The sequence below is a fragment of the Scyliorhinus torazame genome, chromosome 21 (genome assembly GCF_047496885.1).
Source record: "Scyliorhinus torazame isolate Kashiwa2021f chromosome 21, sScyTor2.1, whole genome shotgun sequence".
NCBI classification, from domain to species: domain Eukaryota; kingdom Metazoa; phylum Chordata; class Chondrichthyes; order Carcharhiniformes; family Scyliorhinidae; genus Scyliorhinus; species Scyliorhinus torazame.
Genome location: NC_092727.1, coordinates 94,388,957 through 94,677,314, shown reverse-complemented (window position 1 = coordinate 94,677,314; position 288,358 = coordinate 94,388,957). Strand labels below are relative to the sequence as shown.

General features: G+C 47.6%; 1 protein-coding gene across 1 annotated transcript; it reads right to left on the bottom strand.

Annotated features, from left to right (window-relative positions):
• Positions 1 to 47,585: 47,585 nt before the first annotated feature.
• On the bottom strand, positions 47,586 to 253,847 carry LOC140398422 (tumor necrosis factor receptor superfamily member 16-like). Its single transcript, XM_072487093.1, has 6 exons — positions 253,555 to 253,847; positions 232,108 to 232,249; positions 193,056 to 193,421; positions 84,394 to 84,592; positions 82,814 to 82,986; positions 47,586 to 49,889 (listed from the first exon to the last, which is right to left on the bottom strand). Exons 1-6 carry the CDS (start codon positions 253,588 to 253,590, stop codon positions 49,585 to 49,587), a joined length of 1,221 nt encoding a protein of 406 aa, XP_072343194.1. The 5' UTR covers positions 253,591 to 253,847; the 3' UTR covers positions 47,586 to 49,584.
• Between the last annotated feature and the right edge of the window lie 34,511 nt (positions 253,848 to 288,358).

Genomic DNA, 288,358 nt, shown 5'->3' with positions numbered 1-288,358 from the left:
GGCAGAGAGGACCCCAGGACAGTCCATGACCGAGTTTCTGACGAGGCAAAAATAACTAGCTGAGTATTGTGAATACGGAACTTCCCTTTCCAAAATGCGGCACGACCGTTTGGTCTGCCGCGTAAATAACATGGGCACTCAGAGGAAGTTGCTAGCCAAACTGTTGCTAGAAAGCACCGAGAGAGGAGTGCAAGAGATCAGGAGATGGGGTAAACACCCTAGGACGTGCCCACTGCCGGCAAGCGGCCCCTCCCCGCCCTGGAATGAGTTCCGCAGGGCCCAGGTCTGTTGGTCAAAGTCCGAAAAGTCCTGATGGGATATCTCCCCGGAATCTGTCGAGGAAGAGCCCAGGCTTTGTGGCGCATGTGGATGCAGGAGCCACAGGGAGCACAAGGCACAAGTCAGTCAGAAACCCCGGTGCCCTGTTCAAGGCAGGTGCCATCCAAGGGCTTTCACTTTCCACCTGGACCAACCAGAGGAAGAGTGTATGCAGCTGAATTCAATTGCGACGCCCCGATTGACCCCTGTCAAGATAACTGTGCAAGTTAATGGGCATCTATTAGTCATGGAACTAGCCATAGGAGTTGTGGTTTCAGTTATTAGAAAGCAGACCTTCGACAGGATAAGCAGTTAGATGTGCGGGACACCGAGGCAAGATTAGTGACCTACACGGACAAACTGTTCGCCATTGCAGGAAGCACAATTACCCCAGTAATTTATACACAACAGTCAGTGCATCTCCTTTGATCATAGCCAAGGGACATGACCCCAGCCTGCTAGACCGTGATTGGCTAAAACTGGACTGGCAGCAAATTTTTCAAACGGGATCAGGGGGCCTGTATGAAGTACGAGGAAAATACCCTCAAGTTTTCCAACCCGGACTAGGAAAAATAAAAAGGGGCCATGGCAAAAATTTAGGTCAACTCTGACGCAAAACCAAGGTATTTCAAGGCTCGCTCAGTCCCTTACGTTTTGTTAGCAAACGTTGAGGCCAAACTCAGCTGGCTCAAAGACCTTGGGATTATTAGACCGTACACTTAGCTGATTGGGGATGCCGGTGGTCCCAATAAGACGGTCAAACTGTGTGGGGACTTTAAGTTGACAGTTAACAGGATCTCCCGGCTGAATCATTACCCAATTCCTGCATCGAGGACCTACATGCAACTGACCAATGGACACTCGTTTACAAAACTCGATATGAGCAATGGATACTTACAATTAGAGTTGGACCCTGCCCCACGTAAATGCGTCACTATAAACACCCATAGAGACCTAAAAAGGTACACCAGACTACCCTTTGTTGTCCCGTCGGCCTGTGCCATATTTCAAAGGGGAATGGAAAACATACTGAGAGAATTGCCATGCGTGGGAGTGTATCTGGATGAAGCGTTAATCACAAGGGCAACTGAACAGGAACATTTAAGTAATTTGGATGAGGTTCTCCATCGTTTCTCAGAGACGGGATTTTGCCTGCGGAGAGTAAAATGCATGTTCCACACAAGGTGTATCTAGGCTACCAAGTGGACCATAAGGGATTAAACCCTGTCGCAGAAAAAATATGGGTGATCCAGCAAGCTCCTACACCTGAAAACACCACAAAGTTGTGGTCTTGTTTGGAATTGGTGAATATTACAGAATGCTCATCCCCGGCATCATGACCATGTCAGCCCCCTACACCTCTTCTTGAAAAAGAACCATGAATGGGTGTGTAGAAAGCAACAGGAAGAAGTATTCACATGAAAACAATTGACTTCCTCCGGCTTGTTGACACATTAATACCCAGCAAACAGCTAATAGTCACGAGTGATGTGTCACGGTACTGCATTGGCGCTGTTTTATCACACTGCATGGAAGATCGCTTTCCCCTCCTGGACACTGACCATGGCCGAGTGCAATTATACGCAAATTGAGAAAGGGGGTCTGGCAGTTGTCTTCGCCATGACGAAATTCCAGCAGTATGTACATGGTCGACGGTTCACCATCATCACAGACCACATGCTGCTGCTAGGGCTTTGTAAAGAAGATAAAGCAATTCCACCCATCGTCTCTGCCAGGATACAGCATTGGGCGCTTCTGCTGCCCGCCTATGAGTATTCATCTGAACATTGTCCCGGTACCCAGATCGTAAAAGTGGATGCATTAACCTGACTTCATCTGCCGACGCGCCCACCTTCTCCTCCCAGGACTGCTGAGGTAGTCGCCACGCTCACCTTTATGGATTTGTTGCCTGCTACAGTGTCCCAAACCTATGAGTGGACACAGACCGACCCGGTTCTTTTGAAAGTTCGATTTGGGGTCAGCATTGAAGACGGCCAACGAGTTACGGGCAGTCTCGACGAAAATGTCTGAGTTTAGTGCAGAAGACGGCATCCTGTTGTGGGGTTGCGTGTCATTGTCCCAGGTAAGGGCCAAGACCTGATCGTGAGGGACCTGCACAATGGGTACCCAGGAGTGTCCAAAATGAAAACGCTCGCCTGCCGCTATGTTTGGTGGCCTGATTTGGACATAGAGATAAGAGGGTAGCCCAGCAGTGCGGTGTGTGTCAGGAGAAACAGAAGCTTATGCCAGCCATGCCCGTTCACCTATGGGAATGGCTGGGGCAACCATGGGTGCGGTTACCCGTTATCTTTACTAACCCCTTTCAAGACGGCGTGTCGGAGAATCCCCGGGGGGCGGCTCGAATCCCGCCCGCTGCCCTGACGCCGGCTGCCGTATTCTCCGACGCTGTTTTTCGGGCAGGGACGGGATTCCCGCCACGCCAGTCAGGGGCCATTTGCAGCGTACCCCGCTCGGCGATTCTCCGGGCCCTGATGCGCCGAGCGGCCGTCCAGTTTTGGCCAGTCCCGCCGGCGTGAATCACTCAACTCACGTACCGGCGGGACCTAGCAGGTAAGTCGGCGGGGGCGGTCCTCGGGTGGGGTGGGGGCGCGCGGGCGGATCCGGACTCCCATGGTGGCCTAGCCCGCGATCAGGGCCCGCCGATCTGCGGGCGGGCTTATTCCGTGGGGGCACGCCTTTCTTCAGTGCCGACCCCTGTTGGGCTCCGCCATGGCCGGCACGGAGAAGAGAACCCTCCACGCATGCGCCAAAAAATGCCGGCAGGTTTACGCATGCACGAGATCACGCCGGCTGTTTGGCGCATACGCAAACTCACGCCGTCCCTTCGGCTCCGGCTGGAGGGCTGCCAACCCCTCCGGCGTTCACCTAGCCCCCAAAAGTGCGAATAAGTCCACACTTTCGGGGGCTCTTGACGCCGGAGTGGTTGGCGCCGGTTCTCCCGCCGGCGTGGGGACTTAGTCCCCAGAAGGGAGAATCCCGGGGATGTTCTTACTCCTGATAGATGCCCACTCTTCGTGGTTGGAAGTCCATAGAATGTCGTCAACCACCTCGAAGGAGACCTTTGAGAAATTGCGCCTGTCTTTCAGCACGGTCGGTATCCCAGAAGTGTTAGTTTCTGACAATGGAATGCCATTCACAAGTGAGGCATTCTCAGGATTCCTGAAGACAAATGGGGTAATCCATCCAGCCCCCTATTACCCAGCTTCCAATGGGCTGGTGGAAAGGGTGGTACAGGCATTCAAATGAGGGCTGAAAAAGCAGACTTCGGGGTCGATAGACACGAGACTGGCCAGACTCTTGTTCTGCTATCTGACCACTCTGTATGCCGCGACTGGGGTACCACCGGTTGAATGCCTAATGGACCGGAGGCTTCGAATGCAATTTAGTCTGTCTTTCCCTGACATTGGCGAGAAAATAAGCCACAGCCAGGCACAGCAAGGGTGTTGCCCTGTTAGACGAAAACCGTCCAGACTGTTTGCACCAGTTGAGGCAGCCTATGTTCGTAACTGCAGATGCTGCCCAATGATTCTCAGGGACAATCGTCCGGCAGGCAGGGCCGGTATCTTATCAAGTTCAGACACAAGATCATGTCATAAAAAAGCACCTGGGTCACACGAGGTCCAGAAGACTAGTCTTACGAACCCCCAAAACTGCAACTCACCTATAAGGGTGTCCTCGGAGCCTTCCCCACCCAAATTCACAAGCAGGGCATCCCTCGGCCTAATCCCTGGAGTGGAATAATGCCAGGCTGGCACCTAGGTGGCACTGCAAGGGTGCCAGGCTGGCAGTGCCAGATGGCAGTGCCAAGGTGCCCAGGTGGCACCAGCAGTGCCAGCCCAAAAGGGAACACGGTCGCATCGCACCCATAGCTTTTCCCTTAAACATGTAAAACTATTTCTCCTTTAGTCTAATTTATTTTTTGAATATGGCCAATTTGGTTTTGTTTTACCTTATGCCCTTTAACCCTGGGGACACACAAGTCTGTCTTCGACATCAGGAATTATTGTACAAACATTCCATGCTTCTTCAGGGTTAATTTTCTCATTCCTCCTGGTATGATGACCAATCAATTGTCTACCATTTTTCCAAAGTTAGCTATCTAATAAAGTTGGCCTTGTGTTAATCTAACAGTCCCTGCTGTCAGATCGATTTAAAGCAAATAGTCTTCTCCAAAACCTATATAGATACATGAAGTAAAGATAGCGGGCTGGATTCTCCGTTTTTGGGACTAAGTCCCCATGTCGTGGGAAAACTGTGGTCTTTTACGCTAGGAAAACTGGCTTCAAAAGGCCACAGATTCCCCGTTTTGCTGGGAGCTAGCAGGTAGCCGTCGCAGCTCTAGCCGCTAATATGGCCCCCGCACTTACGGGTCAGAGGCTGCGCATTCGCACGGCGGCGGCCTGCAGTGGCCATGGCGGACTCAGCCCACGGACCTGGACCGGAAAATAGTGCCCGCATCGCCCGCTCGCGCGCCCCGGACCGCCCGCACACATTGCCCCCTGTCCCGAATTAAGCCCCCCCCCTGCCCGCCAATCGGCCCCCCCCCCCCAACTGTGGAGTACGCCGATTTTCGGGGACAGGGAATTTTAAAACGGGTGACGCTCCCGATTTCGGTGCCAAAAAGTATTCTCCATCCCGTCGCCAAACGCTATTTCAACACCTGGTGCGGCGAATCCAGCCCAGCAAATGCTGGAATTTTTTGTTCATGTTTTACTTTTGGATTTCCAGCAACTGCAGTATATTGCTTTCTGACAAGGTACATGCAAGTGTTATCCAGAACAAAAAATTCCTCAGAAAATACTGGAAATACACACTCGTTCAATTAGCATTGAAATGAAAATCACTTATTGTCACGAGTAGGCTTCAATGAAGTTACTGTGAAAAGCCCCTAGTCGCCACATTCCCGGCACCTGTTCGGGGAGGCTAGTACAGGAATTGAACCGTGCTGCTGGCTGCCTTGGTCTCCTTTAAAAGCCAGCGATTTAGCCCAGTGTGCTAAACCAGCCCCTCATTGGAAAGGGTGTCCGCGATGGTGTAACAAAGAATTAGAACTGTAAAACGTTGAGAGGTTAAATTATCTTCTATACATGCTTAGGTATTTTCTTTTTCTGTTTCGCATTTCAAATGTTTTCAGCTGCAATTGAGATTTATGTGCATTATTTTCCCGTACACCTTCTGAAGGGAGATAAGAATGTTATAGCAGTAAACTCTTCCACGGTCTTTGAGGGAACAGCGGAATCAACCAAACAGGCCCTGCCTGATTTCAGAGAAATTTGATTCACTACACAATTTGTATTTTAAAATGATCACTGCGAATCATTTCATGCAAAACTACACTGACCAGTACAGCAGTTGTCACATCACTGAACAGGAATTATTCACATCAGGGCACTTAGAAAGAAATGATTGATTGTGCTCAAAACTTATCAGAGAGCGATTTGTAATGACGGCACACTTTAAAGCTGCTAGCTTTATAGAATATAGGTCATTCTAATATAGCAGGTAAGTGGACTTCAATTAAGAGGTGTAAGCTTTTTATTTATTAGGTTTGAAGAAAAACATGTGCTATATATTAGGTGCAATTAAAAGATACGGCACATACATTTTCATTTAAAAAAATGATTTCAGAGCAGTATGGCTTGGAGTTGCAATAACTTAGAGCTCATAATATTGCCTCAAAAGGGCCACATGTTACCAGAAACAGCTGACATCTGGTATGCAGATGCTCAGCTACAAAGGCTTTCTGGTTCAGGGGGATAAGGCAACAGTTGGCACAGCCCCAATCCTTGCTTCACCACAAAGTAAGCCACCCCACCTGGATCAGTCACTTCTAGCAGTTGGGCTGTAAAGGTCGGGCTCAGGGAGGTGTAAAACTCACAGACTCTCACATCTTTGTTTTCTCACCGACATTTTAAGATTGAACAAAGTGTCACTTCACCCTGGCACGTCCTTGTTAACACGCTCTGTGCTGGCGAAAGCGGACTCAATTCTGAAAAGTGCACATTCGTCAGAACTGCGTCACTTTGATATATTCAGATCAGGACCATTGTTGTAAATTTAATAAACAACTCTGATCAAAAATGACCTTTCGAAACTTAAAACAAGATGAAGTAATTACAAATAGTTGCAAACATTCTTTTTGTTTCTCTCCATTGTTAAGGGAGTTTTTTTTTGAAAGGTGAATTGGATGAGGGGAGTCTTTCAGCCCATGTTTAAATAGCCCAGCCATTGCTGTATGAATAACTCCTGGAGATTTTGCCTCCACTATCTAACCCTGAAACCCCTTCTCAGTGTGGATTATTCTTTGAAGAAGGGTTTCATTGTCTCAGTTCGCTTTCAGCAGTCTGAATTTACTTTTTTCTCTTCTACTTATTGTGTCCTTCTAATTTGCCTTTTTTAAGGGTTCATAACTTTTCTCCATTATTCCGTTTTCTTAGAGTTGCCATTGTCTGCAGGCTTCAGTAGCCAGTAAAGAATGTGGTATCACGGGGAGGCTGAACCAGGGTATATAGCTTTGAAATGAAATGAAAATTGCTTATTGTCACAAGGAGGCTTCAATGAAGTTACTGTGAAAAGCCCCTAGTCGCCACATTCCGGCGTCTGTTCGGGGAGGCTGGTACGGGAATTGAACCATGCTGCTGGCTTGCTTTAAAAGCCAGCGATTTAGCCCAGTGTGCTAAACCAGCCCCTTAATCTTTAATCTTTAGTGTCAAAGAGGTAATTAAGATGTATGACACTGTTTAAAGGGTCATTACTGGAATGAACAAGATCTAACCTTTTCTGTTGTGTTTAATCTATATTTAAGAGGTTCGCACAGGCACTTAATGCCATTTAATGTATTTGCTTGGTGAGTCAGATCCTGAGATACTGCTATTGCTTAGTTTCTGATGGAGCAGGGTCATGTAGAACAAGTGCACAAACTGGAATCTTTTCTGTGATTCTCAGGTCAGTACTCACTGCTACTTCTACCACAATATCTTGCCCTCTGTGATACTTAATTTGAAATGGAAAATGCATAGGTTTCAAGCTCAAACAAGAAGCTACAATATTGCGTTAAATTGCTCGGTGTTTGACTGTGTGGGTCAGGCCTGTGGGTATGGTCAGAGAAACTGATTGGGGTAGTTTTGAAATTAAGTGAGCAGGCCTCAGAGGTTCAAACAAACAAAGAGTTTTATTAAGGAGACGTTAACACTACAGCTGCTATGTTACACTGCTCGTCTGCCTGCGGTAACCACTGACGTCACGTGATTGGCCTCTTAAAGTGCCCCTGTTCCACTGCAAGGCGGCTAGTGAACAAACACTTGGAATACCATGAATACACATTTCTGCCCCCCCCTTCCTTTTAAATCAATGGAAACGCGTCCCACCTCCGAAAACCGTCCTTCATTTGGTCTAGTAGTCGGGCGAGATTTAATTTATGCACCGGTCCCATTCCCGCGCCACTTGAATGCCTAGGTACCTAAAGCTTCCCCCTTCTAATCTAAACGGCAGCTCCCCCAATCGTCTCTCCTGTCCCCTCGCCTGGACCGCAAACATCTCACTTTTCCCCATATTTAGCTTATACCCCGAAAACCGGCCCAATTCCCCTCGAATCCTCATGATTTCTTCCATCCCCTCTAATGGGTCCAATACATACAGAAGCAGGATGTCTGCATAGAGCGAGACTCTGTGCTCCACGCCCCCCCACCCCACCCCACCCCACCCCACCCCGGACCAGCCCCTTGAGGCTCTCAGAGCAATTGCCAACGGCTCTATAGCTAGCGCGAGCAAAAGTGGGGAGAGGGGGCATCCCTGTCTCGTCCCTCGGTGCAGTTTAAAATAGTCCTATGTTGTCCTATTTGTCCGTACGCTTGCCCTAGTCGCCACATTCCGGCACTCGTTCAGGGAGGCTGGTATGGGAATTGAACCATGCTGCTGGCTTGTCTTGGTCTGCATTCAAAGCCAGTGATTTAGCCCAGTATGCTAAACCAGCTTTTGGATCAGTCACAAAATTGGGAACTTTGCAGGAAGTGAATCCTCAGTTACATGATTGTTCCAGGTCTGGAATAAAAGACGGGAAACCGCTTTATTCGATAGGCCAGATAGCCAACAACATAAAAGCTAGACCACGAATCAACAAATCAGCTGTAGAGTTTGATTAAGTTTTTAAATCATTTGGTGCTTACTTCATCCTCAGAAGGGACAAAATCTTTGAAATGACTGCATTTAATAAACATATCCAACAGCCAGGTGAATCTGTTGACCTCTTCATTTATCAGCTGTACAGAATGGCTGAAGTTTGTGATTGTTTGTGACATACAGTCTGAGCTAGTCCGAGATAGAACAGTTGCAGGAGTGGGGGGCAATGCACTCTCAGACATGCTTTAAGTGATGAAAGATCTAGCCCATGAGAAAGCCAATCAGATTGTCAAGCAATCTTAAATCCATTGTCAGCACAGAGGAGAAAACAAACCCTGGAACACAGCAAGCCTCACTGTCCAGTTAATGAAACAGCACAGAAACAGGGGACGGAATTCTCCGGCTGTGATTCACTGTTTCCGCCGGCAGCGTGGCCCCCGCCCGTGGGTTTCCCACCGCCATGGGGGTGGCTTAAATTGACAAGAGCGGAAGTGGAGAATCCCGCCACCAGCGAACAGTGGGCTGCTGAGAAACACAGGGCTGAGGGGGTCAGAGAATCTAGCCCAGGGACACTCCATGTCAAGGGAAACAATACCCAAACTGACCAGTAGGGTAAACATGCTAGTGCTGTGAGCGAGGCATGATCAATGGCTGGCAATTTCAGAAAAAAGCTTTGAATTTAACTTAATAGGAAACTTCGGCAGGTTGCGTGACGTCAAACACCAAAATGCACAGGACGATCACAAACGGATTCATGAGCTCGAGACAGCACACCAAGAGGACACACAACCATGCGTCTTGGGTGAGGTCAAAGATTCTGGATTTTTGTTCTGGAATTCAGACTTCCTGGTTAATATCCATCTCACAAACGTTATATTGGACATGGGAGCCGGTGTTACAGTCCTATTGGCTGAAGAGCTGTGGCTGAGAGACCTCGGGCTAGAAACAACTGACACTCTGCCCTTTTGGGCCCGAAGGAATCTGACATCTGGTCACAGACATGACTCTGGAACCATTAAGGACTGGCAACAAACAAATACTCGAGTTAATGTATGTCATCCATAACCAGTCTTTCTCTCTCTTGCCTGTGTAGCCCTGAACCTCCTCAAATGGCAAAAGATGTCAAGACAATCACGGTTGTAAATAGCACAGAAGTTCAAGATCCTGAAAACTCCAATCAAGTGATAGTGTCCTCTTGCTCTTTCTTCACTGTCTTTGCAGTTCTTGGGTATCTAAAAGGAAAACGTCACAAGGTTTAGATGTGGTCAGGAAAGAGGGGAAACTAAGAACATTGTTACACCATCTGCAATATTTAAGGCAGCAGAGAGGTGATATGCAGTAGAGGATTGGGTATAAGGACAAGATAATCATCAATGGGTTAAGCCCTAACCAATGGCCATGGCCTCCACATGGCCATTCCTACAAGACCAATTCTATTTCCTGAATGGGGGTTAGAAAATGCAGGAACACTTTTTCCTTATCAGTTATTTCCTGCTGCCTGCAGGTTTGTGCATGAACTCCACTTAAAACAGAGAGGGAAGCGCATCTTGGAACCTGTTTGGGTGAAGTGACTGTCATAGTTGAATAACTGCCAGTATATGCAAACTGAGGGATGTAGACTTTAAGCTTGCAACAGTGCTAAGTGTATGAGGGTGGGGTGAAACAGAAATGAAAGGTTTGAATGTTGGATGCTAGAACATGAAATGAAAATCACTTATTGTCACAAGTAGGCTTCAAATGAAGTTACTGTGAAAAGCCCGTAGTCGCCACATTCCGGCACCTGTTACGGGAATTGAACCGTGCTGCTGGCCTGCCTTGGTCTGCTTTTAAAGCCAGCGATTTAGCCCTGTGCTAAACAGCCCCTGTAAACATGTTGGTAGGTGAATGATGAGGATGTAGTGAATTGAGAAATGGCTGAGCCTGGTGGGTAGATGATGTAAGAGCCCTTCCTGCTTATTTCCTTTGTTCTCATTTCCTTTATTTTATTACTTTTAGCCCGTGGACCCATAATCAGAATGTGCCTTTAAGCAGAAGAGTTCTTGTCAGGACAGTGAGTTCCTAGAATTCAGATTCATTGTCCCGGAGTGAATCTTAGGAATCGGTTTTGGTGGAAATCGGTTCAATTAACTAACTGGCAACCTGTGGGTTGTCCAGAGACAGGGTTCTGCCTGACAACAGTCAGCAATTGGTTCCTGCCAGGTGGGGTTTTTTTTGGAGAGAACTTGCCAGAGGCCTCCAATAATAATAACCTTTATTAGTGAGACAAATAGGCTTTCATTAACACTGCAATGAAGTTACTGTGAAAATCCCCTAGTCGCCACACTCCGGCGCCTGTTCGGGTACACAGAGCGAGAACTCAGAATGTCCAATTCACCTAACAAGCACGTCTTTCGGGACTTGTGGGAGGAAACCTGAGGGCCTAGAGGAAACCCATGCAGACACTGGGAGAACGTGCAGACTTTCCACAGGCAGTGACCCAAGCCGGGACTCGAACCTGGGACCCTGGCACTGTGAAGCAACAGTGCTAACCACTGTACTACCGTGCCAAAAGCAGTTGCCTTGCATTGGCCAGGAATCGAACCCGGGCCACCGGCGTGGTAGGCGAGAATTCTACAACTGAACCTCTAGACCCTCGAAGGAAGAGGAGCTGTGTTTCTCCCTCTTTTGGCTGCTGTCTCAGGGAGTCTACAGTGAAGATCATTCATTACAAGATGAATGAAAAGAAAGTACCCAACTGAAGGCCTAACCTTGAGAAAGAAACTAACTGGAAGACATCCATTGGAATCAAAGATCCTTATCCTTTTATTTTATTATATTTTCTTTACCTCTCAATCACCCTTGTCCCTCTGTTGCTTGTCTGTGTGTGTGTGTGTGTGTGTGTGTATTGAGAGAGTGCGGCGAGCAAGAAAGAAGGGGTTGGGAATCACATAGTGGATAGCCAGCTGTATTTTTTGCCTATTTAATTATAATTACTGTCAATAATTAAAGGTTACCTGTGTTTAAATTTTACAAACCTGGTGAGTGTGGTCAATTTAACCCAACAAAGCCACGGGTATTAAAATAAAATCTCATTTCACCTGCGTTGCGACTCCAGATCAAGTGGGGCTGGAATTGGCTGTGCACTGGCCCCGGGTGTCGTGACCTACGGAGCTCGATTCTCCGATTTGCAGACTAAGTGCTGACGCTACGCCAGAAACAATGGCGCAAAAGCTGCACCGATCCTCCGTCCGGTGGGGGGGGGGGGGGGGGGGGGGGCTAGCAGCCGCGCAGTGTAAAGCCCCCGGCTTTACCAGCCGTTATGGCCCGAGAATTGCCGCGTCCATGGCCGTGGACACGCACGGCAGCGGCCTGCGGCGGCCGCGCCTTGCAACATGGCGCCGGTTGCAGGCGGATCCGGCCTGCCTCATACTGCCCCCCAGTGCGCCCACTCGCCACATCCAGACCACCCCCCACCAGTGCCCCCAGCACCCGTCAAAGCCCCCCCTGCCCGCGGAACAGCTCCCACCCCCCCACCACCCGCCCCCCCCCCCCCCCCACCCCCAACTGTGCCGGCGCTGGACTTAGTTCAGGGTGAACCAATTTAGAGCCCCACATATACTGCTCCATGAAATTTGTGTACAATCAGAGCTCAAATGTTTAAACTGCAAGTGTCTACTCCAGAACCTGGAAGCAAGTTCAAATTATGGTAATCAACAATTAGGTCAAAGTTGTATCGGAATATAGGACTCAGGAGCAGGAGTAGGTCATTCAGGCCTTCACATCTGCTTTGTCATTCAATAAGATCATTGCTGATCTGCTTGTGAATGCTAAAATCAGATTAACACATGGGTTAAATAGGTGCTGTACTAATAAAGTATAGCATCCATTTAACCCATGTACCAAAATAGGCAACACCTCAAATAGGAGGAAGCTTGGATAGTTCATGCAAAAAGAAATTACACTTTAACAAGTGTCAGGAAGTAAAGAATATGAAAAGCCACTTTTTCCATTATGTCCGTGACTTTCACCAGTAAGTACAATCTGAATGTTGGACTTCACGTCATCTATTTAAGCCACTGAGCAAAGACTCTGCAAAATATTTCCTCTTGCTGTTTTTCAGATGAGAAATCTGACTGAGGGTCTGCTTCCTATTCAGCTGAACATAAAACATTACATCACGCTATTTGAAAGACTTAGATCGGGGTGTTTTCCCGGTGACCTGATTAGTGTTTATCCCTTAACCAACAACTGCAGCACAGATTCTCCCGCCACTTAGCTCATTGTCGTTTGTGGGACATTCTGGGCAAAAATTAGCTGCTGATTTTTTCCCACATTACTGTAGTGACTGTATTTCTAATGTACTTAATTCCAAAGCAAATCTATCATGAAAGGCACAATGTAAGTGCAAGGTTGCTTCTATATTCTTTCATTTTTCAATATTGCTCGATATTTTACAGAAAAAGCTGCATTTAACATGTTAAAGACATCCCTGGGATGGAGTAATCTGTCAAGAATAATCATTTACACAACAGGGTAACAATTATGCTTTTAAAGTACTACACCCATTTACTGATGATGCACTGTTGTGTGTGACTATCAATGACTAATATTGATGTCAGGATGAAGCCACTGTGCCCAATGTCTGCATCCAGCTGAGGTGCGGGCTAACTTGCTCACAGTTGTGAGATCCTCCTGAAAATATCCAACAAACTTCAACAGAAAAAATCCAAGATTTATTCCCCATGCCTGTGTTGCATCTAAATGCAGACCCTTTAAAAATAAACAATGTAGCAGAGTGTGCCACACAACTAACTTGCTTTCAAATCAGTTGAAATGGGCCACAGTCAACAACTGGACTTTTGAATTGGTGCAAATTATCGAAAATGCCAATTGAAGGGTAAGTGAGATCTTATCCAAGAGCTGGAAACTGCCTGTCAGATGTGAGCGATGAATAAAGAAGTAACTGAAAGGACAAAAGCCTCTTAACCTCATGTTTCTGTTTGTAATTATCTCTGATTCCCACACGCAGATTGGTTTCAATCCCATATCTATTCATCAATGCCAACAATAAACAAATTAAAACTCAGCTTCTTGCTAACCAGCCATGCTTTATAATAAAAACATAACAACCACACCTAATAACTATTAAAGATATGATTGTGGCTTCTTTGAGAATAATATTTTAGCTATATTGTCCAATTTGAGGGGAGAAAGTTAAACAACCTATTTAGTACTGGATTACCTTTAAACAAACGTCTGCCAATGGGCTGCATGGAAATTATTTTTTAATTATTTTGGTATGCCTAGTAGTAACAAAAGCAGCAATTACACTGCATCTTAAAATTTAAAAATGAACATTGTCAGATTATTCAGATAACCTATTAGCGTCTCCTACACAATACATTTGCAGGATTCACTATCGGTGTTTTACAGGCAATCCACCAACTGATTAGTTATTCATTGAAGAGATAATATTTGAGCATAGCTTCTGTTAACCTCTGTCCGTTAATACAACTGGCAACCTGCTAATACGTTTTGATATTTAGGGTGCACTCCAATGGCCACGCTGCGCTGGAAAAGCAACCCGCCGCGGCGAAGCGTGGCCAATAAAAGCCAGGAGACCCCACACCCGGGATCTACCTGTTTTGCAATGCCTAATGAGATCCAACGGGATCTCGTGAGACGTTGCAATGTAAATCCTGCCCATTGTGGGATCACTTTTTGTCAAATCTGCATATTAGGGCGAAACAGCTAGTCTCAATTCCCGAGGTACTTGAGGCTTTGGGATTCATCCTCTTTGTCTCAGAGAGCTTGGGTGAGTGACTTTCAGTACTGGTCCTCACAAACAGGGACCAGGTGGAATGGCACTCCTGAGGGTCTCCCAGGGGATTGGAGGCACCCAGCTGCATGCCCTTTGGGCAGGGTGGTGCACTGCTGGTGTCACCTGGGCATCCTGGCAATGCCAGCCTGGAACCTTGGTGGTGCCATCTGGGTGGCAGTGTGTGTTAGGGCTGGGTTGCTGTGGCTGTTAGGGAGGGGGGGGGGGGGGATGGTGACCTTCACATTGTGTGTTTGGACTGGGAGAGGGTTGGGGGTTGCTTTGGGGGCCTTGGAAATTGGGACACCATTTAATTGGGACACCATCCCGCTCTCTCGCGACACTGGGGCATTCTAGCGAGTAAAGCTCCCCACTGTACAAAACGGAATTATGTGCATTCCCTGTTCAGGCTCCTTATACATTGTGAGTTGCGTTGAATAGCCATGTGTTTCTTGGCACTGCGAGCACTGGGAAAAACACCGGTAAACATGCTCACGGTGGGACTTTGTTACCTTTTGGGAGAATAGTGCCCATTGGTTTTGCATCTTGAGTGCTCGAGTGTATTGGAAGGTGGGGTTATTGCAACAACAACTTGCATTTATGGAGCACCTTCATCATCGCAAAACATTCCAGGTTGCTCTGTAGGAACGTTATCAAATACAATTTTACACTGAATCACGAAAGGAGATATTAGGAGAGGTAAACAAAAGCTTGATCAATATTTTAGGAATTGTCTTACAGGATGTGAGAGGGGAGGTAGTGAGGTTGAAGGAAGGGATTACAGAGTTTAAGGCCTGTGTAACTGCAGGCATAACCCCCAGTGGTGGAGCGATGAAAATTGGGGTGTGCAGAAGATCTGAAGTGAAGGAGCCCAGAGATCTCAGAGGGCTTTGGGCTGCAGCAGGTCTTCAGGGCAAAGCCATGGAGGGCTTTAAAAGTAAGGTTGAGAATTTTAAAGTCAAGACGTTGTCAAACCGGAAGCCAATAAGACCATAAGACATAGGAGCGGACGTAAGGCCATTCGGCCCATCGAGTCCACTCCACCATTCAATCATGGCTGATTTCAACTCCATTTACCCGCTCTCTCTCCATAGCCCTTAATTCCTCGAGAAATCAAGAATTTATCAACTTCTGTCTTAAAGACACTCAACGTCCCGGCCTCCACCGCCCTCTGTGGCAATGAATTCCACAGACCCATCACTCTCTGGCTGAAGACATTTCTCCTCATCTCTGATCTAAAGTGACTCCCTTTTATTCTAAGGCTGTGCCCCCGGGTCCTAGTCTCCCCTGCTAATGGAAACAACTTCCCTATGTCCACCCTATCTAAGCCATTCATTATCTTGTAACTTTCTATTAGATCTCCCCTCAACCTCCTAAACTCCAATGAATATAATCCCAGGATCCTCAGACGTTCATCGTATGTTAGGCCTACCATTCCTGGGATCATCCGTGTGAATTTCCGCTGGACTCGCTCCAGTGCCAGTATGTCCTTCCTGAGGTGTGGGGCCCAAAATTGCTCACAGTATTCTAAATGGGGCCTAACTAATGCTTTATAAAGCTTCAGAAGTACATCCCTGCTTTTATATTCCAAGCCTCTTGAGATAAATGACAACATTGCATTTGCTTTCTTAATTACAGACTCAACCTGCAAGTTTACCTTTAGAGAATCCTGGACTAGGACTCCCAAGTCCCTTTGCACTTCAGCATTATGAATTTTGTCACCATTTAGAAAATAGTCCATGCCTCTATTCTTTTTTCCAAAGTGCAAGACCTCGCACTTGCCCACGTTGAATTTCATCAATCATTTCTTGGACCACTCTCCTAATCTGTCTCAATCTTTCTGCAGCCTCCCCACCTCCTCCATACTACCTGCCCCTCCACCTATCTTTGTATCATCGGCAAACTTAGCCAGAATGCCCCCAGTCTCGTCATCTAGATCGTTAATATATAAAGAGAACAGCTGTGGCCCCAACACTGCACCCTGCGGGACACCACTCGGCACCGGTTGCCATTCCGAAAAAGAACCTTTTATCCCAACTCTCTGCCTTCTGCCTGATAGCCAATCGTCAATCCATGTTAGTACCTTGCCTCGAATACCATGAGCCCTTATTTTACTCAGCAGTCTCCCGTGAGGCACCTTATCAAAGGCCTTTTGGAAGTCAAGATAGATAACATCCATTGGCTCTCCTTGGTCTAACCTATTTGTTATCTCTTCAAAGAACTCTAACAGGTTTGTCAGGCACGACCTCCCCTTACTAAATCCATGCTGACTTGTCCTAATCTGACCCTGCCCTTCCAAGAATTTAGAAATCTCATCCTTAACAATGGATTCTAGAATCTTGCCAACAACCAAGGTTAGGCTAATTGGCCTATAATTTTCTATCTTTTTCCGTGTTCCCTTCTTGAACAGGGGGGTTACAACAGCGATTTTCCAATCCTCTGGGACTTTCCCTGACTCCAGTGACTTTTGAAAGATCATAACTAACGCCTCCACTATTTCTTCAGCTATCTCCTTTAGAACTCTAGGATGTAGCCCATCTGGGCCCGGAGATTTATCAATTTTTAGACCTCTTAGTTTCTCTAGCACTTTCTCCTTTGTGATGGCTACCATATTCAACTCTGCCCCCTGACTCTCCTGAATTGTTGGGATATTACTCATGTCATCTACTGTGAAGACTGATGCAAAGTACTTATTTAGTTCCTCAGCTATTTCCTTGGCTCCCATCACTAGATTACCAGCGTCATTTTGGAGCGGCCCAATGTCTACATTTGCCTCCCGTTTGTTTTTAATGTATTTAAAGAAACTTTTACTATCATTCCTAATGTTACTGGCTAGCCTACCTTCATAATTGATCCTCTCTTTCCTTATTTCTCTCTTTGTTATCCTCTGTTTGTTTTTGCAGCCTTTCCAATCTTCTGACTTCCCACTACTCTTTGCTACATTATAGGCTTTCTCTTTTGCTTTGATGCATTCCCTGACTTCCTTTGTCAGCCATGGTTGCCTAATCCCCCCTCTGATAACCTTTCTTTTCTTTGGGATGAACCTCTGTACTGTGTCCTCAATTACTCCCAGAAACTCCTGCCATTGCTGTTCTACTGTCTTTCCCAGTAGGCTCTGCTCCCAGTCGATTTTCGTCAGTTCCTCCCTCATGCCCCTGTAGTTACCTTTATTTAACTGTAACACCTTTACATCTGATTCTACTTTCTTTCTTTCAAGTTGGAGATTGAATTCTACCATATTATGATCACTGCCTCCTAAGTGTTCCCTCACTTTAAGATCTTTAATCAAGTCTGGCTCATTACATAACACTAAGTCCAGAATGGCCTGTCCCCTCGTGGGCTCCATCACAAGCTGTTCCAAAAAGCCCTCCTGTAAACATTCAATGAATTCCCTTTCCTTGGGTCCACTGGCAGCATTATTTACCCAGTCCACCTGCATATTGAAGTCCCCCATGATCACGGTGACCTTGCCTTTCTGACATGCACTTTCTATTTTGTGGTGCATTTTGTGCCCCTGGTCCTGACCACTGTCAGGAGGCCTGTACATAACTCCCATTATGTTTTTTTTGCCTTTGTGGTTCCTCAACTCTACCCACACAGACTCCACATCATCTGACCCTATGTCGTTTAGTGCTATCGATCTAATTTCATTCCTAATTAACAAGGCAACCCCACCCCCTCTGCCCACCTCTCTGTCTTTTCGATAGGTTGTGAATCCCTGGATGTTTAAATGCCAGTCCTGAACCCCCTGCAACCACGTATCTGTGATGCCTACCACATCATACCTGCCAGTCACAATCTGGGCCACAAGCTCATCTACCTTGTTCCGTACACTGCGCGCATTTAAATATAGCACCTTTAATTCTCTATTGGCCGTCCCTTTTTGTTTTCATAGTGTGGTGGACCTTGGTTTACTGAGCCTTTCCATACACTGTGTCATATTTTGTGGGATGGGGACTATCGTAACCTCTCCTGAGTTCTGTCTTTTTGTGCTTTTTTGTATTCCTAAGCAGCTACGCTTCCCACTGATTACTTCACCTCTTTGTTCCCTGACTTTCCCTTCCCTCCCCCCAATCTCTAGTTTAAAGTCCTATTGACCTCCCTATTTACTCTTTTCGGCAGAACACTGGTCCCAGCTCGGTTCAGGTGGAGACCATCCCAACGGTATAGGTCCCCCCTGTCCCAAAACTGATGCCAGTGTCCCATGAAAAGGAACCCCTCTTTCCCACACCACTCTTTCAGCCACGTGTTAACTTCCCTTATTCTTGCCTCCCTATGCCAATTTGCACATGGCTCGGGCAGTAATCCGGAGATTATGATCCTTGAAGACCTGTTTTTTAATTTGAATCCTAGCTCTTAATAATCTCTAAACAGGTCCTCTTTTCTAGACTTGCCTATGTTGTTGGTACCGACATGGACCACAACAACTGGATCCTCCCCCTCCCTCTCCAGTATCCTTTCAAGCCGGTCAGAGATGTCCCGCACCCTAGCACCAGGCAGGCAACATACCATGCGGGACTCTTTATCCTGCTCACAAAGGATACTATCTATCCCCCTGATAATAGAATCCCCTACAACTACAACTTGCCTATTTACTCCCGCCCCTTGAATGGCCTGCTGAACCATGGTGCCTTGGTTAGCTGACTCATCCTTCCTACAGCCCTGTTCGACATCCACACAGGGAGCAAGTGCCTCATACCTGTTGGACAGGGTCAAGGGCTGAGACTCCTGAGTTCCTGACTGCTGACTCCCTTTACCTGCCTGACTTGCAGTCACACCCTGCTGTCTCTGGCCACTGGCAGGATTTAAACTACTTACTCTGACAGGTGTGACTGCCACCTGAAACACAGTGTCCAGATAAGTCTCCCCCTCCTGGATGTGCCTCAGTGTTTGAAGCTCAGACTCCAGCTCATCAACTCTGAGCCGGAGCTCTTTGAGCAGCCAACACTTACTGCAGATGTGGTCGCTGCAGCTTGCAATGGGATCTGCCAACTCCCACATCGAGCAGCTCAAGCACATCACCTGACCAGCCATCACTAAATAATTAATTAGTTTAATTTAAGTTTACGAGTTTAGCTATGTTTTTTTTAATTTGGGGCAGATTTGCTATCAACCAATCAGATCACAGCTTCCCTCTGACATCACTTTTTGAAAAAAAATGTGGAAAACAGGAAGTTACCGTTAGGTTTTTATACTCACAGAGACTGCTCCTCCTCCTCCGAACGGCTCCTGAAATTAGTCCCGAAGAAAGACAGAGAACAAAACAGTTGGGAAAAAGCACCTTCTCCTACTCTTCACCGAATTACCTCACTGCACCAAATTACCAAATTCTCACTCTGTCTGTGTCTCACTCACTCAGGCTGTGTCTCCTTGACCAGCGCAATGCTTACTAAGTGCGCTTTCTGTCTGTCTTTTATACAGACTTTAGGATGACTCACACTAAAACTTCAAAGAGAAGAATACAATGTGTACCTTTGTGCCCCTTAACAGGCCTCAGGTGACTGCCAGATAACTGCCTCTCAGCAATTAGGGTGGGGGCAGCTTCAGCCAATCAGACACTACTCTACACTGCACTTTTAACTGAAAAACAGCACAATTAGATTAACCACTTACCTTTCCTGGTCACCTCACTGCACCAAATTACCAAATTCTCACTCTGTCTGTGTCTCACTCACTCAGGCTGTGTCTCCTTGACCAGCGCAGTTCTTCAAGTAGTACTTGGTGTGAATTAGGGCAGGCAACACATTTTATGGGAGCATGGCCAGGAGGGCAGTCGAGTTTGGAGTAGGAGAGGTAACAAAGAGATAAATTAGGGTTTCAGCAGCATATTAGCCTGGGAGGTGGGGGGAGGCAACATTACAGAGGTGAAAAGGGGTGGCCTAAGGGACAGAGAGGATGTGGGGTCAGAGCTCAGCTTGAAGTCCAATAAGGTGCCAAGGTTGAGAAAGGTTGTTTCAGCTTCAGACAATGGCCAGGGAGAGGGATGGAATAGGTAGCTAGTGAATGTAGTCTGTGGCAAGGCCTGAAGACAATGTGCGGGATTTTCCATCCCGCCGCACCCGTTTTCTGGTGCGGCGTGCCCCCGCCAGCATCAGGATTCCCCATCCCAGCAGCCGGCCAATGGGGTTTCCATTGTGGGCACCCCTACGCCGTTGGGAAATTCGCGGGCGGCGAAACGGGGGACCCGACAGCGGGGAATCTAGTCCAATGACTTTGATCTTCTCAATAATTAATTGGAGGGATATTGTGCCCATCCAACGCTTGAATGTCAGACAGTCAGCATGACGAGTCATGGTCAGTCTAAGGATTGAAAGAATTATTGGTGAGCTAGGAATGGATTTGCATCGGCTTCAGTGATAACAGCAACAAAGAAGGATTATATGTTTCCCATTTACTGGCCATGTGGAACGGAGAACGATATGAAGTTTGAGAGTCGGGCTCCATCATTTGATAAGAGCACATAACAGAGTCCAGCAGCTTTTATTCTGAAGTTACTTTGAAAATTCCCCATACTGTTTTATAACACGGCCTTAATAGAGTTTCATTTTCCAGGAATGAGCACAGCTTGATCTTCACTCCATGACTATGCAGAAGGTGAGGATGCCTTTTCTCAGCAAGGTGATGGATGTTCTCTAAAGGGAGAAGATATTTTCATTCCAGGCACCTAAGGGCCAATGCTGGTTAGTTCTATGGCTGGAATTCACCCAACCAGTGCGAAGGATCAGGGAATTCAAACACAGTGAGTTACAGTCAAAATCACTTCCATCCATATTTTCTGTGATCTCCAACCTCCCCCCACCTCCCCACCCCACCCCACATGTCGTACCCCCACCACCATACTCGCTGGATGAAAATTACAAGTCTCTGCACTGGTTTGGGAAGGCTCTTCACATTGTGCTCATTGTTTGTGGCCGTACAGAGGAAGTACATTTTTAAAGTATCTACAAGTAATGGCGAGGTGGTGGGGTAGTGGTGACATCACTGAACTTGTAATCCAGGGGCCTAGACTTACTTTCTGCAGACATAGGTTCAAATCCCACCATAGCAGGCAGCACGGTGGCTCAATGATTAGCACTGCTGCCTCACAGAGCCGGGGACCCGGGTTCGATTCCCACCTTGGGTGACTGTCTGTGTGGAGTTTGCACTCTCTCCCCGTGTCTGCGTGGGTTTCCTCTGGATTCCTCCCACAGTCCAAAGGGTGCAGGTTAGGTGGATTGGCTATGCTAATATTGTCCAAAGGTTAGGTGGGGTTACGGGGATAGGGGTGGGGATTGGGACTAGGTAGTGTGCTCTATTGGAGCAGACCCGATGGGCTGAATGGCTTCCTTCTGCACTGTAGGGATTCTATGATAGCAACTGAATTTAAATTCAATTACTAAAATCTGGACTTGAAAGCTAGTCTCAGTAATGGCAACGCTCATGGATTTTGATTCATTGCTACCCTTTAAGGAAGGAAATCTGCCATCCTTACCTGGACTGTGACTCCAGGTCCACAACATCTGACTGATTCTTAACTGCCCTCTGACATGACCTTGCAAGCCAATCAGATCAAGGGGAGCTAGGAATGGGCAGAAACGCTGGCCTAGCCAGCAATGCCCACAGCCCATGAGAGAATAAGAAAAAAAAATTTAATTTGTAAATAAACTGGCCATTCTGGAGCAATGAAGCTTGAACTGTGACCTGACCAGAACTGTGGCCCCCCCTGTGACGTGTTTCTCGGCGGCGAGAGCTGACTGTCATTGGCCGGCAGCGGGATCTTCTAGTCCCGCTGTTGTCAATGGGATTCCCCATTGAATCCACCCCACGCCACCAGGGAACGCACAGCGGGGTCGCGCCGCTGGCAGGATCGGAAGGCCCCGCCGGCGTGACCAGCCAGAAGATCGTGCCCAGAAAATGTACCCCTAATATTAGTGTAAAACACCTCACTGTAAAGTCCAGGAGCACCAGCTGCAGGTCCCTTCCGGGAAAGGTTTGACATTATTCTGCGCACAACAGTATTCATTTGCACTCACTTGACACCTAAAAGCGATCAAGTGAAATTATTCATCAGAAATAAATCTCACGGTGCTCAAACCACATCATTTGTGAACATTTAATTGCCTTCAAAGTGGTCAGGATTGTCAGGTGATATCACTGGTGTCCAACTGGAATGATGCTGAAATAAGGTCGCTCGCATCAACAAAGGCATTGGAGTAACACCTTAAATCTTAGATTGTGGGAAATCATTAGTGATCACCGTTAACAGACATGGGCCAGAATTCTCCAGCTCTTCGTTGGCGGCAGGATTCTCTGGTCCCGCCAGCAGCGCACCCACGCTCGCAGGTTTCCCGGCACGTGTGGGGTGGCTTCAATAATTCCTATTGACAGCGGCGGCAGCAGAGACGCCTGCCACCAGCGAACGGCATGTCACCGCGTCCTACCGTAGAGAAACCATTGGGCGGAGGACTAAGGAATCCCGCCCCAGAGGAATCCTGGCAGATGCATTGGTGTACACCCCAGTTGTCCACCAAGCATAGACTGCATGGGAATTTCCTGGGAAATGGAAACTCTCGACGTGAAATTTCCCTACACCTGGGACCCTCCGAAACTCTGATTTAAGTCAGAGACTTTGGATGGTCCCGACTGTTTTACTAGGATAGATACCCTAGAAAAGCTAGAAGGATTAAAACCACTTCTAATTCCAGGTTACTGTGGTACGAATCCCCCCAACCCACCATGACTGGACCCCTGACTACCCCCAACCCCCTAATCCCTGCCAAACACCCCCAATCCCCTGATTTCCACAACCCAGATTGCAGTAGTTTCCACCCAGTTTCTTTTCCCTTCATTTCTTCTCCACCCCCACCCCCCCCCCGCAACCCGGAGAGCTCAGGTCACAGGGTGGGCTGGGAACCAAAAGTTACGGTGAGGCCTGCTCTGCTGCAACTTTGCAACTAGTCTGAGGCCAGCCAACAACGGCGCCAGAAGATCAGATTGGGAGAGGTGGGGGAGAGGGCCCAGCATTTATCAGGGCAGGGGCTTGACCACATGATTTGCGGGGGAGAGTTGGGAATGGTAGGCCCCAAGCCTTGATGGGGGAGGAGGGAGAATGGGGCAACACAGAAGCCCATGAAGCTACATTGCCAGCAGGCCTTAGGCAGGAGGGGAAGAGTCCAGGCCAGCCTGAGAGTTGGGCGGTGCTGACTTCTGTCAGGGCAAAGCGAATCAGGGAAGAAGGGTAGAATTGGAAGGGGGCTGGTGGTGAACCTTATGATTTTGGTTTAGAGCAATGCATTGGCGACAGATTTTTCTTTGAACATATAACCATCATAGAATCCCCACAGTGCAGAAGGAGGCCATTCAGCCCATCTAATCTGCACCGCCCCTCCGAAAGAGCACTCCACTGAGACCCACTCCCTACCCTATCCCCTGTATTGTATGTGTGTACTGTACGTATTGTTTTATGAATAATTGTAACAGGTTTGCCTGTTTCGGAGTAGTGTTATTTTGGTTTATTTTTTCGGTCGATTAGGCTGAAGCATTCCCTCACGGAAATTATTTTATTTAATCATTTGCTGATCCCTCTTTGTTTTTGTGTGTGATCCCGCACTGTGAAATAAATCCAGCTGTTATTTTGACCGTATCGTTGTTCCCTGATTCTCCTGCCGACCACAATAATCTGTAAAATCTGTTATTGTGATTACGCAGTAATATACTGCCGGTTATGTCTTCATTAATGAAGGAAAAACACAAGTCTACATGTTCTATTTTCCAATATTATTTATATCTTTGTGTATTTTACTATAATTCTCAGTGTGAACCACACACTACCAGTTTTAAGGAAAATATTTTTTCAATGGAATGATCTCAGCCCCGATCCATTTCGTAACAACGGGATTTATCTGTACTTCCGAGTCAGGATGGTGTGTGGCTCGGACGGAACAGCTGCCCTTGTCCTTCTAGGTGGTAGAGGTTATAGGTTGGGAATGTGCTGTTGACGAGCCTTTGTGAATTGCTAGCTTTCTTGTTTAATTATAGACTTTTAAATTTAATTTCACTGCACGCCTATTTCTCAATGGTACTCAATTTACTTTGTTACTTACGTTGTTAATTATTTCTTTGTACCCCCCTCCCCCCCTCCCCCCCTCCCCACCCCCCCACCCCCTCCCCCGTCCTCTGGTGAAGTGTCACTTATTTTTCCCCCCAGAGTTGGTGAACCTGGCAGAGCTAGCACAGCAGAGACACTGGAGAATGATCAGAAGGGCTGAAATGGAAGGGGTGAGAGAAGTTTTCAGGAAAAATGTTGAAAATAAGCGTTGAGATTTGTGTATTTTTCTATAATGACTGAGGCCAGGCCTTTGAGATTGGCCAATTAGAATACGAGTTCCCTGATTAGTGGCCCAATCAGGGAATCCCTTTCTGTGTATATAACAGGGAGTGTCAGATCCTCTGCACCCCCGGTGTAGACAGCAGACTGAATAGTCATGGTTGTTCAGCTGTTGGGTTTGTAAATAAAATGAATTCTGGTGACGGGACTTCTGCCTCCGTGGACTTATTACATTTTCCCATCATAACATGTAGGAAGCTGCTAATGCGGATGATGCATTGCGCTGGTCAAGGAGACACAGCCTGAGTGAGTGAGACACAGACAGAGTGAGAATTTGGTAATTTGGTGCAGTGAGGTAATTCAGTGAAGAGTGGGAGAAGGTGCTTTTTCCCAACTGTTTTGTTCTCTCTCTTTCTCCGGGCCTAATTTCGGGAGCCGTTCGGAGGAGGAGGAGCAGTCTCTGTGAGTATAAAAACCTAACGGTAACTTCGTTTTCCAGTTTTTTTCCCCAAAAGTGATGTCAGAGGGAAGCTGTGATCTGATTGGTTGATAGCAAATCTGCCGCAAATTAAAAAAAAACACAGTTAAACTCGTAAATTTAAATTAAACTAATTAATTAATTAGTGATGGCTGGTCAGGTGATGTGCTTGAGCTGCTTGATGTGGGAGTTGGCAGATCCCATTGCGAGCTGCAGCGACCACATATGCAGTAAGTGTTGGCTGCTTAAAGAGCTCCGGCTCAGAGTTGATGAGCTGGAGTCTGAGCTTCAAACACTGAGGCACATCCGGGAGGGGGAGACTTACCTGGACACTGTGTTTCAGGAGGCAGTCACACCTGTCAGAGTAAGTAGTTTAAATCCTGCCAGTGGCCAGGGACAGCAAGGTGTGACTGCAAGTCAGACAGGTAAAGGGAACCAGCAGTCAGGAACTCAGGCTCCTCAGCCCTTGACCCTGTCCAACAGGTATGAGGCACTTGCTCCCTGTGTGGATGGCGAACAGGGCTGCAGGAAGGATGAGTCAGCTGACCAAGGCACCATGGTTCAGCAGGCCATTCAAGGGGCGGGGGTAAATAGGCAAGTTGTAGTTGTAGGGGATTCTATTATCAGGGGGATATATAGTATCCTTTGTGAGCAGGATAAAGAGTCCCGCATGGTATGTTGCCTGCCTGGCGCTAGGGTGCGGGACATCTCTGACCGGCTTGAAAGGATACTGGAGAGGGAGGGGGAGGATCCAGTTGTTGTGGTCGATGTCGGTACCAACAACATAGGCAAGTCTAGAAAAGAGGACCTGTTTAGAGATTATAAAGAGCTAGGATTCAAATTAAAAAACAGGTCCTCAAGGGTCATAATCTCCGGATTACTGCCCGAGCCACGTGCAAATTGGCATAGGGAGGCAAGAATAAGGGAAGTTAACACGTGGCTGAAAGAGTGGTGTGGGAAAGAGGGGTTCATTTTCATGGGACACTGGCATCAGTTTTGGGACAGGGGGGACCTATACCGTTGGGATGGTCTCCACCTGAACCGAGCTGGGACCAGTGTTCTGGTGAAAAGAGTAAATAGGGTGGTCAATAGGACTTTAAACTAGAGATTGGGGGGGAAGGGAAAGTCAGGGAACCAAGAGGTGAAGTAATCAGTGGGAAGCGTAGCTGCTTAGGAATACGAAAAAGCACGAAAAGACAGACCTCAGGAGAGGTTACGATTCTAAACTAAAAATTGATAAATTTCCAGGCCCAGATGGACTACATCCTAGAGTTCTAAAGGAGATAGCTGAAGAAATAGTGGCGGCGTTAGTTATGATCTTTCAAACGTCACTGGAGTCAGGGAAAGTCCCAGAGGATTGGAAAATCGCTGTTGTAACCCCCCTGTTCAAGAAGGGAACAAGGAAAAAATGGAAAATTATAGGCCAATTAGCCTAACCTCAGTTGTTGGCAAGATTCTAGAATCCATTGTTAAGGATGAGATTTCTAAATTCTTGGAAGTGCAGGGTCGGATTAGGACAAGTCAGGATTTAGTAAGGGGAGGTCGTGCCTGACAAACCTGTTAGAGTTCTTTGAAGAGATAACAAATAGGTTAGACCAAGGAGAGCCAATGGATGTTATCTATCTTGACTTCCAAAAGGCCTTTGATAAGGTGCCTCACGGGAAATTGCTGAGTAAAATAAGGGCTCATGGTATTTAAGGCAAGGTACTAACATGGATTGACGATTGGCTGTCAGGCAGAAGGCAGAGAGTTGGGATAAAAGGTTCTTTTTCGGAATGGCAACCGGTGCCAAGTGGTGTCCCGCAGGGTTCAGTGTTGGGGCCACAGCTGTTCTCTTTATATATTAACGATCTAGATGACGGGACTGGGGGCATTCTGGCTAAGTTTGCCGATGATACAAAGATAGGTGGAGGGGCAAGTAGTATGGAGGAGGTGGGGAGGCTGCAGAAAGATTTAGACAGTTTAGGAGACTGGTCCAAGAAATGGCTGATGAAATTCAACGTGCGCAAGTGCGAGGTCTTGCACTTTGGAAAAAAGAATAGAGGCATGGACTATTTTCTAAACGGTGACAAAATTCATAATGCTGAAGTGCAAAGGGACTTGGGAGTCCTAGTCCAGGATTCTCGAAAGGTAAACTTGCAGGTTGAGTCCGTAATTAAGAAAGCAAATGCAATATTGTCATTTATCTCAAGAGGCTTGGAATATAAAAGCAGGGATGTACTTCTGAAGTTTTATAAAGCATTAGTTAGGCCCCATTTAGAATACTGTGAGCAATTTTGGGCCCCACACCTCAGGAAGGACATACTGGCACTGGAGCGGGTCCAGCGGAGATTCACACGGATGATCCCAGGAATGGTAGACCTAACATACGATGAACGTCTGAGGATCCTGGGATTATATTCATTGGAGTTTAGGAGGTTGAGGGGACATCTAATAGAAACTTACAAGATAATGAATGGCTTAGATAGGGTGGACGTAGGGAAGTTGTTTCCATTAGCAGGGGAGACTAGGACCCGGGGGCACAGCCTTAGAATAAAAGGGAGTCACTTTAGAACAGAGATGAGGAGAAATTGCTTCAGCCAGAGAGTGGTGGGTCTGTGGAATACATTGCCACAGAGGGCGGTGGAGGCCGGGACGTTGAGTGTCTTTAAGACAGAAGTTGATAAATTCTTGATTTCTCGAGGAATTAAGGGCTATGGAGAGAGAGCGGGTAAATGGAGTTGAAATCAGCCATGATTGAATGGTGGAGTGGACTCGATGGGCCGAATGGCCTTACTTCCGCTCCTATGTCTTATGGTCTTATGTCTTCCACAAATTTAACAAGCCATGATGCCTTTTGAACACTTTTAAGCGCACTGATGACTCCTGGTGCCGAAGGATCATGATTGTTAATTGAGAGCTTAATTGATGACATTGAGCACTGTTTTGCGACCAAGATTAATCTCGGGCAGCACGGTGGCGCAGTGAGTTGCACTGCAGCCTGACGGCGCCGAGTTCCCAGGTTCGATCCCGGTTCTGGGTCACTGTCCGTGTGGAGTTTGCACATTCTCCCCGTGTTTGCGTGGGTCTCGCCCCCACAACCCAAAAAGATGTGCAAGGTAGGTGGATTGGACATGCTAAATTGTCCCTTAATTGGAAAATATGAATTGGATACTCTAAATTTATAAAAAAATAAAATGTTTTTAAAAGATTAATCTCAAGTCATACCATTTGATATCAAATGATTCATTGACTTTAGAGAGCAATGGAACACAGAATCAAAGTTAACATTGACTTTAGAGAGCAATGGAACACAGAATCAATGTCAACATTTTCTGTTCTCTTCACATTTCATCTCATCCGCAGCTTCAGTTACATATTTTTTGCCAAATGCACCAATTTCCATCTCTAGAGGCTGGTTTAGCACAGCGGGCTAAACAGCTGGCTTGCAATACAGAACAAGGCCAGCAGGGCGGGTTCAATTCCCGTGCTGGCCTCCTCGAACAGGCACCAGGATGTGGCGACGAGGGGCTTTTCACAATAACTTCATTGAAGCCTACTTGTGACAATAAGCGATTATTATTATTAATACCAGCTATCTGTCAATTTAGTGCCATATAAATGGGTTATTATGTTGTGGGCCAACAGTTAACAGGTACTGGATTCACTCTGCCCAAACTCGCTTCACACATCACACCCGGAGTTCAAAGGGTCTTTCACATCCAATGCTGGGTTCAAACCGATGGAGGTCAGAGGAGTGCGTCCTATGTTCTAGCATTCAGCACCGAGCCCTCGGTAGAACATTATGAAATATAAGAAAAAGAAAAATCATTATTCTGATCGCCAGATAACAGGAACTAGAACAACAGATTTTATTTCTCAGTTTCCTTGATATCATGTAGGCCATGGAAAGAGGTTCACTCACTGTGAACAATTCGGACTGCTAAACACCTACTTGCAGCTGTTTGGCCAGGAATGAGCCAAACCAAAAGGCAACTGTTTTAATATTCAATCTGAGCAAATAAAGCAACAAATCAAAACTAGTCAAAGCCAATTGAATAGTTTGCATGAATCGTATTACTTTCAGATGCATTTGGTTAACCCACATCCTGTTTTGAATTGGTTCAAGATCCTATTTTTCAGGCTGATAGGTCACAGGCATGTTTGAACTATACAGTCCGACTGTTGTCGGATGTGCAAATGCCATTCCAGTGTTTATGCAAATGCTGAAAATCAATATTTTACAGCCATTGGGATGCACAGCTTGTTTTACTAAAAATCGGAGGTAAGCTGGGGAAATAAACTTTTCCCTTCTCTTTAATTTATCCTTTCCAGGTGGTCTTCAATTTTCATTGAAGGGGATAAAGCTAAATACTGTAGGAGTTGGACTGCCATTCATTTATAGTGAGGCCTGTTGTTGAATTGTTGAATTTCACAAACCTTTGCCTGTTTCTTAGGCCTGCTTGGCTGTTTGTGTTCGCAATATACTGCTTCAGTGATCAGATCAGATTTTTCCTATCGCTTCCTATCCGTTTTTCCTATATTTTAACCAGGACTTTTGCTGTTTTTCCACAGTATACATACAACCTCAAACTCCCCATTGAAACAAAACATCAAAACTGTTTGTGGCCTGTTACTGCAATTTCACCATGTGACAACAGTGGCGAGCACGTCACAAACTCAAACATCTTCAGACCACAATTTTAACTAAGGCCCCTATTAATTAGATGGATCAATGCTTAAGGTAAAATAATGAACAAGGTGTGGATTCTCCATTCTGAAGACTAAGTGCTCCCGCCAGCGGAGAAACGTGCTTGTACCCGGCTGGCACTGGGAGCGGAACCCAGGTCTGAGTCTCTCTCCTTAACCAAGTAAATATATGCATGGTGGACAGCTCACCAGGTTCCGTCAGAATCTCAGTATTGGCCACCAGTTTGAGCAGGTAGACGATCCTGAGGTCGATCCCTGCACTAACATGGAAGGGCATCCTTCACCTCACCATGAGAATACAGACCCCTTGTCAGAGACCCCCCCATATGTCACCACTGGAGACCCTTCATCAGTCACCCCATTAGAGACCACCATCAGAGACCCCAATGAGACCCCCATCAGAGACCCCCATCAGGCTCCCTCATCAAAGACCCCATCATTCACCACCCATCAGTTGCCCCATAAGTCACCATCATCAGAGACCCCCATCAGTCACCCCTGCCTAAAGGCTGAAGAGCAGCCCAGGCAGTACAGTGAAGGGTCACTGAATTTTAATTTACCCCTCCCTAACATCTGCTGCCTCAGACAAAATTGTTTAAAGCAGCAGCTGTTACAAGTGACAGAGGTTTCCTTGAAAACCAAGTGCACTTGAAAGGACTTTGAATCCCCTGACAGCCAATGAAATGCAAAACTCCAATTCAAGTTCCCACAACAATACATTGCACTAGCCAGATTGACAGTTTTATTGTTCCAGAGACAGGTGCTTGGTGGATTGTTCAACTATCTTTCCCTTCACACTTGAATGCATCTCCATTTCCCAGCTTTAATGCTAACCACAATGTTTATAAACAGTTTTGCTATGGTCAACACTTTTGCTATGATTGATAGCTCCTCACCACATCAAAAGCAGCTCATAGCTTTCTGCTGTGAATAAGAGGAAGTGAAACCACTTAGCTCCTTTTGATGTGGTGAGGAGCTATCAATCATAGCAAGAGTGTTGATCAACATTGTGTTTAGCATCAAAAGCAGTTTTTTTTTATACATGGTACTTTGTAAGAAACAAGCTTGGCTCTGAACGTAAGATTGTGAGGATGTTTGCGAAAATGTCAAAAACAAATTGCAGGAATTAGAGTTATTGGTCCATTATGACCCAAAACGGAAGCTGCAACTTCCTTGTGATGCATCGCCCTATGGGGTTGGAGCAGTTGTATCACATTTAATACCTTCAGGCAAAGAGCGACCAATAACTTACTTCCAGGATGTTGACTAGTGCAGAGTCCAGCTATGCCCCACTTGAGAAGAAACTCTCAGCATTATTTTTGTTATTCAAAGGTTCCACCCTTATTTATTTTGTCATCAATTTACTCTATTAACCGACCATCATCCCTTAATAACAATATTTGGGCCTCAGAAGGGATTCCCTTCACTCGCTGCTAGTTGATTACAATGTTGGCCATTAATCTTGTCTGAACAGCACGAATTCCCAGACGCTTTGTCCAGACTGCCACTGCAAGATTGACAAGACCAAAAAGATAAGCACAAATCTGACGAACACTTCAACATCTGTCTCATGTGAAAAATGTTCCAGTGACATCTTCTCAAGTGCAAAAATTTACCCAAATAGATCCAGCGATGGGGAAGGTGTTGGATATGATTCAAAAAGGCACTCCGACACAAGAGCACAGAAAGAATCCAGACTTTAAATCCTGCCCTAACCAGGCATCTTGAGTTGACAATACAAAATGGAGTATTGTTGTGGGGTATTAGAGTAATCAGTCTAGAATCCTGGGACAGCTGCACGAGGGCCATCCCGGTGTAGCTAGAATGAAGGCGTTGAGAAACTACTTCTGGTGGCCCAGGGTGGATGCCCAAATAGAGGATACATTATGCCAATCCTGCGCTTTGTTCAGAACGTACTTTCACTGCAACCTTTGCATCCATGAGAATGGCCTCCCAGGCCATGGCAAAAAGTTCACGTAGATTATGAAGACCAGTTGAGGGAGACATGTTTTTGGTCATGGTTCACGTGCATTCAAAGAGGCCACAGGTTGGCATCATGAAATTGACAACTACAGAACAGATCATAGAAAGACTTGACAAGGTGTTTGCAGATCGGGGGAACTGAACACCTTGTGCGCGATAACAGGACTCAGTTCACATCATCCAAATTCAACACTACCTGAATGGGTAGTATCATCCGCCATATCAAATCTGCCCCTACCATCCGGCTACCAACGGCTTAGCTGAATGTTTCCTACAATCGCTCAAGCATGCAATGAAGGTTTTGAGGGATAAAGCCACTCTACCTAAATGTGTCAATAACTTTCTAATGACAGACAGAAACATTGCGCATTCAAACACACAAAGCTCACTGGCTATAACAACATTATAAAGGAAACTACAGAGACAGTTCAACCTTTTGACTCCCCTTTCATTTCGGAGATAGTCAGGAAACCACATTCGATGCAAGTGGTTAGAAGGGAACAACATTCCAAAGCAGAGTATTTGACCGTGCTCTTTTGACAAACTACACCTCAAGTGAAAAATGAACTCCAGCAATTGTATTAGCCAAAACAGGTCCAATTTCACATACTGTACAACCTGATGAAGAGCATAGAACATAGAACATACAGTACAGAAGGAAGCCATTCGGCCCATCGAGTCTGCACCGACCCATTTAAGCCCTCACTTCCACCCTATCCCTGTAACCCAATAACCCCTCCAAACCATTTTTTTGGGACACTCAGGGCAATTTAGCACGGCCAATCCACCTAACCTGCATGTCTTTGGACTGTGGGAGGAAACCGGAACACCCGGAGGAAACCTACGGGGAGAACGTGCAGACTCCGCACAGACAGTGACCCAGCGGGGAATCGAACCTGGGACCCTGCCGCTGTGAAGTCACAGTGCTATCCACTTGTGCTACCGTGCTGCCCAATTAACTAATTTGGAATTGGCTCTCCCACCAATTATTGTCTGCATGTAGTGAGAGTACCGAATCTGTACAAATGTTTACACCACAGAGAGTATGATGGACAGTGACATGTCTGACTTGAGGACTACAACTACCAGGATTACGGAATCTATTATGACAGACTCATTCACACAACCAGAGACAGTTCCTGAGTTGGTTTAACCAGATGTAACACTGACCATTGTACAGGAAGACACTCCTAATACCCACTAAGAGTCATGTTCCTGAACGTCATGTTCTGCCAAAATGAGACAGATATCCACCCAAGAGGCTGTGTATGAATCCGTAACATAACAATGTTAGTTATGGTATAATGTGTTGGATCTGTGTTAAAGTGTTTGTTTGAGTAAAAATGCCAGGGACATTAAAGGGGTAAAGAGGGAGGGATGTTATGTATCAGAGTGACATCGTTGGCTGGTGTAATATCACACGTTACACAATGATGGATTTGGTGTGTTTTGCAGGCTTTTGTGGAGTTCACCATTATGGCCTGTTTCAGCAGCATCTTGTATATGAACCCCCTGCGCTATGGTACACAGGCTCAATGTGTGCCACCTCTGATTCTTTCTTTTTGAGGCTATAATAAAGAACATAACAGGAGGGAGACTGATTGGGCAAGGAACTACATCACATTCTAATTCTGTTGAATCTTGTTATCCTAACTTCTTTCCATTGCCCATTTGGATTCAAAACCCCAACTGATATAAGGATACTTTGGAATCTGGAAAAATCATGCCATCTAAAGTAATTGAAAGATTCATTTTGACTGTTCTCATTGGCAGGATGGTCTGAAATTTGAACATGTTGTTTTTTTTCTATTGTTAGTGTCTCTTACCCGAGAGAATAAACTCCTCAGTATCATTTCCAATTATCTTGCCCCGCCTAATGGTGCACTGAGGCAGACCTTTGTCTGTTTCCATAGCTAGTAATTCCCGGAACAGGGCGTTAGTCTGTCACCAGGGGCTTATACCTTGAGGGGGCACTACTTCACATCAAGCGTGGCTGACCACGAGTCTCTCCCGCTCTTACCAGCAGTCACAGGCATGTTGGTAGGATTTGCAGGTTGACACTCAATCCATTCAGCCATGCTTGGCTGTTAAGTCCTGGGGTGGTACTTGGCTTAGAGGCAGGGATACCCCTCCGTATCAATGGTATATTAGAAAAATAGTCATCCAATGCCCTCTGTCTATTGGCTATGAGGTTTAATATGAATTATAGTTGGGTATGATATAATCTCTACAGTGCAGACGAAGGCCATTTCGCTCATCGGGTTTGCACCATCCCTTTGACAGACCACCCTTCCTAGGCCAATCCCCCACCATCTTCCTGAAACCCCACCCTAAGGGGTAATTTAGCATGACCAATCCACTTAACCCGCACATCTTTGGACAGTGGGAGGAAACCGGAGCACCAGGAGGAAACTCACGCAGACACGGGGAGGAAGTGCAAAAACCTTACAGACAGCCATCTGTATCTATCTATCTATCTGAGGTCGTAATCGAACCCAGGTCCCTGGCATTGTGAGGCAGCAGTGCTAACCACCGTGCCACCCCCTCAACCAAGTCTCAACTTAGATGGCCGATAACAGAAATCATCGCTAAATTATTCAAGAGGTGTCTGTCCGATGTGGGAGATAGGAACGAAAAAATACCCTTGTGTGCTTTTGAAATCACTGTGACACATCACTGTAAAAGAGTTAAAGGGGATCTATTCCAACAATATCTAACTTGGTGTCCTGGCCTATAGTTTCTCCCTCTACAAATGTTATTAGAAGGTGGTAAATCATATTTTTGTTTTGCATATCTTGTTTTGCATAAAATGTTTACCTGAGTAACAGTGAATTTCTATGTAATTAATTGCATGTAAAATTCTTTGAGACATGTATCAAGTTGTAATAAAATGTGACTCAAAGATAAAATTTTCTTCATGTACATTTAGCTTTGCAATGTTGGATTATGACACATTGAAGGAGAGGTCATATTTTTTTGTTTATACCACCTGGGCAGAAAGTATTAACTGGGAAAAGCACTGAGGAAAAAAATCAGATGGGCAGGATTGCATTTCTGTAATGGAATCAGTCCGCTGAGAGGCACCATGTCAATGAAACGTCTTTCTTCTCCAAGTGTAACTTTCACTCTCTCCCGAAGAATGAAAAATCAACAAAGGAAGTTCAAAGAAAATCAAAGATCAAAGAAAATAAATAGTAAGAATGCAATAATGAATTTCCAACGTTGTGTTACTGATGGGGCGCCGTTAGCCCACCAGCTGAGCATTTTGGCAAATCGGCCCACCTTTGAAAGTCCCGCACATTAAAACTGTTAGTTTGCTGATTTTGGCTTGTGCCCTGAGTTAACAGCTCATCCACAGTCCCAAGAAGCACATATGTACATGTGGAGACCACCAGCTGACACCCACTCGAGTCTGAATGTTTCACAGATCTTGCTTGCTCTATTTAACACCCAATGTCATAATTTTAGATTCAGTGCTGTCCATTACCAGGCTATTAATAGCGAATTTGGTGTTCCTTCACTCTCTTCCATTCTGACTTCCCTGCAGATGATTGACCGTCTACAATATATTTGCTGTGTCCTTATGCACGTCACTTCTTGCCTATGGATTATTAAATTTTTTAATCACACAAATGCTCTATCATATGTACCTCACTCCTGGAACCAATACTCACCTCTATCAGCTAAAATGTGAAATGCATTTGAACAAAGGGATAATTTCAGTGATATGGCTTCACAGCATAAAAACCCCCTTTACTGGGGAAAGACTGTGCATTTTATTAGCTGTGACTCTGTAAAAGGTTTGAAAATCTGTGAAAACTTCTGGCTTAAGTGAACAGCGAATAACGTTTATGTTGTCCAGAAATGCCTGCAAATTCTACCAAGCACTGTTTTTCCTGAGCCCCATGTTATATAGTTTGAACTGGCCAGCTTTGACAACAGGTGACTAGCACCTAATATATTAGGGAATCTAAAGGCCTTCTCTAAGCATTGTTTTATTTGTTCATAAGTGCCAGGAAAGACCTTGACAGGATGTTCTTTCCCCTTGCTGGGGACTCGAGAACATGGTGCCCCAGTCCCAGGATAAGGGGTTGATCGTTTTAGGGCTGAAATGAGGAGAAAGTTCTTCATTCAGTGTGTTTGAGTCATTGGAATTCCCTATCCTAGATGGTTGTGGATACTCCATTGATGAGTATATTGAAGGTTGGGGTGGACAGTTTTTGATCTCTCTGGAAATCAAGAGATAATAGGAGCAAAGTAAAGTTGAGGTAGAAAATCAACCATGATTGTATTGAATAACAGAGCAAGCTCAAGGGGCTAGATGGTCTAATCTCACTGCTGTTTCTTACATTCTTATGCTAAATGGTTCATCCCGCATTGCCTTTAAGAAGATGCTGGTGAACTGACTTCTTGAACTGTTGCAGTCGTTTGGGGTATTTATACACGCCATGCTATTAGATCGTGGGCAGGATTCTCCGTTTCTGAGACTAAGCGTTGAGGCCGACGCAGGATTCGTGGACTTTCGCGACAGCAAAACTGGCGCCGAACCTGGATCGATTCAGCAACTGTGGAGGTTCTACCACTGGTGTGCCACGTTTAACACAATTGATTCCAATGAAAAATGGTGCGGGATTCGGCGGGTCCTTGATTGACACTCGGGAGGCTGACAAGCTGCAGCCGCATATACACATTACTATCCCCACACACTCTCATCCCAGCCAACAAGATGGCACAGGTTGTGCTGGAGCGCGTCCATACAGCTGATGGGTCGGCTGGGGACAGAGGCCATCTAGAGTCATACAGTGATAGAGTCATAGATTTTTACAGCACGGAAACAGGCCCTTTAGCCCAGCTTATTCATGCCACCCAGTTTCTATCACTAAGCTAGTCCCACTTGCCCGCATTTGGTCCATATCCCTCCATACCCACCTTGTCCATGTAACTGTCTAACTGTTTTTTAAAGGAAAAGATTGTACCCGCCTCTACCACTGCCTCTGGCAGCTCGTTTCAGATGCTCACCTTAAACCTATGTCCTCTAGTTCTAGACTCCTCTACCTTTGGGAAAAGATGTTGACTATCTACTTTATCTATGCTACTCATTATTTTATAGACCTTTATAAGATCACCCCGAAGCCTCCTATGCTCGAGGGAAATATGTCCCAACCTATCCAGCCTCCCCTTATAACTCAGATCATCAAGTCCTGGTAGCATCCTCATAAATCTCTTCTGCATCCCTCTCTGCACACCTAGGGTTGTGCCTGGAGGGGGACACCTAGACGACCCGTGGCCCTAACTTCACAGTGGGCTGTTAACAGCGTGCGCAACCTGCATGGCTGCTTTGCCGGCTGCAACAATGAAGTTCCGTGCCCTTCCACCCCGACCCCACAACCCACCTCCTGACCACCCACCGCTACTCCCCTCCAGCCCTGGCAGAAGCCGCCCAGCCAGCGGCACAACTGTCAGCAAACTATGGCGGTGTTGGACATTCTCTCTCCCTCTGCAACCATGACGCTGGTTTCATGATATTTAAAAGCAGAAGTGAACCACGCCGTCAGGAACTCGGTCCATCGGAGGCAGAGCACCGCGGAGGCGCCGGAGAACATTGGGTCAGGCCCACTAATGACATGCAAACGTGTATACTGTAGGTGCGTTCCGACTGCATTGACATTGCTGTCAAGGTGATGGAGAATAGTGATTTGGCATCAAATCGGCGGCCACCGCGATTTTAGCGTCGGAACCTAAACTCCGCCCAATCGCGTTTCGCGATTTCGGCGGCAGCCAATGGAGAATCCGCCCAGAAACATTCAGAATTTTCACCCAGTATCAATGAAGGAATGGTGATATATTTCCATATTGGGATGATTAGTAACTTAGGGCTGGATTCTCTGTTCCCCCAGCTACGTGTTTCTTGGCTACGCGCCATTCGCTGGTGGCAAGGTTCTCTACTCAGCAACTTGTCAACGCAATTTCCCATTGAAGCCACCCCATGCTGCTGGGATACCTCTGGGCAGGTATCTCAATGGCCAGAGAATTACGGCCATAGAAGAGTGGTCGTGCTACTATGGATGCGATTCTCCGGAACATTTCTAAGTTTATTTGTGGCGGGTTTCTCAGGGAGATTCCCACCGGCTCTGCCGACGAGTCCCCACCGCTATCCAATGACACTTAATCATTTTTTGGGGCCCTGGGGGGTTTCTCACTGGTTTCCCCCACACAAGCATTGGGGAGCTGAAATCAGAGATCGGGCCGCCAGTTTGAAAGGGTGCCCTGATCTCTAGGTGAGCTTGTGTGTTCCCCACACACCCCACCCATGGGTAATGTCACCCCCCCACACACATGGGCACAACCCTACATCCCCAAGTGAGGACAGCCCACTGTGGGGTCCCCCTCTTCAGGCACCCCCTCCCTTCCAGGACCCGCAGCCGCCACCCCCCCAACCTTCCGGAGGCCCCTACTTACCTGCCTTCCACACCCCCGACCTTCAAACCACCCTCTCCACCCTCCTTTCATGGGTATGGGCCCCCTCGGCCCATGACCCTTGCAGTGCCACCCTGGCACCTGGGCACCCTTGCATTGCCACCCTGGCGCACAAGCAGTGCCCCTTCCAGCTTGGCCATCCAGGCACATTGGCAGTCCCAGGGTGGCAGTGCCAGGGTGCCAGCTGGGCAGTTCCAAATTGCCTGCATTGCAGGGGGAGGGCCAGGGAGCTGCCATGCACTTACCCTGACCACCCAGGGTCTCTAAAGGCCCGGAGACCCTCAGGTGCTGTTCTGCCTGGTCCACGTTTGTGTGGACCAGTGCTGAACGGCACCCAGCTGAGGCATCACTGGGGAGGCCAGAGAATCGAGGAAGGCCGGTGCATTCCAGGTAAGTTCGCCAAAACCAGTTTAAAACCAGTTTTGGCATGCGTCGTTTGGTCCCGCCCCTTGTGGGTGGGATTCGGACTCCGGCACCTCATGGGATTTAGGTGAATACCGCGAGGCGTGAAGACTTTCTCGAAGCCCGCGAGAGGGCTGTCCTGGCATTCACCGGCAGCACCACGGTCGAGGGAGAGCGCACCGCGGCTGGTAGATCGTGCCCTATATATCTGCTATCCTTGTTCCTCTACTTAGTAGAAGTTGCAGGATTGGAAAGGGCTGTCAAAGGAGACTTGGCGAGTTACTACACTGTGCCCTTTAAACCAGGATTTTTCAAAGTGCGGACCGCGACCCACTTTCAGAAGGGTCGCAGAGCTAAGGGTCATGGTGTCCTGCATGGCTCAGCCCCCAATGCAGAGTTTCCCAATTTCAACATTCAGAATCCTGCAGGGAAAGTCCTGCCTAAAATATCAATTCAGTTCTCTGGAGGGAGAAATTATTTGATAGATTTCCTGTAAGCCTCGCGGTTCCGCCCCACCACCCTCTTCCCGACGGTGGCTCTGCCTAGAAAACCATGGGCCACAAAACGTTTGGCGGATTTCCCCCCCCCCCTCTCCTTTTGGAAGGGCTAATGCAGGTAGGGAATATACAGTGAATGGTAGAACCCTCAAGAGTATTGAAAGTCAGAGAGATCTAGGAGTACAGGTCCACAGATCACTGAAAGGGGCAACACAGGTGGAGAAGGTAGTCAAGAAGGCATATGGCATGCTTGCCTTCATTGGCCGGGGCATTGAGTATAAGAATTGGCAAGTCATGTTGCAGCTGTATAGAACCTTAGTTAGGCCACACTTGGAGTATAGTGTTCAATTCTGGTCACCACACTACCAGAAGGATGTGGAGGCTTTAGAGAGAGTGCAGAAGAGATTTACCAGAATGTTGCCTGGTATGGAGGGCATTAGCTATGAGGAGCGGTTGAATAAACTTGGTTTGTTCTCACTGGAACGACGGAGGTTGAGGGGTGACCTAGTAGAGGTCTACAAAATTATGAGGGGCACAGACAGAGTGGATAGTCAGAGGCTTTTCCCCAGGGTGGAGGGGTCAATTACTAGGGGGCATAGGTTTAAGGTGAGAGGGGCAAGCTTTAGAGTAGATGTACGAGGCAAGTTTTTTACACAGAGGGTAGTGGGTGCCTGGAACTCGCTACCGGAGGAGGTGGTGGAAGCAGGGACGATAGTGACATTTAAGGGGCATCTTGACAAATACATGAATAGGATGGGAATAGAGGGATACGGACCCAGGAAGTGTAGAAGATTGTAGTTTATTCGGGCAGCACGGGCTTGGAGGGCCGAAGGGCCTGTTCCTATGCTGTACATTTCTTTGTTCTTTGTTCTTTGTTCCTGGCCAAAGCTGCAGCCCAAGAGTTCACCCAGACTTGGCCCATCTGCACTTCCATTCCCCCTGGACAGGGACTCCATGTGCTCGGCCCGATGCAGAACAGTTGTCCAGTGGATGACATCAAGGGAACCATATTCCCCTCCAAGAGAACATTCTGCAGCAGAAAGAGCCCATCAGAGTACTCACTGTCAAGCTCAGCATGGTATGTCAGAGCCCTCAATGAGTGAGCAGAAACCTGCACAGGGATTCCGTGTGTGTGTGTGTGTGTGTTTGTTGTGTTCTCGGTGATGGCAACAACAGCAATACAACCGTCTCCGTGCAGCCGAACAGCTTGAAAATCTTCTGCAGACCTTCTTGCAGTGTGGTTGCTGTTGAGGGGCCAGAAGCGTGTGTGTCAGCGACACCATGGACGCACTTTCAGTGGGAGGGAATTGGCTGCCATTGCAACAAGAGCTACATTGTTGGAGACAACAGTCTCCCTGAAGTGAGTGCAATGGCAAGTCTTCTGGTTGGGGAGACATGAGCACATCACAATGCCACAGTTTGTTTTGTTTGTTCGATCATGAGATGTGAGCGTCAATGGCTGGGCCAGTATTTACTGCCCATCCCTGAGGCCATTGAAGAGTTAACCACATAGCTGTGGATCTGGAGTCGCATGTAGACCAGACCAGGTAAGGATAACAGATTTCCTTCCATAAAGAACGTTAGCGAACCAGATGGATTTTTCCGACGACGTGGTTTCATGGTCAGCTCGAGACTTTTAATTGCAGGTTTTAAAAAAAAAATGTATTCAAATTTCACCATCTGCCAGGACAAGATTTGAACACAAGTCCCCAGAACATGGCTCTGGGTTATTAGCGACAATACCACTGAGCCACTGCAATATCGATATTGCTGATCCATTTAGTTTTCTCCTCTAATAGGTGACTCCTAGGATGTCCATTGAGGGGAAATTGACAATGGGTATGCCTTTGAACATCAAGTAAAAGGAGGGGGGCTGGTTATCTTCTCCCTCAATGGAGATGATGATGGCCTGGTAGTTGTATGTATCTATCACTTATTAGCCCATGCCTTAATACTGGCCAGGTCTTGCTGCGCATAGACTGCTTCATTATCTGATGAACTGCAGTGACCAAAAATCTTCACTGCTGACTTTATGCTGGAGGGAACATTGTTGATAATAATAATCACTTATTGTCACAAGTGGGCTTCAATGAAGTTACTGTGAAAAGCTCCTAGTCGCCACATTCCGGCACCTGTTCAAATTGAACCCGTGCTGTTGGCCTTGCTCTGCATTACAAGCCAGCTGTTTAGCCCACTGTGCTAAACCAGCCCCAGATGATGTCACTGTAGATGATTAGACTAGTAAGACTGTCCTGAGGAATTCATGCAGTGATGTCCTGGCCTCCAACCATCTTCTTTTGTTCTCGGTATGACTGCGAAGAGTGGGGAGTTTTCTCCCTGATTCCCAGATTCCCATTGAAATGAAAATGGCTTATTGTCACAAATAGGCCTCAATGAAGTTACTGTGAAAAGCCCCTAGTCGCCACATTCCAGCACCTGTTCGGGGAGGCTGTTACGGGAATTGAACCGTGCTGCTGGCCTGCCTTGGTCTACTTTCAAAGCCAGCGATTTAGCCCTGTGCTAAACCAGCCCCTGACTTCAGTGATAGTCACTCTTGCCTCAGCTCTGGAATTTGTCAATGCTCACACCAAGGTTGGAATGAGACCCGATGCTGAGTGGTCATGGTGGAAACCAAGCTGAGCACTATGGAGCAGTAACTGCTGCATGTTAACACTGCCATTGGCACCTTCCATGGCTTTTCTGTTGATTGAGTGTAGAACGCTGGTAGAACGTAGGGGGTGTAATTGGTCAGCTTGGATTTGTCACCTTTTTGTGGACAGGACATACACTGTGGTAATCGTTCATATTTTGTGGCAGGGACCAGTGTTGTTGCTGCAATGGAAGAGCTGGGCTAGGAGATGACGTTTTTTTGATCCCGTGTGGAGTGAATCGAAGTGACTGAAGACTGGCATCTGTCAGAGGACAGCCGGCCTGGTTAGGGAGCAAATTGAGATGTATTATTGGAGGCATTTCCTTAATATCAATGCTTTACATCAGAAGAGAAATTTGCCAAAAACCACGTTAAAGAGGGAAGTTAATAAGATACCAAGTAAGATTTTTTTTTTAAAGTAAAATGAAGATACTCAAAAAGCTGACAGCAGTTAAAGTGGATATATTGCCTGCTCTGGATGGGACGCATCCTATATCGCTGAGGGAAGTAAGGGTGGAAATTGCAGAAATACTGGCCTCAATTATCCAAACCTTCTTAGACGTAAAGATGGTGCCAGAGGACTGAAGAATTACAAAAGTTGCTAAGTCAGCTTAATGTTGGTGATGGGGAAGTTTTTAGAAAGAATAATCTGGGAGAAAATTAAGAGCTACTTGGACAAGTGTGGGCTAATAAAGGAGAGCCAATATGGATTTGTCAATGGCAAATCCTGGCCCATACTGGCCCAGCTATTGACACTCACATCGAACAAACAAACAAACTGTGGCATTGTGATGTGCTCATGTCTCCCCAACCAGAAGACTTGCCATTGCACTCACTTCAGGGAGACTGTTGTCTCCAACAATGTAGCTCTTGTTGCAATGGCAGCCAATTCCCTCCCACTGAAAGTGCGTCCATGGTGTCGCTGACACACACACTTCTGGTCCCTCAACAGCAACCACACTGCAAGAAGGTCTGCAGAAGAATTTCAAGCTGTTCGGCTGCACGGCGATGGTTGTATTGTTGTTGTTGACATCACCGAGAGCACAACAAACACACACACACACACACACGGAATCCCTGTGCAGGTTTCTGCTCACTCACTGAGGGCTCTGACATACTCTGTTGAGTTTGATGAACTTGGATGAGTTTCGTAATGAGGCGGCAGAGAAACCGATAGAGGACACACACACTCATATATATATATATATACATATGAACAAACAAAAGCATTTAATAAAGTATCACATAATAGGTTTTCCAGAAAATCACCACGCAATTGAAAAGACTATAGCAGCATGGATACAAAATCAAGTAAGGGAGAGAAAACAGGATTGTGGTGAATACGTTTTATCTCAGGCTCCAGAGGGATATACAACAGTGTTCCTCAGGGTTCAATACTAGTGACTCCTGCTGATTTTCATATCCATTAATGACTTAGATTTTGCAAGGAGAGAGTCCTAATTTTGAAACTCCAAACACTGCTTGGGGTCGGGGCAGCTTGGTGGCTCAGGAGTTAGCACTGCAGTCTCACGGCACCGAGGTCCCAGGTTCGATCCCGGCTCTGGCTCTGGGTCACGGTCCGTGTGGAGTTTGCACATTCTCCCCGTGCCTGCGTGGGTTTCACCCCCACAACCCAAAGATGTGCCGGGTAGGTGGATTGAACACGCTAAATTGCCCCTTAATTGGAAAAAATGAATTGGGTACTCTAAATTTTTTTTTTTTAAATAGTGAGAGGTGTGGTAATAGAATTCAAGAGTAACCTCCGTGAGACTGGTGGAACGGGGGACATAAAGCAGATGAAACTCAATGTAGAAAAGTGTGAGGTGCTACATTTCGGTAGTGAGAATGAAAAGAAACAGTGCAAGGTTAATGGTACAATTTTAAAGCACGGTTAAGAACAGAGTGAGCTAGTTGTGTTTGTGCACAAATCTTCAAAGTTGGCAGGGCGGATAAAGAAAACAGTTACTGAAGCATATAGGTTCCTGGACTTCATAAGAAGCATAGGTCAGGATTTTACATTGAGGTGGTGGCCCCTCTGTTGGCCACAGGATATCCAATCAGGAAGGGCACACTCCCCCCTCACGAGCCTACAGGGAGGCGTTATGGGCCAGGGTTTAGAGAACCCCAAAGTGTATCATGGAGTTCACCTGACCCACAACTTTTAATAGATTGTGGTATGGGGAGCACACGGCTCACTCTGCAGGTATGGTATAACAGAAATGGAAAAGTATTTTGTAAAGCAAAACAATGTTTATTCTATAAACTCAAGTTAACCTTTTTAAAACATACAGTGAACACCTTAGCAACCATCAATTCAAATACAACCCCCAAATACTACAACACTGAGTAATCCTTTAAGCTTTCCTTTTAACATCCATAAGACTTAAAATACCTTCCAACAGAAGCACATAAGGTTAAAGTCACTACTGAGAACATTTATAATTCTGAACTCACCAAATGATCAAGAGATAGTCTTTTGATGGCAGAGAGAACAGCAGTACACCTGCTTGCTCTGGCTTCAGCTCCAACACTGAAAATAAAACTAAAACACACCCTGCAGCCTGCTCAAAAACAAAAGTAAAAAGTTGACAGACAGCCCAGCTCCACCCACTTTGACAACACTGCGGTAGTAAACACCCATTTCTTAAAGGTACTCTCACATGACAGGCCACAGTCCTGGCTTATGCCCCTCTAATGTTGGATGCCCTATCTCTACGAGCTGCCGGCCAGTCAGAGGAGCAACAGCTCTCCAATCCCAACAACACCAGCAGGAGTTTTGACAATTGCTGGAACTGCAGCAGTCCTCAGACCACTAACACTGGAGCAGGGTTAGACTGCAGATAAGTAGGGTCAGGGCTTGCTGGGGTCAAACAGACAGGCAGATGACCCAATTATGGTGAAAACTAGTGTATTCCACTTACATTCATTAGCTCATGGCTGGGGATTCCTCTCTCAGCCAGGGACCCATTGTCCAAGTTGATTGATCAAAATAGTTTGTCTCCATCGAGTTCAGTAACATAGGAACATCGGAACAGGAGGAAACAATTTGGTGCTTTGAGACTCCTGTGCCATTCAATATGATCACAGCTGATTTGGTTATGGTGTCAATTCCACCTTTCTGTTTGTCTTCCATAACCCTTGACTTCCTTGCCCAACAAACATCTGTCTATTCCTGCCTTGAATAAATTCAGTGACCCAGCCTCCACTACTTTCTGGGGAAGAGAATTCCACACACCAACATTTTGGGAGAAAATGTTCCTCCTCACCTTCATCTGGAAAGGGGAGACCTAAACCATGTCCTCCAGTTTTGGTGCACCACACAAGAGGAAACATCCTCCGGGATCTCCACCCTATCATACCCCCTCAGGATCTTGTATGTTTCAATAAGATCACCTATTATTATTCTGAACTGCAATGGGTGTAGGCCGAACCTGTTCAACATTTCTTTGTGGGACAAACCTTCATCCCAGGAATGAGTCCAGCGAATCTACTCTGAATGCATCTAAAACAATGAGATATATATTTTAAATAAAGAGACCAGAAATGTACACTGTACTCCAGATGTGGTCTCACTAAGATCCTGTATACTAGCTGTAATAAACATTCCAGGCTTTTATGTTCCATTCCTCTTCCAACATTCCATTCCTAATCATTTGTTGTACCTGCATGCTAACCTTTTGTCATTCATGCATCGGACACCCAGGTCCTTCTGTACCACCGAGCTCTGCATTCTTTCCCCATTTAAATAGTATACTGCTTTTCTATTCTTCCTACCAAAGTGAAAAAGTTCACATTTACTTCCATTATTCCCCATTTCCCATATTTTTACCCACTCACTTAACCTGTCTATATCCCTTTTCAGAATCTCTACCTCTTCTTGATAACTTACTTTCCCACCTGTCTTGGTGTCAGTGGTAAATTTAGCAACCATACAGCTTCTCACTTCATCCAAGTCATCAATACAGATTGTAAGTAATTGAGGATCCATCACTGATCCTTATGACACTCCAGTAGTTACAGCTTGCCAATCTGAAAAAGACCCTTTTATCCCTACTCTCTGCTTCCTGCTTGGCAACCAAACCTTTATCCATGCTAATGTGTCATTCCCTACTCCTAATAATGCTCTAGCCTTGTGTGGTAACCCTTGATGTGGTACCTTTTCCAATGCATTCTGGAAATCCAAGTATACCACATCTACCGGTTCCCCTTTAAGCACCTTGAATGTTACATTGTCGAAAAGCTCTAACAGATTAGTTAAACACAATTTCCGTTTGCTCAAAGCCATGTTGATTCTGCCTGATAAAATCATGATTATCTAAGAATCCTATTATGAACTCCTTAATATGACATTCTAGCACTTTCCCTATGACAGATGTCGCCAGGTAATTGTCCAAACGCTTTGCTAGTGGGATAGGAAGTGAGGCTGTTTAGCACAGAGCTAAATCGCTGGCTTTGAAAGCAGACAAATGCAGGCCAGCAGCACCGTTCGATTCCAGTAACAGCCTCCCCGAACAGGCGCCGGAATGTGGCGACAAGGGGCTTTTCACAGTAACTTTATTTGAAGCCTACTTGTGACAATGAGCGATTTTCAAATGGCCCCTATTCATCCTCTTTCACGGCTATTGTTCTGGTGTAGCTTTGCAGGCAGTTAGTCCACTTAATGACCTTGTAATACAGAAGTTACAGTGATGCAAATGTGCAACAATCTTTGACTATAATCCCAAAACACGGGAATGTGGCTTTAGCATTTTAAAAAAGAATCGATTAGGGGTTTCCAGCCAGTGAATTCATAAATTAATACTTCATAAAGCATGCCTTTACAGCAATGGAGCAAATAGAGAGAAATTATTTTCAACGGCTAAAGTGTCAAAAACCAAAGGACACAGACTTAAGATGGTTGGCAAAAGAAACCAGAAGCGACATGGGGAAAGTCTTTCCATATCACGAACGGTTAGGATTCAGAATGCACTCCCTGCAAAGTGTGGAAGCAACAGATTTAACAGAATCTTCCAAACAGAAATTGGATGAATACTTGAAGGAGAAACAAATTGCAGTGATGGGGAGAAAGTGGGGCAGTGGCACTAACAAGATTGCTCTCCGAAGGAGCCGGCAAACACCCGATGAGCTGAATGTCTCCTCCTGTGCTGCACAATTCTGCACCTTTAAACTTCAGCTAAACAATTGAAAGTAGATTCTCTTCCAACACTGAGAAGTGGAGTTTCCACTAACTAATTGTGTTGAGATATGAATCGAGGAACAGATTCAGTTGGTTTAGTTCAGTTGGTTTGCTATTTACACGTGTTGAGTGATAATGCTTGGCCTGTGGCATATGCTCTCACTGGGTAATAATACCTCAGAAAATATACTCTATCATATTCCTAGGATGTTAAGTTTGTCATAAATAATGTAACTCTAAAACTAGAACTGAGCTCGATCTCAAAAGCAACTTTAGCTACAATGGCTCTGCAATTTATCCAGGCATTAGATTCTCAAAGATGATAGAACAGGTTCCTAAACCTGAATTCGCATATCACAATTGGGTTCTTTTGTGGCCTAGATATGTCTTTCCCTCCTGATATTTTGTAGCCTGCAGTAGCTCCTTCAACTTATCTGCGGAGAATTCCTTTAGTTCTTCATGGATCAGGAACTGCATGGCACATGGGAGGTTCTCTCAAATGGGAAAAATAAATGTCCGTGGCATAATCCATCTCAACAAGGGTACGGCTTCAGCACAGGGCTGCGCTGACAGGAAAAATGTGCACGAAGGAGAGAATCTCGTGCAAAGAACAAATAAAGCTGCCTAAAATCTCTGCTCCTTCATTTCGGTGATAAAAATTCCAAAGAACTAGTTTCATAATACTGTTAACTTTATTAATTAGTAAAAGATTCGACATTCAGCAATCTAAAAGAAAATCATACATTTTTGACATGGCAATGGAGACTTTGGATGAAATATTTAACAACTAGTTTGCTGAAATTGAGAATGTTTTGAGTCCGGGCACAGCTCTGCTTAGCAGTAAATGTTAATGGCCTTTTAGGCTGTATTTGATTCCCTGACATCTGGACACATTTTTACCCGGTGGTTTCAAGGTGCTTCTCTCAGCCACAGCCATGGGGCACTGCCACATGAGGGTTCCCCAGAATACTCAAAGGATGACATTCAGTTGGTGATGGAGACTGACACCCATCACACAGGAATAGATTGAAAAATTGTCCTTAACCCACATATTTGAAAAAAAAGTTGCCAGACTGACACCCGTGGGACTTCTGTGCTAACAAAACGATTCAGAGTAATGGGTTCCTCACAGGTGCATCTTTTTAAAAAAAATTCTCAAGATGTAGGCATCACCTGAAAGTCCAGCATTCATCGCCTACTCCTTGTTCCCCTGAGAAGGTTTCGATACAACTGAATGGCTTGCTAGGCTACTATAGAGGGCACGTTGGTGTGGGACTGGAGTTAAATGTAGGCCACACAAATAAGGACAGCAATTTAATTCCTTCAAAGGATGTCTCCAGGAATACTTGGGTCTCCAGTAGGCACTGAAGTTACAATCATAGGCCCGTGAACTGGATTTTCGCTGCTATCCTGTTCAAGAACACCTAACCATTTTTAATTTATTTCTGTTCGCAGGTCTCACATTTTATAGTTATAATTCATTTTGAATATCAAAAGAAAATGGTCCATAAGCAAAACTGATTAATGCAGGTGTCCTTATCTAAGGAATGAACAATAGTTTAGACATTCTACCTCACAGGGATGGCCATTGTGGTATTTCTTAACTATTTTAAATCAACAAATCAAAAATAAACTTTGATCCTAAATGTGGTAATGAGCCTGGTGTTGGCCTAGAATCAGGAACAGTCACTAATTCTATCAAATGCTGAACTCATTCTTTCAGGAATCCAATTGCGGACTTATATTCCGGAGTAGAAATTATTCACAAATTAAATTGCTGGCTGACCTTGGAACAGGCACTGGAAAAATAATCCGAGATGTTTCAATTCTATCCTTTGTAAATACAACTGAAAGGGCTTCAAGAAATGGGCGGAAGAATTCTGCAAAGCAATGAATCACGTTGCCCATTCTAGTCATCAAGCTGGGTTCCTCAGTTCCAGTTGTTTTGATCATTACAATGTGGCTTGATTGTGAAGACAAACAATTTAAATTTCCCCCATATTCGTTAACGCTTTTGTGACCATACTTGTCCTGACTACATCCGTCCCTGATACTGAATCAAAAATCCCAAAGTCATGTTGCATTGCCTTTTCAGGTAAAATTAATACGCCGAACGTTTCAGAGACCTCACAGTGAAAAGATGCACAAACTTCCTGAACTAGGAATTAGCCAGAATATCTCAGGTGCTTTGGACTATGCTAGAATTAGTTACACAAACACTATTTGGATACATGCGGAGGGGGTCTGCTAACAATTTACAAGACTGTAACACACTTTTCTGCTCAGCAAAGAATGCTGAAGCACAAAAAAGATTAAATGTCCATGCTTTGACATTTACACATAAGTCCCGTTTTAGCACTCGGGTTTAATAAAATCTGGCCTATTTGAAAATGTGTGTGTGATCATTTTTTTTCTCTGGTGGTTACAGAAAAGACAAAATTTGACATAATTACATGAAAGCGCTTTCTGCTTCTGCGGCACACAGTCACTTTTTAAAGGGGAGAAGGCAGGACAATACTGAAAGTTATGCATCAGTGCACATAAGGGCGTTCTTAAGCATAGAACTGAACTCCCTTTTCCTTCAGACGTTCTGTTATATCCACTCTTTTGTTTTCCAATTCCAAAAGGAACGGTCAGGCAGAGAATTAAGGCTGTTGCTGACTCGTTTGCCCTCACACAGCAGACGTAGCTGTGGGTTCGCTGCTGAGCGTTTCAACGATGTCGTCTCTTTTCAGTTTCCGTAGGGCAGTGCAAAGTGCGTCCGTGGTGGCAGAGTCCTTGGCCGCCCAGTCGGAGAGGAGGGCGCGCACTGGGTATTCTTCCTGCTTGAAAGTGTCTATATGTTCCTCATTATATCCCAGCAAACCGGCCAGGTTGCACCATTCTGCATCCTCCTCGTTCCTGTTCAGCAGCTGCTCAACCTCCTCCTGCTTGTGGGGTGGGAGGGCGGTGTAAAGCTTTGGCTCTGCTCGCGCAGCTACAAGCACAGGAGAGAGAAAGAGAGAGACCGTTAAGTAAAATAGAGTGGTGAAAATACCTCAGGGTGTCTTTTCACATAAATTCAAATACAGTGCAGTTATAAAACAGCAGATGTGCCCAATGCAGGGGATATACAAATTATTTTTTTCTTTTAAATCCACTCCCTCAAACATTCATGATCAATGAGATTATTCCTTCACCACTTCAGTGTTTTAAAAGACAAAGGCCGAGAGTCTTTGGCCTCCCTGTGGCATGTTTCTTACTGGTGGGAGGTGGCCCACCATTGGATTTTTTGGTCCCACCGCTGTCAATGGGATTTCCATTAAACCCACCCCACGCCGCTGGGAAACCCGTGACGGGGGTACATCGTCAGCTGGTCCGGAAAATCCCGCCAACATGAACAGCCAGAGGATCCCGCCCTAAATTTTCTAGCCAAACATTTAAGGCATCAGTGAACAGTGAATCTTTAAGACTTCCTTGGGACAATTGAGGGCTCCTTTACGTAAGGACCTGCATCGAGCTTCTTGATCCCTGTAACAATTTTGTACACTTCAATGAGATCCCTCACATTCTTCTAAATTCTGGAGAATATAGGCTCAATCTCCTCCATCTCTTCTCACAGGACGATCCTGCCATCCCCAGGATTAATCTTGTGAGTTTTTGTTGCAGTCTCTCTATGGCCTCTATCCTTCCTTGGATAAAGAGACTAAGACTGCACAGAATACACCGGGTGTGGTCTCACCAAAGGCTCTATATAAATGCAGCAAGGGAATCACACTTATTGGAGGTCACTTTAACTGCTTCCAATAGTGTAAATGCAGCAATATCCATTTACAGTCAACAAGAAAGGGACGGCATGTGATGCAGTGGTTAGCACTGGGACTGCAGCACTGAGGACCCGGGTTCGAATCCCGGCTCTGGGTCACTGTCCGTGTGGAGTTTGCACATTTTCCCCATGTCTGCGTGGGTTTCACCCCACAACCCAAAGATGTGCAGGGTAGGTGGATTGGCCACGCTAAATTGCCCCTTAATTGGAAAAAAATAATTGGGTACTCTAAAAAAATTTAAATATAAATAAAGTCAACAAAAATGAAAGTCAGTAGAAGTATATCGCAAAGCAACCAATCCCATGTTAAATGGCTGAAGTTGATTCTGTTATTAACCAAATCGTCGTCCATTAGTTCATCGATGTATAAACAAGGTAACAGTTTATTGTTATCAGCATTTGATACAAGGCCTGTGTCCTCTATTTCATTTGTCGCTAACCAGCCTCATAAACATCTGCAGGTAAAGTAACTTGGGTGAAATTCAACCAAAAACTTTCCAAGTGGAATTTGGGCGAGTTTGACAGGGTGTTTCCCATCCGCTTTTTGGGTGAGATTCATACCGGTATTCACCCACAATTAGGGTCAGCCCATTCTGGGCAGGAAACGAGGGGTAATTCCTGGCGCATGTGTTTTTTATTTGACCCCGGCGGGGAACACCACCCCAAGGCTAAACTTAGCTGCATATCCTGCATAGAGGAGCTCCAACAAGTGGAGTTCCTCAGTACAGTAAGAGATGGGGGCACCATTTTTAAATGGCACCCTGATGTCCTGACCCCCAGATGAGACCCCAGAACCGCTCCCCCCCCATGCCCCAACTCACCTGTTGGGGGATCCTCGAACCCCCCCCCTCCCCGCCTGCATTGCACCACAGACCAGCAGGGGACCCCCAGGCAAAATACCAGCTAGGCAGCTTGACACTACAATCCTGGCACATTGGCAGTGCCCCCACCACCCTGGCAGTGCCACTTGGGCACACTGCCAGTGCTAGGGCGGCACCCAGGTGGCACTGCCAGGTTGGCAGGGGCACAGTCTGGCAGTGCCAAGGAACCTGTATGGCACCAGCAATGCCAGAGGCCGACCATACAGGGGCCCCTGATCACCTGCGAGTCGCAATGGCTCGCGAGATTTGGTTACAATTCGCGAGGTGTAACGGCCATCAGGAATCTTGGAAAGGCCTCACCCGATTCCGGCGGAACACAGCAGGTAAATCACGCACTAATTGGTTTTTGGGCCTTGGGGAGTTTCTCCCGGGTCAAGCCCACACTTAGGAATTTTTTTCAGCAGTGGGGAGCTGAACATGCCGGTGAGACTGGCTCTTCAGAGATCGGGCACCATTTTGAAGGGGTGCTCCAATCTCTAAGTAAGCTTGAGGGTCCCCCACACCACCCATCCACAAGCAATTTCACCCCCCACACAAATGGGCATTCAGGACCCTCACCCTTCATCCCACAACCTTTATGAGGCCCGTTCATACCTGCCCTTTGCCCCCCCATCCCTCATACCCTCTTCATTCCTCCTTTCATGGGTATGGCCCCATAGGCCCTGACTCTTGGCAGTGCCACCCTGGCACCTTGACAGTATGTCTGCCAGCCTGTCAGTGCCACCCTAGCAGTGCCAAGGTGCCACCCTGCCTTGTCCCCAACCACCCAGGGGCCTCAAAAGGTCCACCTTTGTGTGGACTGGCACCCTGGTGAGGTCTCCCAGCTGAGGCCGTGAGGTCCAGGGCACTGGAAAAATCTGGTGAATGCACATTTAAATTAGCCTAATGACTCATTTTAATATGCTGATCTGGATCTTGCCCAGTGACGGCGGGATCCAGATCACGATGCCTCATGAGATTCGGTTGAATCTCGCAAGACATTGAGAGTGTCGCGAATCTCGCGAGAGGCCTCTCATGCGATTCAACGCCCTGGTCCCAACATCAAGTCCTGGCCGTTAATTTGCGCTCTTGAAGATCGACAAGTGAACTTCAATGGAATCAGACTTAATGAGATACTGTAGGCCTAAACGTCCACCAGCCCCACCTCCCCTCCCAAGTGTACCAGAGCCGAGTCCCAAGTGTTTGGATCCTGTGTCAATTTGGGGACCACCGAGTTCAGGTTTGCCTGGGTTGGGAGGGCTAGATTGTAGAGGTCTGGGACCGCACCTCGGATGACACAGCTTCAGTATACCTCTTCCTAAATCACTTCTCAGTTGAAGATTGACAACAGCCTGCTCACATCTGACAGCTCTTTTTGTGTTGGCAAGTAACCCGTTAAGTGGTTGGAGCAGGCCATCTGTTTTCAGTGGATCATTACATGCTTTGCTGTGTGTTGCTTAGGCACTTGATTGTAGAGCAACAAGAAAGCATGACAATTTAAATTGCATTTAATAGGCAAGATCCAATTTTCCCAGGAAATGCATTATTATTAATTGACGGGGTCAGAGCCATAATTAAAGGACAGTTTCACAGAATGTCAAATAGGCAACATTTTGTTAATTATAACGCAAGAGCTGCATATCATTTGATTGTATTTCTTTTATTTTGCTCATAATTACATCTTATTAAAATCCTACAGTAAGGAAATGCTACTATTAAACAATAGGAGCTGATTGCCCTCCGCCCTAAACCAAAAAATGATTGCAATGAAGCGAGAATTCAATGCTAATTCTTTGCTCCTGTGTTTTCTCCTGAAAAATTTCCTCTATTGCTTTTGTGGTACCTGTACCAGAAGAGCAGGAGGAAATTTTAATCCTGTGTAAGTAAATAGATGGTGCACCTAAATTTCCTCTCAAAGTAACAAATGCAGTCCAGCAGCAAGCTAGCTTTGTAAAATCGTGACATTTTAGAGCCTGCTTTTAGGGACAGTCAGGCTCAAGAAACAGGTTTTACTGTCAAGCTGGGCTTTATTTTTGATACAATGTTTTAAAAAGTTGTATTGTTTGCTGTTTCAGGACCTGCTGCAGGTTGCCATTTACTTCCATTACTCAGGTTAAGTGTAAAGTGCTACATCTTTCCCTTTATGTAATTTAGCCTATTTTAAGGAAGGTGCAAGCCAGCCATCTCCCAGGCCACATTCTCGATTTCCTACCCACATCACAAGGATCTCCAATCCTTCTGATGCCACTACGCATCTATCTCTATCCTGCACAGGCAAATTGTGGAGTTCACCTCGAGGTTTGGGGAAAAGCTGGGTCAATGGTGAAAACTGAGATTGACTAAGTGGATTAAGGGAAATGGGGTTAAAGGGACATTGCAACGAGGGAAAGAAATGCAAATAGGGAGCTGGATTCTCCCAAAATGGGGCTCTGTCCCCACGCTGGCATAAAAACGCAGGCATTGCACGCCCCAGTTTCCTGCAAAAAATAAAAGACAACTTATCTTATGGGGGCTAGCAGGAACCCGGGGAGCTTCATGCAGCTTTGGCTGTGGATACGGGCCCCCGTACTTCTGGTTCCGAGTCCACGCATGCGCACGCTGGTGGCCTCCAGCGGCCGCGTCGAGCGCCATGGCGGACTCGGACGGCAGACCAACATCAACAATCAAAGCCCCCCTCCCCCGATCAGCCGCGGGCCCGAGGATCCTTCCGGCTCGATCGCTGCCACGGCCGCCCATGATCCCCCCCCCCCCCCAGTGCTCGATCCCCCCCCCCCCACCAGGGTGGCCACAGACTGAATCCACACATGCGCGCGAGAGTCCCGACCAGCCATACCGCATTAGTTCCACGCCGTCAGGAACTCGGCCGATCGGGAGTGGAGTATCGCTGGGCGGGCCTCTCTCAATGGCCCCCCAGCTGCGCGGCGTAAATCGCAGAACCGCGATTCTTCGGGGCCCGGAGAATCGCCGGAGCGGCGCCGGGCCAGATTCGGGTGGGAACTTCGATTCTCCGCCCCCGCGCCAAGCGAGATTTCGGCACAGGGCGGCGGAGAATCCAGCCCAAGGTGACTTGCTCATGTGAGGGCAAATGCAGACTGGTTAACACGAATGGGCTGTTTCCATTTTATAATCTCTTATGTCTTTTCTAATATTTATTTCCATACCTATACTTGTTTATCCCGATTCTCATCAGATCACTTGGCGTCAGGGTGGTACCCTCTTGCTGTCCTCCAAAGGCAGATTGTGGGGCACATTGATTTGGATAATGTAAGGGCGGCACAGTGGTGCAGTAGTTAGCATTGCTGCCTCACCGCGCCGAGGACCCTGGTTCAATCCCAGTCCCGGGTCACTGTCTGTGTGGAGTTTGCATATTCTCCCAGTGTCTGTGTGGGTTCCACCCCCACAGCCAAAAGAGGTGCAGGGTATTAAAAAATGATTTGCAGAATGCTTCTTTTACCATGCGATACAGCAAGCAGCATCCACAGAAACCCTGCAGTGCAGAAGGAGGCCATTTGGCCCATAGAGTCTGACCCTCTGAAGGAGCATTCTTCCTCGGCCCACCAGAGCACCCAGAGGAAATCCACGCAGACACATGGAGAATGTGCAAACTCCACACAGACAGTCTCCCAAGCCGGAATTGAACCCAGGTCCATGGCGCTGTGAGGCAGCAGTGCTAACCACCGTGCCACCATGCTGCTCTGCACATTGACTGGGGAAGGCACATTAACTGTAGTGTATATTGGGTGTAATCAGTGTTGGAAGATCACAGGGCCAATATCTTAGAATGCACATGTGAGGCAATCGTGTTCCACATGCATGGCAAAGTTGTGTGTTTTCAATGCTGAAATGGAATTCACACTCCTATAAACAAAGGAGCTATACCAAGTAGATTGGAAGAATTGGCAGGCATCTGATGTGGCTTTGAAGGACTTCATTAAATAACAGTTTAAAGCAGCAATTACTTTGACAGCCAGTGAGAGAGACATCCTGTGTTGAAAGGGACTTGCAGGTCTGGCTACAGGACTGTGTCTTTTATTTTTGGCAGATGCCTTTGGAATTCATTGTCATCGAGCATCTAACTACAAATATCCAGGCCTGTAAAAAATGGGTGCTCCTAAATAATCCGAAATAAGCAATGGCCAGATGGATATCCATATGGTCTGAAATTTCCATTGGGGTAGCGGATGGAAAGCAGCTTTAAGAAGCAGCTTCATCAGGAAAGCAGCAAAGAACCATTATTGGGAGGAAAAATGCCTGCGCAAATGGCAATTTTCTTCACTCCCATTACCCATACCAACCCCCACTCCCACAAAAGCCCATTTCAAGAAACATTATAGTGCAATAGCCCTTTCACACGGTCATGGGTTGTGACTGGACCACTGGATGCATGATGAAGTTTTGACGTAATTTAAATTATTAATGGATTTTCCTGAGCTTTGCAACACATGCATGGAAAAAGCACCACAGCTTCACATCAACATGCACAATGTGCATTGCGTGTCTTGAGGTGCATGGTGAGCTCACAGGTTCGGCATTTCATGCTTCCCTTGTTTTTTAAAGGGACAAAATATTCAAATTATTCCACATGAAAAACATTGCAATTCTGTTTAAACCTGGTGTCAAATGGTGACCAATGATTTCTAATCCCTGTTGCTTCTTCATTTACGTCCCCTCTCAAGAGCCAAACCTTGGGCATGGTTTGGGGTTTTATGCCAAGAATCCAACTCCAGGGTCAAATGGGGGTCACAACCCCACACTGTGTAGGTAAAGGTGTGTGATTGTCCCAGAATTGGCCAATAAGTGACCAGAGAGAGGGCTCGCAGTCCAATTAAGGGCAGTGGGTGGGCTCTCAAAGCTGGAGAGCGAATTGAAGGTATCCAACCCGCAGCACATTGCTGTTTCAGGTGAGTGAACGAGCACAAGGGTGCCTCACGATCGAGGGATCCTCGCTCCAACATTTTAAAATTTTGAACAAAAATGTCTCCAGCAATTTGGGTACCATCGTGGAAGAGGATCATTCCACACAGTGGCTTCAGCTCCAGGGGGGTGGTGATATTAGACTTGGGAGGAATGCAAATAGGCTGTTTCACATTGGTTGCTCATTATATGACCGCTTAATATTCAGTCCTGTTGACTTTAAAAGAACAGACGTATTGTACAGCAGGGGGACAAATTTGATTCTGCCTGTTTCACATCCCTCGCCATGTTCAGTTTTATCTCTGCTTCTTTTTCTAATTTCCCAAACAAGTTAAATAGGCAAAGCCATTTATGGAGCAATTTCACTGACCAAAGAACATGGGGAACAATCACTGGCTGGGGTGGGTAGGACGTATCACCGGGCAGGGCAGGAAAGCCCAGCCACTGTCACTTGGAATTGAACACTCCATACATCTGTAAATTTTTGAAGTTGCGTGCTTTTTATGTGATTTATTAGTCATTACGACTGCTTGCTATATAGGAAGCCTCTCAACTTTGGACACACTTAAACAATGTAGTAGGGTTTCAGGACTGCATTAGTTCATACTGACAGTGTGTACTCCTAGACTTCCCTTTAACCCACCAGATGAGCCATGATCTTATTGTGTGGTGAAGCAGGTTCAAAGGGCTGAATGGCCTACTCTTAACTTCTGTGAGTTTCCTATATTGGGCACATTATTGTAAAGCACTTTGTCTTACCTGAAATTCTCCAATTTAAATTTTCCATTGACTTAATGGTAGTATTGTTGCTTATAAGCAGTGTTCAAAACCTAACCCAGAAATTGGGCTAATAGTCTACACTAATACTTGCTCAACCAGCATGATTGAAATAGATTATTTGGTCGTTGATCTCATTTCTTCTGCTGGAAGTGGCTTTGTGCAAATGGACGGACACATTCTTTACATTACCACAATATCTACAGATGGTGGGCAGGATTTCCGGTCCCCCAGCCGCATGTTTCTTGGCGACATGCCATCTGCTGGTGGTGGGATTCTATCCTCCTGCCGCGTGTCAATGGGATTTCCCATTGAAACCACCCCACACCGCCGGAATGCCTGCTGGCAGGGGTGCGCTGCCAGCGGGAAAAGAGAATCCCCATGACCGGAGAATTCTGGCCTGCATTTCATTGGCTGTGAAGAACTGTGCAGAATCCCGAGAAGAAGGAAGGCACAATACTATTTTTAAAAAGAAATTTAGAGTACCCAATTCATTTTTCCAATTAAGGGGCAATTTAGCGTGGCCAATCCACCTACCCTGCGCATCTTTGGGGGGGCGAAACCATGCCAACACGGGAGAATGTGCAAACTCCACACGGACAGTGACCTATAGCGGGATTGAACCTCGGACCTCAGCGTCGTGAGGCTGCGGTGCTAACCACTGTGCCACCATGCTGCCCAGGAAGGCACAATATGAATGCATGTTCTTAGATACAACTCAACCCCAATTCAAACTGAAAACATTACCAGCTCTGTGCTATAAGTGTTACGACCTTAGTCTGTTCCACATTTGTACAAATCTGTGTGAAGGGGAAAATTCATTCTGATCTTAAATCACGCCTGCATTTCCTTTCATGTTCATAGAAACATAAAGTGATACAGCACAGGAAGGGGCCATCTGGTCTATTGTAGCTGTGCCAAGAGCCCCACTCCCCTCCACTTTCCCATTGCCCTGCAAATGCTTTCTCTTCCGTCATTTACTCAATTCACTTTTGAGTTTTCATTATTGAGTGTGCTTCTAGTACCCTTCAGATCACAACATTTCATTCTGTAAAAAGAGAAAGTTTCCTCACGTTCCCTTGGGTTTCATTTTCCAATCACCTTAAATCTTTTGTTCTCTGGTCCTTTTGCCTCTGAGACTACGCTCTCTGTATTTATCAAAATTGTTCATGAATTTGAACACTTCTATCAAGTCTCCTCTTAACCTTTGCTGCTTTCAAAGTCCAAAATTAATAATCATCCGATCCTCGTGTCTATTTTTTTGATCTTAATTGCTCCAAAGTGGCACATTCTGTCTGTGTACCTACACAACTTGAAGCTAGAGATCCCACAATCGTCCGCATCTCTGAATCGATCTCCAAAACTACTATGCACTTTAAAGGTACCTTAATCAAATAAATAGTGTAACAACTTGCATTTATATATTGTATTTAATGTGGCAAAATGTCCCAACGTGCTTAACAAGAACAATATTTACAAAAATATTTTTGGCATCAAGCCACAGAAGGCGATGTCAAGACAAGTGAACAGAGGCTTGGTCAAAGATTTAGGTTTTTAGGAGCATCTGACAAGTTGGAGAAAGACATAGAGGTGCAGAGGGTTAGGGAGGGAAAATTCAGAGCCCAGGGCAAAAGCAGCTGAAAACATGGCTACCAATGGTGGAGAGATTCAAATCAAGGATGCGTAAGAGCCCAGAATTTGTTTAGCACAGAGGTCTCAACAGCTTGCACAGTGGAGGAGGAACTAACAGAGATAGCAATGGGTGAGACCAAGGAGGGATTTGGAAACATGGGATGAGAATTTTAAAATTAAGGAGCAACCGTAGGTCAGTGGTGTGTAGCGAGCTAAGATATGGGCAGCAGCTTTGGATGAGCACAGGTTTACGTAGGGAGGCTGGCTAGTAGAGTGCTGAAAGCATATTATATAGATTTTAGAAAGAACATGAGCCATTGTGCTAATTTTTTGGCAATGGTCAGTTTTTTTCATATGAACCTCCTAAATTGGCAGGCAGGAAAGGACCAGCTGGTCCGTCAAGCCCAGTCATACTCATGCCTAGATAACGCTTCACTTCCCATCCCTCATTTCTCCACAACATGTACTTTCCTGGCAGACACAAAAAAAAACAGGGGAAAAAACCCAGGCCAATCAAGGAAAATAATATAAAAGCAAATTACTGTGGATGCTGGAATCTCAGCAGGTCTGACAGCATCTGTGGAGAGAGAACGGAGCTAAGGTTTTGAGAATGGATGACTCTGGAAAGCGCTCAGCTTCTTGGGTGATCAAAAGCAGTCCCAGAGATCATGTGGACCACGTGTTAGCTATTATCAAATTTACCTTCTGCTGCAAAGAGTCAAAGTTGTATAAGAGTGAGGTGATAGTTCTTGTCCTCAATTTGGTTTTGGGTTTGTTTGAAGTTGCAAATGTGAGAGTAGTATACCAAAGAGCTGACAGTATTTGAGAGGGTGTCAAACGTTGGCTCTTTCAGCAGTTAATAACAGGCATTGCAGCATTGTCTGAAACTGTTTGAGTGGTTTGCAAAGCCGCTTTGCAAAATTCACATTCTTGAATGGCTGAATGAGGAGCAATCATAATAAAATATAACTTGCAGCAAGAATTCTGAGAAACGGAGAGTTAGATTTCAAATGTATGAATGGAATTTGTCTTGAGGCAGAAGATGTACCAAAATTTCTAGGAACAAGAAAATTATTACATGTTTCTGGGTTCTATTTTGGTAAAGATACCCCATTAAAATTATATGTTTTGCTTTTAGAGTCGCACCAGGAATCATATCATCAAAACTAGCAAACATTTTGCTGCAGATATTAGTCATGTATTTCTAATAGTCTGAAATATTCTGTTCACTTCACATTTTCTTTGTAGCTGATTGCTTCAATGGCGGTCTTGGGGCACAGTGGATAGCATCCTTACCTCTGAGCTAGAAGCTCCAGTCTGACCCCAACACTTGATAGTCAAGGAAGGTGCGTTAAAACAAGTTGAGCATCAACCTGCAAATCCTTCCAACACATGCCCATGACAGCCCGTAAGAGCAAGAGAATTCCTAGTCAGCCATGTGATGGAATGAGTTTTGGAGCCTCGCCCATAGACTACAACTTGCACTTGAATGAACTATAACACTGTTATCAAATGTTTTACTCTCATTAAAAACAGGCTGTTCCCATTGCCAACCATAGAGTGCAATGGACTATAGTGGGTCCTGTATTGATGAATGACAGAAAGACCTGAACCTTTGACATTTTGACACTTGATCCAGCAAATCATTACCAAACGTCATCTGAATGTTACAATAATGCTGTATCATCAATCATAACACTCTTGGTTAAAACTGGATAAAGTAAGTGCAGTGTCTTACAAGGTGAAAGAAATCAGGAGAAGACAAGCACTGAGCTTTCTTTGTCATCCATCTCCAGACTTTGGTATTGGAGATTTATACAATGCCAGATACATATTTGGGCTGTGATCATATAGCCTGGTCACGCCCGACTCTATGACGGAATGAGGTCGGTGAATCACACGAGATTTATGATGCTCAGGGTGCCTCACGAGATCTTGTGAGATGTCATTATCTGGATCTCGCACTCATTGGGCAGGATCCATATTTCCATACGTAAGTGTGCAGTTAAGCTCACTTAAATACGTCTGCGCCAGAGTCCCCCAAGGACCGTAATCGAATGCCCGCACTGCCAGGGTGCTCAGGTGGCACTGCCAGGCTGGAGGGGGCACTGCCAGGGTGCCAGGCTGGCACTGCCAAGGTGCCCGGTTGCAGCTTGTCCTTGCTGGGGATCAGGTCCGGGGATGCCCTGCCCTTGTGAGGTGAGGGGGGGGCTCGGAGAACCCGGATCGGTAAGTTGGGGGATTGGGAAGGTCCAGAAGCTGGGGTGGGGGGTCAAGAGATCGGGGTGGCATTTAAAAATGGCGCTTTAATGACTCTTTAATCCAGAATTCTGGCACAGTTGAATTGGGCTATTTCACTCTTACTTCATCAATTTTGTCAGAAGAAAAGCTTGCCTTAAAACAATCAAATTTTGAGAGGTTAGATAGCATTTCAGCGTCCAAAAAAAGCCATGGGCTGGATTCTCCGCCCCGCCGGGCCACATTTCTATTTCACCCCGCCACCGGGATGCTCCGTTACGCCGGCTGGTCAATGGGGTTTCCCATTTGGGGCAGCCCCACGCCGTCGGGAAACCCCGGGCTGCCGGCAAAATGGAGCAACCCGCCGGCGGAGATTCCAGCCCCACATATCCAGATTACATTTTGCACAGATAAACCTTCAGTTTAACAATGTTGCATCTTGTAGTTAAAATGAGCTCAGAGCTGTAATGCATACCAATTCCTATTTACAATACCCAACCCTTCTCTTTAAGACCACTATGATACCTTAGCTGGCTCGATCAGCTCATATTCCTACCCCATTGATTTTTTTTGAAGGATACATTTCAATACTTAAATCCAGTTATTATTATCATTTAGCTCCACATCGTTGTGCTATGTTGATAGATTTTAACCAGTTCTCCATTAGAATGAAGTGTGTGGCTTATGTTGGCAATGCATACTGTAGCACTTTTGTTCAAGCAGGTGGCTCCCAGATCAATTGGTTTCACTAGCTGTGGGTAGAGGCCGGATTTTTACCAAGTTGGAAAGAATCAAAGATACTGATAGGCCTACATAGAGTGGACATGAAGCGTATGTTTCCACTAAATAGAGTGGAGGTGGAGATGTTGGTTCCACTAGTAGGAAAAATTAGAGCCTATGGACACAGCCTCAGACTGAAGGGACGATCCTTTAAAACTGAGATGAGGAGGGATTTCGTCAGCCAGAGGGTGGTGAATCTGTGGAACTCTTTGCCGCAGAAGGAGGCCAAATCACTGAGTGTCTTTAAGACACAGATAGATAGGTTCTTGATTGATAAGGAGAACCATATCAGCCATGATTGAATGGCGGAGCAGACTCGTTGGGCCGAATGGCCTAATTCTGCTCCTGTGCCTTATGGTCTTATGGTCTAAGCTTGAGATCAGGTGTAATGCCTGTCCTTGTCAGATTGGATCTAGTATGTGGGGACCATGAATTAGATACAATTTCAATTTGAATTTTTTTTTGAGCAAGCAAGGGGATTGATTAAGTGCTTGCCCTATCCTGCATATTGGCTTTGTTACTCTGAGAAAGGATTTTTTTTTTCAAAAGATCCACAGATCTCTAAATATTGTTAGTGGAACCCAGATATGGATGTCCCTCCCATTTTTGTTGGTAAGGGGAAAGGGCATGAATCACACACGAGGGAATCCCAAACATCAGCAAGACCAGTTGAACTTGAGTTCTAAACCCCACATTGCCACCCCACAGTGTCAAGATGCATCCGCGTCAAATTCATCCCATGCCTGTACCTGTACACAATCTTGTGATTTAAGGCACTTTTTAACTGAGGTGGGTCCGGGAAGTCAGGAGTCTTCCTGACTTGGGGTTACCCGCTTCAATAGCCAAAATCCGATCCTGGGTATCAGTCACGATACAGACAGTTTAAAAAATTAGCAGTTGCTTTTAGTTAAAAATAATCCTGTGAAATATATCTACTGATCAGTTTCTAAAATTCCAACTGCTAAAATATGCAATTTCAGAATAATTTTTCCTTATTTAAGTAAATCACGTCTGGAGACGTGACTCGACAAGTGTACATCTGAGCCCACTTTGTCTCTCATGGGTAATGTTTTGCTGTCTAAGGATAATGGGTCTTCCAGAGTCTCAACTTGCACATGAGGAACAGGTTTAAAAATGTCATAACTTATTCAAGATGCCACAATGCGCATCGAGCACTGTTTACTATGCGAGGTCCATTCACCCTAATCATTTTTACCATTGTTTTTCTGTGAGTGGTTTCACTAGGTAAAGCTTGTCAGTGCTGTGGAATAGAATGCTATTCGGTTTCACCCAATGACAGTGTGAAGTATCTCCAGGTTAAATTGCAGTAAGATTCAAAGTAAGACTCGCTCAAACCTATCCAAACAATGTGAAAATGAAATGAAAATCGTTTATTGTCACAAGTAGGCTTCAAATGAAGTTACTGTGAAAAGCCCCTAGTCGCCACATTCCGGCGCCTGTTCAGGGAGGCTGGTACGGGAATGTGCCTCATCCCAAACCCAGAAGGGCCCACACCTCCTTGTAACCTGTTACATTTTCTGTTTGTAGCTTAATCTACCTGGCAAGGATTTTTGGTTTCATTATGAAATAATTTCAGATATGAAGTTAAATCCAACATTGCTTCTGAATATCTTGCATTTATCTTTCCTACCAAGCTCTTTACACTTCCAAGCAAACCAAACCGCACCAGTTTTCATTTTTTGGGGGATTGGTCAGATTTTAGTTCCTCAAGTTTCTCCTATATATGAATTGCATTGGTGTGTAATTTCTGTTGCGGCGACGTTAGGCTCTTGGCCAGGTCGTTGTCATCAATGGGAATGGGTTCTCAATTGACTCATGAATAAAATAAAACAATTTCTTTCCACGGATATGTTCCCACCCTTTTTAGCCTCTGGGTTAATCTCTATTTCTGGTATGTAACCTGTTTGTTCAATATCTCTGCCATTTCCTCATTACTCATAATAATTTCTCCTGTCTCTGCTTCTAAGAACCAATGTTTATTTTAGCTACACTCTTCCTTTTCACATACTGGTGAAATCTTGTACAATCTGTTATTATATCCTGGGCTAATTTGCTCCCATCCTTTTTTTTCCTTTTTATCAATTTTTTAGCAGCCTTTTGCTGGCATCTAAAACACTCCCAATCCCCAGACTGACCATGGTTTCTTTGCATTAAGTTTATGATTTTTGGTTGGGACTCCCGCCAGCCCCGTTTTCCGGTGCGGTGCCGCCCCCCCCCCCCCCCCCCCCGGTGCGGTGCCCCCCCCCCCCCCCACCCCCGCAGCAGGATTCTCTGCTCCCACAGCCAGCCCAATGGAGATTCCCGCTGTGGCCACCACACGCTATCGGGAACCCAGCCAGCGTGTGTGCGCTGCCGGAAAAGCGGAGGATTCCGCTGACGGAGAATCCCGCATGTTGTTTTTCAAACTTATATGGAATTTAGTTGTCACTATGATCACTATTTCCCAGTGAATCTTTTACTATGAGATTACTAATTAGCCCAGCCTCATTGCATTCTACTAAATCTAAAGTAGCCTTATCTCCAGTTGGTTCCACAATGTATTGCTCCAGGAAATTGTCACAGAAGCATCCTGTAAACTCATCTTCCAAATCATCTTTGCCAATGTGATTGCTCTAGCCTCTAAGAATATTAATGTCACCCACAATTGTAGTATTGGAACGATACTCCAGGACCACTGTACCCAGCCCGTTGAATTGGGAGTGGGTCAAATCGGGATTCTAAAGGACCTCAAATCTGTTCCAAGTTTCCAGCCCACTCTGCCTGGTCCGATAGGTTCTCACACAGAGCAGGCGAGAATCTGATTACAGCAGATCCACATGCATTTAAATATAATTACAGGTTTTGAGGCCAGATGTGCCAGCCTCCCAGTATGCTCCTGCCCTCCTCCTTCCACCTGCCCATCCTCCCACCCGAGCTGGAGGTCTCACGTGTGCCAATCACTTCTGGTCCTGACAAGCAGGGACCAGGTACCGTGGTGGGGGGGGGGGGGGGGGGGGGGGGGGCATCATGATCTAGTGGGCTATTGCCAAAGGCTGAAAAATGAATCTCTTGCAGCCAACAGATATCTGATGGGCTGATTGGCCACCTCCTCTCCTATTATTTTCTATAAATCTATAATCAATCTCCTCAATTCATTCAATGAGGCCCTCAGAAGGACCATTCATATTAGTTTCATGAGACAGGAAAATAACTTTGACAATGACATATAAGGTGGGGATGCAGAATCGTGTCCATGTGAACATTGGGTCCTTTGGTGATTCATTGGCACTCTGGGACATCATGAGAATCATAAGAATCCTTACAGTGCAGAAGGAGGCCATTCTGCTCATCGAGTCTGCACCAGCCCTCCGAAAGAGCACTCTACCCACGTCCACTCCCTCGTCCACCCCATTCTATCCCTGCAAACCTACCTGTACATCCCTGGACACGAAGGGGCAATTTAGCATGGCCAATCCACCTAACCTGGACGTCTTTGGACTATGGGAGGAAACCAGAGCAGCCAGAGGAAACCCATGCAGACACGGGGAGAATGTGCAGACTCCATACGGAGAGTCGCCCAAGGTCGAATCAAAACCACGTCCCTGGCACTGTGAGGCAGAAGTGCTAACCACTGTGCCACCCATAAGGTGAGGACATGATAAGGTGCGATGCAAGAATGTAAGTCTTCTTATGATGGTTTTCTCATCATTTTCAGCATCTAAGAATGAGATGGTGAGCAACTGGTCACTAGGTGGTATGTAAGGGCTGGTCTTGTGATAACTCTCCCTCCTTGTGTGGAGAGTGCTTGCCTTCCAATGATTAGATGGGATTGGTAACCCGTGAGGCTTTATATGCCCTAATCTATCTCTCGGCTTTATTGTATACATGTTCAAAGCCCTTGTGGCCTGTGCCACTCCGATGCTCCTGCATTAGGTCCAATTTCAGAACTCATTTCAGAATTTCAGAGGGCAGCATGGTAGCACAGTGGTTAGCACTGTGGCTTCACAGTGCCAGGGTCCCAGGTTCGATTCCAGCTTGGCTCACTGTGAGGAGTCTGCACGTTCTCCCCGTGTCTGCGTGGGTTTCCTCCGGGTGCTCAGGTTTTCTCCCACTTATGGACGTGCAGTTAGTTAATTTGGACATTCTGAATTCTCCCTCTGTGTACCCGAACAGGTGCCGTAGTGTGGTGACTAAGGGATTTTCACAGTAACGCCATTGCAATTTAAGCCTACTTGTGACAATAAAGATTATAATTAAGAACAACAATTCTTTCATTTATCATGAATGCTGCAGTTGCCATGGGGAAAACTACAGGTTTGAATCATAGAACATAGAATTTATAGTATAGAAGGAGGCCATTCGGCCCTTCGAGTCTGCACTGGCCCTTGGAAAGAACACCCCCACCCTATCCTTGTAACCCAGTAACCCCACTTGCTCAGTAACCCAGTATCCCCGTAACCCAGTAACCCCACGGGTGCTCCAGTTTCCTCCCACAGTCCAAAGATGTGCAAGTTAGGTGGATTGGCCATGATAAATTGCCCTTAGGTTAGATGGGGTTGCTGGGTTATGGGGATAGGGTGGAGGTGTGGCCTTAGGTAGCGTGCTCTTTCCAAGAGCCGGTGCAGACTCGATGGGCCGAATGGCCTCCTCCTGCATTGTAAATTCTATGATTCTTTCAGTTCTTCTTAAAGAAGGAAAAGCAGGAAATGTCAGCTGAATAGCTGACCATCAATTTGGGAGCCTCACACACGCCCGACACGCCTGGCCCAGCTTGATTCTCTTTGGGACTTTAAGTGGCTGAATCCCAACTCAACAGTGCTGCCAGCGCCAGTGGGAAACACAGTGGTTTTCCCTCTGGCCACAGCACTTTGTAGAATCATAGAATCCCTACAGTGCAGAAGGAGGCCATTCAGCCCATTGAGACTCACTGACGCTTCAAATGAACACTCCACCCATGTCCACTCCTCTGTCCACCCCGTCTTAGCCCCGTAACCCCATAATCTATCTTGCACATCCCTGGACACTAAGGGGCAATTTAGCGTGCTCAATCCACCTAATCTGCACATCTTTGGCCTGTGGGAAGAAACCGGAGCATCGAGACAGACGCGGGGAGAATGTGAAAACTCCACACAGACAGTCACCCAAGACCGGAAATTAACCCGAGCCCCTGGCACTCAAGGCAGCAGTGCTAACTACTGTGCCACCATGCCACCACTTAGTTTTTATTTGTTTGAATCATGGCCATTGTCTTGGTCACATTCTTCAATAATTTCTTGTTTACTGCACTGCCCAATGGTATAACTATTGTTAAGGGGCCTAGTAACGACTATAACTCGCGTTTCTCACTCATGCTATTACTATTCTTGTTTGTTTGTTGGATATTTTCAACCCCTTATATGGATAACAAAACCATGGCCAGAATTCGACGCAAACTCCTGCCCCCACTCAGCAGGTTCTGAGGAGGGCGGAAGCATGAAATTGCGTGGACAATATTCCCTCTGGACTCCTGCCCCTTGCAACGATTTTATATTGGGCAGCAGAGTCTCGGACGGAAAGCCTTCCATTGCCCCAATTGAGGCGGCTGGAGGGTGAATGACAGCTTGGGGGTGGAGGGAAACATGGAAATGAAGAATGTTGGGAAGGGAGGGCAGGGGTGCCTCCATCTGAAGTCGCTTTCTGACTGGAGTGCCCTTCCGATAAGGCCCGATGATCTCTTGACATCCCTCAAGCCCCCCTACCATGGTTCCACCCCCCTCACCCCTCTCTCCCAAGAACCATTGCTCCCTTTGCGGCCCCCATGCCTTCCCTACCCTCTGCGCCTTGGGACACCGGCCACTAGCCTGGACCTCCAGTTCCTTCTTCCGGCCACTATTGCTGCAGGTACTAGAGAACAACCGGCCACTCTGATTGGCCAGCAGCTCTCCAAGACAGGACGTCCTCCTGATTGAGGAGCAGAGGTGCTGCTTATTGCTAATCAATGCCAGTTACAGCGCAATCTGGCAGCGGAGCTCTGTAGAGTTCCCGGCCGACTCTTTTGGTGCTCTAAAAGCTCAGACCCATATTTCCTTCCCTCAAAATTTGCTGTTTTCTGCATTATATAATAATAATCATCTTTTTATAATAAACTTTATTGTCACAAGTCGGCTTACATTAACACTGCAATGAAGTTACTGAGAAAAGCCCCCAGTCGTTTATATTGATAAACAATTTAAGAAATAAAAAGAGAGACATTCTGTCTCATTAAATCTGTTAAAGCTAAAAGGTACCAGACTATTGCGGTAGTTTTGTCACACATCGCTGAGGTGGCATCAATAATTTTATCTGGAGTTCCATTTGCCGTCAGAATTTTAAGCATTTGTGGTCCATAGTACCAAGACCTTCTTAAAATGCAGTAATGTGATAACACAGGATAGTCTGCATTCCGTGGGCTTATTGTAGTTCTCCTATAATTGTCCCAACTTAAAATAATGCAAAGTTCAAATGCCCTTTGTTCTGTATGAGCTACAGCTCTGCTGCATTTTGTGGAATGTATTTGCCATTGAGTCAGCAGATAGCCTACATTCATCACCTCCATTCACTAATTTGTTCTGTTGGTCCGATACAATAGGAAAGAAAAATGTTTTTCTAAAATCCAAGTAGCTTTTCAAACTCTCAGTGTGGCAAATCTACTAATCTCATCTTGCCCATTGCAAGGAGCTTGGATTTGAAATAGGTCAACAATCCTGTGGGGTCAGATCTGTGCTCCATATTCCTGGTTTAACAGTTAGCATTTATAAGGCAAAGGCCGTCAGTAGGTTTTCAGTCAAAACTTTCAACATACTTTGGGGTGAAATATTTAATCAGATATTCATGTACACAGGAGATATGTTGTTACATTGTAACGGATTCATTAAAAAAAATGTAGCATTATTCCAGTGTGTTTAAATTCGTTTCAGTGAGATTAGTCATAAGCTACACATGGGACAAGGTGTTTGATATTAAATATCGCAGTTAATTATCTTTCTTTTACTCAATGGGACTGCAGTATTGATTGAAATGTCTCATTCTTTTACAAAACTTCCAATGTTCGATTGAGAATTATGAAGGCCGATAAATGAGAATGCTTTTCTTTGTTTTACATGTTCATCCAAGTGATCGATATTAAAGTTGGGAAATGAAACACTTCCCTATTTCTGGGGCCTGTTGTCAGTATTGGGTACCTCCAGATTAGATATAATACAGCCAACTGCAGAGTACAGCACTTACCATTTGGCAAGCAATGTGCTCAGCCCGAACCTTAAGAGCTGAATTTAATAGCCTCGAGAGTGACATTTTTTATTTCTCAAGCCAGCTACCCTTGAAACTGTTCTGAGTAAGATAGCCAATCTGTTGTGCTGCTCGCAGAAAAATACATTTCACTGTACCTAGGTACAAATCCAAATAATATTAAATTGGTGGGGGGGGGGGGAAGAGAGCAGTTTTGTGCTGTGCTTGCATGTACATTGAGGATTTGATTGAAACATCTTGTTCACCTTTCACGTAGGACTCTCTACATCCAGCAGCAGCACCGAGAGATAGCCTTCATTTTATGGGCTGGATTCAAACCACGTCATTCACCTCCAGGACTATTATGCCAGGCAGTCCCAGCAACGACGAAGCTTACATCATATACTTTCCACCAATCTTTACACGCATTGACGGGACATTTGCGAGCCTAGGGGCACTGGAGGAGAAATTTGAGTTCCCCCCGGGAAATGCCTTTAGATATATGCAGGTGAGGGCTTTTGTGAGGCGACAGGTGAGGGAATTCCCGTTGCTCCCGGCACAAGAAATTCAAGACAGGGTGATCTCGGGTGTATGGGTCGGGGAGGGCAAAGTGTCGGCAATACACCAGGAGATGAAAGAAGAGGGGGAAGCGCTAGTAGAAGAGTTGAAGGGTAAATGGGAGGAGGAGCTGGGGGAGGAGATTGAGGAAGGTTTGTGGGCTGATGCCCTAGGTAGGGTTAATTCCTCCTCCTCGTGTGCCAGGCTCAGCCTGATACAATTTAAGGTGGTTCACAGAGCTCACTTGATGGGGGCGAGGTTGAGTAGGTTCTTTGGGGTAGAGGGCAGATGTGGAACGTGCTCAGGGAGCCCGGCGAACCATGTCCATATGTTTTGGTCATGCCCGGCACTGGAGGGGTTCTGGAGAGGAGTGGCGGGAGCGATATCTCAGGTGGTGAAAGTCCGGGTCAAGCCAAGCTGGGGGCTAGCAATATTTGGAGTAGTGGACGAGCCGGGAGTGCAGGAGGCGAAAGAGGCCAGCATTCTGGCCTTTGCGTCCCGAGTAGCACGGCGAAGGATCTTGCTAATGTGGAAGGAGGCGAAGCCCCCCAGCGTGGTGGCCTGGATAAACGACATGGCTGGGTTCATTAAGCTAGAGAGGATAAAGTTTGCCTTGAGAGGGTCTGCGCAGGGGTTCTACAGGCGGTGGCAACCGTTCCTAGACTATCTCGCGGAGCGTTAGAGGAAGGTCGGTCAGCAGCAGCAGCAACCCGGGGGGGTATATATCTTGCCATGTATATATCTTGCTCAGTGCGATTGTATGTTATTTGTTACGGGGGGGGGGGGTTATTGTTTGTAAGGGAGAAAAATTGTGTTGTTAAAAAACTTTAATAAATATATTTTTGAAAAAAACAATCTTTACATGCCGAGATTTTACGCTGGGATTTCAGATCCCGCCAAAGTCAATGGATTTTTGAGAAGCTCGCCACATTTTACAGCCCTGTCCCCACCTAGACGAGGCTATTAATTCCGCCCCTTATCTCTGTGCTTATTATGCAAACTACCAATATAATCTTGTCACACTCACCTGACGGGAGATGCATTGCAGTGCCACCACTTCTAGGAGGGTGGAATTACAATGTGACAGAGGCAGTTTCCATGAGAAAGGTGGGCAGAGGAGTTTATGATAATGATGCAATAAGGACATAATGTATAACATTAATGTGGGAAATGATTTAAACCTACATATCTTAGTCTAATTATCCCACCTCCACTAACTCCACTTCATCTGAAATCTACACTTTGTCTTCACGCTGTGCAATATTACAGAACATTGACATATAACGGACGCTATTCTCCTCTCCCACGCCGGGTGGGAGAATCGCCGGGGCGCCGCGCGAATCGCGCCAAGCCGCCCTGACCCCTGCACGCGATTCTCCCACCCCCCCCCCGGAAACAAGCGGCGCGCGATTTGCACCGGGCCGCTCGGAGAACCGGCGAGCGGCGATTCTCTGGCCCGGATGGGCCGAGCGACCGCTACGACACGAACAGTTCCCGCCGGCGCCGTCCACCCCTGGTCGCTGCTGGCGGGAACTCTGTGGGAACGCTGGGGGGGGGGGGGGGGGGCGGCCTGTAGGGGGGGGCTCATTCTCCGGGGTGGTCTCCGATGGGGTCTGGCCCGCGATTGGGGCCCACCGATCGGCGGGCCAGCCTCTCCCCCCCCGGGCCTACCTCCTTCCACGCCCGGCCCCAGGACACTGACTCCATGTTGGTGAGGGGCCGGCATGCGTAAGACGTTCCCCGCGCATGCGCAGGATGGTGCCGCCCAGCAGGATTGGGCTGCCCCAACTGCGCATGTGCGGGTTGGCGCGGCGCCCATTTGGCGCCACCTAAGGACGCTGGAGCGGTTCACACTGCTCCATTGCTGTGCTGGCCCCCACAATAGGTCATGTCCGGGCTCTGTTTGCGCCGTCGTGAAACGCAACGGCGTTCACGGCGGCGCGAACACTTGGCCTCAATATCGGAGAATCGTCCCCAACATTAGGGATAAATGTTGGACTGTTATCTGCTCTGACCATTAATATGTGCTTTATGAGAAAAGATTTGCGTGAAGAAATTCATATGTACTGCATCTTTGGGGAGACTTATGTTGATTCCCCTGGAGCAGGTGGAGCCATGCAACAATACAAGCTGTGCAACCATGCAATATAGTTCACTGATATCCTTGAAGAACACGAGGTCGGTCATACAGGGAGCAACCTGCAGCATTGTTTGTCCCTAGGAAATCGATATAGTCTGCACAATATTAATAGAAGCAGCGCTATGCAAACACATTTCTCCCCTTAGACTCTTCAACTTTGGAATCTGAGGTGGTTTTACAGAGTTATTTAATATATTAAGTGGAATAGAAAACCTAATGATGGCGGAGGCGGTGGCACAGTGGTATTGTCACGAGTAATCCAGAGACCCAGTGCAAATACTGGGGACTGGAGTACAAATTCCATCAGGGCAGATGGTGGAATTGGAATTCAATTAAAAATATGGGGCAGGATTCTCCCCTACCCGGCGGGGCGGGGGGTCCCGGCGCCGAGGAGTGGCGTGAACCACTCCGGCGTCGGGCCACCCCAAAGGTGCGGAATCCTCCGCACCTTCAGGGGCTAGGCCGGCGACGGGGTGTTTTGCGCCACGCCGGCCGGTGGGGAAGGGGCTTGGCGCCACACCAACTGGCGCTGAAGGGCCTCCGGCGGCCGGCGGAGTGTGCTGGCGTCATCCCAGCGCATGCACAGGGGGGATTATCTCCATGTCGGCCATGGCGGAGGACCATAGCGGTCGATATGGAACAATAGAGTGCCCCCACGGCACGGGCCCGCTCGTGGGTCGGTGGGCCCTGATCGTGGGACAGGCCACCATGGGGCCCCCCCCCCCCCGGGGCCAGTTCCCCCCGCGCTCCCCCGAGGCCGCTCGCGCAGCCAAGTCCCGCCGGCAAATACCTGGTGTAACATACGCCGGCAGGACTGACAAAACGGGCAGCCACTCCGCCCATCGCGGGCCGGAGAATTGCCGGGGGGGGGGGGGAGGCGCTGCTAGCGGCCGCCGCGATTCCCGCCCCCGCCAAATCCCCGGCGCCGGCGAATTCGGCAGCTGGCGGGGGCAGGATTCACGCCGCCCTCCGGCGATTCTCCGACCTGGCAGGCGGTCAGAGAATCCCGTTCATGGAATTTAAAGTCTAACGATGACCATAAAACCATTGTTGATTGTCATTAAAACTTACCTGGTTTACTAATGTTCTTTAGGGAAGGAAATCTGCCATCTTTACCTGGTCTGGCCTGCATGTGATTCCATATTCACAGCAAAGTGGTTGACTCTTAAAAATGCAGGCAGTTGGGGATGGGCAATAAATGCTGGCCCAGCCAGCGACACCAACATCTCATGAACGAATAAAGAAAAAATATTATTATTTTCAGTTAAGCCCACAAATGGAAGACAAGATGACTTGGGTGCAAAATATTAAAAGGCAATTTCAGGACAAACAACAGCAGGCATGTTCTCATGGAGTGATTGATACCTGAATTGTCTTCCAGGCAAGCCAGGAGAGTCCTAGGAAAAGGAAATGCTTACTTTTGAAGTTAAGATCAGGCACTCGGGAGTTCAGGAACTAAAGTTCCCAGTGCGCCTCAGACGTCTCTGCACATGCCAGCCCTGGAATGGCCGCACATGCGTTGTTCATTCTTGATGCATTCTTAAGCTTCTGCACATGGGCCAGCCGGAGATTGGTCACTCATGTGCAGTTTGTACATATTCTTGTCCTCAGGCCAATAAAGGGCCCTGTGCACGTGTGCAATTCATTTTATTTTATCTGTTCAAGTTGAGAAGGCAGCCTTGCGCCTGTGCAGGGGGGGAACGAAAAACCCAAGGGGAAACGTAGTGAAAAAAAGATCCGGTGATCGAGAAGAGAAATTAAGAAAGTACCAGAAGAAGCAGGACAAGAGTGGGACAGGATGAGAGCAGGTCCCAAAACAAAGAAGAAAGGCCCAAAAACCAGGACAGAAAGAGGTTTCAGGAAGACAGTCAAGTTAAGGGACAAGAACAGGAATCTCACCAGGTCCGTAAAATGAAATTAAAATTAAGGCGCTGAAAAAAAAGTACTTTGAATCAAAGAGATAGAGCTGCAAAGAGCAGACTTAAAGCAAAGTGGGCTTGAGAGATGCCAGAAGACTCAAGGAGACAGGCAAAGGTTAGCGACTTCTTACCACAAGCCTTTGTAGCAGTGAAATTCTGCTTGGCATGGCTGAATCTGAAAGTGTGCGTGGAAGGCTAACTTTGAATGCACAGAGATATCCTGGGGGCACGGAATTTCAGAAGGAGGTATTGAAACCCTGGAGGAGGATCCTTGTTGAAGATATGTGGGAGAAAGCATAATTTGGAAGAGAATTCCAAGGTGAGTTCTTCGAGCATGGCGATTGGAAACCCTCGTGAGGAGCACAGACCAATTGGTGTGACAAGCATCTGGGGAAGGGGAAGGGGGGGTTTATGAGAACTCCATGGAAGTTCCTTTGGTGGCATAGAATCATAGAATTTACAGTGCCGAAGGAGGCCATTCACCCCATCGAGTCTGCACCGGCCCTTGGAAAGAGCACCCTACCCAAGCCCACATCTCCACCCTATCCCCTAACCCAGTAATCCCACTTAACCTTTTTGGACACCATGGGCAATTTAGCATAGCCAATCCACCTAGCCAGCACATCTTTGGACTGTGGGAGGAAACCGGAGCACCTGGAGGAAACCCACGCAGACAGGGGGAGAACATGCAGACTCTGCGCAGACAGTGACCCAAGCCTAGAATTGAACCTAGGACCCTGGAACTGTGAAGCAACTGTGCTAACCACTATGCTACCATGCTGCATCTATCACTAGCTTTTGGAGTGTGGTGTATCTGACCATAGTTAACCTATTAGTTTACATATACTGCATACTTACTGTAAGTATTAGAATATAAGATTGATACTGTAAATTGTGTTATCTTTACGAATTTGTATGGATCTCTAAATGGTATTGTTGTGGGGGTGAAGGAATAGTGTAATATAGTTCTTTTTTCTTGTTCAATAAATATTTTATTCTTTTGTTAAAAGTACCTTACCAGACTCCTGTTAATGTGCTTAGCTGCAGCCCTCCACATTTTTAAACAAAAAATATAATCTATCAAGCTAAGTGTCACCCTGGGATCTGACATGTCCAGTAGGAATATCAGTTGGGATCAGAACAATACTTATGTTTTTGTACTTATATTTTGTAAATTTCATTTGTGCTATCTGCATTTAGATTATGTATAAGTTTATAAAGTGTTTTTATTGATGCTGTAGTCCCACTGGCATATAAAACCTGAATTGGGACATTAAAATCTGTTGCTATCTTCAGTTTAAACTTAATGCTAAATTAATCCACATGGAGCCAAAGGAAAAAAAATTTAGGCATGATGTAGATATCAAGAAAGAAAGCCGGATAGGAAAAGAGTACTGCAGTTAATGAGGCCCTTGGAAAGTAGGTTAGAGTAGTTTACAGTTAGTACAAATTGGACAATTGTCCAGCATGCCAAGATTTGTTTGAAACAAAACTAACAGGATTATAGCACAGTGCTCAAATGTTCCTACAGGCATTGCATTACCCTCTCCCCGCACATATATAGAATTGTTTTTAATTCTAGGTTTTTGCTGTTTTTTGTTTTTAGTATATCCTGGCTCAGTCTTGCTTCCCAAGATCTCTTACTGCTTGTAGCTTTAAGTGGAACGATGGGTAGCCTAGTTCCAAAACATATCCCTGTATCATTTTCATAATGTAATGATTGTAGCTCCTGTCTGAAAATTGCAGTATTCAAACCATAATTGGGAACATCACTGTCAAACTTTCAGTGTGCTGCTGCCAATTTAGCCCAGGTTTTGCTTTGGCGGTCTCCCTGCGGGTTGCATCACTGGCCAAACATCGTCAATCAGGAAGAAAGACAATTCTATAACACTTTATCACATCACAGTCCAAAGATGTGCAGGCACTTCAAATTCATGAAGTGCAGGATTTGTTATGTAAGCACTGGTTGCTCTCAAACAATATCATAATGGTGACAAGAGCTGGGACAACAGCCCAGCGTGAATTGCATAAAAATGCTGATCCAAGTATAATAGTCTCTATTTTATCATTTTTTCAATGCTCAACATGCTGAATTTCGACAATCACCCAGTGTCCACCCAAAGTAGTCGAGCTTTTTAAAATAATAATAATTCTTCAATCTCCTGAGGGCAGATTAAAGGTAAAACCTCATCACGACATTATATATCCTTCATCTGCTGTCTTCCTTGGTAATGACGCCTCTATTATTGCAGCAAACCAAGAACAATCTTGTTCCACGCAGCATTTATGGGAAACCTCCTGAATACCACCTGCCCAGCAGAGACAGTAAATTGCATCATACATTAGACATTGTGGAATTAATTCAAGCTTTGTGGGTTAGAATGGAAGAGTGTTGCAACACCATCAATGACAGGAACTCACTTCATCTTCGCCAGGAGTAAAGGATCAGTGAATCCACTTTGTAATCTTCGTGTTTATCCTTCCTAATTCTCCAACCCATTCTTCAATAAAAACCTGTTCAACTTCTATTTTGTAAGCCATGCCATTTTTATAGCAGAAACACTTATCCTGTTATCTTCGTTTGACGTATTTGCAAAAGGCTTGATCAGATGTTCTTGGGAGGTTTAAATAGGGCCAATTATCTTTTTAGTATGTTCAATTTATATATCCTTGTGGTTCACTTTGCACAACCGTGTGCAAGAATGAGCTGATAAATCTGAAATTGATGAGGTTTCTCAACACTCACTCACATAATTTTAATGAATAATAAACCGGGGATTTACAGTCAAACTTGGTTCAGAAACTCTGCTGAACGTTTGGCGTGAATCCCGCCCCCGCAGATTGCCGAAGTCTCTGGCACCGGGGGCGAAATTCTCCGGAAAAGGCGCGATGTCCGCCGACTGGCGCCCAAAACGGCGCAAATCAGACTGGCATCGCGCCGCCCCAAAGGTGCGGAATGCTCCGCATCTTTGGGGGCCGAGCCCCAACATTGAGGGGCTAGGCCGGCGCCGGATGAATTTCCGCCCCGCCAGCTGGCGGAAAAGGCCTTTGGTGCCCCGCCAGCTGGCGCGGAAATGACATCTCCGGGCGGCGCATACGCAGGAGCGTCAGCGGCCGCTGACGGCATTCCCGCGCATGCACAGTGGACGGAGTCTCTTCCGCCTCCGCCATGGTGGAGACCGTGGCGGAGGCGGAAGGGAAAGAGTGCCCCCACGGCACAGGCCCGCCCGCGTATTGATGGGCCCCGATCGCGGGCCAGGCCACCGTGGGGGCACCCCCCGGGGCCAGATCGACCTGCGCCCCGCCCAGGACCCCGGAGCCTCCCCACGCCGCCTTGTCCCGCCGGTAAGGTAGGTGGTTTAATTTACACCGGCGGGACAGGCATTTTAGCGGCGGGACTTCGGCCCATCCGGGCTGGAGAATCGAGCGGGTAGGCCCGCTAACCGGCGCGCGCGATACCCGCCCCCGCCAAATCTCCAGTGCCGGAGACTTCGGCAACCGGCGGGGGCGGGATTCACGCCGGCCCCGGCGATTCTCTGACCCGGCGGGGGGTCGGAGAATCTCACTCCGGATATTCGGGGGGGCCGGGAATCGGGCCGCGCCGGTTGGCGGGCCCCCCCGCGCGATTCTCTAGCACAGATGGGCCGAAGTCCCGCCGCTAAAATGCCTGTCCCGCTGGCGTAAATTAAACCACCTACCTTACCGGCGGGACAAGGCGGCGCGGGCGGGCTCCGGGGTCCTGGGGGGGGGGGAGCGGGGCGATCTGGCCCCGGGGGGTGCCCCCACGGTGGCCTGGCCCGCGATCGGGGCCCACCGATCCGCGGGCGGGCCTGTGCCGTGGGGGCACTCTTTTCCTTCCGCCTTCGCCACGGTCTCCACCATGGCGGAGGCGGAAGAGACTCCCTCCCCAGCACATGTGCGGTAATGCCGTCAGCGGCCGCTGATGCTCCCGCGCATGCGCCGCCCAGAGATGTCATTTCCGCGCCAGCTGGCGGGGCACCAAAGGCCTTTTCCGCCAGCTGGCGGGGCGGAAATTCGTCCAGCGCCGGCCTAGCCCCTCAAGGTTGGGGCTCGGCCCCCAAAGATGCGGAGCATTCCGCACCTTTGGGGCGGCGCGATGCCCGTCTGATTTGCGCCGTTTTGGGCGCCAGTCGGCGGACATCGCGCCGGATCCGGAGAATTTCGCCCCATATTTGTCATGTTTGATAACATTCCTGTGAAGCACTTTGAGAAGTTATTCTACATTAAACGCACTATATAAAAGCATATTGTCATTGGACAAACTTTTCCTGTCGTTATCGCCGGCGGGAACATCTTGTCCCGCCAATGGCAGCCCCCCTTGCGGGTTTCCCATTAGCAGAGGGTGGGTAGAATGGGAAAACCCATTGGCAGCAGTGGGACCAGATGATCCCGCCGCTGACCAATGGCATGGCACCTTCGCTGCAGCAAAATTGCAGAAAATCCCACTCATTGGGCGGAGTTTTGCGCACGCCTACACAGCATGTTTCACAGAGCCGGCACGTCATTGGCCTCCAGCCGCATCTTCTGGTCCCGCCACTGTCAACGCTGTTTCCCATTGTATGCACCTCCAGCCACTGGGAAATGCAGAGCAGGGGTTCTCCATTGGCGAAACCGGAAGATTCGTTGGCGGGAATGACCGGAAATTCCGGCCATTGTCTTAACTTGAGGCAGGGGATCCCATTGTTCAGACTCACTGACTTGCCAAGTCTGATTTTCAACCAGTCTCATTTTAATTCTTTAAAAATTAAATAGATAAGTGTTTTATGTTTCAGGAGATTGAAATGATTTACAAATTTCAACGCACAACACAGATCATGAAAACATTGAGAATTGTTTTACAGGAACTGGTTTACAGAAATGCCTACTTTGCATTTCATAAATTTATTGTTCTCACCAAAGACAGGCAATTGCACATCCAATGTTGAGGTGTGTCTGTACTTGTCTACTTTTTTTAATGCAGGAATTAGGCTCAGACAGCATTGCCAGGTTAAATTTATCAACCTGTGCCAGTTTCACCGCATTGAGCACATGTCCAGGATGCTGCAGAATGAACTGATAATTCTACTAATTGATTTTTTTAAATCTGAAGCATGACTGGCCCAAAGCTCTTCTGTTTTAATGACATCACAGTGCTGATGAACAATCATGGGCGGGTGTCTCCGGCCTGGGACTCCCGGAATGTGTTCTCCGATGGGACAGAGAATCAGGCCTCAGGGAAGAATCGGGATTGATGAGGGGCGCCAACCCGATCACGATGCTCCGACCACTTGCTGGCGGTGGGAAAAAGGTCCACGCGCACATCAGCGGGAGCATGTAAATAAATGCAAATTGTCTTAATGTCCCTATTGCATCTAGATAGCCATTCCGAGAGCCACTCCCTGATGAGTAATGCATTGCCTGTCCACGCCTCCTCAATCGGACCGCCCCCACGTGCCCTCCCTGTAATAGGGGAACTCCCAAGACCCCTGTAATAGTCCAACTTCACCAAGGACCTCTATAATAGGGGGACCTCCCTAGAGGCCCTGTAATAGGGCTCCTACAGGGCCCCCTATAACTGGGGGCCCCCAGGGAACCCTGTAATAGGGGGACAAGCCCAGGGGTGCCTATAATAGGGGGACACCCAAAGGCCCCCCCACCCCAACACATGTACACACAGACCCCCCCCCCCCCCCCCCGAAATAAGACCCCTGCCTGGAAGCTAAAGAGCAATCCAGACAGGGACAGTGAGAAAAATTACAGCTGAAACGCTTATCTTTCAGCTCCATATGTCTATTCCTGGCAGGCGAGCAACTGTGACCTGCATCTGGTTCCTCCAGATCCATTCGCTGCAAGCCATTCATTGCTTTATGGAAGTGGCTTGTGATTGACATCTTCTAAAAACAATCTGCAGTTTTGAATCATTCATCGCCCTTCAAGGTTCAGTGGCCTAAGTGATGCAACCCCAATGTTCACAAACATTGAACACTTCAAAGAGAGGTAAGTGTATCCCAAGCACTAAGTACATTCAGTCACTCAAGTGTGTGATTTCATTACACTTACCTGTGTTTTATGTGGTCAATTTATACAAACATTGGGATTTCACCACTTAAGCCACTGAAGTGAAGGGAGATGAATGAATCAAAGCTGCAGAAGGTTTGTAGAAGCTGTCAATCACAGACCAATATTAGAAAACTCTAAATGGCTTGCAGCTAATGGATCTCTGGGAACCAGATGCAGGTTAGAGCTGCTCTCCTTCCAGGAATGGATACGTAGAGCTTCAATTTAAGCGTTATAGCTGTAATTCTTCTCACTGTCCCTGTCTTGCATGCTCTCTAGCTTCCAGACACGGGTCTCATTTCTGGGGCGGAGGGGTCGGTGTTGGGAGGGGGGTCTCTTTAGGCAGAGGTTCCATGGAGTGGGTCTCTCTATTACAGGAATCCCTGGGAGGGGGGGTCCACCTACTACAGGGTGTCTGTGCGGTGGTCCCCCTATTACAGGGCTCCCTGTGGGGGTCCCCCGATTACAAAGGTCCCAGTGAGGGCGTCTCCCTTTTACAAGGGTTCTTGGGGGGTGCAGGTTGGGTCACCCCTGCACTTGGGGGTAAGCGGGTGCACCCAGGCAACCCTGGGGTAAGGGGCTGCAATGTGGTGCAGGTGGGGGATTCTGGGCCGATTTGCGATGCGGGGTGGTGGGTGGTCGGCAGCGGGACCTCGCTATTGGGCCACGCACTCAACATGGTGGCTCAATATCAGGATTCCCTGGGAATCCCTCGTATTCCACGCCATGCATAAATTTGCATGGCAAGGAACACTAAATTGCTTAGCGGTTTGCGCGCTTAGAGGCATCGGAAGCTGGTTGCAATTCAGCACCGATAGGAGGACGTAGGCTCCCAAACAGAGAGTTCAGCCCCCTGTTTAAAATCTTGAATGGTGCAATTAACAATAAGCTCCAAGAGATGGATAAATCTGGGGTACAGATGCAAAATCTATTCCTTGGTACTTTTACTTTGACATTTATTAATTTTCTGACCAAATATCACAAGAAATCCAAACGGCATTGGCTGCAATTTAATGGTCATAAAAGCCACGGACGCAATTCCTATAGAACATAGAACATACAGTGCAGAAGGAGGCTATTCGGCCCATCGGGTCTGCACCGGCCCACTTAAGCTCTCACTTCCACCCTATCCCCGTAACCCAATAACCCCTCCTAAACCTTTTGGTCACTGACGGCAATTTATCATGGCCAATCCTCCTAACCTGCACGTCTTCAGACTGTGTGAGGAAACCGGAGCACCCGGAGGAAACCCACGCAGACACGGGGAGAACGTGCAGACTCCACACAAACAGTGACCCAGCGGGGAATATAATGGTGGTTTAATCTCGTGAGGTGCCAAAAAACGATTCTCGACGGCAGGATTTCAGTTTGCGATCTTCCCAGCCCCCCACCGATGAGGTGATTAGGTTCACACCCAGGACAGGTGCAAGATGGATTTGTATGCATTACCATCTCATTAACACATCATCCGCCCTGATTGTATCTTCCCACCCAGCTGACAATATGAAATGCTGGCGATAATCGCTACCGTTCTTGAAAAATGGAAACTTGACAACATTGGAGGCGATTGTGTATGTCACCATATCCACCAGGGAGTCCATGGGAGAGAGGCCACCAGACAGCTTTAACATGGGATGGGGGATGGGGGGGTGGAAAGCAAGTAGAAGATAACTGTCACAGTCTGTGATTGACCTTGTGGGGTCTGTAAGTCCGTTCCCAGAGGTCTGTGAGGTTGGGGAGGCCAAGAGGTTGTGGGACGGCTCTGTAACATTAGATGTGCCATTGCTGTCAACAATCAGTGGAGATGGGCAAGCTAAAAGTGATTAGCAAAGGTGAGTTTAAACACATAGTGAGATCAAATATATACAAACGTCAGTGCTTTATATCCCCAAGTGCTTAATGTCATCCATACCCTCGCTGTGCAACTACAAATTCTTAGGCCTCCTAACCGCATCACTATGTCTAGATGTCTACCCAGAAATCATATCTTGGGTTGAGACATGCTGCTGTTTACCAAGCCCTGCTGCCTGTGTCTTCCGAAGGGCCAGGACCTGGAGGGTCCTGGGCTAATTGCAGGTGGCAAAGGTGTTGTTGTGCCACCTGTTCGGACTAGTGGGCCAGAGGAGCCTTGGTCTCTGGAAGGGGTGCTTCAGATGGACTGGACACTCCCAGGGTCTCCTGCCCGCCTGTGGGTAAATGGTTGCCTTCCTCTCCTCTGCATCATCCAACATCCGTGATAGGGAACCCCACGTGAACTTAGAAGCAGGTTTTCTTGCTGCTGTCCTCCGGATGGCCTGTGGGCAAGTGCTGCTGAGCTGTTTAAATGTGGTGTCCCCTTGATTTAATGTCTCAGGTGAACCCAGGGCAGCCGATTCAGAAACATTACGCCAGGGGAGCGGCGTTATTCCCATTTTAAAAAACCCAAATTTCTAACAATTCCGATCTAGATCATGCCGATGGGACCCGTGGGATTCACTCCAGTATTCACGCTAAAAATGACACTTCGCCAAATGTTGTGAAAATCCCGCCCATTGTCTGTCCCCTCGTGTTAACAAAATGGGCATCAAACCTTTCAACATAAGTTCTAAATAAAATATCCTGCTTTGCATTTACCCATCAAAACTAAAATGCCAAGCCGGAAGAATTTGATGCTCATGGGCAGCAACCTTAATTATTTAAATCATTTCTGAACTTAATGGCATGTGAATTGAATGAATTAGAACATCTGTGCCAATGCCCATTTCTCCCCCCAACGCATTCCAGGTTACAAACAAAAAATATGCTGTGGAATTAAGTATGACTGCTCTTTCAAAGGACGAGCAGAAGCATAATGGGCCAAATCGTCTCCCTCTGTAGTCTAAGTTACTTTGACTGAACATGGTGCAAGTAAAATAGGGATTTACACTCTTTCACTATCTTTGTGATGGTAGTCCTGTAATTATAGTAACTAGTAATTTCTAAACTTCCAACACTCACCTTGGTTCTGTTGTTGCTGCTGTTGCTGCTGTAGTTTCTGCTGTTGCTCCTGTAGGCTCTGACTGTCAACCGAGATTCCACTGTCATTGTGCAGTTTCTCACCCTCTGGAGAGGGTGTCTGGTTCACTGTCCTGTTATTGGCTCCCTGTTTGTTTTGCTTACAGCTGTTCCATCTAAAGAAAACCAAATCAAGAATCGCAATGACTTGAGGAGCATTACAAAGGAACAGGAAGAGAGAGACAGGTTACAGAGAGGGAAACGCATAGGAAATAGTCTCTTCCAAGGAATGAAATAGGAATCAAGCTATCGAAGCTCTGAAGCCATACAATTAAAGCCACTCTAGGGAAGGCACAGAGGGCAGCAAAGATCAACCCAACTCAAGATCACTAAGATTTGAAGATGGGTTTGCATATACCTTTAAAGCATAAACGTAGAGGGAAATTGATAATTTAGATAATTAACAACACTGACAATATGTAAATAAGGCTTGAGGTGTTGGGGTGGTACTAGAGGGTGGTCGTATTTAATGAGAAGATCCAATGTGAGATGCAAGTCGAGAAGTTATACTTTTCTCAGAATGTAATGGATTTATACTGTTTAACAGGGGCAGAACAGGTGGAGAAACTAGAAGGGCAGGGACAGGTGGGAGCTAGAAGAGATTTGACAAAGATGTCACGGGCAGAAGACAAAAGGCATGTTAATAACAGTTTTAAAGACTAAAGAAGGTGTTGATAGTGGCATAAAGTTAAGCTGGCAGGATGTGTTAAAAACCGAACAAGGGTCAGCGCTCTGTGAAAGAAAAGCTGAAGAACAAGTGACAGATGTCATTGTGGGGTGACAGAGGTCGTTGGAACAAAAAAAATTGCTTTAAAAAAAGGGCTCAAGATACAGGAGAGAGTTCATGGCCTGAAGTTGTTGAATTCAATGTTAAGTCCAGAAGACTATAAACTGCCTTTTTCAGAATCCGCACTGGTTTGTTTTCATTATATCAATATAAGCTGTTATTGTTATTCTGAGCAAGAACTAATGGGTTTGGCCCCTCTTGATGCTTCCATGGTTACCTTCGAGGAGGTAGAAAGAAGTCTGCGTTAGAAAATTCTGGAATTGGTAGAGAAGAAGGTACATTGGGTGAGTCCCAACAAAAAAAACAAGGCAAGCACATACGGCCTGATGGTCTTTCCATATCCCTCCAATATAATGAATACATGCACAAGGTGATCAAGAGAGAAATATCCAAAATAGAGTGATGGCCATGGAAAAGGCAGCAGAGAAAAGAATGGGACTACAGCTGTAATGAATAAAGCCTCAAGCTGCCACCAGAAGGCAAAAGGACAAATTAAGAGAGAAGAAATTAATGACTACTCAACTGAAAACAAAGGACGCGAATAAATAATATGACTCCTTAAATGCCACTCCATAATTATATCAACATTCCACAAGCCACACTTTCAAATGTAAAGTATTAGATCACACTGTACTGCATGTTCCAGTTTCATCACACACTCTCCATTCATTGTAGGTTAATAAATAAAGTCAATCATATTCATGCCATTAAAAATTAAGTCATTCAAAGCACCAACCGTTTGAAAGCCACATAGGCCACAAGTCCCACAACAACTGCAGCCAGGATGGAACAGTAAACAGGAATAATGCTGTTGTTGTTGTCTTGCCCAATAAACTGTGGAGAGCTGGGAACAGCGGTGGTGGTCATTATCTCTGTTGTTGGAACTATTTTCGGAGGTGTTGCTGTATTCATCCGAGGGAATCTTGGAGGATAAGCTGTTAAAGAGAGAAAAAATGAGATCCCTTTACTTTTTTTGCGGTAACACGGTAAATGATTTTTTATCATAAAATAATCTACAGAGCGTTGTGAACACATCCCAGTCCATCATGCGCGAACCCACCTCCCATCCATTGACTCTGTCTACGCCTCCCGCTGCCTTGGGAAAGCGGGCAGCATAATTAAAGACACCTCCCACCATGGTTATTCTCTCTTCCAACCTCTTCCATCGAGCAGGAGATACAGAAGTCTGAGAACACGTACTAACAGGTTCAAAAACAGCTTCTTCCCTGCTGTTACCAGACTTTTGAATGGTCCTCTATTGGACTGAACGGATCTCTCAACTCATCTTCTGTACTGCATAGCACTACACTCCGTATGCTTCACCCGATGTCTGTGTCTATGTATTAACATTGTATATTTATCTGATAGTTAGGTACAGATAAGATGGATAAAAAGTTTAATGAAGAAATCCTGGTTGGAAATATCCTTAAATTATTAAGAGTATTTAACTAAATCAAAATACATTAACCATGAGAGTGAGAAAAGCTGAGTACTTGGGAATTGATCAGATAAGACACTCTCACATTTTGCAAGTTGCTTGGAACATATCGCCAATTCAAGGCCAGTGAAATTAGACTCACATGCCTTCCAGGCCTGGACAAGATCTGTTTCCATGGTAACAGTCAGTCAGGGTCATAATAACTTTTCAAAAACTGTGTTAACCTAATTAATGTTAGAGGCGTAATTGCCAAGCCAGGTTATGGAAAAATACAAAATCACACAAAGACTTTTATCTCTTAAATTGACAGACAGACAGTTTGGTCGAATTGAATTAATGATAAATTAGTTAAAGCCAATCACAGCTGTCAAGAGGTTGACCCTTTAAAGATAGTAATCTCCTTAAACGTTCAGTTGGCGGGATGAGAAACCACCTTTTTTCTACTCCGGAATCATTCTTACTTAATCTCTGAAACCTATTCTCTTGCTTGCTTTGCAAATCGCCAGTTTTCTTTTGTTTAAATCACTCAGTCATTTTAATAGTGTGTATTTGATTTGAAGAATTACCGAGTTGTATTTTAGAACTCAACCACTGTATTTGCCAAAGACAATCGATCTGACTATCTTGTTGCTAGTTGGAACTTCCTAAATTCTGTATTGAAAAATAAACTTTATCAGTAGACACTAAAGCTGACGAATAAAGTTTCAAATACTTTCCCAAGAAGCGCAGTCTGAAATCACTGTTATTTGGGAACTAAAAAGGGATAACGTATATCCAGGGTTCTGAATAGACACAGAGATCCATCATTATCATATGACCTATGTTTTTCTTGTGTGAAACAATCTGCCCAGTCTGTATACAGAACAATGCTTTGCACTGTACCTAGGTACATGCGACAATAAAACTAAATCTAAATCTAATCTGCTTTACAAATTCCAAAGTTGTGGATCATTATAAATCCCATATTTTATCATTGACAAACTAAAACTCTGCTAATCATAGTCTCATGATCCTATCTACCTTCAAGTTATCAATGTCACTTCTGTCCATCCAAAACTTCATTCAGAACTCATACTATCCAAATCCCTTAAGTAAAATTGGTGATACAGTGAAGAAATTAGGACATTGAAGAAATTAGGAACACATTTTAAATGTTCGTAACTTTATATCAGTGTAAGATGGTAAAAAGGATGACTTCATAATGGATGATACAGGATGATACAATGTAAAATAATGGGCGGCAGATAGAGTCAATCATTGAATCTCACGATTCCAATCATGTTAATCTGTTTGTGCTTAGGTGATTTTCAATATCAGAACATCTTGTCATTCTGCATTCTCATCTGTGATGAGCAGAGAGTCTTCAGAATGTGATAGAAGAGACAATCATCATCTGTTATCTTTATTGTTGTCAGAAGTAGGCTTACATTAACACTACAAAGAGGTTACTGTGAAAATCCCCTAGTCGCCACACTCCAGCACCTGTTCGGGTACGCTGAGGGAAAATTCAGAATGTCCAATTCACCTCACAAGCACTTGTGACTTGTGGGAGGAAACCGGAGCACCCGGAGGAAACCCACGCAGACACAGGGAGAACGTGCAGACTCCACACAGACAGTGACCCAAGCCAGAATCGAACCTGGGACCCTGAAGCTGTGAAGCAACTGTGCTATCCACTGTGCTACTGTGACACCCAGTGATCATCGTGTTCACAAACATTACAACTGGAGCTGGCTATGATTTCAGTGTGGAAGTGCGATCAGATTAGGAACTACCATTACAAGGTAGCGGGGAGGTTGTGACTGCAACACAACTAAGAAAATCAAAAAATAAACTAATTTGGGAATAAACATGCAAACGTTAAATCTGGCCTGTATATTTTGTGCTCTTTTATTTCTCAAGTGCAACAAAATGACGATGACCTGACGGATCCTCCATTTTATGTCAGCCATAGCATGCTCGTCTCCGAGTCAGAAGGCTGGGGGGTTCAAATCTCACTTCAGAGGCTTGAGCACAAAGTCCAAAGCTGATACTCCGGTGCACTACAGAGGAAGTGTTGCACTGTTAGAAGTGCTGTCCTTGGGATGAGCTGTTAAACCAAGGCCCCATCTGCCATTGCAGGCGAGGGTAAGATGCCATGTCACCATTTCAAGAAAGAATAGGGGAGGTACCCCTGGAGCCAACCCAATACTTATCCCTCAATCAATACAAAAAAAAAGCAAGTGACATGCTCATTATCACTGTGCCGTTGGCAGGAGCATGCTATGTGAAAACTGGTTGGTGCTGTTCTTGCATTTTACAACACTTCAAAAGTATGTCATTGACTGTAAAGTGCTTCAGATTGTCCAAAGGTCACGAAAAGCATTATATATATGCAAGCCTTTTATTCTTTTATTCCACTGCAAACGTGGATAAGGTTGGGCTGGATTTTCTGGCCCTTCCCGTTGGCGGGATCTTCTGGTCCCATCGAAGGTTCCCCAGTGGCGGGACAGGTGAGCTGTTCAAAATGCCTTAGACATTGGTGAGACTGGAACACCTGTGGTAAATGGTGAACTGCCATGCTGGAGCCAGAGAATTCCACCTGTTGACACTGCTTTTGGGATCAGTTAGAGTTATGTAACTTCTGTGAGGGTGCAGGATGCTGGTAGGTTAATCTTTGGTAAATGCCAAAATGTTAGTATGGATAAGGAGGTGATGCTGAACTTATACAAGGCACTAGTTAGACCTCAGCTTGAGTATTGTGTACAGTTCTGGGTGCCACACGTCAGGAAAGGTGTGAATGCATTGGAGGCGGTGCAGAAGAGGTTTGCGACAACGGTTCCAGGGATGAGAAACTTCAGTTATGAAGATAACTTGGAAAAGTGGGACAGTTCTCCTTGGAGAGGCTAAGAGGATATTTAATAGAAATGTTCAAAGTCATGAGGAGCCTGGACAGAGTACATAGGGAGAAGTCCAGATTTGCGCAGGTTAGCTGGATTGGCCATGCTAAATTGCCCCTTAGTGTCCAAAAGGTTAGGTGGGGTTACTGGGTTATGGGGATAGGATGAATGCATGGCATAAGGAGGGTGTTCTTTCTAAGGGCCGGTGCAGACTCGATGGGCTGAATGGCCTCCTTCTGCACTGTAAATTCTTTGATTCTATGAAACTGTTCCTGCTTGTAAAAGGATTGAGAACAAGGGGGCACAGATTTAAAGTGATTTGCAAAAGAAGCAAATGCAACGTGAGAAATATTTTTTTAACACAGCGGGTGGTTTGGGTCTGGAATGCACTGCCTGAAAGAAATGTGGCAGAGGCAGGTTCAATTCAGGAATTCAAGATTACATTAGACGATTATTTAATAGAAACAATGTGTAAGCGTGTGAGGAAAAACAGGAGAATGGCACTAAGTCATATTGGGAAAGTCTCTGCAGGTGCAATGGGCCGAATGGCCTCCTTTTTTGCCATAACAATTCTGTGGTTCTGGGTATGGTTGCGACAATGCACCAATATAATCCTATGCTCCGAATTTAAGTACTAATTGCACAACATTATTCATTGTGTATCTATTGACCAAAAGGGTCACAATGTTGTTTTGATGAGGAGCAGAAGACTCAGGCACCAGTTTACAGCCCACACAAGAGTTATATCATTGCAACATGAGTAATACAATTGCACCAGTTTGCTGATAAATTCCATTGAACACCTGTAGCAGTGACCTGAACAGTAATGCCACAGAAATACTAAAGTCTTTCATTTGCTTCAATTTTGAGAATCACTGATCGAACTGGAGATAACACACCAGTGATTGATGGCTTCTGCGCTGAACAGTCACTGTACTTCCCATAAAATAAAATTATACTGCCCCATTCCTGAGAGAGTAGCAACATTTTCCACATTCCCCCCCAGTGATTTTCATGGCGACCGAGGCGGCTCGCCAGTTGGCCAGCAGTGGGGTCATCTGGTCCCGCCACTGTCAACGAGTGACGGAGTTCTCCGGCTGTTTGGCTGGCAGCCTGGATTCTCTGATCCCACTGGCAGTACATTCCAGCCCCGCCCATTTTACGTGGCATGGGGTGGCTTCAGTGGGAAATCCAATTGACTGCGGCAGGAGCAAAGAAACCCGCCGCCAATGAATGACGCGCCACCAAGAAATACGCAGCTGGGGGACGTCGTCCTTGATCCCAAGAGACTGACGTTTACTTGAAATAAAAGGTCTTCTATTTGCAAACTGAGCACACAATTTATATTTTTTTAAATGTGCATTTAGTGAAAGGCACCAAGAATGTTGCTGGGGAGGCCCCGCAAACCACGTTCATATGTTTTGGTCCTGTCCAAAGCTGGAGGATTACTGGAAGGCGGTGTTTAGGGTAATCTCTAAAGTGGTGCACGTGAAACTGGACCCGGGCCCTCGGGTGGCCATATTCGGGGTGTCAGACCAGCCGGGTTGGAAACGGGCGCGGAGGCAGATGTTGTAGCCTTTGTTTCGTTGATCGGCCGAAGGTGGATCCTGTTAGGGTGGAGATCAACCTCTCCACCCTGTGCCCTGGCGTGGCGGGGGGACCTGCTGGAACTCTTAATGTTTGAAAAGGTCAAATTTGAACTGAGGGGAAGGATGCAGGGGTTCTACAATTCATGGACGTTATTCATTAGGCACTTTCGAGGATTGGATCACATCGAACATTAGGGGGTTGGGGGCTGGGAGGGTTGGGGGGGAGGGTGTCTGTGTTAATGGTGACTATGGGTGATTCCTGATTCCTTTTTGTCATTTGTTTATGTTAACATGCGGGCCAATGTCTGGGGTTTGGTGGGAAGATGGGATCGTTGTTATTGATATGATGATTGACATTGGGTGTAAATTTGGAAGAAAATGTGAAAAAGGAGGAGAATAAAAAAATATTTTTTTTTAAAAGTGAAAGGCACCAAGAGATTCATCATTAATTTTGTTCACCTCTATAACTGGATACTCGGATTTAAAACAGCCTAGTTTACTGGTGCTGTCATGGTGCTTAGTTCTGTTGTTCAAGAAAACATTCACAAGCCAATTCTTGCAGTGCTTAATAATGATTTACAACCTGTTAGTACCACACTTCATCTGGCCATGCAAAAGGACTGAGTTGAAAAGGAACCATGAACAGATTCCTTGTTCTGTTTAATAGATCTGTGAGAAACAATTTTATGGTTTATTTACAGAATTTATGAAAATGATCTGGAATATTAAGTAACATTTAATCTTTTTTTCAGGATAAAAACATGCCTTAGAATACGGTACATGTCAGATTAATAATAACAAAAGTAATAGCTTTAAGCCATGGAATTTAATGGCAGCTTATGCTTCAGTGTTCAATATTACTGCATTCATCAAAGCGACGTTTAAGCAGGCAGGACCACAACTTCAGTTTGTTCATCTGAACGAAAGCAATTGGTTTTCTACTGGTTGGTTTCTGGAGGTTGGCTTCGTAAAATGTGCAGAGCATGCTGCCTGGCTGAATTACACATGCCACTGGGGCCTCCCTGGGCCTCAATGTCCTGGTCCAGCTTTCAAACCATTGCTGCACGAATTGCACCAAAATAGAACGCCCTCATTGGGATTGCAAAACAGCCTCTTCGCACGACCACCATCCACCCTGCTTGGGCTGAGCTGGTCAAAAGTGTCTGGGCTGCATTCTCGGATCCCCGAAGCTGAAATCGCATTCAGCGAGGAGGCGGAGAATCTCCAAAGGTGCCAAAATCGGGGGCGGCGCCACTTTTGCGATGCTCCACCCCCTGAAAAACGGCGTACTCTAGGTGCACACCGCACGCCCTATCCACGGTCTCAGGACATTGCCTGAGGCCTGCCCCGCGATGCTTTGTCCCCGAACGGCCGTGTTCCCGACGGAGTGGGACACGTGTGGGCTCACCCATCGTGATCTCAGCATGGCGGCTGCGAACTCAGTCCAGCACCGCCACAGTTGGGGGAGGGCCGATCCGTTGGCAGGGAGGGGCTTCATTCGGGGCTGGGGCACTGTGGGGGGACGCGGTCCGGGGCGCGAGTGTGACCGAAGTGGGAGGGGGGGTCTATTTTTGCTCTACGCTGCCTGGCTGCTTGCCCCCCACCAGAGCAGGGAATCGGTGGCCGTTTTCCTGGCGTAAAACACCACCGTTTTCATGCTGGCGTGGGGACTTAGTCTCTCAAGCGGCGAATCCAGCCCTCTGTTTCTACCAGTACATCCTTAGAACGAGCTACAAATTCCAGTGGCACTAAAGTCGACAATATGCCACTCCACCTTGCTCCACTTACCTTTTCTGTTCCACCTTCACATAAGTCAGATTTATACCATGTGCTGCATGAGTGCTGCCACTGCTAGATTTTCCCGGGCAAACCTATCGTTAATCTGCTGACATATTACTCTTCTCTGGGGGTTGGTTCGCTCAGTAGAGTCGATGACTTGTGTGTGGTTCAGAATATCCCCAACAGCGCAGGGTTGATTTTCGTTCCGGCTGAAGTAGACTTGGGATTGGCTTCCTCGCCCTGACCTGCCCTGAGACAATGGCAAACCACCATTGACAAAAACTGACAATAAAAAGTGCCTCAGGTTGAAGCATCAGCAGACAATCAGCTCACGATCTAACTTTGGGCAGAGATTTAAAAAAAAAAAAATTTAGAGTACCCAATTCTTTTTTTTCCAATTAAGGGGCAATTTAGCGTGGCCAATTTACCTACCCTGCACATCTTTTTTTGCGGGGTTGTGGGGGTGAGACACACGCAGACACGGGGAGAATGTGCAAACTCCACACGGCCTTGGGCTGGGATCAAACCCGGGTCCTCGGCGCCCTGCTGCCCTAACTTTGGGCAGAGATGAATGAATGGACCCTCCTCTACAATGACTAATGCCCTCATTTTAAAACTATTCCTGTCTGAATTCCTCCACCTTTGTCGAACATTATTCCTTTTTTGGCACATCAGTGATTTTTAAAAAAAAATTGTTTTCAAATTTGTTCACGTCTAAGTGGATCACCCAGAACTAGGAGCAGGAGCAGGCAATTCAGCCCATCGAGCCTGATCCGCCATTCAATGTGATCATGGCTGGTTTCATCTCGGCCTCAACTCCACTTTCGTGCCCTTCAACCCATTTCTAATTAAAAATCTGTCTATCTGCTCCTTAAATTTACCCGATTCAATTGTAACTTCCTCACATCCCTTTGATAAAGAAGATTCTAAGGTCTATAGCAAGTGTCTTCAGAGAATGAGGCAGCACACCATAGGTTTTGATTGTGTGCCATTTCCCCCCTTGAAGATGTAAGTAGAGAGTTTGAAGATGTTTGACCCAGCATTATATGGAATGTAATCTAAGTGTCAATGCATTCCTTGGCAGGGTACGATAGGTGTAGAAAAGGAAGTCTCTGTCAGGTGCAGCTTTTCCAGATTCCCTCCATATAAGTTCTGAATGAAGGATTGCGCGGGGGAAGGAAGGAGTGAGAATCATGCTTCGTAACTCATGCATGACTGGCAATTTGTAGATGATGTTCAAGCGATGGCTGGAGATGGAAAATGGCAAACGTATTCAATGTATTGCTACAATTTGTGACTGTCTCCTGTGACCTTGGCTGACTTGGTGAGTTCTGTGAGCTTTGTCTAACATTGGGTAACTGAGTGGGGTTGATGGAGATTGAACCAAATGCCAAGGCCACCAGCTTTCACAAAATCATCACGCTTTCCTGAGCAAATAAAGCCTTAAGGGAAGTGCTTGTAAATGATGGGAGCTTGGCACCTTGAAGAATCACCAATCTCAGGCACTGCAGCAAATCAAATTGTTTAAGACACAAAATGGCAGCAAGGCGCTGCCGCAGAAATACCACCTCCGCCAACCTTGGAGAGGCAAGCTTTCAGTGAGTACACAAATAGTGCTGGGATGCCACAATCAATATTTAAATGAAGCGGACTGAAGGGAATATGTGACACAATGTCACATCTACAGGCAGCTCAGCATAGAAGAAAATCTAGCCCCACAAGAGTGTCCCATCACAATAAAATTAAGTGCTACATATTTTTTGTTTACACATTTTGACACATGGACACAAGACAAATCAGCCAAACTACATTTTCTATTTTTGGTGTGTGTTTCAATAGCCCCCCCCATCCCCCTTCAGCCCCCAGCCCCTCACCGCGTGGTCAGGTAACATGAGACCCAGACATAGATCAAAGTTCTGTCTACACTGCTCCAACGATGGAAGATTTCCTCTGTGCATAGTGTGCAACTAAGCATATTCTTCATGATCAGGTTTACTATTTTGTTGCACAAAGCAGACAGAGGCAATCTCCCCTTCACCAGCCCCCCCCCCACCCCCCCTGCATTTTATCGTAATGTAAATCTCATAATTAATTTCCAGTGCTTTCATTTCCCAGCGAGATGAGGTGTATGTCGGCTCCCTTACCACAATCTCAGCTTTCAAACCAGATGTTCCTGTCTGTTGAAAACATTCATTACTTTTATGAACAGGACCTGCAATTGCAAACATTTGAAAACTGGACCTGTATGTATGGGTAGATTCAAGGGGCCGAATGTTCCTGCTCCCATTTCTGATGTTTTTATGACTGAGATTGGGCCATAAATTATTCAGATGGTTAGAAGCAAAAATTCAAATAATTTTATCCATCATAAAGTCATGCAGTTGCCAGGATATTTTGGTTTTACAGTATGGGGAAAATATTTTCTGTGGTTGAATTGGCCGGAAACATCACTAAGTGGCATAATTATTATTTATTTTTATTAACCTGCAAATGATGCTTGAAGGGGCCTCACTCAGCCATTTGAGGCAAGAAATGCTTACTTTGAGTTGAAACCAGGTTTGCCAATAAAACTAATGCAACTATGAAAAATACTTGTCCAATTTCCCAGGCTCACCACAGTTTTGGGTTTTCTTCAAAGCCTAAACCATTAATTGTTCCCAAATTTACTTGGAGCGGGATATCCTTTCATCATATTAAAAAAAACACCTTATCCCACTGTAAAGTCAAAATGGTCATGCAATAACCATTCAACTTTTTACATCGGGAAATTTCTTCTTCATCTTTCAAATGGTGATGATTGCCTGGCCACTCAAGGACAGAGCAGATACTTTTTAGTTGACAGAAACATCTGGTCTGGAAAATAAAAAGTTATTGTAACAGGATCACCGTGTGCCTTTATCTTTAGAAGGTAAAACACAGTCCTGTGGCCCTTAAAACTGCAATGCACCCTTGACAATGTATCTCAAAAACAGCAGTCTCCAGGGTTGCATTGTAAAACCAAAAGGAATTCTTAATCAAGCGGAGGGGCGGGGGGGGGGGGGGGGGGGGGTGATGTTACTACTACTGTTTAAACACCATGACTAACCCAAGGAGTGCATTGTCGCCTTATCCTTGGGTGCTACAGAAGCTGTGGATGTTGTAAATCATTTTTGAACTTAGCCTTCAACATTTTTTTTTGTTTTATTGACCTCTTCACAAAACCGTATTGAATTTTGTGAGTATGTGTGCCCTTTGCTCTTTGGTTTCCAGTCAGACATGAAGATGGTTCAACTGTCAAAGAAAACTGTCGGAAGGAAGCTGTGGAAAATTAAATAGTCGGCGGGATTCTCCGGTCCTCCAGCCACGTGCTTCTCGGCAGAGTGAGAGGTTCACTGCCGCCGGGATTCCAAACACCCGCCACTTGTCAATGGGACTTAAATGAAGCCACCCCACGCCGTGGTGGAGCCCAGAGGTGGGAAAAGTGAATCGCAATGTCCGGAAAATTCTGGCCAGAATACAAACCTCCCTTAGCTGTGGGATGGTAGGATTGATGATGCCTAGATTCCTATCCAGTCTGCCATAGGACTGCCCTGATACATTAATTCAGTTCACCGATACTGTGGGATTTCCTCCAGATTCTGAACAAACCCTTTCCTATTCTCTTCACGCAGACAACAGTTTCAATGTAAGGAAATTATTTCCTACTTGTATAAAAATACTGGGCGGGATTATCCGATTGCCAACGCCGAAATCGCGTTTGGCGATTGGCCGGAGATTCCCTTTTTACGCTGAAATCAGGAGTGGCGCGTTTTTCCGATGTTCCGCCCCTGAAAAATGGCATAGTATTCACCATGGGCAGACCTCAGGACACCACCTGAGGCCCTCACCCGATGCTCCGCCCCCATGGGCAAACTTCCCTACGCCGTCGGTCGGGTGCCCTCTCAACTTTCGTAAACCTGACATGGTGGCTGCGGACTGTGTCCAACGCCACCACAGTCAGGGGGCGGAGCCATTCCGCTGGCAGGGTAGGCTTCGGCGGGGGTGAGTGGGATTACAGGGGGGCACTATCTGGCAGGCCGGGTTAGCGCGCGGCCGGCGACATATTGCACGGCGCGGCCGCCACAGGCTGCCGCTGTGCAAATGCGCAGCCATGGACCCGGCCATTCTGCATCCATATCGGCAGGTAAAGCAGGGGGCTTTACGTAGCACGGCTGCTAGTCCCCCCCGCCGGACAGAGCATTGATGCGGGGGGCGGCGCCGACATTTTGGTCGCAAGACCAGACACATCCTCCGGACATAGCCGCAGAATCGGAGAATCCAGCCCCATATTCTCCTGGAAGTATTTTATTTAAGCCTTTACTATAAAGGGAAGTGTTGGTAATTAGTTTCACTGATCTAGGAAGATATAAGCAGCCTTTAATATATTAGCATCAGTGCAACACCAATACCATTTTTGAACATTCGCACATGAACACTCATGGCATCTTCCTTAGTTTTCCTCCTATAATCTCCAGGCTTTTAGACATCAAGATTTGCATCACCTAAGACCATATTTGTCTACTGAGGTGGGGTAGCTCAATTTGGGAATTTTCATCGTTTGCCGAACCCCAAAATGGGCAATTGCGTGATTTTTGCTTGGGGAGGCGGAGTTACATGTGCGTGATAGAATTGGGTCCATTGACCCCCAGAAGCAAAGCATAATTGCCCACAGGGTCAGGCAAGTGCTGCTTAGAAGGCCCTGTTTGTTTCACTGAGATTTGCCCCATTTGTCATACAAGCTAAGATCTCGAGACTCACCCCTCATACACCCCCACCATCCAGAAATTGCGCTTCATACCCCCAATGCCAACTCAATGTCAACTCATGCCCCCACCTAGCCCATGGCCCTTATACCCTCCGTTCCATCTCCAAATCCACTCACACAGTATTCACCATGGGCAGACCTCAGGAGCCACCGGAAGATGAAAATAAGCAAAATTCTGACAACATAGTACAGCTCTCACTCCCACACACTTAATGGGGAAAGAACTCTCATTCATAGAACCCATTCAAACTTTTTTAGATCTCCACAAGTGGCTAACCACTTATAAAAACAAACTATCTTCTATTCAGACCCAAATTAAAAGTGTCTAATCCTTCAGCAATCCTCTTTAAAATGTTAATCAAATTGTGAAATAATTCAGATAAATTGTGAAACCCTCTGCTGAAATAACTAGCTTTTGAAACACAGGTAATTATTTATGATTGCATAGTAATAGCCTTTGGGTAAAAGTCAACAAAGAAGTTTATTGAAAGTGCATGACCTTTTTATAAGCAATGTTTGTTAATCAAAATAGTCCAGCAGAAGGTTTTTGAAACACTTACTGAAGGTGCAGTCTGGTCTTCTTTAAGTTTAAAGAACAGGGCATTTAAAAAAATTAACAGATCTTGTCCATCCTTCAAGAGTGTTTATGTTTACTCCATTAATTCACGACTACCACACTGCAAATTAAAGTCCTTGCAAGGGCCAAAATGGGGTCTGAACTCAGTACTAATGCCAAATAGCCCATCTGAGTTAGGATTTCCATCCTGCGTGAGTCAAATTAGATCTGTCGGAAATAAGGGTGTGACTTGTGCACCTGTCATGTTAAAAGGGTCCACAGAATCTTCCTGACTTTGAAAAAATCAGTCCCTGGTTACTACCTCCTGAACTGTCCACTTTTCCTTTTGGTCATCCAGGTGTTGTCCGACAGTGTTGGGTTTACCTTTCACTTAAGTTTCAACAAATTTTACTAGCTGTCCAGGTGTTTTTCTTTCAAATTGCTCAGAAAGACTAAGCTGCGGGTGGCACGGTAGCACAGTGATTAGCACTGCTGCCTCACGGTGTCAGGGAGCCAGGTTCAATTTTGGCCTTGAGTGACTCTGTGTGAAGATTTTACTTTCTCCCCGTGTCTGCATGGGTTTCCTCCGGGTTCTCCGGTTTCCTCCACAGACCACAGATGTGCAGGTTCGGTGGATTGGCAATGCTAAACTGCCCCTTAATGTCCAAGGGATAGGTGGGGTTACAGGGATTAGGCTGGGGAGTGGGCCTAGGTAGGGTGTTCTTTTGGAGGGTCAGTGCAGACTCGCTCCATGGGCCGAATGGCCTCGTTCTGCACTGTAGAGTTTTATGATTCTATTCTTTGCACCATTACTTGCAGTGTAAAGAAAGGACTATTAACAGACTGAAGGCATTGGCACAAGCCACACTATAGCGGGATTTACCATGCACCCTGCCGTCATTGCGCTGTGGTGGGATCTTCCAGGCCCGCCATTGTTAACGGCGTTTCCCATTGAATGCACCCCTCACCACTGTGAAAACCGCATTTCACATTCATAACTTTACACATGGACTGAGCTCAAATGGAAGCTTCAAGATCTATCTTTTATTCAATTAAAATGGAAACCCGGCAGGAGTGCGCCATCGGCAGGACCGGAACTTCCCACCTGCATGAATGCTGGAAGGTCTCGCCCCTTGTCTCTTTATTTTATCTCGAAAGGTTATTTGCCTCAGCATTAGATAGATACATTATTAAATTGGCAGTGCCAGAATTAACTGTAAGTTTCTATTATACTAGTGTACTTTCCTATTTGTTCCTTTGCAAACAGGTCAGATGATAAAGATACTGTGCAGTTTGTTCCTCGTTTCTCCTTCCACAGATTAATTATATTGGTAACTTGTTGTCACTTGCAAGTGCATGGGAGGTCCCAATGTCTCTCAAAACATTTCAGTGCACAAAATTCATCCGCCGCCCAGTATATCAGATTCCCAATACCTTTAAGACCTCATAGTGTATTCCTGCGTCTCCTACACTATTCCAGTATACTGGTTGCATCATTCCTCATACTTTAAAAAAATATATATATATTTATTAAAGTTTTTTAACACAATTTTTCTCCCTTACAAACAATAACCCCCCCCCCGCAACAAAAAAAAACCAAGAAATCGCGCAGAGCAAGATATATACATGGCAAAATGATATATTTACACAGCTTTGTACACTGGCCCTCTCCCGTACGTGCCAGTTTCTCCAACCCTTCATGTTATCTCTTGCTCACCCACCCTCCCAGGCAGTCCCCTCTTTCCCCCCCCCCCCCCCTCCCAGGACGTTCCCCCCACCCCCCCGCCCCAAGGTTGCTGCTGCTGACCGAACTTCCTCTAACGCTCAGCGAGATAGTCTAGGAACGGTTGCCACCGCCTGTAGAACCCCTGTGCAGACCCTCTCAAGGCGAACTTAATCCTCTCCAACTTTATGGACCCAGCCATATAATTTATCCAGGCCTCCAGGCTGGGGTGCTTCGCCTCCTTCCACATTAGCAAGATCCTTCGCCGGGCTACTAGGGACGCAAAGGCCAGAATGCCGGCCTCTTTCGCCTCCTGCACTCCCGGTTCGTCCACTACTTCAAATATTGCTAGCCCCCAGCTTGGCTTGACCCGGGCTTTCACCACCTGAGATATTGCTCCCGCCACTCCTCTCCAGAACCCCTCCAGTGCCGGGCATGACCAAAACATATGGACATGGTTCGCCAGGCTCCCTGAGCACCTTCCACATCTGTCCTCCACCCCAAAGAACCTACTCAACCTCGCCCCCGTCAAGTGCGCTCTGTGGACCTCCTTAAATTGTATCAGGCTGAGCCTGGCACACGAGGAGGAGGAATTAACCCTACCTAGGGCATCAGCCCACAGACCTTCCTCGATCTCCTCCCCCAGTTCCTCCTCCCATTTACCCTTCAACTCTTCTACCAGCGCTTCCCCTCTTCTTTCATCTCCTGGTGTATTTCCGACACCTTACCCTCCCCGACCCATACACCCGAGATCACCCTATCTTGAATTTCTTGTGCCGGGAGCAACGGGAATTCCCTCACCTGTCGCCTCACAAAAGCCCTCACCTGCCTATATCTAAAGGCATTTCCCGGGGGTAACTCAAACTTCTCCTCCAGTGCCCCTAGGCTCGCAAACGTCCCGTCGATGAACAGGTCCCCCATTCTTCCAATCCCCGCCCGATGCCAGCTCTGGAACCCCCCCGTCCATCTTCCCCGGGACAAACCGGTGGTTACCCCTGATCGGGGACCACACCGATGCTCCCATTGCACCCCGGTACCGTCTCCACTGGCCCCAAATCCTTAGCGTTGCCGCCACCACGGGGCTCGTGGTATACTTTGTTGGCGAGAGCGGCAGCGGTGCCGTCACCAACGCCCCCAGGCTCGTTCCTTGACAGGACGCCATCTCCATCCCCTTTCATGCCGCCCCCTCACCCTCCATAACCCACTTGCGGGTCATCGCCACATTTGCTACCCAGTAGTAGCTCCCCAGGTTTGGCAGCGCCAACCCTCCTCGGTCCCTACTGCGTTCCAGGAACCCTCTCCTTACTCTCGGGGTCTTAGTCGTCCACACAAACCCCATAATACCCCTGCCTACTCTCTTAAAAAAGGCCTTAGTGATCACGATGGGAAGGCACTGAAACACAAACAGAAACCTCGGAAGGACCACCATTTTGACCGACTGCACTCTACCCGCCAGCGAGAGCGGTAGCATGTCCCATCTTTTGAAATCCTCCTCCATTTGCTCCACCAACCTCGTCAGATTCAGTTTATGTAGGGTCCCCCAACTCCTGGCTATCTGGATCCCCAGATACTGAAAGCTCCCCTCCGCCCTCCTCAGCGGTAGGTCCCCCATCCCTCTTTCTTGGTCCCCCGCCTGTAATACAAAGAGCTCACTCTTCCCTACATTGAGCTTATTGCCCAAACTCCCTTAGAGTCTGCATGACCTCCACCATCCCCTCCATTGGATCCGCCACGTACAGCAACAGGTCATCCGCATATAGCGACACCCGATGCTCTTCTCCCCCTTGGACCACACCCTCCATTTATTAGACTCCCTCAATGACATGGCCAATGGTTCGATCGCCAATGCGAACAACAGGGGGGACAGGGGGCACCCCTGCCTCGTCCCTCGGTACAGTCAAAAGTACTCCGACCTCCGCCGGTTGGTCACTACACTCGCCATCGGGGCTCTGTAAAGGAGCTTAACCCAACTGATAAACCCTCCCCCGAACCCAAACCTACGCGGCACCTCCCAGAGATACTCCCACTCTACTCGGTCAAAGGCCTTCTCCGCGTCCATAGCTGCCACTATCTCCGCCTCTCCCTCCTCCGATGGCATCATTATCACGTTTAAGAGCCGCTGCACATTGGTGTTTAGATGCCTGCCCTTTACAAATCCCGTCTGATCCTCGTGGCCAGCACTTTTGCCAGCAACTTTGCATCCACATTGAGGGGTGAGATCGGCCTGTACGATCCACATTGCAGTGGGTCCTTGTCCCGTTTTAGGATCAAAGAAATTGTCGCTTCCGACACTGTCGGGGGCAGGGTCCCCTCCTCTCTTGCCTCATTAAAGGTCCTCATCAGTAGCGGGGCCAACAGGTCTACGTACTTCCTGTAGAACTCCACCGGGAATCCATCTGGTCCCAGGGCCTTCCCCGCCTGCATGCTCCCCAAACCCTTGCTCAGCTCCTCCAACCCAATTGGTGCCCCCAAACCAGCCACCTCTTGCTCCTCCACCCTCGGGAATCTCAGTTGATCTAGGAATCGGCTCATCCCTTCTTCCCCCGCTGGGGGCTGGGATCTGTACAGCTCTTCATAAAAGGCCTTAAATACCTTGTTTATTTTCGTCGCACTCCGAACCGTGGCTCCCCTTCCACCTTTGACTCCCCCTATTTCCCTCGCTGCCATCCTCTTACGGAACTGGTGTGCCAGCATCCGACTAGCCTTTTCCCCACACTCGTAGGTTGCCCCCTGCGCTTTCCTCCACTGTGCCTCCGCCTTCCCTGTGGTCAACAGGTCAAACTCCGTCTGGAGCCGTCGTCTTTCCCCAAGTAATCTTTCCTCCGGGGCCTCTGCGTATCTCCTGTCCACTCTCAAAATCTCCCCCACTAACCTCTCCCTTTCCATACCCTCTGTCTTCTCCCTATGAGCCCTAATGGAGATTAGCTCTCCCCTGATCACCGCCTTCAACGCCTCCTATACCACCCCCACTCGCACCTCCCCGTTGTCGTTGGCCTCCAAGTACCTTTCGATACACCCCCTCACCTTCCCACACACCACCTCGTCCGCCAACAGTCCCACATCCAGCCGGCACAATGGGCGTTGGTCCCTTTCCTCTCCCAGCTCCAGTTCCACCCAGTGATTCCTCATACTTTTAATCAACAAAGGAATCAAAGTTATGGGAATAAGGCAGGAAAGTGGAGTCCAGGATTATCAGATCAGCCATGAACTCATTGAATGTCAGAGAAGACTCGATGGGCTGAGTGGCCTACTTCTGCTCCTACCCCTTATGGTCTTATGGTTATGGTCTACCTCATTGCTACCCCAATACTTCCAACACATCCCAGTGCGCCGAAATCCCAGTGAATTTTACACATTAGAGCACACAATGATCAGAGCATCTCCAATATGACCCAGTTAGCTCAGTGATTGAATTGGTATCCCCAGTGTTTTCAGCATGTTCCGTGGTATAAAGATCACAGGTGGAACTCTCTATCCAGCGACACCTGAATCGCGAATTGTGACTGGGCGGAGAATCGGGCGTCAGCCGGTAAACGAGTTGGCGCTGGGCACCCATCAGAGCGACATGCTCCGGGGCCTCGATGGCGGCGTGGATGTGACCGACGCCCTGCACGGCATGGGCATCAAAACGTACAGTAGCACTCGTTAACATGGCATTAATGGGTCCGACCCAGTACTCTCTGGCCTCCCGCGTTGCTCCGCCTCCGCCATGTGGAAGTGACGGTTCACTTGTGGTATTTAAAAACAAGGACAGGGCTTTGTGGCAGCTGAGGGCGAGAGGGGAGATAAGAAAATATTCCAAAGGTGCAACTGTGGGCTGACAGTTGTGCCACCGGCTGAGGGGTATCCACCAGAGTCGGGGGTAGTAGTAGTGGGGGACGACCAAGAGATGGGCTGTGGGTTTGGGGTGCTCCCCCCACCTCCCAGGGCCCAGGTTGTCCAGGCATTACCACCATTGCTGCAGCTTGCAAGGCATCCATCTGGCTGTGCACTCCACTGACTGCCCACTGTGACCCATAAATGTGCACAGGAGGGGACATGCGGGGGCAGGAGCAGCAGGGCCACCATGTAGCCCATTGGAGCTGGGTGGGTATTTGAAGTACTCACCGTGCTAACATGTCTGTCCTTAACACCCTGCAGACAATGCATTTCGGAGTCCAGCCAGGAATGATTGGCATCTGCCTGGCCGCCGCAGCCCTTGCGGGCGCACTCAAGCTGCAGGTGCAGGAGCTGCTTGGGGAGGACCGTGCAGAACATAAGCCTGCACCAGAGGAGTAAGGGCCAGCAGGTGAGGTTGCAGAGCTGGCCGTCCAGCAGGCCGGGGAGGAGGTGGGAAAGAGGCGCTGTGTCAAGCCTAGCGTATATCAACAGCACGTATCACCCAAGGACCTGCCAGACCGAGCGATTTGTCGACGACTATGGCTGAGCAGGGAGACTTGCGATACCTCTGCCGGTTGATGGCACACGTGGGGTTTTGGGCAGGACACCTGCTCCCGGTGACCGTCCAGGTGATGGTCACCTGAATCTTTACGCCACGGGGTACTTCCAGGCGCTGAGTGGGACCTGTCTGGGATATTGCAAATGTCCGTCCACAGGTGTATCCGAGCCGCCATGGATGCCCTTTCTGCCGAGGTGGCACAATATTAACTTCAAAGTGGACCCAGCGGGATTCGCTGCCATCGCATGCATGCCCCATGTCCAGGGGCTAATCAACGAGACACATGTCCCCTCGGCGAATAAGATATCGGTGCAGGATTAGGCAATTTGGCCCATCGAGACTGCTCCGTCATTCGATCATGGCTGATCTCATTCTGTCTTAAATTCACCATCCTGCTCGTTCACCATAACGCTTCGACCCATTACCAATTCAAAATCTGTCTAACTCCTCCTTAAATGTACTCACTGTCCCAGCATCCACTGCACTCTGGGGTGCAGATTCACAACCCTTTGGGAGAAATAGCTTCTCCTCAACTCGGTTTTAAATTTGCTATCTCCTAACCTAAGACCATGACTTCTCATTCTAGAATTCGCCACATGAGGAAACATCGGCCCAATGTCTACTTTATCCATACTTTTTATCATCTTCTATACCTCAATTTGATCATGAGGGGGTGCCCTTCATCAATAGGAAGGGCTTCCACTTCATGAAGGTGCAGTTGATGTGTGACCACTGGCTGCACATCGTACATGTCTGCGCCCAATACCCAGCGGTGTGCATGACACATTCGTCCTGGCGCACTTGTTGGTGCCTGACACTTTTGAGGCGATTCCTCAGATAAGATGTTGCCTCCTGGGTGACAGGGCTGTGGTCGTGGCTAATGATTCCTGTACGGAGGTCCCAGATCGACGCAGAGAATCGCTATAATGACGCCCATGTGACAAGATCGAAGATGCGGTTCAGTTGCCTGGACTGTTCTGGTAGGGTCCTCCAATATAGCCCTAGGAGGGTCTCCAACGTCTTGGTGGACTGCTGCACCCTCCACAACATCGCGCAACAGAGGGACGACATGCTGGAGGAGGAGGGGGATTTTATGCTATTTGCCTCAACTATTCCATGTGGCAGCAGGTTCCACATTGTAACCACGGTGACATAGTCCACCTCACCTCACTCTCTGGGGTTACCCAGCGGGTCTGTCCAAAATCCACAGGTTTACCTCAAGTTAGGGAGACATCATCTCTTTCTCTTTGGAACTGATTTTAATCCCAGCAGCAGCCTGTGCATTGCTTATTGGATTTATTAGTGATTATCATATATTTATGACTCCTTGCATTGAACACCCTTCAAATGAAGCAACCATTTGAGCTGAATTTTACATCCAAGCACCAGCGGACTTGAAGGTGGGGAGTGCTCGTAAAATAAGGCCATTAGTTCCCGCCCACCCCCAACCTGTCCCCATATTGCGGTGGGGGGAGTAACGTGTCAGGCTGCCCACTAGTCTTAGGCCTATTGAGACCTTTAAATGGTTAATTGACTGCCGCTAAGGGCCATAATTCACCTTCACTGCAATTTTTCAGTCTGCAAGGGAAGATAAACACCTAATAATAATAATCTTTATTATTATCACAAGTAGGTTACATTAACACTGCAATGAAGTTACTGTGAAAATCCCCTAGTTGACACACTCCGACGTCTGTTGGGTACAGAGAGGGAGAATTCAGAATGTCCAATTCACCTAACAAGCACGTCTTTCGGGACTTATTGGAGGAAGCTGGAGCACCCGGAAGAAACCCACGCAGACACGGGGAGAACGTGCAGACTCCGCCCAGACAGTGACCCAAGCCGGGAATCGAACCTGGGACCCTGGCGCAGTGAAGCAACAGAGCTAACCACTGTGCTACCGTGCCACCCTGATAGGTAATTCATCCCACCCACAAAATCCTCCTGTATATCTGCCCAGTGAAACCCCTTTGTAATTTTAATTGCCTGGTATTGCGTAACCCTCAAACTTTTCTTTCTAGAGGAACGTTGCATTCTTGTTCAATCTTTCTGATTGTAGTTTTGGTATCATTCTTGAGAATCCTTTCTGCACCTTCACCAACATCTCTATATTCTATTTCTCCCTGTTCATTGACGACCCAAGTCAGAAAATCGTAAAAACGGTTGGCCCAAATTCCCAATATGAACTTCTTTTCCAATTTGAACGACTACAGGTCAGCGCAATATCGAGGGCCAAAGGGCCTGTTCTGCGCTGTAATGTTCTATGTTCTTTGTTCTTTTTTGTCAAGTTTCTCATTGAAAGTACAAAGTCAGAAATGTATTATTTCAGTGCTGCCGTACTGAATACCTTTACAGAGAGCATTCTTCCACATGGCTGTCATCGCTGAGTCCGTCTGTTTACAATCTATATCAGTCTTTTGTCAAGATAATTTGTCCAATTGAATCCAGTGAACCTGTTCCAAATGAGAAATCTGTTTCCATTCATTGCCCAATATGCAATGTTCCAGATTTAGAAACTAAGCATTTCAGTGCAGAATCCTGGTCCAAGTTCATCATTTTCTTCAATTTATTTATACAATAGATGACAGGATTTGGAAAGTTAATTAGCAGTATTATCTTTTTAAAATGTTGTCCCTGCTCAGAGATCCAGCAAACGTCACTGCCAGATTTGATTACATTCTGATATTTTGCTGAGATGAAACCAGCAGTTGTGGAATTTATCAGCATATTAAAGAACAAAACTCATTTGTACCTTGTATTTAACTAATGATCACAAAAAGATAGACATTTACTGTGGAGTAAAGTTGAATTAGAGCACAAACCATAGTGTTGCCAAGAGAATACAAGCCATAGGTTGTTTGAACCAATGTAGATGTTTAATGCCGACGTAATATTGAACACTATATTATCATATTGTGCATGTTTATGTGGTTCGAACATGCCTAGCTCATCCCCAATAATTTATACTTTTTCACATAAAGACTTTTCCACCCATTTCTACATGAAACAGAACTGATCAGGCCTAATTTTAACCCATTAAAGTTAAAATTGGAACATGCTTCAATTTTGGTGTGCAGCTACCATTGTTATGTCGGCCATTGTGATGGTACATTAGCCCCAAAGGTCCACAAAACATTGAGATAAATAATCATTCAGACGATGGCTGGATTTTTCCAGCCCTTCTTGCCGGCGGATCTTTTTGGTCCTGCTGACAGCGAACTTCGCCGCAGGTGACATGGCTGTGGGGGCGGGGGGTGGGGGGTGGGGGTGATTGGGGGTAGGGCGGGGTGGCTGCATAGAACAGCATAGAACGGGAAACGCCATTGACTGATCCCGCCACCAGTCAATGGCAGGCCGCCTTCACCACTGTGCAACATGTTGTGGGGGAAATAGAAAATCCTACCTTACGTCTGATGGTGTTAGTACAAGGGTATGGAGCTTGTCTTTCCAGCTGCATGTAGCAGGATTAGAAGCCATGCTGGGAGAGGTCTATTCCCCTATGTATCCAATTTCTGTGTTTCTGTTCCGTGATAGAAAATCTCGTGCATAGCATGTTAGCTGAACAAAGACCATAGCTGGAGATGGGAAAAATTCATAACTATGCCTCTCACACCATTCTTTGCGAACACGCAATATTGTGGCAAATAATTTCAATGATGTCCCCATTCACCTGTATCTAACTGTATCCTTCTGGTTGAAACTGAATTTATTTTAAGGTAACCAGGAATTCCTGTTGACGAATAATGCTGAACAGAATTGTGCTGTTGATTTAGTATTAGAAATTTAATTACAATTGCCACAATGCTGCACAAAATGTAACCTGGAATAGAAGAGGCAGTGTTGATATTCATTAGAGCACATAATTGAAATCAAAGTTTTACTGAATGAGTAAATGCAACCTTATTTTGACAAAGATGGGAATCTTGGCCGGGATTCTCCGAGCCCGCGCCGGGTTGGAGAATCGCATGGCACGAATCCCGCCACGCCGCTCCGACGCCAGGCTGCCGATTCTCCGCCGACCAGAGAATCGCCGTCAATAGCCGGTGCAGCCGCTGCAGTCGGGGGCCGTTGAAAGCGGCCCCCGCGGCGATTCTGCACGCTCGGCGGGCCGAGTGCCCGCCGAGTTCTGCCGGCGTCATTTGCGTATGGTCCTACCTGCCGGGACCTCGCCGTTCTGGCTGCGGCGGCTGCCCTGGTGGGGGGGAGCCGACTCCGGGGGGGGAAGCCTCCACTGGGGCTAGGCCCGCGATTGGGGGCAACCGATCGGCGGGCACGCTAATTCCGGGGGGGCCTATGTTCCTCCGCGCCAGGCCCCTGTAGGGCTCTGCCATGTTGCCCGTGGGCCGGCGCGGAGACGGTCATGGCGCGCATGCGCGGACCCACGCCGGCTGTGGCGCGCATGCACAGCACTCCAGCGCCATTCTAGTCCCCGAGGACAGGGAGAATGACTGGGCCTGGAGGCCCGTTGACGCCGGCATCGCCCGCGCCGGTTTTAACGCCGGCGTCAACACTTGGCCGGGATTTCGGAGAATCCCGGCCCATGCCTTTATTTCACATGTCACTAAAACTACTCGGGTTAGATGAAGCATTTCAGTCTCTCCTCTAAATTCCTAGATGAAAGTTAAGAGATCATCAGTCCGTAAAAAAAGACAAATGTCTTTTGTTCAGAAATCACTGAAGTTTAAGTACTTTGATGATTATCAGAGAACAGGTTTCAATGGCTTCTTTAACTTTGACAAATGGGGATGGGATTTCTGTGACCCTGCAGTGATTTTGAACGAACTGCAGAATGCAGGCAGTGCTCTAACACAATTGATCAGTGATTGGAGATCGGTTGTTCGGGGTTGTTTATGACCAGCAGCATTGGGAATTGTCTAAAACAGCGTGACGCCTACCGCAATCAAAGCTGACAAGCAATATTACCTTCAATGTGTTTGAACTTCAAAGGAAAATAAATAATTATTATGTGCAGGAGCTCCCTTGTCATCTTCCGTGCTTCATTTGTGGACAGGCAGTCCTGGGGGCTCCTATGAGAAATAGCCTTGCATAGTTACCATCAATGACTGTGGGTGGGGGCGCGGGAATCCCACCCACCACTCCCTGCCCCCTGCAGCATTTTTTCAAGCGGCAGAGGCATTTCGCCATTAGCCACTGGTGGGATCACCTGGTCCTGCCAATGTCCACAGCATTTTTACTCGCCCGTCCCGCCACTGGGGAACCCACCATGGGGTGGGGGCAGGGGTCACCTTCGGGAAGGACCGGAAAACCCCAGCCACGTATAAACTGGTGAGAGGAACTGAAAGATCCAGATTATACATGTGGGGTGACTTTTGTCCGTGATTTGTGATGGAAAAACTTTTATTCACTTCACTCAAAACAAGGGGAAAAATTTACAATAATCTTGTGAATAGTCAATCATGGAAGTGCCAATTAGGAATATGGGGCAGGATTCTCCAATAGTGGGGCTATGTCCACACACCCGCGAGGAAACGGGCGCAACATGGCAGACCCACACAGCGGGCTGGCGCCGAAGAAGTAGGCCACCCCCCAGATCGCGCACGTCCGCCGATCGGTGGCCCCTGTTTGGGGCCTGGCCCCCCTGCTCCCCACCAGGACGGCCACCACAGCCGCGACTCCGAGCTCCTAGCCGGATGGAACCATACGTGAACCAAGTAGGAACTCGGCCAGACGTCCGCAGAGAATCGCCGCGGGGGCCTCTTTCAATGGCCTCCGACTGGCGCCGCGTCGACCGCACGCGCGCAACTGCTGCCGATTCTCCGATCGCCAGAGAATTGCACGAAGGCATCGCGGGCCCGACGCCCCATTCTCCGCCCCTGCGCCGGGCGCGATTGCGGCACAGAGGCTCGAAGAATCCGGGCCATGGGCTTTTCAACATTATGGTACTCTAAAATATACAACATGGAAGCAGACCCAACCAGTGCATTTATGTTTGATCCTCCTCACATTCTCCCTTATCTAAGCTTCTTAGTACAACACTTTATTCCAATTTCTTCAAACTTTCATCGAGCTTTCAATTAAATGCATCTATACCACCGGACCCAACCACTCCCTATGTAATAAGTTCCACATTCCTTTTGGTTAAAGCTACTTTTAACATAGAAAATACAGCACAGAACAGGCCCTTCGGCCCACAATGTTGTGCCAAACCTTTGTCCTAGATTAATCATAGATTATGATTGAATTTACAGTGCAGAAGGAGGCCATTCGGCCCCCTGAGTCTGCACCGGCTCTTGGAAAGAGCACCCCACCCAAACTCAACACCTCCACCAACACCAAGGGCAATTTCGGACACTAAGGGCAATTTATCATGGCCAATCCACCTACCCTGCACATCTTTGGACTGTGGGAGGAAACCGGAGCACCCGGAGGAAACCCACGCAGACACGGGGAGGACGTGCAGACTCCGCACAGACAGTGACCCAAGCCGGAATCGAACCTGGGACCCTGGAGCTGTGAAGCAATTGTGCTATCCACAATGCTACCGTGCTGCCCTTGAGAACAAATAAATCTACACTATATCATTTAACTGTAATCCATGTACCTATCCAATAGCTGCTTGAAGGTCCCTAATGTTTCCGACTCAACTACTTCCACAGGCAGTGCATTCCATGCCCCCACTACTCTCTGGGTAAAGAACCTACCTCTGATATCCCTCCTATATCTTCCACCTTTCACCTGAAATTTATGTCCCCTTGTAATGGTTTGTTCCACCCAAAAGTAAACACCATTACTTTTGGATACCAATTTGATTTCTTACAGACCATCTTACATTTATAGGGCCGATTTTCGCATTCAGAAATGCCTGGGAGGGAGCCAATTCCAGGATTCACTACCCCATTCCCAGCACAGGCAATTCTCACCAACATGGGGTAAGTGTGTGGACAGCAAGTCCTATCTGCATTGTAGAAATTCCATTTTTTCATCTTTTTTACCCACTTCTTTGGGCCAATGAAGATGAGAATTCTTGAAATTAGTCACGATTATTATCTTTTTTCTCATTTGCCTAATTTGTTTGCTCCATTTCTCCCTTTGCTTGCCTTCCACTATCAGGTGGTCTGTACACTACCTCCATTAGTGTAACGGATACTCCGACATCTCTTATCTCTACCCACTTCAGTCTCACTGATGGCTACATTACTTTTTTCTACCACCATTATGTTATCTCTAATAAGTACATGAAAATGAAAAGAAAATTGTTTATTGTCACAAGTAGGCTTCAAATGAAGTTACTGTGAAAAGCCCCCAGTCACCACATTCTGGCACCTGTTCGGGGAGGCTGTTACAGGAATCGAACCGTGCTGCTGGCCTGCCTCGGTTTGCTTTCAAAGCCAGCGATTTAGCCCTGTGCTAAACAGCCCCTATTGCTAAACAGCCCCTATTACATGTTTTGTTTCGGAACCCAACAGGGTTAAGTACAAAACACAGTCCAGAAAAGCAACTCTCCATACCCCTCTCTCTCCTGTACATAAATAATAAATTAACATTAACACCCCAACTTAGCACAACAAATATATACACCCCCTCAGACCCCCCCAGTGTAAATAACAAAAACAAAAATAAGTAACCCCCCCCCCCTCGAGTTGCTGCTGACATTGACCTATGTCTACCGTTCTGCCAGGAAGTCTACGAACGGTTGTCACCGCCTAAAGAACCCTTGTACCGACCCTCTCAAGGCGAATTTCACCCTCTCCAACTTAATAAACCCCGCCATATCGTTGATCCAGGAGTCCACGCTTGGGTGCCTCGCATCCTTCCACTGAAGAAGAATCCTCCGCCGGGCTACCAGGGATGCAAAGGCCAGAATACCGGCATCTTTCGTCTCCTGCACTCCCGGCTACTCTGCCACCCCAAATAGTGCGAGCCCCCAGCCCGGCTTGACCCTGGAACCTACCACCCTCGACACCGTCCTCGCTACAACCCTCCAAAATCCCTCCAGCGCTGGACATGCCCAGAACATATGGGTGTGATTCGCTGGACTCCCCAAGCACCTAACGCACCTGTCCTCGCCACCAAAGAACCTGCTCATCCTTGTCCCGGTCATGTGTGCCCTGTGCAGCACCTTAAACTGTATGAGTTCACCCTCCCTAGGGCATTTGCCCACGTCCCTTCCTTGATCTCCTCTCCCAACTCCTGCTCCCACTTACCTTTCACCTCCACTCCTCCTCCTGCATCACCTGGGGACCTCCCCCACTCCCCCCGAGAGCACCCTGTCCTGTACTGTGCGTGGCAGCAGCCACAGGAATTCCACCACCTGCCGCCTGGCAAACGCCCTTACCTGTAAGTACCTGAAGGTGTTCACCGGGGGAGGGGGGAGCCCATACTTCTCCTCCAGCTCACCCAGGCTCGCGAACCTCCTGTCCACAAACAGGTCCCCCAACCTTCGTATCCCTGCCCTGTGCCACGCCGAAAACCCTCCATCTGTTCTCCCTGGGACAAACCGGTGGTTCCCCCGTATTGGGGTCCACACCGAGGCAGCCGCCACCACCGGGCTCGTGGTATACTTCCTTGGAGGGAACGGAAGCGGCGCCGTTGCCAGAGCCCCCAGACTCGTACCCACACAAGACGCTGTCTCCAGTCTCTTCCATGCAGCCCCCTCCCCCTCCATCACCCACTTCCGCACCATCGTCGCATTGGCGGCCCAGTAGTACCCACAGAGGTTGGGCAGCGCCAGCCCCCCCTATCTCTACTCCGCTCCAGGAACACACTTCTCACCCTCGGAGTCCCTCGCGCCCACACAAACCCCATTATACTCCTGTTGACCCACCTAAAAAAGGCCTTCGGGATAAACACGGGGAGGCACTGGAACAGGAACAAAAACCTTGGGAGCACCGTCATTTTGACTGACTGCACCCTAACCGCCAAGGACAGCGGCAACGCGTCCCACCTCTTGAACTCCTCCTCCATTTGCTCCACCAGCCTTGTGAAATTAAGCCTATGTAGGGGCCCCCAGCTCCTGGCCACCTGGACCCCCAAATACCTGAAACTCCTCTCCGCCCTTTTTAGTGGGAGCTCGCCAATCCCCCTCTCCTGGTCCCCTGGGTGAATCACGAACAGCTCGCTCTTCCCCATGTTGACCCCGAGAAATCCCCGAATTCCCTAAGGATTTTCATTTCCTCCGGCATTCCCCCCACCGGGTCCGCCACATATAGCAGCAAGTCATCCACATAGAGCGACACCCTATGCTCCTCCCCACCCCGCACCAACCCCCTTCAGTTCCTCGACTCCCTCAGTGCCATAGCCAGGGGTTCAATCGCCAGCGCGAAGAGCAGGGGGGACAGGGGACACCCCTGCCTCGTCCCTCGATGCAACCGAAAGTACTCAGACCTCCTCCTGTTCGTGGCCACACTTGCCATCGGGACCTCATACAACAGCCTAACCCACCTAACAAACCCCGCCCCAAACCCAAACATCTTCAACGCCTCCCACAGGTACCCCCACTCTACCCTATCGAAGGCTTTCTCAGCATCCATCGCCATAACTATCTCCGCCTCCCCCTCCCTCGCCGGCATCATGATAATGTTCAGAAGCCTCCGCACATTCGCGTTCAACTGCCTCCCCTACACGAACACCGTCTGGCCTTCGTGGATGACCTGCGGCACACAATCCTCAATTCTCGTGGCTAAGACCTTCGCCAGCACCTTGGCATCTACGTTTTGCAACGAAATCGGCCTGTAAGACCCACACTGCAGGGGATCCTTGTCCCGCTTCAGGATCAGGGAGATCAGTGCCCGGGACATCGTCCGGGGCAAACCCCCCCCTCCCTTGCCTCATTGAAGGTCCTAACTAGCAACGGGCCCAACAGGTCCAATATTTTTTATAGAATTTGACCGAAAACCCGCCGGCCCCGGTGCCTACCCCGCCTGCATGCTCCCTATCCCTTTGGTCAGCTCCTCCAGCCCATTTGGGGTCCCCAATCCCGCCACCCGTCCCTCCTCCACCTTCGGAAACCTCAATTGGTCCAGAAAGCGGCCCATCCCTCCCTCCTCCAGTGGCGGCTTGGACCGATACAATTCCTCATAAAAGTCCCTGAAGACCCCATTGATGCCAACCCCACTCCGCACCACTCTCCCTCCCCTATCCTTAACTCCCCCGATCTCCCTAGCTGCGTTCCGCTTCCGAAGCTGATGCGCCAGCATCCGGCTTGCCTTTTCCCCATACTCGTAAATTACCCCCTGGGCCTTCCTCCACCGCACCTCCGCCTTCCTGGTGGTCACCAGGTCGAATTCGGACTGGAGGCTGCGCCTCTTCCTCAACAGTCCTTCCTCGGGCACCTCCAGATACCTCCTGTCTACCCTCACCATCTCCCCCATCAACCTCTCCCTCTTCCTCTGCTCCCTCCTCTCCTTGTGGGCCCTAATGGAGATCAGCTCTCCCCTAACCACCGCCTTCAGCGCCTCCCATACCATCCCCACACAGGCCTCCCCTTTATTGTTGGCCTCCAGGTACCTCTCTATGCTTTCTCGGACCCGCTCACTCACCTCCTCATCCGTCAACAGCCCCACCTCCAAGCGCCACAACGGGCGCTGGTCCCTCTCCTCTCCCAGCTCTAAGCCCACCCAATGCGGGGCGTGATCCGAAATGGCTATCGCCGAGTACTCGGTATCCTCTACTCTCGCTATCAGCGCCCTGCTCAAAATAAAAAAGTCGATCCGGGAATAAGCCTTATAGACATGTGAGAAGAATGAAAATTCCCTAGCCCCCGGCCTTGCAAATCTCCAAGGGTCCACCCCTCCCATCTGGTCCATAAACCCCCTCAGCACTTTAGCCGTCGCCGGCTTCCTACCCGTCCTAGACCTGGAGCGATCCAGTGCCGGATCCAACACCGTGTTAAAGACCCCCCCCCATTATCAGGCCCCCCACTTCCAAGTCTGGGATCCGACCCAACATGCGCCGCATAAAACCCGCATCGTCCCAGTTCGGGACATACACATTGACCAGTACCACCCTCTCTCCCTGCAACTTACCACTTACCATTACGTACCTGCCGCCATTGTCTGCCACAATGCTCAACGCCTCAAATGACACCTTCTTTCCCACCAAGATCGCCACACCTCGATTTTTGGCATCCAGCCCCAAATGAAACACCTGACCTACCCACCCATTTCCTCAATCTTACCCGGTCTGCCACCTTCAGGTGTGTCTCCTGGAGCATAACCACATCCGTCTTCTGCCCCTTCAGGTGCGCGAACACGCGGGCCCACTTGACCGGCCCGTTCAGTCCCCTTACATTCCAGGTTATCAGCCGGACCAGGGGGCTACCCACCCCCCTCCCCCGCCGACTGGCCATAACCCCTCCTCGGCCAGCCACGTGCCCACACCCCACGCCCGGCCCGTTCCCCACAGCGGCAAACCCCCGTCTCGACTCCCCCCCACTCGCTCCAGCTCCCCCTTGACCATAGCAGCAGCAACTCGATTCCCCCCCCCACCCCGGCTAGGACCCATCCTAGCTGCTTTACTCCCCCCATTGCACTTCCGCAAGTCAGCTGACTCCTGCTGACCCCGGCCACTCCCGCCTCTCCTTCGACTCCTCCCATTGTGTGACACATCCCTCCTCTTCCATTCCCCATCCGCAGGCCCTCCCCCTCCCCCTTCCATCCCAAGCGCGGGAAATAACCCTCGCTTCCCTGCCCCGGCCCCTCCCCCTCCAGTCTTCAGCGCGGGAAAAAGCCCGCGCTTTCCACCTACCCGGCCCCGCCACCTCTGACGCAGCTCCTTTTACAGGCCCAGTCCCCTCACCCCCGACTCGGGCCTCCCCCTCCCCCGCGGGGCCCCATCTCACTGCCGGCCATCCACCCCTGTTCCATTTGCTTACCCCCCCCTTCCAAGAGCCCCCCCCCGACCAACCCAACCAAAACAGTGCCCAACCCGCCCTAACCACCCTCAACCAGAAAGAGAAAAAAAACAACAAGAGCAAAGGACCCCACCTCAAAAAGTAACATATCATCCGCAATCCCCAAACGCCCATCATGACCCTCAATCTGTGTCCAACGTCTCGGCCTGAACAAAGGCCCACGCCTCCTCCGGAGACTCAAAATAATGGTGCCGGTCCTTGTAGGTGACCCAGTCGCGCCGGCTGCAACATGCCAAACTTCACCCCCTTCCTGTGCAGCACCGCCTTCGCTCGATTGTACCCAGCCCTCCTCTTCGCCACCTCCGCACTCCAGTCCTGGTATATTCGAACCTCCGCGTTCTCCCACCTTTCCTTCTTGGCCCACCTGAGCACACACTCCCGATCAGCGAACCGATGAAACCGCACCAGCACCATCCGCGGCAGCTCGTTAGCCTTGGGCCTCCTCGCCAGCACTCTATGGGCTCCTTCCAGCTCCAGGGGTCCCCGGAAGGACCCCGCTCCCATCAGCGAGTTCAACATGGTGACCACATAGGCCCCCACGTCCGGCCCCTCCAGCCCCTACGGGAGGCCCAGAATCCGCGAATCCTTCCGCCTCGACCGATTCTCCATCTCCTCGAACCACTCGTGCCATTTCTTGTGGAGCGCCTCGTGCGCCTCCACCTTTACCGCCAGGCCTAAGTTCTCGTCCTCGTTGTCGGAGATCTTTTGTCGGGCCTCGCAGATCGCCACCCCCTGGGCCGTCTGTGTCTCCAGCAGCCTATCGATAGAAGCCTTCATCGGCTCAAGCAGGTCCGCTTTAATCTCCCCAAAGCAGCGCTGGATAACCTCCTGCTGCTCCTGCACCCACTGCATCCACGCTGCCTGGTGTCCGCCCGCCGCCATTTTGTTCTTCTTCCCTCGCACCTTCTTCGGGTCCACCACCACTTTTTTAGTCGCCCCATTCCTGGTAAAAGCCATATACTGTCGGGGAACGTCGAAAAAAATGCCGTTGGGGGCCCTGAAAAGAGCCCAAATGTCCGTTTTTTTTTTGCGGGAGCTGCCGAATGTGCGACTTAGCTCCGTATAGCCACAACCAGAAGTCCGGAAACTTCCAGACTTAACCGACTTGTAATTGCAGACGTGCCAGTGACCCGTGAGAGCCAGCTTAAGCCAATGCTTCTACATACTGTAAAAGTCTTTTTAAAGAGGTTCAATATATATCTACCCAGCCAATGAAATTAAAGACTAATATTACACATGCACATGTCACATCATCATGACAATGGTGTAGTGCATGGAAACCATATAGCTTACATGTACTTGCCAATTAGTATTGGTAAATCCAACTATACTCATAAGTACAGTGGTGTGTATTTTTACCATTTCCTACAGCTGTTCAATTCACAGCTGGAAAGAAACTGACACACGGTGTTTCACGGAACACGGGAAAAAAGCCCAGGACAGGAGGTTTTTTAACTGGTTGTCCAAAAGCTTGATCTAAGAGGTGGATTCTAAAGGTAGGGGAAGTTAGAAAACTAAGGTGACCGGAGATGGATATTGTGTGTTTGCGACACATCAAAAGAGATGAGCTATGGGCCTTCCCATGTTTGAATTAAATCCAAATCTGGTTGTATGTCACTAAGCCTCAAAAAGGCAAAACCCGGGCCGGCACAACGATTCAATTAAGTTTCAGAGAAACCAAATAAATTCCATGAATGACAACCAGTGTAATCTCACCCACCCAGTGCCAATGTTCTTCTATATGCCTCCACCCTTTCCGTTCCCCAGTTCTAACAACAGTATTAAAAGCACAATGAAAAGCTTTTTGGTAGCCATAAGCGACCAAGGAAGAGGCCAAACTGCACAAACAGCTATTTAGATTTATGAAAATGCTGCTGAATAATAGATAAAGCAGAGAGGAAGCTGTTGGAATTCCTCCTTAGATTATCGTTAATACAGCTGTCAAGGTACAATTTGTTCAGGCAGATGATGTTAATTTTTGTCTGATGTATTGGATTATTCCATTTGTTGACGAGATAAATGGGTGTCTGAGAGTGATTACCAGGCAGTAATCTCATCATAGCAAACAGACAACATCATAAAATACAAGAGCCTTTTATAACCGCCGTGTGATTGCGTTAGTGAGTTTATGTAGCTTTAATGATGTGCGCTTGCAATGTTATTAAGTAGCCGACTGCAAATTCAATTCTAGTAACTGAGTCTTGTTTGTGTCACTGCCCCGAACCTTGTGGGGAAACCGTAAACCCAAATAACCAAATGTATTGAATGAGCCCAAATAAAGAAATTACCAACGAGATTTATTAAGCTTTTCCTTTAACAAGAATCAGAACCAATGCAAATTACACATGAATTAACAAGCAAATGGAACATTTGGTAAATTTCATTTTCAATTGTTGATACAACAACGCTATGTCTTACACAGCCGCGATTACCCCATCACTGCCCACACAAATGGGCACCATACGCAATCTCACTATTTCCAACTAGACCTGAGATACATAGAATCACAGAAAACTATAGTGCAGAAAAGGCCATTCAGCCCATTGAGTTTGCACTCAGGGACGGATTTTCCGGAGGTGGAAAATCGCGGAGGTCCTGGAGAATACCGGGTCAGGCCAATGATGTGCCAACGGTGTTTACTGAATGTGCGGAGTGAAACACATTGACGCCACTGTCCAGGCACCGGAGAATTGCGATTTGGCATGAAGCTGGCTCCGGCTATGATTTCGGCGCCAAAGCCGATTCGCCGCCCAATCACCTTTCCCGATTTTGGCGTCGGTCGACGTTGAATCCCACCTAGGATCTCTCACTTTCCCACTCAAATCGACTTTCTCAAGTCATGTTCGCCGGCAGCTATATTCCATTTGAGATCCCTGGATACAGTTAATACCAACGTGGAACTCATCTACAAACCTTCTCTCACTCGGCTCATGTCAGCCTGATGACGTAGCTTTCCAGGATTCCCTTTCAACCAACCACCTAACAACACCAGGTTCACAATTTGGTCATCTGAAACAATTCTCAGTGAATCCGCGGGACTCAGTTGTTTGCATCACTTATTGGACTAGTCTCTTTAGCTTGGTTGTACATCACTTCTCAAGGGCTACTGGAATTCTATTTTCCATCTTACTTCCAAACAGAAAACTGACCTTTTTGTAGAGGGCTCGACTTGCTCCAAACATACCGCCCTGAAGTGCCTTTGTATTTGCACCCGTGTGTTGATCACCTTCTGCCTCCAGCTCTCCTTCCTGTCTACCAGCCATACAGCTTCCATAACTAACTTCCTGTTGGTACTGTTTTCAGCTTAATGGTCATCGCGTCAAATGGGCCACTTTTTCTCATTATCCATTAAATTAACAATTGATCCTTTTATAATTGATACAAATGTTGATAAGTTATTTTCAAACATCTTATAAACAATTACATATTCCATAGACATTTTGAATAAAGCACAGATTTTCCTTACTATGTTGCTTGCAGGTCGAAGGTTGTTACAGTCATAAATTGGATAATTCACCAAGGAGGGTCCTGCACTTCACTTCCACCATGGTACCTCCTGCTATCAGGAAGGACTTAACTCCAAATTAAACTACTCTCTCCTATGTCCCAGTGTAAGGAGTAAGTCGTTCCTTCAACTGCCTACCCCCACCCACCCCCCACCCCCCAGTAACCTAATCAGGCAAATTAATAATACAAGCATGTAAGATCTGTCCAATTTTCATTCCATTGATCTCTGGCAATATTTTGGGTCACGATCATCGACATCAGAATTGCAGAGTCTTTAGGTTCAGTACGTTTTCATCCCCTTCCTCTAGGTATCGACATTTACCTTTTTTCTAATTACTTAGCTGCCATTCAATAGTTGTACTGCACAAATTCTGCATCCCATTCCAATTTTATGCCTAATCACATCTCACAAGAAAAAAAACAACCAAGTCACATTGTAGCCACAAAAGATTCTCTGTAGTACGCCTCCCATCACGACACTTCCTATTGTTATGGGCCAGGGTTTAGAGAATCCCAAAGTGTATCATGGAGTTCACCTGACCCACAACTTTTAATAGATTGTGGTATGGGGAGCACACGGCCCACTCTACAGGTATGGTACAGCAGACATGGACCAGTGGTTTTTTAAAACAAAACAATGTTTATTCTATGAACTCAAGTTAACCTTTTTAAAACAAACAGTGAATATCTTAGCCACCAGTAAATCAAATACACCCCCCAAAAAATACAAGACTAAGCAATCTGTATGCCGTCCTTTTAACATCTAAAAGGCTTAACAAACTTTCAAACAGGAGCACATTAAGGTTTACATTCAAGTCTGAAAACATTTATAATTCTTCTGAATGCACCAAATGATCCATAGATAGTCTTTTGATGGCAGAGATCAACAGCAGTGCAGCTCACTTTTAACTTCAGATTCAGCTCACTGCAAACACAGACACACCCAATCTTTCTCAAACTGAAACTAAAAAGCAGAAGTGGAGCTCAGTTCCACCCACACTCTGACATCACTCGTAACATGAGCAGCTCTATTTCTTAAAGGTACATTTCTTAAACACTCATTTCTTAAAGGGTACTCTCACATGACACCTTCCCCACCAAGAAAAAAAATAAACATCAACTTCAAGATGGTTTCATTTTTCACCTTTGCACTATCCTTTAAGAAATGCACACAGTAAATATACTTGTTCGTTTAAAATAAAATCACACGCAAACAGGTATAATAATAAAGTCCATTCTTTCCGTTCTTCTTCCTCCAACTGAAATCCTCCACAATCTTTTTAGCTGTAATATTACATACTGGTATGGCCTCTGGAAACCTAGTAGACACATCCATTATAGTCAAAAGATATTGATTCCCACTTTTTGTTTTAGAAAGCGGTCCTATGCAATCAATTAGGACCCTTGTAAAAGGTTCCTCAAATGCTGGAATGGGTATTAAGGGCGCTGGTTTTATCACTGCTTGAGGTTTCCCTATCACTTTGAGATGAGGGACGCCGTCAGTGTCCCTGCTGATTTCACCTGTGGGAAGTTCAACCATCTCCAGCTCCTCAGAAACCGTGTGAGGAAACTGGAGCTGGAGCTAGATGAACTTCGGATCATTCGGAAGGCAGAGTTGGTCATAGATAGAAGCTTCAGCGATGTTGTTACTCCGAAGACTAACGGTGACGGTGAGAGGGGCTGGGAGGAAGCGGTCAGTACAGGGATCCCCTGTGGTCGTTTCCCTGAGTAACAAGTATACCGCTTTGGATACTGTTGGGGGGGGGGACGGGGACGGGGGGGGGGACTTACCAAGGGTAAGCCATGGGGCACAGGTCTCTGCCACAGAATTTGTCCCTGTTGCTCAGAAGGGAAGGGGGAAGAGGAGTAGAGAATTAGTCATTGGAGACTCCATAGTTAGGGGGATAGAGAGGAGATTCTGTGGGAAAGAGAGAGACTCACGGTTGGTGTGTTGCCTCCCAGGTGCCAGGGTCCGCGATGTCTCGGATGGTGTTTTTGGGATCCTTAAGGGGGAAGGGGAGCAGCCCCAAGTCGTGGTCCACATAGGCACCAACGACATAGGTAGGAAAAGGGACAGGTATGTAAGGCAGGAATTCAGTGAGCTAGGGTGGAAACTTAGATCTAGAACAGTTATTATCTCTGGGTTGTTACCCGTGCCACGTGCTAGCGAGACGAGGAATAGGGACAGAGAGCAGTTGAACACGTGGCTACAGGGATGGTGCAGGAGGGAGGGTTTCAGATACCTGGATAATTGGGGCTCATTCTGGGGTAGGTGGGACCTCTACAAATGGGATGGTCTACACCTGGACCGGAGGGGTACCAATATTCCGGGGTTGGCAATTTGCTAATGCTCTTCGGGAGGGTTTAAACTAGTTCAGCAGAGGGTTGTAAACCTGAATTGTAGCTCCAGTATACAGGAGGTTGAGAGTAGTGAGGTCATGAGTAAGGTTTCAAAGTTGCAGGATTGTACCGGCAGGCAGGAAGGTGGTTTAAAGTGTGTCTACTTCAATGCCAGGAGCATCCGGAATAAGTTGGGTGAACTTGCGGCATAGGTTGGTACCTGGGACTTCGATGTTGTGGCCATTTCGGAGACATGGATAGAGCAGGGACAGGAATGGTTGTTGCAGGTGCCGGGGTTTAGATATTTCAGTAAGCTCAGGGAAGGTGATAAAAGGGGGGGATGGGTGGCATTGTTAGTCAAGAACAGTATTACGGTGGCAGAAATAACTTTTGATGAGGACTCGTCTACTGAGGTAGTATGGGCTGAGGTTAGAAACAGGAAAGGAGAGGTCACCCTGTTAGGGGTTTTCTATAGGTCTCCGAAAAGTTCCAGAGATGTAGAGGAAAGGATAATAAAGATGATTCTGGATAGGAGCGAAAGTAACAGGGTAGTTGTTATGGGGGACTTTAACTTTCCAAATATTGACTGGAAACGCTATAGTTCGAGTACTTTAGAAGGGTCTGTTTTTGTCCAATGTGTGCAGGAGGGTTTCCTGACACAGTATGTAGATAGGCCAACGAAAGGCGAGGCCATATTGGATTTGGTACTGGGTAATGAACCAGGACAGGTGTTAGATTTGAAGGTAGGTGAGCACTTTGGTGATAGTGACCACAATCCGATTACGTTTACTTTAGCGATGGAAAGGGATAGGTACATACTGCAGGGCAAGAGTTACATCTGGGGGAAAGGCAATTACGATGCGATGAGGCAAGACTTAGGATGCATTGGATGGGGAGGGAAACTGCAGGGGATGGGCACAACTGAAATGTGGAGCTTGTTCAAGGAACAGCTACTGCGTGTCCTTGATAAGTATGTACCTGTCAGGTAGGGAGGAAGTGGTCGAGCGAGGGAACCGTGGTTTACTAAAGTAGTTGAATCACTTGTCAAGAGGAAGAAGGAGGCTTATGTAAAGATGAGACGTGAAGGTTCAGTTAGGGCGCTCGAGAGTTACAAGTTAGCTAGGAAGGACCTAAGGTGAGAGCTAGGAAGGACCTAAAGTGAGAGCTAAGAAGAGCCAGGAGGGGACATGAGAAGTCTTTGGCAGGTAGGATCAAGGATAACCTAAAGCTTTCTATAGATATGTCAGGAATAAAAGAATGACGAGGGTAAAAGTAGGGCCAGTCAAGGACAGTAGTGGGAAGTTGTGCGTGGAGTCCGAGGAGATAGGAGAGGTGTTAAATGCATATTTTCCGTCAGTATTCACACAGGAAAAAGACAATCTTGTCGAGAAGAATACAGAGATACAGGCTACTAGATTAGAAGGGCTTGAGGTTCATAAGGAGGAGGTGTTCGCAATTCTGGAAAGTGTGAAAATAGATAAATCCCCTGGGCCGGATGGGATTTATCCTAGGATTCTCTGGGAAGCTAGGGAGGAGATTGCTGAGCCTTTGGCTTTGATCTTTATGGCATTGTTGTCTACAGGAATAGTGCCAGAAGACTGGAGGATAGCAAATGTTGTCCCCTTGTTCAAGAAGGGGAGTAGAGACAACCCCGATAACTATAGACCAGTGAGCCTTACTTTTGTTGTGGGCAAAATCTTGGAAAGGTTTATAAGAGATAGGATGTATAACCATCTGGAAAGGAATAGTTTGATTAGAGGTAGTCAACACGGTTTTGTGAAGGGTAGGGCGTACCTCACAAACCTTATTGAGTTCTTTGAGAAGGTGACCAAACAGGTGGACGAGGGTAAAGCAGTTGATGTGGTGTATATGGATTTCAGTAAAGCGTTTGATAAGGTTCCCCACGGTAGGCTATTGCAGAAAATACGGAGGCATGGGATTCAGGGTGATTTAGCAGTTTGGATCACAAACTGGCTAGCTGGAAGAAGACAAAGGGTGGTGGTTGATGGGAAATGTTCAGCCTGGAGTCCAGTTACAAGTGGTGTACCACAAGGATCTGTTTTGGGGCCACTGCTGTTTGTCATTGTTATAAATGACCTGGAGGAGGGCGTAGAAGGATGGGTGAGTAAATTTGCAGATGACACTAAAGTCGGTGGAGTTGTGGACAGTGTGGAAGGATGTTACAAGTTATAGAGGGACATAGATAAGCTTTAGAGCTGGCTTTAATGGAGTTTAATGCAGAAAAGTGTGAGGTGATTCATTTTGGAAGGAATAACAGGAAGACAGAGTACTGGGCTAATGGTAAGATTCTTGGTAGTGTGGATGAGCAGAGAGATCTCGGTGTCCATGTACATATATCCCTGAACGTTGCCACCCAGGTTGAGAGGGTTGTTAAGAAGGCAGTGTGTTAGCTTTTATTGGTAGAGGGATTGAGTTTCGGAGCATTGAGGTTATGTTGCAGCTGAACAAAACTCTGATGCGGCCGTATTTGGGGTATTGCGTGCAATTCTGGTCGCCGCATTATAGGAAGGATGTGGAAGCATTGGAAAGCGTGCAGAGGAGATTTACCAGGATGTTGCCTGGTATGGAGGGAAGATCTTATGAGGGAAGGCTGAGGGACTTGAGGCTATTTTCGTTAGAGAGAAGAAGGTTAAGAGGTGACTTAATTGAGGCATACAAGATGATCAGAGGATTAGATAGGGTGGACAGTGAGAGCCTGTTTCCTCGGATAGTGATGTCTAGCACGAGGGGACATAGCTTTAAATTGAGGGGAGATAGATGTAGACAGATGTCAGAGCTAGGCTCTTTACTCAGAGGGTAGTAAGGGCGTGGAATGCCCTGCCTGCAACAGTAGTGGACTCGCCAACATTAAGGGCATTAAAATGGTCATTGCATAAACATATGGATGATAAGGGAATAGTGTAGATGGGCTTTAGAGTGGTTTCACAGGTCGGCGCAACATCGAGGGCCGAAGGGCCTGTACTGTGCTGTAATGTTCTATGTTCTATGTGTGACATGATTGACAAAATTTAACTACACCTTTATGTAGTCCAGGCCAATAAAAATGTTTTTGGATTTTAGCTTGAGTTTTCCTTATTCCCAAATGACCTCCCACTGGTACCTCATGTGTATCTCGCAACACCTCCTTTCTATACCATACCGGCAACACTACTTGATGAACTTCTGCCCACTTTTCATCCGCCTGCATATGTAAAGGTCTCCATTTTCTCATCAAGACATCACTTTTACGGTAATAACACTCTGGTATACACGCAGATTCCTCTTCCGTTTACGCTTTCTGATACATCCATTTTACTTCTATATCTTTTTGTTGTAACTCTCCCAATTTTCCTGAACTAAAAATATCAGCCTCATCCTCCACCTGTTCTTGTTCTTTTTCAACCATGTGATCAAAAATCATTTCTGATAATTGCACTTCAACTTCATCTTCACTCTTTGATTTCTCCTCTTGTCTTAACCTGTGACTTTGTGACCTTGTTACTACACAATCCGGAAAAATCCCAGGATATTCGTCCTTCAACACTTCAGTTGTCTGATTTTTCACTGGCTTATCAACCACAGTAGGCATCATTCCCACTTACGATCCAGCTATATCATTACCCAAGATAAACTGTATTCCTGGACAAGGTAGTTTCTCTATTACTCCTACTACCACTTCACCACTCTTCACTGGACTTTCCAACCTTATCTTATATAATGGAACACTACTCCTCTGACTCTGAATTCCACATATTACCACCTTTTCTGGCAATATTCTTCCCAACATACACAACTCCTCATCTCTTACCATTAAAGATTGACTAGCTCCCGTATCTCTTAAAATTGTGACTTCTTTACCTACTCCTCCTGATACACATGAGTAAACTTTACCCACACAAGTAAATTCTTTAAAGACATCTGCCACCTTCTTATCAATCACCTCTTGATCAGGCTGTACAATCTTTTGCACCTCCTTCGCTTCACTTGGGCTTTCCTTTACCACTTTAAGAAACCCCACTGTCTTATCCTGTTTTACCACATCAGCCTTCCCAGTGCTTTTCTTCAACCACCAACACTGTGACTTTACATGGCCTAGGTTATTACAGTGAAAACATTTGAAACTTTTCCTGTCTCTTCCACCCTCCTGGATTTTTTTTTTAATCTGAGGTACACTCTCCCTATTATCTCCCATCAGATCACCTTTACCTTTCCCACTTGAGTATTTCTCATGTCCCCAGTTTCTATCCCTCACAGGCTGAAACTGATGTCGGAAACCAAACTTTGATTTATGAACTAATTCATAATCATCTGCCATTTCTGCTGCTAACCTTGCAGTTTTAACCCTCTGCTCTTCCACATGAGTTCTCACTACATCAGGAATTGAATTTTTAAACTCCTCCAAAATTATAATTTCTCTGAGAGCTTCATACGTTTGATTTATTTTCAAAACCCTTATCCACCTATCAAAATTACTCTGTTTGAGCCTTTCAAACTCCATGTATGTTTGACCAAATTGTTTCCTTAAATTTCTAACCCTTTGTCTGTAAGCTTCAGGTACTAGTTCATATGCACCTAAGATGGATTTTTTCACCTCCTCATACATCCCAGATACCTCCTCCGGTCGTGATGCAAAGACTTCACTAGCTCTACCTACCAGCTTTGTTTGAATCAGTAACAACCACATGTCCTGTGGCCATTTCATTTGTTTAGCTACCTTCTCAAATGAAATGAAAAAGTCTATTACCTCCTTCTCGTCAAACCTTGGCAATGCTTGGACATATTTAAATAGATCCCCACCAAGCCTTCGCCTTTGACGCTCTTTCTCACTATCCACATCACTATCGTCCAACTGTACGTTTCTCTTTACTTCTGCCAATTTTAACTGACTGTCATGTTTCATGACCATTTTCTGAAGTTCAAACTCTCTCTCTGTATCTTTTTCCCTGATCTGTATCTCCCTTACTCTTTCTTTTTGTTCTGCTAGGGCTATTCTTTCTTTTCTCCTTTCTTCTCTCTCCCTTTCTTTTTCCTCTCTCTCTCTTTCTTTTTCCTCTCTATCTCTTCTGTATTCAAGCTGCTTTAATTCTTTTTCATGTTCATGTTGCTTAATCTGCAACTGGATTTTTGCCATTTCCAATGAGTCAAACTGTATCTCAGGCAACCTTAAATGCTTAGCCACTGCCGTAATTACCTCATCTTTTCGCATTTTGTCAGGCAATGTTAACTGCAATGTTTTTGCCAAATATAACAGTCTGCTTTTAGTCTCTGTCCGTCAGGTACCGCATGTGGCCATCTCCACCCCCAAAAACTTCTGAGCCTCTGAAAGAGCCATTGTCCACAACACACGCCCCACTTAAACTAAAATACTGCACCTGAAAAGCAACCACAATATGCTCACCCCTCACTGTCTTTAAGTTCACTGAGCCAATCCAATAGATAGACTGTTATCCCCCTTGAGCCCCCAATTGTTATGGGCTAGGGTTTAGAGAATCCCAAAGTGTATCATGGAGTTCACCTGACCCACAACTTTTAATAGATTGTGGTATGGGGAGCACACAGCTCACTCTACAGGTATGGTACAGTGACCAGTGGTTTTTTAAAACAAAACAATGTTTATTCTATGGACTCAAGTTAACCTTTTTAAAACAAACAGTGAATATCTAAGCAACAGTAAATCAACTACACCCCCCAAAGAATATAGCACTAAGTAATCTGTATGCTGTCCTTTTAACATCCAAAAGGCTTAACAAACCTTCAAACAGGAGCACATTAGGGTTTACATTCAAGACTGAAAACATTTATAATTCTTCTGAATACACCAAATGATCCATAGATAGTCTTTTGATGGCAAAGATCAACAGTAGTGCAGCTCACTTTTAACTTCAGATTCAGTTCACTGCAAAACACAGACACACCCAAGCTTTCTCAAACTGAAACTAAAAAGCAGAAGTGGAGCTCAGCTCTACCCACACTCTGACATCACTCCAGTAACATGAGCAGCTCCATTTCTTAAAGGTACATTTCTTAAACACTCATTTCTTAAAGGGCACTCTCACATGACACTATCGTTGTCCAAAATCACAATGTGTCACTTTAAATGTAGGTAATTGTGGTTTGGGTGAGCTACTTTATGTCCCTCAGGGTGGCCTGTAGCAGCCTGCAAGCCCATTTGAAGCACATTCATGTAAAGGTGTATAGCTTGATATCTGCATCATGGTCTGCTTGAGAGATTTGCATCTGACAAAAAATCTTTGCTCAATCAGTAAAATGGGAACTGTATGGAAACCTGGCCGTCGGTGGCATTTAACATGTTAACACATTTTTTTTTTAAAAGCGTTTCATTATTTCAGGATTTTCTCTATGCTGCTACAATTCTTCATTTGACTCTGAGCAGAATCTCTCAGTTCAGTGAACACATATACAATGCATTTATGTGTAATGTAAAGTAATTCAAAACATTGTTATTTTAATTTACATCTAGCTGAAGATACTTGTACAATTCTGTATATTTCTAATAAATATTCCACATATAATTAGATCTCATCTGATGCATGCTATATATTTTGTCTTTTATTTCTCATTTTATATTGGGAAAGCAGGGAAAGTAACATTTAAATGTGCGCACAACTGGCTGGCGTGTTGGCCACAGTTTTTTCTATTATTTTTGGATACTTAATTCTTTTTGAATGTTTTTATTTGTGAGGAATGCAATGGGATATCTATTAGAATTGTTTGAAAAAAAACATGCTTGGTGCAATATTTAGTCTAAGTTTCGGTCATGCTACATTTGGCTCATCTCAGTTTTTCCAATAAAGGACAGTTACGCTGTAGGGTCACATTCAATAGCCTACAGGAGGACTCCATTTCCTGTACAAGCCAGTGGTGGTGTCTGAAGTCCATGTTACACAAATTCCAGACATCAGATTGTCGATCCCATTGCTTGGCACCAATTCCACCATCCTGTTCCAATATTGACACCGCCCAAACAACTCAGGAGCACACAGATGTGGCTTGTTGCACATTGGAAGCCAAGCACAATAGTGAATGGAGTTTGTCCTTTCATGTGCTATTTCTTGATGAAAAATAGATGACTGTTGCCTGAAGCCAGCAAAATATATGTGACCAGGATCTTCGGTGCTCGAGTGTACCGCCAAAAGAACGCATTCCAAAAATTAGAAATGTTTCAGACCACATTTTATGCCAAAGTGTTTATGCTATATACAGACAGAGCTACATTGTAAGTGTGGAGCATTCATGTGCATTTTTCTGACTATGGCCTCAACCAACAAGGCTGAGTTTAACTCTTTGATCTACACTCTTTAGAATTCTTATTGCTCGTCCTTCATGTAAATTTTCATTTTCCATTGAATAATAGTACAATTAAATAGTGAGCTTTTTTTTAACCATCCTCTTCTTCCAAAGCATACTTCTTTCACTTGTTATAAAGGAGGATGTGAACACTGAGGAGCAGGAAAACTGTTTCTTGCCCACAATCAATATTAAAAATGGCAATGCTATGGGTGCAATTCAGGAAAGATTTATAAGTGTTGTAGCGAGCGGGAACAGACACGAGCTTCCCGGGGCGCGGCCCAGTGAGGCTGGCTACGCTATTCAAAGTTAATTGGTCAATTTAACGAGGTCTCACAGGCTTCTCGCACAAATGACGGCTCGCCAGCTGATTCACCGGCAGCACGCTCGCCAGCCCCCCGCTAACAAGGTCGAGCAGCACTTAAGCAGCACTTGCTCAGCCAACCCCAGTCAGCTCGCAACAATGGTGTCTAGGCGACCAGCCTCATGATTCGGGGATGCAGGCCTGGAGAGGCTGCGAGATGTGGAGGCCAGGAGGATGTCCTGTTCCCCCGAGAGTCTAGGAGGGTCAGCCATAGGGCTGCCAGTGCTGACTGAGACGAGCTGCTAGCAGCTGTCAATGCCAGGAGTGTGAACAGGAGAAGTGGCCTCCAGTGCAGGAAAAAGGTCAATGACCTACACCCTACACCAGATGGCAGGAGTGAGTGGACTCCAATGCCCCCCCCCCCCCCCCCCCCCCCCCCCCCCCCACACACACCAAGACCTTTCCACTCACCCCGGGAGCTTCCATCCCTCAAATGCAATCGCCAACCCTCCCTCCACCTCCCCTCTCTCTTAAACCCCCCCACCCTTCCTCCACCCATCCCCCCACTACTGGAAACCACGCATATGGCTGACGATGTGTCTCCACAGGAAAAGCTCTCCCACAATCGCTGGGAGAGAGTCCAGACGGCACCGGTGTGCCAGATTCTCACCACGTTCGAATTGCGTGTCCTGGAGGACTAGTATGGCCATGGATAGGGCGATCATCATGCGGAGGCTGGCGGACGCTGCAGAGGTAAAGGACCACCGGGCTTCACACGAGCGACATGTCAAAGGTGAGTTGTTATTGCCTTACTAACTGACCCATCCGTCCCACTGACCACATGTCCTCTCCCACAGGTCCTCCAGCCGACGTGCCGGCCCATCCCGGTGGCCCCTCTCCAGTCTTCCATGAGACCACCTTGGAGGAGAGCTCCAAGGATGGAATGGTAATAGTTGCATCACAGCTGTCATCCCCACCCTCCACCAGCGCACATACACGCACCTCGGTGGGAGGTGTTAGTGGTCAGGCTTCTCGGGCACAATCTGGTGGGCACCACAGTGCTGCTGATGTAAATCAGTAAGAAGTCTGACAACACCGTCACCTGAGGAAGGAGCTGTGCTCTGAAAGCTGGTGATTCGAAACAAACCTGTTGGAGTTTAACCTGGTGTTGTCAAGACTTCTTACTGTTCCCACCCCAGTCCAATGGCAGCATCTCCCCATCACGATGTACATCAGGTGGAGGCAGGCTCCCCCGGCGAGACAGCTGCCAGAGGTCTGCTGGATCCCAGGACCCAGCTGGGTCCCAGCCTGATGCTCAGCCTGTGGAAGAGGTCATCCCGAAGCTGATGGAGACATTAGGGTGTGGCCGGGACATTCAGAGGGAGATGTCAGCATCACTCCAGCAGGTGGAGTCTCAGAGGCTACGGGCGCTGGAGTTGTCACCGGCAATGCGTGGCACCGAGGCCAACACTGCTCGGGTGACGACCAGTGGAGAGCCTGGTTCACGATGTCGGAAACATTGGTGAAAGTGTCCATTAGTGAAGGCATAGCACGGTCGGTGATGGCCAAGGCTGAGAGTCTTGGCAGAATGTTCGACTCGCTGGGAGATGTGACCCAATACTAGGCTGACCTTGATGCGATTCTGTGGGACATGTCCCTCTCTCAGATGGGCATGGCCAAGGCGCTGCGTAGCTTGTCCCACTCACAGGTGGGCAGTGCCGAGGCGCTGCAGAGCATGTCCAAGTCACTGAGGAGCATCACCGAGGGTGTCGACACGATGGTGCAGACCATGAGGAACCACCAGAACACATTTCAGCTACTCATAGAACATAGAACATAGAACAATACAGCGCAGTACAGGCCCTTCGGCCCACGATGTTGCACCAAAACAAAAGCCATCTAACCTACACTATGCCATTATCATCCATATGTTTATCCAATAAACTTTTAAATGCCCTCAATGTTGGCGAGTTCACTACTGTAGCAGGTAGGTCATTCCACGGCCTCACTACTCTTTGCGTAAAGAACCTACCTCTGACCTCTGTCCTATATCTATTACCCCTCAGTTTAAAGCTATGTCCCCTCGTGCCAGCCATTTCCATCCGCGGGAGAAGGCTCTCACTGTCCACCCTATCTAACCCCCTGATCATTTTGTATGCCTCTATTAAGTCTCCTCTTAACCTTCTTCTCTCCAACGAAAACAACCTCAAGTCCATCAGCCTTTCCTCATAAGATTTTCCCTCCATACCAGGCAACATCCTGGTAAATCTCCTCTGCACCCGCTCCAAAGCCTCCACGTCCTTCCTATAATGCGGTGACCAGAACTGCACGCAATACTCCACATGCGGCCGAACCAGAGTTCTGTACAGCTGCAACATGACCTCCCGACTCCGGAACTCAATCCCTCTACCAATAAAGGCCAACACTCCATAGGCCTTCTTCACAACCCTATCAACCTGGGTGGCAACTTTCAGGGATCTATGTACATGGACACCTAGATCCCTCTGCTCATCCACACTTTCAAGAACTTTACCATTAGCCAAATATTCCGCATTCCTGTTATTCCTTCCAAAGTGAATCACCTCACACTTCTCTACATTAAACTCCATTTGCCACCTCTCAGCCCAGCTCTGCAGCTTATCTATATCCCTCTGTAACCTGCTACATCCTTCCACACTATCGACAACACCACCGACTTTAGTATCGTCTGCAAATTTACTCACCCACCCTTCTGCGCCTTCCTCTAGGTCATTGATAAAAATGACAAACAGCAACGGCCCCAGAACAGATCCTTGTGGTACTACACTTGTGACTGTACTCCATTCTGAACATTTCCCATCAACCACTACCCTCTGTCTTCTTTCAGCTAGCCAATTTCTGATCCACATCTCTAAATCACCCTCAATCCATAGCCTCCGTATTTTCTGCAATAGCCTACCGTGGGGAACCTTATCAAACGCTTTGCTGAAATCCATATACACCACATCAACTGCTCTACCCTCATTTACCTGTTCAGTCACCTTCTCAAAGAACTCAATAAGGTTTGTGAGGCATGACCTACCCTTCACAAAGCCATGCTGACTATCCCTGATCATATTATTCCTATCTAGATGATTTTAAATCTTGTCTCTTATAATCCCCTCCAAGACTTTACCCACTACAGACGTGAGGTTCACCGGTCTATAGTTGCCGGGGTTGTCTCTGCTCCCCTTTTTGAACAAAGGGACCACATTTGCTGTCCTCCAGTCCTCTGGCACTATTCCTGTAGCCAACAATGACATAAAAATCAAAGCCAAAGGTCCAGCAATCTCTTCCCTGGCCTCCCAGAGAATCCTAGGATAAATCCCATCAGGTCCCGGGGACTTATCTATTTTCAGCCTGTCCAGAATTGCCAACACCTCTTCCCTACGTACCTCAATGCCATCTATTCTATTAGCCTGCGGCTCAGCATTCTCCTCCACAACATTATCTTTTTCCTGAGTGAATACTGACGAAAAATATTCATTTAGTATCTCGCCTATCTCTTCAGACTCCACACACAATTTCCCATCCCTGTCCTTGACTGGTCCTACTCTTTCCCTAGTCATTCGCTTATTCCTGACATACCTATAGAAAGCTTTTGGGTTTTCCTTGATCCTTCCTGCCAAATACTTCTCATGTCCCCGCCTTGCTCGTCTTAGCTCTCTCTTTAGATCCTTCCTCGCTACCTTGTAACTATCCATCGCCCCAACTGAAACTTCACACCTCATCTTCACATAGGCCTCCTTCTTCCTCTTAACAAGAGATTCCACTTCCTTGGTAAACCACGGTTCCCTCGCTCGACGCCTTCCTCCCTGCCTGACCGGTACATACTTATCAAGAACGCGCAGTAGCTAATCCTTGAACAAGCCCCACTTATCCAGTGTGCCGAACACTTGCAGCCTACTTCTCCACCTTATCCCCCCCAAGTCACGTCTAATGGCATCATAATTGCCCTTCCCCCAGCTATAACTCTTGCCCTGCGGTGTATACTTATCCCTTTCCATCATTAACGTAAATGTCACCGAATTGTGGTCACTGTCCCCAAAGTGCTCTCCTACCTCCAAATCCAACACCTGGCCTGGTTCATTACCCAAAACCAAATCCAACGTGGCCTCGCCTCTTGTTGGCCTGTCAACATATTGTTTCAGGAAACCCTCCTGCACACACTGTACAAAAAACGACCCATCTATTGTACTCGAACTATATCTTTTCCAGTCAATATTTGGAAAGTTAAAGTCTCCCATAATAACTACCCTGTTACTTTCGCTCTTATCCAGAATCATCTTCGCCATCCTTTCCTCTACATCCCTAGAACTATAAGGAGGCCTATAAAAAACTCCCAACAGGGTGACCTCTCCTTTCCTGTTTCTAACTTCAGCCCATACTACCTCGGAAGAAGAGTTCCCATCTAGCATCCTCTCCGCCACCGTAATACTGCTCTTGACTAGCAGCGCTAGAAATGAAGCATACAAGTGTTCGGAAGCCATCAGGCAAGCGCTGCATGTCTCATCACTTGTCACTTAATCCTCCACTTTGCACCAAAATATATAGAGGACAATAGCTGTCTGGAAGTTGGGGCTGTTTAGCACAGGGCTAAAGAGCTGGCTTTGAAAGCAGATCAAGGCAAGCCAGCAGCACGGTTCAATTCCCGTACTATCCTCCCCAAACAGGCGCCGGAATGTGGCGACTAGGGGCTTTTCACAGTAACTTCATTTGAAGCCTACTTGTGACAATAAGTGATTTTCAAGTGATTTGTTGGCCCTAACACAGTCAGGCAGAGGTGCTAATCACTGAAAACAAAACCAGTCTGATGAACATCAGCAACAAGATAAGATTAAGTTATCGTCCTGAACAAACGTATTTCTGTTTTCCGTTTTTAGAAGTGAGTGGAAATATGGTGTGTCTGTGACTAAATTTGATATAAATAGCATCGTGCAGGTGAAAAGGTACAAATAATGGAGTGATTTAAACATGATTATTTGTTATTGTGTAACTGGTACAAAAATACTTTTTTTGTCCAGCAGTTAATTACTGGGACATTATCCCGACACGATCGATCTTCTGGTCCACTATTCATTAATGAAAAGTATCTGTTTTTGTTACTGGACTGCCGATTTGTTTTTTTTTTAAAACAAACAATACAATATAATGCAACTGTTAACATGTAGGTTTCTTTGATAATTTGAACTTTGGAGACAAAGTTTTACCAGGGGAGAGGAGGAGTGTGCAGCTTGAGAGGACCATAGCTATGGCATTAGATTTGAGAGGTTGGGTCTGCTTCTCCTGGAGAAAAGGAAGCTGGAGATGTGATTGTGATATTCAACACCTTGAGGGCAATGGACAGGGCGAATACTGAGAAATTGCTCCCACTCAAGAGAGCATCAAAAACAAGAGGGCACAGATTCAAAATATTTGGCAAAGGGAGTAAAAGTGATGTGAGGAAAAATGTTTTCACCCAGAGGAAGGCTGGAGTTTGGAACAAATTTCCTGAGAGAGTGATGAAGGCAGGTTCGATCGAGATATTCAAAAGGGAATTGGATTGCTGTCTGAAAATGTGCAAGATGACGGGGATAAGGCAGGGGAATGGGACTCGGTGGAATGCTCCTTAAGAGAGCCGGAGCAGGCTGAATGGGCAGAGTGGCCTCCTTCTGTGAATCATTTAGTAATAGCTGTGGGGTTTCTTCGTGCGAAGCTGCTGAAGAGGATCCATGCATTTAGAAAGTGGACATCAGGATTCTTGTCACATTCTGCTTTATCACAACCAGTTGCCTTGCTATGGGTTGGAAATGAAACTATAATAACATAGCACAGGCTCTTATAAATGTTAGTCAGTAAATTGCTGATCTCTTCATTGGTTTTATGTGATTTCAGCATCTTTTTGCCAGCCATACCATTAAGTGGCCATTTAGTTGCTTAAGAGATATGCGTACTTTCACAGCAGTGTCATGACTAACTGATTACCTTTCCCTTCCTCAGCTTCCAGGAAATTCCTGCAGCAAAATCGCACACTCCTCTTTATGTAACTGGCCACGACTAAAACTTACAACATCAGCAATGCTTCATTTCTTTTCAGCTGAGAACTGGATACAGCAAGAACTTCAAAGTTACCTCCCTACCTTCATCTTGTGTAAAGAGATTGCAGGTGAGCAGAACGTGAAGCATCACAAATTCTATCCTGCAGACGGCGCGGTGGCTCAGTAGTTAGCACTGCTGCCTCACAACGCCGAAGGCCCGGGTTCAATCCTGGCACCGGGCCATTGTCTGTGTGGAGTTTGCACATTCTCCTCATGTCTGCGTGGGTCTCACCCCCACAACCCAAAGATGTACAGGGTAGGTGAATTGGCCACGTTAAATTGCCCCTTAATTAGGGGGAAAAAAAATCAAATTCTATCCTGTTATCTCTCAACAACATCGATGGATAATGGATAGGAATCCTAATTATGAAACTTCAAATGATAGGCATCAAATTTTTTCAAAGTTGTACAGCACATACATTTTGAAACCTGCCTGATCAACCAAGAATAGGCAGGAGCAGCCTAGATTTCCTCATTGGGATACATGGGCGGGATTCTCCGCGAACCGGCGGGACGGGCCACTCCGGCGCCGAGTGGCATGAACCACTCTGGCATCGGGCCGTCCCGAAGGTGCGGAATCCTCCACATCTTCAGGGGCTAGGCCGGCGCTGGAGTGTTTGGCGCCATGCCAACCGGCGCTGAAGGGCCTCCGCCGGCTGGCGCAAGCGCGGGAGCGCCAGCGTGTGCTGCCGTCATCCTAGTGCATGCGCAGGGGGGTTCGTCTTCGCACCAGCCATGGCGGAGGTTGACAGCAGCCGGTGCGGAGGGAAAGAGTGCCCCCATGGCACAGGCCCGCATGCAGATCGGTGGGCCCCGATCGCGGGACAGGCCACCGTGGTGGCAACCCCCCCCCCCGGGGCCCAGATCACCCCGCACCTCCACGAGGACTCTGCAGGCCGCCCGTGGAGCCAGGTCCCGCCGGTAAGGGCATGTTGTGATTTACGCCGGAGGGACCCGCCGAAAACGGGCAGCCACTCGGCCCATTGCGGGGCGGAGAATCGCCGGGGGTCCGCTGCCAGCAGCCGCCGACCGACGCGCTGCGATTCCCGCACCTGCCAAAACCCCAGCGCCAGGAGAATTCGGCAGCCGTCGGGGGCGGGATTCACGCCCCCCCCCCCCGGCGATTCTCCGACCCAGCGGGGGGCCGGAGAATCCCGCCTCATATCTCTGATGAATCAGCTCTTCGGCCTGGCAGCTGGATTTCTGCAACCGGGATCATGAGCATGTTGAGGGGCATGTCCCGATGCCCATAATTCCTAACACTGGAGACCTGTGGGGAGCTAAATGGAATCCAAACCATGGGCGGGATTCTCCCCTACCTGGCGGGGTGGGGGGTCCTGGCGGGATGGAGTGGCGGGAACCACTCCGGCGTCGGGCCGCCCCAAAGGAGCGGATCTCTCCGCACCTTTAGGGGCCAAACTGTCACCTTGAGGGGCTAGGCCCGCGCCGGAGTGATTGGCGCGCCGCCAGCCGGGGCCAAAAGGACTTCGCCGGCCGGTGGAAGTCCACGCATGCGCGGGTGTGTCAGCGGCTACCGACGCCATCCCCGGGCATGCGCAGGACGGGGTTGTCTCTTACCCGTCGGCCATGTGAGGCTGTGGCCGAGGCGGAGGGAAAAGAATGCCCCCAGGGCACAGGCCGGCCCGCGATTCGGTGGGCCCCGATTCCGGGCCAGGCCACGGTGGTGGCACCCTCCAGGGCCAGATCGCCCCGCGCCGCCTAGTCCTGCAGGTAAGAGAGGTGGTTTGATTCTCGCCGGCGGAACAGGCATTCCAGCAGCGGGACTTCGGCCCATCGCGGGCCGGAGAATTGCCGGGAGGGGACCCACCGACAGGCGCAGCACGATTCCCGCCCCCGCCGAATATCCAGTGCCGGAGAATTCGGGAACCGGCTGGGTGGGATTCACGCCAGCCCCCGGCGATTCTCCGACCCGGCGGGGGGTCGGAGAATCCCGCCCCATATACTTACTGGCCTTCCGACCTGACTCTCTGCTCTTCTACCGTTTGGCAGCCAGGTGGCCTTGGAGACGGTACGTCCGGTGTCCACCGGTGCCACTTCAGGCCTTCCCGACTGGTGGGTGCAGCAGGGACTGTGCCCCTGCTGCACGCCCACTCACTCCCCCCCCCCCCCCCCCCCCCCCCCCCCCCCCCCGGCCCCAGAATGATATTTTGGTTCAGTTAGTTAAGTTTCCTTTTGACATGTTTTTTTAGTTACACGAGGGGCTGTCACTCCTCCCTAACTTGCCTATTTTACTGGTTTATTTGTTTTAATTAAAAGAGTATAATTACTGAACTGCCGAGACAGATGGAAGCAAGCAGCCTCTGAGCTAACTGAAAAATGTCAAAAGTATTAAAAGCAATGCTGTGCCCTCCACAGGGAGCCTGTCCCCACCATGTTCTGAGAGTGAGTGCATTTTGCACTGAGATGGGAGCAGATTGCTCCCGTTCTATCCACCTCAGAAGCCTGGGCACCAGGGACTCACATATGACCAGTTATCAGCATCCCATGTATTTCTCACTTTTCCATGTCCCCTCCCTACATATTTCAGGGCCCTTTAGCACTGACTACCCAGTGCCCCAGGAAAAGGTGGATGGGTGTTCAGAGTAAAGGGGCAGGCTTTACAGAGCTCATCACACCCGACCCAGTGATGCGACAAGGCCATTGAATCTCGTGAGAGGCTTCTCGCAAGAAGCACGACGCTCGAGATGCTGCAGTGGCCGAGAAACACCCCGCTAAACATGACCAAAGGCGCACTCCTTTCTTCACCGCTGAATCACGCCCAAGGATGCGGCAAATTGTGCTGGCAAGCAGCCACACAGACTGGGAAATGTAGGCCAGTATTTCCAAGTGAGGGAGGACTGAATTAATCAGAATTCATGGGTAGAACTGAAAAGCAGCTTTTAACAATTACTGTTAATACTTTGATGGCTCCCAACTGGAAATGGATCATCATTCCAATAGTGACTGCACTTCAAAATTCTTCAGCAGGGCTGTAAAACATATTGCGACATCCTGAGTTGAGATAGGGTGCCATTTAAATCAATTCTTTTGATTCAAAGATATCGGAGCTGAAGGAGCAAGGTAAAGGTTACTGGGGTACTGGGAAATCTGCTGGGAATTTGTGGCCTGGTGCTGAAGGTTAAATTGCTTTCTAATTGGATCCGCAATACATTTTTGCTCAAACTTATTTCCAAAAGTGCCTCTGCCTGAGTGTGTAGTATTACAACAGGGACCCATCAGGCCACTTACACACTTTATATTATTCTTGTTACTAACAATCTGAGACGTTAAAAGGAATCTAATGGTTCAAGCAGAAACCTCACAATATTTCACTGCTGACTTGAGAAAGCAAACACTGATTATAAAACAATTCACTTTGAGTTTCAGGTTGCCACCTGTTCAGTTTAGAACTGAAGGGTCTGTTTTGCGCAGGGACATCGACATATGTCAAATGGATGCCAAGGCTCAAAGTCCTGAAACGATGCTGATGGATTACAGCTGAAGAATGCTTAACGTCTCCAACTGGAATTCCTCTGACATTTTGGTGTTCGTAATATTTAATTTAACATGAACAGATTAAAATAGCGGAGGAGGGAACTTTAGAGCAACAAATTAAGCTAATAGCCAAGGTACCACACTTCTGCATGGTGTGAGGTGAAGGTGTTACCTCAGTTTTTAATTAGTTTTCATACCATCAAAACAAACATCAGAATTCATACTTTCTATTGGGGACAGGCCAGGGAAGTGGGACGAGTTGAGCAGCTCTTTTCTTGAGCAGGTGGGGTCATGGGTTGAACAGTCTTTTGAGATGCAACTATTTCATGATTTGATAATCTCACCCCACCCCAAACTGTGTCGTGTAGTGCCAGGGTTTGGTCCTGGGAACGTCTGAGAGGCCTAAAACTTTCATATCAGAGCTGGATAAGTTCATGCCACAGTGCAAATGTTTGACAGCTTTGTACAACCTGAATCTTTCTGTTTATTTTAGCAGAACGTTGAAATTCTCAACAATAATATATGGAATTTTTCACTTTCCATTTTTCAGTTTTATTGAAAGGTATTTTGGATAATGGTACATGGGGTACGAGGCAAAGTTTAACTTGTGCTAAATCAAGAGGCGACAGGCTATTGCCTCACACACCATGCTTATGTCTAGTAAACTTTGCACATGTGGAGATAAAGGACAGACTGAAACTTTTTTTTACAATTCCTCATTTTTCATTATTCAAATGGAATTTGATAAATTCAAGGTGATGAGGCAGGGTAAGCATAGTTTTGTGAGATGGAAATTATGTTCAGCCAATATATTGGAGTTCTTTGCCCAGGTGGCACTGCCAGCTGGCACGGGCACTGCCAGGGGAGTCAGGTTGGTGGTGCCAAGCTGCCATTTACTTGCCGCGCACAATCAAGCTGGGGGTGCCCTGATTGGGGGGAAGGGGGAGTACCCTCCCATAGCATGTTCAGGCTTTGGGGGTGGTCGGGGATGGTTTTGGGGGCCTTGGAGATTGGTGACGTCCTGATCTCTCGCTACACTGGGGAGCTCCTGGCGAGAGGAATATGTGCCGTCTCGGACGTGCGTTCCTTGTTCAGGCCCCTCATACAATGCGAGTCGCGTTGAATAGCCATGTGTTCCTTGGCACTGTGAGCGCTGGGAAACAGTTGGCTAAACGCGCTCGCTTGGGGACTTTGTTCCCTTTTGTGACAACCCTACCCAGTGACCTGAATTCTCCACCATGATTTTCCACTGAACGGCTCACTGCCAGGAAACATGCAGATGGGAGACTGGAGAATCCCGCTCAGACTCTTTTTTCCGTCTCTGATTTTCTTTTTTATAGCTAGCGAACAAAAAAAGGTGTCAGCAAAAGTAGAGGCCAAGGTTTCCCAATCCCACCAAGGGTGAGCATTGTCACGAATGGGCCTAGAAAATTTGGAGGTGGCCAAAGCCAATTGACTCTTGTTTCCCATTGCACCCATGATGATGCCCGCCATTGGCAGGGCCAGGAAATCCTGATCACAAATTTTTTTGTAACACCCCTATTTAAAATTCTTGGAGACTCCAGTCCAATCCTAGTCGTTGGCAATCCTCATCTCAATGGCAATCTTCAAGTGTGCCTGGACCGGCTTGTATTGTATTCTTGGGGAAAATGAATGATTGAAAAAACTTATACAGTGACCAATGAGAATACTTTGCTGTTCCAATCAACCAAATGTTTTTAAATCATGGGCGTCATTCTCCGACCCCCTGCCAGGTCGGAGAATGGCTGTTGGCCGCCGTGAATCCCGCCCCCGCCGAAGTCTCCGGTACCGGAGATTGGGCGGGGGCGGGAATCGGGCCGCGCCGGTTGGCGGGACCCCCCGCTCAATTCTCCGTCCGGATGGGCCGAAGTCCCGCCTAGAAATTGCCTGTCCCGCCGGCGTAAATCAAAGCTGGTATTTACCGGCGGGACCAGGCGGCGTGGGCAGGCTCCGGGGTCCTGGGGAGGGCGCGGGGCGATCTGACCCCGGGGGGTGCCCCCACGGTGGCCTGGCCCGCGACTGGATCCGATCCGCAGGCGGGCCTGTGCCGTGGGGGCACTCTTTCCCTTCCGCCTCCGCCACGGCCTCCACCATGGCGGAGGCAGAAGAGACTCTCCCTACTGCGCATGCGCGGGAAACTGTCGGCGGCCGCTGACGCTCCCGCGCATGCGCCGCATTTCCGCGCCAGCTGGCGGGGCAACAAACGCCATTTCCGCCAGCTGGCGGGGTGGAAATCCCTCCGGCGTCGGCCTAGCCCCTCAATGTTGGGGCTCGGCCCCCAAAGATGCGGAGCATTCCGCACCTTTGGGCCGGCGCGATCCCGTCTGAATGGCGCCGTTTTTGGCGCCAGTCAGCGGACTTCACGCCGTTGGGGGAGAATTTCGCCACTGATGTTTAAATCTGTGTGCATTTGAATGTAAGCACAGATTTTGTTCCCCCATGATTTCTTGACAAACACAAGGATAGGATGGGTATAGAGGGATACGGCACAAGGAAGTGCTGAGGGTTTTGGCAAAGGTTGGCATCATGACCGGTACAGGCTTGGAGGGCCGAAGGGCCTGTTCCTGTGCTGTATTGTTCTTTCTTCTTTGATTGCACAAGCAATATTGAATTGGATAAAAATATTATGAAGCTAACATTACACAGCTGAATTTTTGCTTCCTTGTACTTCATGTACATCTCCCACCTACAAAGGCATGACCGTACTTGCTTTCCAAATATTTCACTTTCGGGCTGTATTAAATTATGCTTACATAACAACCTTAACATATGACAGGAAGGCAATGGCGTAGTGGTATTGTCACTGGGCTAGTAATCCAAAAGACCCCGGGTAATGCTCTGGGGACCTCTGTTCGAATCCCATCATGGCAGATGGTGAAATTTGAATTCAATAAAAACCTGCAATTGAAGGCCCATGAAACTATTGTCTTTTTTTAAATTTAGAGTACCCAATTATTTTTTTCCAATTAAAGGGCAATTTAGCATGCCCAATCCACCTACCCAGCACATCTTTAGGTGAGGGTGGGGGTGGACCCCACGCAGGCCCGGGGAGAATGTGCAAACTCCACAAGGACGGTGACCCAGGGCCAGGATCGAACCCCCGTCCTCAGCGCCGTGGCCAGCAGTGCTAACCACTGTGCCACCTCAGAACCATTGTCGATTGTCATTAAAAACCCATCTGGTTCACTAATGTCCTTTATGGAAGGAAATCTACCCTCCTGACCTGGTCTGGCCTACATCTGACTCCAGACCCACAGCAATGTGATTGACCCAACTGCCCTCTGAAATGGCTTGGCAAGCCACTCAGTTCAAGGGCAATTAGGGATGGGCAATAAATGCGGGCCTGGTCAGCGGCACCCACTTCCCATGAACCAATTTTAAAAAACTAAATGTCTCCAGCCAACCCTCTCGATAGTTCGGTAAGTTTATCCAGTGATTAGATGAATAACATAAACCGGCAGGTTTAATCACTGGTTGCGCAGAGTTAGCTGATTTGTTTTTAGGGTAGCAAAGGACCACAAAAATTATATTCCAGGTTCCAGGAGATGAGAACTAGCTGGTGTTCCAGCAACTACAACCGTCCAGTGATTTGTGCATGTGTAGACTGGACAGGACCTGCCAACACTCAACATCAAGGTTCACCCAGAAATAATTGGCACGTCCACAAGATTCATACAGGTACTTGTGTCATACCCAGGATAAGGAAACAACAATGAAGAGGGCAGTTAGGGATAACAGTCAAGGAGAAAATGGACTTGATTGTGTTGCCCACTTTTCAAACAGCCAGGCGCACTCACTATCTAATGTCACATAGGTTAGGTATCAGAAAGCTGTCAACATCTAGTGTTACATCCACCATCCAGCAAGAGTCACCATCCTCAGGAGAAAGAGTGAGAAAAAATGGGGGAGAGTGCAATACCTTTATTTTTTGATTTGTTCCATGATATGAAGGTGTTGCTCGCAAGGCCGGAATTGTTGCCCCTCCCTCATTTCCCCCAAACTGAGGCTTTGTCGGCCATTTCAGAAGGGAATTAGGAGTCAGACAACATGCAGGTTTGGAGTCACATGGAGGCCAGACCAGTTAAGGATGGCAAATTTTCTTCCCTGGAGCACAAGGGGCAATTTTGAGCCCATGTACACAGTCAGCGTGAATGGCGATAGGGGCCCCAAATCCAGCGAGAGCTGGAAAAAGTGATTCTCGACGGCGAGATCGCATTTCTCAATTTTCCTCACCCCTTGCTGGTGACGTAATGAGGTTCCTGCCTAGAAAGGGGGCTTCCCAGCCACACGATCCCCCTCCCCCCCCACTGAATATTCACGTCAGCAAGGTTTACAGCAGCTGTATAAAAACAGGTATCAGTCAAGGGTAACCAGTCAGGGATACCAAAGTAAGTATAGCCATCGGGGAGAGGGACACATGCCCGGGCATTGTCCTGGCACTGCCCCCTGCACTTGTTGGCACTGCCCGGGGTCAGAAAATGTCCCCGATACTTCTCTGGTGGGGGGGGGGGGTCGCCCTGTTGCTTGCGGGGGAGTCCTCCATGTGCATGGGGGAGTAGGGAGGGGAGTTTATTGTCCACGCAGATTGAGGTGCCCTTGAGAGATGTCACCCTGATCTCAAGGAACTGACCTTGCTGACTCTAACAGGCCCCACCCTGCCCCGCCAGAGAGATGGCGCAAACCACTCCCCAGATTTTCTGTGCACTGAGTGCAAGAAGATCTGGAGTGAAAACTGGGCTGTGCACCTGGAGAGATCCACACCTGTTTTCAGTCAGAACCTGACACACAAATTCTTGTAAAATTCTGCCCCATTAGTGAACCAGATGGGTTTTTACAACAATCGGTGATGGTTTCATGGTCACCAATTAGCTTTCAGTTCCAGGTTTTATTCATTGATTTGAATTATGCCATCTGCTGTGGTAGGGTTTGAACCCATGTCCCAAGAACATTAGCCTCCGGATTACTAGTCCAGTGACATTACCATTATTTCACCATCTTTCTCCAAATGAAAATAAAGTAATTCTGAAAATGTAACAATAGTTTAATAACCCTCTGGAGAGCCATGGGGACCTCAATTGATCTCCCCGTGGGACACCTGGGACATGAGCTCATCCGCCCAGCTGGGGCTCATAAATTCACCTTATAAAAGCCAGCCCAGACTGGCGTTAGCGATAGCCCCGGTTGGGACCTTTGAACTGCATGCCGCGTCGCGGCCTTTACTTTATGTTGATTATGAAATACTCAAAGACTCCCTACAGTGCAGAAGGAGGCATTCGGCCCATCACGTCTGCACCGACTCTCCGAAAGAACACCCTACCTAGGCCTACTCCCCCACCTTATCCCCAGAACCCAGTAACGCCACCTAACGTTTTTGACACTAAGGGGCAATTGATCATGGCCAATCCACCTAACCTGCACATCTTTGACTGTGGGAGGAAACCGGAGCACCCGGAGGAAACCTACGCAGACACGGGAAGAGTGCAAACTCCACTGAGACAGTCACCCGAGGCCAGAATTGAACCCAGGTCCCTGGTGCTGTGAGGTAACACTGCACCTCCATGCTTCCCTACTGTTTACCTTACCTTCTTGGGGCTCACAAGCTTTTATAGTGTCATTTGTTCACCATCATGGGACCATTAGTCCAATAAAACTGTAGTGGTTCAGCGAGTCCCAACACCACCTTTTCTGGGCCATTAGTAATGGACAATAAATGAGGACTTGTCAATGTTACCCACATCTTATAAAATTAAATCAATGATGAGATCTGCATGGAGTGCGTGCATCAGGTGAGATAGATGGACCATCAGTATAGCAGTGGATATGGTCCCTCAGTGTATGTACAGCACCAAGTGTCAACACTGCGGATGCACAACCCTTTTGTATGGAACTGATGACTCACATTCTTGTGATGAAGGTAAGAGTGGTCTCCATGAAGGCTGACAGCTCGAGAAGTACCTGCCCTTGTTCCAAATTGCGTGCTACACATTTTCACACGATTCGTTTTGCCAAGAGCCGTTGATGGATCACTGCTTGTTATGATACGCGCTGTCATTTACAACAGAAAACAAACTGGATACAGCGCAGCTTTGAGTTGTAAATTACAGCTCTGATCATTTTGGCACTCCTTCAGGAGAGCATCGATGGCTTAAAATGTACAACTGCTTCTGGCATTTCTACTCAATCACCACAACAGAAAAGAATTCCAACTACACTTTTTTAACAGCACTCAATTAGAAACATTGTGAACTTGTTGTTTGCATTGGCCACTGTTTCTCGTCACCCAATGACTTTTTGGGTCAAGGTTTGACTACATTGCAGATTGGCTTTCTTAATTGAATTATACATAAATTGCTCCTACCCACATCATCCAATGCAAAGCATTTAACAAATAAAACTTCTGAGCAGCTAAAGGGGCTTTTCACAGTAACTTCATACTTGTGATAATAAAAAGTTATTATTATTATGTGCATAATTTGCATATTACTGTGCAAAGGTGGTTTGGCCGCACAAACCAATGTTACTTCATTGGCGGGGACAGGGGACATTGTGATTTGATGACAGAAAGAACTTTTGACTGTAAATCCTGTGAATTTTCACACTCACTGGGCATATCATGATTCACTACTGTTTTACATACAAAAACCCAACGGGATTAAAACTGTTGATCCCTGAGCAGGGTGGTAAGGGGAGAGGAGGAGAGTGGTAAGGGGAGTGGAGGGGTAGGGTGGTAAGGGGAGTGGAGGATGGTAAAGAGAGAGTGGAGGGGAAGGCAGTGAGGGGAGTGGAGTTGTCTCCTTTTAGGCCTGTCCTGTGCTGGCTATTTAAAGGAAATATTCAATTAGTCACACTCCCTGGGCGGGATTATTCCACAATTGGCGGAATGGCCCGACGCCAGTGCCAAGAATGGCGCGAACCACTCCAGCTTCGGCCAACCAGAAGTTGCGTAATCCTCCGCACTTCCGGGAGCTAGGCCGGCGCATGAGGGGTTGGCGCCATGCCAATCGGCGGCGAAGGGCCGGTGCGAGTTGGCGCATGCGCAGAACCGCCGGTGTGTTCTTGCGCATGTGCAGGGGGGTTCCTCTCCGCGCCAGCCATGGCGGAGCACTACAGAGGCTGCCGTGAAAGGAAGGAGGGCCCCCACAGCACAGGCCCACCCGCAGATCGGTGGGCCCCGACGCGGGCCAGGCCACCGTGGGGGCCCCCCCGGGGCCGGATCCACCCACGCCTCCCCGAGGACTCACCTAGCCGGCCTCCAAGCCAGGTCCCGCCGTGATGGACCATGTCCATTTCATGCCGGTGGGACTGGCCAGGAAATGACGGCCGCTCGGCCCATCGGGACCCGGAGATTTGCCGGGGGTCCGCTGCCAACGGCCCCCGACCGCCGCTGCGTAAACACCGCCCCCGCCCGAAAACCGGTGCTGGAGAATACGGCAGCCGGAGTCGGAGCGGCGGGGCGGGATTCACGCCGTCCCCCAGGGATTCTCCGACCCGGCAGGGGGTCCCCCTGCCGGGTCGGAGAATCCCGCCCCCTGCTTTTTCCCCCACAGCCTTGCAATTTCTTTTTCTTTTCAAGCATTTATCCAATTCCTGTTTGAAATCAAGTGTTGAATCTGCTTTCGCTATCTTCTGTGGACAATCCCAGCTTCTCTAATCTCTTTACCCTCATCCTTATATATAAAGATATATATAACCATGGCAATTCTCCCCTTGCAACCTCTCTAAGGCCTTTAACAGTAGAACTGGACACAATGAGGTGGATTTTATGCGGCACCATGGGGGCTATGCTGCATCAGTAAAATAGCAGGGGCAGGATGAGTAAGTGATCACGCAACTCAATAAACTCAAGGGCAGGCAGGCAGCCCAATGCCTCCATCGACCATATAAAATAGGAGACAGGTCGGGAGCAGGCAGAAGGGCAGCGGGCAGACCACATGCTGCATTTTACAAAACAACCCATCTTTAAATACATCAACAGGGGGTGCATAAAATCCAGCCCAATATTGCAGCTGAGGCCTAACAAGTTATTTCGAAAGGATCACTTCTTACTCTTGTGTTGGGTGTCCATATTTTTTTTAAAAAGGATATTGTGCGCTTTCCTATTAAAACAGACTTGACAAATTCTCCCACCATAACCCCAGAATCCTGGGGCGTCATTCTCCGCCGGCGGGAGTCTCCGTTCTGCCGGCGCCCGGGGGTTTCCCGACGGCGTGGGGCTGCCCCACAATGGGAAACCCCATTGACCGGCCGGTGTTACGGAGACTCCCGCCGGCCGGTCGGGGCAGAAATGTGGCGGGGTGGGTAGGAGAATTTCGCCCCTGATTTTTCATAATATCCACCAACGCCATCATCAGAGCTTCAGTGGCACCCCCCCCGCCCCTCCCACCACCACCACCACCAACATCGTTGGCGTCCCTATATAGTGGGAACCCCCCTCAATGAGCATATCTGGAGGCCCGTCTACTGGCCCCACTCCTGGATGTGAAATCCTGGGCCTGCCAGGGGGCAGTGTCAGGGTACTGCCTGGCCATGAAAATGAAAATCGCTTATTGTCACAAGTCGGCTTCAAATGAAGTTACTGTGAAAAGCCCCTAGTCGCCATATTCCGGCGCCTGTTCGGGGAGGCTGGTACGGGAATTGAACCGTGCTGCTGGCCTGCCTTGGTCTGCTTTCAAAGCCAGCTATTTAGCCCAGTGTGCTAAACCATGCACCTAATTACATGGGGGAGCCACACTGGCCTCAGCACCCCAGGCGTGCTCTCCTGACTGCTGGAGCACAGTAGTGATTCCCGCCAGCGTGACATCACGCTGGTGCAGAGGATCGGGGTGGGGGACACAATATTGTGCGCCCCCATAAAATACGGCGTTAGGGTTAAATCTATTCAAATCCATGGTAATCAGGTTCACACCCTCGCTGGGCATGAAGCTGATTACGTGGCAGATGAGGTTGGGGGGGCAGGCTTGGGAAAGACCCTCTCATTCTTAAATCTACCTGGTGCAAATCCCACTATGACCCTCTCGCAAGTGTTAGCAGACATAGCGGGATTTGCACCCACGTCAAACAGGCCCGGAAACTCAAGAAAGCCTGCCAGACTAGTCTCTTTGCAATCACAACTTAAATGGTAACACAGACTTTGAGGAAATACCTACACCCTTACAAATTCATAAAAAACTCTTGTTATGGTCAGAGTGGTGTGACAGGGGAGTCATTTTTATCCTTGCGTGGCTTTAACAGAGGTTGGAATGTAAAATGCCCACATGGAGTCGTTGACACAAAAAACATAGCTGCACTCAAGGGAAGCTAGAAAAGTACTTGAGGATGAAATGGGTAGAAGGATATGCTGATACTGTTAATTTCTTTTATAAGTCATTTTTATGGAATGTGGGCTTCGCTGGCTAGTCTAACATTTATTGCCCACCCCTAGTTGCCCTTGAGGTGGTGGTGAGCTGCCTTCTTCAACCGCTGCGGGCCATGTGGTGTAGATACACCCACAGTGCTGTTAGGGAGGGAGTTCCAGGATTTTGACCCAGAGATGGTGAATGAACGGTGATATCTTTCCAAGTCGGGGTGGTGAGTGACTGGGAAGGGAACTTCCAGCTAGTGGGGTTCCCAGGTATCTGCTGCCGTTGTCCTTCCAGATGGTAGTGGTCGTGGGTTTGGAAGATGTTGCCGAAGGAGACTTGGTGAGCTACCGCAGTGCATCTTGCAGATGGTACACATCGTTGCCACTGTGCGTCGGTGGTGGAGGAAGTGAATGTTTATGGAATGGGTGTCAATCAAGGGGGCTGCTTTGTCCTGGATCGTGTCGAGCTTCTTGAGTGTTGTTGGAGCTGCACTCATCCAGGCGAATGGTGAGTATTCCATTACACTCCTGAATTGTGCCTTAGAGATGGTGAACAGGCTTTGGAGAGTCAGGGGGTTAGTTACCTGTCATTGGATTCCTAACCTCTGCCCTGCTCTTATAGCCGCAGTATTTATATGGCTACTCCAGTTCAGTTTCTGATCAATGGTGACCCCCAGAATGTTGATAGTGGGGGATTCAGTGATGATAATGCCTTTGAATGTCAAGGGGCAATGGTTTAATTCTCTCTTATTAGAGATGGTCATTGCCTGCCACTTGTGTGACGCAAATGTTACTTGGCACTTGCCAGCCCAAGCCTGGATATCGTCCAGATCTTGCTGTATTTGCCTGTAGACTACTTCAGTGTTTGAGGAGTTGCAAGTGATGCTGAACATTGTGTAATCATTAGCGAACATCCCCAAATCTGACCTTACGTTGGAAGGAAGGTCATTGATGAAGCAGCTCACTTCCGGTTGCGGCTATGCGGAGCTAAGTCGCACGTTCGGCAGCTCCCGCCAGAAATGGACTCTTTTTAGGGCCCCCAGCGGCATTTGTTCGACGGTTCCCAGTGTGGGAAGGTGACAGTAACATTTCCCCGGCACTGTATAGATTGGACCAGGAGTGGAGCGGTGAAAAAAGTAGTTTTGGAGCAGCGAAAAGTGCGAGGGAGGAAAACCAAGATGATGGCGGGTGGAGACCACGCAGCGTGGGCGCAGTGGGCGCAGTGGTCGCAGGAGTTTCTCCAGCGCTGCTTCACGGAATTGAAGGCAGAGCTGTTGGAGCCGATGAAGGCTTCGATCGACAAGCTGCTCGAGACCCAGAAGGCCCAAGGGGGCGGCGATCCGGGAGGTGCGGCAAAAGGCCTTGGAGAACGAGGACGAGATTTTGGGCCTGGCGGTGAAGGTAGAGGCGCACGAGGCGATGCATAAGAAATGGCAGGAGAAGTTCGAGGACATGGAGAATCGGTCGAGGAGGAAGAACCTGCAGATTCTGGGTCTCCCGGAGGGAGTGGAGAGGTCGGATGTTGGAGCATACGTGGTCATGATGCTGAACACGTTGATGGGCACGGGTGCCTTCCCGAGGCCCTTGGAGCTGGAGGGGGCCCACTGAGTCCTGGCGAGGAGACCCAAGCCCAACGAGCCGCCGTGGGCGGTGCTGGTGTGGTTCCACCGCTTCATGGACAGGGAGTGTGTCCTAAGGTGGGCAAAGAAGGAGCGGAGCAGCAGGTGGGAGAATGCAGAGGTCCGTATATATCCGGACTGGAGCGTGGAGGTGGCCAAGAAGAGGGCCGGGTACAATCGGGCTAAGCCGGCTCTGCATCAGAAAGGGGTGAAATTTGGAATGTTGCAGCCGGCGCGACTGTGGGTCACTTTCAAGGACCGCCAGCACTACTTCGAGACGGAGGAGGAGGCGCGGACCTTTATCCAGGCCAAAAAGTTGGACTCGGATTGAGGGTCGGTTGCGAGGGGATGTCGAGAGGGGATTGATGTGATTGTTGTGTTTTGGGGGTCTCGTCTGTTCTGTTTGGCACTGTTTTTTTTGGGTGCTGGGTGGGGTAGGGTGAACTGGTTCGTAGTGACAGTTTGGTGAGAGTGTGGGCGTTGGTGGTTGTAAGAGGGGGCCCCATTGGGGGGAGGGGTGGGGGAGCTGGGGTCAGGCCGTGAAAGGGAGCTGTGCCAGAGGGAGCGGGGCCCGCTTGGTGGAAAGCGCGGGCTTTTTCCCGCGCTGGGGAAGGAAGGAGGTGGGGTCGGGGGGAGGGGTGGTGCTGGAGAGGGGCACCCACTGATGGACAGGAGGGGGGGGGGGGAGATTCTCACACTGGGAGGGTCGATGCAGTGGCGGGAGCGGCCGGGGTCAGCAGGAGTCAGCTGACTTACGGGTGTGCTATGGGAGAAGCAACGCAGCTAGGGGGGGGCCGAGCTGAGGGGGTGGGGGGAGCTGGGTTGCTGCTGCATCTGCCAAAGGGGAGCTGGAACCCGGAGAGAGAGTCGGGGCGGGGGTCTGCCGCTGGGGGGAATGGAGAGTGCGGGAGGCGCGGGCACGTGGCTGGCCTAGAAAGAGAAATGGCTAATCGGCAGGGCAGGGGGGCGGGCAGCCCCCTGATCCGGCTGATAACTTGGAATGTGAGAGGCCTGAACTGGCCGGTCAAGAGGGCCTGTGTGTTCGCGCACCTGAAGGGACTGAAGGCAGATGTGGTCATGCTCCAGGAGATGCATTTGAGGGTGGCAGACCAGGTTAGGCTGAGAAAGGGGTGGGTAGGGCAGGTTTTCCATTCGGGGTTGGACGCAAAGAATCGAGGGGTGGCAATTTTGGTGGGGAAGCAGGTGTCGTTTGAGGCACTGAGCATCGTGGCAGACAATGGAGCTAGGTACGTGATGGTGAGTGGTAAGCTGCAGGCAGGGGGTGCGGGTGGTCCTGGTGAATGTGTATGCCCTAAATTGGGATGATGCCGGATTTATGCGGCGCATATTTGGCCAGATTCCGGACCTGGAGGCAGGGAGCTTGATAATGGGGGAGGGGACTTTAATACGGTATTACATAGAATTTACAGCGCAGAAGGAGGCCATTTGGCCCATTGAGTCTGCACCGGCTCTTGGAAAGAGCACCCGACCCAAGTCCACACCTCCACCCTATCCCCATAACCCAGTAACCCCACCCAACACTAAGGGCAATTTTGGACACTAAGGGCAATTTAGCGTGGCCAATCCACCTAACCTGCACATCTTTGGACTGTGGGAGGAAACCGGAGCACCCGGAGGAAACCCACGCAGACACGGGGAGAACGTGCAGACTCCGCACAGACAGTAACCCAGCGGGGAATCGAACCTGGGACCCTGGAGCTGTGAAGCAATTGTGCTAACCGCCATGCTACCGTGCTGCCCGTATTGGATCCAGCATTGGACAGTTCTAGGTATAGGACGGGTAAGAGGCCAGCGGCGGCCAAGGTGTTGAGGGGGTTTATGGACCAGATGAGAGGAGTGGACCCATGGATGTGTGTTAGGCTGGGGGCCAGGGAATTCTCTTTCTTTTCCCACATCCATAAAGCCTACTCCCAGATTGACTTCTTTGTTTTGAGCAGGGCGCTTATGCCGAGGGTGGAGGACACGGAGTATTCGGCCATAGCCATCTCAGACCATGCCCCGCACTGGGTGGAGCTCGAGCTAGGGGAGGAGAGGGACCAGCTCCCCCTGTGGCGCCTGGAGGTGGGTTTGCTGGTGGATGAGGAGGTGAGCGGGCGGACCCGGGGGAAATTGAAAGATACCTAGAGGTTAACGATAATGGGGAGGTGCAGGTAGGGGTGGTCTGGGAGGCGCTGAAGGCGGTGATTAGGGGAGAGCTAATCTCCACTAGGGCCCACAAGGAGGGGAAGGAGAGGAGAGAGAGGGAGAGGTTGGTGGGGGAGATTTTGAGGGTAGATAGGAGGTATGCAGAGGTCCCCGAGGAGGGACTACTCAAGGAGTGACAAAGCCTCCAGGCCGAGTTTGACCTGTTGACTACCAAGAAGGTGGAGATGCAGTGGAGGAAGGGGCAAGGGGTGGTGTATGAATACGGGGAGAAGGCTAGCCGGATGCTGGCACACCAGCTTCAGAAGCGGGAGGCAGCGAGGGAGATTGGGGGAGTTAGGGATAAAGAGGGGAACACGATGCGGAGTGCGGTGGGAATAAATGGGGTATTCTATGAGGGGCTGTATAAGTCTGAGCCCCCGACGGAGGAGGGGGGTTTGCGTCATTTTCTGGACCGGCTGAGGTTCCCGAGGGTAGAGGAGGGGCAGGTTGCGGGGCTTGGGGCACTGCTAGGGCTGGAGGAGCTGACTAAGGGGCTGGGGAGTATGCAGGCGGGTCAGGCACCAGGGCCAGATGGGTTCCCAGTGAATTTTACAGGAAGTATATGGACCTGTTGGGCCCACTACTAGTGAGGTCCTTTCAATGAGACGAGGGAGGGGGGTCCTACCCCCGACAATGTCCAGGGTGCTGATCTCGCTGATCTTGAAGCGGGGCAAGGACCCTTTACAGTGTGGGTCGTATAGGCCAATCTCGCTCCTCAACGTGGATGCGAAGTTGTTAGCGAAGGTGTTGGCTACCAGAATTGATGACTGTGTCCCGGGGGTGGTCCACGAAGACCAGACGGGTTTCGTGAAGGGAAGGCAGCTAAACACCAATGTGCGGAGGCTCCTAAATGTAATCATGATGCCTGCAGTGGAGGGGGAAGCAGAGATAGTGGTGGCTATGGATGCGGAGAAGGCCTTCGATAGGGTGGAGTGGGGGTACCTGTGGGAAGTGTTGAGGAGGTTCGGGTTCGGTGAGGGATTCGTTAGTGGCGAGTGTGGCCACAAATCGGAGGAGGTTGGAATACTTTTGGCTGTACCGGGGGATGAGGCAGGGGTGCCCCCTATCCCCCCTGCTGTTTGCGTTGGCAATTGAGCCTTTGGCGATGGCTTTGAGGGAGTCCAGGAACTGGAGGGGGCTGTTACGGCGGGGAGGAACACCGGGTATCGCTGTATGCCAATGACCTGTTACTGTATGTGGCGGACCCGGTGGGGGGGATGCCGGAGGTGATGCGGATCCTCAGGGAGTTTGGAGACTTTTCCGGGTATAAGCTCAACATGGGGAAGAGTGAGCTATTTGTGATACACCCAGGGGACCAGGGAAGGGGGATTGATGAGCTTCCACTGAAGAGGGTGAAAAGGAGTTTTTGGTACCTCGGGGTCCAGGTGGCCAGAAGCTGGGGGGCCCTACACAAGCTCAACTTGACGAGGCTGGTGGAGCAGATGGAGGAGGAGTTTAAAAGGTGGGATATGTTGCCACTCTCCCTGGCGGGAAGGGTACAGTTGGTGAAGATGACGGTGCTCCCGAGGTTCCTTTTTATATTCCAGTGCCTCCCCATCCTGATCCCTAAGGCCTTTTTTAAGCGGGTCAGCAGGAGCATCATGGGATTTCTGTGGGTGAAAAAGACCCCGAGGGTGAGAAGGGTGTTTCTGGAACGGAGCAGGGACAGAGGAGGGCTAACGCTGCCTAATCTGTGTGGGTACTACTGGGCTGCCAATGTGGCGATGATACGCAAGTCGGTAATGGAGGGGGAGGGGGCGGCGTGGAAGAGGCTGGAGATGGCGTCCTGTGTGGGCACGAGCCAGGGAGCGCTGGTGTCGGCACCGCTCCCGCCGACAAGGTACACCACGAGTTCAGTGGTGGCGGCGACCCTCAAAATGTGGGGGCAGTGGAGACGCCACAGGGGGGAGGCAGAGGCTTCGGTGTGGTCCCCGATCCGAGAGAACCATCGGTTTGTCCCGGGGAAAATGGATGGAGGGTTCCTGAGCTAGCACAGGGCAGGTATTAGAAGGATGGGGGGCTTGTTTATAGATGGGATGTTTGTGAGCCTATGGGCGTTCGAGGAAAAATTCGGGCTCCCCCCTGGAAATGCCTTCAGGTACATGCAGGTAATGGCGTTTGTAAGACAGCAGGTGAGGGAATTCCCGCTGCTGCCAGCACGTAGGATCCAGGATAGGGTGCTCTTGGGGGTGTGGGTTGGAGAAGGCAAGGTCTCGGCGATCTACCAGGAGATGCAGGAGGAGGAGGAGGCCTCGGTGGAGGAGCTGAAAGGTAAATGGGAGGAGGAGCTGGGGGAGGAGATAGACGAGGGTACGTGGGCGGGCGCCTGGGTAGGGTAAATTCTTCCTCCTCTTGCGCTAGGCTTAGCCTGATACAATTTAAGGTTCTGCACAGGGCGCACATGACTGGGGCAAGGCTAAGTCGGTTTTTTGGAGTAGAGGACAGGTGTGTGAGATGTTCGGGGAGCCCAGAAAATCACGCTCACAGGCTCTGGGCGTGCCCAGTGCTGGATGGGTTCTGGAGGGGCGTTGCGAGGACGGTGTCTAAGGTGGTAAACACCCGGGTTAAGCGGAGTTGGGGGCTCGCACTATTTGGGGTATCGGACGAGCCGGGAATGCAGGAGGCAAAAGAGGCCGGTATTCTGGCCTTTGCGTCCCTGGTAGCCCGGCGGAATATTCTGCTACAGTGGAAGGATGCGAGGCCCCCAAGCGTGGAAGCCTGGATCAACGACATGGCAGGGTTCATTAAATTGGATGTGCAAGGATTCTTCAGGCGGTGGCAACCGTTCCTAGACTTTCTAGCAGAGCATTAGGAGGTGGACAGTAGCAGCAGCAACCCGGGGTGGGAGGGGCGGGGGGGGGAAGGGGTGGTACTTTGTGTTTACTACTGTGTTTATTATCGTTTAATGGGGGGCCTGTATATTGGGGGAATAGGTGACAGAGCTATAATATGTTTATGTATGTGTTCTTTGTTTTTTCTTATTTCTGTAAGGGGGGGGTTTGTTGAAAATATGTAAACATTTGAATAAAAACATTTCACAAAAAAAAAAATTGATGAAGCAGCTGAAGATGTTTGCGCCTCGGACACTATCCTGAGGAACTCCTGCAGTGAATACTGAATATGTTCAAGAGGCGGCTCGACATAGCACTTGGGGCGAATGGGATCAAAGGTTATTGGGTGAAAGCAGGATTAGGCTATCGAGTTGGATGATCAGTCATGATTGTGATAAATTGGCTCAAAGGGCCAAAAGGTCTCCTCCTGCACTGATCTTCTATGTATCTATGTGATGTCCCTGGACTGAGATGACTGACCTCCAACAACCACAACCATCTTCCTTTGTGTAGGTATCACTCCAACCAGAGGAGAGTTTTCCCCCTGATTCCCATTGACTTCAGCTAGGCCTCTATGACGCCACACTCGATCAAATGCTGCCTTGATGTCAAAGGCAGTCACTCTCACCTCACCAAAGAGTTCAGCTCTTTTGCCCATGTTTGAATAAAGGCTGTAATGAAGTCAGCATCTGACTGACCCTTGCGGAACTCAAACTGAACATCCGTGAGCAGCTTATTGCTGAGTAAGTGTCACTTGATGACCCCTTCCCCCACTTTACTGATGATTGAGAGTAGACTGATAGGGCGGTAATTGGCCAGTTTGGATTTGTTTTACCTTTTGTGTACAGGACATACATGGACAATTTTCCACATTGGCAGGTAGGTGCCAGTGATGTAACTGTACTGGAACAGCTTGGCCAGGGGCGCGGCAAGTCTTCAGTACTATTGCCAGGATATTGTCAGGCCTTTGCAGCATCCAGTGCCTTTAGTCTTCCTTTGATATCATGTGGCGTGAATCGAATTTGCTGAAGACTGATATCTGTGATGCTGGGGACCTCTGGAGGGGACCGAAATGAATCATCCATTCAGCACTTCTAGCTGAAGATTATTGAGAATGCTTTAGCTTAATCTTTTGCACAGATGTGCTGGGCTCCTTCATCAATGTGGATGGAGTTAAGTAGAGTTAGAATAAGCTCATGTGCGTAATAAAGCTGACAAAGAAGACTTGGGTGAAATGACCTATTTCTGTCCTATCAATGCAAAGTAAATCTTACCCTGGAACATCTCAAAGGTCGAATGTTTCAAGTTGTTTTTGGCTGGTGTTAAATAGTTTTGATTATTAAAACCACAGCGATGAAAGGATTTAGCTGACAAGAAGACAGAGCACCCATGGTGCACACTCTTGCCTAATGTGGGTTTGAAGTAGCACTGAATTCTTGGCTCACACAAATCTGCAGTCATTGGCTTTACTGGAATGAAAACGATGCTGGCACAATAACAGGCACACTGATCCTGCACCCAATGTCTCATATTCACACTTCAGCTATGCAATATTTATCACGTAATCTTAATTTGCACAAGTTGCCTTCTTTTCCTGTTGACGGTAATGAAAAATCCAAGCATTCAAAGACTGGCTGACAGGTTTCGCAGGTACGTGTGCCATGGGCGTAAATCTTGGGATGACTGCTATATCTCAGGAGAGGACCATAACATTTTTTTTTCGCCGAGATTTACACCGGGGAGATCTCGGTTTGAAATTTGGAAAGCTGTTGGGCTTTTAATGACTCTCCAAATTTTCCCATCCCGCCCGTGACAATGCCGCCCCCCCCGTCATCGGTTGTCGGGGCCAGAAATTGCCACGCAAAGGCTGGTTTAATTCACAAATGGAGACTGTTAAGGTTTGAAAGCAAATGGGTAAAAATGTACAAGAAAGGATATTTCTCCTTCTGCCAGAGGTTTTGAATTTTTTCTGAAGCCAACTAAGAATTAGACCGATGCAATGCATGGGCAGCACGGTAGCACAGCGGTTAGCACTGTTGCTTCACAGCCCCAGGTTCACCAGCTTGGGTCACTCTCTGTGCGGAGTCTGCACGTTCTCCCCGTGTCTGTGTGGGTTTCTTCCGGGTGCTCCTGTTTCCTTCCACAAGTCCCGAAAGACGTGCTTGTTGGGCGAATTGGACATTCTGAATTCTCCCTCAGTGTACCCGAACAGGCGCCAGAGTGTGGCGACTAGGGGATTTTCACAGTAACTTCATTGCAGTAATGAAAGCCTACTTGTGACATTAAAAAAGATTAGTATTATTGTTCTAATCATCTGTCAGGATCAGCACTGCGCTCTGCAAAGACTATTGTGAAATCTTGTCTGTCAGCAAATTTCTCTCTTTCTCCTTTACAGATCCAGATTATCCTGTCGGCACATCTCTACCCTGAACCTGACCCCGTCAGGAGCTGCTCTTCCCTTCTGGACTCATCAGGTGTGGCTGGACCAGAAACTGGTTTCTTTGAACCGGAGCCCAATCGCACAGAGGTTAATGAAAGTGACAGCTTTCCTTCAGTGCTGAATATTTGGGGAAAAATACATTCTGGCAGAGAAAGAGTGTATTTGTTTTCAACTTAAAAATGCTCAGTTTAGACACACCATGATTAAATGTAGTAATGTAATTGTACTTGGTTTTTGAACATGCTACACTGATTGATGGCACTTTTGGGTTCCAACTCACCTGAGGCATTAATTTGTACTCTGCTGGGCTCGCAAATCAAGCAACACGCAAGTATCAATATAACTTGTCTGCCTTCATGTCTAATCTTTCCCCCTTTTCTCCACTTACAATAACAGATGTATTTTCTTACCTACCTCAGTGACAAGTTTCTCTCTTTTAACCAAAGCTGTACAGGATGCCATTTTAGGAATCGTTTTGTGGGATAATCTATGATGATCCAATAGGCTAAGGTATGATGTTAATCCGAATTTAAACTTTCCAATGGTGTTAACATCATTCTGTGATCATCTGATGCAGCCTGGTTTAGGTTTGGCCGAAATACTGGTGGCTAAATAATGGAGTGAGATCCTTCGACTGTTCATGCTGGCAGGGTCATCCGGTCCTGCCAACGGTTCACCCCCGCCACGGGATTCCCTGCAGCGAGGGGAGGATTCAACGGGAAAAATCCAAAGAGCAGTGTTGGAATGAAAGGTTATGGCAGGATATACTTGTCCCCAGAGGTAGTAAAGCAAAGGTTCACTAAATTGGTTCCAGGGATGAGAGGGCTGCCCTCCGCTGAGAGGCTGAGTAAATTGGGCCTGTGTTCTCTCGAGTTTAAAAGAGCGAGGTCCTCACATTGGGAATTTCCTCATTGAGGGCTGGTGAAGCTTCAGAATTTGCTACCCCAGAGGTTTGCGGATGTTCCATTGCTGGCTACACTGAATTTCAGGGGTTTGGAGAGCGAGTCGGGAGGTGGAGATAAGCAGAAGATGAGCCACAATCATATTGAAGGCAGAGCAGACCCAAGGGGTCAAATGATCTACCTCTGCTCCAGTTAATTATGTCCGTGCGTGAACTCAAAAGCTATAAGTTTAATGGACAATTAATTATTTCCTGTATGTTTTTATATGTAAATCACAAAACCTTCATGATTTTCCCACCTCAAAGAGCATTGTCAAATTAGCAAGGCCTGTATTACCCATAACCTTTCACTAAGATTTGATATCAATCATTTGAATTATGTAATATGGATTTCCCAAGATACTCGTTGAGTTAGAAATGTGTCTCTTTTGCATGCCTACATCAAATGTGCTTTTACTGAGTAACGGCGCAATCTTTTCATTTGCTTTATCTTGACTCAAGATCAAATCCTACATGCATTGTACTACCCTTGAATCATCGCGTGTGAGAAAGTCAGTCGCCAAATAACGCACAAAGTCTAAACTGTTTACTTTCTGAAAATGTATCAGTAAGGATCCCAAAATCCAATGCAGCAACAGTTTGATTCCACCGTCACCTTATCTAAAAAGTCTGCACTACAGACCACGGGTGAGATTCTCGGGCCTCCCTGCAGCATGCTTCTCGGTGGCCTGCGTTTGGCTGGCAGCTGGATCTTCTGGTTGCACCGCTATCAATGGGATTTCCCGTTGAATCCTCCCCTCGCTGCAGGGAATCCCGTGGCGGGGGTGAACCGTTGGCAGGACCGGATGACCCTGCCAGCATGAACAGCCGAAAGAACTCACTCCATAATTTAGCCACCAGTATTTCGGCCAAACCTGAACCAGGCTGCATCAGATGATCACAGAATGATGTTAACACCATTGGAAAGTTTAAATTCGGATAAACATCATACCTTAGCCTATTGGATCATCATAGATTATCCCTCAGTAATGCAGATGCAATGACTGTACCACTTTATTGGCTATATTGAATAAAGAGTGTGATGCAGGAGCTCTGGAATTGGAAATCCTAACTTTTCTTTTTGGATGTGCATCGGTGACAGGAGGTTACCCTGAGCTACAGAGGGGTACATGGCCTGATGGTTCATCGCCTAGCTGGGTCAGTAACGTGCAGAAGTAGGCAACTATATAGGAGAAAGGAAAGCAAATTGGGTGGAATTTTCTGGTCGTGCCCGCCGAGACCAGGAATACGCACCTGAGATCAATGGACCTTTAACTGGTCCGGCTAAATTTCCATCCTGTCCATGACAATTCCGGTGGTTGGCAGGACTGGAAAATTTACGGCAAGCAGGCAAAATACCAGAGCTTATGTGGTAGACAGCAAAATGTACTAGAAAGAAATGCCTCTGAATCTATGAAACCAAAAGTAAAACAAATCTGTCAAAACACCTGTATACATTGCTGAAAACCTATCTGACAGCTTGGCACGTTGCCCAGGCCAGTAACAGATTTAACAATAACTAAAAGCACCCCATTAGCCCCCCCCCCCCCCCTCCCCATTTGCACAGTCCTCAGTAAAATTCCCATTGGCTTGTGACAAGAGTAACATATCCCTCCTCTTAAGAGTTTGAAGTCATAAAGGAGCATGATCAGTAAGCAGTGAATGAAGACCTTAGGAGTCATTCTTGCGAATAATTCAGCAACAAGCATCCAGCCTTTGTTGAGTTTTTTTCCATCACAGTACGGGTGTTACGGGTGTGAATTTTCCAGCCACTCCCACTGGTGGGATCATCTAGTCCCGACGAAGTCAATGGGCTTTTGGCTGGGTCGCCAGATCCGCTGCAGGGGAACGCGCCTCGCCAGGGCCGGAAAATCCCAGCCTATATATTTTCTTGCCTCGCAAGGACTTTTTCATTATGTCTCTGAGCTCTCTTGCACATCCATTTTATTCCAATTGCGTTGCATCAATTCTTATGCATGCCAGTAAAGCCTACAGATTGATAGAAATCAAATAATAGGTGCACACCCCACCTCCGAGAAACTACTTTTGCTTTAAGATCGACATTTGTGCTACCCTTTAATCAATTTACATCAGCAGGCATGCCCTGTAACATCTTATTGGTAAATGCATCAAATACTGCATCAAGTGATATCATATCAAAATTCAGGAAAGTTGTTGAGTCACTGGGGCTAGTCATTTTGGTCTATTCCAGCCCCAGACAATCTTTTTTTTTAATAAATATTTTATTGAGGTATTTTTGGTATAGTAACAACATCAAAATACACAATATACATGAAGCCCCAGACAATCTGATGTGTGTTCCAGTGTAACATCTAGCTTTTGTTGAACTTGCTGACCTGGAAGGAACATTGGGAATGTTCAAACTGCTTTCTGTATCCAAGATTGTAAACTCGTTCTTTATCTATGTAACTACATCAATGTTTCTCAGCTTCAGAACGGATGAGACCCAAACAGTGAGGTGATCCTCTCTATTACTATAACATCTGAAATATTTGGCTTGTTGCTGTGGCTGGCAGCGAAGCCCGGACTCATTCAATCACACACACTGGGCACGATTTAACTGGAAAAATATGAATGTCCGGTTTTGGGCATAGTTAGTGGTTGCTGTAGCACCGAGAAATATCATGCCATTTAACGCCACTTTGCCGTCGATACTTTTAGGGTGCCCAGGTGACAGTGCCAGGGTGCCAGACTGGCAGTGCCAAGGTGCCCGGGTGCCAGAGCGAGTGCCACGGTGCCCTGTCCCCGACCATTACCCGGGGGTCTTTAATGGCCTGGGAGACCCGTTCAGGTGCCATTATAACTGGTCCAAGTGTGTGGAAACCAGTACTAAGCTGCGCCCTGGCGAGGTCTCCGAGGCACGACGTTAGGTCGCAGGCGGCGGGAGAATCCCACAAACTCTGATTCAAATGAGCCTAATGGATCATTTAAATATGCTGATCTGGATCATGCTCAGTGAGGTCGAGATCCAGATCGCGACGTCTCGCCAGACTCCCTTAAATCTGGCGAGCTGTTTCGAGCTACGCAAATCTTTCAAGATTTGCCTCTTGCGAGATTCTGCGACCTCGTCAGGCACAACAAGGACGTTAAATTGCGCCCATTATCTTTCTCTTCACCCCTCCCTTCCCCCAGCCACCATTACATGGCTCACCAACCCAATTCACTGTAAATTCGCCAGACAGGTGCAATAATTGCCGAACTCAAAGTGGCTTGAGGATGGCCTAGCGGGATGTTAGAAGCCTCAATCCCATGAGAAGCCAAGGATTAACCACAGAAATTCCTCCATCATGTACTCCTCACCAGCATGAGCATCTGAACAGAGACAAAGTAAATGACATCAACAGGAAATTGACTTTCATGCATCATTAAATTCCTATGTGGCTAAGTGGTGAAATGCTGATGCCATTGAAAGGTTTATATTAATTATATTCATCCACTTTATGACCTGTCTCAACAGTTATCTTCAATCTCAAACTTCCCTCCAAGCATAAAACAAGAGATTGACAACAGGATGTGAAGAACTGAGCAGAAAATAATTAAATGATCATTCATAGACCATGTCAGGAGTAACTTGCTCCTCGGCGCAGTTGAATTGCAACGGTTGTGGTTAAAGTTTCAGCAAAATTATTTGGAGGCGATTTTAACCTGAGTTGCTGGGTGGGGCTGTGAGTGGTAGGCACTTAAATGAGCAAAAATCACAAGTGTGCCAGGAAGCCAACTCTAAGTCAAGAAACTCCAGGGTTTACTGAGGCAGGTTAAGGAGTGGGCAGCACACCTGTCCCCAGGAGGCAGGTTAGTGTTTTAAATATCTTATAGTTTCTCAGGCCTTGGATTTAACCTGATTTGCCAATTTAACTGGGACTGGCTGGGATTTCTGGATCTGGGCAACCTGTTTGCTTCAGTGAGACGAGGAAAGCAGAGATGTTAAGTACCTTCATGGCACTTCTTGTAGACCTGGAGGACAAGAACACCTCCTACCAAATCCCACAACACCACCCAGCCCTCACCCCCCCCCCCCTCCACCCCATCCATGCTCAATCACCACATTCCCCTGCCTCACATCAGGGGATTCCCAAACATCAGAAAATCCAACCCTGCATTCAAACACTTCCACTCCCAGTCTCAAACCCCTCTCCACCCAGGTCTGAGGGTTGGAACCTCTTGGCATTGCGCATCGCCACCTGATTTTGGGATCAGGGCCACCTGCCCTACAGTTGTCTCTGGAGTGCTCTGTGTCAGATTGGGAGGCAAGTCCATCAACCTGGTTGATTGGCGGGACCAAAGCCAACCGTTGCATGCTATGGAGTTAAACCGGCACCACGTGAAGGTAATCCAGACATCCAGATTACCCATCCAATGCTGGAGAACCCAACTCCGAATGCAGGTAAACCTGATCTCTCCACCCCCCCCACCCCCCACATTTAATGTATCAAGAGTAGGAGCTTATTTTTTTAAAGTCATTCCCAGGTGTAGCTATCAAGTGCATGGTATGTTGCCCAGGCCAGTATCAGATTTACCAATAATTAAAAGCACCCCATCAGCCCCCACACACAACCCCTCCACCCTGTATCATTGCACAGTCCTCAGTAAAATTCCCATTGGCTTGTGCCAAGAGTAACATTTTCCCTCCTCTTAAGAGTTTAAAGTCATAAAAGAGCATGATCAGTACGCATGAATGAAGACTTTAGGAGCCATTCTTGCGAATAATTCAACAGCAAACGTCGAGCCTTTATTGAGGGTTTTTTCTATCACATAGTACGAGTGTGAATTTTCCAGCCACTCCCACTGGTGCTTTCTTCCAGTCCCACCAGTGGAGAGGGAGGCAAGGGCGGGGAGGGCTAGTGGGGCGCTTTTAGTTATTAGTAAAACTGTTACAGGCCTGGGCAACGTGACATGCACTTGATTGCTAGACTTGGGAATGACTTTTTAAAAATAATTGCATTGCTCATCTGTAGTTGCCCTGAAAAGATGGTGTGGGCCACGTTCTTGAAATGCTGCCGTCCACGTGGTGAAGGTGCTCCCACTGCTGTAATTTAAAGGGTTATAGTATTTTAAATGGGCAATAGTGAATCAACAGCGATATTTATGTTCACGTTCCTGTGACTCAGAGCGGAACGTGGAAGTGGTGGTTCTCGTGCTGCCCGGCTCCTTCTGTCTGGTGGAATTTGGGTGTGTGAAAGGTGCTGCTTGTGATGAACGGTTACTGCCTTATCATCATGTAAGGTGATGTCCCCTTTAAGACCGGGCTTGGAACCCTGGGGACTCCGCCTCTGGCTCCGCCCATCTGTGAGCCATATATAGAGGGCTGCCTCATGGGCTGTGTAGCAGTCAGCACTTGTCTCAGCTCTATCATAGTTCTTCGTCTAATAAAGCCTTCTTTACAGTTTAATCTCTAAGCTTCGTTATTGAGGGTGCCTCAATTTATTAGACTAAACTAGATTCAGGATGGACGCAGGCCTAAAACCAGAAAAGCTCAATCTGGAAGCACGAACACCGGAGGCGAAGGAAATTTTTAAATACTGGCTTCGGTGCTTCGAGGCCTACCTGGACTCCGCAGAGACTCCCATCCTGGGGCCACACAAGCTGCGTCTACTCCACGCCCGGGTGAGTCAAAGAATCTCCGCCACGCTCGAAAAGGCGACGACTTATGAAGAGGCAATCGAGTTACTCTGCAAGCGGTTTGTCAAACCCATCAATGAGGTGCACGCCCGGCATCTGCTCTCTACCTGCCGGCAGCGCTCGGGGGAATTGCTAGACGAGTTTGTTGAGAAACTCACCATGCTTGCCAGGGACTGTGACTATCAGGATGTGACAGGGGAAGTCCATATGAACCTGCACATCAGAGATTCTTTCGTGTCCGGCATCCGCTCGACCTACATCTGGCAGCAGCTGCTCGAAAACGGGGCAAATGATCTCCAGGACACACTAACGCTCGCCTCCTCGCTGGAGGTGGCCCGACAAAACTTGGGTACGTACCCTGCGGACTCTGCGAGCTCCCCCCCGGACTTCCTCCAACTCAGCCGTATTACAGGCCTGCGCCACTTGGCGACCCGCTCACCATGGGGGCACACCGTGCTACTTCTGCAGACAGGGCCAGCACCCACGCCCACGCTGCCCAGCCCGCTCCGCGATCTGCAGCGACTGCGGGAAGAAGGGGTATTTTGCGAGGGTCTGCCTGGCCAGACCCAGGGGCCAGAAAAACAAAGAACAGCCGGCCCGAAAATCAGGCTCTCAGGCCCGCAGGCCTCGCAATGCTGCTGTGCACCGGCCCGACACGCCCCCTTCTGACGCGTCATCAGCCTCGTGCGAATCATGGGAGTGGCCATCTTGTCAGCGGCCATCTTCTCGACCCGACACGTGCGACCGACGGCGACGGCCATTTTACGAGTCCGACTCGGCTGAGGACTCCGACTACCCGCGAGTGGGTGCGATCACCCTCGACTAAACTCGGCCAAAACACCTGCAGAACTCCATGATGCAGGTCCAGGTCAACGGGCGCGACACTGCATGCCTCTTCGACTCCGGGAGCACGGAGAGCTTTATCCACCCTGAAACGGTAAGGCGCTGCTCCCTACGCACCCATCCCGCATCCCAAACCATAGCCCTCGCATCTGGGTCCCACTCGGTGCAAATCAAGGGGTAATGTATTGCGGATCTCTCGATCCAGGGCGCCAAATACACCCGTTTCAAATTTTATATCCTCCCTCACCTCTGTGCCCCCCTGCTGCTCGGACTGGATTTCCAGTGCAGCCACCGAAGCCTGAAACTGAAGTTCGGGGGACCCTTGACCCCCCCCCTCACGGTATGCTGCCATGCAACACTGAAAGTCGCACCCCCCTCGCTATTCGCGAACCTCACTCCCGACTGTAAGCCCGTCGCCACCAGGAACCGGCACTACAGTGCCCAAGATATGGCTTTTATCAAGTCAGAGGTCCAGCGTTTACTGGGAGGGGGGGATCATCGAGGCTAGCAACAGCCCTTGGAGAGCGCAAGTGGTGGTAGTCCGGTCCGGGGAGAAGAAACGGATGGTCGTGGATTATAGTCAGACCATAAACTGATTCACGCAGCTTGATGCGTACCCCCTTCCTCACATCGCGGAAATGGTAAATCGGATCGCCCAAAAGCGAGTCTTTTCCACAGTCGACCTCAAATCCGCCTACCACCCCCATCCGACCAAAAGACCGCCCCTATACTGCCTTTGAAGCAGCCGGCCAGCTCTTCCACTTCCTCAGGGTCCCCTTCGGTGTCACAAATGGGGTCTCCGTCTTTCAAAGGGCGATGGACCAAATGGTGGACCAGTACGGTTTGCGGGCTACATACCCGTACTTGGACAATGTCACCATCTGCGGCCATGACCAGCAGGACCATGACGCTAACCTCAAAAAGTTCCTTCAGACCGCCCGAGCCCTTAACCTGACCTATAACGAGGGCAAATGCGTTTTCCACACCACCCGGCTGGCCATCCCCGGCTATGTCGTGGAAGACGGGGTCCAAGGTCCCGACCCCGACCGCATGCGCCCCCTTAAGGAACTCCCTCGCCCCCGCAGCGTCAAGGCCCTCAAACGGTGCTTAGGGCTTTTCTCCTATTACGCCCAGTGGGTCCCCAAGTATGCGGACAAAGCCCGCCCACTCCTAAAGACCACCATTTTTCCCCTCTCGGCTGGGGCTCAATTGGCCTTCAACCGCATCAAGGCCGACATCATCAAGGCTGCTATGCACGCGGTGGACGAAACAATCCCTTTCCAGGTAGAGAGCGATGCATCAGACATCGCCCTGGCTGCTACCCTCAATCAGGAAGGCATACCAGTAGCGTTCTTCTCCAGAACCCTCACCGCCTCCGAGGTTCGACACTCTGCAGTCGAAAAGGAGGCACAAGCCATTGTGGAGGCTGTGCGGCGCTGGAGACACTACCTCGCCGGTAGGAGGTTTACCCTCGTCACCGACCAACGGTCAGTCGCCTATATGTTCGATAACACGCAACGGGGCAAAATAAAAAACGATAAAATTTTGAGGTGGAGGATCGAACTCTCCACCTACTCGTACGATATCAAGTATCGTCCAGGGGAGCTCAACGAGCCCCCAGATGCCCTGTCCCGCGGCACATGCGCCAATGCGCAGGAGGACCGCCTGCAAGCCATCCACAATGACCTCTGCCACCCGGAGGTTACCCGGTATCACCCGGCTCGTCCATTTTATCAAGTCCCGCAACCTACCTTACTCAACCAAGGAGGTCAAGGCCATGGTCAGGGCCTGCCAAGTCTGTGCAGAGTGCAAACCGCACTTCTATCGGCCAGACAAGGTTCGGCTCGTGAAGGCCTCGGGTCCCTTTGAGCGACTGAGCGTGGACTTCAAGGGGCCCCTCCCGTCCACCAATCGTTATGCCTATTTGCTCACCGTGATCGATGAGTTCTCCCGTTTCCCATTCGCCATTCCCTGCCCCGACATGACCTCAGCCACGGTGATTAAGGCACTGCACAGCATCTTCACCCTGTTCAGTTTCCCCGCTTATATCCACAGCGACCGGGGTACATCGTTCATGAGCGATGGACTGCGTCAGTATCTGTTCAGCAAAGGCACCGCCTCGAGCAGAACGACCAGTTATAACCCTTGGTGAAACGGGCAGGTGGAGAGGGAGAACGCGACCGTGTGGAAGGCTGTCCTTCTGGCCCTACGGTCGAGAAGTTTCCCAACCACCCGCTGGCAGGAGGTCCTACCCGATGCCCTACACTCCATTAGGTCACTCCTCTGCACGGCCATGAATGAGACCCCTCATGAGCGATTGTTTCTCTTCCCCAGGAAGTCTACCTCCGGGGTCTCGCTTCCACCTTGGCTGATGGCTCCGGGACCTGTTCTTCTCCGGAGGCACGCGAGGAGCCATAAAACGGACCCCCTGGTCGAAAGGGTCCGGCTGCTCCACACCAACCCCAGTTACGCCTACGTTGAGTACCCCGACGGCAGGCAAGATACGGTTTCCCTCTTGGATCTGGCACCCGCTGGATCCCTCACCACAGACGCCCCTTCCCGCACTGCTCCCCTGCAGGACCCAGCGCCCCCTACAACACACCCCCTTCTGGCACTACCCCCCGTTGGTGAGCACCTACTGCGCCCCCCCCCCCCTTTACACACCCCGCCGGCGCCGGCACCGCTACCCCCGGCCTTGCCTAGTCCCCCTGCCCCGACCCGAAGCTCTGACCGCTGTGCTCCCGGATGTGCCCTCAACCGGGACGCCCGTGCCCGCCGCACCACCGCCTGAAGTGAGGAGGTCGCTGAGGATGATCCGGCCACCGAGATGGATGGACCTATGATTGCACTTCACCCCCGCCGGACTCTTTTTAAACAGGGGGTGAATGTGATGAACGGTTATTGCCTTATCGTCATATAAGGTGATGTCCCCTTTAAGACCGGGCTTGGAACCCTGGGGACTCCGCCTCTGGCTCCGCCCATCTGTGAGCCATATATAAAGGGCTGCCTCATGGGCTGTGTAGCAGTCAGCACTTGTCTCAGCTCTAACATAGTTCTTAGTCTAATAAAGCCTTCTTTACAGTTTAATCTCTAAGTTTCGTTATTGAGGGTACCTCACTGCTAAAGCAGTCTCACTGCAACCTCTGCAGCCCTGACACTGCAAGGGAGTGGATGTTTAATCCAGGAAACTGGCTGCCGCCAATCAAGCGGGCTGCTTTGTTACCAATAAAAAAAACCTTACCACTGTCAGCATGATTACTTCATTGACAGAACCAAGGGAGAATTTGTCCGTAATCGGCGCGATGTCCACCGACCGGCGCCAAAAACGGCGCAAATCAGTCCGGCATCGCGCCGCCCCAAAGGTGCGGTATCCTCCGCATCTTGACCGGCCGAGCCCTCACCTTGAGGGGCTAGGTCCGCGCCGGACTGATTTCCGCCCTGCCAGCTGGCGGAAAAGGCCTTTGGTGCCCTGCCAGCTGGCGCGGAAATGACATTGCCGGGCGGCGCATGCGCGGGAGCGTCAGCGGCCGCTCATGGCATCCCTGTGCATGCGCAGTGGAGGGAGTCTCCTCCGCCTCCGCCATGGTGGAGACCGTGGTGAAGGCGGAAGGAAAAGAGTGCCCCCACGGCACAGGCCCGCCTGCGGATCGGTGGGCCCCGATCACAGGCCAGGCCACTGTGGGGGCCCCCCCCCCCGGGGCCAGATCGCCCAGCGCCCCCCCCAGGACCCCGGAGCCCGGCCGCGCCGCCTTGTCCTGCCGGTAAGAGAGGTGGTTTAATCCACGCCGGCGGGACAGGCATTCTAGCAGCGGGACTTCGGCCCATCCGGGCCGGAGAATCGGCGGGTGGGGGCCCGCCAACCGCCGCGGCGCGATTCCCGCCCCCGCCGAATCTCCGGTGCCGGAGAATTCGGCGACCGGCGGGGGAGGAATTCATGCCAGACCCCGGCGATTCTCCGACCTGGCGGGGGGGGTCAGAGAATCTCGCCCCATAATCTTTCCATGGATCATTTGACTTCTTAAGATCATAAGAAATAGGAGCAGGATTAGGCCATTCAGCCCACTGTGCCTGCTCCGCCATTCAATAAGACCCTGGCTGATCACATTGTGGCCTTAACTCCACGTTCCTGCCTGACCCTCCCTCAGCTCCCTGGCTGATCAAAAATCTATCTAACTTTACCTCTTTTTATCATAACTTTCAAGCGGACAGGCACCGTTCCCTATTTTCTGCCTTGTGATCATTCACCGATTACACAAAGAGACTTCAGAACTATAGTTTAATCATCCAATAACATATCTAAATCTCTTAGCTCTACCTTGTGCACCTTGATGGACAAAAACACATTTGGCCCCTCAAACGTTCCGTTACAGTCATTCGTGTCTCTATGGACTGAGTTCCCATGGAATCAGGCTGTTTAAAGAGGCCTTTAAAATGGCAGGCGGGAATCAATTCCATGATTCCTGCCCTCATTATCAGTGCTGGCAATTTTCACCAGTGTGAGATAAGGGTGCAAGTGGCGAGCCTGCGCCCTGCTCTCCCAACGTTGCTGGTTCCATTGATGGGGTAGGAATCTCATAACCCCTTGTAATTTTCATAGAGTCAGGCCAGGTTCTTAAGGACACACAGGTTAAGCCCCTCAGGACGTTGTGAACCATTGTCTGGATTCAGGAACCTTTGGAAAGATATGTTTTAAAACGTGTTACCCCTGCCCATTCCATGTCCTCTGTAGCCCCTTTGCCATGTCCGCTCACCCAGTATGTATTATGCACCATTAAGCCATTAACAATGGCAATCTTGAAATTCACTTTAAGAACATCTATTCAAAATATCCTTTGAAAAAATGCTAATTTTACAACCCTATAAAATTGTCAATTATAGGATAGAGCGATTAGAGACATGCCATAGGATCAATAAAAGCTTTACTTCACTTCACACCTGGTAACCTTGTCCAAATAAATATACAGACATTGAAAATAACATTAAATACTCTCACCTCAACCACCTAAATAGAGACTTGCTGATCCATTATTAAGTCATGGAGCTGAGCCAAGTGTTTATAATGAGGCTATCTGGATCTGTTTCCCCAGATGGCCCCATTATGAATGCTTGGCTGGGCTCCAAGAACTGGTAATGGATTCGCTAAGCCAGAGTCTGTTGTCACACGTGGAATAGGAGTATCCGCTTTCATTGACTAACATTTTATGAGGTTACATAGAATTTGCAGTGCAGAAGGAGGCCATTCAGCCCATTGAGTTTGCACCGGCTCTTGGAAAGAGCATCCCTACCCAAGATCCACACCTCCACCCTATCCCCATAACCCAACAACCCCACCCAACACTAAGGGCAATTTTGGACACTAAGGGCAATTTAGCATGGCCAATCCACCTACACATCTTTGGACTGTGGGAGGAAATCGGAGCACCCGGAGGAAACCCACGCACACATGGGGAGGACATGCAGACTCCGCACAGACAGTGACCCAAGCCGGGAAGCGAACCTGGGAACCTGGAGCTGTGAAGCAATTTTGCTAACCATAATGTTACCGTGCTGCCCACGGTAGGTTATAATAGGTTACTGGTTTTAATTTTTTTATGTTTGTTTATCTGGACAATATTAAGAGGTGTGAAATGAGGTAAAGCTTATGTTATTGATCATAAAATGGTTCTGTCCAATTATCACTTTCACAGATTTGTAATGTTTTTTCTTCAAGGGAAATTTTTGTATGGGTGTTTTGTAAAGGGCATATAAAGATTTGCCAGTGCTACTGTATGGCTCATTGGTCCTGTAGTGTATATTGGGTGTACGGGCCTAGAGGATGCAAGGAGGTCATGGAAGATATTGAAGGGGCTTTGGAAGTGGAAAGGGGGAGGGGTGAGAGTGTTAGGGCTAGAAGACCTAATAGCCTTTAATACAACCAAAACAAAGTCCCTGAAAATTGAGGGAGGCCCTCTAATCAGCCCAACCCCATGGCCGCATACAACCTGCTTCCAGGTCAGCGTTCCAACTCTCCCCTCCCTGGAGTGAAATGAGAGTGTATTGTATATGGAGATGGGTCTGCCAAGTCAGGAAACTGCCCAACTCGAGCTTCCCTGCTCTGTGGCAAAAATAAGGCCCCATTTCTCTCTCCTTCATAGATACACTTTGGGTAATTTCTCACTACAGATCTTTGAGCTCCATATTGCGCAATCTTCTTCATCACATCTGCCTCACTGGTGTAACAAAAATTACATCCTTCCTGATCAAGATTGTTTCCTTTGCATTAAAACTGTCAGACTCCTCATCTCCTTCAGAATTGTCTACTGAGTTTGAAAACTCCAGGCTTGGTATCGCAACTTGCATCGTCTGGATTTACTTCAGGCCCTCAGATTATTTTCAGCATTGATGGTGTGTTGCATGCAAAGGGCTCACTCCTCTGTCCCAGTCTTGTTAAAAATGAAAAGGTCAAATGAAAACTGTTACATGACTGCCCTGGCTTATTCTCACACTTTTCTGAACACATCTCACACCAGAAAATCTAAGAAACTATCTAATTTCTACAATCAGCGGTTAAATTAAGAGGTTTTAAATATTCACCAGTGCTCCAGCCATTCTAAAGTAACAGAAAGCATTGAAGAGAAACAAACAAATATTTTAAAAAACAATGCTCAAAAAATATGGGACTGTTTCCAGTTAAAATTTATGGATGGATTGATTGCATGAACAATATTTGGAATACTTGGCATTTCATCGAGAATAATGGATACCTGGAAATGATTACAAAGCTGAAATCTAATAGAGGGTTTCATGTAACGTCATAAAATATGAGGGCATGGATTGAATAGTTTAGATTTTACAGCCATCTCCTTAACTTTGGGATTACCTTACAACCTTAAACTCCCAAGTTGTTTGTGCAATCGTGCGTGTAATATTTATGTGCTTTTAAAAAAAAATAAAAGATACCTTCAGTCATTTTTTGGGTTAGTGGCGTAACTATCAATCATCTGGACACTCCAGGTTGTTAATGTCTCTTAGGTGTGAAATATCATTAAACCATCAAAATTTTGTTCATTATAATGAGTGCTGATATTCTTGAAGAGATTGGGGAGCACGTAAGTTGCCGCGACTGGTAGATGCCGGGAGATCACTCTTCCGGGATCGACCCGGCTCATTATGCCTCCTAAGATCTAACGCGATCTTGCGAGACGCAGCAATTTGAAACCCGCCTATTGAGGATGGGATCGCTATTTCGCAAATCTACATATTAGAGTGAGACAGCTGGTCTCACTCTAAAATACATTCCCACGATCGACCCAAGGCATGGGATCTAACACACTGGCCTCGGAGATCTTGGGCAAGCGCCATTCAGTGCTGCTTCCCACAAACGGGGACCAGACGAAACGGCACTTGTGGGGTTCTCCCAGGGGAATGGAGGTCAACAGGTGCTTGCTCTCTGGAAGTGGTGGCACCCTGGAACTGCCGCTGGCTGGCAGTGCCAAGCTGCACAGGTCACCAGTGCGCTGTGGCGGGCTGCTTTTCCAGCGCAGCGTGGCCAGAGGGTCATGCCCTATGATTGGAGTTGATTGTGCAATGTGTTACAAACCTGGGGCGTCATTCTCCGGCCCCCCAGCGGGTCGGAGAATGGCCGTTGGCCGCCGTGAATCCCGCCCCCGCCGGTTGCCGAAGTCTCCGGTACCGGATATTCGGCGGGGGCGGGAATCGGGCCGCGCCAGTTGGCGGGCCCCCACGCTCGATTCTCCGGCCCGGATGGGCCGAAGTCCCGCCGATAAATTGCCTGTCCCGCCAGCGTAAATTAAAGCACCTATTTACCGGCGGGACAAGGCGGCGCGGGCGGGGTCCGGGGTCCTGGGGGGGTGCGCGGGGCGATCTGACCCCGGTGTGCCCCCACGGTGGCCTGGCCTGCGATCGGGGCCCACCGATCCATGGGCGGGCCTGTGCCGTGGGGGCACTCTTTCCCTTCCGCCTCCGCCACGGTCTCCACCATGGCGGAGGCGGAAGAAACTCCCTCCACTGCCATGCGCGGGAAACTGTCTGCGGCCGCTGACGCTCCCGCGCATGCGCCGCCCCGACATGTCATTTCCGCGCCAGCTGGCGGGGCAACAAAGGCCGTTTCCGCCAGCTGGCGGGGCGGAAATTCCTCCGGCGTCGGCCTAGCCCCTCAATGTTGGGGCTCGGCCCCCAAAGATGCTGAGCATTCCGCACCTTTGGGGCGGCGCGATGCCCGTCTGATTGGCGCCGTTTTGGGCGCCAGTCGGCGGACATCGCGCCATTTCGGGAGAGTTTCGCCCCTGGTTTTGAATGCAAGGTACATAGACAGCTGACACGCTCCCCTCTGCCAACTGCAGAGAGGTAATCAAACTAATTTGGGGTAACCCCTATTGTGTCGGTAGAGCAGGAAACTGGGTCCTATAGCATTAATTGCTACTAAATGGATAGTTGAGAGGCCACAAGGAGTGTCACTGTGAAAAACTGGAAATCATTATGTGAGTTGCAGCCTCATCCAGCTTAACGTTGGCTTTGTCCAATAGCACAGGACGATTGCCAATTAGGTACAGAATTGCCAGTCTCCCTCAGGGGAGCTACAGAAAAAGCCAACATGAGAAAAACTGTAGAAGAGAATATTATTCTGAGGTTAGGGGAAAGGGAGGTGGACTGAGGATGGTTGCTGATTCAATTAGCATCACCCATTTTGTGTTATCAATGTGCTTTAGACGGCCTCGGTGTGTTCATGATGCTCAGCGCTGCAAGTTCAATTTCCCATTGCAGATATCCCTCTTAGGGAGCACAAGACGTTAAGATAACAAGGTATATGCAATGAATGATTAATAACATATTTAAATTCTTGGACACTTGGATTAACCGCACATCTATTTTGAAGTGTGTGTTCAGCATGAAAAATCTAAACAGTACCATAATCGAGAAATGCAGGAAACATGAATGGCAAACATCAGTGATTGTCACCAAATAATGACCAGCAGGCCTGACTGGGAATCCTTCAGAAAAGGAAAATACTTTGAGTGTTAATTCTTTGTTCGGCTTCGTGATGACGAAAACCCAGCCATGAAATTGACAGTAATTGTGAGGACAGATACAATACACTCCTTCTTTCACAATGTCGCAATGAGACCCATTTTTATGACCAGCGACTAACAGTTGATGCATTTAAGCTACACCAGTGGAAGAAAACATCACTCTTCGAGTGACCTCTTACCCCAATGTGAGTAATTTAGCGAGGTTATGTAGAATTAGCTATGCTGCTGCAGTAGACTTCAAAGAGAAGACAGGTTATGCCAATTGGATGGGCTACAGCTCATAGCACAGGAGCTTTGTCATACAACAGTGATAATAAAATCAATTGGCCCTTCTTTGGATATGACAAATGAATGGTTAATGGCCACCCTAGGTCTGGATCAGGGGCTGTGTGTGTTACAGGGCAAATCAGGTCTGGTGTTCAATTTCCTACAACTGCAATAAACTGGTAATGCTCCACTGACACTGATGAAACATAGTAGCAAATGACCTTTGGTAGGGAGTTCAATATATTTGCTACAATGTGTGACCATCTGTTTGGCCTGAACTAATATAAAATGGGTAATGGCCGCCTGGTGGGCTCAGATTTATGGTTTCATGATATTTTGTGAAACCTGAATGGAGCTAACAACTGGTTTAGGTGTAACACCAAAGTCTGGTGTTTAGGAAGAATGCAGGGTGGCCAGCTCTTAAGTAAAATAACCGTGAGACCTGGGGGTGTATATGGGGGAGGGATGCTGGGGACCATAAGAGCCATGGGGGTGGGGGAAGGAGGTGATCCTGGTGAGCATAACTCTGCCTGGTGGCCAACAGTCACAGTACATATATGCTCACAAAAATGAACAAGCAGGCAAAGGCTAGGGGAAACTCCCAGGGACAGTCTCCCACAAGCTGTCCTAGAAATAAAGGCATTGATTAAGGGACGTGGGACAATCTTTCAAAATTCAGAACCGTCCATCACAATGGAGGAACATGTATTAAAACATAGAAATCTGAGTAGCCCATTCAGCCCAATTCTGCCATTGAATTGGTCATGGCCAATCTACATTGTTATCATGTTATGGCAAGTTTGGAAATAAATCTTCCTCTTTGTGCCCACTCCATTATTTTTTCAACGCATGTCGTATCGTGCAGCATTGCCCATCTAAAGTTACTCACTCCAAATCTTTTTCAAACTTGTACTTCTTAACCAATCACCAGGAAGTAAGCTTGGAATAAATCCACCCTCTGATTTCCCATCCTACCCCATTCTGCAATGTTTCTATTCCCTGAACCCTGTATCCCTGACAATCCAGGAACCCACTGGGTGGGGAAACTATAGATATGAGTTTATAAACTATCACTCCACGGAGCAGCAGTAAGGGAAACTGCCATCTCATGTGTTCTGCCTGGACAAAGTCTCTTTCAGAACCGGTGCTTCCTGACAAGAAAATAAATCATTTGACCCCAGTACCGCAAACACCAGGTATTTTTCCTTTGGTCCCATTCTGTCAAAGCTCTGCATTTCTCCTTAGATTATATCAAACTGCGGAGCACATATAAATGCTTTGATTCAAGAACATTTGGCAACTACTCCCTTATGAAGTCTTTAAAATCCCTTATAGTCGGACCACAAAAGTAGTTAAATGCTAATTATCTAAAGTTCTAACTGCAACCCAAATAACTCAAAGGGACTGTGTAAGATTTTATAATGTTATAGGGTAAAATGAAATGAATGAAAATCGCTTATTGTCACAAGTAGGCTTCAAATGAAGTTGCTGTGAAAAGCCCCTGTGTGAACCCGCACTGCTGGCCTTGTTCTGCTTTGCAAGCCATCTGTTTAGCCCAGTGTGCTAAACCAGCCCCTGTGTGCTAAACCAGCCCCTGTAAACCACCGGTAAAAGCATAGGTACAAGGTTACATGCAAGAAATCGAAGTGTGAACCATGCAGTAAAACATTTCCATTTTATAAAAAACTTGACACCTTCAACAGCTGCTGCTGTTATACTCTGTATGAGGCCCAGTCTCAGTATTCTCATTTAAAATTGTAACTGAGAAATAGAGTATAATAACTCTATAATAACTGTCTGCCAGCTTAGGAGTTATGGAACGGCAGTATTAGTGTACACGTGACAATTTCATCTTTAATTTTGGGGGAGTACCAAGTACAGCTCATGGCACAGAACATGAAACAAATCAGGTGGCAAATTGCCCAGGGTATCTCTTGCATAAATTCTAGCTGGCACCAGGATCCAGGGATCCAGTAACATGCCCACCTTCTTGTCTATGTGTGAAGAATGCTGGCAGAAAGAAGCAAAAAGGAACATAAATAGAATGAATGACAAGGATCAGGATTTCCCTTTCCCCTTCCCCACCCACCCCAGTGATGGAGGCAGATCGCCATTGGCCAATGGCAGGTTCTTCTGGTCTCACCAAGGTCAATGGCCATTTGCGTTGCTCGCTGGCCGCACTGCGGGGGAACCCGCCACGGGGCAGGGTAAACGTCTGCAGGACCGGAACATCCCGCTGTCGGGATGGGCCAGAAAATGCGGCTCAAGTATACTAGCAAACAGATTCATTTTTGAATTGGCCAACAATTTCTTGTGGTTTCCTCTCACAGTCCAAAAATGTGCAGGTTAAGTGGATTAGCCATGCTAAATTGCCCCTTAGTATCCAAGGGTGCTTCATAATGTTGTGAAAATCACCCTTTACGATGAGGTGTGCATTACAGCTGAAAGACCAAAAGGTAGCAATGATGCTGTTGTATGAATCATAAAGAACAGAAGGAGGAACATGCAAAGTCTGTGAAATTCAATAAAGTACTTCTGAAGTGTGGCCACTATGTAAAAATGCAACGGTCAAGTTGCGCAAAGTAAAATCCCACAAACGATGAAGTGATATCCCTGTGATTAATTCCTCTATTTTAGAAGTATCATATCAAGGTTGCCAATAAGACTGATCCCGCAGAGGGAGCACATGCTCTCACAGTCAATGTCGTGCGTAATCAGCACACACCTCATATAATTTGCCCTTGCATTACATGCATATATTTCAATCATGACAGTAGGAAAAGAACGAGGTGGATGGAAACCAGCAGAATGTGACAATACTGAGAATCATAGGATTATGGAATTTACAGTGCAGATGGAGGCCATTCGGCCCTTGGAAAGAGCACCCTACTTAAGCCCACACCCCACCCTAGCCCCGTAACCCAGTAAACCCACCTAACCTTTTTGGACACTAAGGGGCAATTTAGCATGGCCAATCGACCTAAACTGCACATCGGAGGGTAGGTAATGATTAACAGAATGTCTCGTGGGCTGCACTCAGAAACCACATGGGCTGCATGTGGCCACCAAGCCGCAGGTTGCTCACCAATGCCATAAACTAAGTATCTCTCTCCATTGTACTATCCAATTGATTCAGGTTTATTGCCCAGTTTTTGATGCTGCTGTTCTTTCCAACTGTTGATCAATAATTGTGTGACAACACCTTCCTGATATCAGTCCTAAATTTGACTTTTATTAGATTGTACTTGCTCCTTGCTTTTGTCTCACTATTTAATGATGCAGATTTATCTTTTCCATATCTTAGATGAGCTCAATTATTAGTCACCCTCTTTCCCAGATGAAAAGCCTAACTACTTCCTCATTCACAGGAACCTGCCTCCCATCCATTGACTCCATCTACACCTCCCGCTGCCTGGGGAAAGCGGGCAGCATAATCAAAGACCCCTCCCACCCGGCTTACTCACTCTTCCAACTTCTTCCATTGGGCAGGCAGGAGATACAAAAGTCTGAGAACACGCACAAACAGACTCAAAAACAGCTTCTTCCCCACTGTTACCAGACTCCTAAATGACCCTCTTATGGACTGACCTCATTAACAATTCACTCGTATGCTTCACCCGATGCCAGTGTTTATGTAGTTACGTTGTGAGCCTTGTGTTGCCCTATTATGTATTTTATTTTATTTCCTTTTCTTTTCATGTATTTAATGATCTGTTGAGCCGCTCGCAGAAAAATACTTTTCACTGTACCTCAGTACACGTGACAATAAACAAATCCAATCCAATCCAATCCAATCATCTTTGGTCAGAACTCAGGGGCGGGATTCACCCCTACCCGGCGGGGCGGAGGGTCCCGGCAGGACAGAGTGGCGTGAACCATTCCGGTGTCGGGCCGCCCCAAAGGTGCAGAATCCTCCGCACCTTCAGGGGCTAGGCCCACCCTGGAGTAGTTTGCGCCCCGCCGGCCGGCGGGAAAGGGGCTTGGCGCCACGCCAACCGGCACCGAAGGGCCTCCACCGTCCAGCGCGAGTCGGCGCATGCGTGGGAGCGCCAGCGTGTGCTGGCGTCATCCCCGTGCATGCGCAGAGGGCTTCGCTTCCGCACCGGGAATGGCAGAGGATCACAGCCTCTGGTGCGGAAGGATAGAGTGCCCCCACGGCCCGCGGATCGGTGGGCCCCGATCGCGGGCCAGGCCACCGTGGGGGCACCCCCTGTGCCCCCCAAAGCCCCGGAGGCCGCCCGCGCTGCCAGGTCCCGCCGATAAGAGACCCATTCTAATTTACGCCGGCGGGACTGGCAAAGAAGGGGCGGGACTTCGGCCCATCGCGGGCCGGAGAATTCGGGTGGCCCTGGGGCCCATTGAGTCGCGCCGGACCCTGTCATTCTCCGAGGCGGGCGGCACGACTCACGGCGGGGCAATTTTATGGGGGGGGGGGGAGAATTTGGAGGACGGCGGGGGCGGGATTCACACCGACCCCCGGCGATTCTCCGACCCGGCGGGAGGTCGGAGAGCCCGCCCCAGATCTTCTAACACAAATAATCAGTCTTTTGCCTCTTTATTGCAGGGCATCCAAAACTTGAATCTATCGTGTATCTCAATGTCTTGAGGTGTATTCTCCAGATTGGCCCAGCTGCTCTCAATTTAACATCATTGAATTTGTTTACATTATAAGGTATGGGGGAGGGGTGGGTTTGTTAGTTCAGCTGGTGTGACGGCTACAGTGTAATGCCGAGTGATACCAAGGACATAGTTTCAAACTATGCACGCACTATCATAGTTCATGGAGGGCTGCCTCCTCAACTTGCCCCATGCTTGCGGAGTGGTGCCCCTCAAATAGCCGATTGTCTCTAATTAACAGAGATGCCTATGGTTCTTTGTGGACGATGGCTAATTGCTACTTTATAAATCTTGAGTATTGCTAAAAAAAAGACACATGTTGTTGACACATGTTTTCATCTTGCATTCATCAGGAAAATTCACAAGAATGCAAATGTAAAGGGAACAAGTCAACCTGCCTAGTTTGAATATAAACAAAGTTTGGCAGCTAAACGTCATTCTTTAATTAACTGGTGCATTCTCCATGGCAATGTCTCTACTAATCAGAGTCCGCTTGCCAGCCAAGCAACGCTCTCCGACCTTGCGGTATGAATTGTTGTTTACTTTACATTTGGTATTCTTGCGAAATGTCCTGTTGTGTGCAAAATGAAAAGCTTTTGCGACTTATTCAGCAATACTCAAGTCCTGTACCAAATGACTAGTTTTTATACACAAAATTCCAAAGTGTTGTGCAATGAAAATAACTGATTAGTTCCCGATTCATTTCTTGTTGGCACCTTTTTTTCCTCATTTTGCCTAACAATAAAATACATTTTGTCATGAGACTATTGGACGCAATTCAGCGATTCCATTGCACCTGCTGCAGATCCGTGCACAATGGGTGAATCGCGCGCGAGCCCCAAATCAAGCTCACCACCGGGTGGCGGGCCGTTCACGAGTCAACCAACCCGCTCCGCCCGGCACGATCTGGGTCCCGCCTTCGTTGGACGAGATTCCAATCTGAATATTTAAAAGCGCATCACCTGGTGTTATGTTCGGTGCTGTGGCCGTAGTACAGATGCACACAGAACATCTAGTTGTTTGACTAGTAAAATACTTTATTAACAAGATGAACACGTGCAAAGATAACGAATGAACAATGATAAAAACGGTAACGAATAAATGAATTCAGTGAATTCTCCTGGAGCTACTTCTAGTGCGACTATCTAATACGACTTATTACCAACTGCTGGATATCTCAGGTCACATGGTAGACCTCTATTGCCACCTGTTGGTTGGAGGTCGTATCGATAACTATATACATTAATAGATAACTATATGCAAAAATGTTTTCTTAACTGTTCTATCAGTGCCCTTATGTTTCTGCTTCGTTTTCACGGTTTTCAATGTGACATGTTTTCCTTTCTTCCGGTCAACCTGGAACCCTGTACATCCCATGATTTCTGGTTCATCAAAGAAGAAAAAGTCTAACTCGTCAGGCTGCGACTCCATCTGGTATGCTTTTGTGACTACCTCATTTGTAAAATACTCATTTGGCTCAAACTTAAAACTCCAGAGTAAAGCTCATGGGCTGTCCATTCTCAGAAAATTTTACGTTTACATCTTGTAGAGGCTTTAGGATGGGGTCATCATGTCACAGCTCCTGTATCATGTCATTGAGCACATCCACATTTTTGAAGACTGTCAACCAGAATTCTGGAATTCCCTTTGGCTCCTCCATCTCTTCATTTGGTTTATCTTCTTCCACTTTAACTTTTACTTTTAACTCAATCGGATAACTGCGCCATTATATATCATTATCAGTCACAACAATCCTCTGTCGCCGTGCTGTCTGGAATGTACAGCAGCTCAACTAGGTTTAGGGCCTCACGTGCATCTGCACCTATGAAGGACTCGCATTCTGTGTCCACAATGGAAAACGGTATGATGTGACTTCTGTTGTGCACCCATGCTTCGAATTCACATGCTCCCAGCGTCGCAATCTCATCCCCATTGTAGTCTTTCAGTGGTCTTGTTTGATTGACAACTTTCAGTTTAACTCGCAGCCCATTCAAATCAGACAAACCGAGACGCTTGGCCCTCGCTCCTGTGTCGAGCTTGCAATGTGGCATTCAGCATCACTAGAATTGTCCATCTGTCTTCAATGTCATCAGCATCACCATCACTGTAGTTGCAACTGGTCAGTAAGACTTCTTCACTCTGCATATTCGGACTCATCCTGTTGTTAGTCGAAATCAGATCAACAGGTCTTCAATGGATATCTGATCAATCGCGTTTGTATATAGGTACGCCAGTGAAGGGTTAATTATCACATCTCAGTGTAATTCAAACACTAGAGGGCACCACCAGTTCCCAGTATAGTTATCAGAACTCAGGGACTGCTGGGTAGAAGAAGATTAGTAGCAACCAGCACGAGGAGTAGTTTAAATTAGAGAGAGACTTAGCATGAGGACAGCATTAGTAAATACTAGATTATGGGCGGGATTCTCCGCGAACCGGCGGGGTGGGCCACTGTGGCTTCGAGGAGTGGCGTGAACCACTCCGGCGAAAGGCCGCCCCGAAGGTGCGGAATCCTCCGCACCTTCAGGGGCTAGGCCGGCGCCGGAGTGTTTGGCGCCATGCCAACCAGCGCCAAAGGGCCTCCGCCAGCCGGCACGAGTTGGCGCATGCGCGGGAGCCCCAGCGTGTGCTGCCGTCATCCCAGCGCATGCGCAGGGGGTTCTTCTCTGCACCGGCCAAGGCGGAGGTTGACAGCGGCCGGTGCAGAGGGAAAGAGTGCCCCCCTGGCACAGGCCTGCCCGCGGATCGGTGACCCCGATCGCAGGCCAGGCCACCATGGGGGCACCCCCCGGTGCCAGATCCCACCACGCCCCCCCCCCCGAGGACTCTGCAGGCCGCCCATGGAGCCAGGTTCCACCGTAAGGACTTGTTGTGATTTACACCGGCGGGAATCGCCGAAAACGGGCAGCCACTCAGCCCATCGTGGGCCGGAGAATCGCCGGGGGAGCCGCTATCAGCGGCCGCCGACCGGCGCGATTCCCGCCCCCGCCAAAACCCCGGCGCCGGAGAATACAGCAGCCGGTGGGGGCGGAATTCACGCCACCCCCGGCGATTCTCCGACCCGGCAGGGTGTCTGAGAATCCCGCCCTATATATGTATGTATTCTTGTTAATCAGATACAAACTCAATTTCTTAATAGATATAGCTCAGTAGAGTGTTCGAACTCTATTTAATTAATTGTTTTCAATAAATTAGTTTTGCTTTAATACAAAGATTAGTGGTTTCTTTATCATTAACTCAACGGACCATTCTGGATTAAAAGGCAAAGAATAACGACATATTCCCACAAAAGGTAATATAACAGCGTTGACTGATCCTGTTTGTCCACTGTTGGATGCAAAAAGCATTGCTTCGCAAAGTGATTTGTTCTGCTACATTTGGAACACATCTTCCCAAATCCTGTACATTGCAGAGGCCCATGTTGATTGCCATATCGCTGGCATAAGATGGCGGATCCAGTCCGCCGCTTAAAATGGCCCCTCGCACTGAGACCATGCTTCTCATTCAACTGCTTCACAATGCTGATGGCGCTGGTACCTCCTTCCAGATTGGCTGCAAACTATTTCAGGTTGAGCATACTAATCTGCTACGCAGCTAGCTTGCTTTCATAACAAATATTAATAGCATTTTCTAATTGAAACTCTTCTTCCCTCAATAGCCTCTCACGTACCTTATCATTTGACATCCGAAGACCATCTGATTGTGGATCATCGACGACTTTAACGTACTAAAATTGCACGACTGCGTCTTCAACCGCAAGTCTGTTAAAAAAAACTATCACTAGATATGCCTGCCTTCTGGGTACACATATAAAATATATAACGTTCAAATATTTCATTTTTCTTCGTAGAGGAATGCTCGATCAAAGTACTTTATTACTTCATCAAAGCTCTTGCTTTAATCTTCGCTGTCAAATGCGAAGGTATTATAAGCTTCTATTGCTTGAGGACTTGCTACCATGAGCAGCAAAGCAATACGCCTCTTGTCAGGCTGTGCCTGCAGACCAAGGGCTGCAGCATAGAGTCTGAATTGCTGCTTAAAAACAGCAATTCTCATCTCCATTACCAATAACTTAAAGCTGGTGGGGTGCCTTCAAACCTTCTATCTCTAACTTCACAGTCTTTCCATGCGTTGAGTTCCAGTTGCCCGTAGTTTACCAGGTCGGTGGAAGAATTTGCCTTCTTCTTTCTTCGGCCTGCTTCGTCCCGCCTCCTCTGTTGTTATCATCCAATTGCTCTACACTCTTGGTACCATGTTATGTTCTGTGCTGAGAAACTCCCCGAGGCCCAAAGAAAATGGCAAAGTACAGTTGGATAGTGGAATGTTTCTTGGCGCTGCAGTTTAGTGCAGTGTACTCATAATGTAACCCATTGAGGTAGTCCAACTGTGTGACATTCTGTGTCTTTTTGCTGTGCCTTTGTGTGACACAAGCTGCAACTTACTAATTTTCCCCAGCCACAAAACAAATAGCCATTTTCTGTTGATTGGGTGCAATAGGACTTGTACAAATACCCCGCGGATTGACACAATAAAGTTAACATATTTTCTATGAACTTTGGTTCATACAGTTTGTAAAAAAGCCAATCAATGTCACCTTCTATCACCTAAAATGGTATTTGTAATAAATACATTCGTAAATCAGTGAACTAACGCCACAAAAGATCCTTTTTGATTGGCTGAAGCCAACACAGTTCAACATCTCTCTTGATTTCTTTCCCCAATTGTTAAGACGTTTGTCTACATATTTGACTTGCTCCATACTGTGTACAATTATTTGGGTATGTGGATTCTCATATTACTGCATTTCACTCCTTGGTGCTACAAACACACAAGGATTTTGCAAAACATTTTTATGAAATTGCAAATTAATTCATCAATTAATTACCCCAAATCAGTTGAAAAATGCTTTCAAATGAGAGTTTACTTCCCCTCTGTAATCAGTTTAATCTCATACACATATGGTGGCATGGTGATACAGTGGTTAGCACTGCTGCGCCACAGCACCAGGGACAGGGGTTCGAATTCCAGTCTCGAGTGACTGTGTGGAGTTTGCACTTTCTCCTCAAACCTGCATGGCTTTCCACCGGGTACTCCGGTTTCCTCCCACAGTCCAAAGATGTGCAGGTTAGGTGGATTGGCCATGCTAAATTCCCCCTAAGAGTCCAAAGGTTAGGTGGGGTTCTGAGAATAGGGCAGGGGAATGGACCTAGGCAGGGTGCACTTGTGGAGGGTCGGTGGAGACTTGATGGACTGATTGGCCAACTTCTGTACTGTAGGGATTCTACTTTAAATGCTGTGCAAGTGGTGCTCTATGTTTCAATGAGAATTGGGTTCAGTTTTCTAAACGGTTGGGACCTGTAGCATTATGATGGATGGGCTTAAGAGCGAGAAAGGAAAAGCTGGGTGCCTGAAGATCAATTCGATAAATTTTCAAAACAGTTTTGTCACGTATGATTGATTTGGGAGGAAAATGTGTAACTTTAAGGACTGAAATGTTGTTCACTGGTGTTACCATCATGAGCAATTAAGTGTTTAAGAATGAGGCAGCTGCTCGACCTCTTCTGTTGGCAGATGGTTCTGGGTTCAAGTCCCGCTCCAGGACTTGAACACAAAAATCAAGTCTGTCACTTCAGTCCAATACTGAGAGAGTGCAGCACTGTCAGAAATGCTGCCATTTGGATTACACATTAAACTGAGGCCTCATCTATCCTCTCAGGTGAACGTAAAAGGTCACACAGCACTACTTTGAAGAAGGGCAAGGGAGTTAGCTCCAGCGTCCTGGCCAATATTCATCCCTCAATAAACATCACAAAGAACAGAGTTTCTTGTGGGGGCTTTCTGTGCTGTGTTTCCTACATTACAACAGTGAGTACACTTCAAATGCATTTAATTGGCTGTAAAGCACTTTGAGATGTTTGGTGGTCTGTTCTTTACAGCTTTGTATTAGCTCATTTATTAATGCCTTTCAATAAAAATATCAAAAGGAAGTAGTTCCTAGGTGGAAAAAACAACTACATTTTCCCTTACTTTGACAACAGTACTAAAAGTATGCCATTTTAAAAGTAGCTAGATTACAATTAACAATTTTATTCTGAAAGTAGGGAGGTCCTGTTAGCGTTGCTACCTCTGGGCCAAATGTTCAAGTCCCACCCTGGGGCTTGATGACCATGGAAGGTGCTTTCATAATGTGGCCAAGCAAGTTGATTACCAACCAGTAGACCCTTCCAATATCCCCGATGGAGGTAGTGGAAGAATGGGAGAGTGTCCTGGTCAGCTGTACTGCAGGAAACAATGACAAACCACTGCAGCACCTTGACAAGTATAATCGTGGACCAATCCAATGGAAGTCCATGGTCACCAATGTCCTCTTAGCCCATGGTACATGGTAGAGAAAGAGGAGCCTGAAAAGGAGTTTGATCAACTTATTAACCAGGTTTTAAACTTCAAATGGTTTGGGCTGGGACATTTGCTGAGTATCGTACAGAACCTATGCCTACTGCTAAAAAAGCATCAAAATCTGCAGCCCCACATTATCATCTTGTTAGCAGGAAAGTCAAGAATGACAGAGAATGACCAGACCTCCACTACTCACTCATCCAAAATTTCTATATAGGCCCAGCAGCCAAGGTTTCCTAGCATTACCCCTCCCCATCAGGAATGCAGCCAATTTTGTGAAGGAATAGGCTCACTCCTGCAAAACGGTATATTTGCAAATGCATTGTGACCCTTTCACAAACTTATGCCTTACCCAGTTAGAAGTCTTACAACACCAAGTTAAAGTCCAACAGGTTGGTTTGGAATCACTAGCTTTCGGAGCGCAGCTCCTTCATCAGGTGAGTGGTTTACACAGATATACAGAGGAAAATGAAAGCCTTTCAATTATGTTCAAAGTTGAGAAAGACGATGTAAGGACTGGGTCATTATAACTCTGCAGTAATTATGAAAATGAACTAAATGACACATTTTCAGCCGCTACATATCATGATGTCACTCATCGTACCGAGAACATTTTAAACCCCTGAATTCTGAGGGCTGTTTTTTTATTAGCTTAATAGACGATGCAAGGTACAAGGTGGCAATGGGCACGCCAGCACTTGTCTCCTCCTGATTGCTCACTTACCATCTCAGCTCTTAAGAATGTGGGAAGAAAAAATCTTAGCCTGAAAATAGTTATCTGCACGCACCATCTCAAAATGATTTTGCACAGCACAGAGTGCCTACATTCCAAAAACTGCTCAGAGTGTCTGACACACCAATTGTCATCCAAGAACCTCTACAGTATCTCAGTCCAGTCACATTCACAGAGTGATTCTGCTTAACCTGTCAAAGACTACGGTAACATTTTAGCATCTGACTAAGTATGAAGTTCAAATTATTGATTTCTTCAGTATAGAGAGTAGACCATCTGACTAACAGTCTCAATGGGAGCAATAGAGATAAGAGCAACAGCGTGAGTGACTCTACACAGACAATGATTTATTGAGATTCAGTACGAGTAAATGACTCATGAACAGTGAATGTTTTACTGGAGGCCACACAGCATGTGTTATTAATGGAACCAGGTTTGTTCCTGTGGTATTTATTTTAGATCATTTCTGCAAAAATTCAGCTTTTGAAATAAAAACATTTCCGAGAAAACAATGCAAGAGTGAATGAAAATCTCTCAAACCGGACGTGAATGAGGTTTGGTTTTTATGTTCTTTCAATGTCAAATCAATTGATTTCAATTTGGACTTGGGCCAGTCAGGATGACCGACGATTGCAGGATGATGTATTTTTCTTTAGTGTTTCAGTTGGAGCTCACCAGTATGATGTGCATGCTTGGCTAATGTTTTCACTTGAACTGTACGTGTTACCGCACATAAACAGGGCACCCACACCCTCGAATTGGACTCAGTTCAGTCCTAAGTCGGAGAGGATAAAGACAACTGACTCTTCCACCCAGTCCCAAATCTTTCTAAAATCTGTGTAGGCTTCAGTACCCTTCTAAAATCAAGCCCCTCAAAGGCATTACCAAGATAATAACCCTGGTTTGGTCACAATGCTTACTTGATTACTAATTCATATTTGAAAAGCACTGGAATTGTGCTTGAGGATAATCCATTCTAACCCCATCATATTTTGTAAATAAATAATGCAAGAAACAGACGCAAGTGACAAGCACGTGAGATGAAGCTTCAGTTGTCCTCATTTGGGCCCAGCGCCTGAAGCAATCTACCGAGTCAAGTGATTTATATCATGTTCCCTAAGGAAGCACCACACAGGCCCCCTAGCTGTAGCTCTGATGTTACAGCAAGTGGAAAAAACTGGCAGAGGCAAAAAAGTGAGAAAAATATATGGAAATATATTGAAAAAGAAATAACAGAGAAAAGGATGAAATAAAGCGGTACGGTAAATCAAACTAAGCAGAAGGAACAACAGTGATAAAGGAGAGAAGAGAGAGAGAGTAAAGTGCTGTAAAGAGCAAATAAACATAATTAAGAAAAAGGCTGAGGGATACATTTGCTTTCTGCGGGTGGGAAACAGAGCTGGGGTCTGCTTCCAGGTGCTGACATGGTTCCCCCTCCCCGCCACCCAAAGGAACGGAAAGACTTGTGCTCGATCGTATCTCTCAAAAACACTTCAGCAGTGTCTCGCACTTTGTGGGTGACGGTTGTTGTGTGAGTAATGCAGCAGCTATTTTCTAAACAAAAGGATCCCACAAACAGCAGCGATGAATGACAAGTTAATTGGTTTTTGGGTGTAGGCTGACAAACGCAGGTTGGCAACTAAGATCTCTCACAGACAGATATCACTCTTCTTCTTCAAGTAGTGTCATGGGATCTTTTGCATCCATCTGAACCACAGGAAGAGAGGAGAGAAAGCAATAGGCCCTTCCTTAACAAGGCAACTCAGACATTACCGCACGACTGCATTAGACACGAGCCCAGAAAATGTGTTCAAAACTGAGGTGGGACTAAACCTTTTGATTCAGATGCAAGAACTGTAAAACAACCAAGACAAGCAGATCTCGCAACCCTGCTTGAAGCCCATGCAGGCAACATCATGGTTATCGGTCAATCAAATATTCCTGTAACAGCACAGAGACAGTTCAGTGCCATATCACATCCGCAATGAGGTAGTTTTATGTATCTTGCCTGTTCAAAGATGATTACAGGGAATTACAGGTTCAGTATGCTATCCAGAAGTGGGGCTGACTGCTTTAGCTAGGCATTGGTCAATCAAGTGGGGATTGGCAGCGGCAAAGCCACTGCCACTGGACAGAACTGGCAAAGCAAAGGCTGTTTATTTAAAGATGAATGTGAGCAATATATTGCCAGCCATACTGTCCCAGCAGCCTTGGCTGCACTGTGGCCAATAAGGTGCAGAGATCAGGTGCAAGACAGAGTTCTAAATGCCCATTGGCTTGGCGATCCATTTCCCCGAGGAGTCACAATCTTCATTCACATATAAGCTCTGCCGACAGGGGAACAGTGTGGCAGAAATGGAGAATTATATAAAGGTTATTGTTTAAAATTTGCTCTTCTTCAAATATACTCCCTCAAATACACTACCGTTGGCAGCACGGTAGCACAAGTGATTAGCACTGTGGCTTCACAGCGCCAGGGTCCCAGGTTCGATTCCCCGCTGGGTCACTGTCTGTGCTGTAGCCACCTGAGTTGGCCACTTCCCGACTTAAAATGGAGAACCGCAAAGGCTGAAGGGAAATTCAGCAAAAACTAGCAGGTGCAAAGTTTACTGTGTATTAGACTCTGCAGAAACCCAGACAGCATCGATACAAGCAACCATCTGCATAGTAATGTAGCAGCCATCTACATAGTAATGAGCGATCCCCGGGAACAATCAAAACATTTTAAGGTAAACAAGGCCAAGCCAGACTCCTCGGCGCCAACAGGAGCCAACACAAAAGAGGTTAACGGGCACTTAAAGACTGCCCAACGATCAGGGAACAGCTCTAGTATTGGAGAAATCAAACCAAGTGATTGGAACAAAGTCCAATCACTTGAAACCAGGTACGGGGTCCGCCCCGAAGGGCGGGAAGCCCCTGGGGACTATAAAGCAAAGCCCCCAAGTTCAAATCGTCCTTCTTGACAGGGTCACTCAGCAACGCGAAGCAACCCGAGAGTGAACTGTCCAGCAGCCTCCAAACAAGTAAGTCTCAAGTCAATGCTCGCTAAGAGATAGGCGCTCCTAGCTACCAGTCCATACCAGCTTTTGAATCCTGCAGACTCAGGACCTGAACGAAAGGCCATTTGTTCCCCTGACCTGGTGGGCCAGTCCGAAGCTAAGTATAGGCCTGTTAACTGATAGAAATAGCCTAGAAAGTAGAGTTTATGCATGAGTAGTGATTTACTGTGTATAATAATTGTGTATTGATTTGAATCTTACTAATTGGTGTGTTGAGTTAGTGATCATTACTTGAACTTGAACCTCGTGGCGGTATCACAAAGATACCTGCCGACTCTAGAACAAAGGTTATAAAACAGAGCCAATTGAACCAACCAAAAGTTAGGAAGTCTGCACGTTCTTCCCGTGTGTGCGAGGGTTTCCTCCGGGTGCTCCGGTTTCCTCCCACAGTCCAAAGACGTGCAGGTTAGGTGGATTAGCCATGATAAATTGCCCTCAGAGTCTAAAAGAGGTGAGATGGGGTTATTGGGTTACGGGGATAGGGTGGAAGTGAGGGCTTAAGTGGGTCGGTGCAGACTCGATGGGCTGAATGGCCTCCTTCTGCACTGTATGTTCTATGTTCTATTCAAAACAGAAGTCAAACATTCATGAAAGAAGGCAATATATTCAGTATGCACCTGGGCGTCTTTGGGTCGGCATGGACAAGCTGAGCCAAATGGCTGCTTCTGTGCTGTATCATTGCCCCACTAAGATTGAGGCAGGTTCGGCTAGCTTAACTGTTATAAAAGCAAAAGAGAACAAGATTTCTCTGCATTGATTCATCTGTCTATTATCCGATCTACGGGGTTGTGCTTGATATGTACTCAATACAGTTCCTGTCCACACAGAAGAGATCTGCATTTCTCTATGTGGGAGACCTAAATACAAAACTACATCTCAGCACCATTGCATTCATCGGGCTCAATTTAAGGGCCTTGTCGTGCCCAGCTTATTGTCGTGATGAGGTCATTGAACCTCGCTGGAGGCTCATCACGAGATTCATGACGATCGAGACATCTCGTTAGATTTAACCAAACTTCGCGAGACGTCGCAATCTGGATCTCGCCCACTCTTCCAATGAGCCATTAGGTTCATTCAAATGTGCAGGCACCAGATTATTTGGGCTCCCGGGAACTAACAGCCTCCCCAGCGAGGCTTAGACTGGGCGCCATTTAACACTGGTCCATGCAAACGTTGACCAGGTGCAACAGCACCAGGGGTTTTCCCAGGCCTTTGGAGACTGCTGGATAGTCACGGACAGGTCAGGGTGGCACCCTGGCACTCCCCAGCTCCCAGGCTCCATGGCACAACCTGCCTGGCACCTTGCCACTGCCACCCTGACACTGCCAAGGTGTCCAGGTGGCATTGCCAGATTTGCAGGGGCGCTGCCATGGGTTAGGGCTTGAGGGGTCATGCCCATTAATGGGATGATGATGGGGGTGTATGAAGGGTGGGGGGATGAAAGCCATGTATGACATAAAGGTTGGGAGGATGAAGGGTGTGGTTCCTGAAAGCGTGAGGGGCGGGCGGGCCTGAAAAGGGTCGCCAGCAGCCCATTGCTGGGTTTTCTCACTTGGGGTGTCGGGGTAATGCCCATGTGTGCAGGGGGTGACATTCCAAGTCAGTGGAGGAGTGTGGAGACCCTCAAGCTCACTTCAAAATGGTTGTCCGATATCTGAGGAGCCAATCTGGCCAGCATGTTCAGCTCCTCAGTGATGAAAACATTTCTGTAGGCGCAAGGGACATGCTGGCTGAGTGCCATTCAGTACTGGTCTCCACAAACAGGGACCAGACAGAACGGCACTCATGGGGTCTCCTAGGGGATTGGAGGCCCCCTAGTGAATGCCCTTTGGCAGGTTGGTACCCTGGCACTGCTGATACCACCTGGGCACCTCTGCACTGCCAGCCTGGCAACTTGGCAGTGCCAACCTGGCACCCTGGCAGTGCCACCTGGGTGACAGCCTGGCACTGCCAGGGTACCAGGGTAGCACATCCAAGGTGCCAAGCTGCCATTTCTTTGCGTAACGGTTTTCGGGCTGGGGGTGCCCTGCGAGGTATTGGGATGGGAGCGGGGGGGGGGGGGGGGGCGCGACTCCCTCATAATGAGTTGTGGCTTGGGGAGGGGGTCGTATCACGGACCCCAGAGATCTGGATGACATTTTAAAAAGGTGGACGCATGCACCAGAAACTACTCTCCCAGGTGTCCAATAATATCTGTTGATGCAGCCATCTTCGAAGCTCAGTCCACTCATGTGTAGAAACTGCTTTTTCTCTAATACCAAATTTTTAAGCCTATTTCTCAGCAAAATAAACCTCCAAGTTCCTCGGCTGGAGGCATCTCCAACCCAAATTTGTTCAGCTAGGGAAATCTGCAATCCCACCTCATTGCCAGACTAATATTTCAGCAGGACAGAAGATATTTGTGATGTATCATGGAAGTCAAGTACCAACTAAACTGGTTTATTCTGTTTTTTGGTTTAGATACAGACACAAATAGCCCTCTCATGATTTTGGGCCTCAGGCCTCATCAGCTTGTTGACTGGTAATCAGGTATCCAGAGGTAGCTTCGCAGATTTGTTGCTGGTGAAGGTAAGCCAGCAGGTAGGGAGCAACAGGTGAACAGTGAGAGATAACATTTTGGGGCCACTAGTGCTTCAGAAGCATTGTGGAGCCAGAAGGAGATTTGTGTTCCTGCTCTCATTTCCTCCATAAAGATAATTTTAAAAATTGTACTGGTGACTATCTACAGTGGTCCCTGGTGAGACTACATTGTGAACCAGAAAACTAACTGAAACAGGCTCGATGACTGTTCGACACAACATTAACTAACTCTAAAGATGGATCCTTAAAAGATGTTTTAGGCGCCTTATTAACATAACCTGGGTCTCTGACACTAGAATAGCAGCCAAAACCAACGTGGCATCTAACATACTTCAGGCATTCTTGAACAGTGGATACAGTCCCTCAAAATTAATTAGCCCCCTCCACCCCACACTCCATTTTCTGTCTGGAAAATGGATGCAACGGAAACCAATTTCTCCCTTGTGAAATCTCTAATCAGAAATTCCAAATGAACTAGCAGCTATATGTTCCCACAGTCTGATCTCTTGGTCCAAGTTACATTCCCTCGACTGTTACACACAAACCTTTAAACACTCTTCTATCTTCTTTTCACCAGTAGAAACAAGTTCAATTTGGCGAGTTTCTTCTAACCACTGGATACTAAATCCCTGAATCAAATGAACCTGATTAGACATAGGGCTGGATCCTCCGCAGCCCCACGCCAAAATCACGTTCAGCGGGGGGGGGGGGGGGGGGGCGGAGAATCCAACTTCACGGCGAAATCGTGCCCGTTGGCGATCCGGCGATTCTCCGGGACCCGAGAATCGGCGTGTTCCTGGAGTACACCGCACGGCTGTGGAGCCATTGACAGAGGCCAGCACAGCGATCCTCCGCTCCCGACCGGCCGAGTTCCCGACGTTGTGGTTCTAACCACCTATCGCCGTTTGAGATGCTCGCGTGAGTCCGCAGCCACCCTGGACACCGGGGGGGGGGGGGCTTATAGGCAGCCGGGGGACAGATCGGCGCAGTCGGATCTTCGGCCGCACGGCCGATCGGAGTCTACATTTTTCATCTGCCTCCGTGGCCCAAGTACACCATGGCACTCGCCGCGGCCGCTGGAGGCCGTCGCCGTGCGCATACACAGACTCAAAACGGAAGGTGCAGGGGCCCATATCCGCAGCTAAAGCTGCGTGAACTACTCTGGGTCTCTGCTAGCCCCCTGCAGGTCAGTGAATCGGCTCCACTTTTTCACAGGAACCTTCAGAGTGGAACGCCAGCGGGGACATAGTTCCATTTTGAGAGAATTCAGCCCATAGAATAATATTCCTAGGCGAAATTCTCCGGAAACGGCGCGATGTCCGCCGACTGGCGCCCAAAACGGCGCAAATCAGACGGGCATCGCGCCGCCCCAAAGGTGCGGAATGCTCCGCATCTTTGAGGGCCGAGCCCCAACATTGAGGGGCTAGGCCGGCGCAGGACGAATTTCCGCCCCGCCAGCTGGCGGAAAAGGCCTTTGGTGCCCCGCCAGCTGGCGCGGAAATGACATCTCCGGGCGGCGCATGCGCGGGAGCGTCAGCGGCCGCTGACAGCATTCCCGCGCATGCGCAGTGGAGGGAGTCTCTTCCGCCTCCGCCATGGTGGAGACCGTGGCGGAGGCGGAAGGGAAAGAGTGCCCCCACGGCACAGGCCCTCCCGCGGATTGGTGGGCTCCGATCGCGGGCCAGGCCACCGTGGGGGCACCTCCCGGGGCCAGATCGCCCCGCGACCCCCCAAGGATGCCGGAGCCCGCCCGCGCCGCCTTGTCCCGCCGGTAAGGTAGGTGATTTAATTTACGCCGGCAGGACAGGCATTTTTAGCGACGGGTCTTCGGCCCATCCGGGCCGGAGAATCGAGCGGGGGGGGGCCCGCCAACCGGCGCGCCGCGATTCCCGCCCCCGCCGAATATCCGGTACCGGAGACTTTGGCAACCGGCAGGGGCGGGATTCACACCAGCCCTCGGCGATTCTCCGACCCGGCGGGGGGGGCGGAGAATTTCGCCCTACATACTTGAATATTTATTGACTGAATCTCCACAATTGTCAATGTTTTTCAGTAAAAATGCCAGTGAGACTATCAGCGCTGATTGTTATCAACCTATGAATTTGACAGCAACTTCTGGTGACCATGCATTCCGAGTTAAACTGGGAAATCATGGGGTTGCTCTTTGCATTACCCTGCTCCTCCAAATGTTTCGGCAAAGACACAAGGAAGGGCAATACGTATTCACCAAAACCGCCAGAAAAGGTTTGGGCTTGTCGATTCTGGTACAAGCTATTTTTTTAATAGCTTAACCCCTCGGCTAATAAAAATTAACTTGCAGCCTTGTTCAGCACCTTTTAGTTATTTTTGGTTATTTAAAAAAAACAAATTGAGCAACTTTTTAAGAAAATGTTTTCTTTCCCTCTCTTTATTTCACTTATTTTGGCCTTGAATTAACTATTCTAATTGACATTTCCTGGTCCAGACTCTGTGTGCCTCATGTATGATTATTGAATCGGATTGCTTAAAGAGACACAAAGTTGCTTGCCCTATTTCCACAGGACCCCTGTAGCATCTGTTGAGCTGAAATGGTTTCCTAATTACCGTAGGTTACACTGTGAAAGCTCATGGGAAATTGGTGGGAAAGTGTGAGCACAATGAATGTCTGTCACGTTCCTTCACTGCTGACGGCAAAATCCAAATTTGACACTTCCTGTGAATGACACACAAGGAAAACGAAAAGCAGAACTTACGGGTACACACGGCGTCTTCGATCGGCGTACATTCCGAAATCAAAACTTCATTTTCTTCACAGACCATGCAGGGTAGACAAGGATCAGCACTGCTCTTCTGGTTGGAATAAGTTTCTGAAGGGCATATCTCACAGATTGTGTTCTGGTTATAAGTACACCGTTCCAGTATTCCATATCCTTCATGACAAAGATCGCACTCAAAACACTCTCCGCCTGCATAATCAGGATCCTCGTAATACCCATCCATGCAAGTGCAGACAGTGTCAAAGTTATCCATGCAAGGGATTGCAATGGTTCTTGTACCTGAACATATTGTGCAAGATTTGCAGGGTTCAATGTGGCTTTCAACATCTGAATAAGAGATACCTAGGATGAAAGAAAAACAGAAATAAATTAAGTCCAAACACATATTTTCTTTAGTATTCATGCTTGCTACATGGGTGCCACTGTAAAGGCCAGAAATTATTGACTATCTCTAGAACTGAGTCGCTTTTTGGACCACTTCCGGGAGTAGTTAAGAACAATGTACCCTGTAATTTTGTTTTAAGAGTGCAGGGGCGATTTCAAGTGCATAGAATCTACAGTGCAGAAGGAGGCCATTCGGCCCATCGAGTCTACACCGGCCTTTGGAAAGAGCACCCTACCTAAGCCCTCCACCCCATCCCCGTAACCCAACCTAACCTTTTTTGGAAACTAAAGGCAATTGAGCATGGTCAATCCACCTAACCTGCACATCTTTGGACTTTACGTGACCTTGGTTTAGCTCATTTGGCTAGTCAACTGGTTTGTGATGCAGAGGGATACCAGCAGTGTGGGTTCAATTCCTGTACCGGCTGAGATTATTCATGAAGGCTCCACCTTCTTGACTTTGCCCCTTGCCTGAGGGGTGCAGACCCTCAAATTAAATCACCACCGGTCAGCTCTCCCCCTCAAAGGGGAAAGCAGCCTAAGGTCATCTGGGCCTATGGTGACTCCTTTTAAATCACAGCAAACAATTGGGCTGACTCACTAGATTGGATCCACCTTCTGTTATTCCACAATTTGACATGCGGGGGACTTTAATGAGGCCGAGGCTGGAAAAGTTAGACTACGACCATTCAATCTCCAATAACAGTGACGGTTCATCTCTATGTCCAGATTAATTTGTGAACATTTGAGATCGTCTTTTCCTGTGCGAAAGAATGATTTAGTGTTTGGGACAATGCCTGTAGCTAACCTGACTTTTTAACATACTTCAGTTGGACACATAAAAACGAATGAATAAAACTGATTGTACAACCACTTCTCTGAAAATTAAGTTTAATTCATAAGGAATTTTTACAGCCAGCTAATGCAGAAAGTCTTCAGCCCCACCAGATTAGGCTGGATCTGGGTGCGAAGGCCATAGGACCATAAGACAGAGATAGAGGCGGCGCCCAAATCAGGGGCGGTGCCGGTTTGACGTCGGTTTGCTGTCATCTGCCCCCCTCAAAACAGAATTAAGGAGGAATTTCTTCAGCCAGAGGATGATGAATCTGTGGAACTCTTTGCCGCAGAAATTCCTTTAGTATGAGATTGTGTCCTCTGCTTCTAGTTTTTCCTACAAGTGGAAACATCCTTTCCACGTCCACTCTATTCAGGCCTCGCAGTATCCTGGAAGTTTCAATAAGATCCCCCCTCATCCTTCTAAACTCCAACGAGTACAGACCCAAAGTCCTCAACCCTTCCTCATACGATAAGCTCTTCATTCCAGGGATCATTCTTGTGAACCTCCTCTGGACACTTTCCAAGGCCAGCACATCCTTCCTTAGATATGGGGCCCAAAACTGCTCACAATACTCCAAATGGGGTCTGACCAGAGCATTATATAGCCTCAGAAGTACATTCCTGGTCTTGTATTCTAACCCTCTCGACGTGAATGCTAACATTGCATTTGCCTTCTGAGCTGCCAACTGAACCTGCACAATAACCTTAAGAGAATCGTGAACAAGGACTCCCAAGTACCTTTGTGCTTCTGATTTCCGAAGCATTTCCCCATTTAGAAAATAGTCTATGCCTCCATTTCTCCATCCAAAGTGCATAACCTCACACTTGTCCACATTGTATTCATTCCATCTGCCACTTCTTTGCCCACTCTCCGTGCCTGTCCAAGTCGTCCTGCAGCCCACCTGCTTCCTCAATACTACCTGTCCCTCTACAGATTTTTATATCACCTGCAAACTTAGCAATGGTGCCTTCAGTTCCTTCTCCCAGATCATTAATGTATATTGCGAAACGTTGTGGTCAGTAGGCCAGTAGCTAATTCACTGATCACCTACACCCATTGGCTAGATCCCCAGAATTTAAGAAGACTTGTTTATCTTGAAAGTCATACAATGTGGAACCCACGACCACAAGGAATAGGTGAGGCAAATACCATTGATGTATTTCAGGGAAAACTCATTAAGAATGCAAGAAAGGAATACAAGGACATGTTGATAGAGTTGGATGAAGGGATGGTTCGTTCGAGTATAAATACTGAATCAAATTGGACTTAATTGCCTGTTTCTGCGCTGTGAATTCAAAGTAATTCTTCTTTGAGAAACAGTGAGTGCGATTCACCATTGCCCGACGCCGACATCGTAATCGGCGATCCGGCGACGAATCCCTTCCAACGGCCAAATCAGGGGCGGCGCAGGTTTGACGCTGGTTTGCTATCCTCCGCCCGCTTCAAAATGGCATCATCGCACCGCACGCCGTTTGAATGTCAATGGTGCATCACCTGAAGGCCCTCCCCCGATCCTCCGCCCCCAATGGGCCAAGTTCCCGACCATGCAGTTGACGTGTCGTCTCAGTGGTCGGGAACCCGGCGTGGCGGCTGCGGACTGTGTCCAGCATCACCACAGCCAGCAGGAGCCATGCTGCTGGCTGGAGGGGGCTTCCGTGAGGGCTGGCGGGACTGGTGGGGGGTGGCCGGGGGGCAGTATTTGGCACGTCGGGTCCGCGCATGGCCTACGCCCTGTTTTACGGCGCGGCTGTTGCAGGTCGTCACCACACGCCATGGACCCGGCCATTCTCCAGCCGTTTATATCATGGGAGCCGGGAGTTTTACCCAGCGCGGCAGCTAGCCCTCACCGCTTGCAGGATCGGTGAGGGTTTGGCACATATTTTGGCGTTGTAAAACGGCAGTTCCCACACCGGCATCACCACTGAGCCTCAAATTATTATTGCTGGATAGATAACTCGTTATCCACTGTCAGCAGCAGTTACTATCAGGTCTTGTCAAGAGATTTACCTCCCAATCTGTAACATTGTAAGGTGGCTGGGGCCTTCCATGTCTGGCTCTAGGTGGCACCCAAAGTATTGTTGCAGGGCATCAAATAGCAGAATTTAGGCCTTGGCACAGTCTGTGATCTTTATCCAAAAAGCAAACTTTTAAAAAACGTAATATTTATTTCAATAGAGCCCACCTTATAAGCCAGGTGAAATTACTGTCTGAATGGGAAACTCAGTGTCCGCCTTCCCCCGCCCCCAACCCCCAATCTACAGCTGGGGTGGTTCTATCTGGATATACTCCTAGTTTGTGCCTACTGGAGGCCTGATCATTTTCAGGCCAGTAAGCTCAAAACTGGTGCCCTTGGGTGACCCGCCAACTCTGGGCCATTGTAATAGCAGACGGCCAAGCTTTAACTTGGGAAGCAAGAAAAGGCAGGTTCAAGGGAAGGGTGGGTTTTTATTCATGGGAGAAGGTTACTACAATACAAAGTCAGGTTGGTTTTGTGGAGGGTAAAGGAGCACTTCTGTTTCTCCCAGGATGCAGAAAAGGTCAATAAAGACTTACCTACTGGGCTTCATGGTGCATCAACCATCAGCTGAAGATGTGTGGCGATTTTACACAGTCAATCCAGCTGTTGAGCGGTTTAGGGTCCTTATGTACATCACAAGACTCCGGTTTACAGGTTAAAAGTACCTATCACCCAAATTAGACAGACTCTAGTTGGAGCGCCAGGCCCTTGAGAAGATAGCAGCACGGTAGCACAGTGGTTAGCACCGTGGCTTCACAGCGCCAGGGTCCCAGGTTCAATTCCCCGCTGGGTCACTGTCTGTGCGGAGTCTGCACGTTCTCCCCGTGTCTGCGTGGGTTTCCTCCGGGTGCTCCGGTTTCCTCCCACAGTCCAAAGACGTGCAGGTTAGGTGGATTGGCCATGATAAATTGCCCTTAGTGTCCGAAAAGGTCAGGAGGAGTTAATGGGTTATGGGGATAGGGTGGAAGTGAGGGCTGAAGTGGGTCGGTGCAGACTCGATGGGCCGAAATGGCCTCCTTCTGCTCTGTATGTTCTATAGCGTCGACCATATTGTTGGCTTAAATAGGGTGGTCCATCTTATCCCACCATTTTGAGTCCACATCAGTCTTCACAAGGTATTCAGCTAAAAAAGGACTATAATTAAATCTAAATCTAATTAGAGGTTGTCAAAACACTTCTGGCTGAAATTGAAAAATTACTGGCAGGATAAAGGCTGTCTCAGACAATGTTGCCGTTAATTTAACATGGAATTGAGCAACAGAATTAGCTGCTCGGTTTTCTATTATTGCAGGCTGCTACCCATCAGAAAGGAAATTACCTTTTAGCGCTTTGTTCCACCTGGACGTCAGTGCCAAGAGTTAATCGTTGTGCATTTTATGGAAGTCTGGATACAATTGCCACCAACTGGGGCATGTAAATCTGTTTTACAAGGAGCTCTCTCCTTTGAAATGTTGCCATATTTCCTAAATCTAGCCAAATATACAAGAGTTAAAATATCCAATTGGTTCCCAAATATTCTATTAATTTAGCTTTTATGTATTTTATATGACAGAAGAGCAGTTTAATTAAAGCAGCAACTTGCTGGCTTTCAAATGAAATCCAACTTGAACAAATTTTGGCTTCAAGCTTGGGGAAGACCAACTGTTTCACCGCAAAAGTAAAGGCACCTTAGGTGGAAATTACAGTTGGCATTAAAATGCGAATGAATAGTGCATTAAATTCCTGTTTTCCTTGTATTAACAGAGAACTCAGTCCTTCAGGATAAGTACAGCTATTAAGAAACAGAGACGATTTGCAGCCAACACACTGAACATTTGTACAGTAACGTCATGGGCAGTCGCCTCCACACTTTTGTCACAAAACAGGTTATGTTGTTCTCCTGACAGCTTTGACTTCCAAAACATGTAAGGAGAGCTAAACGGGATGGAAATCGACTGAACAGCACAAAAGGCTTCTTGATTTCAACCTCGAAAAACATACCCTCACCAATGGAGCAAAAGCAGTCACACTATATAATAAAAGAGTACGGCACTATTAAGTCATTTTATCGGGAAAGAAAATGGCACCTGCTTTGTGAAATACTGACAACGTATTGACGCAGTTTAATCAAACCCATCAAGGGCAACAAATCACCCAAGTGCAATGCTGAGGGGGTGGATTTTCAACTTGTCACATGAGGGAATAACTGGCAGTTGCAGCTCAAAAGATGTGTTCGTGTTCAGACGATCCTGTTCAAAGTATGAGGTAATAACCTCCCTTCAGATTGACAATCGGGTTTTCAATCAAGCCTTTAAAAGGGCATTGGGGGGCAGCACGGTGGCACAATGGGTTAGCCCTGCCGCCTCACGGCGCCGAGGTCCCAGGTTCGATCCCGGCTCTGGGTCACTGTCTGTGTGGAGTTCGCACATTCTCCCCGTGTTTGCGTGGGTTTCGCCCCCACAACCCAAAGATGTGCAGGCTGGGTGGATTGGCCACGCTAAATTTCCCCTTAATTGTAAAAAATCAATTGGGTACTCTAAATTTATTTTTTTTAAAAGGGCATTGGGTAAATATTTGAAGGGGAAACAATTTTGCAGGGCTATGGGGAAAGAGCAGAGGAGTGGGATTAACTCTTTGAAAGAGCTGGCACAGAGTCAGTGCGCTGAATGGCCTCCTCTGTTGCATTATTCCATGATTCTCCAAGATAGAAGGAAAACTCCTATTCGACAGCTACTGAGGGTTAGGATTAGTTTTGTACGGTTGAAGTCGAATGCAATGGCCTTAATTTTTTCTAAGATACCTGGATCCTAAAACACTGGGCTCGGGGGGACGGGGACGTATGGGTCCAGAAGGCAATCCGGTTTGAGGTAAGAAGACGCTGCGGGAGCTGGTGTGTGACATTGATTCACCTGATTACTCCATGGAAGAAATTCTTTCACAGATTGCCGGTGTGGTGAGTGCTGCATGTAACTGCACGTCACCATGGTTTAAACATGCTGGAAGTCCAGGATGTTCAACTGCACCTTGAACGCCGGTCAAATATGTGGATGCCAGGATTTGGTTCTGCTGAGGTTGGGCCATGTGGGAGGGGTCTGCACAGCTGTGGCTCCTGGGCGGAGCATGGCACTGATACGTGGAACAAGTCACACATTGATGGACAGATCATTTCTATGACAATGTTCTAGACATGATAACACATTCTCAGGCTTATCCTCCATTTCTGTTGAAGAAATTGCGAGGGGTTATACCTTGTGCTTGGTTTTTTGGTGATAATGAACTTTGTATTGGTACCAACATAGAACGGTGACATTTCGTTGTTCTTTATTGGTTCGTGTGGTATGTGGAATGTTACATAGTTGATTTTCAAATCTTTGTTACAGCTGACTGTTTAATGAACATAATATTTTCAAATGGCTTCTCATGGACAGACGATCCATGTCTCAGACGATGATTATTGCATCAAACTTTGAAGCTTGAACTATGTGCCAGAACTCTAGAAGCGTCAGAACCATATAGGCAGCAGCCAATAATCAAATGCTCAAGATCTGGCCGTCAGCACTGGGGATATCTTCGGGACCAAAGAATCAGGGGAGGGCACTTGAGCACAGTCTCCCTAATGTTCCGGAAGAGGTCTGGGGTCTCGGGACTCCTGGTGTGGCCAGGAGTGAGTGTGCAGAGCAATGTTGTCCCGCACAACTGGCTCGCTGGCACTCAGAGAGGGCGGGACATGTAAGGGTGGGGGAGGCCTGGGGGACTTGCGGGTCATGGGATGGGTCAAGGGTCAAGGTTGGTATGCCCGGAGGACAAGGGAGGACTCAATCGCATCTCATTCCCATTGGGCGAGTCTTTATCTGTAAGCTCACTCTCTTCCCGCACCCACCCACCTCAATCCTTCCTCCCTCCCAATCTTCTTCCCACCCATTTCCCTCCTTCCCCCCAAGTAGTCCCTCCCCCCAATCCCTCTGTTCCACCAAATCCCTCTGTCATTCACCGCCCCTCCCACTCACACCCTCCCTCTCCGACAACCCTCCAAGGGTCTGTGTAACATCATTCCAGGGTGATGGGCATGTGTCGGCACTATCAGTGGGTCAATATACAAGACAGGAGGGTGATGATCACTCGCTGTGAGGTTTGCTCTGGTGCTCCTCAGGTTATACCAAAGTCTGACTCCTGTCTTTCTGCTGACAGCGCACTCACACCCATCCTCTGAATGGACTCTGCATGGGGCGTTTGATTTTGGACCACTGTGCCCGTGGTGCGGGAGATGGGGGGGCTGCGCGAGCCTGCAGATGGTGGGGAAGCAGGCAGGCCCACTGTGAATATTAATGTGACAAAGGCTTGACATGTATCAGGTGTGACATGTTTCAATAGTGAACATTTGACAATTTCAATCCCCCTAGTTATAGATATTCACCTGCCCAGTGCCCACTCAGTAATCCTCTCTCTTTTCAATCTTTCATACTACCCTGCTGCTGCATCTAGGTGTACTGCTACATCTAGGTGTGTTCCCAGGAGCACATCAGTGGAGAAGGCAGCCTGTTGCTTTCCGTACCCTGAGGCCTTTAATGCCTTTGGTGGATAGTCTCCGGAGGTCCTGGAGCCATAGGGCCCAGGCTGGCTTACCGGTGCCACAGGCTACCCTATTCTGCCCACTACCCTTGAGATGCGCCGGTGTCAGGAGGGGGGATTCAGAATAAATGGAGATCACCGTCATCTCCTTGTTGGCAGGCCCTGGGTGCATCCTCCTCCCTGACAGTGTCCGTAGGGGGTTTCCATGAGATGGGAGGGCAGCTGCAGTGAACATTTACACCTTTTCACTGCCATGGGGCGCGAGCCTCGTTCCCAACACCAAAGGGAGGTGACCGGGGGCATTGGAAACAGCCGACGATTCCGTTTTCTTCATGACGCTGAATTCTCTGCCTCATCGGTAACTCTGCTACCAGCGGTACAAGGCGAAGACTTGGTAAAACTTTTGGTTTTACCAAAGTCTTATAAAATTGCGGGAAATATTCTTTACACTTACACTCCAATTCTTCTGTCGTGAAAGCTAACATACCACTTGGCAACCCAATTGTTCACTGTACCTGAGTGTTAACGCCCTGTGATTTGTCCACAAGGACACCTAGGTCCACCTGAATGCCAGCGTTTCTCACCATCTTACCCTTTATAAATATTCTGCTTTTCCATTTTTCTAACAAATTTCAATGTCTTGCCTTAATGAGGGATTTCAAGAAGTGCAAATGGTTTTGTTACATGAAGGTCTTCAGGTAACTGAAAAAATGAGGGAGTTGTAGTAGTTTTGCAGAATTGCTCTCCCAACACAGTACCTTACAGAGGCAAATTGCATCCATCACAGAAACAGAAGAGTGTTACCGCGCTGAAGGAGTCCATTCGGCCCATCGTGTCGAAGCCGGCTCGCCGAATGAGCAGTTCACTCAGTGCTATTTTTCTCTCCATAACCCTGAACAGTGTTCCTTTTTCAAACTCATTTCAAATATCTGTCCATTTTGTCACAACACCACAGTGGGGGGACAGTTCCCCACACGTAACCTTGTAGAACCATAGAATCACTACTGTGCAGAAGGAGACCATTTGGCCCGTCAAGTCTGCACCCACCATCTGAAAGAGCACCCTATTTAGGCCTACACCCCCACCCTATCCCCGTAACCCAGTAACGCCACCTAACCTTTGGAACACTAAGGGGCAATTTCCAACAGCCAATCTATCTAATCTTTGGATTGTGGGAGGAAGCCGGAGCACCCAGAGGAAACCCGTACAAACACAGGGAGAAAGTGCAAACTCCACACATTCACCCAAGGCTGGAATCGAACTTGTGCCCCTTGCGCTGTGAGGCTGCAGTGCTAACCACAGTGTCACCATTCACTCCATCCACATTCTCCCCCCCCCCCCCCCCATTCCACCCCCACCCCACCCCATTCCCTATCCACAACCCCACCCTGGAACAGGCAATTTCAACATAATGTGACCGAAACTGGAGAGCTTTAAATGTCTTTGTGTGGGCCATCAAGCAATTTCGCAAATGTAAACCTGACGCCAAGGCCTGAATTTTCATCCTCAAGAGGAATGCAGATGTATTTGGCAATCCTGATCTCCCATCCAATAGAGTCAGGAACAGAATGAAAAATCCTGCTGTTAGCTTATTAAACACATAGGTCTGAGATCGACTTTCAGCTGTGTGTTTCTCACAATGTGTAAAATACCGATACTGAAAGGTGAAACCTGGGGTGAAATTCTCCCGAAACGGCGCAATGTCCGCCGACTGACGCCCAAAACGGCGCCAATCAGACGGGCATCGCGCCGCCCCAAAGGTGCGGAATGCTCCGCATCTTTGGGGGCCGAGCCCCAACATTGAGGGGCTAGGCTGATGCCGGAGGAATTTCCGCCCCGCCAGCTGGCGGAAATGGCCTTTGTTGTCCCGCAAGCTGGCGCGGAAATGACATCCCCGGGTGGCGCATGCGCGGGAGCGTCAGCGGCCGCTGACAGTTTCCCACGCATGCGCAGTGGAGGGAGTCTCTTCCGACTCCGCCATGGTGGAGACCGTGGCGGAGGTGGAAGGGAAAGAGTGCCCCCACGGCACAGGCCCGCCCGCGGATCGGTGGGCCCCGATCGCGGGCCAGGCCACCGTGGGGGCACCCCCCGGGGCCAGATCGCCCCGCACCCCCCCAGGACCCCGGAGCCCGCCCACGCAGCCTTGTCCCACCGTTCAAAAGGTGGTTTAATCCACGCCGGCGGGACAGGCAATTTATCGGCGGGACTTCGGCCCATTCGGGCCAGAGAATCGAGCAGGGGGGCCTGCCAACCGGCGCGGCCCGATTCCCGCCCCCGCCGAATATCCGGTGCCGGAGACTTCGGCAACCGGCAGGGGCGGGATTCACGGCAGCCCCCGGCGATTCTCCAACCCGGCGGGGGGTCGGAGAATGACGCCCCTGATTCCAAAACAAATGCAACCCCCCTATCACCCTAACCCTCATACACCACACCTCACTTAATCGCATTTGCCAAAAATCCATCTGCAGCCTAATGTCAGATATTAAAAGCTCCAATTAAGTCGCACAAATCACTTAGCTGCATCAATATCTGCCAAGCAATAATCTGACCAAAGACAGGTTGGATGAAAAGTGCATGAAGTCTCCTTAATAGCTGCTCTTTTACTCTCATCTATTCCAGTGCTTCCTGTCAGCTGGTGTCACCCAAAGGTAGTTGAAAGTGTGACATTTCCTGCTTGCTATCATAAAAGATCAAATTAGACCCAAATACTGACAGACGGATATCTCTGCTGCTCTCTGTCAAAACTAATGGAAGCTTCAGTGACTAGGAGAGCAGTTGTGCCATCAATCAACTTGCTATGTGATTGCTCTCCGTGCCTTCAGATAAATCAGCCAAACTGTGGATCATTCAGAATCGGAGTTGTTGTGGGTCAGAGTTTAGAGAACCCCAAAGTGTAGCATGGAGTTCAACTGACCCACAACTTTTAATAGATTGTGGTATGGGGAGCACACGGCACACTCTACAGGTGTGATACAGCATAATTGGACGAGTGTTTTTTAAAACAAAACAATGTTTATTCTATCAGCTCGCGTTAACCTTTTTAAAACAACCATTGAATATCTTAACACCCATTAATTCAAAGATAACCCCTAAAGACTAAGGAATCTTTTCAGTTGTCCTTTTAACATCCAAAAGGCTTAACCAACCTTCAAACAGGAGCACATTAGGTTACATTCAATATATATAGTGCGAAAGGGTTCAACCGTGCTGTTGCTTTTGGTTACTTCAGCTACAGCCCCTTTGTTTTCTTCATGCAGCTCATTGGAAACACACAGACACACCCAAGCTGCTCTCTCAAACTGAAATTCAAAAAGCAGAAGTGAGCTCAGCTCCCCCCACCCTCTGACATCACTTCAGTAATATGATCAGCTCCATTTCTTAAAGGTGCATTGCTTAAACATCCATTTCTTAAAGGTACTCTCACATGACACCTCCCCCCAAGAAAAAAAAATAAACCGTCAACTTCAAGATGGTTTCATTTTTCACCTTTGCACCATCAATTAGGAAATGCACACAGTAAAAATACTTTATCGGTTCAAAAAAAACAATACACGCAAACAGGTATAATAATATAGTCCATTTTATTCCCGTCCATCTTCCTCCAACCGAAATCCTTCTGTTCATCACATTCGTGACAAAGCATCGGCTATCATGTTTTCCCGTCCTGCCACATGTACTATTTTAAATGAAATGGTTGTAACAATATACTCCAGCGAAACAGCCTTGCATTGTTATTCCGGAATGCTCCAAAAACGTGAACGGATTATGATCAGTATATCTAATGGTGTCAGACGGATTGCTGGTCACATAAATGTGAAAATGTTGCAAAGCCAGCACCAAACTCAAAGTCTCCTTCTCAATCGTCGAATACTTTTTCTGGTGAGAATTCAATTTCTTTGAAAAAAAATATCCAACAGGCCGCTCTAGCCCTTCGTCGTCGTCTTGTAGAAGCACCGCACCTACACCCACATCACTCGCATCAACAGCCACTTTGAATGGTCTGGTATAATTTGGGATGACTAACACAGGAGCAGTGGTTAACACAGCCTTCAGGCCGTCAAATGCCTGTTGACACTCCGCTGTCCACTGGAATTTGTTATGCATCTTGAGCAAGTCCGTCAGTGGAGCGACCACACTGTTAAAATTTGGTACAAATTTCCGGTAAAATCCACTCATACCAAGAAATCGCATTATTTCCCGTCGTGTCGAGGGTATCGGAAACTCCCCAATAACTTTCGTTTTCACATCCCATGGGACCATTCGACCCAGTATGGCCAAGGAAAGTGACTTGGGCTTTTCCAAATTCACTTTTGGCTAGGTTTATCACCAAACCCGCCTCCTGAAGTTGATCGAATAACTCCATCAGATGTTTTAAATGTTCTTTCCATGTCTGGCTGAAAATTACCAGATCGTCGATGTTTCCCGCACAATTGGGTAATCCTGAAACAACTGTATTAGTTAACCGTTGAAATGTGGCTGGGGCGTTTTTCATGCCAAATGGTATAACTTTGAATTGGTATACACCACCTGGAGTCACAAAAGCTGAAATCGCCTTCGCCCTTTCGGATAAAGGATTTAAGTAAATCCAATTTGGAAATAAAAGCTGATTGTCCCACTTTCTAAATGCAATCCTCCAAACGTGGGATAGGATAAGAGTCCGTTCTTGTAACTGCATTAACCTTTCCATAGTCCACACACAACCGTTGGGTACCGTCTGGTTTAGGTACCATCACTATGGGTGAGCTCCATTGGCTGCAACCCACTTCAATTATGCCATTTTTAAGCATACTCTCAACCTCTTTGTTAACCTGTGCTAATTTTAAAGGGTTAAGTCTATATGGATGTTGTTTGATAGGAACAGCATTTCACACATCTACATCATGTATAGCCATTTTAGTACTTCCCAATTTATCTCTACAAACTTGCCCATGTGATATCAATAACTCTTTCAGGTCAGTTCGGTTTTCCTCTTGGGATAACAATTTATCCCAATTTTTAATAACACCCTCATTTTCCAATTTAATTTGAGGTATGTCAAATTCAGTCATCTGGATTTGGTATGTCACTTTGAGTTAGAATCATTAAAACCTCCTTTTTCTCTCCTTCCCTTTCAAAGTACCTTTTAAGCATATTCACATGACACACTCGGTGAGTCTTCCTTCTATCTGGTGTTGTTATCACATAATTCACCTCACTTAACTTCCTTTCAATCTGATAAGGTCCACAAAACCTAGCTTTTAAAGGCTCACTTAGCACTGGTAACAACACTAAAACTTTATCTCCACTGGCAAAACTACAAACTTTTGATTTCTTGTCCGCTACCCGTTTCATCACATTTTGTGGAACTTTCAAATGTTGTCTAGCCAATTCACCTACTCTATTTAATCGTTCCCTAAAATTTGACACGTAATCCAATAATGTAACTTCCGATTTCTCACCCACCAATTTTTCCTTAATCAATTTATGTGGTCCTCTTACCTCATGACCAAAAATTAGTTCAAAGGACTAAATTTGGTTGACTCATTAGGTGCATCCCTAATAGCAAACAGTACGAATGGAATTCCATTATCCCAATCCTCTGGAAAATCTTGACAATAAGCCCTTAACATTGTGTTTAATGTCTGATGCCACCATTCTAACGCTCCCTGCGATTCTGGATGGTACGCAGTTGATTTAAATTGTTTTATTCCTGAGCTATCCATTACTTCTTTGAATAACTTTGAGGTAAAATTTGATCCTTGATCCTATTGTATTTCTGTGGGTAGTCCGTATCTAGTAAAGAATTTAAGTAACTCCTCCACAATCTTTTTAGCTGTAATATTACTTGCTGGAATGGCCTCTGGAAACATAGTAGACACATCCATTACAGTCAAAAGATATTGATTCCCACTTTTTGTTTCAGGAAGCGGTTCTACGCAATCAATTAGGACCCTTGTAAAAGGTTCCTCAAATGCTGGAATGGGTATTAAGGGCGCTGGTTTTATCACTGCTTGAGGTTTCCCTATCGCTTGACATGTGTGACATGGTTGACAAAATTTAACTGCATCTTTATGTAGTCCAGGCCAATAAAAATGTTTCTGGATTTTAGCTTGAGTTTTCCTTATCCCCAAATGACCTCCCACAGGTACCTCATGTGCAACTCGCAACACCTCCTTTCTCTATCTTACCGGCAATACTATTTGATGAACTTCTGCCCACTTTTCATCCGCTTGCTTATGTACAGGTCTCCATTTTCTCATCAAGACATCACTTTTATAGTAATAACACTCTTCCGTATATGCTTTCTGATACCTATGTTATATTTCTACATCTTTCTGTTGTAAATCTGCCAATTTTCCTGAACTAAAAATATCCACCTCACCCTCCACCTGTTCTTGTTCTTTTTCAACCATCTGATCAAAAATCGTTTCTGATAATTGTATTTCAATTTCATCTTCACTCTTTGATTTCTCCTCTTGTCTTAACCTGTGACTTTGCGACCTTGTTACTACACAATCCGGAAAAATCCCAGGATATTCGTCCTTCAACACTTTAGTTGTCTGATTTTCCACTGGGTTATCAACCACAGTAGGCAGCACTCCCACCTGTGATCCAGCCATATCATTACCCAAGATAAACTGTATACCTGGACAAGATAGTTTCTCTATTACTCCTGCTACCACTTCACCACTCTTCACTGGACTTTCCAACCTTACCTTATATAATGGAACGCTACTCCTCTCGCCCTGATTCCACATATTACCACCTTTTCTGGCAACATTCTTTCCAAACTACAGAATTCCTCATCTCTTACCATTAAAGATCGACTAGCTCCCGTATCTCTTAAAATTGTGACTTCTTTACCTGTTCCTCCTGATACATATGAGTAAACTTTTCCCACACAAGTAAATTCTTTAAAGAGATCTGGCACCTTCTTATCAATCACCTCTTGATCAGGCTGTACAATCTTTTGCACCTCCTTCGCTTCCCTTGGGCTTTCCTTTACCATTCTAACAAACCCCACTGTCTTATCCTGGTTTACCACATCAGCCTTCCCAGTGCTTTTCTTCAACCACCAACACTGTGACTTTACATGTCCTAGGTTATTACAGTGGAAACATTTGAAACTTTTCATTTCTCTTCCACCCTCCTGGATCTCTTTTTTAATCTGAGGTACACTGGGCGGGATTCTCCACTCCCACGCCGAAGTGGCCGCGCCGTCGAGAACGCCGTCGAGGTTCACGACGGCGCGGAACGGCCCCGGTCCCGACCGATTCAGGCCCTGACAATGGGCCAGTATCGGGGCCGCTTCATCTACCCGCGCCAGGCCTTATCGCCCGCGTAAAAGCGGCGCCGAATAGATGACGCGGCCGGCGCCGCATAACGGACGTCATCCGCGCATGCGCGGTTGCCGTCCTGTCCAAATCCGCCCCGCAAGAAGATGGGGGACGGATCTTGCGGGGCCGCGGAAGGAAGGAGGCCCTCCTTCAGAGAGGACGGCCCGACGATCGGTGAGCACCGATCGCGGGCCACCCCACATTCAAGGTGAAGCCCGGTGCAGGATCCCCCCTCGCCCCCCCACAGGCCGCCCCCCCCAGCGTTCACGCACCGCCCATGACTGTCGCGACCAGGTGTGGACGGCGCCGGGGGAACCCGCCATTTTGGCCTGGCTGCTGGGCTCATCCGGGCCTCAGAATCGCAGGGGTGCCGGAGAATCACCATTTTGGGTATCTCCGGCGATTCTCCGGCCTGCGAAACTCGACCGGCCCGTTCCCGCCGCTTGGGAGAATCGCGGGAGGGCGTCGGACCGGCGTCCCCGGAAATTCCGGCGGCCCAGGCGATTCTCCCAACCGGCGTGGGAGTGGAGAATCGCGCCCACTCTCTTTATTATCTCCCATCAGATCACCTTTACCTTTACCACTTGAGTATTTCTCATGTCCCCAGTTTCTATCCCTCAAAGGCTAAAACTGATGTCGGAAACCAAGCTTTGATTTATGAACTAATTTATAATCATCTGCCATTTCTGCTGCTAATCTCACAGTTTTAACCCTCTGCTCTTCCACATGAGTTCTCACTACATCAGGAATTGAATTTTTTAACTCCTCCAAAAGTATAATTTCTCTGAGAGCTTCATACGTTTGGTCTATTTTCAAAGCCCTTATCCACCTATCAAAATTACTCTGTTTAAGCCTTTCAAACTCCATGTATGTTTGACCAAATTCTTCATACGTTTCAGATACCTCCTCCAGTAGTGGTGCAAACACTTCACTAGCCCTACCTACCAGCTTTGTTTGAATCAGTAATACCCACATGTCCTGTGGCCATTTCATTTGTTTAGCTACCTTCTCAAATGAAATGAAAAAGGCTTCTACCTCCTTCTCGTCAAACCTTGGCAATGCTTGGACATATTTAAATAGATCCCCACCACGTCTTTGACTATGACGCTCTGTCTCACTATCCTCTTCAATCTCATCCAACTGTACGTTTCCCTTTATGTCTGCCAATTTTAACTGACTGTCATGTTTCATGGCCATTTTAAGAAGTTCAAACTCTCTCTCTTTATCTTTTTCCCTATTCTGTATCTCCCTTTCTATTTCTTTTTGTTCTGCTAGGGCTATTCTTTCCTTTTCTTTTTGTTCTGCCAGGGCTATTCTTTCTTTTTCTCTCATTACATATTCAAGCTGCTTTAATTCTTTTCCATGTTCAAGTTGCTTTAATTCTTTTTCATGTTCAAGTTGCTTAATCTGCAACTGGAGCTTTGCCATTTCCAATGAGTCAGAATGTATCTCAAGCAAATATAAATGCTCAGTTACCGTGGAAATATCTCACCTTTTCGCATTTTGCCAGGCAATGTTAACTGCAATGTTTTTGCCAAATCTAACTGTCTGCTTTTAATCTCTGTCCGTAAGGTACTGCGTGTTACCGTGTCCATCCCCAAAAACTTCTGAGCCTCTGATGTTTGCATCGCTCCCCAAACTAAAATACCACACCTGAAAAGCAACCACACTATATGCTCACCCCTCACTGTCTTTAAGTTCACTAAGCAAATCCAATAGATAGACTTTTATCCCCCTCGAGCCCCCAGTTGTTTTGGGTCAGAGTTTAGAGAACCCCAAAGTTTAGCATGGAGTTCAACTGACCCACAACTTTTAATAGATTGTGGTGTGGGGAGTACACGGTGCACTCTACAGGTGTGATACACCATAAATGGACAAGTGTTTTTCAAAACAAAACAATGTTTATTCTCTCAACTCAAGTTAACCTTGTTAAAACAACCATTGAATATCTTAACACCCATTAATTCAAAGATAACCCCGAAAGACTAAGGAATCATTTCAGCTGTCCTTTTAACATCCAAAAGACATAACCAACCTTCAAACAGGAGCACATTAGGTTACATTCAATATATATAGTGCAAAAGGGTTCAACCATGCTGTTGCTTTTGGTTACTTCAGCTACAGCCCCTTTGTTTACTTCATGCAGCTCAATGGAAACACACAGACACACCCAAGCTGCTCTCTCAAACTGAAACTCAAAAAGCAGAAGTGAGCTCAGCTACCCCCACCCTCTGACATCACTTCAGTAATATGATCAGCCCCATTTCTTAAAGGTACATTGCTTAAAAATCCATGTCTTAAAGGTACTCTCACATGACAGAGTCTACAAATTAAGCAATTGCCTTCGTAAAGAGACATACCAGAAACTCTTGGCATTTTAAGAGCCGCAATATGGCATTCTTGCCAAAATGAGAAACTGCCTCTAGTGGCGTAACTGATTAGTACAGCTTCCCCGGGAACGCAAACATTTGGCCATAATAAATGGCTCTTTGTATTCGCACCGCAATATCTATGCCAAGATTCCTGAGGGAGCTTGCTCTGTTTCTCATCTTCATCAACAACCTGGTAGATGCATCACGAGTGACACTGTTCTCTTTTGCGAATGTTCTTTACAAGAGAGAAAAGGAGAGAGGTAAAGCAAAACCTGCTGAACATCTTGCATTACCAACTGGCAGGGATCCAGCTTGTTGAGTGTTGAACTGTAGTAACGCTAACAAATTCTGAAAATATGAGGAACCTTTCAGCCTTAATCTTTGCACTTGTTGTTCAGAACATTGCCACAACAATTTGAAACATCAAAGTGTTGTGTTGTGTTCCTCCTCTTAGACTGGAAATTCTTGATCCTCCTAACTCATCATTTGTTAACACAAATTGTCACTCATTAAAATGAGGGAACAGACGATTTGCTTCGCAGGCACTGTCGACCATCAATCTGGCTTGCCACTTATTGTTATTCATTTGTTTCTCAAGGTGGGATTTTCTAGTCTTCCCCCCCCCCCCCCCACCCCCCACCCCCACCCCCGACCCGCCCCCAACGACATGTTTTCCAGCTGCGGAGATAGCTCATTATTCGTCACCAGTGGGATCTTATAGTCCCGCCGATGTCTACACGGTTTTGGGTAGCATGCCTGTTCTGCTGTCGGGGAACCCATGTGGGGAGGGGTCTCACCCTCTGTCAGACCGGAAGATCCCGCTGGCAGGAAGGCTCAGGTTTGTCAGTGGTTTGCGGCCAAGAAGGATGATACACCTCTGACCTATTATAGTCTAATTATAGATATACTATTCCTAGTGCCATGGGAGATGAGTATATGTCAGGTTGCCAATACTCTCAAACCCAGATAAAGGTACTAATCAAATCCTTGGTCTCCACTTATTGATGTTCAATCATACGCTTGAACCACTCATTGCTTCTTTTTTTAAATAGGTTTAGAGTACCCAATTCATTTTTTCCAATTAAGAGGCAATTTAACGTGGCCAATCCACCTACCCTGCACATCTTTGGGTTGTGGGGACGAAACCCATGCAAACACAGGGAGAATGTGCAAACTCCACACAGACAGTGACCAGAGCTGGGATTGAACCCGGGTCCTCAGTGCTGTGAGGCAGCAGTGCTAACCACTGCGCTACCGTGCTGCCCATCACTCATTGCTTTTTAAAATGATATAAATTTACAGCATGGTAGGAGGCTATCTCTGCCCCTTGTGTCTACACTGACAAACTAGGATCCAGCTTTTGGTCCTTGGCCTTGTAGGTTATGACATTTCAAGTGTATATCCAAGTACTTTTGAAGTATTTTGAGAGTTCCTGCCTCTACCGCCCTTTCAAACAGCACGTTGCAGCCCCCACCACCTTCTGGGTGGAAAATAATCTCCTCTGAACTTTTTTAAATTTAAATTTTATTTTCGGAATTATGGAATGCAGATTCTCGAATTAGCCAAAGTACAGTCCAAACAAGTGAATAGGATTCAGAATAGCGCCCCCTGTACATTTATACTGTAAACTCAATGAGCACAAAAAACTGTACCAGTGATAGAGAAGTAATATTGTTTTAGAATTTCAAATGGGCACATTAAAATGCAAATAATGCCAATTCCTCAGTTAAGCTAATGAATATTGTATTTACACTATGCACCTTACAGATACGCGAATGATACAGCGCTGAAAGAACACTGAAAGAGACCATTCATCCGACAAAGCTGACCTGTCCCACTTCCCTGATCTAGCCCCGCAGTCCTGCACTTTCCCCCCTTCAATTTATCCAATTTCCTTTTGAAAGTTACTATTGAATCTTCTTCCATCATCTTTTCAGGCAATGCACAAAAACTCATTCCCTGGAAAAATGTTTCTTTATGTCGCCTCCTACTCTTTTGCCAACCGCTTAAATCTGCTTTGACAAAGAGTCGCCCTGACTCAAAGCGTTACCTCCCGTCTCCTTCCAAGGATGCTGTCAGACCTGCTAAGATGGGCCATCATTTTCTGTTTTTGTTTCTGATTCCAGCATCCGCAGTAATTTGCTTTTACCTTACATCTATGTCCCGATTGCCCACTCTTCTTCCATTGAAAATAGTTTCAATTTAATAACTCATCAAAATCCTACATGACTCTGAACCCCGACATCAAGTCTCTTCTTAACATTCTCTGCCATCATTCTCTGCACCTTCTCGAGTCCTTCTATATAACTTCATCCCTCATCCCTGGTACCTTTCAGCTCATCTCTTCTGCACCTTCTAGGTAACTTTCTTAAAATGTGGTGTCCAGTATCGAACACAACACTCCAGCTCTGTATATCTTTCAGATTGAAATACCCAAATTGGAATGTAACACTCAAAAGCACAACATGACATAACTGCTTCTGTTTGACTCATAATGTTTTTAATTTGTCCTCGCTGTTAGAGAACCAATGATGGTTAAGCAAATGTCACAATCTTTGGTCTTGCTGGTTGTTTTTCAAACCAGAGTGCAGGTTGAACTGCCTTTTTAAAGGCTGCACAGAAGTTCCATATAGTCCAGTCACTTACAACAGTTTTACATTGGCTTTGCACCAATATATACGTCAATAGATATCCAAATAAAAAGACCCAGGAAACTCATGTTTATCTTATGCAAGGGGCCACCATAAATGCAACACTTTCTTAAAAGCGCAACAGCATTTTAAAAAAATAATGTCATTACTTAATGAGGGCAATTTTAAAGTTATTGCCATATTGTTATGCTGGCGCTAAGAGTCAACGCTATAGTTCCAATTCTCTTCTCCCATCTAGTGGTGGACTCTGGCAGACTTTCATCTGTTCACATAGCTAATAATTCCTGGAACTGGTCGTTACTCTGTCACCAAAGTATTATAGCTTGAGGGGTGCCACTCTACATCAAGCATTACTGACCAGGAGTCTCTCCTGCTCTGATAACCAGCCATTGGCGTGATGGAGGGATTTGCAGGTTGGCACTCAACCTGTTTGCCCGTGTTATGAATGCACCTTCCTTGGCCATCAGGTGCTGGATTGGGACTCGAACCCAGAGCTTCTGGCTCAGAGGCAGGGACACTATCCACTGCGCCACGAGACATCCTGGGCCTATCGTAAGTGCCCAACGTTTCCTTCCAAAAGTAACTCCCCATGATTCTCGATTGCAGAAAGTGGCTATATTCTTCTGGGAAATCATAAATATAAAGAGTATAGAGTCCAATTAGGTTCTGTTGAAGCTGCATGAAGAGAGAGATGTAGGGGAAACTTTGTTGAAGGAAATGTTGTTTGTATCGTACTTTTGGTTCTCCAGCGGTTGCGCAGGATTCCTTCCAACTTATAGGAAAACCATCTACTGTGTGAAATTTTCTTGGACTTGAGAAGCATATGATCCATGGTGTCAAAACAAAACTAAATTCTGCTGGCTGTGCATTCGAAAAGTGGCTCACTGAGGTATATGTCCAACATAATCGAGTTGATACTCTGTTAATCCTATTAAAACTGAACAAAAGCTACGGCTAACTAGCTCAGAGCTGATTAATATTTGATACATAATGGTTACCAGAATGGGATCACATCATTCGAGAACTCTGATCTGCAAAGTTTCTACTGATCTAATATTTCATCAGCATCGATTCTGATTTGTTATTTAAGTACAGCATGGGTGGTCGGTATCTTAACTCCATCTAGTCTCACTTCCGTAACCCTTAAAACTCGCCTAATAAAAAGCTTTTTGTATGTTCAATTGACCTAGGCGCAGAACTTTTAGGAAAGAGAGAGTTCCAGATGGGTGTTAAGATGTGCTTTGTGACATTACGGCTGAACGTCCTAGCTCTAACATTGAAAGGATTTTGAAGGGTAGTTATTTGCCAGCAGCAAAAAGGGACAGAGGAGAGGAACGTTTTGAAGGAGTCGTAGCTTGAAGGGGTCAAAATGTCAGGTTGTGTTCCACCAACAATGGAGACTTCGGGGGCGGGATTCTCTCATCCCGCGGCAGAGAGTCCACGTCGTCGTAAACGCTATTGCTTCTTAGGATGGCGTGAACGGGCCACTCCCAGGACTAATTCTGGCCCCTACAGAGGGCGAGCATGACGCTGGAGCGGTTCACTCCGCTCCAGCTGCCGATCCCGGCGCGAACTGGGCACCACGGGATCCGCGCATGCACAGTGGCGCCGGCCCCGACGCAACATACAGGACGACAGGGGCCGACGCGTAGGATATGAGTCCTGCAGCCAGAGAGGCCGGCCCGCCGATCGGTGGGCCGCGATCGCGGGCCAGGCCGCATCGGAGGCCCCCGCCCAGGCCGCCACCCGCCCCTTACACGCTGAGTTCCCGCCGGCTGAGAGCAGGTGTGGACGGCGCCGGCGGGACTCAGCGTTTCCACGACGTCCGCTCGGCCCGAGAATCGGCGGGCCGGCCACTTAGAGAATCGCGTGCCGGTGTCAGGGCGGCGTGGCCCAGTCGCGGGGATTCTCCGGCCCAGGGCTGGGAGAATCCCGCTCCAGATGCTTGAAGTCACATTTGATGAAGCGGCTCAGGTTTTGATGTAAAATTGAGAATGAGGGGATGGGAATCTGAAGATGAAGCTTGAGTGGATGTCCAGAGATTGGGTCCAAGGGAGATGAAGAGATCCATACCCAGTTGAGGAAAAGACTGAAAAGATGTGAGTGGTGCAGTGGCCCTGCAGCCTCACTGCGCCAAAGTCCCAGGTTCGATCCCGGCTCTGGGTTATTGTCCATGTGGAGTTTGCACATTCTCCCCGTGTTTGCGTGGGTTTTGCCCCCACAACCCAAAGATGTGCAGGGTAGATGGATTGGCCTCGCTAAAATTGCACCTTAAATGGAAAAAATGAATTGGGTACTCTAAATTTAACAAAAAAAAAGGAAAAGATGTGAGAAAGATAGAGGAATGGAGAAGAGTTTGAAAGTTGATTCCCCAGAGGGGCACATGTGGTGGGAGGGACTCCAAGAAAGGGGTGTGAGACAGTTTGAACTGCTGGCTAATAGACCAGCATGGGAAGGGTTAATCATGGAGCCGTAATCCTGTGTTTTGTTTAATCTGGTTATATTTGACTTTAGCATTTCTTTTTATGTTTGCAAATTTGTGCTTTTATAACATTAACTTTTAATTGTCAAACATGACAAAGATTCTTAAATTGCTTTGGCTTAAAATAACTAATCAATGTCTACTTACTAAATGCAGTTGTGTGCAAGGAAATGCTTTAAGCAGATAGTTTTTTGAATAAATAAGGAAGTGGAAAATATAGTTAAGAGTGTTTTAAGAGTGATGAGGTTAGAAAAACAAATATAACATATCCATGCAATGAAATGTTGCACTACAGGATGAGAAAGACACAATTGGAGTTGACAGATTCCTAAAATTGAATAGGAAGTACACTTCTGATTCATAGATTGCATAGGTGAACAACAACTGACAGCACAAAGTGTGCTGCGTGATAGGATAGCTAGCACTGACTGATATAAAAGGCCGGATTTTCCCAGGAGGTGTGGTGATCCCACATGCAGGATTCCCACCCCCGTTCCCAGCTAATTTGAACAGTGTGGGGAAAAAACGCGCGTCCTCATGCGACACACACACCCTGACTGGCTCCATTGCAGGGTGGATATTTTAAACCCCTTGCTATTTTCCTGGAGTCAGGCCTGTCTTAGTCGGCGACACCATTCGTGACAGCTCAAAAGATGTTATGACACATGAGGGAATGCGAGTTTTCAGGCAGGAATCTTTTGACAGGTAAGTTCAAAAGGTGTGGACAACTTCACATGTCGTAACATAATGTGGCATGATAAGTTTTAAAAGTTTTCATTATAGTGATTGACAATAAGACTTTGGGCAGAATCATCTGATCCCACCCACCATGGGATTCATCGCTGGAAGGACGGTGTTGTGGTCTGTGTTGTGGCAGTAGTACAGATGTGCACAGAACATCTAGTTCTTTAACTAGTAGAATGGACTTATTAACAAACACGTGGAAAGATAATTAACGAACTATAATACAGACAGTAACAAAATTAATTAATTCAGTGAATTCTCCTGGAACTACTCTTAGTGCGACTGTCCTCTTGTACATCTTACTACCAACAGGCGGGTGTCTCAAGTCACATGATAGATCTCTATTGCCACCAACTTGTTGGAGGTCGCATCGCTAACTATATACAGAACTGTGCACAGACATAACCATTGGCGCAGACGGGAAATTTGACGGACCAGCAACGAGCTTTGTGCCAGCTCGCGAATCACTCTGGGGGCTTCCAGTGGTAACAAAGAGGTTTATTAATGAAAGGCAAAGGCTGGTAACCACACAGGCACAGAACTCAATTGGATGGGTCTTGTCTCTTCGGCTCGGAGATGCACACTGCCCGGGCTCCTGCTCCCACGCAAATTCACTATTGGCTGGAGTCCACACGCTCCCGCGCCATTGGCTCCAAGCTGGTCATGTAGCCTGCCAAGCCCGCCCTCCTGTGCTACCACAATCCCCCCCCCCCCCCTTAAGTCCCTAATTACATTTTACACAGCAAGGGTACAGGTTCTATTAACTTGGCAAAAGATAACAGGGGGAAAAGAGTTAGTCTGAGAGTCAATCAGTCCGGGGATCTCCCAGTCCTTCAGTACTCCACTCACAGGCTCGATATCCTTCGAGGTAGTTAAATTGTCTGCGGCCGAAAACAGTTCAGGAGGCACCACCTCAACAGTGGAAGAACTTGCCTCACCACCCTGCGAGAGTATAGCTGGCTGGGTGCATTTGGGAGGTCTCAGCTGCCCCTGCTCAGGAACATTCACAGGGATATCGACAACACCAGTATGAATAATTTGCTCTGAATTGGAAGTCATCATCTTGCAGTTCCTCAGATAACCAATGTGCTTTTTGACATTCCTAATAATTACATTCATCACGTACGACACAGGCACCGACTAGGCCACAATCCGTCGAGCTAACCATAGTGTCCCCAAGGCGAAGTTACGAGCCAAGATCAGGTCCCTGATCTGTCACTCCTCTGTGTCGCCCATTGAGTTCTCTTTGAGGCCTGACATGCCTCCACCCTGTCCAGTTAGGAAACACTAAGTCCAAATGCATTCTGAGGCAAAGGACCATCAGCAAATCGGCTGGTGTGACCCCCGTGGTGGTGTGGGGGATTGAATTGTATGACAGGAAATTGGCAAGCCATTGGCGCAGCAGTTTGTCATGGCATTTCCACATGGCGTCCTTGGAGGTTTAAAGACCCTCTCGGCTAATCCATTAGACTTTAGGTATTGCAGGGCTGTCCCAGTGTGTTGTTCGCCATCAGCTCGAACGAAAGTCTGGAGATCGTCCCCTATGAAATAGGTACCGTTGCCCAACACTATAGGCTCTGGCAATCCATGAAGAGTGAAAACTCGACGCAAGGCATCCACCGTGGCTGATGAGATCATAGTCCCATCTCCTGTATAGACAGGCACTTGTAGTGGGCATCCAACAAAACTAAAAACATCCCACCCAAGAAAAAGCGCGAATAGCCAACGTGGTCCGAGTCCATGGGTGACCGGGCTACTCCCAAGGGCGGGGTGTGGCCAACAGAATCAGGGACTGTTGTGTTTGATAGGTCAAACCATTCTCACAGGTCAGGTCGCCTTGGCAGGTAGAATAGGATCTCAAGTGCTCGGATTTCTCATCGTGCCATCCGGTTTGCATCATCCCCTTGACTTTTGGTAAACTGGGATCCCTCTGAGTCCAGTTATGAATGTTAACAGCCGACACAGGCAAGGTGTCTAAGAATTCAAAGCCAATGCGATCCCCTGGGGTATTGGTGGTACATTTTCTGATGGAGAGGGTGGGTATTCGGCTCAATGTATCAGCATTGGCAATCTGAAGTTGCTGGTGCTGAAAAGCAGAATTGTCAGCCGTCAGCAGCAAGGCCCAAAACTGCACCACAGCCGAGAGTATTAGTTTGTCCTCTTTCAAAAGGCCCAGTAGCGGCTTATGGTCAGTGATTATGTCAAATTGCTTCCGTACACATGTTGGTGGAATTCCTTCATACCATATATAACTACTAAACCCTCTTTCTCGACTTGAGCGTAGTTTCACTCCGCTTTTGAGAGGTCCTCGAAACAAAGACGATGGGGCGCTCAGAACCATCCCTCATCTTGTGGGATAATACTGCCCCTATACCTGAAGGGGACACATCACATTGAGCACAATTGGTTTTCTTGGGTTGAAGTGAACTTAAAGGTTCGAGGATGGCAAAATTTGCTTCACCAAATTAAAACTTCCTTCTTGAGGCCCTCCCCATTGCAACCGTTGATGTTTCTTTAGTAGTTGGTGCAATGATGCTAATGTTGTGGCTAAATTTAAAATTAATCTTCCATAATAATTTACCTTGCCGAGGAAAGGCTTGAGCTCACTTACATTCTTGGGTGCTGGGACTTCACAGATATCTTTCTCCCCGAGGAGTTGCAACCCTGCTGCATCTATACTGAAAACTAAACATGTCACTCCCGAGACCTGTAACGTACACGATTCACGTTTGAGACATACACGCTTGTCCCAAAATCTTCTTAACACCTCCTCCGGGCTAGCTATGTGTTCTTCAGGGGTGGTGCTGGTCCCCTAAAAACGTCATTGAGGTAGACCATTACCTTGGGAATTCCTTGGAGGTTTCCCATTGTATGCTGGAAAGTAGCCGAGGCTTATGCGACACTGAATGGCAACCTTCTGTATTGATAAAGGCCCTTATGGGTGTTTATGGTGGTGAACTTCTGGGACTCTTTATACAAATCTAATTGAAGGTATGAGATCTAATTTAGAGTAGGTGAGACCTCTCGCAGCTTGGCACAGAGGTTCTCAATCCGGGAGAATCGTGTACCTAGCCACCTAGGCAGCCTGATTTATGGTAGTCTCTTGTAGTCCCCACAGATCCTTATGGAACAATCTGACTCGAGAAGAGGGACTGTGCGGGCTGCTTGGATTCTGATTATGCCCAGTTCTTCTAATCTCTTGATCTCAGCTCCAACCTGCTGATGCAGAGCATAGGGAGCTGGCCTGGTCCTAAAAGAAAGGTGGGGGTTGAATCCAAATTACTGCAGATTTTGACTTTGACACCTTTAATCCGGCCTAGTTCATTGTGAAAAACATGCTCATGCCTTCTCAGGATATCTTGAAGAACTCGGTTTTAAAACATTTCCAACCAATTAACATTGATTTTCTGTAATCAGTCCCTTCCTATGAGACTGGGTCTGTGTCCTTCCACAACAACCAAGGCCAGATGGGCCTCTTTGTCTTTATAAGTCACTGATGTGTTGTTCACCCAAGGATTTCCAAGGTGTTCCCAGTGTAAGTGGAAAGCTTGGCTGTGGTGTTGCTCAAGTTTAAAGTTTGATTTCCATCACGGATATGTGCTAAGGTCTGTTCTCCCACAACAGTCACAGAGGCCCTGGTGTCGACTTCCATTTTCAAAGGTTTGCCATTTACCTATGGGACAATTTCAATTGGGGCCGTCTTGCTCAACTGGGCTGCATTCAAACGGTACAATGCATGCTCCTCTTCAGGGCTCCTCTCCACTATGTTCAGTGGAGCAGGGGACTGCTGCTCCTGCTGTCTTTTTTACACTGGCGGGCTTTGCCTTGCTCGGCAACATGCTGGAGTATAACCCAACGATTATATCAAAAGCACACAAACTGTCGACATGCCAGGTCTCTTAGGGATGGTCCTCCCCACAATGATAGCAGTCTACTACTGTCTTAGGTTGACATCCTGTTCTGTTTCCCAGTCCTGGTCCAGTTCCGAAGACCGTGCCAGGTTCTCTGCTCTGCCCGTTGACCCTGCTGCACACCTCGTGGCCATACCGCCCACACTTGATTGCGTGTCCCTTCACTCAGGCTTTGGAGCTTGGTGGCACCTTTTGCGGCACACTTCATCGCCTGATCTATCTCAATCGCTTTTTCCAATGTTACAGTGGTTTTAGCCAGGAGTTTATTTTGAATGTTAAGATTATGGATCCCACAAACCAGCCACCTACACCGTATATCATTCAGCACGGTCCCAAAAGTGCAGTGCTCAGCGAGCTCACGAAGCCTGGCTATGAAGGCTGAAATGGACACTACAGGGTTCCTAACCATGGAATTACATTTATAACTTTGGAAAGTAATCCTTAGGTTAAAGTGTTCTTTGACCAACTTGACTATCTGATCAAAGATCTTTGAGTCAGGTGCCTCCGGGGAAGTGAGGTTCCTAATTAGACTATACATTTGGGCCCACAGACTGTCAGAAGTATCCCCTTCTGCTTGACTTCCCTTGTGATCACGTTTGCAGTGAAAACATAGCGGCGCCGTTCGATGTACTGGCTCCCATCTTCAGCCGCTTGGCCAATGGGTCTAGTTTAACAAAAGTAGGCATTTTGACTCATGCTTTGACAGTGGCTGATTCTTGTTGGTCCTTCTTTCTTTGTGCAATTTCTCCTTCCTTCCCGCCTCGAATCATGAAGTACTGTAGGCTGCAATCAAACTTTTACCTCATCACCAATGTGGTTGCTTGAGAAACACTCTGAATGCTTCCAGTAGTAACAAGAGGTTTATTAACGAAAGGCAGAGACTGGTAATTATACAGGCCCAGACCACAACTGGATGGATCTTGTCTCTTTGGCTCTGGGGTCCACACTGCCCATGCGATTGGCCCCATGCTGGTTACGTGATCTACCAAGTTCGCCCCCTTTCAGGGCCTGTGCTACCACAAGCTTCAAACCCAACTAATGCATTTAGCTCAGCTCCAAGAAGACTATGATCCCATGACTACTTAGGAGGTTGGGTTTTTTGATGTGGTTTTTGAATAAGTGTTTATTTATCTTGACAGTTTTATGAATATCTCAAAGATTTCCCAATATTACTACAAGGGTCAAATATTTTGAATTCTGGTGAAGTGAGTATGGGGATGGTGATGTGGTGTGTGAGTATGTGAGGATGTGGTGGGGCCTGGGACATGGACATGGATCCTGATCCTCATTCCCCTCAGCCACACGGTTGGGCTGATGTCTCAGAAAATGGAGACAGCTCTTCTAACCTGACCACCTCGACAATACCATCACCCTCTGCCCCCATCTCTGTTCTGCTTTCAGGGACCGTGGTCCCATTTCGAGCCTGGCCGACTCTGATGAGGGATAAAGTGGTGGGTAGGCACGGCCACTCAGGAGGTAGGATCGTGGCAATCGTGATGGTTCCCACCTCAAAGGGGAAAATCTAGCCCACATCGTAAGAATATCCCAGCATTAAATTAGCAAAAGGAAAGCACTTCCTTAAACATCCTAGAATGGGAGTCACAGTAAATCCTGCATGAAGAAAGACATCAACTGCCCATATGCTTGGGACACACATGACTGTTGGGCCATGTCAATTGAAATTGCCTCAAGACGTAACGTTCTCTAACAGTTGTGGTCAAAATTGAATGTTTTGCTGATACTGAACTCTGTCACAAATAAAGGTTAAATTTTTTTTTTAATGTCAACTGTGAGAGACCGGAGCCCAAATAAAAGCATTGGAAATTATTAACTTAGAGGAGCTTGTATCCCCCAGATTTCTAACATACTTAGGGATCCAGACATTTGGGGGACGGGATTCTCCCCTACCCGGTGGCGTGAACCACTCCGGCGTCGGGCCGCCTCAAAGGTGTGGAATCCTCTGCACCTTCAGGGGCAAGGCCGGCCCCGGAGTGGTTTGCGCCACGCCGGCCGGCGGGGAAGGGGCTTGGCGCCATGCCAACCGGCGGCAAAGGGCCTCCGCCGGCCGGCACAAGTTGGCGCATGCGCGGGAGGGGTTCATCTCCGCGTCGGCCATGGCAGAGGACCACAGCGGCCGACGCGGAACAATAGAGTGCCCCCACGGCACAGGCCCGCCCACGGATCGGTGGGCCCCGATCGCAGGCCAGGCCACGGTGGGGACACCTCCCGGGGCCAGATCGCCCCGCCCCCCCCCCCCCCCCCCCCCCGAGGACACCGCCGGAAAGGACCTACTCTAATTTACGCCGGCGGGGCTGGCAAACAAACGGGCGGCCACTCGGCCCATTGTGGGCCGGAGAATCGCCGGGGGGGGGGGGGTGCCGCTGCCAGCAGCCGCCGACCGGCAAGGTGAGATTCCGGCCCCCACCAAATCTCCGGCGCCGGAGAATTCGGCAGCCGGCGGGGGCGGCATTCACGCCGCCGCCCCCCACCCCCCCCGACGATTCTCCGACCCGGCGGGTGGTCGGAGAATCCCGCCCCATCTCCTCTCTGAAGCTGTGACTGGCAACCCTCTATTTTTTCAAAAGGTGTTGCAGGATCCATTACTGGGGAGCCGGAGTGGTTCAGCGGGCGGCTCTCCTGCCTCTGAGCTGGAAGGCCCCGGGTCCAGACCCACGCCAGGACATTTTGGCTGCAAAAGCACCCAGCCACTGGTGAAAGCAAGTCAGCGCGAATGAGTGGCGGTCACAAGCCCGGATAAATGGGGAGGTTTAGGAGGCAGGAAGTGCATTGCGCTGCCGCCAAATCCAAAAATGAAGGTTGATATGAAGATGATCGTGTAACATGGGAAAATCCAAAAGTAGAACCAACCAAGTATGCTGACCTTCAAAAGCCCACTTCCTATGCGCACGCACCTTTTCCCAAAAACGCGTGTATCAGTATTAGTAAGGGTGGAGGGTAGGAGAGATAGACAGATCCTGTGTGTGTGATGGGGACGCGCTATGGGAAAATGTAATAGAAGCTCAAGCGCAACACTCCTAAAAATTCATATTGACGAGGTAACCACATCTATTTAAATTAGTAAAAAAATATACTGAGAAGAACTTTATGACCAATCAACATTTGATGTGGTGAGCAAAACCATGAAGGAGGTTAAAAATGCAGCTTGCTGACTTTAATATGAAGAAGTTAGGGAACTAGAAAAAGGACAAAAAGCAAATTACTGCGAATGCTGGGATCTGAAACAAAACCAGAAAACATTGGACAAACTCTGGACAACTGGAAAAATGAACTTTTTGATGGGATTGACAACCATTTATTTGTCCTCAGCTTTTTTCATTTTCTTCAAACAGCACTGCAATAATGTCCTGACTGGGGAATTCAGCTCTTTGACAACCATGAGAGCATTCACAGTTTCATTCTCATGTGTCATCTTCCAATAACCAGCACTCTGACTTACTCTTTGAATAGGCACAAGGACACTGAACAATACAATTCTTGGCAGCAAGGAAGCATGAGTAATGAATGCATGTGTGGAAGGTGGGGGGGGAGAGGGAGGTTTTATCAGATAAAGATATGAATCTGCAAAGAAACAAGCAAAGATTTTTTTAATGTGCAACTTAAAAATGCAGAGGGCTAGTTTCTCCGATCCTGCGTCTAGTCTTACGACCAGAAAGTTGGCGCGCCCCCGCAGCGATCCTCTGTCCAGTGGGGGCTAGTAGCCGCACAGCATATTCCCTCCGGCTTTACCTGGGGATATGGCCGGAGATTGGACGGATCCGTGGCCGCGGCGTGCAACATGGCGCAGGCCGCAAGCGGACCCAGCCTGCCAAAATCTGCCCGGCATAAACGTGGATTCTCCGGCCGATTGCCGAACGTGATTCCGGCGTCGGCGGTCGGAGAATCCAGCCCAGGGCCTTTGTTGGCATTTGTAATTGAAAGAATACATTATAATAATAATAATCTTTATTAGTGTCACAAGTAGGCTTACATTAACACTGCAATGAGGTTACTGTGAAAAGCCCCTAGTCGCAACACTCTGGCGCCTGTTCGGGTACAGAGAGGGAGAATTCAGAATGTCCAATTCATCTAACAAGCACATCTTTTGGGACTTGTGGGAGGAAACCGGAGCACCCAGAGGAAACCCACCCACACAGACACGGGGAGAACGTGCAGACTCCGCACAGACAGTGACCCAAGCCGGGAATCGAATCCAGGTCCCTGGCGCTGTGAAGCAACAGTGCTACCCACTGTGCTGCCGGCAAATTCATCAATGAATAAAATCCGCAGTGAGAAAAATCTATTCTTCCCATCATATCCATTTAATTTGGAGTCCATGTGCGGTTATCACCTGCTGATGACTTACTTTAAGAAACACTAATCTACTTCCTAGATCTGTCCTGAAACAAAGTCCTACGATGTTGTTAAATATCTTTGCAAGCGAGTTTTGCTTCCCAATATATATCAATGCAGGACCTTTTACAATAGGCACCAATTAATCCAAAATGAAGTATAACCTTCTCTGGGAATTCATACATCCAACACTCTGTGAGAAAAGATTATCCTTTCAATTAGCTAACCTTCTTCATTTCTTTCAGATGCTGACTGGGGTACTGTACATTGCCAGTTATTTATCTTTTACTAAAAAGCAACAATGGAAACATGCAGATAACATTTGGAGACAGTGAGATAGGCAGCATAGCGATGCAGTATGAAGTCAGATCCTGGATGAAAACTGAAATGAAATGAAAATGAAAATTGCTTATTGTCACAAGTAGGCTTCAAATGAGGTTACTGTGAAAAGCCCCTAGTCGCCACATTACGGCGCCTGTTCGGGGAGGCTGTTACGGGAACTGCAATATCAAAAAAGTTAAAAGTTTAAGCTCAAGCAAAGGAAAAGTGACTTTAATTCAGATATGATTGTGGAGTCTGACCAATGTTGAAATCTGTGGCAGCCACGATAACATAGTTGTCTCATCAAAAGCAACCTCAATTTGATAGCAACCAACGATGGTTCAGTAAACTCAGTCAGAAACGAGATGCTAAAATGATGATGGATGGTCAAATCTAAGAAATGGTCCAGCTCCAATGTTCCACTAAACTTTCGATTATCTAAAAAGTAGTGAAACAGCACTTACTCTGTATGTTAAATAACTATAGAGAAATAATGATATAAATACAGACCACGGCAGGAATTGGCATATTGCAGAAACTCTCAAAGTGCCATTTAAACAGCTTTAAAGGCTCACACTCAGAATAAGAATGAAAGGAAGGTTCTTGTGTAATAAAAAAATGAAAATGCTGGAAAACTTCAGCAGGCCTGACAGCATCTGAGAGAAAAACATAGTTAACGGGCGCGATTCTTTGGCCTCCCCAGGGTGTGTTTCTCAGTGGTGGAAGTTGGCCTGCTGTTGGCTGCAGCAAGATCTTCTGGTCTTGAATGCAGGACCTTTTAAAATAGGCACTCCAAGAAGAAGAGTTATATGTACTTGAAACATTAACTCTTTTCTTCTCTCCGTAGATGTTGCCAGACCTGTTGATTTGTTCAGCATTTTTGGTTTTCATTTCAGATTTCCAGCAGCTGCAGTATTTTGCTTTAATTTCAGGGAAGGTCCGATGGTTGAACAGGATTTTTACCCCTTGGGTTGGGTTGGGATCACCGGTCCCGGCGGTGCACCGTTCGCTGGCAGCGAGATTCTCTTCTCTTGTCGATTTTCCCTTGAAACTACCCACGCCGCCGGGAAACCAGCGGGTGTGCTGGAAGGAATCCCAAAGGCCAGCCAATTCTGGCTCTTGTATATCATGTCTATTATAATCCAGTCTAATATTAGGTTACTCCTATTTCTAAACTATACTTTACTGCAATTTATTTGTACCGGACCTGTATACCACTTGTATCTCCTCTCTGTTATTTCATCCCCCTGCCAAATAAACACTACTCAACAATAATAGATTAATCTTCCAGCGAGGACACTGGTCGCAGGCCTGCTGTGCTGCTTCTTGTCCACCTTGACCAGATTCCTCCTGCTCCAGGAACTTGAAGCCCTGTTTCCTGCAACATATCCCCAGTCATGCATAAATATATTTTATTTTACTATTCTTATACTCACTGGTGACTAATGTGTGGCACGTGGAGTAATTCAGCCTTAGCGGCCCTGCTTCTTATAACATAACTCTTGATTGTTCCTCTTTCTACCGTCAAAATATTCTGGGCCTTCTCAGTGTTGATCTTTACCTTGGCACTGGGCAGCAGGGTGTGGGGGGAAGGGGTCAGCACAACATGTAGAACCCGTGTTGGGGTTTGCAGGGAAGCTTCTCCATCATTTTGACTATTAACAAGCACTTTATGACCACTGATTTTTTTTGATGCGCCCCCATGTAATTTTTTGCCCACAGTACCATCAATGTACTCTAGGCTGCACATCCCCATGGTGCCATCACCCTGACTGGTATGGGGGTGCTGAAAACCAGTCTCAGGGTGCCACACTCCCAGCGAATTCCTTTACTACCAGGTGGCCACCAACTTACTCTCTTCCTGACCTCTGTAGCTGCAGGATGATCACTCCTGCAACATATATTCCAGGAAGTGCTAGGCCTAGACTGCAGCACACCAGCCGCTTCTTAAGCTCAGGAACCATGAACTCAGCATTATCCAACTGGGCGCACTTTCTACACATGTGGTTACATATGGACACACAAAGCACCTTGACTTTCCTACATAGCACAAGAATTGCAGACATCTCAGCTGTCCCATCATTTTGCTTCATAAAGTCCTTTTAGATCCAGTTGATTACTCGGATTATTTATTTATTAATTTCTGTGACTTGGTGATAAATACAGATCTGGGCAGGAATTAGCTTACGAAAAACAATTTCAAAGTACCATTTAATACCTTGGAATAATTTAAAATGCCTAAACTTGCACACATTAAGAATGAGAATGAAAGGGAAGTTCTTTTTTTAAAATAAATTTAATGTGCCCAATTCATTTTCTTTTCCAATTAAGGAAGAATTTAGCATGGTCAATCCACCTACCCTGCACATCTTTGGGTTCTGGGCGTGAGACCCATGCAGACACAGGGAGAATGTGCAAACTCTGCACGGACAGTGACCCGGAATCGAACACGGGTCCACGGCGCCATGAGGCAGCAGTTCTAATCTTTGTGCCACCATGCCACCCCATGAAAGGGAAGTTCTGATGATTGCACAGGACTTTTACCTCTTGTAGATCATTTCCATTATAATCCATTCACAGCTTCTCTCTACTTTACCGATCAGGATTTTCAAACAAACGCAGAAGTTCATGTTGTATAGAAGAGGCACTTAGCATTAATTTGTAGCTTTAACAAGCAACATTTTAATAAGCAGATTCAGCATTTTTGTATCCTTCACTGGAAGGCGTCCTTCACCAATTCTGAAAATCTGACTTCAGCAAGTTCCTCTCCTGCCCCTGAAATAACCATATCATAACTCTGCTATTTTCTTTGTTCTAATCTTATATTTCTCCTGGTTTTCATGGTGATCTTTTTTCTATTTGCCTTTAAAATTCTCCTGCTTAATAGATTTGCTTTTCTGCTTCGAAAGCTTACGATTCACCCCAATATTACAACTCAACTATATTAGTAGCTCCCCTTTAGGACAGGTTTAAGTTAGCCAATTCCAATTGTAGCCTCACTCATTGTTATCCCTCCTCTACTGTCAGCATATAATTAACATGCAATACACAATGTCTTAACACCTCTGCACACCTCAAGGAGCGTCACAGCCAGTAAAGCACTTTTGAAAATATTGTTAAAATTGAAATGTAGAGAAGTGCAGCAATTAATATACAATCAGCAAGGTCCCACCAACTGCAAATTATGAGACAAATAACCAGATAATCTGCTCTAGTGGTAGTGGTTGGAGGAGAACAGTGGGAGAACTCCATTGCTCCCCCCTGAATAGTGCCAGATCTTTTGCACCCAACTAGGTGAGCATTCAAAAGGCACACCGACAACATTGCAACACTGTGAATTAAATACACAAAGATTTACTAGAATAATTCTCATCTGCTATTTAAGCGGGCATTATTTCTACGTCATTGTCTTTTTGCCTTCCCTCATGAGCATTTCGGTTGTCCTATATTATGGTCACTGCATCTTCGATATGTCCCTACATTTTCTTTCCATACCCAAGTTATTGCTAAACATGAGATCAAATAAAGTCTGATACTGGCCACTGCTCCAAATGACTCAATTACTCTTCAAATCAACCTACTTAATCTGTTATGTAAGGTTCACAATCCAAATAATTCATTGTGACATTTGAAAAAAAACTGTCCCTGCCCTGGAGGGAGGGAGAGTACCTTGAAAACAAAATTGCTGGCAATGTCTTTATGTGCACTCACGGGAATGTAGACTGAAGAGGAGGTAACATGTTTATGCAGAAAAAAAACTACACTTAGGCCAATTCCGGGGGAAATAATCAGAAAAAATTGACTTGCATCCTCTAAGATGATCAAAGCATGTTCAAGAGATCAAAATGATGTTAAGATGCATATCCAACATCTCAACTACTTTTTATACACTGATATTAGCTGTAAGAAAATAATTGCCCAGCTCCAACTGGTGTAACAAATCCACATTCACTAAATTAGCTTGTAACTCATTCCTATTTCTGATAATACTTTGGATATATTAAAAAACCCAGCCAAAATCTAGCCTAGTTTCAGCCTGTAGGTTTTACGCATGACACCCATCCCCCTCCTGGTTTTCCTCACCCTGTCCATGTCTCCGTGCTTGGGCTGCCAGACTCCAACTTGTAAACCAACCTAATGTCTCTTGCACTTCAGCAGCAGGAGGGAGAATGTGACATTGAAGAAACGTGGCTACCATTAGTTCGAAGCCGGGGAAGTACAAGTTACTTTTTCCCATCCCCATGCTGAAGCAGTTTAATCATTACTTACTGTAGCTACTTCACTAATCATTTAAATATATCGTGGCTAAGTTTTTTGCATGTATGAGGCACATCGACAGGTATGCCGTTGTTCAATTGGTTCTAATATACTCGACGCAGCGCCACAGGTTGTGGAAAACAATGCTGCAGCTTAGCTGGCAAGCTGGAACTCCGCACAAAACAAATGGGAAAAGCAAATTAATTTTCTTCACAGCATTCAAGAGCAGAACAAGAGAAACTTTGGTCATTTGGCCCCTCAAGCCTGTTCCAGGAACTGAAAAATAATTTATTAAAGCAGGATTGGCTTTGGACCAACTTTGCATGTGGAACAAATGGCTCTATCAATGCAAACATACAAACAGTCGTCTTCTATTGAATTCTTCTGAGTTAAGAGAGACATGAAGCTATTAAAAATAGCGGGAAAAGCATTATCCAAGCATTGATTCAATAATTTCAGCAATACTTGCGTATACCCTTGCAATTGCCTTTTTATAAATTAAGCATTTAGCATATTATAGCATGAAATCAAAAGTAGTCAATTTAAACGGGACATGCTAAAACCACAATGGGCGGGAATTTACGGTCCACCAGTTACGTGTTCCTCCACAGCGCCCCCTCGCTGTTTAGCACAGGGCTAAATCGCTGGCTTTGAAAGCAGGCCAAGGCAGGCCAGCAGCACGGTTCGATTCCCGTAACAGCCTCCCCGAACAGGCGCCGGAATGTGGCGACTAGGGGCTTTTCACAGTAACTTCATTGAAGCCTACTTGTGACAATAAGCGATTTTCATTCATTTCATTCATTATTCTCCGTTCTTGCCACCTGACAATGGAATTTTCCATTGTGGCCACCCCACACCACCGGGAAATCCGTGGGCATGGATGTACTGCTGGCGGAACGGGGAATCCCGCTGGTGGAGAATCTCACCCAATGGCCAGAATTTTCCCGCTGGCAGTGCTCCCCGTCCATGGGTTTCCTGGCAGCACGGGGTGGCTTCAATGGAAATTCCACCGACAAGCAGTGGGAGTGTAGAATCCCACCATCAGCAAATGGCGCGTCGCCAAGTAACACTCGGCTGGGAAACCGGAGAATCCAACCGAACAGTTCTCTTTGTGTATGGTCCCTCTTACACTTACTGTCCAGTTGGTTATTCAAGTGTGAAAACAATGAGGGTGGTGCGTGGCACAGTGGTTAGCACTGGGACTACGGCGCTGAGGACGCAGGTTTGAATCGCGGCCCTGGGTCACTGCCCATGTGGAGTTTGCATATTCTCCCCGTGTCTGCGTGGGCTTCACCCCCACAACCCAAATATGTGCAGGTTAGGTGGATTGGCAACGCTAAACTGCCCCTTAATTGGAAAAAAATAATAATTGGGTACTCTAAATTTATTTTAAAAAGTGTGAAAACAATGAGAAGGTTTGAGAACTCGCGTGTGGTTTCAGGCTGTAAGATGCACTTTGTAATAAAGCTCAGTCTTGCCTGACTAGTTCACTCAAGATTATATGCAAAATCTTCTCTTCATGTAATTACATAGCTACATCACTAGTGACAACCTTCCATCTCACTGTTGTGGTGAACTCGTGTTCACCATTGCCTGATGTGGCTCAGGAGCCCCACCCTGGCATGACAATCTCTGCCACACTTGCTTTAGGGAAAGAAAGCGGGCATATTTCACTTTATGATTTATTCTGAGGAACGCGAATATTCTGAGAAGTTAAGTGACCGGGAATTAAAAACCCAGATCGCCAAATTCCAGGAGTGCCATGTTTCCGGAAGGACAATGTAGCTGCCATGGACTTGGATGTGGATCTCCTTTAAAAACATGGGGTCAGGATAATTGACATGATTGTTGTGGGTAAGCGGCCTGAGCCTGTGAGTGTATCAGAGGCTTCTGCGACAGTCGATGCAAGGAATGTTGGAGTGGCACCGTGGCACTAAAGATCAAAAATAAACTGGAAAATGTTTTAATGGCAGCCCTGGAAAGGAATTCAACCCCTTTTGTATCCATTATCTTTATAGTCCCTCAGCGGGTATTTTTATTGGGACTTACAAGTGTGTAACAGACAGGATTCTCAGTATAGCCCAGAGACTCCCCCCTCACTCAACCCCGGCCAGTGTCAAGGGGGGGGGGGGGGGGGGGGGGGGACTTCCTTTGGAGAGATCCATGGGGGATGATTTCCTGTGTCTGTGGGGTATGGGGGGGAGGAAGGGGGTTGACCCCGTATGCGTGGGAGGAGAGTCACCATTACCATGCAGGGAATCCTTGGGCGGAATTCTCCGGCCGCGCCCGCCTGGCAACTGGAGAATCCTGCCCCAGGTTGATGGACCTATCCATTGTCCACATCCCGCCCATAGCGTTCTTGCAGCGGGCAGGGTGGAAGAATCCAGCCCCTTGTTTCCGTTTTTTTTCTGTTAGAGCGGGGCGTCCTTTAAGGCCGAGGCAGTCGGCGGGACAGTCGGCTGTGGGGCCCACCTCCAGATTTTGTATCAACTAGGTTTTGAAAAATATGGTGGGAAAAGCCATCAGAGGAGCCCGTGGGCTAAGCACTGCTTTTGCCACCCAAAACACTTGGTCAAAAGAACTTGAAAATTCCACCCATTGTTTTTGAAATGACGTAGATATGTTAAGCTTTTTTTTCATGTAACCATTATTTACCATGAGAGGAAAAAATGACAGTATGGATTGTGGATTTTCATTATCTGAGAACTTCACCCGTAATTTTTTGAAGGAAAGAGAAAAGATCCAAAATCATTTGTCTTCACAAGTGGATAGTCCTCTTCATAGGCACGTTCTGTGCTAACAGCAGAGCAAGGCTTCATACAGCCGAGTGTACTTACTGTCCATGCATTGTTCACACTGGGTGTCTTCAGCTCCACATGGTGTCTTCACACCTTCCCCTGAAAGGCAAATAGAGCAGCATTTCCCATCGTGGGTATATTGTCCACTTTTGCAGGTCTTAGCGGCATTGTTCAGAGACACCTTTATTGAAACAGAAATAAAATTACATGATGTAATGACAGATTTTTGTGCACATTTTAAAGGTTAGCATATCTCATCAATATCAGTTACGCAGCTTGAACAGAAAAATGCAGAAAATGCACATCCGGTCTGGCAGCATCTGTGGCAAGACGAAGAGAGTTAATGTTTCAGGAATTGTGAGGAGGGGTCATTAAGCTAAAGCATTGGGCAGCATCTTTCCCCACCCTAACCCCGCCTTAGAGGCGGGGGAGTGGGGAGGTGGGAGGAGGGGTGAGCAGGAAAATTGGGCAGGAGGAGCCTGGTTGGGACGGCACCCTCTACACATTCTGACCGGCAGATAAATTTTGCAGGAGTGGGCAGAAATGGGGATAGAGTTCCAGTGCCATGGATTGACATAAATTCATATAATTAAGAGTGTCCACTGACCGTATCAGTATTTTGCCACCAGAATCAACCCCATTGCATGCTGAAGCAACCAGCTTAATGGTGGAGACCTTCCTTGAGAAGTCGCTGGGGAAGGGGGGCATGGCAGTGATGGCAGGACACATTGCACCCCCGCCTCACCCACAAATGAGGTTGTCACAGATATCAAAGGTCCCTGCCCCAACCCCACCATGGACTGAACGATCCAAGTGGAGGGGCCTCCTTGTCATTCCAAGGGGCCTACAACCTCCCCACACCACCCCGCACCAAATTATTATTCCTTAAACCTCATTGAGCGACTTTGTGCTGAGACGCCCTCGCAGTCAGCATTCTGCCTCAGCAGCATTTAACTCTCCGAGTGGCACTGCCAAGGGTCTAGAGGTGTCAGCCGTCTAGAACACATGCAGTCTCTCAACTGATTTCTGCATGAATGCGCCCAATGGTTCTGTAACAATTAGACAGTAACTTTAAAGAAACACACCTACATTTTTGCGGCAGAACAAATTATGGTGCTGGTGTTTAAGTTGGCCAATGCATTTAACCAGGCCAATTCATCTAACCTGCACATCTTTGGACACAAAGGGTCAATTTAGCATGGTCAACCCATCTAATCTGCACATCTTTGGACACTAAAGGGCAATTTAGCACGGCCAATCAATATACCTGCACATCTTTGGACCTGATATACTGACAGCAGTACAGTATTGCTGGTGAGATGCTAATTTAGAAAGTCTGTCTGATCAGCTGAACATAAATTTATCTAGCACAAAAAAATTACCTTTTATAAACATGGAGATGGATTCTCCGATTTTGAGGCTTTGGCCCCATGCCGGCGTGGGAACGGTGGCATTTTACGACAAAAAGAAATGACCTAAAACGGCCAACGATCCTCCATTTCGCTGGGGGATAGCATCAAGGCAGCATACAACACCCGGTTCTAGCTGCCGATATGGCCCGGATAATTGCTGGGTCTGTGGCCGCACATAGCGCCGGCCGCTCGCAGACCCAGCCTGCGAAATAGTGCAGATCACGTGCCTTGGACCAGCCCCGAGCAAAGTCCCACCCGCCCGCTGATTGCCCCCCCCCCCCCGACTGTGGCGGCACTGAACTGAGTCTGCAGCTATCACGCTGAGTTCCCGATGGATGAGACCATGTGGGACCCACGGCCATTGGGAACTCGGCCGGTCGCGGGCGGAGCATCGGGGGATGGGCCGTCGGTACGGCGCGCGGCATATTCTCCAAGTGCACCGCTTTCGAGGGGGCGGAGCCTCGCGGAAACGACACCACCCCCGATTCGATCGTGAACGGGGATTCTCTGTCCAATCGCCAATCGCGATTTCGCCGTCAGCGATTGGCGAATCCCTCCCATGGTGTCTCATCTTTCAAATTTTTAATTTTGGAGGCCGCTATTTAAAAAAATGTCGAATTAAAAATGTTTCCTCTCCATTTTTCTGTACCTGATTTAATGGCTGGGATTCTCCTTTTTGAGTCCGCCCCATTACTGCTGCTATAGAGGACGGAGAATCTGGCGCTCAGCCGAACCTCCCATTCACTCCAGCGGGACCGGAAAATCCCGCCGCCGTGAACAGTCGGAGAATCCCAGCCGAGTATATCCTCTTTAACTCAAGTCCTTTTCAGCCCTCCCGTGGTTTACATCCCAATCCTTCAATTTAAATTTTTAGGGAGATATCCTGTAGATTGCTCTGTTCACTCAAACACCGTGGGCTGGATCCTGCTGTAATCGGCGGGGCGGGCAACTCCAGCGCCGAGGAGTGGCGGGAACCACTCCGGCGTCGGGCCGCCCCAAAGGTGCGGAATCCTCCGCATCTTCAGGGGCTGGGCCGGCACCGGAGTGGTTTGCGCCACGCCGGCCGGCGGGGAAGGGACTTGGCACCACGCCAACCGGCGCCGAAGGGCCTCCGCTGGCCGGCACAAGTTGGCGCATGCGCAGGAGCACCAGCGTGTGCTGGCGTCATCCCAGTGCATGCGTAGGGGGGTTCATCTCCGCGTCGGCCATCCCGGAGGACCACAGCGGCCGATGCGGAAGAATAGAGTGCCCCCACGGCACAGGCCCACCCGCAGATCGGTGGGCCCTCGATTGCCAGCCAGGCCACCGTGGGGGCACCTCCCGGAACCAGATTCCCCCGCACCCCCCGAAGACCCCGGAGGCCGCTTGCGCAGTCAAGTCCCGCCGGCAAATAACTGGTGTAATATGCGCCAGCAGGACTGGCCGAAAACGGGCGGCCACTCGGCCCAGAGAATCGCGGGGTGGGGGGGCGTTGCTAGTGGCCGCCGACCGGCGGGGTGCATTCCCGCTCCCGCGCCGGAGAATTCGGCAGCCGGCGGGAGCGGGATTCACACCGCCCCCCCGGCCGATTCTCCGACCCGCAGGGGGGGTCAGAGAATCCCGCCCCGGATATCTTGATTCCCTCCCTGCAATGGGAAAATTATGACTTTTATAACTGAAGGCTGCTGAGATTAATCTAAATATATATATTTTTAAAATTTAGAGTACAAATTCATTTTTCCAATTAAGGGGCAGTTTAGCGTGGCCAATCCACCTACCTTGCACATCTTTGGGTTGTGGGGGCGAAACCCACGCAAACACGGGGAGAATGTGCAAACGCCACATGGACAGTGACCCAGATCCTGGATCGAACCTGGGACCTCGGCGCCGTGAGACTGCAGTTCTAACCACTGCGCCACCGTGCTGCCCTAGATTAATCTAAATAAAGGTAAAATATTCTATTGCAAAATTTAACCCATTACTCCAATTATACATAGCTCCAGCTCCAAATTTAGATGTGTGCAGAGAGCAGAAAATTATCTTGCGCTTAAAATTTTAGTGGCTGAAGGCATCTTAATAGATGTAGCACAACCGGGGAACAATAATCCTTGAAAAAGAACCCAGAAGTCTCTTTAATTGATTGGCAGCCTCAACCACAGCTACTACGGGAGAGCAGAAAGAACGGGCAGGCAACAATGAAATGCAAGAGAGAAAATGTGGGCCCTACAGGTAAATAACTGAACAAGCCAGCATCTGACCACTGTTTGCTATCACCCGGCATGGTGTGAGGCTCCACAAGATGGTCCTTCTGTGCACTCCATGATACCACACATCAGGTGAACCTTTTATTGGCCAGAATTCTCCAGTCGTTGCGATTCACTTTTCCCGCTGGCAGCACGCCCCCACCAGCAGGCATTAGCACCCAGATGGGTTTTTGCCAGCAATCACTGATGCTTGCCACAGTCACCATTACTGAGACTAATGTTTGATTCCAGATTTCTTAATTGAATTTAAATTCCGCCAACTGCCATGGTGGGATGTGAACCTGTGAGCATTAGCTTGGGCCCCTGGATTGCTAGTCCAGTGACATTACCACTATGCCTATTGCGATCACCACCTATCTATTGCTTCACTGGCTTTGTCAGCCCTATGGTGCAAGGTTGCTGCAAGTCCACATCCAGCAGATGGCACAATCTGTATTTAGCAGACAAACCAGCCTGCTATAGTGTTGGTGGTATCTCGAATGTACAGCCAATCAGACTGTGGGCAAGATGATATCACTGGCATTCCTTGTTTCATGCACTGTTACAGAGAGCAGGAGAACGATGATTGAGACGTCTCTGAAGAACCATCCAGCATTACAGTTGCTCTGATCGTTGTACATCATTTGTTGCCATCAGATATGGAGTCGCAGACTCCTTTGGAACTCAAGTCAACAAATGCACTAAACCTTTGTCAAAGTAGTATGCACAGCCAAAATCAGGGGCGGGATTCTCCGACCCCCCCGCCGTGTCGGCGAATCCCCGGGGGGCGGGGTAAATCCCGCCCCCGGCGATTCTCTGGCCCGTGATGGGCCGAAGTCCCGCTGCTGTCATGCCAGTCCCGCCGGCGTGAATCATGCCACCAACCTTACCAGCGGGACTAGCGGCGCGGGCGGGCTCCGGGGTGCTGGGGTTGGTGCGGGGCGATCTGGCCCCAGGGGGTGCCCCCACGGTGGCCTGGCCCGCGATCGGGGCCCACCGATCCGCGGGTGGGCCTGTGCCGTGGGGGCACTCTTTTCCTTCCGCCTCAGCCATAGCCTTCGCGATGGCCGATGTGGAAGTGACCCACCTCCCACGCGTATGCACGGGATGACGTCAGCAGCCGCTGACGCTCCCGCACATGCGCGGACCTCCGCCGACCGGCGGAGTCCCTTCGGCCCCGACTGGCGTGGCGCCAAAGGCCTTTCTCACCGGCCAGCGGCGCGCCAACCACACCGGCACGGGCCTAGCTCCTCAAGGTGAGAGCTTGGCCCCTAAAGGTGTGGAGAAACCGCGGCGGCCCAACGCCGGAGTGGTTCACGCCACTCCCTCCCGCCGGGACCCCCCGACCCGCCGGGTAGGGGAGAATCCCGGCCCAGAAGAGACATCAAGAGAGTCAGGAAGGAATAGAATGTCAAGACCAGTTCAGTCACAAGGGAGTTTGCAAGATTGGGTGGTATTTATTTTAATGCAAGAAGTCTGACAAACAAGGCCGATGAATTGAGGGCACAAATTAAAACATGGGGGTATGATGTCATTGCTGTCACTGAGACATGGTTGAGAGAGGGGCAAGATTGGCAGCTCAATATTCCAGGATGCAGGATCTTTGGGTGAGATAGGGAAGGAGGTAAAAGAGGACGGGGTGTTGTAATTACTGCAGTAAGGGAATCAATTCTCTAGCCGTTACTATTCACTTTTCCTGCTGGCAGCTCACCCTCGCCCAAGGGTTTCCCAGTGCCAAGAAACACACGGCTGGGAAACCGGAGAATCCAGTCCTAGATCCTTTATGTGGGATAGAAAGAGCAGGGATTCAAGAACTGGCTGCAGTGGAATTTCAAATAACACTGCACCTTGGTCTGGCAAAGCACCTGTGATGAATATTCACCTGCTTCCTATTTTGTAGCTAGCTTACCATCCAGTTTTATTTTTGAGGCTTCCTGTGGCTTTCAGTTCAATCAAAACTCTTTCATGTGAAATGTAGCTAAAAGTCTATAATGAGAACGATAAACATTTGCAGGTTTGAAGGAAGTGAAAAGCAACCTTCTCATGCATTCATCAGCTCAGCTTCTACGAAGTCGCCATTTCCATTAAACTAGTTCTGTGTTTATATTGGGTTGATTGAAAACACCTTTATATACATGTAATATCTCACCATATGATATTTTATTATCTTTATCCTGCTCTTGTCTGTAAAATCATATTTTCTGCCTGGCTGTTAGCCAACCCAAGCCAATTACATGTTGCATCTACTCCCAGGATGTCACTTCATCCTGCTAAAATTCTAAATTCCTGAATATTTAAGTCCTGAATTTATGAGATGTACGCCCAGCAGGTAATTTTGCCTGGCGGGAGTATATGCTGGAAATCTGGGCGGGCACTCTGTACAACTTGGCATGTATTAAGACTCAGGAAGCTAAACGGTAAGGTGATTTATTTGAGGTCACAAAAAGTCTGCCTATGGCAGTGAATATATATATATATACATATATATATATAGAGAGAGAGAGAGAGAGAGTAAAGTCCTGTTGGGACAACCAATATGAAGGTCCCTGTCCCGACCGGCCTTTTTACTATGTTCTTCTGAGCCCAAGCTGGGTGGTGAAGCTCATATTCCACGAATCCCACAGAGAGATCAATCAGGGTATCCCAGTGAGCCTCTGGGGGGTATTACAGCATTTAGACAGAAAATTAAGGGGACCACATGGTTAACTTCCCAATATATCCACCTGATAGGCGAGGCTCCCCATCAGGGGTAGTATTTCACCCTATAAATATGTTCTTTTATCTTTTCTGATTTTCGTATCTTTCTATTAAGTCCCCACATTTTTCACTTAACTTGCATCTGTACGTTTCTGTAATACTTAGGAGCCCACAATCTCCTGTTGCTGCATAGCCATCAAGTTCAATTATTTTGTTCCACATTCAAGTACCGTCACTTTGTGGGAGTCATTCGTTTTTTCTTAGTTTATTTATTGAGTGCCATAGTCAAAATGTACTTGCTCTCTTTCCACCTATAATCAGTATGATCTGGGATGGAAAACATGCATATTTTCTTACCTTTGGAGTGTGTATTTCAATTCAGTAGCAAACTTCCATGTGTTTAACAAAAAGAAGTGAAAGCCTTGTAAAGGAAAAGGTTCACAGCAAATTGTGAAATCTCTTGTAGTGAATGTCCAGCAGATTGGTTCTCAGGTGAACCGCGAAAATGGAGCAGATTATTTACTTTGACTGCTTAATGGCTAGCAGCTAGTTTCAGGGTGGAATCTTACCAAAAAATGCCAAAGTGTCAGTTCCGGTGAGAAAAGCGGTACAAACCCCACCAATGGTTCTCGTGGATCCGTGTGCTCTTTGCCAAAAAAAAGAGTGGGTATGGTTTACACCGGCACTGGCAGGGCAAGACGCTCTTAGAGCAGTGACCCGGCTCCAAAGAGATCGGGGTGCCATCCTTAAAGGGCACCAATGCTGCAGTCGAACAACTCCCAGTTCACATCACAGAGGTCTCGGGGTCTCTCAAACGCCACCCCTACCCCCCACCCTCTCCCAGCATTCATCGCTGGCATCCCTCCCTTCAATGTCTGCTGTTCCCCTCCCACCACCCCCCCTCGCCCCTACCCACAACACATATATGCACTCCCACCCCCATGGGGCTCCCACTACGGTCTTCCCCTGGCACTGCCCTCAGCACAGTTTGGCACGACCAGGTTGCCACTGCCAGGTTGGCAATACCAGGTTGGCAGTTCCAACCTGTGCCGGGTGAAGTGCTAGACCACTGCCCGGGCATGTCCCTCTACCCCACACTCCCCTGCTCACCAGGAGCTATATGTACCTCTACAACCCGGAGGGATCCCCTCGACTGCTCACACCTGAGCAAACCTGTCATAAATGAATATTCCATGAGGGGGAGAGTCTGGAGTTAGTCCTTACTAATGACATGCTAATGTATTAGAATGATGCTCCTGGATTCCCGTGGCATGATTCGCACTACTCTACTGGGGGCAGGGGGGCTGGGAGGGGGTAAAGAGAGGGCGGGGTGTGAAAATTCCAAAACTAAATCATGCCAGAGGGAATCGCGTTTTTCGATTCTCTCCGGATTTTGAGCCTGAGCCAAGTTTCTCACAGGCGGAGAGTATGGGCTCAAAATTGCATCAGATTCTGGCTCTCAAAATGGCTGACGACTGATGGTTCATATAATGTGAAGACGACACAGGGTATTTCTCAGCTCTGGGAGGCAGTTCCCATACCAGCCTCCCTGAACAGGCGCCGGAATGTGGCGACTAGGGGCTTTCACAGTAACTTCATTGAAGCCTACTTGTGACAATAAGTGATTTTTCATTTCAACCCGCTATTGGCTGGCGGCGGGATCTTCTTGTCCCACCACTGCCAAAGGGATTTCCCATTGAATCCGCCCCATGCCGCCGGGAAACCTGCGGCTGAGGTGCGCCATCAGCGGGAAGAAGAACCAGCCGGTGTGAACTGCCAAAAGGTCTCACTCAAGTTTTAAAATCTACATTTAAAAAATCTAGGACTTGAAGAGTCAATGGATGTTTCACTTGACAGAGCTTTGATAGCTTTTATCCTTGTGTCAAGCTGTCTCATCGCAAGCCAGTTATAGCTTGACAAAGTAATAGCCAAGTTGGCAGAGAGTCAAAGTGACCAAGTCAAAGAGAGCTGGCAGGCTATTTACACGGTCTGTGGAGCGCTTGCTCCGATCGAAACCATTGGTGCAAAAATGTAACTAAATTCTTTGTGGAATGTAGCTTGCCAAAACTGATGATAAATTGAAAGCTAACTGTTAAAAATAAAATCCAGCTGGCATCAACTCTTACAGACTAATCAGTTATATCCAGGTTAGTAACAATTCATTGGGCCTTTTGGTTAGGCTATTCAGATGGATACTGATGATTAGCCAGCAGAGAAGTGTTTAAAATGTTCAAATATGGCTGCTTTAAAAAGTTTCCATTTAGCTCTCTGGGTAGTAATCTCATCTCTGAGTCATAAATTTGTGGGTTCAACCCTCCAGTCTAGGATGTGAGCAAGTCATCTGGTCATGTGCTGATGGGGGTGTTATTTTTTGGAGGAGACAACGAACAGAAGTCCCTTCTACCTGGCCAAATGGGTATAACAATTGGAGCAATGAAACTTGACTTAAGAAACTTGACCTAAATGTTGGGAGGTTAGGAATTTTGGATGAGCAAAGAGATTTAAAGGTTTAAATATAAACATCACTAGAAGCTAGGGGACAGGGACAAACTAAAGTTAAAAGGGCGGATAAAATGCTGGTCTTTACAGCAAGGTCACTGGAAAAGAAAGGGTTTTGAATTGCTTTGCAGCTATGGTTAGACTCTGGAGACAGCTGGAGTAATGCATTCTCTGGGCATAGCGTCTCAAAAAGTATTTGGTTTGGATGCAGTGTAGATTCAGCAGGGTGATATCAGCTAAAAGGGTTAAATTATCTGGAAACGCTGCATCGACAAGGCTTATACTGTCTTGAAAATGAAAGAATAAGGGGGAAAGTAATTGAGCTGTTTAAGATTATCAAAGACATTGGTAGGTAGACAGAGAGAAAGTTTGATGGAGAAGTACAGAATAGGGCGAATTAGCTTAAAATTAGCTAGTCATTCAGGGACAATATCAGAGGGCTGTTCTTCAGAAAGGGCAGTGGACATCTGGAAATCTAGCTCCACCAAAAGCTTTTGAGGCAAGGTCAATTGAAAATTTCAAAACGGAGATTGATAGGTTTGTGTTATGCAATGGTTTTAAGGGTCACAAAAACGAGACCAATAGATGGAGCTAAGATGCAGCTCCTCGATGATGCAACTGAATGGCAGAATAGTTAACTCCTGTTCCTATGTTTAAAAAAGCCAGCGCTTTTATAATGCCTTTTGTGGTAACTTACACGAGACACAGGGTTGGGCTGATTAGGCTCCCCTTGAGACTCGTAGAGTACGAGCTTCGCCGCTGAGGGGCAGGAGAGGAAACCAGATCATAAAAACCCAACCCGAGTGTGAGCCGTGCGCAGGCAGTCCCTTTATGGACCTTTGTATGTAATATTTTCATACCTCGAAATAAATCTTTTGTTCCCTAAGCTTCCCGTGTGGCTGCTTCTGAGAACTCAGCACCTTTCAAACATTGAGATGTTCAAAAAATACTTTATAGTTAATGAAGTGCTTTTGGAGCATAGTCTCTGTTGTAATGTCGAACATGCAGTAGCCAATTTGTGCGGACCAAGTTCCCACAAACAGCAATGAGATAACGGTCACAGGATCTTTTTATATGGTTTTGATTGCTCAGGATACCAGCAATAACAGCCTATTCTTTGCAACAGGATCTTTTATGTCCACCTAAAAAAGCAGATGGGACCTTGGTTTAGCATTGCATCCCCCAGTACTGCGAAGGGTCAGGTCTAGTTTATTATGGCTTAAGTCTCTGCAGTGGGATTGTGATCCCACAGCTTTCTGTCTTAGAAGCAAGGCCGCTAGCAAGCCATAGCTGACAGTTTCCATTAGACTACTTAAAGCAGAAGGGGCAGTTCTTCTACCAAAGTAATCAGTCCCATTTGCTGTTGGTGGAATTATAGGGTGGCACGGTAGCGCAGTAGTTAGCACTGTTGCTTCATAGCGCCAGGGTCACAGGTTTGATTCCCGCTTGGTTCACTGTCTGTGCGGAGTCTGCACGTTCTCCCGATGTCTGCGTGGGCTTCCTCAAGGTGCTCCGGTTTCCTTCCACAAGTCCCGAAAGATGTGCTTGTTAGGTGAATTGGGCATTCTGAATTCCCTCTTAGTGTACCCGAACAGGCGCTAGAGTGTGGCGACGAGGGGATTTTCACAGTAACTTCATTGCAGTGTAAATGTAAGCCTACTTGTGACAATAATAAAGTTTAGTATTATGCGCCACCATATTTGCCTACATAAAAGCAGTAGTGTCTGCATTTCAAAAATAATTAATTTGTTGTGAATTGCTTTGGGATGTCCCGAAGACGTGAGTGCAGTCTTCGCACTGGCAAAGTACAATAAAGGAATGGGAAGGACAGCTGGTGTATGAAGAAGTATTTTCTTTATTCAGATGATTAGAAGAACACACAATATTGTGGAAGTGCTTAATGTGGAAGAGATATGGATCAAAGGCAGGTTTATAGAGTTAGGGCATAGATCAGGCATGATCTTATTGAATTGAGAAACAGGTTCAAAGGATTAAATAGCCAACGCTTACCCCCATGTGAAACATCACAAAGTCGACCATCTAAGAGACTTGTTAATGTTTAATGAACTTTGTGGGTCAGCGGGTATAGTTTATTTCCATGCAAAGAGCAAATGTAGGATCAGGGATGATCAACTATAATTGCAACTATGCAGTCAGGCTAAAGAAGCCTGACAAAAGAAATTTATGAATTTCCAAAGTACATTTCTTATCCTTCACCCATATTGGAATCAGTTGCAGGAATAGCAAGAAGATTATATCCACGGATTCTGGTAAATGATCAAGGAATAAAATAAAAACATATTTTAGAAAGGAGACAGATTTCAATTAAGGTTGAATTTAAATTCCTTCTTTACCTAGTAGGCTGAGAGGGCTTTAAAATCATCGCTTAAGTTCAAACTAAGTGGTCAACTTCCAGAATGGAAACTCAGTTGATTTTGCAAAAGTTGTACACATAACATTGATTGTAAAAATTGGACTTTGGATAACCATTGACTTCACAATTGCTTTAAATTAAGGCACTTTGAAGTTGCAAGGCTCTGCTTAATATTTAACCAATTTAAGGCTTTACAATTTCTATATCATCCTTGAAATTGTTGGCCACAGTTTGATTGATTTCCTTGCAGTATTTTTAATTAAAATTAAAATTTTATGAATAAATCTTGTTCCCATTAACCCTGAGTGCATGTGCACTTTACAATTTTAAATGCTATAAGAATCAGAGACACTGGTTTTGGCCAGTTGAATGGCCTCAACACAACTGTTCTGACCATCTGGTGAGCTGAGTCCATAATAGATATTCAGAAATTTACAGAATCTCATAATATTGCAATGTGCTTCTGCTAACTCAAACAGGATATAAGGACATGACATTCAATATTGAACATAAAACTCAACGGCCATTATGCTCAAATATAGTATTCTTACAGTCACAACTGCTTAACAAGCTAACTCAGCCTGGCTACTTAATGCAGCAATGATCCATTAGCCTTTAATGTTTGTTAGAATCAATTCAGTTTCTGGGGTAATTTTACCTCAAAGTTTCTAAATTATCAGGAATTTAATGGATTTGTTACTGGAATAGGTAGAATAATCCAAAAGAGGAAGACAAATTGCCATGCGAGATTGGGGTGCACTTTCCACACTTCTGCCCCCTGTCAGTTCAAGCATAAAATAAAATTGAGTTGTCCCATGGAGTTAAACCAACTTAAAGTGACATAACAGAATCAACTGAGGCATATACAAATGCAAAGATTCTGTGTCATCTTGTTATGTTTGTTTATTTGCCATTTTGTTTTAATGCTACATTCACCGGCCATAGCTCCATCACAATTTTTTTATGTGATTGATTTGCTGAAGATATAAGAAAGCTTTCTTCATGTTTTTTGAACAGCCTCTTTCTTCAGGATGCAGAACACAGAGTGATCTCTTTCGGAACCCAACAGCCTTTAGATATCTTCTGTGGGGTACTGTTTTGCTGACTAAAATCTCAAGATCCATATAGGAAGACAATTGTGCACACATGCCCACAATAACTTGTTTTAATTCAATTAGGAATTGTCCATTGGTGGGAAAAATTGGCACGTTTAAAATGAGCTGCCATGTATTGTTATTTAGGCTTCCAGCACATGACTTATTGAAGGATCAACCAATATATAATCTATTAAATGGCACATTTGTGGGTCTAGTATCTGTAAAAATGGGCAGCGCAGTAGCACAGTGGTTCGCACAGTTGCTTCACAGCTCCAGGGTCCCAGGTTCAATTCCCGGCTTGGGTCACTGTTTGTGTGGAGTCTGCACGTTCTCCCCGTGTCTGTGTGAATTTCCTCTGGGTGCTCCGGTTTCCTCCCACAGTCCAAAGATGTGCAGGTTAGGTGGATTGGCCATGTTAAATTCCCCTTAGTGTCCAAAAAGGTGAGGTGGGGTTACGAGGATAGGGTGAAGGGTGCTCTTTCCCAGGGCCGGTGCAGACCCGATGGGCCGAAAGGCCTCCTTCTGCACTTTAAATTTCTATGATTCTATGAAAATGTGAATCAAAATTTCGAAGAAAGGTTTTACTTAATGAAAAACCTTGTTAAACTATAGGTTGCTATTAGGCTAAGCACTTCAAATCTGAATTGTTTTGCCATTATCACTCCTATAGATGCAATAAAACAAACCTTCATTAGCAGCCAGTAAACCTCCATCTATCAGTCTATGCCACCCAGAGTAGGAAGTATTTCTGGCCTTTTATCAACTGAAATCTCAAGCAGTTAGGTTTACACAACTAATTTGTAGATATCAGCACCAATCAACTTCCCTCTGCTGACTGACAAGGGCTCAGTGATAACAAGATTTGATTCAGAATCCAAAAGGGAAGCAAGAATGGCTGGCTGTAATAAAACAGAATAAGAATGCTTCAAGAGAAAACATGAAACAAAACAAAAGTGACAGATAATAGGGTCTTGGTAGAAAGGTTAGATCGAACCTTTTTCTGACATCTCTGCAATGTAGGTTGCATTGCAGAACAGATTGATGGATCAGAGAAAATGGAAATGCTACACAGATAAAGCACAAGGTGCTCTTCTGAGATTTCCGTAGCAGTCATTTAAATTGAACTTCACTCAGGCTTGGTGGAAAAGCTCCGGGGCTTATTTGCAGGATCTGATTCAGAGGTGCACTAATAGACAAAGTGTGCACTCATTAGGGGAGGCAGTGGCGTAGTGGTATTGTCGCTGGAATAGTCACGCTCTGGGGATCCGGGTTCGAATCCCGCTATGGCAGATGGTGAAGTTTGAATTCAATAAAAAAACAAATCTGTAATTACAAGTCTCATGATGACCATTAAACCATTATCGATTGTTGTAAAAACCCATCTGGTTCAGTAATGTCTTTTAGGAAAGGAAACCTGCCTTCCTTATCTGGTCTGGCCTACATGTGACTCCAGACCCACAGCAATGTGGTTGACCCTGAAATGGGACGGGCATTAAGTGCTGGCCCAGCCAGCGACCCAGACTGCTTGAGATTTCAGCTGATAAAAGGCCAGACATCCCATGAACAAAGAAAAAAAAAAACATGCATTCTTTCTGCAACTATTTCATATAAATAGTAGAACGCTCATTGGAATGTGATATAAAGAAACCTATTAAATGCACTTCATAAAGTCAAATTATTTTTCTAGTCTCTTTACAGCACCATTGAAAAAGTCGTTTTTGTAATCAAATGGCGTTTAAATCCTTTTAGAATTAGTCTTCCAGCACTATTGAAATTGTCCGAATCATAAGTGAATAAATGCAATTCTGCACTGTATAGCTCAGAGTTCAGGGAGCACAGTGGTTAGCACTGTTGCTTCACAGTGCTAAGGACCCAGGTTCAATTCTCGGCTTGGGTCACTGTCTGTGTGGAGTCTGCACCTTCTCCCCTTGTCTGCGTGGTTTTCCTCCAGGTGCTCCGGTTTCCTCCCACAAGTCCCAAAAGACGTGCGTTTTAGGTGAATCCGACATTCTGAATTCTCCCTCGGTGACCTGAACAGGCACCGGAGTGTGGTGACCAGGAGTTTCACCTGCTCTTACCACTAGCCATTGGTGTGTTTGGAACGACACTCAACCTGTTTGGTTGATGAATGCACCTTCATGGCTATCATGTCCTGAAGTGGGATTCGAACCTGGAGCTTCTGCCTCAGAGTCTGGGGGGGGGGGCGGTTACAGAAATTCTGCTCGAGTAAATAGTGGACCTCAAAGTCAGCCACTGTCATCTAATTTTTTGTTGCCCATTCTGGATTTCCATTATGGACATGAAATAGCTCTTACATTAACTTGCCTGCAGAGTATAGGCAGTGAACAGTGTAGGTGCTTACAAATAATTATTGCATAATGTGTCTTGCCGCTAGATTTTTTTGATAAACGTGATGTCATACCACTGCTTGAGAGTATGTTTATTTGACCAACGATAGAATGAACCCAAAGTCAGACAATCAAAATAAGTTTTGAAGAAAGAAAAGAAAACGTGAACAAAAGATCGAAGAATTCTACCATGTAAATGGAGGTCACTGCTGGAGTCATCATTGCCTCTGCCAGATCTTTGAATGTGCTACCAATTAATCCCAATCCCTGTTTCCCCTGCATTCCTGTTTTTCTTTTTAAGCAGAGATTCAAGATAGCTGAGGTAAATAAACCAGGTTGTAGTAATACCAGATGAGAGATCATAGACACCGACATTGACATTTGGCCGAGACTTATTTCCAAGGAATGAGTAATACTTTTTTTGATTATGATCTGGTCGGAAAGATTTGTACAAAATATATTGTAATGGTTGAAAGAAAATGTACTTTTTGTTAGGTCTGTGGAGTTGTGGGGTGGGATTCTCCGACACCCCGCCGGGTGGGAGAATCGCCGGGGGTCGCGTGAATCCCACCCCCGCCGTCCTCCTAATTCTCCTGCCCCCCAAAAATTGCCCCGGCGTGAGTAGCGCCGCCCGCCTCGGAAAATGGCGGGGTCCGGCGCGACTCAATGGGCACCGTGGCTGTCCGAATTCTCCGGCCCGCGGTGGGCCGAAGTCCCGCCCGTTCTTTGCCTGTCCCGCTGGCGTAAATTAGAGTAGGTCCCTTACCGGCGGGACCTGGTGGCACAGGTGTGCTCCAGGGTTCCTGGGGGGTCGCGGGGGGATCTGGCCCCAGGAGGTGCCCCCACGGTGGCCTGGCCCGCAGTCGGGGCCCACCGATCCGCGGGCCGTGGGGGCACTCTATTGTTCCACACCAGAGGCTGTGGTCCTCCGCCATTCCCGGTGCGGATGCAAATCCCTCTGCGCATGCGCGGGGATGGCGCCAGCACACGCTGGTACTCCCGCGCGCGCATACGGCGACTCGTGCCGGCCGGCGGAGGCCCTTCGGCGGCGGTTGGCGTATCGCCAAGACCTTTTCCCGCCGGCCGGCGGGGCGCCAACCACTCCGGGGCGCACCTTTTGGGCGGCCCAACGCCAGAGTGGTTCATGCCACTCCATCCCGCTGGGTAGGGGAGAATCCCGCCCGGTTTTTTAAATAAATATTTTCATTAGCTTTTTCAACATTTTTTACATAATTTACATTACACATATTTAACTAACATTTTACAATCCCTCCCTCAACCCGAAAGCAATTCATCAACTGAAGGTAGTTTACAGAACACATTTGACGAGGTCGAGAATGAGTCGCCCGTTCAAAGATGTTGAGGACATTTGTGAAAGGTGCGGGAGGGGTCAGCCAATCATGTGCACACGTTTTGGTCATGCCTAAAGCTGAGGCACCTTCTTTAACACCATGTCGACAGTGTTGCAGTTGGACCTAGAACTTAGTCCCCTGGGGCTATGTTTGGGGTGTCGGACTTGCTGGAGCTCCAGACAGGAGCAGGGTCAGACGTCTTAGCCTTTACCTCGCTGGTGGCAAGGAGGTGGATCCTATTGATTTCAAGGTCAGTTGCTCCACCCTGTGCCTCAATAAGGCTGGGAGACTTAATGGAGTTCCTAAGCCTAGAGAAGGTTAAATGTAGCTTCAGAGGGAATGAGGAAGGGTTTCACAAGAGATGGTGTCCGTTTATATCTCACTTTAAGGAATTTACCTCAGTCAGCAGCTAAAAGGAGGGGGTAGCTGTTTTTTCAATTGTTTTCATGACCTTCCTCTCATCGAGATCAGTTATCAAACTTACTCGGTCTATCTCTGAACATATCTGAGTGGAATCAATCTTCTTAGCACAACATTAGCTAAATATACTGTCGCACCATGACATTTAGTTGAAAGGGTTGCTATTAGGGGTCAGATCTGATTCACTGTTAATGTAGTTACAATAAACACTAGTGAGGTTGTTTCCGCTTGTTCAGCTGTGCGTACAATTTGATTTCCCTAATGCAAAACGCAGAGACCACGCTGAGGTGATGAGAACAGTGTAAACACATAAATCAAATGATACTTATAGAATCATAGAATTTACAGTGCAGAAGGAGGCCATTCAGCCCATCAAGTCTGCACCAGCTCTTTGAAAGAGCACCCTACCCAATCCCACACCTCCACGCTATCCCCATAACCCAGTAACCCCACCCAACACTGAGGGCAATTTTGGACACTAAGGGCAATTTTAGCATGACCAATCCACCTAACCTGCACATCTTTGGACTGTGGGAGGAAACCAGAGCACCCGGAGGAAACCCACGCACACATGGAGAGAGCGTGCAGACTCCGCACAGACAGTTATTCAAGCCGGGAATCGAACCTGGGACCCTGGAGCTGTGAAGAAATTGTGCTAACCACTATGCTACCGTGCTGCCGTTCTTATCAGTTGATGATTTTGAATATTTACAATTTTGAAATTGATTTTAATGAGTCATTAGAACAGTCACCTTTAATTTTCCCAGATTGGTGCTACCATTTGTGCACTAGGAACTGAGCACCCTACAATTTTTAAAGCATTTTTCCTGGTCTATCCTCCAGTCCTTGTTACCAGTGCATCTGACTGTTAGTTCACCACCTTCCCAGCCCTACTCAGCATCTTTGAGCTTAGATCAGATTCTCACGATTACATCTAATCGGAAATGCTTTTCTTGATACCTTACTGTACTGCTGCAACACCATTGCACTCAGCTCATTGCCTCTGCCACAGAAGATGGGCAAAGGGGCATTTTCTCCCATGCTTGTTAGTCTGTAAATAGATTTATCACAAAAACGAATGGATAGGTTTCAGTGAAAGTTGGTGCACATATATAGTGTAGCCCAAGGAAGAACTCATTAGTTTTTGGCAAAAATACGGGTCTGAATCCTGGATTTTATTTTAACAAGACCATTAACATTGGTAAGCAAGGTGAATTGACTTATTTTAAGAATATTGTTTTTTTTTAAATTTAGTATGCTGTTGATTCATAGAATCCCTACAGTGCAGAACGAGGCGATTCAGCCTGTCGAGTCTGCACAGACCCTTCGAATGATCACTCTACCCATGCTCAGCACCCCAGCCCCATAACCCCATATCATAATCCTATGCACCATGGGGTAATTTATCATAGCCAATCCACCTAACCCCATCTTTGGACTGTAGGAGGAAACCTGAGCACTCGGAGGAAACTCACGTGGACCCGGGATAATGTACAAACTCCACACAGTGATCTCGGATCACTGGCACTGCGAGTAGTAGTGTTAACATGCCATGTTTTAGAGTGTTGTGGATTGTCTCAGCCGCGTGGTTCAGTTTGCAACAGCTGTTCGGATGTGAGCAGCGTTTTCGTAGCAGGTTGTTGGATATGCATTGACCTGACGCCTCCCTGGTGAACGGGAAGCTCTTAATAAATGGCATTGACATGTTTTACGGGACAACGGATCAGCTAGAAGTACATAATTGTTCTAATGCAGTGTATTGTTGAGCTAACATGGCGTGGCTGTCGTGTGCGGGTTTTGATTTCTGAACCGAAAATCTCACTTCAAATCGGCAACATGAGGTGAAAAGTGTGCAAGATAATTTAATAAATTATAAATTAAAAGGAGGCGATGGCAGACTCAAACAATTGAGCGATTAGACACACAATCCGGAGAGCGAGAAGTCTGGCTTCAATCGTTTACAAGCCGACCAACAAAAAGCAAGGCAACTTAAAAATGAATCTTCCAGATCTACACTTTCCCGGTACATCCTTATCAGTTTTAATCGCTGGCCGCCAGCTGGGGTAGCTATAAATCACACAATTGACTCTTTTCCGCAAGTCGCCCTAGATCCCGAACTGCAACTATCGGTTCTAATCCAATTTCACTCTGCACCCTGCCTCCTTTTATACTCTTCCTTTCCAAGAATGTATTCAATTCCCCCTTTGAATCGAGTTTGTCTCAAAACCCAGTTGTGGTAAATCGTTCTAGTCTGCAAACCGTCTCTGTGGAAAAATATAACTCCTGGCTTTGGCCACCTAGTGTGAGAATCGTGAACGTTCGTCCCATTTTTTCCCCAACCCAATTCGAGGATTAGCTGCAGGAAGGAATTACCTCCAGAGAGTTGATGAGATTATTGGGTGCTCTGCCTGTAGTGGTGTTCACTTCATTCACGGACATGTGCCTCCAAAGGACGGGAATGCCGATTTAGAAACTGTTATCCTATTCCCCTCTCTCTCTCTCTGAAAGAGCATTTCGATGTCTCTCGCAGTTTGTCTGCAACTTTCAAAAAGATCTTTAAACGGGAGGTCATTTGCTATTGTGCCCCTTGCTGGCAAGATCAATGAACGAATGGATGTATTTCGTCTGGAGGAAGGGGCTGCTTGCATTTGCAAGGAGAGTCAAACGCAATTTTGCCTCCCTGGAAATTTTTCATGATCTGATACTAAATGAGAAGATAATCATAAAGGTTTTTTTTTAAAACATCGCAATTGGTAATGTCTTGCTGTTTGAGGCAGGAATCTGGCACAGAATCCCTCCCGCTTTTCCCTGCAGCTCGAATATTTCAGCATTGCTTATTTTAGTTTTTCTACAGTTTGCTGTCCATCCTTTACTTGGATCTCTTGATGCCGCTTATATTGATGGTTTAATAAACTATTCGTTCGTGCCCTTTACCCGGACGTCAATTTCATTTGATGTGAACTAAACCACGCCACTAAGAGTAGACGCCGGATATATTTTAGTTTGGACCCCCCCCGCCCCCCACACCTTAAGCTAATTGCAGAGTTTGAACTCCAGGCCACCTTGACCAGCGAGGTGACACTTCTTGGGCGTCATTCTCCGACCCCCCGCCGGGTCGGAGAATGGCCGTTGGCCGCCGTGAATCCCGCCCCCGCCCCCGCCGAAGTCTCCGCTCCCGGAGATTGGGCGGGGGCGGGAATCCAGCCGCGCCGGTTGGCGGGACCCCCCGCTGGATTCTCCGGCCCGGATGGGCCGAAGTCCCGCCCAGAAACTGCCTGTCCCGCCGGCGTAAATCAAACCTGGTATTTACCGGCGGGACCAGGCGGCGTGGGCGGGCTCCGGGGTCCTGGGGGGGGGCGCGGGGCGATCTGACCCCGGGGGGTGCCCCCACGGTGGCCTGGCCCGCGATCGGGGCCCACCGATCCGCGGGCGGGCCTGTGCCGTGGGGGCACTCTTTCCCTTCCGCCTCCGCTACGGCCTCCACCATGGCGGAGGCGGAAGAGACTCTCCCCACTGCGCATGCGCGGGAAACTTTCGGCGGCCGCTGACGCTCCCGCGCATGCGCGGAGAAACTGACAGCGGCCGCTGACGCTCCCGCGCATGCGCCGCATTTCCGCGCCAGCTGGCGGGGCAACAAACGCCATTTCCGCCAGCTGGCGGGGCGGAAATCCCTCCGGCGTCGGCCTAGCCCCTCAATGTTGGGGCTAGGCCGCCAAAGATGCGGAGACTTCCGCACCTTTTTGCCGGCGCGATGCCCGTCTGATTTGCGCCAGCTTTGGCGCCAGTCGGCGGGCATCCCGCCGTTGGGGGAGAATTTCGCCCCTTGTGTGGGAGGTTGTTTTTGTTTACAATGTTTAAAGCGGCGCAGTTGGCTTGAGTTAAAATTGCTTCCAACAAGAGGAAAACTATTTCCTCGGTCCTTCAAGTCCCCCCCCCCCCCCCCCCGCCTTCCCCAGTGCTCCACACTCACTCCTGCACCAATGTCCTTGAAGGAGAAAAGAGAAACATTGTCATTCGTTTCAAAATGCAAGCCCAGGACTAGTGAGTGGAGCAGTCAGACTGACAATCACACGTCTTTCTGGAGATTCTCCTGTGGGGAGAGATGGTTCCAGTTGTGTCTCCTCCAACACCCCCCCCCCCCCCCCTCCACCCCAGACAGTCAGGTTAGCACTGGGTATATTGTACTGACTCTGCAGAACCTTCCCCATCCCAAGATTTAGGAACAATTTTAAGCAGTAATTTACAAATTGCGGAACAATCTCGAGAGTCGACTAGGTTCGAATCAGCCTGGGGGGGGGGGGGGGGGGGGTTAAGAGGGGAGCAAAGTAAATGAGATAAATGTCTTTTCAATCCTATCGAAAAGCAGGAATGTCGGTTGGAAAGGAAATCGATCGCTCCCTAACAACTTTCCCAACGCTGAGTGTTTTCTGTACTGGGAGATTGGGGGGGGTCTGGGTGAAATCTGTTTAACCAGTGATGCTGGCAGTCGATCCAATGAAAGCAGTTGGCCACCTTTTCAATTCGAGACCAAATTAGAAATTTTTGGCCGGAACCCGACCCGACCCGGGATCATTCAATCATCTCGGTCAAATCTGAAGTGGGATCCAGTGAGTTGAGAGAAGGGGGCTTGCTGGATTCCCTTCCCTCTCCCAGATCCACCGGGCTCTCCTTGTCCCTGATGTGACTGCACAGTCTCTAGTGGTCAGAGAGGAAAGCCCGTTTTAAAGAGTGCACACACACACACACACACACACTCGCTCTCTGCACTCAGAAGATTTCGGCCCATTTTCACATGTTTCTACCTGCCATCTGGGAACTCCGGCTAAAATGAGCTGCTGGATAAGGGAGGGGATAATGTTCTCTTTAAAGCCGCTGCCCATCACACTGCAGGATTCATACGCAGCCGGGTGACCGCAGGTAAGGGTGGCTGGGAATGGTGGATTTTATTCGCTGGTTGGTTAGATCCCCCCACGCACACACTATAATCGCCCCCAGGTTATATTGGAGACAGGAGCTCTGTAGAATCAGAATAAGCAGTTTAAAATATCAAATAAGTATCACTTACCGCAGCAAAAAGCAAAAGGAACCGCACAAATCCCATTGTGCTGCCTCTTAATACCGAGGTTGCTTTCTGTATCCGGGATTCTGACCTAGTGCGCGGCGTTAGATTTCAGTGTAGGCGCTGCTCTGGGACCCTGGATTACATCCCCACTGCCTGAGCGTTGGCAAACGCAATGACTGACTTCAGGACCAGGGCTGTGCCTCTGGGCTGGATCTCGCAGCTTTTACATCCAAATGATCTCTTCCAGCTTGTCCCTGGTTGGCTGGTTGGATCCGTCATCCCCTCCCCGTGCACAGTGAGCTGGCATATTGAAAACAAGATCGTCAGCAACAACCTCTGGATTGAGAGCCTCTAATGAAAGGTTCCTCCGAAAGGCATCTCTTTAAATGTGCGTTACGACAGATCTGTGCGCGAATGAGTGTATGTGTATGAGTGAATGAGAGTGTGTGTGAGTGAGTGAGTGAATGAATGAGTGAGAGAGTGAATGAATGAGTGAGTGTGAGTGAGTGAATGAATGAGTGAATGAGTGTATGTGAGTGAGTGAGTGAATGAGTGAGTGTGAATGAATGAATGAGTGAGTGAGTGTGTGAGTGAGTGTGAGAATGAGTGAGTGAGTGTACAATACAGCTTTAGTGGGGGAGTTGCCCGAAGCCTTTTCTCTGTGGAACATCCTGTGAGTTGAAATGTGCAGATTTGACACAATGTCCAGGTCACTGAGAGACAACTCCAATGTATTACGGCGTGATGTTTAATCATGTGTTCTATATTCAAAGTGTAAGTAACAACATGTTGTAACAAAGGTGTGTGGGCAGATATGTTTACGCAGGCAGCTGTCTGATAACTCGTTGGGCGAGAGCAAGGTGTAAGTGACCTATACAACCCAGACCCCACGCTGTACAGTTGAAACGTTGCAATTCGGGAGATCGAGGTGGACATTTCGATGCAAGTCCATTTTAGTCCATTGGAATGAGTTGTTTGACCATTAGGTAATCACTGATTACAATATGAGGAAGGCGGGTATGCGGTCAGGGAGAAAGATATCATCGGGGACTAGTTGCGGATATCCGAGATATCTATACCGAATAAAGGTAAAAAGTGCAGATGTATTAGTGTATGACGGATCCTTTTGAAGCAGGTATCGTTTTGCAAAGCAGCCCCCGCCCCCCTCTTCCCAGCTTTCCAAGAATCTGCTGATCCGGCAGTTCAGACTTCAACATTTTGTGTCTTGCTGACCCTCTCAATGTTGCAGTTGCAAATCAGAACATTGTTGTTATTTGGTATACAGTGTGAACACAAATCCTCTGAAATACTCTACAAGGCTCTAAATCATCCTCTTCAAGTCAACACTGCGACTGGATATTTTGTAAGAAACCCTGGGAACACCAGCACCTGGAAGTTCCCCTCCAAGTCACTCACCATCCTGACTTGGAACTAGATCTGCCGACCCTTCATTGTCACAGGGTCCAAATCCTGGATCTCCCTCCCTAACAGTACTGTTGGTGCACCTACTCCACATGGAGTGCATGTGTTTAAGAAGACAGCTCACCATAACCTTCTCAAGGGCAAGTAGGGATGGACAATAAATGTTGCCCTCAGCCCACATCCCGTGAATGTTTTTTTAAAAATCAGCAGATGTATTAAAGTCCCAAATTGTCACACTCCGGTGCAGGAACTGGTCACTGAAATCTTGTCCCCTGGATATTTCTTGGATGACATTTATTAAACGCTGGTGTGCGCTTATGACGCTAAATGCAGAAGTAGAATGTCACTTATGGATACATTTTGTATCGACTTCCTAAGGTAAGCACAGTAACACTTGTCAAGGGCAGCCAGCCCATCGCTGAAGTAATGTAGTCAATTTCCTTGTCTTTCACCTCCTAATGACCTTTAGTATGTTTGTCCAGGCGAGAGAGGGGCTCAAGACCTGGTGCTACTGGACAGGATAGACTCGGTGCTTGCCATGAAACTATTATAGGTTAGAATGGACAGCGTTAATACCACAACGCCAGAAATGTGGTTTGGAGACGAGTCTGGGAGGAAGTCTAGCTGGAGGGATGGACAAGTGTATATTAATACACTTTCACTGTATAACTCGGAACAGCAATACGCTTAACCAGGTTAGAATGGACAGCGTTAATACCACAACGCCAGAAATGTGGTTTGGAGACGAGTCTGGGAGAAAGTCTAGCTGGAGGGATGGACACGTGTATATTAATACACTTTCACTGTATAACTCGGAACAGCAATACGCTTAACCAGCTACGTGTGCACATAGGGAAATTTAAGACGCTGTTAAGCCTGTTGCGTAGGAATGTATGAGACAAATCCGAATGATTCGATTGTGAAATGACCGAGAGAAAAGATTTGCTGCAAAAGCAAACCACGATTTTAGTTGTCGAGCTCCCTGAAATATTTCAAATTGTTTCCATATTTCTACCTCTCTTCAGTGCACCCCAACATCTGACAGATTTGGCTAGTCCTCTGATGAATGGCCACAACCTGAGGTGGGATTGTTCTACCGTAGACTCCCTGCAGTGCAGAAGGAAGCCATTCGGCCCATCGAGTCGGCATCGACCCCCCAAATGTGTAGCGTACCGAGACCCACTCCCCTGGCCTATCCCCGTAACCCCACCTAGCCTGCACATCTTTGTGCCCGGAGGAAACCCACGCAGACATGGGGAGAACTTGCAAACTCCACACAGACAGTAACCAAAGGTAGGAATTGAACCTGGGCCCCTGGTGCTGTGAGGCAGCAGTGCTAACCACTATGCTGCCAGGACAGCATGGTAGCATAGTGGTTAGCACAATTGCTTCACAGCTCCAGGGTCCCAGGTTCGATTCCCGGCTTGGGTCACTGTCTGTGCGGAGTCTGCACGTTCTCCCCATGTGCGCGTGGGTTTCCTCCGGGTGCTCCGGTTTCCTGCCACAGTCCAAAAATGTGCAGGTTAGGTGGATTGGCCATGCTAAATTGCCCTTAGTGTCCAAAATTGCCCTTAGTGTTGGGTGGGGTTACTGGATTATGGGGATAGGGTGGAGGTGTGGGCTTGGGTAGGGTGCTCTTTCCAAGAGCCGATGCAGACTCGATGGGCCAAATGACCTTCTGCACTGTAAATTCTATGATTCTATGCCTCAGACGCTGCTAGATCTGTTGAGTATTTCCAGAATGTTCTGTGTTATTCGGCGAGTTACTACGCTTAGTATGCACATGGCCATTGATACTCGGGTCTGTTGTTTATATTTACTCACGCCAGGAACACTGGCACTACCCAATTTCCGAATTTGCATAGGGAACAGCATCTCTTCCAAATTCCTCTCCAACACGCATTCCATTCCCAACCTTGAATGAATCCTTAATAAAAACAAAATACTGCAGAAGCTGGAAATCTGAAATAAAATCTGAACATGCTGGATAAACTAAGCATGCCAAGCAGCCTCTGTGGAGAGAGAAGCAGAGTTAATGTTTCGAGTCCGCATGACTCACAGAATGCTGTTGACAGGTCATATGGACTCGAAGCATTAACCCTGTCGACCGATTCCTTCGTGGCCGGCTCAGACTTCTGGAACACCCCAGCTAACTGCAGGGTGGGGCACCTCCACTCCATCGACCTGCAGCCCTTCAGGAAGAAGGTCAACATCATATTTTGAAGAGCTTGAACAGTCACCATTGCCATTTTAAAAAATATGTAATTTATGTATGCTATGAGTAAGTTGGCAATGATAAGGGATAGAAGCCAGTAACCGTCTGGCCACCAGCTGCAATTGTGGATAAGAAGTTACATAAACTGTTTTATTTTTCTTTAGGGCAAAATCCTGCAGCTGCTGAAAATTTGAAATAAATACAGAAAATGGAGGAAAGGCTTAGCAGGTCAGAGTATGGAGCGAAAGGGCAGCACAATAGTGCAGTGGTTAGCACAGCTGCCTCAAGGCACCAAGGTCCCAGGTTTGATCCCGGCCCTGGGTCACTGTCGTGTGGAGTTTGCACATTTTCCCCGTGTTTGCTTGGGTTTCTCCCCCACAACCCAAAGATGTGCAAGGTAGGTGGATTGGCCACTCTAAATTGCCCAGGAATTAGAAAAATGAATTGGGTATTCTAAATTTTTTTTAAAAAGAGTATGGAGTGAGCAGGATTAATTGTCCCTTGCTCCATAGATGCTGTCTGATCAGTTGATCCTTTCCGGTGTTTTCTGCTTTGATGCTACACGTTGATTACTACCTTGAACTTACATTAAGACAATTGGATACCGCATATATATTGGATGAGTAAGCAGCACAGAAAGCCTGAACAAAGCGACCATTCATCTATTGTGTAGCTCTAGATGAAGAGGTCACAGATATAAGAGAGGTGGTAGATTTAGAACTGAGATGAGGAAGAAATACTTGCAGAGGATGGTGAATTTGTGGAACTCGCTACCCCTTTGTGCGGTGGAGTCTGAATCATTAAATGGCTTCAAGAAGGAAAGATCAGCCATGATCTGATTGAATGGCGGAGCGGGCTCTAAGGGCTGAATTGCCTACTTCTGTTCCTAATTCCTATGTTGCTAGCTGATAAAAGATCAAAAAATGTCTCTCAAGTTGGATGATTTTGTTTCACAATAATCGCTGAACTATAAGAGCAGGAAAAGACAAGTAGCTCCTGCAAGTCCATCCCTTTATAATGAATCACTCATTTGTCTTGCGCAATCCCTTCTTGCATTCAGGATTTGTCACTTAAACCCATTTATCGTGTCCTCTTTAACAGCCTTTGCTGTTAACTTAATCCCTGTAGACAGTTTAACAGGAGATGTGCCCAACCAGATTTTATGCGTTGCCTCTGAATGTTGCTATGCTTAATTACAAAATAATTTTTTTTAAAAACAATGAACGGTCATCAATCTGCAAAGTGAACGCTGTTTTTCTTTCTGCAGGTGCTGCTAGGTCTACTGAGTATATCCAGCATTTGTCTTGTTATTCCTAAATTTCTTTACATCTAATTAGATTATGTTACCTTTATACCCCTGAGGACTGTAAAACATGCTGAATGGATTGACTGACTGTATCAGCTGTGACCTTCTGTGGAATGCAGATCAATCAGATTCCACCACCTTGCACTTCAGTTTCAACCCTCTCAGAGTTCCACTTGTCCTCTCCTCAGCTAATGGTGGAAATCAAAACACTTAGGACATCATTTGAAAAATAATCTGGTCCTTTGAAGCCTGCCTGACTGTTTATATGACACCACTTCCCATCCATTAACAACAGCTTAGTATTTTCCTGAATGATTGTTACAGTGTCTTTTAGAATTTGCATTATATATATATTTTTTTAAACCTACGGATTTAGACAGTAACTAGTGGCCGCTCAACTAAGAGTTGCTCATTCAGTTAGCTGAGCTTTTGTTAGCTTGGTGCTCTGTTTTTCAGGGATTTTGGGGAGTCGAACGAGCTCTCACGTTCACAATGCAAAATTTAGCAGAAATAGTTTAATGTTCCACCTCGCGATATACAAAACTACTAAATGTCAATTTTTATTTGTTTTGGAATGATTTTGCCTCAGATTGCACTTAGTTTCTCTCTTATGCTAGGATGACTCGACCATAAACTTTATGCTTTACCATGCATATAAAACATGTATCTCATTTTAAAGTATGTAATGCGTATGTGCATCTATCTTTTCAAGTACTCTTCCTCTAATGAAGAGATTAATTCCTCACTGAGGTACAGCTCCACCCTCTAATGCTTTGCCTAACTATCTTTTTCCCTGTAGAAAGAACAAAAAGCTTGCTTTTATATAAAGTTATTCACAGCGTAGGGATATCTCAAAGTCTTTTATAACCAATCAAATACTTTTGGTGCAGTCACTGTTGTAATTTATGAAATACGGAAACCAATTTGCAGGCAGCATGGACTCGCCACCAGCAATATGATAACGAATATACATCTCCGACCCCCAGCCGCGTGTTTCTCGGCGGTGCACCATCCGCTGGCAGCGAGATCGTCTATTCCCATCGCTTGTCAATGGGCTTTCCCATTGAAGATACCCCACGCCACCCGGGAAGCCCACAGATGGGAATGTGCTGCCAGAGGGAACAGAGAATCCTAACGGCCGGAGAATTCTGGCCAAAGTGTTTTAGTAATGTTGGCTGGGGGCTACATATTGGCCAGGGCACCATGCAGAACATCAATGCTCAATCTGCTTCTAAACAATGCCATGAGATCTTTAATGTCCAGCTGAGGAGGCAGTAGGGGCTTGGTATAACATCTCAAATGAAGCATGTTACATCTGATAATTAAATTCCCACTCAGTACCTTAACTTTGATTTTGTGCTCAACCATCTAGGTGTGCAGTCCCTGCCTGTAAACAGTTGGCTCCTGGGGACATCAGGACCAAATTTGAAGCAGTCAATCCTCAACTGATGTTTACACAGATGAACGTCAGCAATTCCCTGTGCCATCAAACCAAACCCAATAATTTTTGAAACCTGCTGCGTTGGCATCATGATCACAGTTGTCATCTTCTCCCAGATTGGAATAGTGAAATGTGGCATGCCTTTATCTCATTTTAGCTTCCGGAATCCTCTCCTTGCCCCATTCTTCTATCCCAACCACTTCAAAGCAGCATGTAGGAGCATACCTTACACTAAGCAAAGGAAAATTACAAGCTACACTCAAAAATGCATCAAACGTTTCAGGGTGGAATTTTCTTTACGTTGTTTTTGAAAATTCACATTATTTAATAAATCCCTTAAAAATAGAAAGTTAATCTTTTCGCGAAAAAGTGACATATTGCAATTCTACCTGCAAAAATCGTAAAAATTGATTACTTTATTAAATTGCATGAGGTTTAGCATAGATCAGACATGTTTTCATGGTCACAAGAGATTGTTACTGGTGTAGCGTGTTGTACTATGGAGCCCTCATTAACATGACACCAAAGTAATACATTCCATTGGCCCAAGCCAGCTGCCATTGTGGTCTCTTTGAGTGAGAATGACTGATTTCAGCTGGAAGATGGGTTGAGGACATTAGAACCTCACGTAACTCAGGACTCATTAAAGTCACAAGAAAGGGGAAAAGGCTGACCTTCGTCTTTCAAATATCTAGGTTAAGTTCCAAACCATGCTGGATGGATAAAAATATAGATAAATAACTGCACTGCACCTTCTAAATGAAGGAAATTTTATTAACATAAACTAGATTTATTTGAAAATGGATTTTCTAATTATACCTTACAATGATTCATTTCTAAGTATTATTTCACAATAAGGACATTCAAATGGAGTCTGCATTCCATATTATTCAGTGCTTTTTTTGAACACTTGTGCAGTTTTCATTCTGTCAAAACCATCCATATATTTTACAGATAGTAAGGCAGCATCGACAGTGAGTGCAATTCAGTCTTGGAATTCAAATGGTATCCATACATCACTAATGTCACATCAGACAAACATGACAACAGTGGTATAAGATATATATTTATAAAATGAATGGGACAATGTTGTAGTCCATCAGATACACTCAAATGTTTTATTGAATTTAAAAAGCACTCCAGCTTTATTATTGTGGTTTATTAAATCATCAGAAGATCTTGAGTGTTTCCCAGTCACTAACGCACACATACACATAGCCACTCAGCTTTAATTGTATACTTAATTAGGAAAGCGCAGTGAAGGATAGGAATTGTTTGAAAACATTAGCTGAACAATAATCTTTCAATCGAGGATGTGCTCACTCTGCCCCACTTCCACCTTCACAAATGCACCACTTAATAGACTTAATAGACTAACACAGTTAAAAGATTATAAGAAATAGGAGCTGGTTTAGGCCATTCAGCCCATTCAAACCTTTAAATAAGATCACGGCCAAAATCATTTAGGCCTTCGCCCCACTTTCCTCTCTGCCCCTCCCTTCCTCTCATAACCCCTTGCTGATCAAAATCTGTCCAACTCAACCTTAAAAATATTCAATGACTCAGCCCCCACTGCTCTCTGAGGAAGAGAATTTCAAAGATGAACGATCCTCGAAGAGAATAAATTCTACCTCATCTCAAACTTGAATTGGAGCCCCCTTATTTTGAAACTGTGCCCCCTAGTTGTAGATTCCCCCACATGGGGAAACATTGACCCGTAACTTCCGGCTCACGACAGGAGCCCACGGGCCGCTGATTCTGAAATGGAAAAAAGTGTATTTACCCGCGTTCTGATATCGCGCAGAACCTTCCTCTCCATTCCGCGGCCTTGGGCCTCCAGCGCAACAGTCTGTGCAAGCTCCAGAGCTGTGCAGGAGCAGTGCAGCCCTGTCTCCTTGTGATGGGGCCAGGTTGGGAACGCCATTGAGGGCAGCCATTTAAACTGCAGATTTACATTGAAAACAACAGGTGACATATTTATGAAGCATTTTGAAGGCATGTAGAAGTTTTTTTAACAGTTTGTTTTTACTCTTTCTTTTATACAGGCATTGCTGTTGTTATTGGTTCTATTAAAGTAATTTTTAATTTTTTTAAATGATTCAAGGTCATTATTTATAAGTCGACATTTGTTTAGTTATTTGTTTTAAATCTGTGAAAACATTTAAATCTGCATTATATTATATAACTTTACATGTGGCATGATTTAAAATGATTGTACGTTTTAATTTAGATTATGGTCATAAGATTTTTAAAGCGCCTCAGGGCTTTTTGCTGACACTGTCCTTGTAACATGGAACATACAGTGCAGAAGGAGGCCATTCGGCCCATCGAGTCTGCACCAACCCACTTAAGCCCTCACTTCCACCCTATCCCCGTAACCCAATAACCCCTCCTAACCTTTTTGGACACTTAGGGCAATTTAGCATGGCCAATCCACCTAACCTGCACGTCTTTGGACCGTGGGAGGAAACCGGAGCACCCGGAGGAAACCCACGCAGACACGGGGAGAAGTTGCAGACTCCGCACAGACAGTGACCCAGCGGGGAATCAAACCTGGGACCCTGGCGCTGTGAAGCCACAGTGCTAGCCACTTGTGCTACCGTGCTGCCCTGATAACATCTGATATTTTTTTGATTTGTGTCTATAGAATCACTACAGTGCAGAAGAAAGCCATTCGGCTCATCGAGTCTGCACAGACGCTCCGAAAGGGGAGGCAGTGGCGTAGTGATATTGTCACTGGGCTAGTAACCCAGAGATCCCGGGTTCGAATCCCACCATGGCAAATGGTGAAATTTGAATTCAATTTAGGGCAGCACGGTAGCACAGTGGTTAGCACAGTTGCTTCACAGCTCCAGGGTCCCAGGTTCGATTCCCGGCTTGGGTCACTGTCTGTGCTGAGTCTGCACGTTCTCCCCGTGTGTGCGTGGGTTTCCTCCGGGTGCTCCGGTTTCCTCCCACAGTCCAAAGATGTGCGGGTTAGGCGGATTCAACATTCTAAATTGCCCTTAGTGTTCAAAAAAGGTTGGGTAAAGTTACTGGGTTACGGGGATAAAGGAGATAGGGTGGAGGTGTGGGGTGCTCTTTCCAAGGGCCGGTGCAGACTTGATGGGCCGAATGGCCTCCTTCGGCACTGTAAATTCTATGATAATTCTGTAAATTCTATGAAAGAGCACTCTACCCAGCCCATGCCCTATCCCCATAACCCCACCTAAACTTTGGACCATAAGGTTCAATTTATCAAGGCTAATCCATCTCTCCTGCACATCTTTGGACTGTGGGAGGAAACTGAAGCACCTGGAGGAAACAGCGGCAGCATGGTGGCACAGTAGTTAGCACAACTTCCTCACAGCACCAGGGAGCCGGGTTCAATTCTGGCCTTCGGTGACTGTGTGGAGTTTACATGTCTCCCCATGTCTGCATGGGTTTCCTCCGGGTGCTCCGGTTTTCTCCCACAGTCCAAAGATGTGCAGGTTAGGTGGATTTGCCGTGCTAAGTTGGCCTTTAGTGTCCAGGGATGTTCAGGTTAGGTTCCGGAGATAGGACAGGGGAGTGGGCCTATGTAGGGTATTCTTTCAGAGGGTTGGCAGCGCACCTACTAGGCCGAATGGCCTCCTTCTGCACCGTAGGAATTCCATGGTTCTATTCAATGGTTCTAGGAAACCCATGCAGACATGAGGAGAATGTGCAAGCACCACACAATCACCCAAGGTCCGAATTGAACACGGATCCCTGGTGTTGTGAGGCAGCAGTGCAAACCACTGTTCCACTGTGTTATTTTGTTGTTTACTTCAATTATTTTATTCATTTAGATTTGTCATAATTAAATGTCATGATTTGATCTTTCAGTAAGACATTTGTAGAAGCTTGTAAAATTTAATGGAAAACATTTATTAACAAAAATAGTTTTATAAATACAAAACTTTGAAACCGGTTAACATTTACTTCACATTTAACTTTATCAGCTGAACAATAATTTAAAAATACCTCAAGGTTTACCAATTCCTTGTATAAAATATATTTTCTCACTTAAATACAACAGTCAATAAAATATATTTTTCCACATAATACATGGTTCTGTCTATTTATAAGGGGGAGGGGAGGAAGGGAAGGTGGAGAAGGGAGGGAAGGGGAGGGCGGGAGGAAAGAGGGGGAAGGGATGGGAGGAATTTCACATATCAATTGTTAATGTTACAAAGTTAAAGCCCAAAAGCAGCAGCTGCTGAAGATGATGGCACACATCTCTGAAATCCCTTTGTCTATACACTCTTAGGGGTGGATAATTGATTTGCTTCCTCGCCAGACAGAGATGATGCCTGACTCTTCTCATGATCCCTGCACCTATGTCAAAGCCTCAGAAGAAGTTCAAGAATTTTAAGAAGCCAAGCTATAAGCGTGATGCCCTAGCAGAGGTGCAGCCTGACTACAGATTCTGAATTTGCACTAGGTTCTGCAATACCTGTCAGATAGATAGTTCACATTAGCTTACAGGAGGTTTGCATATGTCAATTTAGGCATTAAAATTTGATAAAGCCTTTAAAGTAATCACCAAGACTTGTAAGAATGAACATTACATCAGGGAGACTCTTCACTACACAGCTTATAATACATTGCAAAATCCAAATGTACTTTATCTCTGAATTAGCTAGAAGGACAGGCGTGCTAACAGTATTGTCCTTGAAGGAGTCAATAGCACCGTTATCGAGACCATGATCATCTGAAACCAACTCCGCTGGACTACAAATATGCTCGGAATCCTGTCTGCCAAAATGAACCTTCTTCACCCAGCTCAAGGAAGGATCCCGAACAGGAGGAGGTCAAAAAAAGCTCTTGAAAGATGTCTTGAAGGCTTACCTCAAGAAATGGAACATAGATGTCTATGCCTAGGAGACCTTTGCTCAGAAGAAACCTACTTGGTGGAACCTTCTGATTGAAGGGTCACAATTCTTTAAGATGGAAGGGGAGGCCCAGATAACGAGCCTGAGAAAGGAATAGCCGTGACTTAATATCCAAGGGCCGATCCACCTTTTGAAAACTCCTGCCAAGTGATTGAAGATGCGGTTCTGTGATCAGGCTCATCAGCAGCACAAGGACCCACAGAACCCGTAATTAGTAACATGGAGTACCTCAGGTGGACAATCATACTCGTTAGCGAGTGATCACCACATTCTACCCATTATAGTTCCTTTAATGGATGAACACCCTTATGAGAAACTGAAGTTTTAAAAAAATTATTTCACTTTGTGTGACTCTGAACTCACTTTATACAGTAAAGTACCCTTTTAATGGACAAACCAAAGTTTAAAAAATAAAAATATATCTTCCTTTTACTTTATTTGCATTTTAAACATATTTATAAATGCTAAACACTAATAATATAAAACATAAACCTACCAATAAATGGCTCCGATATCTCCTGCCTCTGCTCGATGATCCTAAGTGCAAATAAAAAAATGTAAAACCTTACCTAACATCGGGGAAAGTCAACCAAGTTAGCGCTGTCTCTGGATTTTTCATTCAGCGGGTTCAGTGCAGCAGATGAATTGAATTATTCAAAGCAGTTGAATGCCTGTGCATCCGCACTTTAGGTCGTTGCGTGTGCATATGCGGTTCACCAGCAACTTAAGTCGGGACCCGAAAGGAAGTTATGGGTCATCCTCTCAAGATCCAGCCTATCAAGCCTTCTCAGAAAATTATATGTTTCAATAAGGTCATCTCTCATTATTCTGAACTCCAATAAGTATAGTCCCAATATTCTCAACCTTTCCTGATAAGCCTACCCCTTCATCCCAGGAATTAGCCTGGTGATCATTTTCTGAATTATTTACAATGCAAGCATATCCCTTCTAAAGTAAGAAGACAAGCACTCTAGCACAAGTGGATAGCACTGTGGCTTCACAGAGGCAGGGTCCCAGGTTCGATTCCCCGCTGGGTCACTGTCTGTGCGGAGTCTGCACGTTCTCCCTGTGTCTGCGTGGGTTTCCTCCCACAGTCCAAAGACGTGTAGGTTAGGTGGATTGGCTATGATAAATTGCCCTTAGTGACCAAAAAAAGGATAGATGGGGTTATTGGGTTACGGGGATAGGGTGGAAGTAAGGGCTTAAGTGGGTCGGTGCAGCCTCGATGCGCCGAATAGCCTCCTTCTGCACTTTATGTTCTGTGTTCTATAAAATTCGACACCGCTCTAGGTGCAGTATCACCAATGCTCTGTACAGTTGTACTTTTTCCCAAGTCCTCCTTGAAATAAAGGCCAACATTCCATTTGCCTTCCTAATTTCTTGCTGTACCTGCATGCCAACTTTGAATCATGTACAAGGACACACAGCTCCATCTGTATTGCAGCTTTCTGCAATCTCATACCATTTTAATATTATTCTGCTTTTCTATTCTTCCTGGCAAAGTAGACAACCTGATATTTTCCCACATTATACTCCACCTACTAAATTTGTGCCCATTCACAAGGGTGAGGGTGATTTTCTAAATTATCTACGACTACTGCCTTAATAGTGGATGCTAGTATTTTCCAATTGACCAAAGTTAGGCGAATTGGCCTATAGTTTCTGGCTTTCTGTCTGCCTCTTTCTTGAACAGAGGTGTTACAGCTGCATTTTTTTCAATCCATTGGGAGCTTGTTGGAATCTAGGGATTTTTGAAAGATTACAACCAATGCATCTGATATCTCATTAGCCACTTCTTCAGGCCAATAGGTTCTGAGGATTTGTCAGCCTTTAGTCCTATTATTTTTTTCCAGTACTTTTTCTTAATGGTCATAATCGCTTTCATTTCTTTGCTCCCTTTGTCTCTTGACTTTCTAGTGTTTGGGGATTTTTTTTGTGTCTTCTAATGTGAAGGCAAGTCACCCTCAAATTGAATGTAAAGTTATATTATGTTATGATCACTCTTGCCTACAGGATCCTTTACAATGAGTTCATTAATTGATCCTCTCTCAATACACATTATCAGGTCTAAAATAGCCTGTTCCCTGGTTTGCTCCAGAATGCATCGTTCGAAGGAACTGTTCTGATACACTTGATGAAGTCATCCTCCAGGCTATCAATGCCAATTTGATGAATCCAATACATATGACGATCAAAATTGCCCACATTTATTGCAGTACCTTTCTTAAAAGTCTCTTATTTCTAATTTCATATTCTGCCCTACAGTTAGCTACTATAAGGGGCCTATAAACCACTCTCACCAATGCCTTCTTTCCTTTGCCCAAACGGATTGTACATCTTGATTTTTCAAGCCAGGAAAATAATGGGGTGATGAAGGATTTTTATTATTGCCTCCCTTTCTCGATTCTGTCCCAATTTTCTCAGTTTTGCCACAATTTTCACCTTTATTTCCTATGGCACTGATTTATTTTTGGACAAATGCTGACCACCCTCTGCGATCTTGTTCAAATATGACCATATTGATTTTCCCCTTCCTAATCCTAAATGCACAACAACAAAACGCACTGCCATGACCGCATAACTGAATGCAGACTGGAGATTGAGTCTTGGACATTCCTGCTCTGTCGAGCTTTGTACCACAGCTGGTATTGCAATTCCTCATGTTTTCAGTTTCTTACCTTCAAAATGTGTAAAATGAGCAAATGACATCTGTAACTTATAGACGGGACGCGGCAGCTTTTCTCTAGTCATTTTCTAACATCTTGGCCTGGAATCATATCTGTCAAATCTAAGGACACATAAAATTAGCATTTAAAATGGTTGCAAGGCCTGAATAACAACATATTCACAACCTTTCACTTCAGCAAAAACTTTAACTGGGTTTAAATACACCCTGAGATTAATATTCATCCTCACTCCTTGAGAAGTGGTGGGAGTTGGGGTGAGAGGAACAGAGTTTATCCGGCAGATCCCACCACAGATAATAATAATAATCTTTATTGTCACAGGTAGACTTACATTAACACTGCAATGAAGTTACTGTGAAAAACCCCAAGTCACCACATTCCAGCGCCTGTTCGGGTACACAAAGGGGGAATTCAGAATGTCCAATTCATCTAACAGCACGTCTTTCAGGTCTTGTGGGAGGAAACCGGAGCATCCGGAGGAAACCCATGTAGATACAGGGAGAACTTACAGACTCCGCACAGACAGTGTCCCAAGCCGGGAATCGAACCTGGGACCCTGGCGCTGTTAAGCAACAGTGCTACACACTGTGCTACCGTGCAGCCCTATTTGCTTTAGAACCTATCAAATTCTCATTTCCACGATGGACTCTACAAAACTGGCAACCAGCTTCATCACTTGACTGCCCAAACTGTTTGTGGGCACACATATATAGGCACATAGATGTATTTGTATATGTGTGCGTTTACATTGTGACACCAGAGAAACAACATTTTTAGTTTCTAGGTGGCTTCTTGTAGGTTCAGATATCAGCTCATGTTCTGTTCTGTGACACTAAGTGGAAATGTTGAATGATTGACTGAAATGTTGATTTCACATATTATTCCACCCGTAAACTTTATTACATTGCATTTCCATTGGCGTCTCCAGTCTAATGGTGTTCTTCCTGATGTAACTTTACATTACATGTAGGATCGTATTTCTGTTCTAATTTGTTTTCAGTGCTATTATTCCTTCAGGTCTGCTTTTCCAACAGAGTCAGTCATTTGCTATAGTTAGTGAAAACTAACTGGGATCCATACTGTAATACACCTATCCCGCATCTTATGCAATGTAACTGTAATGGAAAAGAACAACTGCACATTACCAAAGTACAAAGAACAATTAGACCAATCTGAATAAAATCTCCAAGTGCACATATGTGGGTTTGCGTTCAAAGCATTTACTTCTTAGACCTGGATTTCAACTAGATGGATAGACTGAAATGAGATAGGAACGTTTACAAAGATAAGAAAATGTGAATCAAGTAAATGTCGTTTGGTCCATTCATTAAATGAATTAATTACAATCCACTCAATGTTGGACTCAACTAACACTAAATGCAGTAGTGGGGGACTTTTGCACTGTCAGAGATATTGGTAAGAATTCTCCGGCCGTTGGGGTTCTCTTTTCCCGCCGGCAGTGTACCCACGCCCAGGGGTTTCCCGGCAGCGTGGGGTGGCTTCAAAGGAAAATCCAATTGACAAGCGGTGGGAAGACAGAATCCCACCGCCAGCAAATGGCGCACTGCCGAGACACACATGGCTTGGGAACCGGAGAATCCAGCCCATTATTTTAGAAGAATATATTAAACAGAGGCATTCTCTACCCATCCCTCAAGTTTGGGTGGATGGCAGGGATCTCATTATAATACGTGAGGGGCAAGGAGTATTCCTGGTGCCTTTTTTTTTCTTTTTATAAATTTAGAGTACCCAATTACTTTTTTTCAATTAAAGGGCAATTTAACGCGGCCAATCCACCTACCCTGTTACCCTGTACATCTTGGGTTGTGGGGGTGAGACCGACACAGACAAGGGGAGAATGTGCAAACTCCACACAGACAGTGACCTGGGCCGAGATCGAACCCAGATGCTCAGCGCTGTAAGGCAGCCAGTTCCTGGTGCCTTAGACAACATTCCCTCCTAAACAAACACCACCAAACATACATTAACTTGTCATTGCGTTCATTTGTTGCTCATGGGCCCTTGCTGTGTCCACTTTTCCTGCAGGATTTAGCTGCATACCTAATGGACAGCACGGTAGCACAAGTGATTAGCACTGTGGCTTCACAGCGCCAGGGTCCCAGGTTTGATTCCCTGCTGGGTCACTGTCTTTGCGGAGTCTGCACGTACTCCCCGTATCTGCGTGGGTTTCCTCCGGGTGCTCCGGTTTCCTCCCACAGTCCAAAGACATGGATTGGCCATGATAAATTGCCCATAGTGACCAAAAAAGGTTAGGAGGGGTTATTGGGTTACGGGGATAGGGTGGAAGTGAGGGCTTAAGTGGGTCGGAGCAGACTCGATGGGCCGAATGGCCTCCTTCTGCACAGTATGTTCTATGTATGTAACCACCAAGACTGTGCTTCAGGGCATAACACCTCAAACAATGGAAAACTCCCTCGTTGCATTAAGTGCCAGTTGGGTCCAACAGCAAGTAGATTGCAATTGATTTCTGAATGAACAGATCAAATAGCATTTATATGGTTCGCAATTTCCTACCTCCATAAACATTCCAATCTAATTTCAGGTGTGATTTATTTTCTAGACCAGTGTTGGGCCTGGGTTGGTGCCCTTTCAGAGGACCGAATGGCCTTCTGCGCTGTAGGGGTTCTATGTAAGAAATAACATTCACTGACATTAGCAATTAGATGCACCAGCCTCTTTAATTGGGTGAAATGTAATGTGCTGCATTGTTGAAAATTAACCACAGTGGGGCAGAACAGCTTGATTCATTGTACTGAACAGTTAATGCTCCGCTGGGCCTTTAAGTTTGAACTGGTTAAATAGTCACAGTGCTTGGATGGAACACTTCAAAGTATCGGCACCCAAGGAGCCGAGGTTGCTCAGTCAGATTTTATGAAATGCACAGCTCAATTGTTACGAAAGATTCTGCTCGAGTTAGTATATCCATTAACTACAGACGGAAACAGGCTTGCAGCAGCTATCTGTTTCACAACATATTTAATAATTTACTCAACTATTTCACTGAACACTTGTTCAACACACTGTTGCTTCGAGGTCCAATCTGACTGAGTTAAATGCTACTAATGACCGCGAGGCTGAAAGATAATTAGTGAGCATTGTACTCTTTAGCAAAGTTTCCAGTCTTTTCCGTGTTAACAGGCAATTAACTGTTCTGCGAGCTCTTTGTTCACAATTGAAATTTAACCAGCATTTGGGTTCCACTGAAGTGAACCCTGTGCTTATTGCTTGCATTATAACCAAAGCTTCATTTATTGTGGTCAGTGAACAATGTAGAGATGACATTGTATCTGGGCAATGCTGCATCTCAGTAACACAACTGTGCCCAGGCAAGAGATTTAATTGGTACTCTCAAACCTATATTTTTACACTGCAGTATCCCAGCGTGACGCTCACATCAAATAGGAGGGCATTTGCTTTCAGAGGTCCAAGTGATGAAGAATAGAGGTGGAGCCAATAGAGCCGAGGGATATCATGTACTTAAATCCAATCAATCCATAACATGACACGTGGAAGTAGTAAGGTACTAACAAACTATTCCAGGGAAAGTGAACATTTACACCATGACAAAGCTCACGTGCAAGCCAGTGGAGTCAATTTAGATGTGCAGCATTGCTCAAATGGGAGGTGGGCACTTGCTTTACTTTCCCAATGGGATTAGCCATGGGCTCTTGGCATTTTTGTGACTAGATCTACTTTAAGTGCAGTTGGTCAGCTACCAATGCTAATCATAATCTATATAGCTAGCTCACCATTTGGACGAGTGGATTGGACAGGGGTACGCAACTTAAAGGCAGATTGCAGCCTCTTAAGAAGAACATGCACCTTTCAATGATGTATAATAAGTAATGCCTCAAAATAGCATCGTCGAGGAGTACATCGCATGCCGTTGGGACGGCCTCAGGACATTACTTGAAGGCCCTCCCCCGATGCTCCGCTGCCGATGGGCCGAGTTCCCAATGGCATGGGGCACGTGTGCTCTCAGTTTTCGGGAATCCGTCGTGGCGGCTGCGGACTGGGTCCAGCGCCGCCAAAGTCGGGGAAGAGCTGTGCTGCTGGCCGGGGGGGGGGCTTCGGTGAGGGCTGGGGGGAGTGGCCGAGGGGTGTCCAGGGGGGCACTATCTGGCAGGTCAGGTCCGCCTGCAGCCGGCGCCATGTTGCACAACGCGACCGCTGCAGGTCGTCGCTGTGCACAGACCCGGCAATTCTCCGGCCGCGTGTTTCATGTGGCGCGGCTGCTAGCCTCTCACTGGTCGGAGGGTCAGTGCTGGGGCCTCGCCGATTTCTTCATCGTAGAACTAGACACTTCCTGCAGTCATCACCTCAAAATCGGAGAATCCAGCCCTCTGCCTATCTGCAGATTCTGATGCCAATGGAAGAGGCTGCCATCAATATTGGCAAAGAGAGGGAATGCAATATTGGAGGGTAGAAGGGCTGGAGGCCGCTCACAGCAGGGGTTAGGTAAATCCCCTTCCTTTTGAATTTCTATTCAATGCTCTCACTCACAGACTCGGCATGACATTGTGCTGCCAGTTAGCTAATGCTCCTTACCATTGCTATTATCGGATTGTGAAAGAATCCTGTGCTAACTTGTGGGAGATCGGGAACATCAACACCTTGAGCATACTTTCCCACATGCCAATTCATTTTGTCCTGGTTATTGTCTCTAAAACATACCCCAACATCGCCGCTTAGCTGGTTGTCTGTCGTTGCCGGGTTTAGCCCACACCCTTTTATAAGCAGCAGGAGTAACATTTGCTCTCCTCCAACCATCAGAGAATGGAACGTTTGTGGCCAGAGCCTCTGCCTTCTCAATTTACCTCCCTCAGTAAAGTAGGATGCATCTGTCTGAACTGGGTGACTTTCGCACTTTGAGGGTTGCCAACCTTTTAAGTACCTCCACTTGATCTGTATTTCTCCGATCCAACATCACTGCTACCTCCTCCTTTACTGCTACATCCAAAGAATTGTCTTCTCTACTGAAGACAGATGCAAGTGTTCATTTAGTTCTCTGCCTCCATGAGAGGATTTCCTTTTTGATCACCAATCAGTCAAATTCATAAACACTTCTTGGATTCTCCCATCAGGTGGCTAAATGCCGACACCAGCGTAAAAACGGAGTGTTTTACTCCGGCATCGGCACCTGTTCCGGGACCCCAGTCTGCGATCCACAGGAGGCTAGCACGGCGCTGAAGTGGCCCATGCCACTCCAGCTGCCGATCCTGGCCTGAACCTGGCGCCGCGGGGTCCGCGCATGCGCAGTTGGGCCAGCGGCAACTAGCGCATGCGCAGTGGCCTTCTTCCCCGACAAAGGCCGGCCCGCCGATCGGTGGGCCCCGATCGCTGGCCAGGCCACTACGGTGGCCCCCCCCAGGGTCGGACACTTCCTCCCCCCCCCCACAGGCCTCCCCGTACCCTTCAAGGCCAAGGTCCCGCCGGCACAGAGAACGTTAGAACGGCGCAAACGGGACTCGGCTTTTTGGTGACCGCGGCTCGGCCCAACCGGGATGGAGAGTCGGCGCATACACCGACTGGTGCCGCGCCAACCACGCCGGCCCCAGTGGCGCCGATTCTCTGCTCTGCGGAGAATCGCGTCCCGGCATCGGGGCGGTGTGGCGCGATTCGCGCGACCCGCCAGCGATTCTCCGACTCAGCGGGGGTTTTGGAGAATTCCGCCCAAATGTCTTTTTTTGGTTATGCTAGCTACTTATCTATTCATGTATTGTCTCCTTAACCCTCTAGTTCCCTTTTTTTAGATCTCGGCTGTACTATCTATATTCAGTTTGCTTCTCTATTGTAATGAACTTAATTTTCAGAACCTCCTTTTTCTGGATCCTTTCAACCACTATATTATCCATGACTGTTAGAGATTGTTCCACTTGAATGCTCTTCACTGAGCTGCTGTTGAGCGTATCTGGCTACAGGCCAGTGTTAAAGCTCTGTTGCTTGCTCATTCTCTTCTATTTCATCCCCATAACCAGTTTTATTTTCCTCATTGTGCTGAAGGCTGTCCAGTGGTGGCTTCACCATGTATCACATGTTAAACACATACAGCAAACGGCAAATCATTATCACTGGACCTATCCAAAAAGCTGAGGATGGCTTTTCTTGACCTATGGAACTTGCTGTAGTCCATTTTGTTTGCTGAACATGGGTTCATGAGAAGTGTCATGAGCCAAATGTGCAGGGAGAGCTCTAGTGTCCAAATTGCCAGCTTCTCACCTGCTGTGCATGTGGACATAAAGAGGGGCATGGAGCACGGCAGCAATGGAAAAGAACGCTGTCAGCCATTGGAAATAAGGGGAAAAAACATATCATGTGATACTGGTGGTCTCACACCAATTGTACATTAATAGATTGGAGACCCTTACAACATATCCAAAATTGGCCACCAAAAGGATGTGATCAATGATTTTGGGGAAGCCAACAATCTGTGTGAAACTAAGGGCGCGATTTAGCCACCGCGTTGCATCCGATGCGGATCTGGGTGCGGCACGTAAATAGCGGGAAAGGCCAAAATCGAGAATCGTGCCAGCCAGGAATTAGTTTGCAATTCACCTGGCCCACTTCCTGGGGCGAGTTCCGGATCTCGCCCCAAAGTAGCGATCTTATCATTAACCCGCATTTGCATTTATTTCAATCTCATTGGCGAGATTGAAGCCAAATGCAGCGGCCTGCCGGGAATTACCTGATTCCACAGCAAGAAAACGTGCGGGTGTCATTTAGTAATCCTTTCCAAAAATGTGAAGCTGGCGCAATGGCTGCTGAGGGGAAGCGAGGCGGTGAGTAGCCATTTCCATTTCCCAGCATGCAACTCAACGGCTCAAGGGGCTGTCCCTTGGGCTGGGGGGGGGGGTGCAGTGGGGTGAGGGACTTTGCGTCTGTGAGGCATTCAATCATCTTTAAATATTGTGGAGACCCATAAGAGGAGGAACCATGGCTGCACCCTGCCTGTCCCACCAAACTCTTACAGGACAGAGCCCTGCTATAGCTTACCTCCTGAAAGTCAATTTCACTCCCTTTGACTGTGAGCAACCTCTAGCTTCACAGCTGAAGGCTATTTCAACTGAGGAATTAGCCTTGTTAGTTGTGATGGCACTTCATGCTCCTCAGTTTTCAAGTGCCATCTCGAGGACACAGGTGCCATTCTTCAGGGGATGATTAGTTCATTGCATATCAAGCAAACTTTGATGCCTGAGAAGTGTGCCTGAACTCTTATGAGCGTCAGCACCCTAGAAGTAGCTTCCAACAATCAAACACTAAAGAGCCAGGCTTCAGCACTAGGGATCATCTTGCAACCATAGGGTAAGTGCATGTCTCAGGGGAGTGGACCTGAGCACAGTCTCCCTTATGTTCCCTGCAGTACACCCCCCAGAGGGTGACTTGCTTGGTGGTCATTTGCTGTGTCCTCCACAACCTGTCATTCTGGAGGAGGAGGGACATGCGGCCTCATCTGAGGAAGGGGTGGACCAAGAGGGACTGAATGATCAGCCCGAGGAGCAGCCAGAGGATGGGCGGACAGGCGGCGGCAAAGGTCTGATGTGCCCCGCCCGGGAGGTCCTCAACATCTCGAGATTCTCAACTTCTCTAGATTCTCATAGGATGAGGCTGTGTCCATCAGCTCAACACCCCCCTCATTTCCATCCCACCCGGGAGGGCAACAGGGGGTGGGGGTGCAGACAGGTCCGCTGTGAAGATTGACATGACAGAGGTTTCAATATACAAGGTGTTACATATTTTAATAGTGAACATTTAACATTTCCATTTCCCCCCAGCTACAGATAGTGAACCCCGCCCCCCCCCCCCCCCCCCCCCCCATGCCCACTCAGTGCTCCTCAATCATCTTGATCTTTCGTAGTCTAGGCGTGGCCCCAGAATGCACATCAGAGATGGAAGCAGCCGGCTGCTTTCAACACCCTGTGGCCTTTGATACCCTTGGCAGACATCCTCTGGAGGGCCTGGAGCCAGAAGGCCCCAGTCGACTTACCGGTGCCACAGGTGTCGCTGTGCCACCCTGTTCTGCCCGCTGCCCTTGAAATGCACCAGTGTCAAGAGAGGGAATTCAGTAGAACTGGAGACCGCCGTTGTCTCCTTGGTCACAGGCCCCAGTTGACCTCCAGTGCTTGGGAATTTGAGGGGTGGCAGGCGGAACAGATGCTAGGAAAAATTTACCCTTGCGGCTCGGTGGAAGTTGTTGGTCTTCTTCCGGCATTGGACGGTGGTCCGCCTGGTCATGCTGCCCACACTAACAGCCACTGCCACTACTCCCAGGCAGCATTTGTGACTTTGCTGCTTGTCTCCAACATCAATGGTGCCCCTCCTCTTGTCCACAGTGTCGAGAGGCCTTGTGAGGTCGACATGCCCAAAGCGAGAAGCAGGTCTGCGCACTGCCATGCTTGTGTGTTGACTGGGAGTGAGTGGTGAGTGAGCAATTGATGCGACCATCAATTCACACGAGATGGAGAGTTGAAGTGAACAGTGGTTTTAATCAGCGGAGCCCACAAGGGCACCAACATAATACAATGTAATGTACTGTAATACAATGGTGAATGGTAGCAGTAATACATTCACCACATTCACCCCCTGTTAGAAATTGAAGTCCAGCGGGCATGAAGTGGGCTCACAGATTGAGTCTGTCCGGCACCTTGATCGTTCGCTGCGATCACCTGAGCTCTGGTTTTGCTGTGGGCACGGCTGTTGAACTCGTCGCCGTGGGCACGTCTGTTGAACTCGTCGCCGTGGGCACGGGTGTTGAACTCGTCGCTGCGGGCACGGGTGTTGACTCCGGGAGCGTGTCTTCTGGAGCTTCAACCCTGCACGTCGGCGATGGGGGTGAAGGGGGGTGTAGGCCATGTAGGGGCGGGGGCGGTCTTCGGTGTAGGGTGGGGGGGGGGGTAGGTGATAGTCGCAGGGGAATCGGCGGGTGCCAGGTCCCGGAGTGAGACCGTATCTTGTCGGCCGTCACGGTGCGCCACGTAGGCATACTGGGGGTTGGCGTGATGGAGCTGGACCCTCTCGACCAGGGGATCAGAGTTATGGCTCCTCACGTGCTTTCGGAGGAGGACAGGCCCCGGTGTCGTCAACCAGGACGGAAGCGAGGCCCCGGAGGTGGATTTCCAGGAGAAAACAAATAGGTGGTCATGAGGGGTCTCGTTCGTGGCTGTGCTAAGGAGTGACCTAATGGAGTGGAGCCCGTCGGGGAGGACCTCCTGCCAGCGGGAAACTGGTAGACTCCTAGACCGTAGGGCCAGAAAGACAGCCTTCCGTACCGTCGCGTTCTCCCTCTCCACTTGCCCGTTTCTCCAGGGGTTGTAGCTGGTAGTCCTGCTCGAGGCGATGCCCTTACCGAGCAGGTACTTACGCAGTTCGTCGCTCATAAACGAGGAGCCCCGGTCACTGTGGACGTACGTGGCGAAACCGAACAGGGTGAAGATATTATGCAGGGCCTTAAAACAGTGGCCGCGGTCATGTCGGGGCAAGGGATTGCAAAGGGGCAATGGGAGTACTCGTCAACGACATTAAGAAAATACGCGTTGCGGTCAGTGGAGGGGGGGGCCCTTTGAAATCAATGCTGAGGCGCTCGAAGGGCCAGGATACCTTCATCAGGTCGATAGAAGTGTGGCTTACACTCCGCGCAGATTTGGCAGTCCCTGGTCATGGCCCTGACCTCCTCGGTGGAGTAGGGCAGGTTGCGGGCCTTGATAAAGTGGAGAAGCTGGGTGACCCCCGGGTGACAGAGGTCATTGTGGATGGCCCGGAGTTGGTCATCTTGCGCGCTGGCGCATGTGCCGCGGGACAGGATATCTGGGGGCTCGTTGAGCTTCCCTAGATGATATACAATATCGTAGTTATAGGTGGAGAGTTCGATCCTCCACCTCAAGATTGTATCATTCTTGATCTTGCCCCGCTGTGTATTGTTGAACATGAAGGCTACCGACCGTTGGTGAACCTCCTACCAGCGAGGTAGTGCCTCCAATGCCGCACAGCTTCCACAATGGCTTGAGCTTCTTTTTCGACTGAGAAGTGTCGAATCTCGGAGGCGTTAAGGGTACAGGAAAAAAGGCTACGGGCCTGCCTGCCTAGTTAAGGGTAGCGGCGAGGGTGCCCTCTGACACGTCGCTCTCCACCTGGAAGGGGATGGACTCGTCCACCGTGCGCATCGCGGCTTTGGTAATATCTGCCTTGATGCGGCTGAAGGCCTGGTGGGCCTCAGCCGTCAGGGGGAAGATGGTGGCTTTGATCAGTGGGCGGGCTTTGTCTGCATAGTTGGGGCCCCACTGGGCATAATGCGAAAAGAACCCGAGGCATCTTTTCAGGGCCTTGGGGCAGTGGGGTAAGGGGAGTTGCAGGAGGGGGCGCATGGTGTCGGGGTCGGGCCCGAGGACTCCGTTTTCCATGACACAGCTGAGGATGGCCAACCGGGTTGTGCGGAAAACGCACTTCTCCTTGTTATAGGTGAGATTGAGGGCTTTGGCGGTTTGGAGAAACGTCTGAAGGTTGGCGTTGTGGTCCTGCTGATCATGGCCGCAGATGGTGACGTTGTCCAAGTACGGAAATGTGGCCCGCAGCCCGTACTGGTCCACCATTCGGTCCATCGTTCTTTGGAAGACTGAGACCCCGTTGGTGATGCCGAAGTGGACCCGGAGGAAGTGGAAGAGGCGGCCATCTGCCTCAAAGGCCGAGTAATGGCGATCTTCCGGGCGGATTGGAAGCGGTGGTACGCGGATTTCACATCTACCGTGGAGAACACCCGGTAGTGTGCAATCTGATTCACCATGTCCGCTATCCGGGGAAGGGGGTACGCATCGAGTTGCGTGTACCGATTTATGGTTTGGCTGTAGTCTCCAACCATCCGGTTCTTTTCCCCGGTCCTGACAACCACCACTTGGGCTCTCCAGGGGCTATTACTGGCCTCGATGACCCCCTCCCTCAAGAGCTGCTGGACCTCTGACTTGATAAAAGTCCTGTCCTGGGCACTGTACCGCCTGCTCCTGGTGGCGACAGGTTTACAGTCGGCGGTGAGGTTCGCGAAGAGCGGGGGAGGAGCGACCTTAAGAGTCGCGAGGCTACATACGGTGAGAGGGGGTAGGGGCCCGCCGAACTTCAGGCTCAGGCTCCTGAGGTTGCACTGGAAGTCCAGTCCCAACAGGAGAGGAGCGCAGAGGTCGGGGAGGACATATAGTTTAAAATTGGCGTACTCGGCGCCCTGTATCGCGAGGTTCAGAACACTAGGCATCGTTTGAGGGCCTTGGGGCAGAGGGGGAGGGGAAGTTCCATGAGGGGGCGCATGCGGTCGGGGTCGGGCCCTAGAACTCCGTTCTGAACCACATAGCCGAGGATGGCTAATCGGCTCATGCTGATCACCCACTTCTCCTTGTTGTAAGTTAGGTTGAGGAGTGTGGCGGTGTGGAGAAATTTGGAAAGGTTAGCGTCGTGGTCCTGCTGGTCGTGGCCGCAGATGGTGATATTATCCAGGTACGGGAAAGTGGCCCGCAGTCCGTACCGGTCAACCATTCGGTCCATCTCCCGTTGGAAGACCGAGACACCGTTGGTGACGCCGAAGGGAACCGTAAGGAAATAGTAAAGGCGGCCGTCTGCCTCGAACACAGTGTATGGGCGGGCCGCTTTACGGATGGGGAGCTGGCAGTAGGCAGATTTCAGGTCTACTGCCGAGAAGACCCGGTACTGTGCAATCTGATTGACCATATCAGATATGCGTGGGAGAGGGTACACGTCGAGCTGCGTGTACTGATTGATGGTCTGACTGTAGTCAACGACCATCCTGTTTTTCTCCCCGGTTTTCACCACTACCAATTGGGCACTCTAGGGACTGTTGCTGGCCTCGATGATACGTTCCCGCAGCAGCCGCTGGACCTCAGACCTGATGAAGGTCCTGTCCTGGGCGCTGTGCCGTCTGCTCCTGGTGGCAACGGGTTTGCAATCCGGGGTGAGGTTTGCAAAAAGGGAAGGCGGGTCAACCTTAAGGGTCGTGAGGTCGCAAACAGTAAGGGGTGGTAGGGGCCCGCCAAATTTCAGGGTTAGGCTCTGGAGGTTGCACTGGAAGTCCAGGCCGAGTAGCAAGGCAGCTCGGAGGTTGGGGAGGACGTAGAGCTGGAAGCCGCTGAACTCTACGCCCTGGACGGTGAGGGTGGCGGTGCAGTACCCCCGGATCGCCACAGAGTGGGATCCGGAGGCCAGGGAGATTCTTTGGTTAGCGGGGTGTACCGCGAGGGAGCAGCGCCTTACCGTATCGGGGTGGATGAAGCTCTCAGTGCTCCCGGAGTCCAGAAGGCAGGAGATCTCGTGCCCGTCGACCTTCACCTTTGTCAAAGCGGCCGCGAGATTGTGCGGTTGAGACTGGTCGATCGTGACCGAAGCGAGGCGCGGCTGGTCGTCAGCGGTTTCATGCGATGACCGGCCCGATGAGGTGCCCGACGGGCACGGGTCCTGAGGCGGGTAAGATGGCGGCGCCCACCTGCTGCACATGTCCTGGGGCAGGCAACATGGCGGCGCCTATTGGTTCTGAGGCAAGCAAGATGGCGGCGCCCACGGGCCGCACGTGTTGTGAGTGGAGCAAGATGGCGACGCCCATGGGCTGCACGTGGTCTGAGGAGAGGAAGATGGCAACGCCCACTGGCCGCATGTGGGGGATGCCGGGACAATAGGGGTGATTGAGCGGGCCTGGCACACTGCAGCAAAATGTCCCTTCTTGCCACAGGCCTTGCAGAGCGCGCTCCACGCCGGGCAGCGCTGCCGGGGGTGTTTTGTCTGTCCGCAGAAGTAGCACTTGGGTGCCCCTGGGGTTGGTTGGCTGCCACGCGGCGCAGGCGTGGGGTTGGCTGAGGGCGGTCGCTGATGGGGTCCACGATGGAGTGGCCGCTGATGGGGTCCACGATGCACAGGAGGGGTGGACCGTGCAGTCGGGGGCATAAGCCGGTACGTTGTGTGAGGCAACTGTGAGCGAGAGCGCTAGTTTCTTGGTCGCCGCGAGGTCAAGCGTGGCCCCCTCTAAGAGGTGCTGGCGGATGTAGTCAGACCCTCTGCCCGTAACGAACGCGTCTCTCATTAGCAGGTTCGAATGTTCAGTGGCCGAAACGGCCTGGCAGTCACAGCTCACCAGGGCGAGCAGGGCACGCCAGAAATCTTCCACAGACTCACCGGGAAGTTGGTGCCGCGTGGACAGGAAGTGCCTGGCGTAGATCTTGTTGGTCTGCCGAGCGTAATTCTCCTTCAGTAGCGCCATGGCCTCTGCGTAGGATGGCCCGTCCTGGACAAGGGGAAAAACGTTGGAGCTCAGCCGCGTGTACAGAATCTGGAACTTCTGTGCTTCTGAGATTGGGTCTGGCGCAGACCCGATGTATGCTTCAAAGCAAGCTAGCCAATATTCAAAGTCTTTTTTGGCGTTGCCTGCTTGAGGATGCAGCTGCAGGCGATCCGGCTTGATGCGGAGGTCCATGTTTGTAAAATCTTCTGTGTAATAAATTGATGCACTATCAATTACGACGAGACGAGAGTAGAAGTAATCGAGGCTTTATTACACAGAGATGTGTGGCCTCCTACAGCAGCTGATGAAATGGCTGCTGTTCGGAGAGCACACACATTTATACTCCGCTTACTGGGCGGAGCCAGCAGGCAGGGATCTACCCCCGTACCTGTAGTACAGGGGCCTTACCGTAATACCCATATATACAATATAATACAACAGTGGTGACTACCACAATGAGCATAGATGTCCAGCTTGCAACAGGCCATACCTCCACAGCACAGACAGAGGATCAGCTTTCTGGCCATGGCTGAGCACCAGTGCCTCAGGAGAACTGAGAGCAATCTGTTAAGTTATCATGAGTTGATTTGTTTGCTAATACTTCACAGAATCGCAGAATTGTTACAGCACAGAAGGAGACCATTTGGTCCATTGTGTCTGCACCAGCTCTCCAAATGAGCACCATAACTTTGTGCCATTCCCCTGCCTTTTCCCCATACTCATGCATCGCCCCCTCATGATTTTGAACATCCCAATCAGATCTCCTCTTAGCCTTCCTCTCTCCAAGGAGAACAGTTCCAACCTCTCCGATCTATCCTCATGCCTGAAGTTTTTCATCCTTGGAACCATTATTTTATACCTCTTCTGCACTCTCTCCAATGGGTTCCCAACCTTCCTATAGTGTGGCGTCCAGAACTGTACACAATATTCCACCTGAAGTCCAACTCGTGTTTTGTATAAGTTCAATATAACCTCCTTGCTCTTGTACTTTATGCTCCTATTAATAAAGCTCAGTATATGCTTTATTAACCGCTGTCTCCACTTGTCCTGCAACCTTCAATGACATATACACCCAGGTCCCTCTGTTCCTGCACCCCTTTAAGGTTTTACACCTTATTTTATTTTGTCTTGTTTCCTCTCTCTGTGATTTTCCATTTGACAATATCCGAACCGGAGAGACTTTTAGCATGTAACTGTGTGGCCGGGCGAGTGATCATTTAAAAACCCCTGCTCAGACAGACAGGTGCGTTTCGAGAAGTAATCGTGACTAATTTAGAATCTCAGCTGTTCAACTGTCAGAGTGAAATGGCCATTGTCTGCACGGGAGCTAAACTGAGCTGTCAGCCGCTACAAAAGATGACCATTGGAATTAGATAAGCCAAGATATTGTCGGGGATGGGGAATAGGAAGATGAAAATCACCCTCGACACCTCCACGTGTCTAACCGGCCGTCAACATGGGTGTTTAAGTTCAGTCTAAGCACATGAAGGATGCAGCAAGGAAACAGCAAGTATTTGTTCATCCCAAAATAACAACTGGCAAAGACGCTAAAATATATAATTATTGACCTGCGCTGGCCTGGCATGTAGAACAAAATAAGGAGCAGGTGAGGAAGATTCAAAACAAAAAAGTATGAGCAGTTAGAAAGGAGCACAAGCAGCTGACTGAGGTGTAAAATGTTCAACATAAAGGATGAAAGAACAAAGCTGGAGGAGGGGGGCAGGGAAAAAGGAAGGAATTTTCTCCCTCTGCTGCGTTCCCTTTTTTCTCCATTCTGACTCCACTCTTTTCACTTCACGTTTCTTTAATTCGTCTTTTGATGTTTCCCTTTCCGTCACTTCTCTATTTCTGTGGGCCATTCTTCCTCTTTGTGCAGTTTTGCCAACCTTCTTATGATTCTTCGCTCCACTCAATCTCTGATACAATCAATCCCCTTCACTTCTACTCCCTCACTAAAGTGATCATTTTAACTTTGGACAATTGTGCAAAATGTGAAATATTGGAGAAACTATTTGTTTGGGAGAGACGTACATTGGACAGTTGATGGCTCTTGTTCAATTAACACAACTCCAAATTTAAAAGTCTGGAAATATTATTCAGAGTTGACTTAACACTGCCTGTCTACACCATGACATTACGTTTGGTGTGGCCTTTTCATACTTGTTGCTAATTCATTAGGCCAGTGAGAGGAGCCATCAATGACCCTCCATTCAAGTTACAGCCTCTGGATTCAGTAAAAGGCTTTTCCATGGCGACAAAATGCCAGAGGGCCCTGAAATGGTCCGTTCGTCTACCAACCTCCATGGAGTGGACTGCCAGTTCTCATGGCAGCCCACCCCTGGTAATCTGGCCTCTAGGTGGGGCAGCATCAGGGACCAAGACTGACGGGAAACTACCAGAATTCCCCAACACCTCACCTCCAAACCCATCTCTGTGGCAAGATTCAGCCCAGAGAAAGGGCTGTAGGCTGCTACAGTGGCACAGTGGTTGGCACTGTTGCCTCACAGCACCAATGTCCTGGTTCAATTCCAGCCTTAAGTGAATGTCCGTGCGGAGTTTGTTCGTACTCCCCATGCCTGCGTGCGTTTCCTCCGGGTAGTCCAGTTTCCTCCCACAGTCCAAAGATGGGGTTCGGTGGGATTACGGGGTTAGGGCGGGGAAGTGGGTCTAGATAGGGCTTTCTTTCGGAGGGTCTTTGCAGACTCCATGGGCTGAATGTTCTGCACAATACGGATTCTGTGGATTAGTTTTGGATTGTACTCGCAACCGTTGGCACCGTCTGAATGGGCCAAATGGCCTCTTTCTGTCCTGTATATGTCAATGGTTCCTAAACCATGGGAGAGGGATTGAAATGCCAAGTGTGGATTCTAAAAGAGTCAAGAAACAGGGAACTGGGAAGTCCAAATACTGCTTCTGATGTTGGTTGTTTCCTTTTCAGCTTTTTCCATATTACATGGTTGTCATAATATACACACAGGTAGATGATGGTGCACAGACAGACAGTAATTGACACACAGGATGACCAGCGAACACACAGAACACAGCAGCCAATCACCAGACAGGACACGGTCACTATAAAGCCAGAGGCCACTAGTTTTCCCGCTCTCTTGGGATCCAGCCTCTGAGACAGTCAGAACCCGTGAGCAGCAACTAGAACATACACCATGTGGTAGTAAGATAGTCTGGTCAGGTTAGCCTCAGATCTCCAGTCAAGTCAGCATAGTGTCAACCCACAGTTAAAGTATGTATGATAGATAAGAGTTCAATAAAATCGAGTTGCATTTCCTCAAGTGTTGGAAGTCTGTCTCTCTCACTGCCACAATAAACGCAGTCCTCGCAGACCCGGCATACCCAACTCATCATGGTACCAGTGAGTTATGCTCGAGTTTGACGGACCTACCTTGAGATAGTTTGCCTTTGACCAGCGATCAGCCATCCGGTACATGGACAGCGTCCTCCCTCCCCCGCAGCTCCGCATCGCCGACAACCTTGGTGCGAACTGGAAGATTTTCAAGCAGAAGTTCCAGCTGTATCTTGACGCCACCGACCTCGAAACCGCATCGGATGCCAGGAAGATCGATCGCTCTCTTCCTCTCTACAGTCGGGGACCACGCTATCCACATCTTCAACACCCTCACCTTTGCTGAAGGCGTGGACAAGACAAGTTTAAAACAGTCCTGCTGAAGTTCGACAGCCACTGTGACATCGAAGTCAACGAGAGCTTTGAACGCTATGTGTTCCAGCAGAGGCTTCAGGGTAAGGATGAACCTTTTCAGTCCTTCTTAACCCATCTCCGTATCCTCGCGCAGTCCTGCAACTACAGCTCCACTTCCGACTCCATGATCCGCGACCAGATCGTTTTCGGGGTCCACTCCGATCCCCTTCGCCAGCAGCTCCTTAAAGTTAAGCAGCTCACCCTTACCATCGCCATCGAAACCTGCATCCTCCACGAGCACGCTAACAACCGGTACTCCCATATCAAGGCGGCAGAGATGGCGCGGCAAGGCCCCCACGATGCGGCGCGGGTGGAGACCATAAAACAGCTCCAGGGCCTGAGTCTGGATGAGGGCGGCCATTTTGCGTGCTTTTCCCCCGGCTCCTGCGCATGCGCGCCACGACCAAGGGGACGTCGAGGCCGACAACCGAACTGCACAGGTACGCACATCGTTCAACCGCACCGCGCATGCGCGGTGGCACGCGGAACGTCTTGACGTCGGCGCTATGATGTGCAACAACTGTGGCTCCGTCCATTTAAAGCGGCAATGTCCAGTGAAATCTCGACCCTGTCTCCAGTTTGACAAGCTTGGCCACTACGCAGATCTGCTCAACTGCCCAAGACACAGCGATCCCAGTCGCAGCGCAGGAACGTCCGGTCAGTACAGCAACAATACTTGCAGATTCCGACTCTGACATGGTTCCAGATTCCGACACCGAGGGCCTCACATCCCCATTCCGGGTGGGCATTATCACCAAGCATACGATGCTTTCAGCGAAGAAGGTGAAACAACTCCCAGTGATGAGCAGTGATCTGGACGACGAGTGGTGTGCCACCCTTACGGTCAACAAGACTCGCATACGCTTCAGGCTGGACACTGGCGCTTCAGCAAACCTCATTTCAAAGTCTGACCTTGACACAATCCACGTCAAGCCAAGCATTCTTCCACCGGCCTGCCAGCTCCTCGACTACAATGGCAATGCCATTGCTGCCAGTGGCTCATGCCAGCTTGCGGTATCCCATCGTTCTTCAGAAGCAACCTTGCGTTTTGAAATTGTAGGAACCAACACAACTTCCCTGCTCGGTGCTCGGGTCTGCAAAATCCTGAATCTTGTGCAACAGGTTCACACCATGTCGTCCACAGAGGCAACGGCCTCGCCAGATGTCAACTTCCAACCCAATTGGATGACATCATAGCACAATACCACAGCGTCTTCAAAGGTATGGTTACACTACCTTACCGATACAAGATACTGCTGAAGCCGAATGCCACACCTGTGGTTCATGCACCGTGTCGGGTGCCGGCGCCCCTCAAGGACCACCTCAAGCAGCAGCTGCAAGACCTCCAGGACTAGGGCATTATTTCTAAAATCACTAAACCCACGGACTGGGTTAGCTCTATGGTCTGTGTCAAAAAACCGTCAGGGGAACTTCGCATTTGCATCAACCCCAAAGATTTGAACCGGAACATCATGAGGGAACACTACGCGAGACCTAAACGAGAAGAGCTCAACGGTGAAATAGCTCACGCCAAGCTTTTCACGAAGCTGGTTGCCTCCAAGGGGTTTTGGCAAATACAGCTGGACGCGTCCAGTCGAAAGTTGTGTACATTTAACACCCCGTTCGGTCGCTACTGTTACAACCGGATGCCCTTTGGCATCATCTCCGTCTCGGAGGTGTTCCACCACATAATGGAGGGCATCAAGGGGGTGCGAGTGTACGTCGATGATATTATTATCTGGTCCACAACTCCTCAGGAGCACATTGATCGCCTCAAGCGAGTGTTCCACAGGATCCACGAGCATGGCACCCGACTCAATAGAGCCAAATGCTCGTTCGGTCAAGCAGAAATAAAGTTCCTTGGCGACCATATTTCGCAGTTTGGTGTGCAGCCAGATGCAGACAAGGTGTCGGCCATCAACGCCATGAAGACCCCAGAGGACAAGAAGGCGGTCCTCCGTTTCCGAGAGATGGTCAATTTCCTTGGGAAGTTTATCCCCAACCTTGCATCACACACCACAGCTCTCCGCAATCTTGTCAAAAACCTACGGACTTCCAGTGGCTCCCCGCTCATGAGCAAGAGTGGCGTGAGCTCAGGGCGAAACTCACCAAGGCCCCGGTACTGGCGTTTTTTGACTCCGCCAAGGAGACAAAGATCTCCACCGACGCGAGCCGGGCTGGCATTGGGGCAGTACTCCTCCAGCGGGACGAATCCTCCTCCTGGGCCCCAGTCAGATATGACTCGAGAGCCATGACACCTACTGAGCAACGATACGCTCAGATTGACAAAGAATGCCTGGGCCTCCTCACAGGGATTGACAAATTCCATGATTACGTGTATGGGCTCCCCAAATTCACGGTCGAGACAGACCACAGGCCATTGATTCACATCATCCAAAAATACCTCAATGATATGACGCCACGGCTACAACGTATCCTCCTCAAACTCTGCCGCTACGATTTTGACCTGGTCTACACCCCGGGCAAAGAGCTCATTGTAGCCGATGCACTCTCTAGATCCATCACCACGCCATGTCGGACTTTGTCTGTCAGATAGACGCTCAGGTGACGTTTTGTGCATCCAACTTTCTGGCCACTGATGAAAGGGCCGTGCAAATTCATCAGGAGACGGCCAGGAATCCTTTACTCCAGCGGGTGATGCGACATCTCACGGATGGTTGGCAAAAGGGGCAGTGCCCCCAGTTTATAATATAAAGGACGATCTAGCGGTCGTGGACGGCATATTAATGAAGCTGGACAGGATAGTAATCCCACAGAGCATGCGAGAGCTGGTCCTCGGCCAAATCCATGCGGGTCACCTGGGGGTCGAAAAGTGTCGCTGTCGAGCCCGAGAGGCAGTATATTGGCCGGGCTTCAGTCAGGATATCGCCAACACGGTTCTCAATTGCCCAACGTGTCAAAGGTTCCAGCCGGCTCAGCCCAAAGAGACTCTACAGCCGCATGAACTGGTGTCCCCCCCATGGTCCAAAGTTGGTATTGACCTCTTTCATGCAAAGGGCCGAGACTATGTCCTCCTCGTGGACTACTTTTCCAACTACCCCGAGGTGGTCAGACTGACTGACCTCACATCAGCAACAGGCATCAAGGCATGCAAAGAGACTTTTGCCCGTCATGGCATTCTACTTACAGTTATGACTGATAATGACCCTTGTTTCTTCAGCCAGGAGTGGACGGATTTTGCCCGGCCGTACAATTCTACACACGTCACTTCAAGCCCCCACTACCCCCAGTCGAATGAGAAGGCTGAAAGGGGGTACACATTGTTAAAAGACTGATGTGCAAAGCTGCTGACTCGGGTTCGGATTTTAACCTGGCACTGTTAGCCTACAAGGCGACTCCTTTGTCCGCTGGCCTGTCTCCAGCACAGCTGCTAATGAACCGCACACTACGGACGACGGTGCCGGCTATCCACATCCCGGACCTTGACAATATTCTGGTCCTGCACAGGATGCAACAGTCTCGGGCTCAATGCAAATCGACGTACGACGCCCACGCCACAGGTCTCCCTGCTCTGGCTCCTGCTGACCGAGTTCGTGTTCAGCTACCTGACGGTGGCTGGTCTGCCACAGCTGTGGTGGTTAAGCAAGTGGCCCCGAGATCGTTCTTCGTTCGCATGCATGATGGCTCCTTTCTTCGGCGTAATAGGCGGGCACTGCGGCTACTTCCACACCCTCCACCTGAACGTGTTGTCCCACCTCACATGCTGGTTTCTCAGGACGCGCCTTTCCACGAGGCCACCGATCTGCCAGTTCTTTTACCGACCTCTACATTGGAGGCAGTTCCTCACGTTCAAGTGCAGGCGGCCCCTGACCCAACCATGAGG

What these genes read in the sequence shown, in the direction of transcription:
- LOC140398422 (XM_072487093.1), bottom strand. Translation starts at nt 253,590, where the DNA reads ATGGGATTTGTGCGGTTCCTTTTGCTTTTTGCTGCG. An exon ending in GTGTGAACAATGCATGGACA is followed by an intron (nt 193,422 to 232,107) that starts GTAAGTACACTC and finishes CTTTCATCCTAG; the next exon opens with GTATCTCTTATTCAGATGTT. An exon ending in GCAGCAACAACAGAACCAAG is followed by an intron (nt 49,890 to 82,813) that starts GTGAGTGTTGGA and finishes CTGTGCTTGTAG; the next exon opens with CTGCGCGAGCAGAGCCAAAG.